This window comes from Eutrigla gurnardus, assembly GCF_963514095.1.
Source record: "Eutrigla gurnardus genome assembly, chromosome: 16".
In the NCBI taxonomy this organism is placed as follows: domain Eukaryota; kingdom Metazoa; phylum Chordata; class Actinopteri; order Perciformes; family Triglidae; genus Eutrigla; species Eutrigla gurnardus.
The window spans coordinates 8506093-8794450 of record NC_139927.1 but is presented as its reverse complement, the minus strand read 5'-3'; the positions used below and the strand labels follow the sequence as shown (position 1 = coordinate 8794450).

At 42.1% G+C, this 288358-nt stretch overlaps 18 protein-coding genes across 34 annotated transcripts in view; 9 read left to right on the top strand and 9 right to left on the bottom strand.

The window, feature by feature from the left end:
* Positions 1-21920, bottom strand: part of fig4a (FIG4 phosphoinositide 5-phosphatase a) — a 33400-nt gene extending 11480 nt beyond the window's left edge. The window contains exons 1-18 of one of the 2 annotated variants that reach the window (XM_084030073.1): positions 21753-21920; positions 21488-21596; positions 19501-19599; positions 17980-18103; positions 16365-16521; positions 15785-15835; positions 15103-15266; positions 13945-14073; positions 12386-12486; positions 11584-11746; positions 9641-9738; positions 7232-7365; positions 6966-7082; positions 5962-6007; positions 5358-5506; positions 4732-4898; positions 1468-1606; positions 332-390 (exon numbers count right to left, since the gene is read on the bottom strand). In XM_084030073.1, the coding sequence (XP_083886199.1) occupies positions 332-390; positions 1468-1606; positions 4732-4898; positions 5358-5506; positions 5962-6007; positions 6966-7082; positions 7232-7365; positions 9641-9738; positions 11584-11746; positions 12386-12486; positions 13945-14073; positions 15103-15266; positions 15785-15835; positions 16365-16521; positions 17980-18103; positions 19501-19599; positions 21488-21550 (1960 nt within the window). In that variant the 5' untranslated portion in view covers positions 21551-21596; positions 21753-21920. The remainder of the gene's footprint in view (positions 1-331; positions 391-1467; positions 1607-4731; positions 4899-5357; positions 5507-5961; positions 6008-6965; positions 7083-7231; positions 7366-9640; positions 9739-11583; positions 11747-12385; positions 12487-13944; positions 14074-15102; positions 15267-15784; positions 15836-16364; positions 16522-17979; positions 18104-19500; positions 19600-21487; positions 21597-21752) is intronic. The other variant, XM_084030074.1, reaches the window with a different exon arrangement.
* A 182-nt stretch (positions 21921-22102) lies between these two features.
* Positions 22103-33000, top strand: ak9 (adenylate kinase 9). The gene is made up of 33 exons (XM_084030083.1): positions 22103-22300; positions 22434-22525; positions 22638-22701; positions 22786-22838; positions 22916-23012; positions 23123-23235; positions 23407-23556; positions 23759-23878; positions 24079-24153; positions 24274-24375; positions 24558-24697; positions 24778-25100; positions 25366-25484; positions 25690-25825; positions 25918-26014; positions 26099-26265; positions 26379-26515; positions 26645-26848; positions 26938-27168; positions 27263-27384; positions 27915-28098; positions 28252-28434; positions 28846-29064; positions 29207-29423; positions 29544-29745; positions 29871-30017; positions 30152-30366; positions 30487-30683; positions 30931-31100; positions 31415-31513; positions 31674-31776; positions 31876-31990; positions 32180-33000. The coding sequence occupies exons 1-33, from the start codon at positions 22285-22287 to the stop codon at positions 32383-32385; spliced, it is 4815 nt and encodes a 1604-aa protein (XP_083886209.1). The 5' UTR covers positions 22103-22284; the 3' UTR covers positions 32386-33000.
* Positions 33001-33125: 125 nt separating this feature from the next.
* Positions 33126-36308, bottom strand: LOC311026488 (required for drug-induced death protein 1-like). Its single transcript, XM_084030082.1, has 2 exons — positions 35839-36308; positions 33126-33791 (listed from the first exon to the last, which is right to left on the bottom strand). Exons 1-2 carry the CDS (start codon positions 36115-36117, stop codon positions 33654-33656), a joined length of 417 nt encoding a protein of 138 aa, XP_083886208.1. The 5' UTR covers positions 36118-36308; the 3' UTR covers positions 33126-33653.
* A 584-nt stretch (positions 36309-36892) lies between these two features.
* LOC311026468 (structural maintenance of chromosomes protein 6) lies at positions 36893-49336 on the bottom strand. 2 transcript variants are annotated; one of them, XM_084030043.1, is made up of 27 exons: positions 49069-49189; positions 48555-48692; positions 48218-48350; positions 47756-47861; positions 47347-47483; positions 47026-47087; positions 46820-46900; positions 46629-46730; positions 46150-46269; positions 45948-46046; positions 43884-44030; positions 43457-43545; positions 43164-43328; positions 42219-42397; positions 41502-41703; positions 41166-41280; positions 40872-41032; positions 40541-40676; positions 40180-40260; positions 39854-40024; positions 39628-39765; positions 38616-38761; positions 38378-38503; positions 38125-38230; positions 37735-37887; positions 37429-37526; positions 36893-37260 (listed from the first exon to the last, which is right to left on the bottom strand). In XM_084030043.1, the coding sequence occupies exons 2-27, from the start codon at positions 48681-48683 to the stop codon at positions 37170-37172; spliced, it is 3273 nt and encodes a 1090-aa protein (XP_083886169.1). In that variant the 5' UTR covers positions 48684-48692; positions 49069-49189; the 3' UTR covers positions 36893-37169. The 2 variants fall into 2 exon arrangements, with proteins under 2 accessions (XP_083886169.1, XP_083886168.1); XM_084030042.1 differs by lacking the exon at positions 49069-49189 and adding an exon at positions 49208-49336 and having other exon boundaries at positions 36894-37260.
* Positions 49337-49371: 35 nt separating this feature from the next.
* On the top strand, positions 49372-50749 carry tmem18 (transmembrane protein 18). Its single transcript, XM_084030044.1, has 5 exons — positions 49372-49531; positions 49704-49821; positions 50006-50060; positions 50157-50250; positions 50356-50749. Exons 1-5 carry the CDS (start codon positions 49439-49441, stop codon positions 50452-50454), a joined length of 459 nt encoding a protein of 152 aa, XP_083886170.1. The 5' UTR covers positions 49372-49438; the 3' UTR covers positions 50455-50749.
* Positions 50750-86943: 36194 nt separating this feature from the next.
* alkal2a (ALK and LTK ligand 2a) lies at positions 86944-90220 on the top strand. Its single transcript, XM_084031342.1, has 5 exons — positions 86944-87291; positions 87682-87735; positions 87936-88016; positions 88131-88206; positions 89379-90220. The coding sequence occupies exons 1-4, from the start codon at positions 86997-86999 to the stop codon at positions 88193-88195; spliced, it is 495 nt and encodes a 164-aa protein (XP_083887468.1). The 5' UTR covers positions 86944-86996; the 3' UTR covers positions 88196-88206; positions 89379-90220.
* A 1446-nt stretch (positions 90221-91666) lies between these two features.
* acp1 (acid phosphatase 1) lies at positions 91667-101533 on the bottom strand. Of its 2 annotated transcripts, none has more exons than XM_084031143.1 (6): positions 101464-101533; positions 100077-100150; positions 98921-99034; positions 95356-95417; positions 94529-94634; positions 91667-92006 (listed from the first exon to the last, which is right to left on the bottom strand). In XM_084031143.1, the coding sequence occupies exons 1-6, from the start codon at positions 101504-101506 to the stop codon at positions 91929-91931; spliced, it is 477 nt and encodes a 158-aa protein (XP_083887269.1). In that variant the 5' UTR covers positions 101507-101533; the 3' UTR covers positions 91667-91928. The 2 variants fall into 2 exon arrangements, with proteins under 2 accessions (XP_083887269.1, XP_083887268.1); XM_084031142.1 differs by lacking the exon at positions 98921-99034 and adding an exon at positions 98738-98851 and having other exon boundaries at positions 101464-101517.
* Positions 101534-108182: 6649 nt separating this feature from the next.
* On the top strand, positions 108183-111480 carry fam110c (family with sequence similarity 110 member C). The gene has a single exon (XM_084031276.1). The coding sequence runs from the start codon at positions 108325-108327 to the stop codon at positions 109369-109371; it is 1047 nt and encodes a 348-aa protein (XP_083887402.1). The 5' UTR covers positions 108183-108324; the 3' UTR covers positions 109372-111480.
* A 393-nt stretch (positions 111481-111873) lies between these two features.
* Positions 111874-122252, top strand: fbxo25 (F-box protein 25). Of its 4 annotated transcripts, none has more exons than XM_084030076.1 (11): positions 111874-111962; positions 112614-112793; positions 117399-117502; positions 117905-117954; positions 118078-118170; positions 118267-118360; positions 118582-118766; positions 119152-119334; positions 119639-119785; positions 120713-120739; positions 121199-122252. In XM_084030076.1, the coding sequence occupies exons 2-11, from the start codon at positions 112669-112671 to the stop codon at positions 121286-121288; spliced, it is 1098 nt and encodes a 365-aa protein (XP_083886202.1). In that variant the 5' UTR covers positions 111874-111962; positions 112614-112668; the 3' UTR covers positions 121289-122252. The 4 variants fall into 4 exon arrangements, with proteins under 4 accessions (XP_083886202.1, XP_083886203.1, XP_083886204.1 ...); XM_084030077.1 differs by having other exon boundaries at positions 119642-119785; positions 121199-122249; XM_084030078.1 differs by lacking the exon at positions 120713-120739 and having other exon boundaries at positions 121199-122250.
* A 144-nt stretch (positions 122253-122396) lies between these two features.
* On the bottom strand, positions 122397-134383 carry LOC311026486 (testis development-related protein). Its single transcript, XM_084030080.1, has 4 exons — positions 133997-134383; positions 129021-129077; positions 124889-125004; positions 122397-124094 (listed from the first exon to the last, which is right to left on the bottom strand). Exons 1-4 carry the CDS (start codon positions 134081-134083, stop codon positions 123656-123658), a joined length of 699 nt encoding a protein of 232 aa, XP_083886206.1. The 5' UTR covers positions 134084-134383; the 3' UTR covers positions 122397-123655.
* A 10358-nt stretch (positions 134384-144741) lies between these two features.
* cmtr1 (cap methyltransferase 1) lies at positions 144742-153910 on the top strand. The gene is made up of 24 exons (XM_084030293.1): positions 144742-145147; positions 145930-146034; positions 146374-146525; positions 146636-146794; positions 146959-147051; positions 147154-147225; positions 147531-147625; positions 147842-147914; positions 147999-148197; positions 148287-148405; positions 148589-148685; positions 148769-148901; positions 149318-149497; positions 149589-149645; positions 149743-149800; positions 149933-150001; positions 150448-150579; positions 150940-151065; positions 151262-151353; positions 151497-151565; positions 152028-152075; positions 152171-152283; positions 152410-152518; positions 152698-153910. The coding sequence occupies exons 2-24, from the start codon at positions 145932-145934 to the stop codon at positions 152831-152833; spliced, it is 2484 nt and encodes an 827-aa protein (XP_083886419.1). The 5' UTR covers positions 144742-145147; positions 145930-145931; the 3' UTR covers positions 152834-153910.
* A 1613-nt stretch (positions 153911-155523) lies between these two features.
* Positions 155524-157403, top strand: hebp2 (heme binding protein 2). Its single transcript, XM_084030081.1, has 5 exons — positions 155524-155575; positions 155806-155903; positions 156515-156650; positions 156855-157035; positions 157108-157403. The coding sequence occupies exons 2-5, from the start codon at positions 155829-155831 to the stop codon at positions 157289-157291; spliced, it is 576 nt and encodes a 191-aa protein (XP_083886207.1). The 5' UTR covers positions 155524-155575; positions 155806-155828; the 3' UTR covers positions 157292-157403.
* Positions 157404-159934: 2531 nt separating this feature from the next.
* On the bottom strand, positions 159935-249858 carry nhsl1b (NHS-like 1b). 10 transcript variants are annotated; one of them, XM_084030065.1, is made up of 9 exons: positions 249321-249857; positions 179242-179394; positions 175809-175939; positions 173542-173740; positions 171293-171424; positions 166212-169517; positions 165089-165221; positions 163391-163429; positions 159935-162511 (listed from the first exon to the last, which is right to left on the bottom strand). In XM_084030065.1, exons 1-9 carry the CDS (start codon positions 249637-249639, stop codon positions 161860-161862), a joined length of 5064 nt encoding a protein of 1687 aa, XP_083886191.1. In that variant the 5' UTR covers positions 249640-249857; the 3' UTR covers positions 159935-161859. The 10 variants fall into 10 exon arrangements, with proteins under 10 accessions (XP_083886191.1, XP_083886189.1, XP_083886194.1 ...); XM_084030063.1 differs by having other exon boundaries at positions 166212-169520; positions 249321-249856; XM_084030068.1 differs by lacking the exon at positions 249321-249857 and adding an exon at positions 213367-214188 and having other exon boundaries at positions 166212-169520.
* Positions 249859-252841: 2983 nt separating this feature from the next.
* On the bottom strand, positions 252842-259671 carry acbd3 (acyl-Coenzyme A binding domain containing 3). 2 transcript variants are annotated; one of them, XM_084031240.1, is made up of 8 exons: positions 259357-259671; positions 257837-257978; positions 257233-257373; positions 256906-257064; positions 256411-256585; positions 255902-256148; positions 254968-255252; positions 252842-254156 (listed from the first exon to the last, which is right to left on the bottom strand). In XM_084031240.1, exons 1-8 carry the CDS (start codon positions 259622-259624, stop codon positions 253942-253944), a joined length of 1632 nt encoding a protein of 543 aa, XP_083887366.1. In that variant the 5' UTR covers positions 259625-259671; the 3' UTR covers positions 252842-253941. The 2 variants fall into 2 exon arrangements, with proteins under 2 accessions (XP_083887366.1, XP_083887365.1); XM_084031239.1 differs by having other exon boundaries at positions 254968-255255; positions 259357-259670.
* A 3352-nt stretch (positions 259672-263023) lies between these two features.
* On the top strand, positions 263024-264575 carry mixl1 (Mix paired-like homeobox; the record flags this gene model as incomplete). Its single annotated transcript, XM_084030622.1, has 4 exons — positions 263024-263120; positions 263281-263501; positions 263590-263716; positions 263945-264575. 4 exons carry the CDS (start codon positions 263024-263026, stop codon positions 264520-264522), a joined length of 1023 nt encoding a protein of 340 aa, XP_083886748.1. The 3' UTR covers positions 264523-264575.
* Positions 264576-264700: 125 nt separating this feature from the next.
* Positions 264701-272070, bottom strand: lin9 (lin-9 DREAM MuvB core complex component). The gene is made up of 15 exons (XM_084030824.1): positions 271954-272070; positions 270999-271031; positions 270563-270654; positions 269703-269816; positions 269127-269257; positions 268859-268984; positions 268536-268693; positions 268195-268328; positions 267892-268020; positions 267464-267565; positions 267270-267350; positions 267045-267170; positions 266593-266775; positions 266410-266507; positions 264701-265701 (listed from the first exon to the last, which is right to left on the bottom strand). The coding sequence occupies exons 1-15, from the start codon at positions 271982-271984 to the stop codon at positions 265596-265598; spliced, it is 1644 nt and encodes a 547-aa protein (XP_083886950.1). The 5' UTR covers positions 271985-272070; the 3' UTR covers positions 264701-265595.
* Positions 272071-272623: 553 nt separating this feature from the next.
* parp1 (poly (ADP-ribose) polymerase 1) lies at positions 272624-282768 on the bottom strand. The gene is made up of 23 exons (XM_084030822.1): positions 282562-282768; positions 281580-281742; positions 281367-281482; positions 281006-281220; positions 279077-279167; positions 278863-278979; positions 278505-278681; positions 278051-278213; positions 277717-277857; positions 277376-277615; positions 277156-277221; positions 276931-277063; positions 276518-276713; positions 276286-276414; positions 276040-276123; positions 275645-275767; positions 275424-275552; positions 275208-275306; positions 274882-275034; positions 274598-274725; positions 274429-274490; positions 273959-274073; positions 272624-273399 (listed from the first exon to the last, which is right to left on the bottom strand). The coding sequence occupies exons 1-23, from the start codon at positions 282682-282684 to the stop codon at positions 273318-273320; spliced, it is 3045 nt and encodes a 1014-aa protein (XP_083886948.1). The 5' UTR covers positions 282685-282768; the 3' UTR covers positions 272624-273317.
* Positions 279743-280797, top strand: adorb1a (adenosine receptor B1a; the record flags this gene model as incomplete). Its single annotated transcript, XM_084030438.1, has 1 exon — positions 279743-280797. The coding sequence occupies exon 1, from the start codon at positions 279826-279828 to the stop codon at positions 280795-280797; it is 972 nt and encodes a 323-aa protein (XP_083886564.1). The 5' UTR covers positions 279743-279825.
* Positions 282769-288358: the final 5590 nt, after the last annotated feature.

The window sequence follows — 288358 nt, the reverse complement described above, 5'->3', positions numbered from 1 at the left end:
CCATGTTACCATCTCCGGTATTGTACTATACTATTAAAAACACCAATGAGGCACAACGTTGCACTGTTTTTTCCTTAAGGATGATCTCCCAGTCACTGTTCTTCATAAATACTCCCATTTTTAGAAAATGGGTGTATTTGCTCCCATTTTCTAAAATTACAGCTGTTTCAGGAAAAGTTTCCCTTAATAATTCCTACAGCTTTACCTCCGTCGTCAACCGCAATGAGAATATAATTTTTTTAGATTTTCATTAAAGGCATCAAGACATGAATCTATCACATATTATGGATATTGCAAACATTATTGCGGATATCGTACACTGAAGAGATACCTTCATCATAGGCCACAGGAAGGTAAGACAAGACTCCTGCTGACCACCACAGTGTGTAGCTGGAGACAGACAAAATACACAAATGGGTTCAAACATTTCACAAGGACAGGGCTATATTTTAATATTATATTAATATTGTGACAGAAGTAGATATTGCCTTAGATTTGGGATATCCTAATATGGCGGACGTGTAGTCTTGTACTGGTTTTAAAGGCTGCGTGAAGTAAAATGATGTCATTTTCTGAGCCGCTCTCTCGTTTACTTTTACCCACTTACTCATTATATCCACATTAGGGATGATTATTTATCTTATTGTGTAATATTTTGTGAAAGCACCAATGATCAACCCTTCCCACTGACTGATGTGTATTCTGCAGTCTGCACCGTCTCTCATGGGACTTAAGTTACATAACCTAGATATTGAAATTGCCTTGGCTGATCCACCTACTGTACAACTCCTGAATACATCAGCCTTTTATTCTTTATTACCAATTTGAGTGAAAGCAAAAAAAAAATGGTGTTTTAGTGTGTGGTGTGCTTCTTAGGGGAGTTTGAAAGAAACAGATGCACTGTGTGGCTGCAGAATTGATTTCGGTTCCAGCCATGTTAATAACTTGGAATAATGGCTGGGAGACCGTGGTCCCTTGTGTCCACATAAACTAGTGTTCTGTAGCAGAAAACATGGTCTAGTTTTATGTAAGCATGAAGACAATGGGGTGCAAACAGATTGTGCAATCATACGCACACACGCACATGCACACAAATGACGAGGACAGAACTACTTGTGGGTCAATGCCTATAAAAAAATATACGAAAAGTACTGAATCACGAGTATGGATGCACTGAGTGATTATTTAATAATCACATCGGCCACAAAAGCATCAGCTTGGACAGAAAACAGCCACACAAACAGGCTACAAACTTATATACAGTATGGTATGACATATACGACATAATAATCTAGTACATTGGTATCATACACAAAAGCTACAAGTAGATACATAATTATTTAATATAAGAGATATATTTTTGTTAATTCCTTTAGGAGACACCAGAAAAACAAGAGATTTTTATGAATTATACCGGGCAGGATCAGCAAATATTTGTGCGTTTGTAGTAGAAGTCTGTGTGCGTACCTGCGTCTGTCTAGGGGGAGGGACATGGTGTTCTTCTGATGCAGGTAGAAGTCAGTGGGCAGCTCCCACAGGTGTGGCTTGGACTCCGATGGCTGGTAGACTTGGAGAAACAGATTGATGGCATCCTGTCTGTCAGCATCTAACAAAAAGCAAAAGGCATAAAACATAGTAAATATACATTCATTCATAGAAGACTTTAAAAGGCTACAGTGAGGAAGTTAACAGGGAGATATGTTGTCATACAATTAAATTGAATGGAGTGATTTTTTTCAAACCGAGAAAGACATTATAATAAAAAGCTAAAATGAGGCGATACATCTATTACATTTACAGAAAAATTAATCTTAATCTAATAATCAAATCATGATTTAATTTCTCAAGCAAAAACACCAAACATTCCCAATTCTACCCTGAAATTAAGGTGATCAATTGTGTGTTTTAGACGGTTGATCAGAACAAAGTTATTTGAAGAATATATAAGAGTATGCCATCTCTGGGAGTTTAACCCCAGATCTGTAATTTTAATTTTTATGTTTCTATGCCATCATATGTTTATAATTTCATACTATTTAGTACTATTTTCGATGGTTCAAAAGGATGAAACGTAAGTGAAGCTGAAGCAGAGTCACATAAACAGGAACCTTTACTTCTAAAACTCTCAGAAACACCGCCCTGCTTATGGGAGCGTGCTGAAATGATCCGTTTGTGTGCTGAGCCTGTGACACGTGTATTGCATGCGGCCCAGTTGGGTGCCGTTTAATCAGTCCGCACTGTGAAGCCCCGTGCTGTTGCAACACTTGTATTAGATAATTAGAAGCTAAATTGCCTTTTATTAAAGCCTGCTGCCAAGCCTTTTTGCCTCGGCAATTTTCAGCCTCACATTCATTCAACACGTCATAAGATAAGCTGTGGACATACGGTACACGTGCAACAGACGTGATTGTCTCTCAAATTCACCACATTTACCCCCATTTTACTGGTCTCGTCAAAACAGTCATACACATTTTCTTCTCCATTTTAAGAGGCTGCAAAGTATGGCAGTGTGTGTTTCGGAGTCCAAACTGCTGTGAGTCAGAGGGAAGCTGTACGAATGCTTGGCAGTAATGTAAAAAGTATATGTCATCCATAATGATGGTGTGTGTGTGTTCTGATAAGTATCAGATTTTCAAAAAATCTGAGACATCTGAGCACGTGAAAAACAAACTTTAAAAAAAAGGACTTTCAAGTAACCAGCCACAACACTGTGAATAATCAAATAATAGTTACATATAGTCATATAGTGTCAAATTCAAATGCAGATCCCGCTGTTCTGCTTGCATTAACATTTTGGCGGCGGCTCCTTTACACTCTGACAGTTTTCCTTAAATTAGAATAAATTGCAATAGAACCCATTGCTTATGTTGGGATTCAAGACTACAGGCCTTTAAACCCCGACGTCTGCTTTTTGTGCAATTAATTAGTACAAAAATATATTATTTTCAAAACAAGGTTTTTGTCACGAGTACATCCATACAAAAGGAGAATATAAATGGGAAAGCAACATCATTTTTTTTTGGACTTCTGAAATTTCACACTCAGACAAAAGGTTTCAACCAATCATGTTGCATGTACACTAAACTATTCAACAACATGGAGGATACCAATCAAGAATCAGGCAGACAGCAAACAGACAGCCCCTCTTGCATGGCATTGGAACACGATCATTTGTTGCTATGGCGATTGAATAAAAATATTTTATATAAAATAATTTGTATTGCATGTAGCTTAAAAATACAGATTGCTTAATATTCTTGAGGTTTGAAAGTGGTTGGAGAGTTGTGAGTAGCTAGCAAGTCTCATAAGACATGCTAATATAATTTGGGGTGAATGTGGTTGTGTGTCCTCCTGGTAAAAGGGGGAGGGTCACAGCAGACGCTAACTACCAAATCCTATTGGATGAGGATTTTTCACTTTTCTCACTTTCATATATTTTACTTTGAAGAGGGTGCAACTTAGCAACAGGACAACAGTCATCAAGGTCAATCACTTCAAATGACAAGAGCTAATAAAGTGTGTGTGTTGCAGTGTATAAAACTTGACATCTCAGTCTGAATTGGCGTTCTGCTACTTTAACAGCTCTGCAACCAATGACCCCATTTTTCAAAGTGAGGTGAATGACATGATTCGGAAGCAAAGACACAGACAGTAGGGCAACTAAGTAGGTCACGTAGCACGGCTCTATTATGCTTGACTTGAAGGCTGGATTTGATAGTTTTCAGCATGGACCCTATTCTACCATGATTTTGTGTCTAACTGACTAATGGGGACAACAGTTTCCGATAAATCTCCAGTATTGAGTGAGATCCTATCGGGGTATGCTGGCTACTGAAAGTGCTTATTTGCTCTGGCTCATAGTGTTAAAATAAGCGTCAACATTATTGGAAAAACTCTCGCTCAGGGAGACGTTTCATTTGGAAATCTCACAAGGTGACATGTTGCCGGGAAGTTACCCTTAAATACAAAGCAGGCGACCTTCCTTTCCATATCTGCGGTGACAAATTCTACCTTTTGATACGGAACAATCACTCATGTCCTTATAACATCTTTTCATAGGTGTTGACAGTACATTTCTACTAAAAGAAAGGAAAATGTCATAGAAATGTTTTCGAATGGCACCCACAGTCTTCAGGGAACTATGCTGGATATGACTCAGTGTGCTTTGCTGTTGCAACCGATATGTACGTTCGCATTTTAAGAAATTAGGCGCTACATCACAGGCTGGGCTGTATTGTAGCAACACAATATATTTTTGTATGATGTGGTGTTCATGCTGTGCTCTCTTTATTCCCCCTTTAGAGTGGCACGCTGGTGAATTTTGGTTGGAGCTTGCAACCAAAGGTGGGAATATAATGTAGCACCAAACTGAACAAAGTTGACCTGTGAATGTCTGTATACATAAACCATAGCAAAGATAATATTCTGAGTCATTTAGCTTTAAATTCAACTTTGCTTTAACTAAATATCAGGGGTTTTGTGTTGGTTCATTTATCTATATGTGTGTGTGTGTGTGTGTGTGATCTAGAGCAAATGTGTTTGCAAAGGTTGACTATGTTTCCATGGTAACCTTTAATGAGGGTTCGAGTTTCAAAGAGAGTTGTGTGCTGGCGAAGGCGGGGTTTAATCTGGATGGATTTCAGGGTTAAACAGATGCGTGGGGAGCACGCCATCAAAAATGAGAGATGAGTAACGCTTATCATGTTGTGTCAGACGAGATATGCAACGCACCTGAAAAAGCATTGCTGTAGTAGCGTGACAGTGTCTGCATGATGTCTTTGGAGTGTTGTGTCCAGGGAGCGATCTTGCGGTAGGTCTTGACCCTGTGGACCAGCTGAGAGCCGCCGTACTGCAGAGACAACGTGTCTCCATGGTCCTCATACAGCTCCTCGAACAACCTGGGTCACAAAACAGACATTAACGTGGACTGTGGTCTTGATTCATGGTTGGTTGGTTCACTGTAGTTGCTTTACATTTGCTGTATGTATTAACCTCCTTATCTATATCACTTGTTCTATAACCAAAGAGCTGAGAAATATTATTTAGTGGTACTAATGTAGTTCTACATGTTACATAAGGCAGATATATGCTGCAAATAAGTGGGTTATACATGACAACTGGTGTAGAAATGTGGAATATGGAAGTAAATAGGAATTTGTGCAGCAAACAGTGAGATTAAGGGCTGTAACAGCTGTTTCATTCGCTGCTTCTGATCCATCCTTACGAGTGAAGATGGAAAAAAACTCTCCAGTCACATTTGGTATATTGCTATAGTGACCAACATTTGTTTTTTATTTAATTCTTTTTTTAAACACATATACCAAATTTGCTTAATAATTAAAAGTTAGATGCTTTACCTCACACAGTCAGTATCAAACTGGAGTTTGGGCTTGTCAATCATTCCCAGTGCATAAAGCTGATAGGCCAGCGCACACTTCCCCACCATGAACTGGGCGGTGTTGGTCCGATCCAGACAGTCCACACAGTTGGTCCGCAACACACCGGTCTGCAGCAATAAAGGATGTTTACGTACAGGCAAGACACAAACGACATGGAAACGTATTCGTGGAATCACAGTATCAACTGCAAACATATCTCGGTGTATTTACAACCCCTAAGTGGTGGCCATTATATTGCAGTAAGCAGCTTGAATAATGTCAAGAAGGTCAGTGTTTAACAACGTTTATCAACGTTCCTTTGAAAAACTCCCAGCATGCAACTAAATGCATTGGCCTAGTTTTGCAAATGAATGCAGAGTCCCTTTTAAATAAACATTGTGACAAAAGCTGTTTCCTTGGCCCAGAAATCTCACAATATTTAACTTATATAACTCAATTTATAGAGTCAACCATTGTAAACACTACTTTATTGAAAATGGGTTAGGGGAGAATATTCAGTGCCTTCAGAAAAACAGGATTGTGACATGAAAGTTACAGCAAACCTTTTCACTACATGACCTACCTGCACCCTTCCACTGGCTGTGACTTGTCCACCTAAATCTCCCCACCTGAAAAAAAACAAACATTTAAATTAACTTATACTGGGAATAGAAAACGCATTAAAGTGCATGTTAATTCTACTCTTACTCATTATTTCTGGCTACAAGAGGAGAGATCACTGTCATGACCACCATTTCTAAACATAATGGACTGGATACAAACATACAGTGCAGACATCTAAACTCACTGAACCCCATTAGGACTAGGTCAGACCGAAAACCCTATCAAAGGGTGACAAAATTACAACAATTCACATTTCCCAACATGATCTTTGGAGGTGCTGGTAGATTTTGTTAGGCCTAGTTTTGATCTTCTACCTCAAATGATTAATACATTTTTTTCTTCACATTCTTTAAAATAAAATGTTTTTTTATTTATTTGTGAAGTCCTAGAAAAAAACAACAACAGTAACAGGCGAGGCAAAGAAAAATACATCAAAATAGTTCAGAGGGATAGCTCTGAAGACGAGAAAACATTGAAGAGTAGGTGTTAAAGCAAAGTGCATCTCATTGTGGTACGAACACTGTGACCTGTGTGATGCATGCATGCTGGTGATGTGAGACTGTGTATAACAAAGAATGTGAGCTAGCATTGGGGAAAGAAAAGGTGATGCATACTGGCCGGGTTATGGACAGAAATCTACTCAGCTCATTAGCAGAAATCTCTCCATTAAGAATTCATATCTGGTGAACTTCTAAACCAAGCAATGTCGATAAATGCATGACATACTAGACAAATGGATGATACTCCACCTCCCTAAGAAAAATAAGGCAAATATGCAAATGTTTGAAAGACCATAGTCAAGCAAATGGTTCTGTCTTCTCCTCACACGTTCTCATATCTACCCTCTCTTTATTTGATAGTGTGAAATCCTTCATTTAAATAAAAAAATAAGAAAAAAAAGGGCTGTTCTTAATCATTTTCAGTTTCAGGTTAGTTGCATATTAACGTGAAGAAAAGGCTCACCTGTCGTCTGGTCTGATGGTGTGACAGTAGAAGTCGTAGCGATTAATGAAGAAACCCGTGCGCTTAACCACGTTCTCTGCTATCATACTCAGGCGGTCCAGAACGTTGCACAACTTACTGGGAGAAAGAGAAATGGGAAGATCATAATGATAATTGCTCTTTTTCCCCCCCTGTAGTGGTAGCTGAGTCATGATATGATCTCAGCAACAACACAAACAAATTGGGTTTTAAGAAATATTAAAGCGTGGTGTATTTCTAGTCACCACCTCTTGGTGTAGCGGGCCATGTCCCAGGCGATGTAGTCGATGCAGTTTTCTGGAGGGAGGAACTGATTGAGGTTGATCACAGCTGGGTAGAGCTCTTCACTCAGAATCTTCTCATGTTTCCTTTTTTCTCGTTTCTGTAGCACAACAGAGGGAAACAGATGCATCGCATGTATATCGCATGACTGATGTTCATCTCTTTGATGCAGCCGCAACAGATCCATTCAGGTCTACTCCAGTCACCCTGGAGGATAAATAGAGCTGCGAGAAACAATTTACAGGACAGATGTACACCATGCACCATATAGAGTGTGTCGTGTAAAGCACAGAATGGAGGATAGACACCACAAATAGATGGGGAATATATGATAAGAAGTACAGCAGGATACCTGTGCAAATTGAATATGCAAAGAGAGGGATTAAAGGGTGAAATACCCGATGGACTTCCTAATCCTAATACTGTCAAAAGGCCAAATAAGTGCAGGTTTGAGAACACATATTAATGTACGCCTATGGGATGAAATCTGAAAAGCTTTTATCGTTTTTGAGGACCAGATATTTAATTAATTGATAGTGCACTGATAAAACTTTTTTCTTAATAAAGCATGCACACACTCTTCAGTCTGCCTCTGTGACTTGTGGACACACACACACACACACACACACACACACACACACACACACACACACACACACACACACACACACACACACACACACACACACACACACACACACACACACACACACACACACTTTCTAGGTGTAGGCGAGATACAAACGCAATGCACGTGCACATAACCTCACAAAGGCACACGTGTGCTGTTCACAGTAAGGATAATGATTGCATATGCAGTCGGAGATCGTGAATGTCGGCATGAATCCAAACAGTCACACATGCACGTGTGTGTGTGTGTATATACATAACACACAGGAGGGGGCTGGGCACGGGCACTGTAATGGACGGAAATGCGCATTGTAATTATTTTAATGTGGAGGTTTGCACACGATATGCTTAATGGCCGGCATTTATCTCGTCTCATCTTTGAGTGAAAGGTCATCTCCGGCAGTCAATACAAACGGACTCTCATTCAGTAGGCTGGTTAAAAAAAGTGGTTCACATGCTTGTCCATGTGCTCTCTTCCTCCCTTTCTCTCTCTCAACATAGAAAAAGGCACCGACCCATGAAACAAAACCAGACACCCACCCTGGCGCCGACACCGTCACGCCAACCCTGGTCACCACCGTGAAGAGATGGACCGTCATTTCATGGTTAATTGCCAATTCCTTCCTCTTTCTGTCTCTCCGGGATAAGCGAGAGGGTGTAATGTATGAGCAGGGCGTCCCCTCCCTCACTCCCCCACAGTCTGCACATATCACATGGCCGCGGCGTGTGCCGACCTCCGAGGCCTGCGATTGGTCCCTCGTCTCACGGCTCCCCTTGTGGGTGACAACGTGCGCTCGAAACCCAAGAGTGCATCGTTCAAGGTTGACATACGAGTGTATGTGAAAAGGCGATGCAGAAATGACTGCCGAGCGCCGGCTCAAATGTGGAACAGTGGTGGATGAAAATGAACAGAAATAAGCATACAGCATCTAACTGAAGCTTTCGTTGCTGGTGTATTTTTTAAAAGATTCAATGCTTCAATACCATTTTTGGGGATTTCATGATTTTTCATAATATAACAGTTTTTCATAATTTGTGTTAAATTATGTGTGTGCAGTGATTTCTCCTCGTTCATCAGTGAGGTGTGTTTTCCGAGCAATGCAGAGGAGATGAATAGTTAGAAGTTATTATTTCTACTGTGAGTACTCAACTGCCGAAATCCCACACAATTATCAATCAGCAACAACTCAACCCCAATAATTCCAAAATCTCAGATAACTCCGTGTTGAGCGAGTCCACAGACATGTTACATCCAAAGACACTTGAACAACCCACAACCAACCTGGATCTTATTAATGGTACTTATTAATGGTAACATCATATTTATGTTATAAGAAACGGTTTTCTCCTTTAATACAAAATAAAAAACAATTCCTCTTTAAAATATTCTTCCTTTTGTATATTTTCTTCTCATCTTGTCATCATTTCTGTTAGTGAGCCATTGGAAACGCATGTTTAGTTTCTGCGTTAAAACCAGGAATCAGGATTCATTGAGTCTACCGAAATGCTTTGAAAAAATTATTCAAATGAAGCACTTTTTTTCCCCTCCAATGTATACGTCAGTTCTTTTCATTTTAAGTGGAACATCAGTGTATTTTTTTTCTGCTTTCGGCTTTACAATACTTAATCACTGCATTACCTTGTTGCATCTGTTCCGGAAAAGTGGAGTCATACTGTGCAGTGTGTGTGTGTGTGTGTGTGTGTGTGTGTGTGTGTGTGTGTGTGTGTGTGTGTGTGTGTGTTACCTTGACCAGGTTTAGGATGATGATAGGAGAGCCAAACCGCTGCAGCATCTGGTCAAAATGAAGGGCAGCTACATGGGCGTATGGGTCAGCTTGGTCCACTGAAGGGGAAGTCAAACAAATTGTTTCATGTTGAGGGAATTCGGGGCTTCTCCATTGAATACACGCCAACAAAAATGGAACTACGTACATCAGTGTGAAAACAAAAAAGATCGTGTCTTTGCCATTGTGCCGCAGCTGCACTTCAGACCACTGCCTCGGATCCGCAGCCACTTCCATTTTCATTCTTCTATTCATTATTTTATTCTAAAAATCATATTTAATGCCTTCATTAGGCACTGCTGCAGAGTCCCACACCTGCAGCCAGCAGACAAATTGGACCAGTGAAGCAGCCAGGAGAAAGATTAGAGGAAGTAGGTCAGATCGTGCCAACTGCTAGAAACGGCCAATAAAAACAGGAGCTCAAGCACACAGTTTTCACTCCACTATTTCATCACCACTTTGTCCACCACGCGCTTGTACTTAAGCTTGGGGCCTAGATGAGAGTTACACCCTATAACATTCTTATTGAGGAAGGGAATGTGGATAATGACGATGGCGCAACCCAATTAAGGTCATCTCCTTCACAAACAGGACGTATATATATACCTATGTCACTATGGGACAGACAGATAAGGCAGAGATGAGGGAGTGGGCGATGCATTATGTGATAAGGCCTCTACATTCACAGACCCTCATTGACCTAGATTCTTCTAACAGGTGTCAGCATGACAGGGCTGCAGCTACGTATTTATTGTTGAGGCTTCAACTGAAATTCCAATTACTCACCCCTGTGTGCAGTCAGAAATATTATAATTAATAAAAAGGGATGTAATATGTCTTTGGGGAAAATTAGCAACCGGCAGATGGCATTCTGTTTGCAGTACAGTGTTGAGATAAAGGACCACAGCGGCATCTGGCTGAAATGACATTTACAGGGTTTCGGTGATAACAGACATTTTGGGAAATAAGGCCATTCTTTTTCTCGCTGAGGCTTAGATGAGAAGATTGATACCACTCCCATTAAAAAATATAGAATATATTAGATGTATATCAATACCAGGGGGCGTACCTGGAGTCCAACGACATGTAAGGAGGTACACGTTAAACTAGAACCTGACGGTGCAAGAATCGGGGAAACATTTGGGAAATAAGGACCGTCTTAAAGGGTCAAAGCGGGACCAGGATGATGAGGTAACTTCATACACCGAGGGATCACAGGGACACAAGCAAATGCCATCTGAGGATGAATTCAAGGGGAAACTGGGGCCAGCACGCCAGCAGCCTCCGATGTCATCCGTCTCAGGGACCTGTTCACCTCCCTCCCTCCCTGTTCACCTCGCTCTGGCCCTGGATTTGTGTTTGTATCCTGCTCGTAATGAGAAGAGGGATGAGAACCAGAAGGACAGGTGTCCTGCCTTCACCTATTTCATTCTCTCTTTTTTTTTTCTCTCTTCGACCCAGGGAGTGTGAAGAATGGCCCCGGTATAAAGCCACTCTTATTTCAAGGCAGTTTTTTTCTGATTACTTTTTCTGTCCCCACGAGGTTATTTCTGGTCCTCAACAGACACTGGAATGATTACATTGAGAATTATATACCTGCTGTGGTACTGTATAGTTGGCCACTGAAAAAGGATATGCTTGCATCTTTCATTTGTTATCTGTCTTTATGTATAAGTGGATATGAGGAAGATCTCCCATCAAAGCCTGGGCAGCTTTGCCCACTCTCTAGTTTTTCTATTACAAATCAGATGTTGGGCGCCTTTAGCTGCAAAAAGCCCATTAATAATCCAAGCCATGATACCATTTTAAAGATAATATAAAATATAAAACATGATTCCAATACAAGTAAAAGAGAAAGAATGTAGAAAGTAAGAAAGAATTGTGGTGTTTAGCAGGAGTCTTACATCGTATTGGGGGTTTTGGCATCATGGTTGAAATGTCCTGGGACCAGTAGAGCGGGACTGAACCTCGCACCTGGACATATGAGGAGTAACTTCCTGCTGTGAAAGACATGACGGAGGCGTCGTGGACTATCTGCTCTGTCTCAACCTCATTGGCCACATCCCCCTGGAAACAATAGAAAAACACAAAGGTTGAGAAAACATTCTGGAGCTTTCCATCATATCACATGATCTCAACCAGCAGATCTGTAGATGTTAAGATTTCATTTTTCTGAGCAGTGGAAGAAATTCTTGTTCGACAGCTACAGTACTCAACTGCTGCTTCCAAGGACATTAATTAACTTTGAACTTTTAAGCAAATACAGATACGAAGCCTATGAAGCGCTCTGAAACCATTAGAATAGAAAATAATGGAAATGGAAACAGAGTTTCCGGAACGTTTAACTACATGCAGTATGTGCTTTTCCTGCTGTGCCAAGTCAAACGGTCTGTTGTGATAAAGACCACTCAGACACTCTGCTATAATTAAGTATTCCAATTTCGTACACAAACCTCTTCCCTTGGCATTAATCACAATAACGGGAACCTGTGGATAGTGTGTCCAACCTAATTCCAGGATGCCAGGAAATATATGTTGTTTCTCCCACCTCCCACCCACACATACATACACTCATGCATACTCTAAGAAGAGGCAGCGGGTCAAATTAACCCCCCGTCATCACCCTGAGTCATCTCAATCATCCTGGCGGCCCTCAGCCTCGCCTGCGCTATATATTCTCTCCTGTTGCCTTGGCAACCGCTGTACCTCGCAGTTGGCTCCTCTTTTGAGGAAGCGGGTCCCGGCAAATTTGCTGGAGCGCCTGGCAATGAGGGTGATGTGGACTGGTCGGCCATAGATCAGAAGCTCTGTAGTTGGTGGGTAAAGGTGTAATAATAATAATAATAATAATAATAATAATAATAATAATAATAATCACTGACATCATTCCACAATCATCTGTTTTCAAACACAAATACTGATTAGAATCAGCTGTGTTTTATGTACTACCGGTATGTCATGATGTTTTTTTTCCTACAGTATGAACATAAATAATAAAATATAAATAATACAATAATAAAAATAAGAAATGAACGTGCCGTACAAAACTTCTTAATCCGTTTCTACATGATTGCTTTGGGATATTTAATGAGACCCAATGTTCTCCCTTATTGCCTCTGTTTCCTCTTTCTGCCAGCTTCAGTGTCTCCTGATCTGCTCCAGATTACTGCATTTATTTCCTCCTCCTCCATCCACCCTCTGTTCCTCTCAGAAGAACAGCAGTCGAAGGCCAAATAGTTTCCAGGAATTGTCTAAATTCAAAGCGCCCACACAATGCCACTGTGGCAGAACGTTGCCTGATACGTGTGACAACAGTGTTGAACAGAGATGATGGGCTGCTGCAGCTCAAAAACCGGCATAAAAATGATTTTAAAAAATGAACGATAAAAAATAAAAGTTCCTTTTGTGACTGAAAGGCAAATAGTTTTACACTGAATAATGTCATTTATACAAATGAGTCTTGATGGTAAATGATGACCTGAAGGCATATTTTAACTGTAATAAATCAAACTGTTTACTCCGCTCATGTCCAGCCCAAAGCCCCTCAGCAGGAGTAACCCATGCATCAATACAACAAAAGCTTCTCAAAAAAATCCAAATCCAATTACTCATGTTGGACCTAATACTAATCTCTGGCATGGAGCTTGTGTCAAAACTTCCACGTTCAAGGAGCACTTAAATGAAAGATGAAAATTTAAAAATATGATAATAATAAACTCAATATGTATATATGCATGTACAAATATGGGATTTGTCTTGAGTCCAAGCTTATTTGATTATGAATGCACAAGGTTGCTGCGTTTTCCCTGCAGACAACAGATGGAACAATTATGCAAGTGTTTACATCTATTAACCATTGCTTAATTTCCATATTTGATTTGCTCAAGCCTCAAGAAAAAAAATTGTGGATTTGCGGTGAATCACACACTCTCTCGCTCACAGTGGGATCCACGTGCCGCGATGGAGGCTGTGAGCAATTCAACAAGTGATGCTGAGGCTGAGGGGGCGTACAAACACAGAAGAGCATTTCGAGAGAAATAAAGATGCGTCTTCTGCTGTATTAGTGAGTCATTACAAATCAATCAATGCTGCCAGATGTTATGTCTCAAAAACTCCCAAATAGATCGTTTTGATGGCACTTTTTTTTTTGTTAAATCCAAAGCAATGAGTGGAGCATGTCAATAAAAAAACACATAAATAAAAACAAAAGCCAAACAATTCTGCAATGCACAAACAAATCAGTCTTGACGGTGCTCAAAGGATACTGGACTGGCCACAAAAGCCGTGGATTATGTACATGAGCCAGTCATAATGCACTATGTCCTTGACTCGTTCCAGCAGCTTCCCGTTCCACACATACTTGCAGTACGGCTCGTTCTGGAGGCCGTAAACCACTGTAGTGGAAGAGTAGGAACACATCAAAGCTCAGGATCGTTTTACCAAATTACCATTCAGAAAGAAATGAACAGGGGAAAAAAAGCTGATGTGATGGAACAAGAGTGACAAATGACACAACACAACAGCCAAAGGAAGTCAGTTTTCAATACATTTCAATGGCCTTCGACAAAACGGGCAAACCTACAGTAGACGAGATAACCCGCACCTCTGACTGTGGCAAATATGTCAGTGTCTTTCTATTTTTTTAATGGGAATTGATAATAACAATTACTCTATTTTCTCCACCAGAGGAGGTTATGTGTTCGGTCGTGTGTGTGCGTGCACATCTGTCGGTCTGTCCATGGCTAAACTCGCTTACTACTGGACCAATTACCCGTTTCCACTCGGGATTAGGAATATACAATTGTTTGTTTATTGATATGTAATGTATGCAAGTGTGTTTAACTATCGCTAACTAAAACGAGCGCTTGGCAACAACAGAGCACATCCTCTCAGGTCAGTAGCAGTAAAGCCAGTTAGCCGTTAGCAGGGGTGGGCAGCAGAGTCCTGCAGTGCTTTTGGCTAACGGAGCTAACAGGCCTAATTCAGCTAATGCCAGAGTCACACTGGACACAGAAGCACCACCAAGCACCATTAATTTATAGTGGCACCGCCTGTGTCCTCTTCGATGCCCATGTAAACCAATTGGGCCGTGAACAGGAGGCCGGTTCCTGGCACGCAGACTTCAGCGCCTCGGCACCTGGTCTATTTGTGCAGACAGCAGGAGTAGATCAAAATGAGATCATATCTGTTGTGTCGGATGTGCAAGAGGAAAAACACGTGATGCGCTTGAAGTCTAGACAGGAGGTCTGTGGTTTGTACTCATTCAAATAAACATTACAGCACTAGTTGTTGCAGACAAACATGGCGGAGATCAGCACTCTGTCGAGTGCACTTTTCTATCTTATTGTGTGAAAAGGATTGCTTCTCCAGCCAATATAGCAAACGCAATGAATATAAGGGTTAGAGAGTTAACGTCCTCTCACCTTGCGTAGGCAGACCTTCCTCTTCAAAGATGTCAAAGCTGTCCTGCTTGCTTGGTGTGTGCACCTCTTCCTCAGCGGAAGAAGTTGGTGTGGACCACAGTTCATAAGGCCTCTGCAGCAAAGTGAGGTTGTACTGCAGCGAATGGCTCAGGTCATAGCTGTAGCTGCAGGGAGCAACGGCAATTTCATTTGAATGAAAATTCAATTGGAAACATCAAGTGTATTTCAGAACAGACTTTGTGAGTTGTGACCAAAAAAGTGCAAGCTTTTGTTTGATTAAAGACACATGTACAATAGGAAACTTCTTAAGGCAATTTTTCCTTAGTCGTTGATCATATACAAAGTATGTTTGTGCCTTTTCATCATTTTATAATCCTGAAATAGTCTCTCAAAAGTTTAACAAACTGGCCCACAAAAGCTGAGGATGTAAAAAACTTTGCATTAACTGCCACTGAAATATTCAAAACATTCAAGAAATTCTTCAGCATGTGTGCAGACTCCTCATAACAACCAACGGCACGCTTCTTAATATGGGAAATCGGAAATAAATAATTGTTACTGGTTCAACCTTCTGTTGAGTGCATCTTGTAGAAATCCAACTTTCAATTTCATACTTTCTCAATTCTACTGTCTAATATATTTCAAAACCAATGAGAGAATTTGGACTGAGAATTTGTCTTACCTGAAATAGAAGTTGCTGGATAAGTCCACATTCTGAAAGATCCGCACATATCTAGGAGAGAAAAAACAAATTGAGTCAAACGCACATCTGACATAAGTATCAGAAGTCATCTACGTAGGGAATTTATTCATAAGTTATTAAGCTTTTATTATATATTCATGTCAAAGACGGCTTAAGACTGAGATTTACGTAAAGGGTTGCGAGTCTGAAAGGGGCTACAGCTTATCTTCAATATCAATTCCCTTGTCCATGAAGTCTATGGTGTGTGTTTGAAAACAAATGTGAGCGCGCACACATACAAACAAGTGCAAAGACATGAAATTAAAGCATATCTGTACAGTATGCTGCAAATATCAACTGTGCTTATCTTCAGAATGAGTTTCAAACAAATTCATAAAAGTTCTGACATTGTGTAGAATATAAAAACACGTTATCATTTCTTGACTATTGTGAGTCCAGTGAGTGTGCGTGTGCTTATAAATGACTGGTGATAGTGTAATCAATATATGAGAGATAAAAAAAAAAACACATGACAAGATCTTAAACTGCGCCGTTAAAAGGTGGGAGAACGAGGTCGTACCTTGCTTCGTCGGGGTGCGTAACCCTTACTGAGTCATTGGGGATGTAGACCATGCTTGTGTCTTCAATTTTGTAGATGGAGTGGCCACCGATGTCGGCCATCTTTCTGCGCTTGGTGATCAACACAATGTAGTACCCCTCGAGGAAACGTACGAACCCTGCAAAGAATACGAAAATGTATAGAAGCTGAGTTCTAGGTCAACGTTTCTGCTGCCTTCAAATCAGCTACAGCTTAAACAGTAGCAAGTGGAGGTGGATCATGAGTTTTGTGTGTCAAGGGCTATAGACTCCAATGTAATTCACTATATTACTGCTAAGACGTCTCTGTTGACAGACGAGTTGTGTTAAAAGTGCAGTCTTGCACCTGAATAAGAAGTCCTTGTTCAATCAGACTATAACAGCTGACCCAGTATCGTCGATGGCTGAAATAGACTTATAGACTGTGAGTAAAAGCATCTAATTTATTCCAATACATATCAAAGTCAGCATCGGTCTGTGTCAGTGCGACCATGATAATGCCAAATTATTAGCTTATTTGTGTTCCTATTATGTCTCAGAGGGGCCTTGCCAATATTACCAGAGAAACAGAGAAAGAGACCTTTTTGACAGAGGCTCAAAAATGACAGGTCCTGATTAAATCACCAAGACAGGTAATCAGGAAATGTATGATGAGAATGTGTGCAACACAAAATGTGTACTGTGCCCTGCAATACATACAGTTCAGTCACACCAATTACTTTCCACGCGGCTCCCACAGAGCAAAAGCAGGCGGAGGATCTACAGTGTGAGGATCAGTTTCACAAACATGTCATGTAACACAAACCTTGACTTTTTTTATATGGAGCAGATTGAGAGAACAAGTTGACCTGAAAAAAAATATTTTAGGTTAACCATGTCTTAGGTTAACAAAAGGCCAGAAAGGAAACACCATAAATGTTTTTTTGGTAACTGGGTCTGTAGGGCAATGTCGAAAGTACAGACACAGGGGAAATGAGCTACTCTTCCTGCCATATTAATCAAGAATGCGTGATATACTGTGATTCAACGGTTTGCAGTTCCCCAGAATCAAATTAAATACTTATTTTTAACAGTTTTTAGTGTGGAAATTAAAATATATTGTGTTTGAGATAAGTTTTATGCAACTCAAAATATATTAAAAAAATATAGTGCTTAAATAGTGCCGAAAAAATAACCAGATCTCTACTTAATAGAAAAAAATATATATAAATGAGAAACAATGTAAACAATAAACACATTTTATAGGCATTGTATATCACTACTGCTGTTATAGACAACTCTCCCAAACAACAATTTCTTTTACATGATTCTTAACAAAAGGAGACTGACATTGATAAAAATGTGAGAAACCTTCTTGTTTCTTCTGAATACACCACTGATGGCCATGATTTTAAACGCCACAAAAGGTAGTTGTAGTGCTAGCAGGGCTACATTGTGTTGAATTACAATGTACTGCCAGGTGTTCCATCTCCAGCACTTACAGTAATATGCAAAACCAGGTCAATACGCACATCCGTAGAACAAATGACATAAGTGTCGCCATCACTGCGCCCCACAATGGTTGTTGCTTAAGTGAAGGAGAGAGTGGAGGGACTCACCCACAATGCCAAAGGCTGAGACGGCCCTGGACAGACCCGAGGAACCCTTTTGGCCAATCTTGGTGCGGTTTCCCAGATCCAGGCGGCCCAGCAACTCCCGAAGCTCTTGCTGGTTGTACACATGCTACGGATAAATACACACAAACACAGACACATGCTACGGATAAATACACACAAACAGACAGGTGATACAGAGCGCAGTCGATCTGTCATCCGTATGGGCCACCTCAACCCGCAGAGCAACGACTCAGTTTAATCATCATAGTGTGAAATAAAGTTTTACTGCCGGCGTTAGCAGTGGATATTCAGTAAATATATGCAATCTGGAGATCGGCATCAATGCTTCGTCGGTCCATGTCGATGCTACATAGTGCACAGCAAATATGTGTTGAATCGACAGGAAGAGAGTAAGTAATGTGAGCAGAGCTAAAAGCTAACATACAGGGTTCCATTCCATTATAACATTACCTTGATGTGTTCAATGTAAAATGTATTTTTTATTTATTTTTGTGAGAAACTTGAATAAATACAGTTATGTTTTCACAGAAATATAAAATAGGTATTAGATAAGGAATTATGTCCTGTTCCTAACACTACCTACCACTGTACTACAATAAAGATCTGTGTCGGCGGATATTGACCAACGAGCAAAAATCAGCATAAGCAGTAAAAAATGTATTTATTGCCCTATTTTTCCTGTATTGATTCCCATAAACACTATACATGTTTATTAATAGTTAAAGATGTGTGGCAGACAGTGGCTCAGATTGCATAAAAAGTAGTGTTATGATAGCAGATAGTTTTAGGTTTAGGGACTGTGATTACAAATGCAGATGTTCTCACACGGAAAAGGATCTTTCACTCAGATTTTATGCATTTCGGGGTGTGATTTTGATACTATGACATGTTTTCCTAAATTTAGGATTGCAATGTATCACCTTGTTTACAGTAACACAATATAATCACAATGTATTCAGTCGTAACCCCTGGATCATGATATGTATCGTACCGCCAGATTCTTACCAAACCATAGCTCTAATTAGGTGTGCCCACATTTCTTACATAAGAACTAGGAGAGCGTGAGAGATGAGGCTGTGGTTACAGCTCTAAACCTATTCACCTCCACCACTTCAACACATTCTCAAGCGTCCACACTTTGTTTATAAAACACTCTACACTGCCACTCAGATTAAAAACACACAGGGTTTCCCAAGGTCAGTATGATCTGGAGGAATGAGAGCGTGGGGTGATGGATAGTTACTCATAAGCTCTTCATAATAAGCATCATAATCATAATCACCCACAACAAGAACAAGCAAATCGTATCCAAGCTCATAGATCCTGGTAATGAACGGTGGAGAAGAAAAGAAGGCGCAAGCGATGCTCATCAGCTGAGCCGTCACCCATAATACAGTTGGGTCAGGCTGAGTGATTGTACAATTTCATCCAAGCGCGTTGTACTGTATTACATAAGCATATACATCAGCAAAGAACTTACTCCTGTGGAAACTCAGCACTTACCTTATCATCAATTATGACCAGGTCCTTAGGTTCTGTGCGGTCAATCTTCAGGACTCTGTGTTTGGTCTGTGCCTGATTGGTCCCCACCAAAAAATACCTCTGGAAAGAGACATATATGTATTATTATGATGTATTATTACAGAGCTGGTGTTTGCCATATAGTCTACAAAGCTGCTCCTGTGAATACATGCGCACCCATTACAATAATATCCTTTTACTTGGGTGAAGAACACAGTAGGATAATATGTCAAAGACATGTTTTCACACTTCGACAGACATCAAAACCAGCTTTCTACACTGCAGTCCTATTGTTGAAGTCTCTTTCTTTTATTCTTGTAATGTCCAATATTTCCTGTCAACAATAAGCCAACCAAGTAAAAAAAGGAATGTATGAGAAGCCTGCGAATTATACACAAAAGGATGCATCATATAACACATCATTATATATGAGAATATACACTGGAATCAGACTAGCTACCGTCTAGATTACATGTGGGCAGAGCACATATTTGATCACAAGGCTACATTCTAATGCGTCTATTGGGAAGATTTGTTTCTTTCTCGAATTACTTTTTCTTTCAAGTCATTATTTTCTCACACTGCAAGATGGCTTCAATGTCTCCGTCCTAAAGAACATTAAACTGGAACACCGTGTATCAGGACAGTCTGTGACCATTAGAGCCATTTCGTTAGTCATATCATCCACTGTCTGTTCTGTAAAATGGGCTGACTGATTAGGAAAGCCCAACCGTGACAAATGTTTCCCTGATGCCCTGTCAACTGATACGGTGGCTCGCGGAGTCAAAAAAGCTCGACGGGGCTGAAAATGCGACAAACAACAGGCGCCTTTAACGGCTCGATTTTGCCCCTTTTCAATCGGCTATGGGTGTTTATAAATGTATCTACACACACCTTGTAACTCAAACTCACTTTCAAGTCATACAGTAAGAACGTAGCTAGCGGTAGCATTAGGTACCACCTTTAGTTTGTTGGTTGCTACGGTAACCGTGTCCAGTGACTATGAACGTCACGTAAAAGGGAAAAGTAACGTTAACGTTATCATAGATAACAAACGATACTAAACGTTTAATCTGTTAAAACAAGAGGATATAAGAATGGCCGCGAGTAGCGGTAAGTAAACTCTGGTTGAAATTTGACAGCAATACGCTGTGGCTAATTTGATATCGTCATGTAAGGGTCGCCGTAACTTAAGTTTATCATTCATTCATTCATTCATTCATTCTATCAGCAATCCATCACTCTTTTATGTATTTTAATTACATTTTGATTGTTTGAACTAAAATATGGAGTGGAAAAACAAAACAACACACAGAAGGAAATAATAATGCACAAGAACCTGTCTGTCAAGTGTGTGTATTTATACCAAATGTGTTCAAACTTAGTTAAAATTAACCTAATATTTACAAGTCATTGTGTCATTCAAATGGAATCACTCTAATTCAGATCCTATAATTGACAGTGTTGTTGAGGTCATGGTGAAACAAAGTAGAGTCACAAACACTCTTGCTGCCATCTAGTGTCTGCTGATGGGTAACCACAATTCTCTATCCTAGTGTGAACTTTTTTATTTTATTTATCTCTATCTGTCTCTCTGTCTTTATCTGTGAACCCCCAGGGGAAATAAAACCTTAAAAATGATAACATGTGATGGATTTGGACCATTATGGACGAGTGAATGTCAGTAATTTGATCCAAATGTCCTGAATATCGTCTGCCCTGAATACATAATTGTATTTCCCCCCATCTTGTTGTTACAATCAGCCATTTGTCTATGTAGTATGCAATTATATTTACCAATAGCAACAGGAGGGCTAAAAAGAAACTTTAACATGATGGGCATGTGATGCAATTTAACTTACAACCACTGTTGGCTACTTGCAGGTGTAACCCAAGAATAGACCGATCAGACGTTTTGCAAGTAATGATTAGACAGTCACAATAACAGCATGAAGATCACAGAACTTACGGCTCTGGTTTCATACAGAACCATCCTCTGGATCCCACTGATGGTAGCCGCTGACTGAGGCATGTTTATCCCCGTTTTCTCCAGTCACAATATAGAAACAACTGAAGAGCTGCGGGAATGAACGAAACACAATAGCAACCCATTACTTCACAACACAAAACAAACAAGAGACCAGGCGTGAACATATGTTAGTTAAACGTGACATTGCTAGCGACTGGCTGCATCATGTTTTGGTCATATCGCCTAGCTAAACAACGTCACTCACCATTAAGTTAGCTAGCTCGCTGCGTTAGCAACACGTCTCCTCCAGATAGGATACTATCCATCTCCCTGTGTTGTCTAAAAAAAACTTAAACGTTAGTATTTCATGGGCTGTGTGTGTAACCCGCGCAAGTAAATACGGCTAGCACATTTGAGAGTGCAATATTGCTGTTTTAATCAGGTGACAGGTCTCGTGTCAACTGATACGGTGGCTCGCAGAGTCAAAAAACTCGAGGGGGCTGGAAACGCGACTCCAAATATACGCATTTAAGTACTCAATGTTCCCCATTTATTCACCATGCGCAGATAACGGCTGTTTATAACTGTTTTTAAGAATGCACACACACTGTAAGATCCAAACTCACTTTACAACTCATAAAGTAAGAAAGTAGCTAGCAGCAGCGTTAGCAAGCCAACTTTAATTGTTAAGTTGCTACGGTAACCGTATCCGGTGACTATACGAGGGTTACGTAGATGGCTAAAGTTACAGTTATCATAGATAACAAACGATTATCGGTTAAAAGGAGGATATAAGAATGCCCCAAAGTAGCGGTAGGTAAACTTTGGTTTAAATATGACAGAAATAACCTGTGGCTAGTTTTATATCGGCAGGTTAAGGTCGTCGGGTAACTTTATCTTACTGACTTTTGATTCTCTCTGTACGATGATATTCAATACGCTCAAGTGGACCGGTTAGTGGACAACATAATGGAAGACGAAGCTGAGAGAGAGGCTCTTCTCGCCAAACCCACCTGCTTCATCATAGTTGGAAAACCGGTAATGGATCTTTATTTCAGTCCCAAACACCACACCGCATACAAACACTAATACCACCCATGCCATATAATCCAGTGACTCCATATCAATGCTGTGGCATTATTTGTGGCAGGGTGTAGGCAAATCCACCTTGGCCCAAAACATTGCAGAGTCCTGGAAGTGCATCTTAATTGATGGTAAGTTGAATTGATGGCCTCGTTACTGGTCCATGTCACAAATTACATCCAAATATTTCTCACCAGCTTGTATAATAATTTCAGATACAGATCTGCTCGACACGCATATTCACAATAAAACAACGCAAGGCATAGAGGTGAGTATCAAAGGTTATCTACCTATCTATCTATATAAATATAATAGTGTATGAATTGCTTTTTCTGATCATTTTAGCTCTTGAGTATCTTATCTGAGGGGAGAAGTGTACCAGAAGACTTGGTGCTCCAGCTGATTCTTGCCAGGCTTAACTCGCCAGATGTGGAGCACTATGGTAAATCCTGTAGCTTTTCACGATGTGATGTCATGATAGCACAGCAACCTGTGATTCATGTGTGAGCTTTGCCGTTGTTTTTGCTTGATAACCTGTGTGTTGTGATACAGGGTATGTACTGAGCTGCCTGCCGTTTCTGTCAGAAGAGAGCCTAAAGATTCATGAGCAGCTTGAGCTGATCCAAAACCTCAAACTAACGCCCGATTTCATCATCAATGTCAAGGTGACCCACATGTCCTCTATTGAGAGGTGTACATTGCATCAAGCAGCAGTTGATTCAAGCAATATCTGTTTGTATTTTTTAATGAACATTTTAAGTATTTACACATTTACAAGTTTCATATTCTGGTGAGGTTTGTACATCTGATCATTTAACACGGTCATCTTCCGCCAGTGCCCAGACAAGGACCTGGTCCATCGATTGTCTGGTCTGAACCACTACCCAGAGACAGGGCAACTGTACAACAGGGATCAGTGGAAGCGTGAGGAAGTGTTTTCCAAAAAGGAGGACAAGGATGAGGAAGTGGAGGATGAAGAGGAGCAGGTGTGACTTGAGGGAAAACACCTCTTGCTACTGGGGTTAACATTTACTGTCTTTGGTGTTTGACTAATTTAGTTTCAATTATTACTACTATTATTATTTCGTGCAATTTGTCACAACCATAAACTTTAAACCTTACAAGGCTGATAGTGTCATGATTTCCTATTATACGAATAGCGTTTGTTTGTTTTTTTGTTGCCTGCAGGCTGAAGGAGAACTCCAAACGGATATTATTGATGATGTGGTGTGGAAGCCAGAGAACTTGGCCAGAAATGCTTTTTCTAGAATGAAAATGTACAAGGATACCATGCTGGGACCACTGGAGGTGAGTTACCCAGGGGTCCAACATTTCTGAATGCTCCACACATTAAGAAGTTAAATAAGCATTTCACTCCACACACGTATGCAGCTATTAGTCAGCTTAATATTTAAAATGAAGTCATCGGTTTCTTACCCATTATAATGACCTTTGTTTTTGGATTATGTGCAGTCAAATTACTGTGTAAAACACTTTTTTTTTTTTAGGAATACATGACAAACCACAACCCCCTCTACCTGCTGGAGCTGGATGGAAACAACACACCTGAAGAGCTGCACTCGGTAAAGACACGAGGATTAAGATAAACAATACATTTTATGTTTATTTGAGCGTAAACATGCATTTTTACTACCCAAGTGTTGTGTTGTCTGACTTTACTTTGTGGATTGTTTTGTCTCTAGTCTGTCATGTCCCGTCTTGGATCCATGGCAATAAAGCGTGTCTCCACTCCAGTCCTGCTCCACCAGACTGATGATGAAGAATTCTCTGAGGAAAATGACACGGTCTGCCATTATTGACCATATTCATAGAATTTCTTTTATAAACTGTATTTTAGACAACCTTCACTTGAGCTATAAACTCAAGGAGTATTTTAAAATGCTGACCTTACAGGCTTTAAATATATACATACTCCCTCCATTGAAACCACTCACATTTTAACAAGTTTAATCCTTCTGTTTTGCAGGAGGATTTATTGAGGATCATGTCCACCACCAGGACGGTGGCCCCTGGCTTCAGATGGAGAAGGAGCCGCTGGGGCCGAACTTGTCCTGTTGCTCTGAAGGAGGGCAAGGTCATTCCTGGCAAGCCGGCATTGAGTGTGGGGTGAGTGATCCTTTGTTAGGCTGCAGCCAGGTGAGGATGCTATCCAGTCTCAAACAACTCTCATATCAACCCCTGTGCAGCTTCCAGGACAAGTTGTACATCCTGTCATCTCAGGAGGCCTACCAGAAGTTCGTGACGAACCCCAGACGGTACCTGCTTCCTCCGATGCCCGGGTCGCCTTGCAGAATTTCCATCATTGGACCTCCACAGGCAGGGAAGAGCACTCTGTGCAAGCTTCTAGCTCAGCACTACAATGCAGTGGTGCTGGATATGGAGGTACTGGTGCAGCCGGTTCTGGCCAAGGTTGAGCAGGAGAGGCTTGACAAGATCAAAGAGGACACAACACATGACGCTATAGAGAAAATCAAAATGAAGATGGAGCAGGATGGGGAACAGAAGTCAGGCAAGTTGAGTTTTGTTGGTGATGATGTCACTATCACCTGTTCGGGTGTATTATATGCAGTATATTGTAAGAGACTTGTTGACTTCAACATAATGTTCCCTAGCTCTTCTAACAATGTGTTGCTTCAGCCCTTCAAAATACCATTAATTACAGAGCATTATTTGCATTTTTTTTGGAACATGTGATGTTGTTGTGTCCCCAGAATTTTGGAGATTATGTGGCAGCACATTCTGTATTTTTATGCAAATGTTTCTGCTGTTCTCAGTGACTGAGGAGCATCCAGAGGTTCAAGCCATGGTGCTATCTGTGATGGAAGAAGCCAAACATACGAGTACATCACCCTTCAGCCTGTATGCTGAGGTACTAGAGAAGCATGTAAAAGAGGTATGTCTAAAACATGGCAGCTGCATTTACACAAACCATTTCTATATGTATTAGATCCATTTGTTAGAAAGATATTTACCCTACATTTTGCCATATACAGTAAACACAATGTTAAAGTTAAACCAAATGAATGAACCATTAAATTTGAGATTTAGATGCAGGTCATCAGTTTGCAATAGTTTTATGAATACCTTTGATGTTACAGATCGAAGAGTCGGACACCAATGCTGGTTGGGTGCTTGACAACTTTCCCAAGAACCTTTCCCAAACGGATGCCTTACAGAAAGCTGGAATCCTGCCAGGCATCCTGTTTTGTCTCAGAGACAGTGATAACAATCAGGGTACAAGACATAGAAACGACAGCTCACAAACAAGTGGTTTTATTTAAATATCTAGACTTGAGTTAATTATTGCACTTTAATGTGTTGGACAGTTCTGAGGAGATTGTATGAGACGAACAAGGAGAGAGTGGACAAAGCAGTGAGGGAGACGCTTCAGGATGAACTATTTGAGAAGGAGAAAGAGGCCTTGTGAGTGCAAGTTCAGTGTTGCTGTTTAAATGTAGTGGTTGGTATATCTGAAATGGATTGATTATGCATTTCTCACCATTTTAGAGGTTATCCAGACGGCCCGGAGATGAATGACTATAAACTGCAAGTGCAACAGTTTGAGTCTGAATGGGGCCAGATGCAGTCCACTTTGATTGCCGCCCACTCAGTACTGGAGATTGACGGCAAAAGCCCAGAGGACCTCCTCCAAGAGATCGCCCTTCAGCTGGAGAGTGAGTTCAACTTCTTCTCAAAGTATCACTTCTTCTTCTTTTACTACCAGATGCCATGTTTGGTAAGAAAAAATCGGAATCAATCCAATCTGGTTTACATGCATGATTTTCAGAACCCTTTGAATATGTGTCCCGGGAGCTGTCAGCAATGGACCTGGATACGGACGCAGAGGAAATGGAGGCCTTAGCTGAGCTAGAGAGGGCTGAGGAAGGCAGCAGTGACAATGACACAGCAGAGGAGGAGGAGAAAGTCAGTAAACCAGTCATTTTCTAACAGGTTTATAATCCTATGAAGATATTGAAGATACAAGCCTATTTTACTGCTTTGTTGTCAATTATTAATACAAACAAACCAGCAATTCCTCCCTCTCACTGAAAGCAGGAGGACACAGCCAGGAGGTTATTAGGCGATACCCATCATTTCTGCCCTGTGGCATTAAAAAAACACAACGTCCTGTGGCCCTGCAAGGATGAAATTGCCGCCAGGTACCGGGAGAAGACCTTCTACTTCTCAAGCCTAGAAGCCAGGGACTCCTTCCTTGAAGATCCTACACAGTTTGTTGCACAGACGGAGCCTCTCAAGGTACAAGCTGGCATAGGAAGATAAAGCAAAAGTGATAGAAATAAAAGTAAAAATATCCCTAACAAGTTTCTTATCTCCACATATCCAAGCCTCCTGCCTTGCGGATCTTTTTGCTCGGCACCCGAGGGTCAGGCAAGACCACTCATGGTAAGTGGCTCGCCCAGCAGCTCGGCATCTTCCATGTTCAGTTCAGGGAGCTGCTCCAAATGCTCATCACGGCTAAGACAAAGACGCGGATACCTTATCCTGATGAGGTAGAGTCTTCAGAGGAGTCTCCTGGGGACCAGAGGGAGACCTCCACCAACATGAATGACACGGAGGTCAGCTTTGGAAAAAATACAGTATTATGGCGCCAGTTGTTATTATTACTATTTGACACTGAATCGTGGTGTATTTGCTTCCATGTGTCGATAGCAGGATGTGGGCCTGACTGAGGAGGAGTGGGCAATCAAAGCCTACCTGTCTGATGGAGATCCACTGACTCCACAGATCCTGGATATGGTTCTCACGCCATACTGGAAACAGGAGCCGTACATGTACTTGTACACACACACAACAAACGCAGACTTCCTGCAACTCTTTAAAGGAAAAGTTTGACATATTGGGAAATTAGTTTCGAGGTTTCGGCCAATGCCTTCCGACTCTTTTGCTCTCCACCCCACTGTTTACCTGCAGTCATCCAAAGCCTGCTTGAACGTGATTGGTCAACACTACAGGGCCGACAAATGAAAACCAGAACGCTTCCAATACTAAAATCTTGTCCTGTTGCCTAGCGATTCTACCCGTATGAACGCTCAATCAGTTAAAAGCGATTAGCTCTCAACAAGGAGATAAGTGCAAAGTCAAAATTCTCACATTCATGCTCCCTTTCTGCTTCTTTCACCACTGGAAACCCAGGCTCACATACACACCTTTCACATGTGTACATACATATTTTACACAAAAGTCATTCATATGCATTTGTCGATGTATTTATGTACATTGCCTACATAGTGTGCTGCTTTTTGTTGTTGTTCCCCTGACAACACAACGTATTTGTTGACCTTCACATTCTCTCACCTTGTAGGTCGACAGGTTTTATTTTGGAGGGCTTCCCTCACAATGCCGATGAGGTGCAGTACATGTTGCAGCAACAGCTTCTCCCCGACATCACGGTCACGATGGAGGTGGATGTCACAGATGTTCAGAAGCGCCTGTTGCCGACATACCTGGCCACCTGGAGCGAGCGCCGTAAAGCACAACTGGACCGGGTAAGCAAGTGACAACTTTGAAGAATAATTTATTATTGTGTATTATTCCTTCTGAAGCGCTGAACACACAAAGGCAGCCAAAACAACGGTAATCTCCCATCTCCCCTATCCATCACTGCTTAATCCCCCCTCCTCTGATATCCATGTCATCAGCTCAGATATCGTAGGGTTGAAGAAGACGATGAAGAGGAAAAGACAGAGGACATGCTGGAGGAGAAGCTTCCTTCAGAAGAGGAGAATGAAACCATGGAGACTGAGGAGGCAGCGTCTGAGAGGCTGGAGAGCGAGATCGCAGAGCGTTATGTGACAGATGAAGACAGGGTTGCTACTGTGATGGTACAAAGACACAAAACACAATGAAGGCCGTTGACTAGCCAAACATTCATATTTGGTTCCCTCACTCATATAATTTCTGTGATTATTTAGTATTTACTTTTGGGACAGCCAGGAGACTTATATATATTCATATATATATATATATATATATATATATATATATATATAAAATTGTGTAACGTGTGTATATATATATATATATATATATACACACGTTACACAATTTCTCAACTAGTTTTACAGTAGTGATAACAAACAAGGTGATAAGTGAAATTAAAAGGCATCATTGGACTAAATTTCAACATGTTACATTCTAATTTACTAGTGTGACTTAATGCGGTCTGCATAAAGTTGGTTCCCATCTTGTACTTGTTCTATATGCTCATATATTCCGTGCTTTTCTGTCACCAGGAGCTCCTGAGTAAACAAAACATGTCAACATTGTCAATCAATGCATCTCGCAAGCTCTGTGTTGTGAGGCATCAGCTGCTCCTGAAAATCCAGCCCCTGCTGACCAATCGGGAGTCACTCTTCCAAAAATGCCAACCCATCTCATACAGCCTGGCACATAAGCTGCTGCTCGCTTCATACAAGCTCCACAGTACCTTTGGCTGCTGGGACCCCATAAAGGTAGGCGTCAGTCACCTTCATTCTTAGGATAAGGTAGGATGAGGCCGAGATTTTTATTTCAAATACAAGTACAACTTGTCTCTTCTGCATGACTCAATTTCCTTGTAATTTAACACTTTTCACACAAATCCCTCTTCTGCAGCGATACAACGAGAGAGATTTAATCCAGCCTCTGCAGTGGCCTCTCAATACCACATATCCGCTGATCTTCCATCAGTATATCTACTTCTTTGCATCTAAGGAGAACCGCAACACATTTATGCAGAACCCATTGAAGTACCTCAGGCAGCCAAAGCCCATCCTGTCCCTTCCTGTTAAAATAGCTGTTGTTGGACCACCCAAATCTGGAAAAACCACCGGTAAGACTCAAGACAAGCTACAAATCATCCACTCAGATTTGTTGCTTCTTCACTCTCTCAAACGCTCTTTCATTCTTGTTTCACGTTCTGCATTTCTCTCCCGTTGCTTCATCTCTCCAGTGGCACAGATGTTTGCTCAGAAATACAGCTTGGCCTGTCTGTCCATTGGCGGTGTCATGCGTATGGTGCTAAAGAAGCATGAGCACACTGATCTGGCTGTCCAGATGAAAAAACATCTCTCCCACGGATTGGTTGTGCCTGATGAACTGGCCATTCAGTGTCTGGAGGTGGCGCTCATGAGCTCGGTCTGCAGCACTCAGGGGTAAGCTGAGCTATTAAACACATTTACCTTAAAATGACTAGTGTGCTTTTGGTTGAAGACATTATTCTTACTGTGTTAATCCTGCGTGAGGATGTTTGTGGAGACCATATTTATTGGCGTCCCAGGTACGTGTTGGATGGCTTCCCGACGACACTTAAGCAGGCAGAGCTGATGGGTTCTCGGAGCATCATCCCCATGGTCGTAGTTGAGCTGGATCTGGACACAGCGGAGGTGCTGAAGAGAGGCCTTCTAGACAAGATGAAGCCCAACAAGTGAGAAAACACATCAACACCATCTCTTGTCATCTTAAATACGTGTTTTCTATACACACACATGGGAAATCACAGGTCCATGAGCTCTTTTTAAAAGAACAAACCTTCAACACCCGTCTCTCCTACCACTGCAGGCCTCACCTGATGCCCGACAGCTCCGGGATCCTCCACATTCGTAACTCCTGTTACAAGCAGGAGATCGAGCATGTGAGGCAACACTTCCAACAACTTCAGAACTGGATCCTGCTCGATGGCCTGAAGAGCAAATGGTGGCTCTGGAGCAGCATTATAAAGGAGGTCAGCATCAGCGTGAAATATCTCCACAACTACCTGGAGAGGAAGCACAGCGGTAAGTAGACGCTTATCGAGGCATCAGCTCAAGTGCCAAACAATGTATGCAAACTTGCTTTTACATCATTCTTAAGACACCTGACATTATTTCCCCCGTCCATGCTTTTTAATATCGCAGGGCAAGCAGCCTGCATCAACAGACTGTGCATCACACCCACGGAGCTGCAGTATCGGCTTGGAGAGTTTGCTCAGTACTGCCCTGTGTGCCTGGCTCTACGTCACCACCTGGTGGACTGCTCTGAAAGTGCAGCCTTAACTCATGCAGCTGAGTACAGGGGATGCTATTACAAGATGTGTGGCAAAGATCATTTAGAGGTCAGTGTGGAGTCCACAGATGATCGCATGCATGAATTAGTATGAAAAAAGGTTCAAGTCAAATTAAAATCATTTTCCTCTTTAGCGTAATTTTAATTCAGTTTTAATTATTTAATTCATCAGAATTAATCAGAAATCCTGCAGGATAAAGTTACATTTAAATGGAAGATTGAACATGGAAATAGCTTATTTGAACTGTGACTAAAAGAAAAGGATAACATTTTTTATGTGGCTTTCTCAACCACAGTGGTTCCTGGCAACTCCAGATCAGTTTGTGAGTCCTGGCTGCCCACACATTCTCCCACAACCCCAACTGCTGCCAAGAAAGCTAACCGAGATTCAGATGAAGACCAGTTTTCCACTGCAAGTTGAGATGAAGGGCTTCTGCCCAGTCTCTTATCTGGATGGCAAACAAAGGTACAACATTCATATCGTGATCAAACTGTGACACATTTATTCATGGATTAATGGTTTTCATTACTTATCAAGTTTACTGACTTGAAGTGGTCTCTGGCCGTGTTCACTAGATTCCTTAGAAAAACATAATAATATAATAATGACAAGAACAAACATTCAGAAAAATGCAATATTTGCAACCTACAGATACATGCCAACACAAATGGAATAAATATGTTGAGAGAACTTCATTTGTGTCATTTCTCTTCTTACTGCCCAGAACTTTTGACCGTATTAGCTCGTTCTTTATTCATGGAAGGTTTGTTTGTCCTCAGGTATGAAGCCCTTGTTCGAGGAAAGATGGAATATGCTGTAGAATACAGAGAACGGATCTACATTTTTGCAACAAAGCAGAAACAGGACACGTTTTTGAGGTGCGTCTCTTTCTATATTTCAGGAATGTTTTGTTAGTCAGTTATATACCAGCCTTTTCTGAAGGTCTCCCCTTTACTTTTATTAAACATGTAGGAGTATTATTTGCCATGGTAAATAATCTGTATTGTGAAAGTTGGTGTTGATATATCATCATTAAAGGAGTCCTGAAACCTACTGGGACCAGAAGCTGCCCAGTAAAGTTCCTCCTGTTTGTGAACCCGTACCCCTCACCTCCCTCCCAACATTGGGCTACCTGGAACAGGTCAGACACACACCCAAATGCATTGTGGGATTAAGGTACGTTTCTGAAGTCTCTTGACGTTTGCCCCTGTTTTGAGTCGAGCCTGTATTTTTTTTTTAGGGTGTGGCAGCACCAATCATCAAGGCCTTGACAGTGGTCGGGTGTCTCCGACCAAAGTATCCCTTCCTCAGTATTCAACGATCAGCACTCGTCTACGTGGCCTTCTACCTGAAAGGTAAGCCAATAATAATAGCAAGTGTAGCTGTTTATAGCAAAAATCACATGTGAATTATTTAACTGAATAAGGACGATGGTAATTATTTAAGTACTAGTATATGTGTATATATATTACAATATGTATTCACTGTTGCTTTTTTACATTTTTATCCAACAAATTCATTAAATCTCTTTTTTTTTTATACAGCTTTCAACCAGAAGAGCACAGACTTCACCCGGCAGAAGTACAGAAAGAAGCTGGCTGTGTTTGAAGAGAACTGTGCCCTCATTCCCGCCCTGAGCTCAACAATGTCAACGTGCTTCAGGCCTCTTGGTGAACTTATTGACTTTGACTTCAAACTGAAGAGGTTCCTGGCCTTGAGGGACCCGCCAGGCGCCAGCAGCGGGCTGTAGCTCTGCTATTTCACACCAAGTTAAGAACTTGTGTTCGTTCAAAAGCAACCTGCTGTTTCTTTCATCAATATCCGCGTGGAATGAAGCATTTTTCGCTGTTGAGGCTGAAAAATGTGTTTAATTTCAATGATTTACCTTGCTTCTAGGTAGATTGTACTCTAATCTGCACACTGCACTTTGCTTTTCTTGCATCACATTTCACATAACACAAAATTTTAAAAAATAAGCATCATTCTCATGGTAAGGGCCACACATTTCACTGTATAATAATCTGGAATCTGACGTAATGAAAGAGACTAAATGTTAAACTACGACTTCATTACATGTTACTCAAAATTGGAATGTTTTTCAACAACTTTTGTTCAACAAGCAGTGTTTTTTCCAGTATGATGCATATACTCAAAGTATTTTTCGGTTGTCTGTATGTAAACTTCTTATAGAAATAAATTCAATTATAATAATAATTCCTCTCAATCAGATTTGTTTTGTCATGAAACAGATGTCAGATTAAGATGATTTATCATCAAGTAACAAGTATGGAGACGTCCTTATTTTCCTCTGACATGATTCAGTTCTGCCTTTGTAAATTAATTACTTAATAAATTGATATCTTCATTTTGTAATATTCTCTGTTATTGCTCCCTCTTCGCCCCTCCTCACAAATGTTATCTGAACTACTATCATTAGCAAACGTTTGAGTCAGCATCTCAGCTTTTCTCAGTCATTTCACTTCTACCTCAATTACATCCTTTTATATTCAGACTCTGGAAATTATGAGTACTTTTTCTAACTTTATTTTGAGATGTTAATGCTTTTTTGTTCTCCTTTGTCCATCATTAACAGATTGTTCAAATTTGTTCCCGTCCTTTAACATTTTATCACATGCCATTACCATTATCTCATTATCCCTCTGCAAACATGCAAACACCAACTAAATGCTCCATTTAAAAAAATAAAACTGGGATTTCTGCAAATCTGGTGAAAAGGCAATACTGCGTATTATGACGCCTACAATGATTGATAAGATCAACAACATGATGCAGTAGGAAAAGCCCAGTGTAAATATGACAAGTCTGTGTCTGCTGTGTAAAAGCCCTATTTTACAAGTTGCCTATACAGCCCAATAAGAACATTTTGATTACAATGAATAAGCTAATATAAAAATGTAATTTCAAATACAGAAACGGTCTGAACATATTAAAAGTCTTTGGTGGTCGAGCTACAGCACCGTTTGCACAGAAACCCGGAGGAGGTGCACGTGGCTCGGCTCAGACAGTGTTTCTGTCTGGGTGAAAGTCGGGGACAAACGTCGCCGCCAGCGTGATGGGAGTGGAGTAGCCGAGGGCAAAGTTGTACAGGCCAAGCATCAGACACTTCCAGGTGCAGCGCAGGGCCTTGCCCACATTCTGAAAGACGAGCAGACGGCCATAGATTAATCCTCAATAATGTAATCATCTCTATTCTAAGGATTCAGACGTTCAGAGTGGGATTCAAACCACACAACCACATTCATTCAGATTATAAAGCTGTATCGGTGGTTTGGACAGATTTATTTCAAACAAATATGGGAAATAAAATGAAATCAGGCAGAACCTGCACATGTGGTGTGTTTTTAGAACAATAACACCGCAGGAGGAGAGGTTGTCTGTAGACAAAAAGCCCTGTGAACACCATTGTCTCTGCTACTCTTTGAACAGGAAGGGCTGAAGCGGACACAGGAAGTCAAATGTTTTAGAAAAATACAGCCAAAAACAACCCTACTTCCTCGATGCAGTGTGTAAAAATGGCTTTACTTACTAGTTGAACTTGTTATTTAAAATGTAAAACAACAACCACAATAAAATTGGGTCATAAACAGAATAGTGATAGTTTGACTACAATAAAAACAGCTTGATTAAAGATTTATTATAGATTTCCAAGATCAAGGATGAATTAAATGAGTTATTTATGATTTTACCTGGCACCTTCATCATGTTTACACACATTTATGTCGGCCATGAATAACAGATAAGAGTCACTAATTGTTCAGTATAAACCAATATACCAGGTCACTGATAAAGTTATTGTGGCGATGGTGGTTGGGATCATATTCCATGCAAGCCATTTTGTTTCAAATCACACATTAAGCGACTCAAACTGTAAAAAGGCTGCTGATGCGATGAGTATCTTAACTTCCGTCCAGAGAAACTTTGAAATCAGCAAAAAATGAAATTACTTTCAGTCACTTGATTGGTGTAGATCAATTCATTCAGTGGTTCCACAGTTTCTTCCGATAATCAACAATGTATTTGAATATTTTAAATGAGGCGGATTGATTGATGTCATATTAAGTTCACACTTCAACTTACCCAAATTGAAACTACAAGAAAAGACAAAAGCCGGATCAATTCCAGTATTTTCATAGACTTTCAAGACTGCATTATTTCATATTCGGTGAACATGAACAACATGTTTTATGGTACTTCTTTAAAGACTGTATTCTAATATTTAAAAAGCTATTTTATTTAGTTTCACTATATTATTTTTATATACAGCCTTTCTTTTCCTTAAAGAGAGGAGAGAATAATACTACAGTATTATATATCTATATAATTAAATGCTAAGTGACAATAAATATTGTCAAAATATTTTTTTATTTGCTCTTTTACACCTACTAGGCTACGTCAATATATATCACACTAAATCATAATGCAAGTTAGATATTATGATGTCCTGGACATTTGCTAGAGGACATTTCTCTAATTTGACCTATTTGAATTTTAGTTGAATTTAGTTTTTTAATTGTAAAATTTCAGTGTGCCACCCTTCTACAGTCTGTGCCCCACAAGAGAAATATTCTAGACACGCCCCTGTATGGCAGTCAACATGACCCACTAATCTGTAAAAACTTCAGTGTTAATTAGTATTATTGTCTACAATTGAGGTCAGAGTTCTGACATTTCCTTAGCAACCACACAGGAGTATTGGTCATAAAGCAATCAGTCCAGTAATCAGACCACTGATGCTGTTAAGAGAAGACACGTTATCTCTAGATTGCATTTCTCCATAATCAATCAAAGTATTGAACAACACCCAGGAATGTGCTGAGCTCCACGTTGTTTGTCAGGACTGTCTTGTGTCTCCTCGGCTACAGAGGACGGAGAAGGGACACATGTGGAGCCTCAAAGCTCTTTAGTGAGTCTCTCTGGCTTTAGTCTGACTGACTCAAGCCCGTAAATGAAGACCAGAGATCCCAGATGAGCTGCTGCTGGCGTCCTAAGGGATTGTTATGTGTTTTTAACAGCAAGCTTTTATCTTCTCCTGGATGATAAAGGTAGTTTATGACCTTCCAGTAATGTTTGTTCTCTAAAGCAGTTGTATCATTCTCCAATGACTTGTTATTACATCAAAAATCACGAGATGGTGAGGATTATGGAGCAATTTCAAGAACGTGTAAAGAGAAAACACACAAACCTTCTTGACCTTCCTGTACTTTTCTTTCTTCCTCCTCTTCTCCTCTTTTGCCCTGACCTGCACCTCCTCGTCCACCAGCGGCTCGTACCTCTCCGGCAGGAAGGCGAAATGAACTTCCCTGTGGCTCTTCTCCTTTTGTCTGGCGTTGCCCGCCGCTGGCTGCCCGTCACCGTCACCAGAGTCATCCACGTGCCGCTGATATTGTACTGTTCGTGCATGAGTCTCACCCGATGCCGAGTTTCTGTCAAAGAAGCTTGCTGGAAGAGATTTGGGCTTCATGTTGTCCGCCTGTCGCAGCTCTCAGGGATGAAACACAAAGCACCACTTCTCCCCCGGTGGGTCGGAGGATGTTGTCAACAGGAGTTATGTGCATGAGTGGAAGTGCATTCCAGCGGACCGTCTCATGTGGAGGATTTGGCTCAGAGCCCTTAAAGATGCAAATCCTTCCTCCTGGCAAGAGTCACCTTCTTTGCGTTGCAAATTGAACGTATCAATGCAGATCCAAATAGCTTCTATCTAGGAATGGCCATGCCCCCCCCCCCGGCCCCACGACCAAAGGCCATGCCGTTTGTTCCTTCTGCAAAAAAGTGTTGCCACATAGCAGCAACACTAGCAACCTATTTAAGCATTTAAAGACAATGCACTATGACACTTTTAAAGTCAGTTACAAAGTCCCCTGCTGTCCATCAGAAAAGTTTAATTTTATTGAATCATTAATCTATTTTATTATCCTCTTAAAAGCATTTATTTCTAGTTTTTATGTTTAAAATTACCCTTGCAATAAAGATATTAATGAACACTGTGCAATCATGTGATTTTCCTTTAAGGGGCAAACAGTATTTGTATTGATATCGATAAAAAATTACCATAACTAATGGTATCGTATCAAAAGGAAACATTTTATTGTCCATCCCGACTTCTATCCAGTGAATAATGAGCTATGGAAAAGAATTATGTGTTGTGTACTCATTGTAACATTGTTAAAAAGAAAGCAAAATAACCTGAATTATGACCTCACATTAGAGACAAAAAACACCAATACTGAATTAACACATTTATTATTTTTATTAGAAATATTTCTTACCATGACATAAATTCTCTTAAATGGAACTAATTTCAAGCCATTTAACAATTATTTTTCTCAATAGATATAAAAATACAACATTTTATTGGTACCAAACATTGAAGCGCCTACTTAACATAACTGAACAATTTGTATCGCTTCTACAAAACTGAATCCCTGTGGCTGCACATAACAAAATAATGTAGGGTTTTAGCGCCAGCTAGTGGTCTCAATACCTCAGCTGATGTTAAATTACCAGCAAGCAATGCTACTGCTCGTTGTCTTCACTTTGAGCGTCGTTACCACGGTCTGGATCTTTGAGACGGAGGATGCGGATGAGATTCGTCGCTGGAAGAGAGCTGAAACAAAAAAGAATCAAAAGATGTAACCATGCTTTAAAAGTGGCTGTTTACCCCTCCAAGGGAAACTGAGCCGCATACTAAAACCACATCGTCAATAAATTACAGTTGTTCCAGCTGCTGTGATATACAAATACTTAAACAAAGCGATGTTGTATGAGTGAATACCTCATGCTCTGTGGGGTGAGGAAGATGAACTGTCTGTAGCGCTGACTGGCAGCGACCTTCAGCATCATGTCCATTGATATCCTCCTGTTCACCATGTCCTAATTATACAAAACAACCCCCAAGAATTCTGTTATCTTTTGATAAAGAAGGTGAGACAGTTTCATTTAATGATATGGAGTTTGTTCAAAGATTCCCTTCTCCCTCATATGCCTAAAACAGAGTTTATCTCAATATGCAATAACGGAAGTGTGAACTCTTATTAAACAACTTGCGATGAAAAAAAACTCAAACAAAACTTTCTATTACCATGAACACGTCAAACTCATCGAGACAGCGGAAAGGCGCCTCCGTGATGGCCCAAAGAGAGAGGACGAAGCAAACGGTGGAGAAGGAGCGCTCGCCTCCGGACAGCGAGCGCATGTCAGTCAAGTCAGCCTTGTTTCCCTGACCTGGCTGCACCTACGGAGTAGTGGAGAACAAATCAGTTTCATTTCACTTCAGACCACCTGGTTAAAAAGCTGTAGCATGTCTTGTATATTTTGGAATTCAGCATTTTATCTAATAGACTCTCAGTTGTTTTGAACTGAACTCGTGACCATCAGTTCATGGGTGTTGCACAGAATAACACTTAAAATCCATTTTTAAAGGGCGAACTGTGGTATTATGGTTGTCTGACTGATCAAACATCGGTCTTACTGAGATCGAGAGGGTTTCATTCTTGTGGTCAAAGGTCATACTTCCAGTGTAGCCTCTCTGGGCCAGCATGCTATCAAAGTAGTATTTACAGCGGGCCGAGAGGAACCTGAGAAAAGGGAACAAAAGAAAAATCACAATTTATCAAATCTCTTAATTTGATTTTGATAATCCATTAGCTTGAAGAAAAATATAATATAGAATATAACAGAAAAACCTTGTCATATGTTTTTTCCATAATGTGTTGACAACCTACCTCCTGAGCTCTGCGTAAACCTGGAGTCTTTGGCTCATGACACTATCGAGACTTTTGATGAAGCTGTTGAAGTTCTTCATTTGCTGTGCCATGTTCTTGTAGTTCTCCAGAGCTTCATGATACTGCCTAGACACAGGAAAGGTTTACGTGTAAAAAGAAAATTATGTAATTCAGGACGTTTCATTATAATGTTAAAAAAACGACACGGCCAACAGAGACGAGGGTCTCAATAACATACCTCACAACCTCCTCGCGGTCCCCCTGCTGTTCCTGCTGGGTAGTGATCTTAACCTTAAGGCGACTGATCTCACTGTCCAGACTCTTGGCTGTCCGCCGTCCTTCCAGGCGCTCTGGACAGATCTGTGTGGCCTTGGCCACAGATGACTGAACCACAGGGTGATAAAAATCAGTATCCGGGACTGGATGCAGGTAAAACTATAATGTAAACAACAATCTGTAACAGCCGTAATAGAGTGCTGTCCTAATGAGTCAGAAACCACAGAAATTAGTTTAGTATTTTTGCAATGGGTTTTTTGCTTTCATGCCTGAAATAAGGTCTGTGGTGAACACGAACTGAAGAGATTTGAATGTTTTATTCTACAATAAAAAGGTACGCCAATACATACCCTTCTTGTGACAAAAGGCGGTTGCTTACCGTGGTTTATAGCCTTATGATTTTGACTTTGGGCAATTTCACCACTTAAAACAATAAAAAAAGGTGGTGCTCATTTAGGAAGATCAACTTGCTGAACTAAATGTGCAAGGATCATAAACTTGTGTTTGCCACAGAGCTCATTTCCTGCAACATCAAAATGCCAATGGAAAATTCCAGTGGCTTTTTGTAAGCCTTGTGATGCTAACTAACAGGGGATGGCCTACAAATACACCATCCTGCATCTGTTTGAGAGCTATTTAAACTCATAAAAGTCAGTTAAGCAATAAATTAACACAGCTCAAAGGCTACAAAAGAACCAAATTAAAATGTCCCTGCTTTTGTCAGAATAAATGCTGTCACACCTTTGAAAATCTAAGCGTGTGCTCTGTGTTGGCTGTGTTTTTCTGCGATCTCAGACTTTAAATCCAGTTCTAGGACCTACATTATTACATCTACCGCAGAAATAAAAGTAGAATTCACCGGCCATTGATTAAAATGATTCATCTTGTGATTTAAATTTTTAAAGTTAGCCACAAAGCCCTAGAATGAAGACCTCTGGCTCCAGTCGTCCCCCCTGTATCTCCGTTTGGCACACCTGAAGTTCCTGCTCCTTGCTTTCCAGGTTGGCTTCAAGGGTTTGTATGTTGCGGAGATGGGCACTGCGTTTCTCGTCATAGTGCTTCTTGTGATGCTTGGACTTCATCACCTCCTGATCAGTCTTACTCAGCTCCTCCTGTAGTAGAACAAAGCACACGAAGAGTAACCTTCACAATTATACCGACGATAGACATCTGGACACCTGGGGTTGGTCTACATATTACCTTGACGGGCTCGGCTTCCTCAGCGACCGTGTTGATCTTCTCCTTGTGTCGACTGTACTCCTGCTCTGCCGTCTCATAAGAGGCCTTTAAGTCAGCCATCTGAGCTCGCGCCTCGTCGTACTCCGCACGCTTGGACGAGATTTTAGTCACGATCTCTTGAAGTTCTTCCTCCTACAGTAGATTGATGACAGCGGCATATCACATGCTCTTTGCAGAAATATTTCTTCAGTCAACTTCCTTATTTTCTTTAATATGTGTATCTCGTGAGATAAGAACAAGTCCATGGAGTCTGATTGTTGTACTGCATTGATGCGTTCTGTACAAACCAGGGGACTGAGATCCTCGGACTGAGGCTCTTCCACATTTTGGAGCTCTGTCAGCTCCAGCTGTAGCCTTGCTGCCTTGTCCTAGAACAAGTACACAGACCACATGGGCATATTTACAAAATATATAAGCCTAAAATACTAGATTTGCAAATGAATATCTGATTGAGCAGTATTACATTTTAAATAGTATATCAATGCATCGATTTCTGGTCGGGAGGCATAATCATCATTCTTGTGAAAAACAACTGTTCATCACTATAAACTATTGGATATCATGGTTTATAGACATTTTCATCATTATTAGAAATTAAATTGTATTACAATAATTGTTACAGGAGTTCCTGAGAGGTCAATGTGTTACCTTGGTGGTCTTCTGTTCTAAGTGGGTACTTCTCAGCAGCCCTTGATTCTGTTTGACGTCTTCATTTAACTTTTTCATCTGTTGCTGGAAGCGAGACTCCTGAGCTTCCTGGTTTTCAATCTCCCTCTGCAAGTGCCTGAGAGTAAAGTGAGGAACCAGGAGACAGAGAAGGTATTAAGATAGCTGTGACATGTACAGTTGGTAAATTCTATACATTTCCGCAGAAGAAGTCCATCGTCTTTACACTGTCTCTCTACATACAATAAGATAAGGTTTACATGCCAACGAGAAAAAACCAAAAGATCAGGTGTAGATGCCCTGGTGACCAAACCTGATCTCCTCCTCAACATCTCCAGAGAGGTAGTTGGCTCTGGTCTGGTCAGCAGCGTAACTCCGGTTAGTGAAGATCCGATCTCCCTCCTTGGAAAAGGCCTGGGTACAGTTCCTAGGGGGGTTTCTGCCCTGCATTATTCTCCGAGCCTCTGTTCGATTCTACAAAACCATGTATGTACACACAATAAATAAAAAAAAGAAACACACGTCAATGCACCAAATCTTCTAAACACTAAAATGGTGTTTTACAACAGGAGTCAGAATGTGGCTGGTGAGAGAAAGTGACTGTTACCTTAATGAGTAGAACGCTCTCTATACCCCTTTGATCAATCAGACAGTTGGCCACAACTGGGTCCTCAATTTCTAGAGCCTGAAGCACGGAGGGGTATTCAGGGTGGCTCACAGCCCTGACGAAAAAAGACAAAACCAATCAAGACCACTGTTGAATATATGCGACTCAAAACCACACTTTTTGCTTGAATAAATGTCAATTAATATCTACTCTGCATGCATTTAAAACACAGTACTGCCATTTTGTTTGTTGCTCCATTATATGTCATACATGCACGTGAGGAAGCTGTGTAAATTTTAACAGTGAAAATGTTGTTAATATTGTACGTGACTTCACCTTGATCGTGTATCGTGGACACGTGGGAGAAAATGGCTGGTGATGATGGAGGGTCTGTGGCTATGTGGGAACATTTTGGACATGAGGCCCTGCAGCACCCTCTCATCCTCATGGTTATCGCAAGCGAAGGCCTGCAGCTGCCCCTTAATACATATTTCTACAGACAGGGCTAGCTCTGGGTCCTTTAGGCTAATCAGGTAACCTGAAGAAGGAAAGTAAACATGAAAAATAAAGCAAGTTAGAAATGCATTTGTCACACATATCACCTTTTAGTTAGACAGAAAAAGAGAGCAAAATGTTGGTTAACACCTAATAACATACAAAGTGAATGGTGGGTTTAACATTGCTCAGCTGTCACATCTTCTTACATATGTATTACACTGTAAGGCAACGTGCACTGTGACATTCAATGTGTCATTATGCTCATTATGCATGATGTTGTGATTGAAAAGGCTGAGAAAGGATCAGACCTGGGGAAATGGGAAATTCCTCCTGCGGTGAATCTGGGCTGCTCAATAGGTGCGGTTATTATTGCACCACCTCTTTTTTATTATTTATTTAGCAAATGTATTTGTAATTTGTAACTCAAGAGTTTCTTCTCTAACAGATGACTTTTGCACAGGGCTGTTGTGACAGTTACCTACCAAGCTCCGTGGTTGGCTTGTTAATATCGGGATAATAATATAATAATAAACATAAATGGGCGTCAAGTCTTACCCAGAGGTCCTCTAGGTTTGTGCCTAAACTGGCCTCTTTTGTGAGCCTCCTGGATGGCGTTGAGGAACGCGGGCATGTGCTCTCCAAAACGCCGCAGTCGATTGGACCGACTGCTCTCCATAGTCTGCAGGTTCCTTCTATTGGCATCAATGGACCTCCTGAGCATGTCAAACTCTCTCCTGGAGAGTGAGGTGGGTGTTACTGTTCCAGTTATTCCACTGCTGTATGCATCCAACAGACCAATAAATGTTCTCCTAATTGGGGTTATTGAGGGCTGGTAGGGAGCTAATAATCTAATGCACATTTTGAATTTGGGTTGGTCCACCCATCAATGTTTCAAAGCTCAACAGCTGAGCAAGACGTCTAAGTCCTATCTGGAGTAAAATACCAGGGAGGCCCAAATTCTGTTGTATTTACTTTTTAAATTATTAGCGGAATTTATCAAAAGCATTGAAAGAACAGAAGGACTAAGCAGTAGACTGGCATAATATGATTTGTGAATGATATTCTCCTCTTATCCAATAACCCTATTACGTTTAATCCACCTTAACTTCAAGACTTTTGATTTCTCATCCTGTAACACTCCATCATAAGACTCTGACCTGATGACGATTCCTGAACGGGGCCGTGGCTTATGCTCATTTAAACAGTGCAGGCTGGGCATGGGATGATTTATCATTATGTATTGTGGATCGCCACAAAAACACTTGATTGTGGTGAAATTCCAATTTCTGTTATTATCAGATTTTGATGCTTATTTGGGATAATATCATGAATCGCAATTGTCTTGGCGAAGATAAAGATGACATATTTTGCAGCTGAGTTACAGCTAAAAGGGGTCACAATGAAAGCATGTTGTATACCGAACCAAACGCCAAGTACTTTGAGGACATTTATTGGTCTTCAATAAGCAAAGTAAGTCAATATCCAATTTAATTTCCCTACTTCATCTTTCCTTGTTCTTCATTGGCACGACTGCAGGCGAGCTGATACTGATCAATCTGCTGGCCAAGAGTGGCGATCTGGTGTCTCATGTCTTCCAGCTCAGCCTCTACCTGCGCCACACGCTCCGTCCTGGCCTGGCTTTCCACTCCTGATGTCTGACTTATGCTGCAGGGATATACATTTTTTTTTATAAAAATTGGAATGAGGACAAAAAGCACAGTGAGTCAACACGGAATAAATACATTTCAACTTGAATGCAACCCAGAACAACTGAAGACAAAATTAGGTTGTACCTCGTCTTGAGATCGTTTATTCTTGAGGACAGCTGAACCTTGTCCTTTTCCAGGTCCCTCAGGTTAGCCTTGAATCTGTGGACAGTGACCTAACTCCCATACATAATTGAAGATTAGAGACACTGGTCAACAGTTACGACGTAGAAATCACTTCCAGTCCTTGTTTGAAACTGCAGTTTTACGATCGGACAAGTGAAAATAAATGTGATCTTTATTAGAGGCCAATATTCAGTAAAGATATGAGGGAAATTGGCATTAATGCATTTTAGTCGTTGGACCCTAATAATGCTATATTATGAACCAAAAATCATTTCTTTAATACAGATGTGATATTTCCATTTGGGATAAGTAATCTTGGCTGTCACGTAAGTAAAACACCCCTCTACTTGCTTAATGTTAAGCCTGAATTAATGATCTGAACTCTGACCTCACTGGACTTGAGGAGGGTATTTCGTCTCTGGGCCTCGGCCTTGAGCTCGGCACAGTCGGGCTGGAGCGTCTGGACTTGCTGTGTGATGCCCTCCAACTGTTCCTGGATCTGCCTGGATTTCCTCTCAGCTTCCGCAACCTTATTCTGCATTTTTACATAAACACAGATCAGAGAAGTAGGGGGTTTAAGGTTAGAGGATAGAAGAGGGATACGCACAGGGCCGTAGCCAGCTATGAGGTCACCGAGGTCCGGACCTCGGTAAAAAATTGGGCCCGAACAGCATATTAACACACCGCCACCGGACAGCTTTTATTTTGAAACCACAGGAAGTTATCTATCGGCGGAAGTCACGGGAAATTTACAGAAGAGATGACCACAGACAACACTGCGAGTTGACAGGTGAGTGACAGCTTTTAAATATTATGCTACAAGCAGAACAAGTTAAACCAATGATCGACGCGATCCAACAGTGTAAACTTGCAGTATTGATCCACTATTTTCGGTCTTAAGGCGGGTCCACACCGCACCGACTGCCCGACTCGCGTCGGTAAATGAAGTCGGGCTACTTAATATGGCGTATACGACGTGGCTTATACGACGTGGGCCGATTCGAGCGACCACACCAAGGAGACTCATGTCACGGACGCCGACTCTCTCAAAGACGCCGATTTTCGGTCCGGTGTGGACTCGCCTTTAGTCGACACAGTAGGCTAAGTAGCCGAACGTATGAGGAGCGTTCGGATGGAGTCCGGCAGACAGCAGTCAGACCGGGTGACATTCAAGTAGACGAGAGAGCGACGGTAAAACTTGGGGGAGGTCGCCAAAATATATTGTGGACGGTCCCGGGAACGCTAAACGTCCGACTCCCGAGATAAAACATTTTGCCGGCTGCCCTGGCGGTATCTCACCGCGAGTTGGTAACCTTTAAGGCTCATAGCGTAGCAAGTGTGTGTGTGTGTGTGTGTGTGTGTGTAAACAATAAGATAAGAAGTGATCATGATGAGAACAGTCTCTCTCTCATAGGCCATAGGCTTATAATGTTAGGGCTATGTATATAATCAATAAGGTCTAATCAACCTCTTTTGATTTCCCCCTACAGAGGAAAAAAAAAAAAAAAAAAATCAGTGACTGTCTGAAGAGTGAAAAATGTCAAAAAGAAAAAAAATTCAACAGAGTACGTTGGATTCATTTGTTTAAAAGAAAAACAGGTTGTGTGAAAATGAGGACAGAGAAGGGGAGAATGAGCAGAGGAAACAGGAGGATAGAAAGAAGTGCGGAGCTACTGCAAAGAGTGGAGAAGAGACAGGACAGAGCAAAGAACTATGTGGAAAGACAGGAGAGACGAGAGAAGAGAGGAGAAGAGATAGGGCAGAGTGGAAAACCAAGTGGAATGGATGAACAGAGAGAATGGAGTGGAGAATCAGGAGGACCAGTTCAGTCAGAACAACAGAGGGGACCAGAAACACAGACAGGAGAACAAATAGGACCAGAAACACAGACAGGAGAACACAGACAACCAGCAGCACAGACAGGAGAGAGAGCTCAGACAGAAAAACAGAGAGAGGGTGGGAAAATCCAGAGAGGACCAGGTCATAGAGAAAATAGTCAGAATGAAACAGTTGTCTTCGATGCTCTGGATCCTGTGAACTACAAAAATAAAATGTAATCGGGGTGATCATTTTAACTTATGTTTGTGTATTTTATGTCATTTCAGAGGGCCAATGCAGAGAGAGGAGCATGTGGAGGATGACTGACTGAAACACACACACACACACACACTGCTAGCACAATAAAAACATTTTCTTTTTACCAACAAGTGTATCAGTGTACTTATTTTTGTAAGTGACATTTTGGTATGGTTTGTGCAAAAACTGGTAAAAGGGGTGTCTTTCCTGGGACGGACCTCACTAATTTTGAAATCCTGGCTACGGCCCTGGATACGCATGATGCTTCTGATGCGAGTTATCAAACAGAAGCAGTTGTCATTTAATTACTATGAATTTGTAATTAAAACACACCACACGCATTGACATTATGGGATATACTAGAAAAGGGGCATACCTTCCATTCATCCACCTTCTCATCATATTTCTCTGTAGAATGTCTGTGTGACTGCAGCTTCTCTTTAATTGGCTCCAACTCTTTCTCCATCTCAGTCACCTGCAACATGCAAGCCAGGGTCAATACTATTTAGATGAATGATCTGAAAGAAATGATTGCACTAGCCCAGTTTCATAAAATATATGGGAGAAAATGATCTCACCAAAGTCCAAGCCATTTGCTTCTGCAACTCCTCCAGTTTGGTGTGCATTTCATCAAACGATGCCAGGCTCTTGTAACGGTCTTCTTTTTCCAGGTAATTCCGCTTCAAGTCTTTCAAGGTCTATAACAGTAATAAAACAATTGTTATGGTTATGTTAAACATGGTTAAAAACAAGAGTAACAAGCTAGCAATGCTGGTCAAAGGATTAAACATTTCATCCACAATGAAACCTCATGCCGAGCTTATTCCTTCTTACACATCTAACAGTTACTGAGCAACATTATCATTCATTTGGAGTTGCGTTTGTGTTCTCCAGACGAATATAACTCATATTCCTTTGTGAATAATTGTGATTACTCCCTCTACTGCAGGTTCATCACTACCAGCGACCCTTTTCACAGTGTCATTTGAGATATTGTTTTTGTAAAATATGAGTTATACTGCGTATAAAATGAATATGTCAGCCGGACTGATCTTACTTCACTGTGTTGCTCGACTTTATCCTGTGTGATTTGCTTGGTGGATTTGATGTAGACAAAGTCCTCTCTCATCTGATCCAGTTGGGTAGATTTCATAAAAAACTGTAAGTGGAATGGAAAATGTCAAAACAAAAGATAAAAACATTCCAATAAAAAAATAAAAAATAAAAATTGTAGTCATATATAATTACCTTATATTTGTCCCCCTCTCCTTTGGAGTGTAGAAAGTATTTGCTCATCTCTTGAGTGAGAAGCGACACAGGATTGTTGACCTTAGGATAAAAGTTAATGATGACTCATGAGAAACGGCAACAAAAAGGTTTATCCCACAGGATTCCATTCTGTTGTAATGAAGATTATACAACATTGTACTGTATAGGATTTGCATAGCTCATACCTGTATGTTAAAAATGTCCAGGATGGACAACAGCTCTTCCTTTTTGGTTGAGACAAGCTGACCTGTAAGAAAAGAAATTATATATTTTAATGAGTCCCTAATAGATGTATGTAGCTGCAAGAGTGGTAATTTGCTTGTGCATAGAATTACCATCATCACTGTATAACCATTAGTGATCAATCTGAGTTTCTTCTCATCCGTAAATTATTCCTTTGGTGTATAAAATGTCAGAAATAGTAAAAGCACAATGAAGCAATAGTCTCTTTCCAAAATACCTGGGAAAAATAAGAAGCATAATCCATCACTCTTGACAGTCTTTACCTGATTTGCTCCTCAGTTTATAGGTTCTCATCCCCTCGCGTGTTATCCTCAGGTCTACAACGATGGCTTGACCATACACCTCGGGTTTGTAAGCATCCCTTCCTTTGTTACACAGGGTGACCGATACATCAGCTGAGCTGAGGAAAGTGTAACACGCATTGATAAACTGATTAGCATTTGATTCTTATCACAATTACTCTCTCAAAGAGAAAGGACAAGAGATACTTGTTGCATTCTCAATTGTGTAGTGCTAGTAAGCAAAAGAAGCCTTCATGGTTGATACTAGAATTTGAGTGAGGTTGAGATGGACCACTTCAGGTGATAATCATGGAATGTCTGTCGAAAAAGGACAGGCCCTTAAAAGGCTTCTACAACCTGCACGAGAAAAATAATGTGGTGCAAGGTTTACCTTTCTCCTTCCTTCACAAAACCCTTGAGGGACAATCCTCTGTTTGTGGCCTGTGCATTCCCACCTAAGGCGACTATGAGAGCTGTCAGAACGGCACTCTTTCCACCTGTCACACACAGAATTATTTTAGACATGCACAATAAACAAAATAACTACAGTTATGAGTTAAAAGCCTGACTTAAATTTGCCTAAATACATGATTTAGGTTTAAGCCATCGAATTGATCCAACTTGGGGCTAACAAAATCACTCACGATAAATGCACTTGTGTAACTAAAAAGCTGAGCACTGATAACATGCAATAATGATGGAAGTAATCTACAATCCTGTTTCCGATGATACTAGTAGTTAGGACATCACTTGCAAACTTTCAGAAAAAGCTGAAATGGGAACTGTAGTCAGATTTGTATTCATCTAGTTCAGTTAATCCTCTATTATTTAATACCCAAGTGGATACACTTACTTCCATTGTTGCCAACAACAAAGTTGACGTTGGAGCCAAAAGTGAAGGGGCCGAGGAGAGAGTGGCACATGAAGTTCTTCAGCGTGATGCTTTCCACGATCCCTGCATCGCTCACCACCTCGCCAGCAGCACCCTGCACCGAAACACAGGTAAACTGAGCATGTCATTTCACTCCAATACATTTATACGAGTCATATTCCTACTCTGTAAGTTTCTTAACTTTTTATATAATTCTCAGAGAAGCAGCTAAGACGAACAGAGTTAAGGGAAATCATCAACATAAATTATGTCTATACTCTATGTTATATTTTCCCCATGTGGCAGTGAGAGTACAAACCTGTCCATTCGATAGATGCTCTTCCCGGTCCCTTTCCAGGACATGTTCATCTTCCACGTCCTCCTCCTCCGCGGGTCTGACCCGTTTATGGGGTTTGTCGAGGGCAGGGCTGCTTTTCCTTTTGGACATCTCGGTCGCCTAACATCCACGTCGGGAGAAATGAAACTGAAAGTTAACAAACGGCATCCGGAGTAACGCTGGTACTTCAAAAGGCTTGTCCTCCAGCCAAAACGCCATTGAGCGTTTCATATGTATACTAACTGGTGCAAAGTCGTTGGCAAATCGACAGAGCAGTGGAACGAACGAACCGTTATATCAACAACACACACACACACACACACAAACATCAGTTAGCCGAATTACAAAACCTAGCTTAGCTGGCTAACTGACGCAATATGCTAAACAGTACGTTAACAACAATTAAGTCGTACAGAAGCTGCGTGTGTTCGCTTAGGCTTGCGTCGTTACAAGAAGTAGCTAGGACTGTTATGTTAGTTGTGGAGCGACTGCTCACCTAACTTGTAACGGCCGCGCACACAACACAACTGACGGGGAGGACCACCGCTTATCGAATTCGCGCCCACTATTTTCGGGGAAATATCGCGTGGATAAACGAGATCATAGGCGTCCAGATTTTTTTTAAGCATACTCACATAGTATTTTTCAGAATTTTATCGAGCAAAAAACGTCTTTAAAAAAAGAGTGGATACTGAGGGCAGCAGTGATATAACATCATGGATGCCAGTTGCCGAAAAATCACGAACAACATCATTCGGAAGGAGTCGCTCCTGTGACGTAGTTATCGTGGGACACATTTGACTTGCTTCCGGTTTGTAGTCTTGCCTTGTTTACATGAGCCCAGGGCTGAGCAGGGTTTTGTGAAGATGACGGACCAGAAAGCAAAGAACATCAGCTCTATCCCCATCGATGAGTTCAGCAATTTAAGAATCACATCCATATGGACGTTTCTCATGTCTGTAAGTTACGTTTCATTTACCGAGGGGCTAGCTGGCTATGAGTTAGCGTAACGTTAGCTGTCCCGGCTAATAGAACGGCTTCCCACCTGGATCGGCTATATTCCGGTTCAAGTGACAGCTTCCCAATGTGTGCTTTTTAATTTTTTTCTAACTGTTGTTTTACTGTTCGTAGGTGCAGTGGTCGGAGCCTTGGTTGATCGGGCTGTTGGTGTTTCACGTTGTGTGTGTCTTTCTGACCGTGGTGACGTGTAGATACTACAGAGCTCAGATATGTCACTTCCTGCTCATGGGTAAGCGTATAAAAGAGATGCCTAGTACAATTGATTGAAAATTAGGATTAAATGTTATCCTATTGTTATCAAGTAAGGACAACTGCTATATCTCAAATACAGTAAATTCAGTATACTTTACCTTGTTTAGATTTTGTGAGAAAGTGGAGTATTGTGACTGACATACTGTGTCTCTATCTTGCAGTTGGCCTGGTATATAGTGCTGAATATCTAAATGAGTTGGCGGCCATGAACTGGAGGTAAGACCATTGTTCGGCAGTATTTTGTTTCTTTCGTGTGAGAAATTGTGTAAACTCATTAAGTTTATTTAATCAATGGTCATTATTTTTTTGCAGGTCCTTTTCTAAATTCCAGTACTTTGATTCCAAGGGCATGTTCATATCTTTGGTCTACTCTATTCCTCTTCTGCTGAATACAGTCACCATCGTGGTAAGCTTTACCGTTTGTAATCATCCTTGTCACATCAAACGGAATGTTATAATAAATAAACAAAACACTCCTTGACACGTGATTGTTTGTGTTGTACATTGGCAGATAGTCTGGGTGTACAGGACCTTTTCCACTATGACTGAACTGAAGACACTCCAGCTCAAGCGAAAGGCGCGCAGAGAGAAGAGAGAGAAGAATGACTGATCCCTCTCCCTATGTCCAAAAATGGGCTTCATTGGGAGGTATTAAGGAGCAGTGCCTCTGCCATGCTAATCCGGAATTTTGGATGAGGAAGGCAGATTCCTTCTTGTGACCGATTGTTCATTGATGTCAGTCAGGCCTGGGTGTTTGATTCGGGGCACGACTGTTGAAAGATGTGGGGGAATGTACTGTACACTATGAGATATGCAGGGACCAAAGGACATTTACTGTTTTGTACTTAATGTTGTTTCTAAGTGTGTTGACATGCTCAAAGAAAGATAAAGTGTTATTTAATGACGTTCATGCGACTGTTGATTTCAAGGCCTTAGAATGTTGCAGCACTTAAGAGTAAGATTTAAGACTGTTGTGTGGAGGAGGAGAAAAAAAACGTCATTTTCAAGAACCATTGTACCATGTGGTGTTCTCATTTGTGTACGGAGGACTACAATAGATTAAGCATAAATCCATCGTCATTATCACCGATCAAGATACATTATTGTTATGCTAACTCAACTGGCACCCAGAATCGGTCAAACTTGTCTGACAGTTTTCACACAGTGTGGGCGCTTGGAGGGAAAAGTAAGGTCTCGTGACGTGTCAGTAGGTTAAATGGGGAGACACAGTCTAAAAAAATATTTTGGCTCTACTACTGCAGAATATACAGAGATGTATGAAGACCAAAGGGATTTTTGGTGAATGTCTTTCATGAATTAATAAAATACTGTACATTACACAAATCTAATTATAATAAAGCTGCTAAAGGAAAAGTAAAGTTTATGTCTGAACACCACCAATTGGTAAAATCAATAAAGGCCTGATGATGTTGCACCACTAGAGGGCAGTATGAACTAAATGGCATGAGACAGATGGCCATAAGACCCAGTCTTTGAGAGACCTTTATCCTCAGCTCACACTCCAGTTTATCTCTTCAGAGAGCTGAAGAGGGTTTACCTCAATCTGTTGTTAATTCATATGACTCCTTATTTGTTACCATATGCATCTGATCTATCCTGCAGAATGGTCCTGCATTTATCTGGACCCATTAAGTCACATTATGGCAGTGTTTCTCAATCCTGGTCCTGGGGACCCACTGCCCTGCATGTTTTAGATGTTTCCCTGCTCCAACACACTTGATTCAAATGAATGGGTCGTTATCAGGCTTCTGCAGAGCTTGATGATGAGCTGATCAACTGAATCAGGTGTGTTGAATCAGGGAAACATCTAACACATGCAGGGCAGTGGGTCCCCAGGACCAGGATTGAGAAACACTGCATTATGGGAAGCTATCTTCGAGGATGCGGGAGAAAGACAAATGGGTGTGTTGTAAAAGTGCAGGTGTGTGTGTGTGTGTGATACACATGCATTGCCTGTGAGATGCCTGCTTTGTGACAACAGTTTGTTAGCAATTTATTGGGTAAATCTCAATTAATGCAACCAACCCAACTTCTCTAGAAGCTTTGTCGTTTTGACTTAAACCACTCAGACACGTTTGATCTCCGTGTGTGACAAAGTGGGTGAGACCACACCATTTGTCCCTTTCAGTTTATGTGCAATTAAGTAACTTTTACAGATGCATTGTTTTGTTGCCTGTGTTTCATACTCACCATGTCGTCCAGTGGCCAACGAAGGAAAGGTTCATTACTTCCTGCTTTTATAACCTGGATGACATCATCAGTGAGGGGGGGTTGTAGATTGTGTGGGAGTGTGAAAAGTGTATAGTTTGATATTATGTGATGTATTTGAGCACAGATGTGTGTGTGAGAAAAGCTTATGAGAATTCCCATTGTGTGATGAAATGAAGATTATTAATATGGATGCTTACCAGTTTGTAGAAGTAAAAGGAGGCTTCCCTGCTGCTTGGGTGAGTCCAGGTGGATTCCTGTATTTGGGCTCCCAGCATGAAGGGGAAGTCAGATGAGTGTGTGGTGTCAGAGAGAGAGGACACCAGGTGTGCAGGAGAGTGCACAATGTGTCTCACTGTCACATTGAATGACGTCTTTTCAGTTAAGCTGAGTTAGCTGTTATGTCTTTGATACTTTTTGTAAATATATTTTTTTGTTTGGTTCACTGCACATTTTTGTGGCACTCTTTGGGAAAAAAATAAAACTCTATTTTGATACTTGAACCCTGCTTTGCGAGTCTGCCTCCTACACTCCATTCACTCAGGCCAGCCTTCCAACACCGTGAAACAACAGATTGGCGTGGACACCGCTCTCTGATATAAATTTCAGCCAAATCCATTACTTGAACAGTACATTGCACAACACCCAGTCAGCTACGATCCTGTGGGGGAACAACTGCAGATAAAAACCAAAACCACTTGTTTGAAAGAGGGTTGATGACCGTAGTGTTCATGGTGAAAGGTGGGGAACGGTGTGTGACTGACAAAGAACACGAGACGATGCTGTGATATTGCTCACAACTCATTGAATGAGATGAGCTTTGAGGTTGAGAAGTAGAAGTCAGAGTGGGTACTTAATCATCAAGTTGGCCAACTGACAAGTGGAAAAACAAGTATCAGTTTATTAAAACTGATACATTCGTAAATAAATAGACCGAGGCTGTTTATTATTAAATGAGAGCTGTTGGAGATTTTTGCCCAAAAACTGACATTGACATCATTCACCCTTGATGAGCATATGCTTATCCCGGATTCCCCACAGGTCTGTCAGAACAGATGGAGAACTGACGCATGCAGAGTTGTAAATTAGGCGTGTCTGATCCGTACAAATCCAATCAATTATGTTTTATTTGTTTATTTGTACAAATCCAGTGAAATGTCATCCCACCAGTTCCAGCAATAACATGTGCATTGGAAGAGGGCAGGTGTAAATCTCTTTTAAGCTGGGTAAAGCACCGCTTAATGCATGTTCAGTCAAAGGAACCACCCTGTTTGAGACTATTCCCACACCAGATAGTGATGTTAGTGATGTATTTGAGGGGATACATCAGAAGTTTTTCCAAGCGACTGAGGTAAAAACGATCTCTGCTTTGCCTTTCTCACCACTGAGTGAGTTTGTAGCGCCCAGTTCAGACATCCAGTGATGTGGATACCAAGGTACATGAAGCTGTCCGCCCTCTCCACCGAGGATTTGTTCATATCAAGGGGGCGTAATTCCTTTCGTGCTTCCCTCTCAGCTCCTTAATCATGTTGACGTTCAGGTTGTTGTCCTTACACCGGCGGGTCAAGTCCTCTACTTCCTTCAGGCCTTTACAGTGTTACCTGTGATGAGTCCCGCCACAGCTGTACTGTCAGCAAAGTTGGAGTTAAAAGTGATTCATTATCATGCCATCAATCATAATACAATTTTAAAATAGCAACAATTTTTCAATATTTTTCAGCTGTTTGTTCAAGATATATTATGTTTACACTTAGTGTTTTCGAAGCATAACACTCAAATTAAATCTTATTATCATTTTTTGTACCGATTTCCCCCAAAATGTAGCTTATTTGATATCTTAAGTTACTTTGAAATCTTATAAATGAAGAAATGAAAACAAAGTTCTGTAGGTTTTAACAATGTCCGGCTGCACATTGTAGACTAGTAACTGACCCACTGCAGGTCATTAAAATCCCATTAAAGGGGACACGCTGTATTAAGACTCCAGAGGAGGGCGGCGTGATATCCGATAAATTCCCTTAACGACATAATAAACGTTCACGTGGAAGCTTCATGTACGAAAAGCATTTCAAGTCCTCACCTTCACAAACGTCTGGCCTGGACCCAAAGATGCTTTTACTGAAATGACAGTGAGTGAAGCTTCTCTGTCGGGTTCTATTGCGATGATGTGAATTGTGTACTGCATTTAAGAGTGAATAGGCAGATGTTGTAGCATTCATAGCCATCTTGAGTTTACATCCCGAGCACGGAACGGAAACGAGCTCAAATTATGTTTTTGCTGTCTGTCACAATGTTCTCTCACAATGTTTCTATACAGTTTATGTTGGCCGCTGCTGTGTGTTTCAACATCTGCAGTGTATAATCTACTGGTGAAGTTGTTTGGCAGGACTCTACAACTCGTTTCCATAAATCTTGTACCAGTATCAAAAATACCTTCCTGCATGACAGAGCTTATAGATGAACTTAAGCATTTTTCTCTTCCATACCAAATTTAGACATGGATTCTATAGGGTTACCAACAAACATGCAAACGTTTCAACATCCCAAAAGCTTCTTTTACATGAGATGTGAGGTAAAGGTTCTGACGGTCAGCGCTGAGTCACTCACAGGCACAGCAGGATGAGTAGAGGAGGAATGGCAGAGCTACAGGTACAGGAAGTGAGCTCATCTAGTATGATATGAAGTAGACGTCCTCGTCATGACTGTAGGTCTCATTTCATTTCATTTTACAAACCTCACCATATTGCATGACATGAGGCTACGATATGGCATGTCTCAACTAAAAGAACAAAAGTATTATCATCACAATTTCCCACACGAAAAGTAGTACTCTTTATGCAGAACATATTTTATGTTGTATTATATTATAGTACATAATATATCATATTACATCGATATATCAATGTCTTCATCAGTTTGATTTTGCAGCTAAAGGTGGAGTTCTTACTTTAAATCTATAATAATACATCTGAATCTGTCAAGTAACTTAGTCATTTTAATACTTAATGTAACGCAGTAAAAAGTGCAATATTTACTCTAAAAATATAGTGGAGTAGAAATGTAAGATAGCATAAATTAGAGTACAATTACTTCAGCATTGTACTAAAGTGCAGTAGGTAAATGTACGTGGTTATATTGAATGTAAATAAGATTTCAGACTGCATAAAAGGCATCACAATAAAGATTGTTTATCATATTATTTTCTCCCCCAGACCCTCTACAGTCCTCAGGTTCTGGAAACGCAACTGACCCTGGTGTGATCGGTGACGATACTGATCCTTGCAATTTACCATCTTCATTGATGTTCCTGAGGTCCTCAGGTGTTTGGGGGTCCTTCTGTGTTCTTCCAGCCTCTCCTCCTCTCCTCCTCCATCAGCTCCTAGTATTTGGACCGCTTCCTTTCATTGATCTCTTCCGTGCAGGCCACCCAGGGAACTGTGAGCTCTAATGGGAGCACCTGCTTGGAGGGGATCAGCATCACGTCATGGAAACTTCACTTAGGCCAGATGTGTTGCTTATACCAATCTCCTCCAAGCAGGACCTCCCATCAGTCCACGGAACTTGAGCATCCACCAGTGGAAACATGTTAGCTGTTGACCATGGCTTAGATGGTATCTGCGATGGTCCTTAGCGCCTGGTCATGCCACCAATGGTAACGGCCTTCCCCCATCACTCTGCTGCCTCCAGGCCTCCTGCCTGTCTGCGCCACGATGCCTGCTGATGCCACCCTGGAGTCTTTGGTGTCCCGATGTAGTAGAGCCTCTCTTGTACGAGCGACCTTGAACTCTTCATCAAGGCTGCTGAAAGGGAGCTCGAGCCATAGAGTGCCATGTTGCTTAGGATGCGTGGGACACCCAGCCACCTGCGGAGGTAGCTGCTAATCTTTCTCTCCACGGTCTCCACTGTCGCCATGGTTACCTCGTACCCAAGAAGAGGCCAGAGGACACAGGGTAAGATGCCATGTTGGTATATCCAGACCGTAAATCGGCCATTTCAATGATTTTCATACATTCTATAAAACACGCTATTAGAATTAATGTCTATCTGTACAGTTATGTATGAAGAGAGCAATGTTTAACTGTTATACTGCATTATTTTACTATTAATACACATGTTAATTGTCCTAAAGCTCACTTACAACTGGATTAAAGTTTGTTTTAAGCATTTATTGAGTGTTTATATACGATTTATAACTGCTAATAGGGGAAAGATGGTTAAAATGAAATGTTATCCCATAGCTTTGGGCACTGAAGCCAGCACACTTTAACCTGGTGGTGTCCTTGTGCTGCATCTCTCTGCTGGTTGAGTCAGTGTGACTGGGCATGCTCTATAATACACTAAAGAGAGAGAGGAGAGGGGGAATAACTGATACAGAGTGATAGATGAGTCACCCAGTGTGTGCTTGCGAATGAGTCACCGTGATAAACAGGATTTATATAGATATATTTTATTAGACAAATTATGCATACTGGTGATGTATAAAGCCTGGTTCTGTCTGAAATAATTACAATAAAAATTACATTACAGTCTGATAGGGTTTTATTTATTTATATTTGTTTATTGATTTGATAAAAATCAATTTGACATTTACTAAATTAGATTATTTTAACCTTGATTCGTGTTTTTTTTTTCTCTTCTTATCGAATACAAAATGTCTCCAGGATACAGACCAAAAGTTTTAAAATTTTGAACTCAGTGACGCATGTTCAGATAGATGATTACCTTCTGTCATCATCATTTTCTTCCAGAGAAGATACTGAGAACATCAGTCATTAACATTTATTATGACAGTAAGGATTACAAATGTCTGCAATTTTACCTCTTAATAGCATTTTTTCTATTCTATATGTATCGTATCTTACAGTACTTTACCTAATATGTTTATTTTACAGTATTATTATTACTATTGTTTATTGTATGCACCAAAGCAAAGAGTATAGGAAACAAAACAGATTTAAAGACACTTAACTGTTATTTTTAACAAAGGGGTCCATACAGGAAAGGTTTCCAACATCATTTAGGTGTTTTCCTTCCGGATCAGTTCCCAGATTCAAGACGTGTTTCTCCACCATGGAGTTTGTGTTTTCGGTTCAGTTTGTTGGTTTTTCAGCAGGATTACTATGAAAAGTGAAACGTGGACTGAGAAGGAACCCATTACAATTTGGAGCGGATCCGAATCTCGGGTTGAATACACAAATCATTTTTCATTGTCAATAATATTGAAAGATTGGGCATGACTTTGCCAGCAGTGCCCTCCTAGTTACTCAATGCAAAAAATATTTCCCTTTGATACAACAGTCATTAACTGCAGTCCAGATGGAGAAAAGTACAACTTTAAACCGCTAGATTAAATGAATACCAACATCACACCCCTAAGGGTTTCTCCTTGATATTCCCATTATTGCCTGTTCTTGCATGCTGCCCTTCTTCCACTGTCTTACAGATATCTTGAACCATTGTGAGAAGCTGCAAGTCATATTGGTGGAGTTTACGCCCAGTATTCCACTGTGTTCCTTAACACAGTTTTTACAATACCAGGACACAAAGTGTCCTTGATGGCGGGTAATATCACGCGACAACAACAATAAGAGCATAGTGAACAATCTCATCATCCCATCTGCCCACAGTCATTATTATCTGGCAGTAACAGCCCCAGATGAATATGATTATTATTATTCAACAACTTTATTCAACACACACTGGAAGGTCCATAAAAACAGCACAGTACATAAAAAACATAGAATGTGCAAATGCTGCTTACAGTTTGTTTCATCCAGATGTGTTTTTGTCTTAAAAGCCTTTTAGCAGTCAAAAGAAAGAATGTAGGAGTCAATTAAATAGGCTAAATGTGCTGGGAAATTTCCTGGAAAGGCAGCTGTAATTTGGTACCAGATAAATAAGGAATTTGCTTGAATAATTAGCTCAAGACCTCAAGTAAATTGTAATTCCTGCTTCTTTTATGGATTATTGGAAAAACGTTATTCTCCATTCATGATGAATTAGGCAAATTCATTTTCACTGCATGTTCAGCTGACCTGCTGTGAACTGATTCAATTACTCTCTTAGTTACTAATTGGTGGCATACTTATTCGACACAGTCTCTATTTTTTGTATTGTTGTTCCTGTGTGAGAGTCACACCATTTTGAACTCTGATATTTCATCATCATCATCGTGCCCTGGTTATATTCTCTTCTTTTTATTCCCCGTTTTACGCCTAATTCATCAAACAGACTAGTCTGACTTTGGCATAAGGATTTGATTGAATGGTTTATCTGGACAAATGGGTTCGGTCCTGCTGGACCGAAGAACACTAATCCCTAACCCTCCCTCGCCAATAAAACCAATAAAACAGACCCTAACAAGAGAGGAGATTTTTAAGCCAGGCAAAAATGAACCATCGGTGTAGAGGTGATGGAGATGAAGTGACAACAAGAACTGGAAGAAAGTGGATATTTTTCAAAAGAGTCAAATGTTGAAATACAGAGAGCACATGAAATACTTTTCTTTTGATAAAGTCATATATCATAAGAATTAAAAGATCAGCACAATTTCGATATAAGGTTCATAGTGCATGACACTGTGTTCAACACTAGTTTATCAAACAGGCAGATTGCCGTTTAGTTGCATATCTTTCCAATGAAATTGGGCCAAGTGTGTTAGACTCCCAACATACCGTCGTAAATCCATGGGTGGACACATGCAAACGCACTTAGATAAACACATAAAAATATCTGAGGTCATTAGCTTCACAGGATTTATCAAAGGGAAAATGAAATGCAGACAACTTTACGCGCAGCCCCAGTCCTAAAAGGGAATAACAGCAGAATGCATAAAAATGGAAGGATCCTGCTGAATGAAACAAGCGTATTAACGTCCATTCTCACAGATATCTGTCTGGACAACGTGTACACTCTAGGGACACTGTCTCCATTGTCACTTATGCCAATTTGGGCCTCCTATCTGAAATGCATGAATCACAGCCCATCATTGTGATGAATTTTAGGATTTTGTCACTCAGAGGGAGATGCCTCATCCCCTCTGTGCGGCTGCAGAGAGGACGGTTGAATCCATCACTTTACAGTCTTCCCCCAGTCCACCTTTCCTCCAACACGTCCCGTCGACAGATCGCTGCTTTCAAATCGTGTGTGACAAAAAGAGGCAGATAGCCGAGGCCATGACCGCACAGCGCACACACACTTTTGATTTAATGACCGTCCCACTTCACATTCATGCTATGATTCAGTATGCGGAGAGAGAGGAGGTGGGCGTTTGGAGAAACGTGTGTTGTCATCCCAGCATATTTCGGCACAGATGTGCTGTAATGCGGAGCGTCACCATGAGGCCCAATGGGAGGGCTCCGGAGCACTGCGGGGGGCGAGACATGTAGCAAAACCCTTAAGGTGGTCTGTACTGTACATTTGTTGTTTTGACTGTTGTGAGATCTACATACAGACCCCTGCTCCAGACTTGTATTTTGAGTTTCTACTTGAAAACACATTTACATGCTTTAATGTCTCTAGTGTCTGCATAGTTGTGACTTCATATGTTTTGATTCTTTTACTATATTTATATGTACTTAGGCCTGCTTCGTAGTAAATAACAAACAAACAAACAAACGTGAAAATCTCCTTGCACTTTACAATATGGGACCTATAATTATTAATGCTGTCAGGTGCTAATTGAAGGGTTTATTATCTGCTGAGCTGTTTTTTCAGAAAGCCTTATGTTAATATGTTAAATACTAAAATGGATATAAAAAAGCAACTCACGCTGCTCGTATGGAGTATACTACGGCAAATCAATATATTGAAGCCAAACAGGGTTCTCCATCTTCACCGAGTTTGTTTTCATGTCCAGTATCCTGGTCACAACTACATTTCCATCCCATTAATGTGTTGCTCATGTGAACATTCAAAAAGACCGTACGCTGCTTTTGAGGAATCTGAATATGGCATCTAAAACACTGACAGAAACCAGGATACTGTGGTATGCAAACGCTTTATTCAGGTTTCTGAACATTGTTGTTGGTGGAGGACGGAGCGGGGGATATGGTGAGAAATCAAAACACAACTGCACACATGTGATCAGAAAACTGGATACCGTTATGATTACAGAGGGGATTTGAGAAGGTTTTTTCTTTCATGTTCCATGTCAACATCATTAAAACCAGAGCAGCTGTAAAGGCTGGGAGCGCATGTATGATATGCATCAGTAAGCCCTGAGCGGTGGCCAGTCATTCTTAACTTTTGACCCGGAGAGGTTTTTTTTGGCCTGGCCAACTGAAAACAATTTGGATTCATTCTCTCATTCAAATCCCTAACACATTTTGGGAAAATTCACTCATTTTCTGTCTTGTTGTGACAGCTTCGGACACAAACACGACTAGGAGACTGGATATGGCTGGAGCGGGCTACGGATGGCCGAAGCAGAGCTCAAGGCTCCTGAAGCAGGAGACGAGGACGAGGCTGGACGTGGCCGGTGTGGTGAACCTGAGACATACATTAACATGTGAATAGAAGTCCACAGAGCACAAATTGTCAAAAGTGTCAAAACTGAGAATTTGGCCTCTACGTCTCTATCGCAGAGGAGAACTGAACGATCTGGCTGGGTCTGGATGTCCGAGTCGGGGTTTTGTACTGCGGTTGCTTGATTGTTGTTGAGGTGCAGGTTTGCAGGTTCGGCAGCCGCTAGCACGCAGGAAGATTGGCAGGAGGAGAGGACCAGGTGGCCACGCCCAGCAAACACACAGAGACAGGCTGAAAACAGGAGACGGGAGGGAGTGGGAGAGGGAGAGGGAGAGGGAGAGGGAGAGGGAGAGGGAGAGGCGAAGCCAAAAACCCCAACATATACCGCCAAGAGTCAGCCGAGAAGATTGATACCTGTGTGTCAGATAAGATTAGATATGGGAAATTCAAGTGATGCAGGAGCACAAAGATAGAAGTAAGTAACGATATGTAGAGAAGTAAAAATACAAAAATAAGTGATATTAATAAAAGTAAATTTATATAACTAGAATAATGTAAATGATACAAGGACTACACAAAAAGGATTCATACAAATGGCACAGGGTAAGTGATGCGCTATGATTAATAGCAGCAAATCTAGTATATGTGCAAACCATCTACCATCTCTTAGTGTTGCAAAACATACATATAATAATGTCTATGATGTTCAGTTCCACATATTAACATATTATGGTACAGCATTGTAATACTAGTAATAATATTATTGGAAAGATATGAAAATGACATCAGTCTTTTCTTCTCAGCAACAAAGTGTGTGATTCCCAAAATGTATTAAAAATGTTATTTTCCTTTCGGCTTTTTGAAAGACAAATTCCAACGGCTTGTCCAACGTTTTTTACCAGGATAGAGATGTGTGTGTGTGTGTGTGTGTGTGTGTGTGTGTGTGTGTGTGTGTGTGTGTGTGTGTGTGTGTGTGTGTGTGTGTGTGTGTGTGTGTGTGCTGAGATATGTGTGTGTGTGTGAACTGTGTCAGGTTGATTGTGTGATTCCCATGAACTGCAATACTGTTCACTTGCTCCACCTCAGCTCCGTTAGCTCCTTCGCCTTCCTTTTCTTAAATTCCGCTCCTTGGTTTTTATGAACCCTCCAACCTTAACCACCCACCATCCTCGCTGGGGGGGCCCCTCTCTCCGTGCTGCGTCCTTATGCTGTTCCTAACTGCTGAAATCATACAAACAAAACCGTGATGTAGGTGTTGTTTCGTTTTAAGATGTGCGATGTGAGTGGAATGCGGTGGAGACGGCATCCTCTGTGGATCTGTTGGCTCCGTCTTCAAACACGTGAGTCCAGCCTGGCTGGGATCTTGCTTTTAATGTCCTGGAGGACCGGTTTCTTAAAGCACATCATCAGAATGCGGTTCGTCACGTAGACTGGACCCTGCAGTCGTTTAGGTACAGGGAGGATGGCGGCCTGTCTTGTGTAAACCAGTCCATCCCTCTGGCACTCACCTGCACCCTCCTGACAAACTGTATCTGCAGTAAGTAAAGAGTCCAGCCTTAATGCAGGAGCCCTGTTATCCCCTGTTTCCCCCCCCCTTCCTGCGTTTCCTGTATCACTGTCAAAATAAAGCAGAAATGCCAAAAAAAAGAAGAAAAGAAGAATTAACCCTCCCAGCCAGCCTGGACCCTTACCAGCAGGCATACAGATCCAACGGAGGATTCTGTCTCCACTGCCTCCTCCCTTGTGCGTACCACTGTCCAACTGTTGCTCCTCCATTGTTCAAATACCATTAAATCATAATTATCCCTAACACAAGCCAAAGAACACACAAGCTCCAACTAATATATCGAACACTGCGAAAGATGAAAAGAAGTAAATATGGTTCGCTGTTTGCCTTGTGAATGATAACATCTGGCTGAATAAGATCAGAGATTTCCATTAGAATGTAGAATGAATGTTTATGTATATTTATATATATAAATACAAGTCTTTGTTCTAATGCCTTCAGCGCTGAAAAACGTCTCCTATGGTACCATATAGACAGATCAGGATGCGTCCAGAATACACATGTGTGTGACATCAGGAGGCAAATTCTCACATTCCTAAGCCCCATGAATCAGCTTGCCATGTCCGACCTCTGGTGATGAACTCTGTCCAATCATGTAATGTCGGGTATCGATGCTCAATATTTTTTTTTTTTCTTCTGTGTGTGGATCTTCCTTTTCACCACGTAGACTTTGATATAACGTCTGTTCTTTTATACTGTGAAAAGAAAATCAATTTGTGAATGTGAAACAGATGCAGAGGTGATGCATCAGAGTTGGCAGCCGACTGTGGTTCATTATTCACAGATGTGTCCGTGTTCTGATATTTCAACAGCCCAAGTTGATAAAATAGTACGCTTTTTATTTTTTATTATTACTTAACGAAATTAGTACCCTAGCAATTCGGGCCTGTTCAATTTGTAAAAAGTAGCATTCATCCAAACACTTATAATAGTAATAATAGTAAGAGTAGTAGTAATAATAATAATAATAATAATAATAATCAATAAACATGCTCAGTAGGGAGACTCCGAAACTGGACTGGAAGTACAATTTAATCAAGTCCAGTCACCTCCTGTATTCTTTCCGCTGCCATAGAAGCCACATTTAGTGAGCTTGTTTTTGGGAGATCGGAGCTTCAAAAGGTGGCGTTTGTTAGTAATCCGATGTTAAAAAGATGTTTTCTCTCAATCCCCATGAAACACAAGACCATTGCGTGTTAAGACAAAATACAATAGTGGTCATTATGGTGAGTTTTAGAGTACCATTACACCACGCATGCCAATTTTTAGCCAAGTTGTCCACAGATCACAGAAGTGGGATAATATTGTACAAGTGACATAACCGCAGAATCACTGACACCGCGAGGACGCGCTAAAACAGTAATTTCCCTCATTAATATGGTGAAAAAGTCAAGTGGTGGGAAAAAAGTCTGAGGAACACTTACATTAGTGTTTCCAGCTGGGCATCACACCTTTTGTGCCAGCATCGTTTTTAGTACATGTGTCTGCCTTTAATACAGAAGTGGTTATTGTGTGTATAGTTGTTCTGGCTCTAGAGCTGAATCTTCAACCCGACCTTCCTGGACAAAGTGAATCCCAAGAATTTTGATATCATATCAGCTTCTGTGTACACGTGCCTACAGTAAGCGACGAGACTGAATCCCTAACCCCCTAACCCCATCGTATTATCTGTATTCTATATCCTACATATGTCATACTGCCTTGAGACACATTCACTTGGCACACTTGCTTTTTTGTTTTGTTTTCCTTCCATAATGATTACGTCCTCTTCACCGGACAGAAACGATGTAATATCTACAGTTATTCAGAGAAACAAACACTGTGAGTCTCAGATATGTAGGAACTGAGGTAATTAAATATCCATGCAGGAGGGAAGACATAAACTCTATGTTACTACAACATGAACTCTTCTGGACACACACACACACACACACACACACACACACACACACACTGGGGCACTTTGTCATCTCAAGACCTCAATGAGGAGTTTGACATTAATGAAATGGTCTGCGTCAAGTCTCATGTCTCTTGAAGCAATAATGCCTTTTGTTTTTTTTGTTTTGTTTTTTTAAATAACATAATTTATGTTTTTCTGATTTGATGTGACTCTTTCCCCCATAACAAATTATGAATAATAATAAAGCACATGTATTCTCTTGCAATTATTTGATTGACTATTACTTGTATGTGCCTTTTGGGTATTTAAGATGGTGAAATGTTACACAGCAAATGAAAATGCACCTATTATTTTAGTTAATATCATGGTGCATTTTATAAAATTACAACAAACTTACTCCTACAAAGTAAACCGACGTCAAAACAAGGTCTGTGCCTGCAGTCCCCTTTTTAATTTGCATTTCCTTGAGCCGTAGCAACCCCCAGTAACAAATTTAATTGTACAATATCGACTTTTCATTTTGCATTAAAAGAGCAATAAATGAATTTTCGGCATTATATTATTATCTGTGTGCACATGGCTGAAATAAAGATTGAAAGTGGATTTTCAATCATTTTGGGACCACTTTGGAGCAGACAGAACGTCTCCAGCTCCAAAAAAAAAAAAGGCTTTGAAGGGTGGAAAATATGTGACGCACTAATCACTTATTAATGTAAAACAGTTGCTTACAACTCAATCCCATTCTGTGTCTTTTGTCCTTGTGTGTATCTTACAACTGTACTTTCACTTAGATCGGCTGTTTGCAGAAAACAACATCAAAGCAGGATGCTCTTTCACAACAGAACTTTCCTTCCACACCGCAGGCAGAGACGGCTGGAAGCCTGCTCTTCTTCTTCTCCTTATAAAAGACTAATAAGAGTAACGCAGAGAGCTGTCTCTAGTTGTTCTCTGTCACTGTTCTGCTGAATTAAAGCTGAATGCTCCCCGCTGATCACCAGGGATAGCCGGCAGGAAATTGTCACGATGTTTGATCTTCACATACAGATCGGGATGACCCCTCAGAGCAGGCATGGTTTATTGTGAGGACTTGGGAAGCTTGCATCATTAAAAAAAAACATATTCTTTACCAGAATTGGTCAAATGTTTTCAATTTTCAAAATACCATTCCACAATATAAATTTTCCCAATGTCCTTTTTCCTTTTAACATGTAATTATGTCTTTATTATTCTCTTATAAGATGGAACAATATGTGCGTGTATGTTCTATTCTATTTCAATTATTTTCCTTTTTTCATTTGAATTATTCTTCAAATGATCCTCCATAGAAATTGTTCACAGACGTTTTTGCTAAATGGATATAATATAGTTTTATAGACATTTATGTAACCGGCTAAACCAGGAGGCCTAGAGGACAAAGAAACAGGTTTCCACAAAAGACAATCATAAATAGACCAAAGCAAGAAGGTACTGACAGACTAACAGGAAACATTAAACATAAATTAAAAAATGTACTGATTAAATAAACAAGATGAAACATTTCAATGAACTGTCCCCCTCTATTTCCATATTTTATGATAAGCTTACTGCTCATCTAAAGATAAACTATTCCTTTAAAGACGTACTGCACATGTTTTTGGGCAGCAAACTTAATATGACTGATAAAACACGTCAATGCTGACAGAGTCGTCCAGTTAGGGCTTATCTATGTCAGAAATAATATAAATAAAGAATGTTAAAGCCTTCTAATCAGAGGCCAGGGTATGACACTGACTTGCCTTGGATTTTTCAATAGTTAGGCCAAGACCTGGGGGCGAAGTTACACTTTAAATAGTTTTAGTTTCTTCTGAAAACTATTCCAAGTGGCTGGCTTATTGTAAGTCCCTTTGGACAAAAGCGTCTGCTAAATGCCCTAAATCTAAATGTATATGTAAATGGGTTAGAATCTCCCATCTCTGCTCCGCCGTCTGAGAAAGTGGTCGCTTCTCTTTCAACTTTATCCTGCAATACTTCTCTGTCAACCTGTCCCATTCAGTCATCCTGTTTATTATCTTTCCTCTCCGGGTCAACGCCCCCGTCGTTGGAGACAGCCATATTCAAGAATACACCGGGCTTACACTTTGGCCAGTTTGCCAGTCCATCACATTAAAAAAACCCGGAGACATTATGTATTATGTAGACAATCACACCCACGTGTCTGGGGAATGTCTGGACCCATAGAGGATCAGTGTTGGGATTTAATTCAGTAACCACCGAGACGCTTCAATCCCTTCATGATTTCAAACATGGTCCAATCTCCTCTGCTTAAATGTCAGACACCAGCTGATGAAGCATCGAGGGGTCTGACAACAGTTCTTTTAAACGTTGGTCTGAAAATAAACGTGAAGCCCCGACTTCCCCTCATTTATGCGTCACCAGCCGTGTTTGCAGAGGTTTCCGTCCGAGATGAGGAGACTCTCCTCTTCCTGATGTTTCCCCCGTAAAGACATTTCTGTCACGGGAGGTAATTTCCCACAACATGACTAAGTGTTGAAAGTTAAGCAAACACCCAATTACCTAGAGCGCCTCCTGGAAGCCCAAAGGGTGTTCACCCACTGGAGACGGAGATGAAAGGGGAGATGAGGGGGATGTTGGGACCTCAAAAGGCCAGAAAATACCAGAGCATTTTTAGTTTTTCTCGTGTCGTGATTGCGAAATACAAAAAAAAAGGACCCGAATGCACACAAAGAAGACAGGTCAAATTAAAAGAAAAGTAAGATTTAATGGCAAAAGTAATCCGAAAACTGACAGGCAACAAAAACTTTGTGGGCAGATTTAGGCAGTAAAAAGCACAAAGGGAAAACATTTCAAAGAACTAACAAATAAAAAGACAAACAAGCGTGCCATGAGGATGAAGCAAACAAGGATGGAACATGGCCGCAGGACTAAAGCAGATCACTTGACACAAGGAAAGACACGGACCAAATGCTCAATAAATTCATCAGACAATTAGATGCAGGAGGGCAGGCTGAACGCCGGAAACAAAGGGAGAGGAGCAGGGCTGATGAGGCTTAATACAACGCAGCTTACACAGAAGAGAAAAGAGGGAAACCTTAAAAGACTGCAAATAAACACAGGACACAAAAGACGTCAAAATAAAACACAAAAACAATCAAATCTCAAAAGGAGCACGAGATGAGATATGGAGCAGACACCGCCTCTCGTCGGAGGCGGTATCTGTATATCTGCTAAATACATTTATCATTGACAAACAATGATACGCTGATAAATGGCACATAAGCCATGCACCTGATGTTCTTCGTCATTTGAAACAAAATAAATATTGGTTGTGTGCTTTAACTCACCCTAATGTAATAGAACTTTTAAGATAATGGCATTTGTGGGAAGACCCTTAACTTTCCTTCCAGATTCAAATGAATGAACGCAGCAAGAATGATGTTATTGATAATGCGATAAGCCAAAGTGGGGTTTTTTCTCAATACTGTGAAACCCGTGATGGCATATGATGACTCAGACGGACGGAAACAAATGGAAGTCACGATTGTAGAGAAGACGCACACAGAAAAAAAACAATAAAACACTGTCATAAACTGGTGCTGGTGTAGCTCAGCTATTACCACGTCACCCTGCCCTTCATTAGGAGTGCATTATAGATGAAAAGAAAAGCAGGTTTAAGAGCTTACTGCTCATTTCATTTCATTGAGCGGATGATTCTCCGTACCGCAGCCCACAGCATGCGTGCATTTTGTTGACCTGTGCTTTAACCCGTATGAATTATTGATAATTAACAGAGCTGCTTTCTATTCTGTGCTGCATTCAAACCACAGAGGACACAGAGCGCCGTGCGGTATAATCTCAGTCCACATCAACACATCTTCTGTCCAAATAAAGCGTACGAATAAACCGTACTTTAGGACGGATAAAAGGCTTTTCAAACTTATGGAATGATTATTGAACTAGAAATGTATCTATTGGTTAATTTAGTGGCTCAAATGAAACAATGTCTACTTGTGACGCCTCCTCTCAGGTAAATAGCCGGCTCACAACATGAGCTGTGTTGTCTCGTATTGTTTAGAGAATATTTGTTTCTTTATTACTCATCCTAAGACCCCTTAATATTCATTTTGCAGTAGGAAACAACTTTATGGCACTCATTTTAGTGTTGCAAATAATCACATTTTCACTTCAGGCATTAGATATTGGGTTTCACACACACACAAACACACACAAACATATAAAAGATGTTTGAAACGCAGAGGTTCAAAGTGCATTCATGTTCAACTAGTCTAACCACCACAGCAGCTGTTCTGGAGCTTTCAATCATATCACACGATCTTCATCTAAAACGCAAACTTTGAAGGACTTCTTATTCCCAGTGAAGGGAATGAAATGAGGGTCTGCTGTAACTACTTGACGACAGTGGGGAATGCGAATTGGAAGAACGGACATGCATGCAGGCTTTGAGTTTCCAGAAAAACAAAAAGTACCAGTAACAAACTGGCCTGAGTCCGTTTTCAAGGAGGATGAAAGACACAGACCAACCAGCTTGCTGTCTTCCACGACCTTTTAGACCCCGTCACCTGCTCTCTGTGGCCAATCAGGGACGATCGCTGGAATCTGTGCCTCTTTGACCCAGGTGACGTCAATCTCCCCTCATTTGGAGCCAAAAATCCAAAGCACTCATATTTATATATTACTTGTACATTATTCACCTTCTCACGGGGCACAAGCAAAACATGAATATTGTTACTGAAGATAAGACTTTATTTTGTTATTGCTGTAATGTTAGTCTGATGTCGTTGGCAAGAGAACAATCCCACAAAGATATTTTGAAAGTCCCAATGTGAGCAAAGAGACACACCAGTGAACAAGCGTTACCCAAACATCACACGTCCACAGCTCATATAAATGTTGAAAAGATGAACGCGAGGAATGTGCACCCTGGGAGCGGGGTAAATCGCCTCCATGACGAGGGTTGCCAGTGAAATAACCAATTTGAGATGGGGTTTTTTTTTATTTATTTTTTTTTTAAAGTTCCCTTCTGGTTGTGATTAATCATATGACATACCAACACATTCTCATCCTGAGTCACACTGCAGTTGGGCTTAAAATACCATATGTAAAACATGAAACGCAAGTGTGGCACACAGTATATTTATGTTTATTTATTTATTTGTTTGGTTATTTTCTATAGGGCATACTATTCAAAAATATAAATAATTTAATAGTCATGTTTATTTGCCACTGTTATTTTCTATACAGCATACTTTTTAATAATATAGTATGTATGTATAGAAAATAAGGCACGGAAAACGCCAACTCGGATCTTTAACACAGGGATCCTGGTGGGGAGTCCTGTGTTTGTTTGACCCATCCACCTCCCCTCCTCCCAACTCATTATCAGTGAGTTTGTTCTGTCTTAATATTATCTCGTCACTGTCTTGAAGACTTTTTCCTGAGCACAATGCAGATGGGTTTACATTGTTACTTGAAAGCTCGGGGGTGCCTAAACGCAGGCCGAGGGGCACGCCGAAGCGTCGACATGTGATGCCCTGGGAATGAGAGCAGGCGGGACATGCCTCCCCGTTCAGGTCCTTTCCCATTCCTCCCCTCACGTCACACGGCTCCCCTTTTATCTCTGTGAGTCTGAAAAATGTGAGCATACATCTTCCAAACACGCTAAATGTTTATTGTCATGACTGTGAAACATGTGACTGCCGGCTTTGTGGAGCGAGACATTTTCAGGCAAAAACCCTGGAACCACAGTCTGCTCTTTGCCCGGCCTCTCGATTTATGGGCATAAAGTGACTCAGCTGATCTACAGGAGAGGCTGGAGGGATGAACCTACGGGGAGAAGAAACATCGAGAGATTTTAAAAGTCTGAAAAAGACGAGGTAAATAGCCTGTTGCTAAAATGAGCAACACTTTAGAAGGATAGACTAGAGCGCTACCGAGACTTTTACAGAAATGTATTACTCTTTTCCGCATCTGCTACTGTTACAATGGCCTGGATTTCTTCAACATTATCTCATGTTTTTCAACTGCTGTTGTGTGGAAGTGACACAGCTGGAGCTCGCTTGTTTTATGTGTATGAAAACTGAAATGTAAAATCAAAAGTTTGCAGCTCTACAAAAGGTCATGTGGTTCACTGTTACTTGAGCGGGTGCAGTGCAGGGTTCAGCAGTGTCAAAAAGAATAGTTCTACAGATTGGTTTCAATTAAGTTGTTTTTAGATGCTTGGTTGTGTAATTGCTTTGGTTGTGTAATTTGTGTCTGCTTATTGAGCCATCCAAAATGTTTTTTTTTTTTTCACACATCACATGTAGCCTAATAAAATGTAATACTCAACAGGATAGACAACTCTAAACAGCAGGTATATATTGCCGTTTCAGGCGATGAATTTTTTTATTTCTCACTTGTTCTCTTGTTCTTGTGTCTCACAACAGTTTACATGATATCCTGAAGCAAAATGTTTATGGTTCTCCCTTTTGTTCCGGCCTGCTTACCAGTAAATAACGACGCATTTCGTTGGTCTTGCACTGGGGGGGGGGGGGGGGTTACATGGTGTTTTTTACCAGTGATATCAACTGATTCAACAAGCAACAAAAGGAGAAGGGGTTTCTCAAGCCGTTTGACCTTCCAACAAGCAGCACTGATCGAATGTACTGGCCCATAAACAGTCTTGCATGCCAAATGCAGCGTTAGATAGAGGCAACACTTTCTGCACACATGTTTATTACAGGTCAATTGAAAACATTTGAGTTCTCCCACTAAAAGAGAAGCCTGCTGGGTTCATCATCATACTTTAAGACGAATCCCCTTTAACACTTTGATAATAATAAAACGATAAAATAACAAAATTGTGAACGAGGGCTTTAGTCACAGAGAACCCTTGATTTGCTACTTAGTATGGCTTAGGGCTGCACCACCTGTGAGCAAGAACATGTTAATGCATGTGAGCTTATAGCTTCAACACGAAATGATATTTCAAGCCCATAAAGAAAGACATAAGGTTGGACCGGAGCCTGGATATTGCAGAGACATGACCGAACCTAATGGCCAACAGCAATGGATCACAGTTACTTTTCCATTTTCCCTGGGTTATAAAGGACTCCCTCCTGCTCTCACTGACCCTGGAGGGCGGCGGGAGTAACCGTAGATAGACCATAGCCTGTACCTAAAAGGCTCCATCCATGTCAGTTTGTCCTGTTGGGCATGGACCAAACGATTTTGAAAGCTTCCAAGCTGACTAGGCTGGACATGACTCTGATGGTAACTGGCCAATAGCGGATTGAAAGCCTTCTTCCAATTATTGGCGTGTGGTGGGTGGGTCTCTTCACACGGCCCAGCAATATGACCAGGTTGATTGCAATTTTGAATAGAAACGGGTGGACCATGTGGGATGCATTTACACTGACTTCCTCCTTTCTGCAACCTATTATCTTGACCGTAGGGTGGTACAAAGCTAGTAGCAGTATGACTCGCCCTCGTCTGCTTGTGTTTTCTTTGGCCTTGAGTTCAAACTTGAACATGTCGAGCATACCTTTCTATGATGAACCGACGCTGCTCCACCCAACCTCGCAGTGAACATTGCGTAGGGACGGCCCTTCAACCTGTTGCACCAACCTCAGTCTTCGCTCTCGCATATTTTCATTCGATTTATCTCTCTGCACATCCTGGGAATTTGGCTCACCAGATGATCTAAATCCATAAGATTTGGCCTATTAGAGCCAGCTACGCATATGGAAAATTTGTGAAATGACTCATCCTTACTTTGATCCATTGGGTCCTCTTTAAATTGAGAGGTATTTCATTCCTGTATATTTTTTTTGTTTTATGTGGACCAGAGGGGTTCTGATAAAACAGGTTCATGATATAAAACTCTCTCAGCCGCTATCAGTCCTCCGTAGCGGATCCTGGTCCCTCCAAGGAAATCGTCTTCTTTTTGTAAAAAAAGCACATCGTTGCCAAGAAGCAACTGTCAAACCACACTGGGGTTTTTCTCGAGGTTAGAGAGCAATAGGTTGTATTTTATTATACAAGTACTTTTTTTAACGATATACATTCAGCTGGCTTGAATTCAACCGGACCTGGTAGTAAATAGCGTTTACCTGCTGTGCTTCAGCTCTCACATTTAGACTAAGATTTATTAGGCTACGTGCAGCCAGGGCTTAGAGCATATTTCATCAATTTAAGAATCTACAATACATAAGGCATAGAAAAGATGTTGAGACAGTGTTAAGTCTAGCGTTTTATCCTTGGCTGCGCACCATCAACCAATGGGACCCCAGACAAAAAGAGCTGCCTGTGACTCTGCCGGTGTATGTCCTTTTATGTGGGTGGGGAGATAATTCAATGATTGGCTACACATGCCCAGCAGGGGGGTCTTCACACTCTTTTACAGTGCTGCCTGTGCTTTGATTTACAGTCTATGGAAAAGGACAGACAAACAGTCCACGAAGCTGCACATGCTACACACGGAGCATTGTAAGAATTTGATTTCACTGCATTGGAAAAACGTTTCTGAGTGTATTTGGGGGCATTTTTGCAGCCTGCTTGTTCCCCATACTGAAGCTGACTGTTATGATGTCGTGACAACGTTTCACAAAGGGGGACGAAGCTGTCAGCGTCCCTCTATTTGACCAGGGTGCTTTATGCTTTTTGACTAATCATATGTGTGTGTGTGTCAGTATTATTCTTATTCAAACGTAGTGATAATCACTTTCATTTTTACTTTTCAAAGACTTTCTTTACTTTTCAATGCCAGTGTGGTTTCTTTTGAGGAATGTCTGGTTTGTTTGTGCTGGTGTTACTGAAAGAGCCATTAGCTCAGACACAAAGATGGATGGCAATCGCTCAGTGCCAGAGGTCAAACATTCAATGGTCGTCCCTTTAACCTCCCCCTGTCCGTCGTCACATACCATCAACAAGAGAATGTGAGTTCATCATTTGACATAAGGCGATTAACCACTACAACACCATGCCGCCTTTAATGTATTAATATTTTATTTTATTTAATTTTTTTCTGTGTCATATGTTCAAAGGGATTTCCAGTGGTCCACTATAGTTCAGTCAGTCACCATAGTGTCCTTTTAATGTGTAAAAAATGTGTGAGATAATGACGTTTATGTAGTCCTGCTTGTGGTTTGGATCAGGTAACAAACTGAATTATGGTATCAGTCAATGTCAACATGGTAAAAGTGTTGACTTTTTAGAAATGTAATCGAGACACACACATTTAAGCAGGTGCTGTGCTTCAGTGTTATCATTAAAAAAGGTTTTGCATGCTTTGGTTGCTAATAGTGGATATTGCAGGGGAAATTAATTACATAAGTTGCAGGCATTTTGTAGATCATTTCTTCAGCATTTCTAGAAGATTAATTAATTTAATTTGTTCGCCTCTGTGGTGGTATTCTTTTGAATGCCAAATGGATGCTATATTTTCTTGGTCGTGCATTTTTCAAATATTGAATATTTTTCAGAACAAATTTTGCAATATGACATGTTTCCCAAAATAAATTAATGACAGGCATGTTGCATATTCTGGCATATCAAAGTGTGATTACTCAGTTCGATGACAGGTCCGTTCGAGTCTGTTCAATATCTAAATCCCTTTGTATGTTACAGTCTTCATATAACTATCTGAAATAACTCAGTTGTGTGCAGCAGATGGTAAAAGTTTGCATGAAAACGTCCATATTCTACTTTCACTGATTGTAAGGAATGGCAGGGAAAACAAACTTGAGAAGGATAATCCCCGTCCAATTCCATTAATGCTGAAAAGGCCCAGACCTTGATAAAAGAAGCAACCTCGTCAATGTGTTACCAGAACATAGGAGAAAGTCATTTGAGGTCAAAAGTTGAAGCTCTTTTATCAGGCTAAAGAAAATCCTACTCTGAATGAAGATGCTTTTGTTTTAGAGCAGAATTTCACACCGCTTCCTTCGCATCTAAACTAAATAAATTCTTGTTACCCCCTAAAATTCCTACATGTCACTGCATATCTTTGGTGAACTCCCTGGTGTGATTATTTTGTATCAATTCTGTCTCAATTCAGACTTTAAAGTACATAAAAGGAACACCTCGATGCAGCGATGTCCTTTGATACTGATAAGTAGACGAGGCTGCGAGACGGCGTTCATTTATGAGGTCACTGAATCTCATGAATCGTCTTGAAAGAGTGTGAAGAAGCCTCCCACGCTTTTCGCTTTGTGCGAGACCACATTTATGACCGTGTGTGTGTCTACTTCCCTTCCCCCATCCTGGACGACCACGTTGCCTCTAATCGGCTCTCAACATGGCGACGCAGTATAAACCGATCGAAGCGACCGAGACGGGCGCTGCGCTTCCGATAAAATGCTGTCGGACGAAGTCATCAGGTTTAACTGCTGTAGAAGAGCCCAACTACGCAAACATAGCTCGGATAACAACACATACAGAGGGAGAGCGACTTCATTCTCTGCTCAGGTAGACGTTACGAATCTTTACATCGCAAATAGCCGATGCTGCTACTTTTAAGTCCATCCGAAACAGCAATACAAGAATATCTGGTTTCCGTACAGAGACGTATTACTGAAAGACAGACAGGCAGAACATGAACTTTGGGAGTTAATTAAATTGAATTTGTTCAAAAGATTAGCTCACGACCTTCTCTGACACTGTGCAGAGCCCTGTTGCAGATTAATGGATGGATGTCATGGTTGTTGGTTGAAATGGATCTAGCTGATGTAAGAATGCGTCATATTTTGTTTTCCAGGAAAATAAAGCTTGGGTATTGATATTAAAATACAAAGAAATTGATTTTTTTTCTTATTAAATGACGCACATACCAGCTAATTGTAATGTTGTTTATTGCTCCTTTAAACAATATATATCCCCACCTCTGTTAGAGAGGCCAAGTCCATTCATTCTTTTAAGTCACTCCTCAAAACTCACATTTTTAGGATTTCATGAGTCTTTTTTTTTTTTTTTTAGCCCTTTTACTTTATTTTCTTTTTACTTGTGAAGCGCATTGGGTCCTAGAAATGCGCTATACAAGACTGATTTATTATTTTTATAATTATTATTATTATTATATATTTCAGTGGGGTAAAAACAAACACAATGCACACATCTTTTCATATTTCACTGAGCTCATCTGACAGGTCAGGCTCAATAAACCACACCAATGGCAAGTTGCTTACATTTTCTAATATTTATTATTATTATCGGAAATGTCTTGTGTGCGCCAAGACTAGGCGCAACTTCTCTTGATAATCAAATTACAATGTTGGCAGGAGTACCTTTGACACGTTTATTATTCTGGGAGTCTTTACAACTCAGTAAAAACATTTTCAATTCAGGAGTCTGCTTTACATCTCAAAACACTCTCAACATCCCAATAAATTCTGTGTAAAATGTGTCGTAAAGGCAAGTGCTAACATGGCTGAAATCTGCTGAATTTGATTTGTGATTCTCAGTGTTTTTGCCATGTCTAACAATAAAGTATTGTTATTATATTATTTGGCTTATTGTGTTTGCGTTTACCTTTCACTGTTTTATGTCGTCATGCAATACTTAATATGTAAACATCTGGCTAGACATTAGTTTGCAGTGGTTTGGATTCTTAATGATCTACCTCCCACCTCCTTTACAACTTGTATGTTCTCTTGTCAGTGATGTGTGTTGACTAAGTGTGTGGGCTCGTGTGTCAAAGCTCATAAAATGCCTCGTGTTTAAAGTGTCTGCCTTCATAGTTCACAGGTTGCAGCTGTGTAGGTGCACAAATTTGCAGTGAGCTAAATGCACTTTCAATAAAGACTGAAGACAGCAGATTTACCTCTTAAGTTCTGACTTCATGTTTTGGATAACACATTTCATAATAGCGATTGCAAATCATAAACGATGAGATGCCGTAAATAAGAGTTCAACAAAAAGGAAACTACTGATAGACAGACAGTAGGAAAACTGGGAAAAAGTACAGACTGGCTGCAGTCTCCTACATGCCAAGTAGAAACAAATGTAGTCAAATTCATTACCCTTCAATATGATAATTTGTACATCAATAACTCACTCTGTTACCTTGAATTTGTGAAGAAAACTGTTTCTCTCATGTCTCTCAAAAATACAAAACAGGAGAAAATTCTTGATGAACTGAAGCATAAATATATCAAGATATCCAATTGCAATATATAGTAAAAGGGTTTGATTTGAGGCACAGCTAAGTCACTTCTGTGTCTGAATAACCAACATTATACAAGCAATTATACAAGCAATTCACTGTCTGCTAAACCCTCCGCCGAATAGTGAATGTCTGATCATTGCTTAGCAACCATAACTAGGCCTGTCAAGCTTTGAATATCTCCATATTATATAAGAATACGTAGCCAGTTTCCATTTCAGACAGAAAATCAAGTCAATGTTATTGACTAGAAATGAGAAACTACTAAAACTGTACAGAATGTAAAATGTGACAGGCATAACAACGGTAACCAAGGGGGGCGGGGCTTGACAACTCCACAAAGAATTGTTTGAATTGTTGTCATATCTGATAGGAATGATGGCAACAACTAAAAAAAAAAATGGAACTCAGTTTGTCAGACTTTTCTTCCTCCCACTCCAAAGCAAACAAATTATTTAAAAAATGTCTTCTTCTTCTTCTTCTTTTTTTCCTCAGCAGTGGTTTTTTGTTTCAAGTGCAGGTGTCCACTGATGAGTCTCTGGACAGATTTCTGTGATGACGCACTAATCATACAAAATAATGCCCTTTGACCAACTGTCCATATTCCTCTTTTCCCTCCGGTATTTTGTCAGCTATCAGTGCCTTTTGTTTTCCGCTCTATTTCTTTTCCTCTGGCAATTCTAAAAGGGAGTCAGTTTTGGTCTCAGCTGAACTCCACGTTCAAGTTCAACATTCAGATGTCTCCAGTGTTGGTCATGATTGATGATTCCATTACTGAGTGTGTTGTTTTTTTCTGTATCTGCGTGTGAATATTATGTCTGTGAGCGTGCAGCACGCCATGACAATATCCCGTTTCGTGCGTGAGGGCAGGTTATCCAATAGCTGTAACATGAATACAGCACATCCTGACCACGTGACTGGAGAGAAGAAGAAGAAAAAAAACAGAAGCTGATGGGAATCGTCTCCTTTTTTTTCGTTTCACATAACATAACCAGATAATATACTTAGTGTACTTACAGTGTGGCTGGTACACCACAGAGCTCCAGGAATAAACTTTCAAATGAAAAGGATCAGTTACTTCTCAGGAATGAGGGCTTACTGTTTTTCCCAACAGACAGATTAGCAAATGAATGTGACATATAATTAATCAGTCAAACGTATGTCGGCGGATCACGCATGCTTCGACAAAAAAAATCCTTTCTGGAAGTGTCTACCTACAAATAACTTTGCTGCTTTTTCTAATCCCTCCATGAGGGTCACATGGAGGCCCGACCGCATAGTCTGTCAGAGGATTATTACGTCAATCTGCTAAATAATGTCTGGACTGGGGTTTTTGTTGTATTTCTCCAGACTTAATATATAGTTCATAAGAGGACAAACACTGGCCTCTCATCATCCTCAGAGCACAAAGTTGTGGCTTTGCTTCCTTGATTGGATTTTAATGAAACTTTTCTGTACACGTGGAGTGTCATCTGGGAATGGTGCAGTCATACATTATGGTATAAATACTATAGTTCTTCCAGGGAACTTCCAGGCGACGGCTTCAGCTACAGTTACTGGTCTGAGTGCAGTTACCGCGCAGCGATGGCGAGGCCTATTCTACAGAACGCACAGTTGCTTTCAAGGAATTAATTACTATCGCTGCTCTGATACCAGATCGAATTCTAAATGTATTCCTCTGAGGTTGGTTTTCCCCCCGTTTTGTTTACATTTAGAAACTGTTCGTCGGCTTCTTATCTTTTCTTTTTCGACGTCTCCACGTGCGGCTGCACGCGGACGCAAGAAAAGAACACACTCCGATACAAAACCACACCATTTAGTCTCCCAGGGGGAATCCACAAAGCTCTCAAACATTTACAAACACTAAGCTGATGCAACCAAATCACTCTCTCTCTCTCTCTCTCTTATGTGTATATCTATTCTATCTATTTGTGTATGTTATACTGTAGTTAATATATATTCTTATTATATATCTAGTGTGATAGGTACATTCACTGTTGTTTTGGACAACCGGCTCTCTTGACAGCGATGATGACTGATCCAGGACGAAAAAAAAACATCATCAGCAACTGGATCCTGATACAGCCGAATGTAAAAAGGCCATCTTGACCCTCAGGAGACGTCGGATCAAGTGATGAGGCATGACTAATCAGGTGTGGATACCAACGAAGAGAGGAACACTGTACGGGCGGAGCGCTGACATCAGGCGACTCGTAATGGCGTGGGATTCATTTCACCGCCGCAGTCCTGATTATTGGAGGTTCCTTGTCTCTCTGTCATATCTTCATCTCTCTAACATAAGTAAACATGGTAAAGCTGCAGCCCTGGAAATTGGAAATCAAGAGAAACTGGAGCATCCTGTCTAAACAAACAAATTCCACAGTGTTGTCTCATTTGTTTTGCGAGACTCCACTACTAAACAAACCATCCGCCCCAGCTTTCACTCGTCGCTCTCTCGCTGTCTTGCCTCTTTGCATTTCACACATGTGGGAGGCACTTGAGTGTTTGCTGGATACGGGGCGAAACTATATTCAGTGACAACAGAATGCTTGGAACATATGCTTTGGTTGGTCCGTGCGAGCCCATTGCAGGGTCCCAGTCATGGCTGCAGGGTTAAGGAGAGCACCAGCACCTCATGTTCAGCCCGAGGAACTCCACATGAGGACAATAATCAGATAATAGCAAACACACATTAGCAGTTATTATGCATAAAAGCACAAAAAGCATAGAAGATCAAAAGAAAAAGGCAGCCAACAAAACTGGCACGGACCGTTCTTGCTAATGTTTTTGTTTTAGAGCGGCCTGAGAGAACATGAGATCCAGGCCTTTACTCGTTCAACGTTTTATGATAGGAGGTCAATTTAACATCATTGGTGATTACGTCGCGGGTGAGATCACCTGTCATCCAACCACAGGCGTCCTTATGTGCCTCGGTTTTTTTGTAAAGGGAAAATGTAGTTTAAAAAACAACGGTTTCGTGTTGATCTGGTGTTGTTCGGCATGTGCAAATATGGATGAAAGAAAAAAGTTAAGATTGTGCAGCTTTGACACGACGAAAGCCTTCTGTTCTTCATGCTGTTGGGAGTCTTCAGGGTCTCTGTGCCACCTACTGCAGAAAGTGACAAAATCGCTGCAAGTGAAGCCTCATATGTGTTCCATACATTTAAATGGTAACTTTTTTCAACCCGGACTCTATTTTCTTTGCTTTTTTGAATGAAGTGATAATCGGTATTGTTACTATGTCCAAGCCCCACTCAAGAAGAAGTCTTATGAATAGGGTACGGGTCACCATCGAAATCAAAGACCTCTTCCACATTGTTGAAATCATCGTGTGTATGGACTCTGGAGCTCTCCTGACTCCTGGCACACCTGCATTCCCCTAATCGACCTCAGCTGTATGTAAACCCCGGCTCTTCATCACCAGCGGTATCTTGTTGCGCTCTCTGTTTAACTGCCTTCTGTGCATCCCAGGATCTCCGCCAGCCCACACACCAGCCTCCACTCCACTCAGCTCATCCACCAGACTCCTCTCTCGTCTCCATCCCGTGCACTCAGAGCCTGAAAATCACTCTTCTCCCTGCACGACCTCGGAGCTTCAAGTTGCAGCTGCACAATTTCCCATGGAATTAAATGCGTTTTCTGATTCTGATTCTTATGTAAACTGCTTTAACGTCCGTCAGTCTCCAGCCCGTGTCTGCTTTTGGGTCCAATACTCCGGTCTCTATGAGATTTGATTGTTTATCAGCGGAGAGAGAGAGGCCTCAATCACTGGATGATTTGACAGTGGGACAGCCCTGAAGACTTAAGGGCTCAAAGTCAGTGAGCGTGGATATTGGGATTGGGCCAAAAGACTTTAATGTTTGCCCTCCACGACGTGTTCCGTCACATCTGTGACTTTGACCAATAGGAGCACAGCGTGCTCTTCCTTCGCAGACCTGTAGAATGTTGTTGTCGCTGCTGTGTGGAACTGTGAAACAGAGGTCACGGTGGGTTTTTTCCTTTATTTTTTTAGACAGCCTGTATCATACACGCCACTTTGCTTCTATCATATTTCAATTCTTGTCCCTGGATGTCGGTTCCTTGCACCTCCTTCCATAACGACACCATGCAGGTCAGGAAAAAACGGCAAGCTTTTATCGGTCTGGGACCAACATGTAGTCCGTCACGTTTCTCGACCGACTCGCTGTGACCTTTGCAACAGAAGTACTGCTAAAGTCGACACAACACAAACCCAATGAGCAGGGATTGTGACTGAATCTTTTCATGTCCAGATAATAGGCCTGAAACAACAGGGAGAGCGCTAATGTGTGTTTAATCGCAATCAACAACAGCTGCACATTATTTAATTTTACCGGAAACCAGCCTCGCTGGCACAGTTTAATGAGAACGTACAATGGAATGAAGTCCTCGTTAACGTTATCTCTCACACCTGTTCCAAAGTGGAGCGTGGAAGCTTTAACATTTGCCTTGCGTCCTCGCTCATTTGTTGGAAAATGAAAATGAATTTTTGTCACTGACTGTTGTCGCTTACAGTTCATGCACGGCTGCAACGAGAAGTAGCAACACTGCTCATTTCCTTGCTTTTGCAGAAAGACTCTCAAGGGGTCCATTTGTAAATGTCTCCACGGTTATTGCACACCGCACAAATCCCAGTTCCACAGCCAGCGAAAGTGTCGATCCTGAAGACCGAGCCAGTCCGATGTGATGCATTTGAGGGAACAGTTATAAAATAGCCCTCCTAATAGCACTGGGCAATTGTTTTTATCTTTGCAGTGGAGTATAAGGTTGGCAACCAGATGGAGATTGCACAAGATTTGCTGACCACAGCCCAGTCGCCATCCGCTCTCAGGCAAAATAAAGCAAGATACACGCCGTACTGTCTCATGACCCCGCACTTCGAGATCACTACTTCCATCGCCTGCTAATAAGAAACATGTGTATCTATCCTGAAGGGGAAAAGTTCGACATGGTTCTCTCCAACCAGGAGTGGAGAAACGTGGAAGTCGTTTTAGATTGCAATTATATGTTTAAAAAAAAGGAATACTAATGATAAGATAAGATAAGATAAGATAAGTGGGGAAATGTGCAGGGTTGCAGCAGAAAAGAGGTGCAAATAACAGAGCATATATAAGCATATATAAGCAATAAGTTGTCAGAGTATATTTGTCTTTAGGAGCAGTTCTCCTGCATTTTAAGATAATTTTCGTCCACAAGACTCTTAGCATAGTTTCTGCATCGAGTTATGTTTTATCACTTGCTTCAATGCTCCAGAGGTTAACAAGATATGATTGTTAAAAAAAAAAAAAGTGCTAAAGCAGCTGTGATAAATGTGGAAATTGTCAATAGTGATAAACTGACAGAGAATTATCACCTGGTTCCCTCAGCTCGGTTGTTATGGTTTTCCAGCCCACTGCTCTTCCAACTGATCACTTTACACTTCAGCAGGCAGCTGTTTTCATCATCAACAACAAAAAGCTTGTAACGAACATTAACTTTCCAGCATCAAAGACAGACACATGAAGTATTTAAGAGCCCGATATGTTTGGCGTTAAAAATAAAAAGAGCTAAGAGCTAAAAAGGTGAGCAAATATTGGCTTTACATTTGCCAGGTGGCCGGCAGCAACACAATGTTGCTCAAATGCTGCATCTGCAAATAGGAAACTGCTGGCAAACGTTATCTGTTGCTAATGAGCAAACACTAGTCACAGCTTGTATCCATTACATTGTTGTCCTGCAACTTATGCTTATATCTACACCTTAAAACGTCATTCTCAATGGTGACACCGAGTGACAAACGTGCATATTTGTTTTCACTTTTCAGCGCTCCGATGACGCAGTGAAGCTTCAAACCAATCAAATCTTTTGTTTCCCCATTTCCAGGCCCCTCCTCTGCTGTGAACACATCAACGAGTGCTTATGCTATATGTCAACGGCAACGTGGCGAAAAGCTAAAGGGAGGGTTTAAATCCTTTAGTCATCGACTATAAACACTGCTATAATAGCTGCATGACAGCACGTTTGAATGGTTAACATTTAAGACTGGGGGATGTACTTCCTCAATGACAGGCCTGTGTTTGGATGCATGTCACAATATAAAGCCACTATTCAGTCATATAATGTGCATGTGATGAATCCATGTCACTTTTTTTCAATGCAGAAAATGTTTTTTTAAATGATTTAGAGTGATTGCATTGCAGAAATGTTCTGCCTTTTCCAAACCTTTACTAATTCAGAGAACTGCTGCTTCTGGCCGTGTCTCCTCTCATTAGCACTTATTCCTTTTTTCCGTTTGTGTTTCTCACATCGTCTCCATTACGCAGATGAGTAACACGTATCCTGTTGGCTCGAGTCCCTCCCTTGATTACAATTCTCCAATTGGGAGGCACGAAGGCGCATTCTTACGTGACCACAAAACATCGGGGTGCATTCGAAGACCTTAATTACCCTTAAAATCGAAGAAACCGGCGGAGCATGTGGCTAGGTGTGATCACGGGAGCAGGAACGAACAGGACACACCTGTGTTTCACGAGCCTCTTAATGGGCCAGTCGCTTTCACCTTTGATTGTTTCGCCCAGATGTAAAGCAAGCGCCTTTAATCCTGTGTCCAGTACTATTAAATTACACTTTATTATATTACATTTTCTTCCAAACATGAACACACACAGTGACTGTAGATATTCAAATGACGGTCACTGAGTGTTGGCACTTTAGAGTGGGAAGTGAGATCTTTCCAGCCCCGTTTCTCACACTTATACATGGATAGAAAAGGACTCTCTTTCTGGTTTGGCCTCATCGATTTTTAAACTGTCTGTCTTGTTTCTGGAACAACCACTGTCCAACCAAAACAGCAACAGCGCTCCTGTTCTCCAATAGTTATCAGCAACAACGGTGGATGTTGGAACAACCAGAGTGACTGTAACTCTACCCGACGAAAGAAAAAAGGAAAGAGGAAAAACGATGTGTTTTTTTTAACACTAAAACATATAAACATGTTTTATTGAAAACCCAAAATACAAGTTTGAATCGTGCCCTTTATGAAATACACTTCCATTTCTCTGCAGCTGCTTTCCAAATATATCATTCCTTTACAGCTGTATCCAACTATAGATATGCTTCTACACGATCGGCAAAAAAAAATGTCCCTATTGTAAATTACACCCAGCAGTTGTAGTAAAGTAAATGCCAACCATCTGCTAAAAATGTACGAGGAGGAAGATAAAATGCTATGGAGGCGTAAAAGATCGATTTTATCTATAAGGAGGTTGTTAAAGGAGACGTCATTTCTGGGCGGGAAATAATTGTGTTTAAATAAAATGATGGTTACCAGTTTCCAAGAGTTTATAAAGCACAAATTACTCAAATGTGTTGTTTCCAGCTCGGGACTTCAAAAGTAGCTTCCATCAACAACGTCGGCTTGTGTGACCTTTACAAGTGACGATATTTTTAACATCCTCACAGGAGTGACAAATCGGTCTCACACTTTTTTTTTTACGAACTCTTGAGAACAAGGAATCCAGAATGAAACGAGGCACGGTTACGGGACGGCAACCAAACGGCTGAGAACGTCTTCCAGAGGGGGAAAGCATCACAGTTAAGGACACGAAGGAGAGTGAGAAAGGGCGGCGTGTTCAAACCGGCGACCACTGTGTCTGAGGTTAACCACATGACTCATTGGCTCACTCACAACGGACATAGTTCCACGTGTTACATGCTCATACACGCCAGTAAAACCGCCTCGTACGCCTGTTCATGATTTCTGCTTTGGTGTTGTGTACACCAGACATGCTGATCTCCATTACGTTACCGCATCAATCAGGAGGAAGGAGGAAGACGACCCACTGGGCCGAAAACACACAGTGAGAAAAGCTATTCTTGTGTTTAACTCGCCCGACCATTCCAAAGCATTCCGACAATTATGAAAACATCCACCTTACTTTGTCTTTGCTGGCCATTCAAACTGAGAATTACCTTAAATGTTTCTTTCACATTGATGGCACTTCCTCCTTTCGGTCTACGTGGAGATGATTTCAAGAGCAGAATCCATCCAAAGCACCTGTATCAGAAGAGGTGTGAGACAGTACAAATATGAACATTTGGGGGGGGGTTTACTGTAAAGTGTAATTGCAGAATGCTGCCCCCTGCTGAAACTTTTGAGCTCATGTGTCTTACTTATCTTCCATCCATCCATCCATTTTCCACCGCTTATCCTGTATTCAGGGTCATGGGGGGGCTGGAGCTGATCCCAGCTGTCATTGGGCGAAGGCAGGGTACACCCTGGACAGGACGCCAGTCTATCGCAGGGCCGACATGTAGAGACAGACAACCATTCACACTCACATTCACACCTACGGGCAATTTAGAGTCATCAATTAACCTGTCCCCATCCTGCATGTCTTTGGACTGTGGGAGGAAGCCGGAGAACCCGGAGAGAACCCACGCTCACACGGGGAGAACATGCAAACTCCACACAGAAGGAACCCGGGCCGACCCGGGAATCGAACCCAGGACCCTCTTGCTGTGAGGCGAGAGTGCTACCCACTACACCACCGTGCAGCCCGTCTTACTTATCTTGTACATTATATTGAATTTAGTCTTCCACAGGTCAGAGGTCATGACCTGATTGAGGTGTACTTTCGGCACATTTAAGAACACGTCGTCAGGGCTCGGATCACTGCACCGGTTCCCGCTCACCAGACTGCAGCTGAGGTCTTAATCCCCCCCACAACCTCACGGCAGAATTTGCACTCCATGCAAAGCAAGCCAAACATCTGATCAAAGTTATTGGATATCTCATTACGCTTCCAAACAGTGTAATGCTCCCTGTTCAACAACAAAATCCCCAAAAACAAGACGAAGCATCCTGGTTTGAATCAACGAATCAACGTCCATGCGTTCTGTCACTGTTTGGGTCGATACATGAATCTGATAAAGAACCCCGTGTCTGCTGTTATAGCGGAATCCCCTCTGAGAATAGAGCGTTACCTGTTCGGAGCGGAGGTATGGAGCTGAGTGACAGTGCGCGCTGTCCTTTCAGCACCAAGGTTTTACGCGGAGCCGAGTTACTTTGCAGTGAAGCAAAAAAAAAAAAAAAAAAGTTCAAGTTGTTATAACATAGAGTGCAATCTGATACTGGTGAGACACATAATATATTACACATATCTATATAGTGTCCCAATGAAGACAGTCATAAAGTTTAAAGTCTTGTTTGGCATGTTTTGACGAGTTACGCTTCTGGGCTCGTGGCTCTGCGTTCATCTTATTTTCATAGTTCATAAGCATGTGGATTTCCGTCTCCGTGTTTTCATAATAGGTTAAAGTGCTCGAGCCCCGCTGTTCAGTCGGGTTTCATGGTGGGAACCAACCGCACGCCCTGACTTAACAGAAAGCTGCACAAACCTAATCTGAAACCTCCTGCAGGATAAACCTCAACTCTTCTGTGTAGTCGCTTGTTTTTTTGTTTTTTTTTGTTTGTTTTTTTGTTACTTCTTTTTCTTTCAGGCTTGCATATAGTGCCAGAACTCATTTTCAAGGAATCATCCTTAAACGGTGCGTAATTGTGTTTCAACTTCCATGACGGATGTAAAGTGCGCAATGGCTCTAAATGAAGTTATGACGATCATAAGGATATGGGAGCGATTCCACTGAGATGCTGGTATCTAATTGGAAATTTCATTGGAAGTATTAGTTGGAAAAACGCTTCCTGTAACTGCGTACCGCACAGATAAATGGAGTAACGGAAAGGAGGGGGAAGCAGAGGGACTTCACACGGCGTTCAAGTGATGGTCAGTCAACTCAAGTGGACTTGCCGCTTCAGGAGTGCCAATAATGCGACTTATTATTACCACGGACACGGCGGAGTAACCCACAAGGGACAGGTCACCGCGTCTGGGAGACAGAATAAAAGTGAGCTGATCCGCTCCTTCGGCGAGGACGCACTCGGGACTTGGAGCACCGGATCGCTGAGCCGTTTTTGTCCACACTCTCTCTCACCCACAGTCGGCCTGCGTGCTCGGCGGAGGCTCATATGACTTCAGAAGCTTTGGTTTTTCCAGAATAGCAGACTTTAAGAGGACATATTTCGGAGCGGACAGGAGCAGGGACCCAAAGTTGCGCGCGGTTCTTTATATCCCATCAGTGTTGGACGCGCGGAACGTGATCTTACAGTATTCGGAAGGCTTACACACACCTTGAAAAGGTAATTTCTTTCTTTTTTCTTATCATCTCATCACTCGGGACTATTTCTTTGATCAGATAAAAAAACAACATGTCGAGATAAGTCTTGCTGCTCTTGCTCGTGTGATCATGTGTATTTGTAAATTTGATCTCTCTTTTGAAAAAAGAAATAATGACATTCACAGATAAGTTAAACACGATATAAACATCTAGCTGATCTATGGCCAATATAGCATGTTTAATTGTCGGATTTATAAATCATTTATAGCAAAACTGGCTCATCAGTGATATCAAGAGGAAATATCGATAAGGCTTGTTTAGAGAATACATAAAGTGGTGGTGCGAATTCCATCAATTGTGACTCCTTGTGACGTGTAGGCTCATTTACTAGTCAAACGAGTCTGTACATAAAACATGAGCCACATAGCAAGAAATACACCTGGTCAGCGTCTATAATTCGCAGCCAAACGCCGGCGGGCAACAGTTCAAATTCTTAATCAGCCTGTTTTCCGCGCGTATAAAGTGGATCTGATTCATTAGCTGTTCTGAGCACAACTTTGATTTGACGTTCATGCAACTTTTTGTGTGTTCTCCCCTCCACCCCGCTCTCAGAGGCGTTGCACAAGGAGTTCACTTTTTTTTCCTTCCTCCACCGGAGCTATGAGTGGACTACGTCAGCACGTCACTATGGGACTGGTGCTACTGCTGTGCACGCTGACCGGCCACTGCAACGAGAGCGCGCCCACGGCGTCGTCGCCGGCGTCGCGCGCCGCGGCGCGCAGGGACTCGCACGAGGACTTTGGGCGGATGATAGAGATCGTGAAACACGTGGAGGAGAGCCAGGGTCGCCACGGCGCGAAAACGGAAGCCCCGTCGACGTCACGGACGAGGAGCTCCCCGGTGGAACTAAAGGATTTACGCAACTTGAAAACAGACAGAGGGGACCAGGCTGTCGGTGAGTGACGGCGTGAGCGGGACCCAAGAGGATGCTGTGGCCTATGATGAATAATATAGAACTGGAATAACAACAAGTTGCAAATATCAATGTAGACTGGTGCAAATAATGATAATGGATGACATGACATCTTTCTAACTTACCTGTAGTGCTGTTTAGCCAAGTAGATGTTATATTCTCATTATAATGATTTCTGGTTTCTTTGTTATTGTTTGCCTCTCATTGGATATCAAAGTTTACCCAGGTTTAAATGTGCAAACCCCCCCTCACCTTAGCTGTTGGGCTGGATGCCCACAAATTGATGTTAATATGCTTTAATTGTGTGCTCCTTAGAAGCAGCTTTAGTGGGTTCAATCTGACGCTTCTTTCCCGTCTTCTCTCTTCCCACAGTCGTATTCCCCAGAGTAGTCAGAAAGAAGGAGAAGTTCCTAAAACATATAACAGGTGAGACCACTTCTCTGTTTCTGGCATGCTATGAAAGAAACGTAGTGGGAATGGACGGAGGATAGCCTAGGCAACAAAAAGAAAAAATACAAGTAAAGTGAATGATGACCTCACACACTGTAATGGTTTGAAAACAGATGTTAGTTCGGGGCGGCCGTGGAGACGAAATGTTCTCACAAACTGTTGTGTTCTCCTTTCAGGTCCGCTTTACTTCAGTCCCAAGTGCAGGAAGCATGTGTACAGACTCTACCACCACACCAGAGACTGCACGATACCTGCATGTAAGCTCTTACACAATGAGGAATGATTCTCTTCCGTCGAGTCCAACGTCAACATCGCTGTGTGAAAAGCAACCGCTCTTACGCAATGCTCTCCGTTTTGTATTCTCTTCTCAGACTTCAAAAGATGTGCGCGTCTTCTCACGAGACTAGCCGGCAGCCCGCAGTGCACAGAGGGGTAGCCCAGAAAGAGGTACGGTAACATATTCACCCTCCCATTCAAACGTTTAGGCTTTTTAAGGTTAAAGAGAGGATGTGCACGCAGGACGTATGGCTCGGACCCTACCACCATCATTGTTAGATACATCCAGGAAAGCCAGAGTGAGGGTCAAAAGGGTTGGCAGTGGAGGAAGAAGCATTCAGATGATCCAAAATATACAAGAAAATGTCCTGCATTGGACATTTTATTTAAATAGATGTGCTATTATTAGTTGAATATACTAAAAAAATCCAATATAAAAGACAAATATTTGGTAGAATACACTTAGTAGAACATGGAAATAACTGCAGATGGAATATTTAGGATACTTTATTTGATCCCCAAATACAGCCCTGCCCCATAGATGAAAATAAATACATAAACAGACTCAACTATAACTTGCCATCTTCAGAGACGGGCCTAACGTCAGCCCGTTAACGTGAACCCTAAATGAGAAAGATGAGGAGAATCTTCAGCTCAGGAAAGCACATTCCTATCAGATAATCAGTCATTAACACGGATCCACCAGGTCTTCTAACGTGCTGAGAGTTTCATTTCCAGCTCACAGGAAGGAGAGACCTGACGTGTGCTGTGATTGTAATGCTACACAGCGGTTTTTGGACAAAGTTAAGATGTGGGGAGAGGGCTCTGATTAGAGGGCGTTAACTAGTCCCCAAGCGGGCGGTTCCACCTCAGAACTGACCTGGCAAGATTTGTATTAATTTGTGAAGAACTGTCAATATTAACGTCAGCGTTGATTAATATCCATCATCAGAGTGCAGTCATATCATTTAGTTTATAGCATGTTTAAATGCACCGACAGTAACAATACAATGATCTAAAAGGGACTATTCTAAACCGTTAGTACTTTTACACCTTCATACTCTATTTTGCTGACATGTCTGTAATTTAAAATTCTGTCAAATTGGGAATGCAGGACTTGTGATGGAGTGTTTTTACATTGGAGTGTTGCTTGTTTAAGACACACAAAAAACAGTGAGGACTGATGTTCATGCTGATTTGCATGTTGTCTCAATACACACATGCCTCAGCAGCAGCGCAGCGATAGCTTCTTGATTTATTGACATTCTTTTTGGAAAGCAAATATTTTATTTAGTGCTGCCAAGTTGGAGATGGTGCTGAATTTCATTTCCTCCTCGTTGCAGGTTGAAACCAAACACAAGTCCTCCATGAGAAAAAAAAAAGAACTTGGGAAAAGTGCCTTGGACAGTAAAGAGGGAAGCTTAAAATACTCTCACACCAGACCCCAACTGACATTAAGGCACAGCATTGCCCTTCAGTGAGGTCTGCTCTGCTAAGGCGTGGATGAACAGCCTCCCACCGTTTTGGCTGAACCTCTCGATGGATGTCTGTCACCACGAGGGAGTCAATCGGCCAACACAAACCAGACCAAGATAAAGACGGCGAAATCGAAGAGTGGAGAAAGAAAGAAATGCCTGCTTGCATCCAAAAAAAAACAAACAAAAAAACAAAAAAGGGATTGCATAATTTTTATTTTGTTCATTTCTGTAAGAAAAGAGCAAAATCTAAATGCACTATTTTTTGTATGACTTGCTTTCTGCTAATTGGTTTGCTCTGTATGAGTGTTGTGGGGCGGAGCCTATCCCCTCCACTGCACCATCACACGGACGGAAAAACTCTCACACGCGGACGCCTGACATCAGTCACGGCATCGTTTCAGCCACTTGTGCTCACACTGTGATTATTAAATTATTAACTGCATTAACGTTTGTCCGTGTATTTGCAAGACATGTTTAAAAAAAGGAAGTGGCAGTTGTGAGTCATAGCCCTCCTGTGGGTTTTGAGTGTGGTAAAAAAAAAAAAACTATATTTATATATTTGAGTTGTCACAAGGTTTCACTGTACATGTGACTATAGGCCGTGTGAAGCAAGAGAGATTTGTACATACTGTAAAGCAAAGCATATGAGGAAATCCAGCTATACCATAAATTAAAGTTGCTGTCATTTATCAAATGGCTGTTAAATACACGTATAAATTATAAGATTGGTACAAATATGAGTTCTTTTTTTTTTTTTGTTCCCATCTTGATATGTGGAATGCTGTTCAAACGGATCGAGTCCAGCGAGCCGGAGAACTTCCCACTGCAGTTTAGCATAGCTCAGTTATAAAACAACATTCATATTGGGAAAGAATTTCCCTTTTACGGGCAAGTACACCATATTACGAAACAACAGATTCTCACACTTGACTGCAGAATAAGAATAAGAATACTTTCACGTGATTCAAAAATGGCAAATTCTATTTTAAGAGAAAAATGACATTTAAAAGACTTAATGTCTTAGACCTTACACTGAATGCTTTTCACTGGCATTACTTTATACAAAAAATAGTTCCTATAAACTTTCTCGACAGAATATTCTGTGTATTATGAAAAGGCAAAGTGTATTATGTTTTAGATTATGGTTTATGTATGAAAAGAAGATACTAATTAGTGAGCTTTGGAGGTGATAGTAGGTGGATTCGGTTACAGTCAGCCAGAGCCAGACTACCTGCTTTTATTCTTTTAGATCAACTAACTGACTAGTAAATATTAATTAAGCACACAGGAGACCGTGATATGAATCTTCTCATCTAACTGTAAGAAAGTTAATAAGCATATTTCCCAAAATGTCAAAGGAGAGTGGATTTGTGACGGCTGTTTGCTCTCAGATATCAACTCCTAGTAGTGCTAGTGTCAACAGGTATTAAAACTATGTTTGGTTAATGTGCCGTATATCAGTACTGGATAAAGCAGATTGGACCATAATGTACTAAAGATGTACTTTCTAACCCGCCAAGCCCAGAGAATACGTATATCTGCGTTTTTTAAAACTTTACTCGCTTCTTCTTCTTCTAAACCTTTGATTCACAAGCAAGTTCCTTTACCATTGACGCCCTATTTGACAATTTGACGAGGAAACCGCCCTTTAACTAAATACTCAACAACTGGAAACCCTCCAGTCGTCGTTTGGTACATCAAAAAATTTGAGTCCACCCAGTTAATGATTTACAGCCCTTTGTTAATGTGGGGTGAAATCACAACTCTCCTGCATGGAGAAGAATCCTTTTAAATGCTAATTTGTATTGGCACTAGTGACTCCGCCCTCATGGGGTAAACCACCATTCAGCAAATAGCAAATGGTGGTTGTTGCACGACAGAGCGTGTGTGAATAGGTCAGATTAAAAGGAGCTGTTGACAAGCATTGCAAAGAAAATAACCTTCACCACCAAGCATCAAATATCCGGAAGATTAGCACTTAAACTATAGCAACTTTGACCCGTGTCTGCCTTTGAACCGTAAGCCTTTCAGACGTTCAGTCACGTATTATCATCTGAAGGATATCTTCATTCATATAAATGCTTCACGATATTCAAAATGTACAGATGGATGCTTTGTGTGTGTAAAAAAAAAAAAAGTCTCCGATAGTCATACTAATTTAATCCGTTTTATTAATCACATGACTGAACAGTCAAAAACCTTGTCCACGCAGCATCTTTCTAAATATACATTTCATGTGGTTTGTATAACATTTACAACCCTGAAACAGATGTGTGTTTTCTGGTCTTATATTGACATCCACAATAGGTTTTATAAGGTTTGATGAGTGTTTGTGTGACACAGTGAAAGCCTACACGGTTATTTCTTCTCGTTAATCCAACCGATTCAGCAGAGATCGTTTAAGGTCAGCTGTTGTTAGGAGTTCTTCTCCAGGAATGCCTTGCAGCAACGTACACACTGCTCGTACACCTTTTCAAAGTCCTCATCTTTCCCCTATGAGATAAGACGGGAAAGACATGAATGTAATTAATTACATACATACATCTGTTTGATTTCATACAATACAGCTGTAAATATGCAGGGCACATTCTGGGATGTGGCTTTAAAACCTAAAATAAAACACATAATAAAATTCCAGTTTCTCACTCAATCATTAAATCATTTTCAGCCACCCTTCTGAGAGCCAAACTGTTGTTGTCCTGAAGTAAACGTGTCAACTAAAGGACCACGTTTAAATTTGTGAAAAAGTTAAATGTGGTCGAAAGCTAGCTAGAAAGTCAGAATACCAGTCAGAATACAACCTATTCAAAATTCATCCTCTGGGGAACATGAATGTCTGAACCAAATTCCAAGCAAATCCATCCCCCAGTTAAAAAGTGTCAACCTCATGGCGGCACTAGAGGTCATTATGGTTCATCCTCTGGGCACCTTGAATATACGAAATAATTTCATGACAATCCATCAAATAGTTGCAAAGATAGTTAAGTCTGGATTAAAATGCCATACAGCCATGCATTAGTATGGCTAAAACCACACCTGGTGGTGCTATTAATATAAAAACAAATGAAGAAAGGCCATTTAAAGTGTTTAAAAGGTAATTATGAGCAGGATTGTCAATTATGTCTTGTAATAACACAAATGCCATGACTGTCTGGTAGGGTTGCGCAATTACGGCCAATCAGATCATCACAATTATTTATGGATTTTAGGGAGAAAATATTTTTATTGCAGATTGACATTTGTTGTGCTAGATTCCTGCTAATGTACAAGGCGTATTCATAGTGCATCTCCTAAAAGAAAAAGAAAATTGCAACAAAACTTTTTACCCAAAATGAAATCCAAAGAGCATTGATTAAATTGTGCTACATCCCTGCTAACTGACTAATCAAAATAGTGTTTAAAGAAGGCTGTCCTTCACCTGAATCCAGTGCGCTTTTTGTATAGCTGTCTGCTCTACATTACTCTTCTATGCTGGACTGCAGCCACGACGTTGAAGGAAGTTTTTGACAGGCTGCCGCTGCAGGGTGCATGCAGCGTGACATCTACTCAAATGTGAAGCTAAAACATCCCGATTGCTCGCCTGGTGGCAGGCTGTTAGTTTAGGAAACACTTCATTTGATATGCAGCAGAGTTTTCTATGATCGGAGCATGCATTTCATTAACTGTGCAGCCCAACTGTCTGGTTCCTTTTTGCTGGTTTCACTTTCATGCCACGTGGTTGCTGGCGAGGGACTACGATGCAGCACAATCCAAAACTGTCACATTTCCAAACCACACTGACTGTAAAAAATAATTCATTCACCCCTTGTTTTGGCAAAAAGCTACCAGTAGACACACTCGTGCGACTGCCACACAACAAAAAGTGGTCAACGTGTTCACAGCCAAAATCTGAGAGGACATATTACATTCACATCAACCTCCTGTAGCATTATTGATCATATAGAAAAGAGAGAAAAGCAGCCAAGGATCGATGTCCAAATCGGGACTAAATAGCACATAATAACACAGATTTTGATTCTGATGAGGATCTAAAGGGATGAGTGAGCTTGTGTCAAAAGACAAACCAATCTAAACCAGAAAACACTTCTCATTTCCAAGAAAAGGAAATAACAATAAAAGTAATTTATTGTAGTGTTTACTGGGCTGGAAGGGCTCAATATTTATTAGCATATTTTTATGGTTTCAAAATTGGTTAATGTGTTTGTTTTTATGGTTTGCCATTCATTCAGATCAAGCAAACAAAGAACTGTCAGTGCGGCCATTTCACCATTAAAGACCTTCTTCTGTTTTGCTTTGATGCCGCTGCGTGAAACATGCCTGGATGTGATCCCATCTACCCATGGCGGGCAAATTGTCTCCAGAGCTACCACATGCAACTAAATATTCTGTCCAAAACAGTGGTCTCGAACAGGTGTACAGCCATTGTAGGAAGAGAATATATAACTTTTTTTTATTGTTATTACACAGTCCACCACCCACTGTTTAAACAGTTTAGAGTTTAAAAAGGCCTTATAATGGGACTATACATGAAGAAACCTTTTCTGCTGGATTTCAAACTACTCTGCTTCATTTGCATGTAATATAAATTAAGGAGAGACATGGATTTTGGACACTGGACATAATCAGTTGTGTCACTTTTCACATGAACACAAGAGTGCAATGTCTGTGAACGTCTTCTAGGAGAGACCGTCTGAAAATGTGCACCGTATTTAAGAGATACCAAGTTTCCGAATCATCAAGTACACTTAGGAATTTAATTTGAATAATTCCTTTCCCAGGTCTACACAGCACCAAAGCCTTCTAACCTTTGGCTGAATAAAGTTACACTCAATTCAATCGTGTCCAAAAGAGCTTGAATTTTGGTCTCCAGATTGTCTCCAATCTTCAATTTACTAAGAATATGCGTTCCCCAGTAGGAGATCATGCCAAAACGGGGATTATTAAGAGTAAAGATTGAGGAATCGTCTTAATTATGCTTGAAAATACTCTAGGTGATAATCTATTTGACTACTTACGTAGTACGGGTCATTGATGATGCGCTGCTTCTGTGGGTCATATGAACCAAGGAGCTCAACCTTTGCTGTGCCATTCTTCACAAGTTTTGCTCTCCTGTTCAACTCACTGTGAAGAAGACAAGAGAAAGCACATTCATTCCAGGAGAACAGAGGAAATACACTTTTGGTTTTTATTTTAACAGGTGACCGAAAATAAACACCTCAACCTGTTGAAGCCAATCTCATATCAAAGTAAAAAAACTAAAAACTAAAGAAGCTTAAACCATTAATAACTACTTGCAAAGTAAACAACGATGAGATGGCTTCTGGTATAAGAAAAATAAACATGGACAGAGTTCCTTTTGTCAAAGACAGGGTCTAACTTTCTCAGTCTGGTCACATTTGTGGAGGAAAAAAAAAAAACAATGTGGGAGAAAGGGGGGAAAAAACCTGCCCAAAGAGCAAAGACGAGGCATCCAAAGAACTCGGTAAGCGGCTTAAAGATCAGATCTGCCATAGGCATGTGATCTCAAAATGATCCCTAAACGTTCAAAGTATCAAAAAATATCCCTCCCCCTGACCTTTGGAAAGAGCTTATGCAAGGATATTGCTCATTAAAAAGGAGGCATTCACCTACACATTAGTTATAGCTCTATGTTACCACCATTTTGCGGTGCATGTGAAGGAGCAGCACGGATCCAGACAGTTAGCTGGATAACCTAGTTTGACCCTTTTTACCACGTTAAATACGTTAAATACGTTAAAGAAGACACATAACACTGATTCCAGCACTGTGTCTATAAGCTACATTCACAGAAATAGCAAACTGTGGGCTGAAATAAGTGTACCTCAAATTGTTCTCATCCATGCAGAGAATGTACTCAAAGCTCATGAAGTCATCATTGGTCACCTGGAAGTAAAGGAGAGATGCAAGGGGGGGGAAAAAACAAATATTACTTCTGGTTTTGTGTACACAGAACAGCAGAGCTTCTCTGTGGTTCCTCAGCAACAGCTCAATGTTATGCCGAACAATAAATCATTTACAATACAACAATACAGACAGTCTGGTGGAGTTCTAATCCTCATATCATGTCATGAAATCAAAGCCTGTTTTTGATCATTTTCATGGTCTGAACTTTTTCGGGGATAGATGAACGTATTTACATTCTGCAATTATTACGCTACATCGAAGTTTTCCAAGGTCTCTCACACACACACACACGAGAGTGTTGAGCCAAGTGAGCCTATTAGATGAAGAGCAGCATGCAAGATAAACAAGTTATTGTGACCTGCTGTTATGTGGCAAACTCCTCTCGCCTTGCGCAGCATGAAATCCCTACTCTTGGTGATGATTTAACAACGGAACTATAAGAAATAAAAAACAGGCAGCACCCTGAACAGTTCTGGTTTTTGAGAATCAGTTTATAGGAATGCTAAGATCAAGGCGAGGACAGCAGGGGTGGAACAAAAGACATGACTAAAACTCCGGGGATGCTCCAAATGAAGGAATACTGACAACTTTGATTACAGGGACAGCTGTGATCACTCATGTAACAGCACAGGAGTAAAACGAGTATTATGACCGTTTTTTAATCCCTGTTTATATTCCCAGGGTGTCTGGTTGTAGACACAAATCTAATCACTTGATTTTCTATTACAGATGTAGATTATTTTACACCCTTTTTCTGACACTGGGTTGTAGTCTGTGGTTGTGAAAATCACTCCAGCTGTTGATCTCATGTCTACCTTGCTCTCTAACACTAACTGAAACATTAGGGCTTTTTAAAACAGACGATTCTGCCGTAATGGTGGAAAGGCGAGTCAAAATGTGCCGCAAACCGCACCGTTTATACAGAACTTTGCTTTGAATGGTGGATGCGTTTATAAAGCTGTCCTCCTTTGCGGAACAAGTGAGACGTCACACGGCCGGTCGAGAGCCCCAAACCTTCCCCCGCCTGCACCCTGAGATCCCGTCCATAAAAATCCCAAACAGAACACCCACTTAAAAAAGTGCTTGACTTTGTGCCGAGTACACAGACACAGCGCTCACTTTGGTTATGCAAGGTCCGGATGGCTCGTAGCGACAACTAAGAAGACAGGACTGTACAGGCAACAGGGTAGTAAGCCTTCTCTGAGACAAATGTAGATTGGATGAGAAGACTCCCATGAGGACACCAATAGCTCCTCAAGGATAAAGAGCCCGTCTGTCAACTGTTTTATGGCCAGGACAGAATCTGCATCGGTCAGAGCCTCCTTTCCAACACACTGGAATAAACTTCCCTGAATTGTTTTTGGATTGTGTCATATTTTAAACCATGGCAACAACTCAATGATAACACATTGATGAGAATGACATCTTAATTTCTGCTCTATTAAATCTAATGTTGGTTTGTCAATTCCTGAAAAGGCTCCAAATATTTTTACTTTGGAGCCTGTTTGCTTTATTAAAAAAAACATTTTTTTGTTCATGTAGTTTCCAAAGCATCACCCAACAGTGGAAGTTCAGCAAAGTTACAGTTGGAGTACACAAATTGGGAGGAAAGAGTTGAAAATATAGAGAGTGGGAGCAAAAGCAAGTGATAAAAATGAAAAAGGTGATAAAGGAAAAAAGGAAAGAGCAAAAGCTTGTCAAAGCTCATTGTGCGGATTTGGCTGGGTTTAAGCCAAGATTTGAGCCCCTATCTCCACTTTGAGGAGATTAGATGAAGGTCCGACTGAATGGTTTGAAAAGAGACAAACCAATGAGACGGAAGATCTCAAGCACAGGGTGAAACCCCCAAGTTCTTTCAAGGAAAGCCGAGAGGATAAGCCAGCACAGCATAGGCCTGAAGGCCCTACATGGACAGACATCTTGGGGTAATTTCAGACCTCAAGATTTGAAATAAAAGGTGATATGACAATTGCTAAAGTGGCTTCATCAATATATCATGCACACAGGTGCCATCATTTTAGAGAGCAGTAGAGAGACAGGCCTGGCCAACAGGTTCACTTTTACAGATAATGGGATGCACACTACTCTTTGGCAGCATCTATTTTTTCCCCATTCCTTATCATATAGATATATGGGAATATCATTTTGTCAAGAAAATGAGAACAACTGGTCCCCCTTAAATGTTAACCCGCTGTTACCTGAGCCAAAGTTTGCTTTCATTTTCACTGCTAAGTTCACAGCTATAACGTTACTACTAACTTCATATTCACCGGTACGTCACACGCTCTCTGTCTCCATCGACCCGGCAACGTTACGCACACAGCGGGTACCTAAAGTAACGCCACATAAGTGGGCTGAACGGAGATGATATGTGGTGGCAGACTGGCAGTAGAACATTATCATGTGGCTAAAAACAGTTTTTGTAGTTGGACAAATAAGTGACCCAAAACACCCCCAAACACGTCCTGCAACGTTATACTCGTATTCGCCACGTTTCTTAGCTCAGTTGACTCTTTCATCAGTAGAGACAGACCTCTAGTGGCACATGCTGTGCACCACAAAACATCTGTGCACTACAAAACATCCACTTTCTGAATACCCTGGTATGTAGCAGTACCGCCCAAGTCTAATACACACAACACATATTTCCAAAAATAACAACACCACTGCCTTCAAATTCACATCAGAAAACCTGTAAAATTATTAAATGTAAAGTTCCTCACCAAATTGAAAAATTATGAATTATCATTGGACTCTATTATTCATTACTATTTTAAGTCAAGTGGCACATAAACTGCAAGCATGTAAAAGACACTAAATATACTGTACAAAGTGAATATTTAGTGATCCTTTTATATTCAATACTAGTCTTGAAGACATAGTTGAAACCTGTGTTGTCTGGAACGAGTCATGTGATCTCTTAAACCCTATTACCGCGTCCTCAGAAGTTAAACCACCTGATGTGTCCTGTAGATATCACAAGAGGCCACTGTATCTGAGGTTTAAGCTTAACCAGCTGCATATTGTATCATCATCTCATATAAATGTATTATTGTGTAAGTACAATTAAAATGTGTCACATCTGTATGTCATCATTTCTAAAGCCAAACAATACACAGCCAGTTGTGTTCGTGGTATTTGTAATATTGTTCTCGTTAAATAGTTCCAGGAAAATATGTCACGTGTCAAGTGATAGAGCAACAGCATCTGGATGTTGAGTAGGCACCATCTTACCAGCGTCACACCCTAACAGACAAACATGAATGAGGTGAGAAAAGCCACGGGACGTCTGGTTGTACCTGTCGGGCCCTGTGGCTTGTCTCAATGCCATGCTTCCTTAGGCAGGCCACCCCACGGTCATCGGGTGAGCTGCCTACGTTCCAGTCAGATGTGGCACCACTGTCTATGACCCACTGCAACAACAGAGAACAAAAAAGGGGGCGCTAACTACTGCTAAGAGAGGTAGAAGTGGGTGGTCGTACCTTCCTGGCCACATGCTTCATGGGCACGCCATGACTCTTCATGCAGGCTTGACCGCGGTGGTCTGGAGAGTTTCCTATCTCATAGTTGGAGGTGGCAGCACTGTCTATCCTCCACTAGGCAGAGTAGAGTACGGGAAACAATCACACAGGAAAAATGATTCATTCTCTCACACACAGATGTGTGGTAGGTCATAAAGAATTTGCAGGATGTGTGAAAGAATTTTGTTACGTGCAATGTATTGTGGTGAGTGGTGCTGCATTGTTTATACGACCATTGTTTTACTCTAACTGTCAAGGAATGTATGCGTGCTTTTGATAATAAACTATATCGTACGGTATGATGTTGTACTATTGATGAGAGGATTACAAGTGAGACTCATCAGAATTTAAGGATTGTGTCGCACATCCTGCCCTGATTCACTATCTTTAGCGGCTGCAGCTGGGTCATTATTTTGTATTATTAGGTCTGATAAGAATTAACTATTTTCTTCCAGTTATTTAACGCCAGTTTAGACCTCTTGAATCAATGTGGGCAGTACTCATCCATAGCAGCTCACCAGCTGGCACTTCATATATGAATACTGTTATACCGTCAGTAACCAGTATGACAATATCTTTGAATTTTAGTGATTATTAACTAAATCACTACGGATAGTTTTTTAATGCGTCATCAATAAGTCTCAGTTTACCTCTAATATTTGTTAGAGGGATAGTTTGGGGGTTTTGAAGTGGGGTTGTATGAGAACCCTTATCCATAGTCAGTACCACCTACAGTAGAAGCAAAAGCAATACACTGCCATGGACAGGAGTCCCCTAAAAGGCAGCCCAAAATCTTCAAAGCCACCAGACAAAAACAGTATAGATTTTAAACCATTATAAAAAAAATTACACTTCAGAACCCTCAAACTAACCCTTTAATATTGATAATGAGTGAAAGTCTGCTTTGAAAAACGGTCAGTAGTAACATATAGTTCATGTTATTTGTAGCAAATATAGTTTATATGTGCTCAATTGTTTCTGGAGCTAATTTAACATACGAGCAGGAATACATTTTCAAAAAGCTCTCTTTGCCGAAATTATCAGCAGATGTAATATTGGGTCGACGCCAGAGACCTGGCTTATAAATGAACAATGTAATAATTAATCATGGCATTACCTTATCGACAACACCGCCATCTGTTGCCATCTTATGGAAGACTGCTTCAGCGATGGGGGATCTGCAGATATTCCCTGTTCAAAACCATAAACAACATGTTAAACTTTAACACCATTTATAAGGGGATTTATGAACAGCTTCACCTGTTGTAACAGTTGAGGTATTTTCCAAAAGTAAACACACACACGTTCAACACAGCACATGGGCTTCGGACCCATTGGATTTTTTAAAATCATTACCTTGGACCCCACCCCCCACTTTTACCGTGTCAAAAGTCAACGGGATCAGTCCATCCACTCTGCACAGCAGTCAAATCCAATCCACTTGCTCATTGGGAGTAGGCTTAATTCAATGAAGCGCCATAACACCTTTTCACTGCTACCTTTGTGATTCGGTTCAGTCTCTTCTCAATGAGCAGTCACGCAGACCGCCACTAACGATGGCTTGTCGCTGCCGAGTTGGGTGTCTCACATACTGTCACCAGACGCTTGGCATTCATCTGCCTTTTGCTTATAGATCTGATGTTGTTCCGACTGACAGCAGATTCGCTATTCAACAGAAATTCATTCAACAGAAATTGCAATCGCATGCGAACATATATGGATCTCTCTGAATTTGTCATGTCTTTTAACTTTATAATATTTTCAAATATGTGATATGACACAGGGGGTGGAGGGATTTTTAAAATGTACCCATGTTTCTTTCTCACAGGATGCAGACAGGATCACATACCACACAACAATAGACAACTAGCCTACAGTACAACCTCTGTACATACGGACAGATATGCACAAGCAAAACAAACACGTTAGTTGCAATAAATAGGTCTGGTAGTGGCTAAAAAGCTGAGTCAATAAAACCAAGATAAAAATGTCAATAGATAAGGTAGAAGGGGGGGGGGGTATCTCTTCCTGTTTACTACTTTTATTTTCAATCTTTTTTTTTGCACATTCCTTATTGATCAATCATCCACACTTTGTCTTCGTTTGTTTATATCGTTTGTTAATATTGTATATATTATAGTAATTGTTTGTTTATTGTTGTATGTGTATGTACAATGTACGCACCTTAATCACCAAGACAAATTCCTCGTTGGTGTAAAAATCATTCTTGGGAATAAATCTGATTCTGATTCTGATCGGAAAGGCCCCACGTTAGGTTACACAGCGTTTCTACAAATCACGCACAGACGTCACACCAACTGTGTCATAAATGCGGAAATTTACCGGTTAGCTAATTAAAGTGGCGTTAGCGAAAAGTTAGCTTGGAAGTTCACAGCAGAGACTTAGCTAGCGGTAAACTAGGCGTATGTGGCGTTAGTCCCACGCTGTCACACTCAATGGGGGTTGTATACAATTATTTTAAAATGAATGATAATGTTTCTTACCCAAGCAAACGAACAAAACAGACTTCGTTCCAGTGGCCGCCATGTTGCTTTGAGGGGTCTTGAATGACGTTGCAGGTGCGGGCCAACTAGTGCCTGAACAAAAACTCTAACGTTCATTGGTATTTTAGTTTCTTTTTAAACATATATGCATACGAATGAAATGAAATAGTTTAAAAACAGTGTCGCATTTACGGACGAAGACGAAAGCAAAGGGACACATGCTAAGTACACAGTATAAATATTTAACCAAGGAACCATGCTGCTTTGCCATTAAGTTTTTCAGAGGAAGATTTCGTGTCATTTTGTATTGATATGAAACACATGTGAATCTGGCGTACAAATGCTACTGTTGATAAGCCAACCCCAGTTTTGATGTGCTAATATGTGTTCAAGTTTATCACCTCATAAAATAAGCTCTTCCCAGATCCCTCCGCAGTTATGCTACGGTCAATCCGTTAAGTGATGTCATGGAAAATCCTGAACCAAAACAGAGTAAAATAATAATTGGAGGATGTTAATAAACTGGCACCTAATGAAGCATTGACCAGACCAACACTACTCTCAAGTTGCTCTGTTTTCCATTATCAATTGTTAAAACCTATGCCATTGTTTTTTAAACATGTACACATCATAGTAGATGTCAAAATATGTTCCTAAAAACACGTAGGCTACTAGCAGAGAGACAGAATCAACCCAGAGCTGACTGAGCGCTGCCACCGCCAAGCAGCTGTGTCTCTGTTTGCTTTCTGTAATTTATTAACTCATTATCCATGATGTATTTAGCCTGGTTCCTCTCCTTAGCCAATGAACCAGCGAAGAGAGACTGTGGGGAGATGCTTAAAATACATATGAAAAGGTCACACTTAAGTGTGTAGGCTGATTGAGCATAGACTCTCTGCATAAATTATTGCTTAAAATATTTAAATCAGTAAATCTTAGTAAATATTGACAGGTTTAGGCCTTTTGATTCACCTCTGAGGAATGTCTCTGGATTTTTTTTGTTCCATCTAATAAAACAAAATGTTCTGGATTCTACTTGCTGAATTACGACCCTGATGTCACTTTGGTCCAGAGTGATTTTTATTCTCTCTCATAGCTTCTCACGAGTTTACTTTCTCAAAACCAATTAATGCCGTGTGCCCAACAGCACTATGTGGTCATTAATGTAAATGCATCGCTGTGTACTGAAACAAACATGCAGCCCAGTTCTCCCTCCACCTTATTTGCACATCTGCAACACGCTGAAATATTTGCATGCCCTCCATACTGTTACAGTTATGGTCAAAGCCTCACATATGTATAAACTTAAAGTCAAACTGGATTCCCCTCTGTGGCTTTTCTGTTCCTTTTTATCTGCTGGTGAATACAAACCATGTACAGCCATACAACGCATGCGACAGCACCACAATCCGCATGTCCCCAAAATAATGACATAGAATCACCACCTCTCTTACACAGTTTCAACCAAAATTAATAATTATAAGTTTATTGATGGTGTGGATTTATTGCATGACCTTTTAATTAGACCGCGTTAGTTTTCCTCAGATGTTCAGCATAAACTGGCAACTGAGTTTGCATGGATTCAGAATAAAGGCTGCTTGTCAAGATCAATCACAACCATTCACTGGTTGTCTTTATCTGACTTGACAGCCCCAGAATTTGCTTTTCATCTGCTTTATATTATGGATTCAAGCGATGCATGTTACAGATGTTCCTCTACAGAACTCACTAACTTTGTATCCACTGGGTCGTCTGGGAATGCCTGTCTGTTGTCAATGCCAGCATTTTGTTTTCTACATGAATGACACTTAATATTTTCAATGTTTGGTTCTGACATCTTTATATCTCTGGTGTGTTGCAATTTTCCCCACAGTAAAAGTTTGTAATCACTTCAATGTGAACACAAAGAAAATGGACATGTTGTACCATCCTCTTTGTGTTCTTCGAATCTACTTTATTTTTCTAGTAAATTGGAATTATCTTATTTAGACTTGTTTGAGTAGACACTTGTGCTGACTGCACAGGCTGACTAGGTGTGATTAGATATATAGGGTATTGACAATAATAGTAGTATTGATATCTTAATGATACACATAATATTGTGTAAATTATCCAGCACCTCTTAAATCATTCTATATACACAGTTATTGTTACAGAATATCCACGTACTCAAAATTTGACATCACATGGAATAAACGATCTTTTTTCTAATTTCCTTTTACAAGTAGTATGTGGCCTCTAAAATGTAGCAGTGATACTGAAAGGTGTGTCAGTTCAGCATGACATCACTAGGGTGTGGGTTAACAGCAGAGCACACTTTGGATGAAACCATCAGTCAGTGCGTTAACGTGCACTTAGCCTGTTCACAAACAAAATTGGGGTAGGGGTTTAGAGAAACCGGATTTTCCCATGCAGAAACCTTCCGGAGAATGCAGATTTCCCAGGTAACAGGGTTTGTAATCTGCTTTTTACAAGTACGCATGTGCAAAAGCCTGCAGACAGCAAGTAACAACAACATAATTACACAGCGTTATGCGTCCTTGTATTTAAAATAATCCAGTCCAAAGTCCGACTATGACTGGAACTAACACAAAGAAGCAATGGAACTTTCCAGCAATGGAAAGTATAGTTTCCATTGCTGAATGTTTGACTATATTCAGACACCCTTGTGCATCTGTCTGCCTGCTTGTCCTCTCAGCATTGTCTTTGAAAGAAAAATAGTATCACTTATACAGTTCAAATAAGTAAGCCATGCTTCCAAGACAAAGCGTGGAGAGAAATCTGATTACCGACCTGCTGCATGCATCTATTTGCATATTAACAGTATTCATGTTTCCACAGTGCTTGCAACATGTCATCACCGGCATAATGGCTTCTCTGAGCTGGGTGTGGTCTGATATGTAACACACTTGAAAATGTTTACCACAGAGGTAAGTGAAACACAACTTTTCAGCCTGGTGGTGTTGTCTTGATTTCCTCTTTTATTTTGTAGTTTCTATCTCGTGTGTGGTCTTGTGGATTTCCTCTTTTATTTCGTAGTTTATGTCCGTTGTCTCCTGTGTGAGTTGTACTTCCTGTTGTTTTAATCGTCCCTCCATTTTTCTGTGTATCACCTGTGTGTTATTAATCTTGTCAGCCTTGCTGTGTCTCCTTATGTCTCCCTCCAATCACCCTTCAGTCGGCCATCATGTCTGCCCACTTGGTCTTGTTTCCTGATGACTCACTTGTTTGTTCATTTGTTAGTTCATTCTGTGTTATTCGGTTTGTGATCCAGCCTGTTTACCTGCTTTCCCTGTCCTCTTGTTTTCTGGTATGCCTGTGATTTTATGGATTTTCTTTTGTTTGCCTGCCTTTGTTTTTGGACTGTTGTCCATAAGTTAATGTTCTTCATTAAACCTTGGTTACTACCTCTTTGCCTGTTCACTGCATCTGGGTCGTAATCTGTGTTCCACAGCATTGTATTTAAACTTGTTTCTCTATTCATGGGTTTTTCTTTGATGCCAATCGTGATAAGACCATATTTTTGTAGGATGCAGCGGGTTGATCAGACCTTCAGAAACACTGTTGCTGCAGCCAAAACTTTGATGACAGCAGTGACAGTGAAACAAAACAGTAAAGTAATGGCCGTAAAATCAAAACAATGTGATGACATGTTCTCCAAAGCTCCAAAGAGCTGAGAGGGACTGCAGAGTCTAATGGTTTTCTGTGATCAAATGATCATACATAAAACAGCTGCTTTAAATTTTGTTTGTTTTCCAAGTCTGCGAAAAAAAAAAGTATTCTCCTCACTGTTGTATAGAAGAAGAGTAGAAGAAGAAATATGAGGTAAAAGGAAATTAATACATGTGATGAAAAACACGACAGCATCCTCCAAACACGTTGTTTTCTGAAATACAGTAAGATGAGCTTGTGATAAATAGACAAGGACTAATTGAGTGGGAGGTGACCTTATATTCCTGGTAATAATCACTGCATGCATAATTACCAATTACCACTTACTTTACATAACAGTCAACCAATAAATGCAAGCAAAAGATGCCTGCAGCCATTATATTTCATAATTTGCAAGTCGTTTTTTAATTGAGTCAGCCAGTTTCATTCACGTCTCAAGGATGGATGATAATTACTGTGAATGACTCAATAAAAACACAATTAGCGGATGATGCAGTGTCACATTAAACTGTAGAATATGTTTTTTCCAGCAGCATAAGTTACGAATTAAATAAAAGTGCGAGAGCTCAGGGGAGAAATGACTAATGGTGACAGTGTTTATGTTCGCTCAGATCTTTCTCCCCTCTCATCTGCTCCTTCTCTCTTAGTTCCAATTAAGCGGAAACAGATTACGACAATTAGTCAGAACACATGCCAAATGATAGTAAACGCTTTTGCTGCACTTAGTTTGAACTCTAAAATGTATAAAGATGTGACATGGGCGTTATTGAAGTCATGTTGCGTCTTGCACCCCTGAGCCAGAAGGCAGACGGGGAGGTACGTGCGTGTATCTGTGTGCAACATTTTGAGATACTTGGTTTCAAGCAGCGTGGCAGTTGTTCAGTGAAATATCTCAACAATTCCTTGGGGGATTGCAATAAATTTGTGTACAGACATGGATGGTCCCCAGAGGATGGATTTTGCTTACTTTGCCTGTAAGGGAGCCATTTGCGGTTTTGAGTGAAATGTCGCAACATCTACAGGACATAGTGCCATAATCGGGTCACGATTTATGACCAAATACCTGCAAATCTAAGGGCATTCTCATCAGCCTCAGCTGTGATATGTGTTCAGTGTTAATTAGCACTCGAGATAGTGAAGAACGTAAACATTATAGCTGTTAAATAGATCAGCATGTTTGCATTGTCCTTGTATGCATGTTAGCATTTAGCACAAAGCAAGTCCAGCCACACAAATCCCCTTGCATGGCTTTAACTCGCAATCTTGTTCAGACAAGATTGAGCACAGATTAAACACTGTTGGATAAGAATAACTTGAGCTTATTGACAATGACACATCTTGCATACCTCTACTGAAGCACCAGACCTCAAAATCCCCAAGTGATCCGCTCCGTCTGGTTTTAGGGAAGCCAATCAAAAGAAATCATGCAAATAAGTAAATGCAACGCCACGAAAAGCAGATGTGATATGATAATTATGTACAAACATTGAACAATAAGCTTGGAGAATTTAAGGATTTGACAGGAATCTATAAAATTGCCTTAACGTCATTGATTTCAGTTGGCTCTTTCTGCTGGCCCTTTTTAACCTAATAAGCACGTATAGTGCTGGCATTGAACATTATAAAAACATGTTTACAAGGTCACATAAACTCATGCTCATGCTGCTTTCTCCATTTCTTGTCCGAGCACTCAGTCACATCTACCCAGGTCCTTTGAAAGATACACTCCGAACATATGTTCAAACCCATTAAAGAAGGGAGATGGATGGAAATGGCATCTGATTGGCCGTTACTCGTTCCTGTAACACCGGTCTCGTTGGGTTTGGTTTGGTTTCAGGAGCAGCATCGCCTCTAGGGGCTGGATTGTTTTTTTGCTGTTGAAAACCCTCAGCTGTGCCTGTGGTAAAGCTAAGGAAAGCTGCCAAAGTGTAGTCATTCACTCAGTAACACTTGGTCAAAAGTGTGTGAAAAAGGCTGTGTAGAGCTGAGCCGTGTTGAAAGAGAGTTTTCTCTGTTGTTCCAAACTTTTATTCTGTTGCCAAAGTTGTTTTTTTCTCTCGCTCTCATTTTGTGCGAACATCATCAATCGCAGCTCTTTCATAACACACATGTCTGATCAGCTGCTCCTCTTCTCCTTCACCACCATGTGCTACAACACTAGCAAAAGTTTGCAATGTTCACACACAGTCACACACGCACTTAGACATGTACTACATTGCCATTAACACCGGTGAAAGTGCTTTTGTACTGCGTTTATTCTAAATGACTTGTATGCACATGTGAGAGAAGGCCGAAAGAGTGCAGACCACCAAGGCAAGCTCAAAAAAACATTTATTCATTGTGGAGTCAAATTATGTTGGAATGTTGGAATCTAACAGGGTTTAATCATTTCTGTTGCTTTCACCCAATTAACATTGTTCTTGCTGGGTCATAACCTTAAAATGGAACATGTTAACAAGACCAAGAACTACCGGTTGATTGCACACATGTCAAATTAGTGGCTGAGGTTATTTTATGGTGTTTAAAGTGTGTAACCTTTAGGATCCAATTAAACCTTACTATAACGTATATAGTGTGTGTCTGTGTGTGTGTGGGGGGGGGATTCAAGATTCAAGATTCAAAATCTTGAAGTAATATCCCATAAATGTGTTTCCTCTTTCAGTCTTTAGAATTGCACAATACTTTTCTGGTGCCTTTGAAAAATAATGGCAACATTTGCTTTTCAACACAATCAACACACAAAACGTGCGTGATTTTGAATGTATTGCGCAACGCAGGCCCTTTGATGAGTCAGTGTGGTAAACAAGTGGGTATAGCCGAGACTACTTTCTAAAGACAGAAACTCTTTTTTCCTGGTAGGATATCGTGTAAGACATTGTCCTGTGTTGAGCAATAAAGGCCCACGTTTCCTCCAGGACGAGGAGTAAAGAATCTGCTGCAGTGTCAGCTTTCACTCTTCTCCCTTGTGATGGTATCAGGTGTACTTTGAGCAGGCTTGTGTTTGGTTAAAACTAGCCCTCGCAGAGGATGGGCGGGGTAACGCGATGGGTCTTTGAACAGACAAGGTGAAGCCTCCTGTTGCAATACGTGCTCGGGCAAACAACGGGCTCGAATGGAATCTCTTTGCCTCCAACACTGGGAAGACTGCGCGCTAAAGGACTACCCACTCTCTGGAAATAACTGATTTTAATGTTCATTAAAACCGCAATGGAGGCAACCAGTGATACCTCAAAAATCCTGGAGAAGGGTCCCGAATACTTACGAAAGCAAATGGAACTGGAGAGTGAGACAAAAGAAGGCATGAGCGCTGTGGAGAGGCTCGCTGCCAGCAAAGTGAAATATGTCAAAAGCCAACAGGTGGTCAACTCAACTCAGGAGCCAGTGATCAGTCTGGGATCAGCGTCTGTGTGTAGCACTGGGTCTTCCAATCGGAGCTCAAACCGTGGTGGGAAGCTTGTCACGGGGAGTAACTCAAGAGGAGCTACATGTGGTGCTAGCTCGCCGGGGCAGATCCGTCGCTCCAGCTCCAAAAAACGACCGGACTCTCTTCTGCTTTACAGACAGAAATGTGAGTTACTGAGATCGTCGACAAAAGACCGGAAACATCATATAACGCGCAAGTTGCTGCTCGGCTCCGTGCAGAAAAATGCTCCATTACCTGAGGCTACAGATAAGGAGAGTGAAGCCGAGTGCAACAAGGAAAAAATCGGCGCACCTAAAGGAACGGCAAAGGAATGCAGCTCACATGTGGTGACCACTCAATCAGAGAGGAGGGAGAATGGAGTAGCAGTAAACAGGGATTCTGGGACAAAGGTGTCAGCTGGTGTTGTGAAGAAAGGTCTCCTAACAGTTCCCGAGTTTGAAAGGAGGTCTGGCAAAGGGGTCAGTCGGTCTCACTCCGACATCAGCTCCAGGTACTCCAAAAACTTTGCAGACTTCGATGCTTTTTTCAAGTACTGCGGACTGGGCGGCGCGGTGATTGACTCTTTGGGGAAGGAGAACTTCTCGGCACGCTCAGATGAAATTGCAATTAACATACGGAGTGTCAGCGTCTCGACGTCACACGATGACTTCTCCAGGAACAGCGGTGACAGTGATGGATTACTGGAGAACGAGTTGCATGAGACAATACGTCAGGGGACATCAGTAATTGAGCGCAACGCACGGATTATCAAATGGCTGTACAGCTGCAAAAATGCTATAGAGACGGGAAAAAAGTTACGAGACCTCGATTGAGCTGCTTACCTAAGACGGTTATAGACGATGGTTACTCCTGGATTTTGTTTGTGGAAAACATTTACTTTTGGTCTTATTTCTATACTCTACTGCATGTGTGTGTGTGTGTGTGTGTGTGTGTGTGTGTGTGTGTGTGTGTGTGTGTGTGTGTGTGTGTGTGTGTGTGTGTGTGTGTGTGTGTGCCAAATTCACCAGACACGTTTGAGAGGAAGCGTGTTTGCTTCTGTTCAAACAAAATGTCGGTATTACACTACAATGGTCACGATTGAAAGGCTTTAATAAGGCTATAAATGGCTTATAAATGATAAAGCATTAGTAAATAATATATTATCAATTCAAAAGGCTATCGGTTATACAGACTGCATGTGTCCTGCAGGTGTACACACAAACACCACAGAGAGAGCTGCTCCTACTGCAGCCAGACAAAAGGTGTGGAGCATCTGGTTATTTTCAAAGTTGAACTTGGTAAACTTGATAGGAATCTTCTCTTGCCTTTCTATTGCCATCTGCTTTGTCTCCTCATCACTTTCTTCTTTCTTTCTGTCTTTTATTAACCAACTTCCTGCTAATCGGAGGCAGTGAAAGAGTGCAACCCCGTGGCAATTGGGGTTTTTCAGCGTTATAATGCTGAACGCTTACACACAGACTCATTGATTGAAGCCAAGGCAAATCAACGAGGCACACATGCCACCCATGCAAAAATCCCAACAATTAGGCCACACTCACGCAATTGACAGAACCACGCAACAACTGAGCCCTGCAGCGGAATCCTCTCTCACAACATATATAAAGGCCTTAGATCAGCTTCTTCTTGTTGAGTCCAGAGTTTTCACCATGACATCCAAGCAGAAAACAATCCACTTGCTTTCCATGTTGCACAAGGTTATAAAAGTTAGGTTTTCTAAACAATACAACATTTGCAGACCATTTGCGACAGCGTCACTCGTGGAAGAGGGTCTAACCAGGCTCAGGCCAGGTATTGCAAGGGGAAACGCCACCACAACATTATCCTTCTTTATTTGTAAAGAAAGAATATTCCAGAAACCCCAGATTTTGCTGTAGAGCCTTTCATGGGGTCTCAGGTGTCGACTGCACACTGGGCTGTAACATGACAAGGGGGTAAAAAACAAAGGTGTTAACCACCAACTCAACAACACACACTTTGAATGTAACAGTATGTGAGTATATTGTCGTTACTGAAATGCAGTAATACTATGGACACACCTTTCACTGCTCCAGAGGCCTGGCTGACTATATTTCATCAAGACAAGTCACGTCATGCCTTCGCCTCTTGTTTGCCTCGTCTTAGAGCTACTTCTTATAATTCAGTTGACGATTCAGATAGAAACAGCCCAACATTAACATTGCATATGTGGTTCAAACTACAATGTATGCACAATGTGAAATTATTTACTGAACGTGTACGTCGCTTGCATTGCTGTAGGCCTGTATATGTCTTCTTTTACTGGGATTTTTACTATATAAAAGTCTTACTATTACTACCTATTAAGACTGAGTTTGCTGCCGCCCCTTTTACATATGTTTTATACTGAAGTAATGTACATTTTGCTACAGAAATATAGTCATTACTTCAAAGTAAATTTGTTATAAATGTATTCATGGTAACAAGTTGTTGCACATCTCACCCTAAATTGTGTAATTCTCTGTGAATATAAGACTTAGTGAATTGTCAGAGAGGCCCACAGAGGGAACACAGTATAGCATACTGAATTTACTGTCTGTGACCTAAAGGGGGTAGTATTTTACAACGAGACAGAACAGATGGACATGCAGACTTTACTAAATTCAGACTTATGTTAAAATAAGGACACGATATTTGACAATGAAACAGTGCTAGGCAGGCCTTGCATAGCCTCAAACATTGATTATAATAGTTTTTGTGTATTAAGATACATAGAATATATTCTGCTTTGAGTAATAATTCTTGTCTGCTTTGTTTTTTTTTTACACACAAAACGTTGAATAACTTCATTAATCATCTGAGAAAATGAACATTTACCTCATGATAAAATGTGTTTCCAATCAAAGGTCAAACTACTGGATACATGTATATGTATAATGTGCAAAACAATAAAGTTTGCAATGATACTGCTGTATATGGTCATCAAAGCAGGAAGTTCCCTGGAAGGAAAAAAACATTCACCTAGATATAGATTTGTGGTTGATAAAAACATAATGTTTATATATTAAAACTACTTACAAATGATGGATAATGATGACATCATAATGAAATAACCGTCCAGTGGTCTGCCCCCATCCCCCATCTCAAAAATCAAAACACAAGTACATGTGCGCAGTCCTGCGTCACGTGTAGAAGAGAGCCCCCAACAAAACTGAATGGATTAAAAAAAAAGAAAATGATCGACAGACGCAGCCGGCCAATCAGCAACGCGAGTCTGGGTAGCAACACGATAAATATCGACGCTTCGTCCAATCAGAGCGCATCAAGGGGGCGTGGCCGAATTCCAGCCCGCACTGTGTTTACTTCCGTCAATATTTGCAGCACAGCCAGGCAGAAGAAACAAGAAGCAGAAGCGAGCACAGACGATACAAAAAAACAGTCGCTCTAGGTTTGTTCAACGTTTTGTAGACATTATTACTGTTATTGCGTAGTTTATCTTATTTATTGTCATCCTGTCGTGATTGAACCGAGTGACAGTTGTCTTGTCTTCATTTTTCACCGCTGAGCGTTAAAAAACGACTCGGTGAGTCGCTGTAACTGTATTTTTTTTTTTCAAAATGCTGCAGATAAATGCGTCATAGTCGTTGTCAGGTATTATTAAAGCATTTTGAATCAGAGAGCCATTTTGTATCCCTGCATTTAGTCCAAATATCGCATATTAATATCCTCGGTATAAGGTTTATTCATCTAATGTCTTCTACATAGAAGCTGTCAGACAATTATGTAGTTGTAGTCTATAGACGGAAGTTATGCAGCAAAGAAAGACTATAATACTTGGTATTATTTTACTAATTTAACCATTACTGAACATTTATTGGCTAAAAAAAAAGTAAGCATTGTAATATTTTGAATGTATGTGTTTTGGATTATTCTCTTTCAAATGACCAAAAGGTCATTTAAACTGGTGCAACTTCAAAAACTTAGATTAAAGTGTCCCAGTATATCCCAGGCGCTCATTCAAACTTCTAAATGTGTTGAATTTAAAGTTGTGGGAATTCATGAGTAACCTCAATAGTCTTTTAATTTTTTCCCCCTCCAGGTGTTTGCAGTTGCAGGGACCCTCTCTGCTCAGAGTCCCCCCACCCCCAGCTGAAATGCCTTTCTTGGGCAAGGACTGGAGGTCACCGGGATGGAGCTGGACAAAAACAGAGCATGGCTGGAAGAGGTTCATCCTTTATGGACAGGAGTTGGAAGATAACAGAGAAATAGACCTGAAAGGGTAAGATCAGATCACCTTTTGTCATATCTGAATTGAATTGCATTGTTACCTTAGTCAAACATTATTTTTGTAGTTATAGGCGTCATAAATCCTATGTCATCAAAGAAGGTAACATTTTTATTGTGCGTTATTGTTTCCCTCTTAGGCCATTTTTTGCTTATTCCACAGTAGTATTACATATACTTAAATAAAGTGACAACTAAAATACTTAGACAACTCAAAATTATTATGGGTAATTATTATGGGTAATTTTTCTCAGAAGCTATAGCCAAGTGTAGATACAAGCTTATTTGCCCTGCATCTCTTGTTTAAAATTGAACTCTAAAAATTGATTACAGGTGCCAAGACTTTCTTTGAGTGTTGACTCGGTTGTCAGACAACTTCCACAAAATACCTCAAAAGTATTTCAGAGAGAGGAGGTTTTTCCCTCATTAAACAGAGGAAAATATGTAGAAAGTATGTTGTTTGCTGTGGTTGATGTATTTGTTGTGTGCTACTTTATGTGTTAATGCCTGGCTGCAAAACAAATATCTTCTTTAGTAGAAATGGATCAGGGCAAAAGGAAGCGGCAGTATTTAATAACAGTTGTTAATGTGCATTGATGGACTGCTACTCTTATCAGGGCCGTTGAAGAGAGTCTTTGATGAGCTGATTTGCATCCCACAATTGCAGCTTGTTAATGCCTAAAGGGCGCCATGGCGACAGACACAGTAAAGTATAAGGTAGGGTTAGACGCTTGAGACTAAATTTACATGAGTGCAACCTGTTAAAGAGAAGATAACTATTGCAACAGAGGAAGTTGTTTTTGAGTGGAGCCAAATCCGAAGTATTGAATTCAGGTGTTTGAACTCAGTTAACTGCCTTCTGCGAACGCTCCCCTTGAAGCAATACATGCACATTCTTGTTGTTGCTGAACACACATTTGAAACCATTTAGGCAAGCTGGTATTTAAACTGAAACCTGCCGAAAAACATGACTCAGCCTGCAAGGGCCTGTGTCATTATTGAAAAAGTGTTTGTGAGTTTAGTGTTTAGTGTGTTGCTTTACATTGTGATGGAATCATTTGAATGCAATACAATAAGCCACAGCAAACAAGCATATACTGGCTTTCTCACTTCTTAGTCTACTGAATATTTCCACACAATGCTCAGTTTTTTATAGTATATATATGTAATAGTAATTTTGGTGTATAAAGTGTGTTTTCAGAGGCATTAAATCCAGTGCCAGACCATCACAGAAAGACAATATTGGACTTCTTTTACTTTTGGATGAACGTAACTTGTAAATTCTGTCACAGGGGTTCTGGTTTGGAGTTGTGTGATGAATGTTAACATACCAGTTCTTCTAAGAGCAGCACACCAGAATAACTCTGAGGTCAAACCATACCTGTGGTGCGCTTTTATAATACTGTCCCTCTCAAAGGCGTTTAGTGGGTCAAAAGGCTTCAAGGGCCGATGTTTGATGACCGCAGCTCAATGTAAGTTCTTCTATTCCGTTCCCCTGCTGGTCTGTATTACACATGCCGCCGTGGGAAGTCTGTTTTGCCTCCGAGCAGGAGAGCACGCCTTGTTATCCGCAGAAAGCATGTTTCCTTTCACTCAAACGCACACCCTGTTGTTCAAACTTCAAACGCTGTTCATTTTTGTTCCTTACCCTTGCGTCGGTGAACTCCTTCCACATTTTTCGATGTAGAAACTTCATCACCAGCTGGGACCACGATGCTGGTTTTGATTTCACCTTGTGAGTCTTTGCATGTGTTAACATATATTCCACATCTTTCATTAGATTATGGCTGTAATACAATTTTCATTTTTTTGTATATTCAACCTTCCCTGAAGCTTAGTAATAATACCCATAGCACAGGTTTACATTAGTATGTGTGTATCTGGAGTGGATGACATCACAGCGTCCAAGTGAATCAACCAAGTGGTTGTAATTTAATACAATTATAAAGTATCTGTACATCATATTTCTTCATGAGAATCAAGGGTCAAAAGCTAGTATGTTATGGGTTTACTCAAGCACAACCAATACATAATGTAGACATCTTTTCCCCCGTTGTTTGGACTGCCATAACAACACGGAAACAGTGGTTACAATCAAACATTTTGCAGAACAATTGATATACTGAAGGTAGACTTTATAATTATCTAGTAGATATACATAAAAGAAAATACCTGCTATGATTAAAATGAAAGACGCAAAAAATATCTTTCTAAATTCGCATTTGTTGTGGTGTGTTCCTATCTGTGAGAGTGTGTGAGAGGAAGGAGGGGGGGGGGGGGGGGGGGGGGGGGGGGGGGGGGGGGGGGGGGGGGGGGGGGGGGGGGGGGGGGGTGCGTGACCTTTTGTATGAGTTGCAGTGTTCAGCAGGAATAGCCAGAAATATCAGCCAGTTCACGAGTACGCCTCACGCAAACAGTGAGCAGGATGTCGATGTCCAGCTGATGCTCGTGGGCTTACGGGCTGGGAGCTCGGAGCCAGTTGGCGACGTCTCCCTCAGGTCACCTCATGAGCTCGTCAGCACGTCTTTTCACAACATCATATAATAACCGACATCGTCCGTTCAAATTGGCCGCTCGCCAAACGCACTCTCATTCAGAAAAGGCCAGTGACTTCATGCAACAGACCAGCACACACAGGCCAGAGAGAAAGGGGAGCATTATGACGGCCGCTGGCACGGTACACGGTGTTACAGAAGTAGGTTGGTTCATAATGTGTCTTTTAAATGTCAACAAACACTCAACACTTCACTGTCGATCTGTGTGACATTTATCCGAATGGCCTTGATTGTTTAGTCATAACCCTGGTCCTTTTTAGCTCATTTATTTCAGGATGAGGTTTTAAAGATCCACAAATCCTTCTGAAGATCCCCGCTGCTGCGTGTGATCTCTTTTATTGGCCCCGTGTGGCGGCCGGTGCTCCGCATGCAACCTGTTGGAAAAGCCTAGCTGATTACTGTGCTCGCATGTGTGTATTTCCCGTGTGGCTGGATAAATGGATTACTGTGAGCCCTTTCAACCCCTGACTTCACAGTCAGACAAGCAGAGCCTTGCCTCCAGTAATGCACGAGGGGAAAGTAAATTAGTTTCACAATCCAAAAGCATATGTTTGGCTAAATTGACCAGATTGTGAGTCATCGTTTTGGCGAACCCAACATTTCCTCCAGCTTCTGAAAGAACAGAACCTAGCCCTCGTATTCCTCATTAGAATTAATATCCTGTTGCTTGCACTCTAGGACCTGTTGTTGTTGTGCGGCTTGTTTAAATGAAAAGGATTTTAATATAAGACAATTCCAGTGAATGTATCAGTATTTCCCTTTAAGCAGGAACCCTGGTGGGCACACAGCTGGTGTAAAAATCACCACCATTACTGCAAAAACATTGGCATCATTTTGTAATGTTTGTTCTCCTTTGTGGCCCGTGAAGGTTCTCAGTAATTCAGGTTATGGTAGTATTCAAAAGCTTTATTGTAGGCAACCAGACTTGTGTTTAGACAATTCCAGTGAATGTATCAGTCTTTCTCTTTAAGCAGGAACCCTGTTGGGCACACAGCTGGTGTAAAAATCACCACCATTAAACATCAGCATTGTTTTGTAATGTCTGTTCTCCTTTGTGGTCTGTGAAGGTTCTCAGTAATCCAGGTCAAGGTAGTCTCTGAAAGCTTTATTGTAGGCAACTGGACTTGCTTTAGGGTTTTTGTGCAGATAATACTTCTGATATCAGTGCAGATACTAATATTTTGAAGGTAATATTTCCCACACAATCAGCTGAGCCACACAGTATATAGTGCTCCCCGAGTTGGTACTTGGATTATTAATGCACAGTTAGAGTCGATCACCTGTCCGGTCAGCCCTTTGGTCTGTTAACTTAAAGGTAATTAGAAAGAGCTTTATTGTATTTTATGTAACTGTGTTTTATTTGCATTGAAGAGAATGTTTTTCATTTTAAAAAAAGTAGTCGAAATACTATTATATTCATAATTCTCTGCAAGACATATCGCTCCCCTCTCAAGGGTATTTTCTCAACTTGTGGCCTCAAGTATAATATTAACACAGATGTTTGTAATAATTGTACTTTATGTATACAAACACACACAAATCTGTTATATTACCCTTCATGCTGCATGCTTTCCTTTGGGTCTCTGTTGGAGTCGAGTCAATCCAAGCCTCCCGTGTCAACATATGTCGAGTGGAGCTGTCAAATCTTATCAGATCTGTCGTATCAGTAACAACAAGCCCAGAATGGCTGACTATAATAACAGAGATCACATAGAGATCTATAATTTTGTCTCTCCGACTCCGATATATGTCTGCCATTTGCTGTTTTCTACATCATAACTGTGAGTGATTAGAATGTCAAATGTTGAATAATTGTGACTCCTGCTTATTAATCCATATTCATCCAAAATGAAGCAGCTAGATTTTTGACGGGGGGAATTTATGGGCATTTAATTTCTGTTTAGTACCATTAAGGATGGATGGATATACTTCTAAAAAAGAGTCACTGACTCGCTCCAGGCTTCTTTACAGTGTTTTGTTTTTCAAGTGCACTGGTCACACTCGCATACTGATACATTCCTCCCATGCCTTCTCTGTCTGAACAGGCTCTGCAGTGACAAGAAAGAGAATGCCTTTGTCGGAGATGTGTATGAGCTCGCCACCACCAAGAGAAAGAAGGACCTCGACAACAATAACACAAAATCTCAGTGTGAGTTTCAGCAACTCATAAATACTATTTTAGCTTTACGCAGTTTGTGGTATGAAAATTAAAGGCCCTTTGTGTGTGTGTGTGTGTGTGTGTGTGTGTGTGTGTGTGTGTGTGTGTGTGTGTGTGTGTGTGTGTGTGTGTGTGTATATAAACGGAGCAGAACAGATATAAAGGGAAGCACAAGTCATAATTACAGAGAAAGGGGCCACCACCTTTGTTTGCATTAAAATTTGTTCAACTAGACTTTTTATTTATTTGTTAACTTACGAGATTGTCATATTGAAGCTCACAGTACTGTATTTATGGGGTATGTATGTATGTGTGTGTATATATGTGTATATATATATATATATATATATATATATAGTAATAATTTGTGTTTGTTTCTTTTTTCTTATCCAGTTGTTTTCACAGATAAATGGATCTACGTGCAAAAAGGGAGCACAAAAGAAGTAAGTGCTGCACCTGTTAGTAGAAGATTTCACATGAAGGCTGTTGATTGTAACAGAAATGATTTTAAATAATTATTTTAATGAAAATGTATGTGTGTGTGCTTTTTTCAAATGAACTCACAGCGGCATGGATACTGCACGCTTGGTGAGGCCCTCAACCGTCTAGACTTTTCCAGCGCAATACAGGACTTGAGAAGATTCAACTATGTTGCAAAAGTGAGCAAGATGCTCACGCGTGTTGATATTGAAACTGTTGTATGACTCGTAGAAGCGACTCTTCCTCTAACTGAATTAATCTGTTTCCTCCCATAGCTTTTCCAGCTAATAGCCAGGACTCAGCTGACCTCTTTGAGTGGAGCTGCACAGAAAAACTATTTCAATATACTGGAGAAGATCGTACGAAAGGGTAAGGAGACCTGAGATGGAGATATTGTACAGGCATAATATATAAATATATATATATAATCATATTTTGTTTGCACTCCTGTCTTTGAACCCTAGACCTAAGTATGGCCCTTGATTTGTTGTTGAGCTTTATATTTTACAATATTTCGTTGCATTATGTTACATTTTGGCTGCAAATGTTTACTTTTTCACCCTAAATATTGTCACGTCTGTCGCTTTTAGTTGTGGACGACCAGTACAACCCACGCCTTGTCAAGGATCTGCTGCAGGACCTGAGCACAGCGCTGCATAGTCTGGCTGTCCACGTCGGCAGGTGTGTCCTCGTGGGCAACGTCAACATCTGGATGTGCCGACTGGACATCATTCACAAATGGAAGCAGCAGGTCAACAACCTGCAAATCCCCAAGGTAGAACCTGTGTGTGTGTGTGTGTGTGTGTGTGTGTGTGTGTGTGTGTGTGTGTGTGTGTGTGTGTGTGTGTGTGTGTGTGTGTGTGTTCTCTGGATCTCAACATGCCTCCAGGTCCATTCTGAGCAGCCTGTATGTAAATGTGACTTTTAAAAAGGGAACAAGTGGAGTGTGTTTGCATCTATTTGACCTCTGTCTGCTGCTAACTTAACTTGCTGCTCCCACTAAGCTTACTTGAATGAGTGAGTAACATGAAATGTGGAAAGAGTAATTTATGAATCATAACTTGTATTCTCCCATGAAAACGACTCACGTGATGAAGGAATATTTGAGTTTTACTCTTTTGTCCGGCTCTGAATTTTCACGCTCTCAATCGTCTTCCCAGCAAATCTGCAACGGCATGTCATTCAACGACCTGCCGCTACACATGCAGAATAAGATCCTCTGCAAGTTGTCCGATGCCTGTGACATCATTAACCTGGGACGGGCCACGCCTACTCTGTACTGCCTCAGTGAGGACAGGATACTGTGGAAGAAACTCTGCCACTTTCACTTCTCAGACAAACAGGTGAGAGAAAAACATGATGACATTAATGAGACGTATCATCAGATTTCAGTTATTATAAGGGATGTGCTTCACACTTACAAATAATGATTTATAGTTAAACATATGTAGTTAACTTGTTGAGCACTAGAGGGCGTAATTGCCACAATTTTCTCAGTGATCTCCCACATTCACAAGCACACACACACACATAAAAAAAACACCCACTCAGGATTGGGCGTTAATGAGAAATTGTCCTCAATTATATTAATTACAGTCTGGTCCCCTGTATTTTAGATTTTTCCTTTTTTGTGTGTGTTTCCTTTAGCAGTTCTGTAGGAATTTGGTCCTATCCAAGAGCGATAACGTGGACTGGAAGCTGATGTACTTCACCCTGAAGAAACATTATCCAATGAGGGAGCAGTACGGCGACACCTTGCACTTCTGCAAACACTGTAGCATCCTCTTCTGGAAGGTAAACAAGAAAATTACACCTGCAAACACACTCATGTCATGTAGGAAACGCCAGTACTTTTCTTAGAAAAAACTAAACTATACTAAAAAAATACCACCGCACTGTTTCTAAATTGAAGTTTCTCTTTTACACCGACACGAAGACAGGCTTGTGAATTCTGTTGCTTTGAATACAAATTTGCAGCAGAAGAAAAACGCCATTTGTTTCTATAGTAGAAACTTAATTCCGAGTGTGTGTGTACAGTTCAAAGAGACGTTTCTAACAGACCTGATAGTTCTTAGACATGAGAGTCTATCAAATCATGCATCGCTTTTGTACCAGAGCACAATGTATTCCCGTGGCCAAAGAGACAAAACATCCATTACTGTTTGGTACACACTGGAATGTCTGTGGAAAGTCTCAGAGACACTTTGGTCCAATCACACGGCCTGACGTTGCCTTTCTACTTTGACTAATTACAGAACATTTTACTGTTAAAATTTGAGGCCAGTGTAAAAAAAAAGAAAAAAGAGCTGCATTTTCAGAACAATGCTCTGATTATTCAACAGGAAATAAGGAGTCACACATATTAGCATGCATCATCAATGATTGATGGTAATCCTTGTCATCCACCGATAGAATGAATCTCATGTGCTACATGTTTGTATTGTGGTAAGAGATCAAATAAATGGCCTGAAACCATGTGTAAGACAACTTTTGGGGTCACGACTTTAATTCGTATCCATACAGATTAACAGTCCTTTGATGAAGTATGCAGCTGCTCTTGTGGTATCTGTATCCCTTGGTTACTTTTTTACTATCCACAATCTTGTTTTCCTCCTCGACTGGGTCCCTAGTTTTTAACCTTTGCCCTCTCTGCGTCCCTCTCCCTGTCTCCCTTCCCTCCCCGGCTCTTCTCCTGGTTCCCCTTCTCCCCGATTCCTTAAGGATCGCCACCTGGCCTTGTTATTCAAGGTACTTCCCGTCTCATCGTGCCTTTTCTGTTCTCCGCCGGTTGACAGTTTGTCTCATGTTTCCCCCCCCGACGGTCTGATTTAAAACTTTGTCCATTGTGCTGAGCTCTATCTTGTCCTCTTCTCGATTTCACTCGATGTCATCATGTTTTGCTCGAGGTGTGTTTCGTAAACAGTGGCGTTCTTTCTGTTGACTCTTTCAGTGGCCCCTAACCGCATTCATTCGCCGTATGTCGAGTCTGTGAGAAAAGTTTAACACAAATGTTTCTCCGTGCATACTGATGTGCAGAATCAGCTTGCACTTGCAGTTATTTGTAAAAATCCCTCACTAAATTTGTGTTGGAGTCCTTCCACGTTCTTCGTCACTACTGGTTATTGTGTCTGGACTGCAAACATAGCTGCTCCTCCAGTTTCCTGGCCTCCCGTCTTTCTAACAATGTGGTTGTTGACTGTCTTCCAGGACTGTGGCCATCCGTGCACAGCCAACGATCCAGACAGCTGCCTCATGCCCATTTCTCCGCAGCACTTTATCGACCTCTTCAAGTTCTGAACCCTACGTTGTTGTTTTTTTCGTCAAGCCAAGCATCCGTTTACTCTCAAACCAAGAGCGCGTACGAGACCGTGACGCAAATACAAAGGGCTTCAACTGAAAGAGATGGCTTTTTAATGTCTCCATTTCCTTACGCACAAGTGTTTCCATACAACGTAGGAAAGATTCAATGTGTAGGTTTTAAGAATGTTGGTGGGTGAAATTATAAGGACTTTTATGTTTTTCCTCCTCCTGCACAAATGTTTGCCTTCCTGACCAAAAAACAAGGCTACTCATGAGAGGAAAGACCACAATGTTAATGTGAATACGATTTATATGTCAAAGGGGTTGTAGCACGTTTATGGTAGGTAATGTATAATAGGTTGTTGTTGTTTTTTATGGCAAAAGGTTGATATTTACAGACTTGTGTTAATTGTTTATTTAATGAGGTAAACCATGCTGCTTTTTTTTTTTGCTCTCTTCTGTTTTACTGGTATTTCCATGATGTGGTGGTACGGCTGAATGCATGTTTACATGCTGTGTTGTAAAAATATTCGCTGTACAAGTTTTTACAATCTGCTTTTGTCAGAACTGTTAAATATTTATGGGGAAACAAATGTTTGTTTTTTTTATCCTTCCTTCTATACCTTTTGTAATATTGACCGTCCCAATACTCCTGATGGTACTTTCGTGATTTTTATGGGACAGTAATTAGCTATAAATAATTAAATATTTCTATGAATCGGTTTCTTTTCTCCTTTTTATACTGGGAAAGCGCAGGGAATTATTTGCACTGTTAACTGTATAAAGATCTTTTTTTTTAAACTCGACCTAATTGTAGTTTCCACTGCTTGGATTTATTTATAAATGTCTTTCCGCCTTAACAAGGAAAACTAGTTTGTTATTGATCAAAGTTTCATGATTAATATTCTTCCTCTTATGCTCCGGTCTCTCACCTTTCCAAGGTGTTGTCGTGTTATATTTATCTTTTAATAAAAAAGTAACATTTTATGCCCTCAGTGTTTCCTCATGGTATCAAATATTGATATTTCTCAAGGCATTTTATCGATGTTATAAATTCCAGTATCGTGACAACAGAGTGATATGTGTTTAATAAAGCAAGCCAGACAGTCGTACTAGATCTTTATTCTGCTTTTAGAAAATGTGACCCGGTCGTTTAGTGAATAAATACAGGATATAAGCATCCCTGGAAGTGAACCTGTATCTGTACTATACTGAAGAAGACATCAGTATAAACAAATTCAGTCAACGGATTAAAACAAAGAAAAATAACAAGAGAAGAGAGAAGCAAAGCCCAGTGAAATGACGTTTCTCAGTCACCTAAAAGATAAAAATCATTGTAGAAATCAAACTACTCTTCATTGTCTCGGTCCTTTTATAATATAAAGATACAGCATTAATGTTTTAATAATGTAACACACATTCCTGCTGGTGAGGCTAACGTCATCCTGGGATCGTGACTGGAAACCATTGAGTGAGTCATGCTGGGTTGAGTCACCTGTATGGACGGTTTTGTGCTCTAGAGGTGGATCTAGTTCAAATTTACAGTAAACACATGATGTCATCGTATTCATGGAAGGCACTTCACGGGTGCACGGAGTTTGGCTTTCACCTTGTCGTTATTACAAATTTAAAAAATATGATTCAGCATGAGATTTAAACGGGTATCAAACTATAACATGGTGGAGGTTACAACAGCAGAACCTCAAATCCCCTTTGCAATGCCGTCTGTGATTCACGACAACAAATGTCCAAAAAAAACCTCACGCCGTCGACTCTACCTCTCTTTCACAGACACACATATACAAACACACACACTCATATTCCAGATCTCAAGTATTTCATAAGCCGTTCCACGATTGCACATCTTTTAAGTCCATTATTCATATATATAAAGGCTCCAGACTCACTTTCTTCAATCAGACGCTGTAACTGCAAAGACAGAAAGGGACGCGAAAAGAAATCTTCAGTAGCAGGTTTTTGTATTTCATAGTCTTCATCGATTCTCTACCGCTGAGAGCCACAATAATTATATGGAAAATGACTCGTTTCTTGGCGATATAAAATATCTAAATGCCAGGCCAGTGGATATCACAGTTAAAATGGTACAGCAGTTTAAGGCTTTTTGCTTGATGTCATTCTTTTTACACTATAGTCTGTAAGGGCTTCAAAGCAGAAAACAATAGGGACAAACTTTGTGCATTATGCCCGGCGCTTTACAACAGCATCTCCATACCAGTTGACATTAACACTGATTTCGTCCAGAACTAGACTACAGAAATGAGCAGATATTTGGTTTCAGGGTCTCCTTCCTCGTTAGTGATGGTGCATAGTGAGGAGGGAGGGGTCTCGGAGGTGAAATGGCTCCTATTTAAAACCCTCCCAAGCGCTGTCTGACACAATCCCTCTGCTCATCCTGCTGATGCCGGCCAACTTGATTTTGGCGCGCGCCGTCCACCTGACGGCAGCCGTTGAATCCTTGGAGTCCGACAGATTAGCATAGCGTGAGGAGTCCTCCTCAAGACCCCGGCCCGCCCAAGAGGCCAGTTCCAACGGGAGGCCGAGCGAGGCGGGGAAGGACACGGGCGAGTCCCCTTTCTGGCTCTCGTCCTCGGGGGCGTCGTCGGTCACAGTCTCTGTGGAGTTCTCCAGGTGAGGCGGCTCCCAGCCCTCCGTCTTCTCCGTTTTTTTGGTGGGGGAGATCTGCCTCATCGTCATGGTAACACTCTCCCAGAAACAGTGACCTTTCTCTGGTTTGTCCTTTTTTTCCTTCTCCTTTTCATCATCCTTGATTTTCTTGTGAGACCTTAAGAGAAACGCAGACGGAAGGAAAGAAGCAAACTTATAAAAGCAGCTGTTGCACAAACGTTCAGCATATAAAATAACCGGTGGACAGCTTGCATCTAAACTATAAATAGCACTGACTGGGTGGAGAACAAGACGTCTTCACACTGGAGAATGGGACTTTCTCCATAGAGCAAGCCATTATATAGGAATTCCCGGTTGTTTGTCACCGAGAGGTGATTTATTTAGGTTTTCCTCTTCATAAAGGTTCCACTTCCTCAAGAGGTCTGAACGTTTATAATTGCTTTTTGTGGTTTCAAAAACACCCGGCAATCAATATCAGACATTTTTCTCTATTAAAGTTTGACATATATAATATAGATTTTTTTTTTTTTAATGAACCAGATACATTTTTTTTAATCCAGGTTTATATAACTTCATAGTTTTTATTAGAAAACAAGACTTGTGCCAACTTAGCCTTGTGGTCTTTAAAGAGTTTTATTCTTTAACAATGAGGGGTTTGATTGAGACCTTCCTCCCTCCGTCAGACCCAGGAAACAGCTGTGTGCATAACCATATGAAAAGGGGTGATTTTAGATTTATATACCTTCATATTTTGTATGGAATGGAAATGATGTACTGTTTATTAGTTTGGGTATAATAATAGAGGGAAAAAGCGATGTAGAATAAATTAGATCTAATTTCTAAAATGTGGTTGTGTGGAGGTGCGGCTTTGCCACAAGAAACTGATGCAACTAGTCATACACGTTCAGTGAATTTCATCAACATAAGATGAGATATTATGTGTGTCCTCACCCTCTGCGGTCCGCCAGCTTGACTTCGGTCAACAAGAAGTGCTCGTCGTCTTTCGAGGAGAACATCTTCTTCTCCCTCCGCTCTTTCTTGGACATGATCTTCTTCACCTTGGGCTCCTGACAGAAACCGGCAAGAGAGCATTTTTGATTTTGAATGATTACCCCCCCCCCCCCCCCCCCCCCCCCCATCTGTTGCATGTTATCTCTGATGCCTATTTGTGAGTGATTTATACTTTGCAAAGTCAACTTCACAGGGATTTGTGGAAAAAAAAAACTCATGCAAGAGTGATGGATGTGTACTTTTTTGAAATTCTGTTTCTTAACTGAAACCAAAAACATCGACACATCCATCATCCATTTTTAAGCCCCCATTTTAGCAGTCAGACTTTTTTTCTGCAGCACTAATCATGCTTAAGGAAATAGTTTGAAAAAGATAAAGTGTGAATATGACACACCTGCTGGATGTTACTTCACTAGTCAGCAGATTCTGTTACCTTTGGAAAGGCTAGCAGTCTTTGTGCCAAGCTTACCCAAGAGGCTGCATATTTATCATATTTACCAACCTCTCGACAAGAAAGCAAATCAACTGCAGGCAACACTCTTGTTGCTGTTGGACACAAACCTTACAGTTACAAATCCTGCGTTATGGACGTATAAATACAAAGAAAAAGAGCTTGCATGGCATTGACTTGGCGGTACGGTGCATTCCAGTGGAGGACCCTCCACTCCCTGTGAAACTCCCCCAGTCTCCCCCGTCACATCAGGATCCCTGCCTGCCCTCTGCAGCGCAGATACCGCCCTCCTCCTCCTCCTCGATTGTGGAACAAAGTTTTGGCTCCACTTCTCCCCGTGCCTGGGAAGAATTCCCAATGTCAACTGCCAAGGCCATAACGTTCACTCCTACTTACGTCCATGTCTGCCTTTGCTTTACCGTTGTCAAAACATTCCCAGTGCTTTACAGCGCTATCTGATGAATGCCTGACCTCGACAACCCCCCGCCCGAACCGCTCCTTTTGTTTCTGTGTTTTACCTATCCAGGAGACGCTCAATTCAAAGCGCTGCATGCATGAAACACCGATACGCACACAAACAAACACGTTTCTCTCATGAGGATGCAAACAACTAACATGAAAGTGGTCAACGGCTCAACAGGAACACAATTACAATCACAGATCTGAGATCGAGACCGTAACACACACACACACACACACACACACACACACACACACGCAGGAGATGACCCCACTCCTGATCTTCTTCTCGTGTTGAAAATGATATTTGATGGATTTGTACACACTTTGCTCACTCCGGTATGCCATAAGGAGACGGGCACCGTTGTTGATAAATGGAAATCCTCCTCGTCTCACCTCTCACACTCATGAACATGCCTGAGGGCAAGAACGCTGTCAGTTTATCACCTTTAAGAACATTTACCAAATATTTATCTCCGCTATTTCAACACCGTCTCCACCATTTCTGTCTCCCTCCTCACTCCTGCTTCTTGTTTCCTGTGTGCCATCAAGTGGAAACGGTGGATCAGATTTGCTGCAGTTGGAGGTTTTTTTTGCAGTAACAGAAACCAGAGATGTCAAAACAGAGTGGGTGTATCAGTGTGTGTGTGTGTGTGTATGAGCTAAATTCCAGTTGTGTATATGCATGCATGTGTGCACATACAGAAGCCTGCCTATTCACCATTCTCTTCAGCATTAACCTCCGGGCCTCTACATCCAAAGCAGCTCAGTGTCCCGTAATCTCTCCGGGCCAAAAAGTAGGTAAACCAAGCAGCTCACTGAGGCTCGCCATGTGGGGGAGCGTTTACCTACAGCTCCACGCCTGGAGGAACAATAGGCCTCTTATTGGACAGAATTCCTCCATCCATACGGCACAGATGGAAGCTGGGAGATTAAAGAGGCACTTGGATTTGGAAATGTTGCTAATTGTGGTTATCAGCAATCAAGCCGTTGCTTCTGGAGGTTATGTGAAAGCCTTCAGGTATTAATGGGTCCGCATGTTGTTTTAATGGGTTCTGATCCATCTCAGCCTTTGTTGCTTGACATCTTTTTCCTGTCTTTCTCTGCTATATGCTACACTATGTATTAATGCTGAATCCAATGATTATTAATTAATCTGTTTGTCTATAAACTCTAACTATAGGTCACAGAGAAATTCTCAAAAGTGAGAATTTGCTGGGATCAGCAATTGCTTGGTATTTTCTGTGATAAATGACCAACCAGCAGTTCTATCCTCACCTCACTGTTAAAACGTTGAATCTTTTAAAAGAAACCAAAGTTTAAAAATGACATGTGGTGGTTTTATAGTAATATAGGGCAAGATGTCTCTGAAATAAGTCCTTTAATAAATACCTGTTTTTAGAGTGAAATCAAGAATGTTTCTGTAAGTACAGCTTGAAGAATTTAATGTAACATAAACACATACTTAAACATACAACGCTGTAGAACTGAAATGGAATCAGCCTTTTACGGTGAAAGGTTATGTCCACTTCCCCGGACTCTACTTTGTCTGTCCTAATATGAGCATAAAAGAGCCGAAGGTGGAAGAATTGTAGCCGTCCGTGGTGTCAAAGGAGTCTGAGGCTATTTTCAGCCTTGTTTTTCTTCCACGGTGATTGTTCCCATCCTAAAGGCCCAGCTCCTCGAAAGAATGCTGCATTTCCTTCCCTTCTCCAGCCCTGTTCTCACAAACACCACAGGCTGTGAAATATGTCCCGTGAACCAAGTCACCTACAGTAGCTGTGCATACAGCGGGGAAGGCAGCCAGAGTTTGGAGACACATTGGTCACATTGTGTGTGTTTGGGGTTTACACGAAAACAAACACACACACACATTGTTAGATAATGTCAGATAAAGTTGCAAATACCAGCCGGCGGGGAACGCCCTGGACAGGTCGCCGGTCTATCCCAGCGCTACGTTAACACAAATCCCCTAAAATAACACATTAAGGAGCCAAATAATGTATTAAACTTAACTGTCGATCACTTGCAACCTTTAATAACAGGTATTTACGTACACATCGAGGAACATTTGTCATGCAGAATAGCTAACCAATCATATTTGGCCCTCATCGTGGCGACGGCTGAGCCAGCAGCTTGCAGCTAACGGTGCGAACTGGCTAACGTGCTTGTTTTAGCATGTTTACTTGAGGGGGGGTACCAAAGGGTGGGTGCTACGCTTCCACAATGATGCTGTCGGAACAGCGTTATCAGCTGTAACCGCCATACGAGAGCAGGGCGGTGGCCATATATTACCCAGTGGGGCTCACATGCAAAAACATGCACTGAAAACATGCACAGCTGTTCACAAAGCAAGTAGAAGCTAGCTGAAGCTGGGGAGATTCAAGGTTGCTTCAGGTTATTCCTCTATATCTTTACATGGCAACTATGCATGCTGCTATATTAATGCTCCGAACGTCGCTCCTTTAAATCTAAGCCTGATACAACAGTATCCACTCCACACTTCCACACTGTGGGTTTTAGGATTAGAATAACAAGAACGCATGCATGCGCCATGACGACAAACAAGATGATTTTCCAGTGATAAGGTTGGGGATAAAGCAGGGGACGACAGCTGAAAAGCCGGTGTGTTTACAGATAAACAGAGCAGTCCTCTGACCTTCCTGCTTTTTCCTCGAGCTGCACCGTGAAACACTTTGTGGTCATCTGACGGGGGGAAGGTCCCCGTGTGAGTGAGTGCATTGGGGGTATTGAGTTAATCAAAGGATAGGAGCCGTCCTGGAGCAAAGAAACCCTTAGTCAACTAAACCTGATTTCATCCACTAATTGATTAGATCTATGAAACAGAGTTTTCAGTTCCACAAAAATCCGATTTACCAGAAGTTTTCTAACAATCATCTTCATTGACAAAAGACCGATCAATAAGTCGACTAATAGACTAAGGGGGGGGGGGTTTGGTGACATACAACTGATTCTTTTGAGGGTTACACAACCACGAGAGTGACGTCAGAAGTGCGATGTGTGTGCGTGTGCAGTCAGTGTTTAGGAAGATAAGAGCCTGTTGAATGAGTGCATATCTTTAGGGGGCAACCGTGTAAATTGAGTTTGGAGGCAAATAGTTTTGTTTGTGTCTGTGTAACGTCCAAAAGTTGTGCTGTTTACCTTCGATACTGCAGTGACAGCTTCCTCCTCCTCTTCCTCTCCTTCTATGTCTTTGTCCTGGGTGGCACACACACACACACACACACACACCAGCAGTGAGTTAACACAAATTGCATACCCCCCCAAACACAAACACACACCATCCGCAATGTGTGTGTGTGTGTGTGTGTGTGTGTGTGTGTGTGTGTGTGTGAGCATGCTTTCCTGTAGACGGAGGGCAACCATATTCAGAGGTGTAACATAAACACGGTGTTTGAAGGAGATGGAGGGATCGAGGACTGGGAAGGATGAGGGGAAGCCACCGAAGTCAGAGGGCAGACCCAAACAAAAGACTGAAACTATAAATCCGTGACCTTTCACCCCGCAGTACATGACAATATTTGGGTGTATAAGTGGAGCTATTTTGGCTCCATTGTGCTTCAGTCTGCATTTTTTCCATATGTCCTTTGTGCACTTAACTGCAGTGAGACTTCACAATGTGTTAACAGTGTAAATCACAGTGTGCACTGTTATCATCCTGCATCTTGAAATACTTTCTCGCAAAGAGAACTTGCACTGTTACTTATTATATACTTTTTTTTTTTTATTACAGCTGCCTTCTTTTTTTAATTCAATTGTTCTGCTTTTCATGGGAAGTCACACCAGCGTGTCTTTTGTCGTGCACAAGAAGAATGACAATGAAGTTAACTGAATTACGGAGAATTGACTCCCTTAAGACTTGACACTTGAAAACAAAACAAGTCTCAAAGTTGAGCCCAATATAATCCCTGAAACTGAATAAGAAAAACAAACAGAAAGTAAATAAGACTTCAGGTCGGCCAAAAAACACAAAGTGAACAATCTGGCCCATAATCACGTAAATATCTCCTTTTTTTTTAACTTGGCAGATTATGATTACTGCAAAATGTGGATGGATTAATTCTGTGCAGAGGGCCAAGCAGAAAATAAAAAAATCTAATAACACAACCTGTATGGGGGGTGAGGGTTGTCATGCAACTCCATAATATTTAAGTCTTATAGTTTATCCTTTAATATAATCCATCAAGTCATAAATAAGATAACGCACATTCATCAAGAATGTTTTTAAATCTTAGAAATCCATTTTGACTGGTGTTTACCGTCGTCTGTGACTTGTGCTTTGCCTGTCGAGACCTATGACTTGACTTGGACGTGCTCCAAAAAGACTTAAAAACATTAAATCATGAGAACGGGGCGGCAAGAAGTCATTAGATGTGCAGCTGAGCCTGAGATTACTGCTTTGGAGCCAGAATTCCTGTAAATTGATCAAAGCTCTAAGAAGTTCTAACATCTGAGAGAGGAGGGGGGGGGAGGTTGGGCTCAGAGGGAGGCAGGAGTGTTTCAGGGAGAGAAAGCCTCACAACAGAAAGTTCTGCTTTCACACTTTAGGGGGCCATTTTTTTTCTCCGTCTGCCTCTCTTTCCTTCTTTGAGTCTGTGTGTAAATGTTTCCCCAGTGTTGTGTTTAAAAAAAGCCAGATTACTAGGCAATAAAGACGCACAGTGAATTTAAATCCCAAAGCACCCGGAGTAGTTTGCACACTAACAACACGCCACACTCTCTGAGGACAGAGCTGCTGTATTTCATCAAACAATAAGCTAAATGAGGGTTAGGTTAGGCTAAGAGAGATGGATGAGAATATTGTACACTAAATATGCAGCCAGGAGATGGTTAGCCAAGCCATCTAATGGGCTATATTCATATATATTCTTGGATCCAAGTCCAAGAAATCCTATTCTGTGAGTGGTTTTACACTCTCATTACAGGAGACAGGAGCTGGAGTCAAGAGACGACATGTACGACCCGATTGTTTCACAAGCAGCCAGTTTAAAAGCTCATTGCAAACAGATAAAAATCCCATTTCGGCCAACGCGTTGTGTTCTCCACACACGGTTTACACACATCCAACCAAAGCCTGCATTTACGTAGCGCCTTTCTAGTCTAGTTCTAGCAATTTGAAGTTCAGAATCTTTAGTATACTTCACCATGTGGAGCGATTCTCCAATTAAAAAGCAACCTGCTCTATTCCCCTCACCCCAGTAGTCAATATTACAGCCCATTAGTCAATACTACACGGACAACAAACAGAAACCACAAACCTTCAGATATAAGAGTGGCATTAACCTTCTGGTCTAGATCTCTAATCGCATTTTTGTCAAACCATCGCAGTAAAAACCCTTCAGACAAACCCTCATTTTTACTTCATGGTGATTTGATTTGAGCTGAGATCAAAACGTGCAGATTGTAATCCCAACCCTCTTGAACAGATGATCCATTCAGCTTCACATTTCCTTCTTCTTTGCCACTAACGACTTGCACGTGAGGTCCGTCTGAAGTTTTTTTTGCTCATATGTGTGCTCTCGTGATCCCACTTCACAAAGAGGGCCACGACGGCGGCGGCGGTGGCATTAGCGTGGTGTTGTCACAGTGTTCAGGTGTCGTTACAGCGTTAAGCCAAAGACAAACACGTACTCCTCCTGAGAGCTCACAGCTGCCTCTCGCAGCCTGTTGAACTTCAATCGGGAGTGAAAGCATGCTGCGGCACAGGGCCTGTGCTGTAGTCGCCCTGCAGCGCCACAGAGGGAGGACAGATATTAATTTCCCCCTTTATGCTCTCCCTCGTCTCCTCTGTGGGTCTGTGGACGTATTATCCCTTTAATACTCGTCTGTCTCTATCGGCTGGTCTCTGTCTGCATCTGTCTGTGTACGGTTACAACTCATTGGACCGGCACGACACGGAGAACGCTCCGCCGTGAAGCACAGATTACAGAAAATATACCGGCGTTGATGTCCAGGAGTCAACAGACTGGACTCTGGTTGTCCTGAGTGTATTACTTCATCAGAATTCAAACAATTTTTGACAATCAATGAATCGTTCATTAATCAGACACTTTTGTCCAAAGCGAAAGAAACCACAACATATCATTGCCGATAAAGTAAGAGCGAAAAAATAGAAACAAGTGTTAGGTCTTCGTCTGAGTAAAGTAGTAGTTGTTCAGATACTTTAAGAACAACAGTGCTATGATACTACTACAGGTAAGAACATAGAAGTGCATTTTTGAGGGGGGGGGGTGTTAGTGGGTCATGCTGTGCAGAGTCGAGGTAAAGAACAGGTGAGTCTTGAGTCTTTTTTCAGAAGATGGCAGTGACTCTGCTGTCCTGACATTGGTCGGGAGTTCCTTCCACCACTGAGGAACCAGAACAGAGAAGAGTCTGGACTTTGCTGAGAGACATTTGTCTGATTTCAACATGTTTGCTGCTCATAGACTGAAAGAATGAACATGTGAACTTGCATTCTGGGAAGTCGTAACGAGTACTCGGCACCTTCTCCTGACATGTTACAGACCAAACTAATCACCGACGAGCCAAGAAAATAACGGGGAGATATTGAAAATAATCATTATTCTCCCAGATGTCCTTTTTACGGTGACTCTGGAAGAATTTAAAAACAGGCTGAGATATTCTTGCGATGCGATCGTGACGCACAGATCATCCACGTGATCTACCTCGCCTGGTCTGCTTCTCCCGCTGTCAGATTTGAATAAGTGAAGAGCCTGCAGGTCCAGACTGTGTCTTCATAACCCTCCGTCCTGAATCCCTGCCGGGCTGGATCTGCCTTCTTCACTGCGTTTATAACATTTTATGATCCGACCCCCTGACCCCTGCGTGCACTTAATCGCCATGGCGACTCGAAGAGACCTCCCCGATGACTCTTCCCAGGAATTCTGAGGAGGAGTGGCTTCTCCGACCTCAGATCAGCCCTTATCGTCCAGAGCACTTCTGGTGACCACTGGAGACGGATCACCGGCTGAACTCCGGGCAGCTCCTCGGAGGTGAAGGGCCACATGCGTCGGTTCCCAGGATGACAGTTAAGAACGGCCAATAAAACGCAGCCGAGGGGGTCACAGATCTCGACATCGTCACATCAACAGATGAGAAATGCTGGGAAGCCGTGTTGGTTGATCTTCCCAATTGCCTACTACATGACACATGTGTACATGACCTTTATGGGTCCATGCGTGTGCATATCTCAGCTTTAGGAAACAAATAGATTCAAAATTGACGCGTATTTTTCTCAAAGTACTTCTACTGTGCTTTAAACGTTATTCCTGTTCCATAATGATGGTTTAATGTTGTTCATATTTTCTCTCATTGTGCCACTATTATTTTACATAAATAACAAATGAAGAACATAAGTGATGGTTTCCAATTAAAGGGACAGTTCAAATACATGTGATAATCTCAACAGCAATGTCTCCAGAAATCACGATAATCCACAAAATAATCCACGGACTTTGTTGTGAGCAGTTTCATGGAGGAACTACTGTTGAAAGAAAGAAGTTGCATTGAAGAGAAGGATTACTGCTTAGTGGAAGGTATCTCCAATTTTTTTATTTCGGGATGAACTGCCCCTTTAAATATCAGATTTATATATTTCTTCACAGTTTTGCAGTCCCCATGTAAAATGTGTTATTTGATTCTTTCTGGGGAGACGATGGGCTTCCTCTTCTTCAACCTCAGCATTTTCTGTCACTCTTCCTCAGCTGGCCTGACAGGAGTCTGAGCACTTGACCTCCTCTTCCTCCTTCTCTTCCTCCTCCTCTTCCTCCCTCTGCTCCACTATCTCAGTTTGACATCCTGATGTGTATTTGGTCACTTTTAAGAAAGTTTAAGCAATCTATTGTCTTCTTAATTATTATACTGGGTGTAGTTTTGAATGGATTAATTTACTTTTTATTTACTTTTGATCCACTGTAAATCAACCATCTCAACAAATCCTTCACCAATCATTTAACACACTTGATGGAAACAGACATGTCGTGTTTTTTGAGTTTAGAATCCTGAAACGATGAGTGTTAAACAGGATAACTAGAGTTACATAATCACTCTGCTCTTTTAACCCTGTTTGTTTGAGGAAAGAAAGGTCGACTGTCATTGTTTGAGTTCCCATCCGTTACCTTGTAGGAGTGATGATGGTGCCAGGACACGTCGTCTTCCTCGGACGCATAATCCACCAGCACTTTACTCTTGCTTTTCTTGAACATATCTCCACTTGTCGCTGAAAACGAGCCGTCTTGATCCTTCTTTGTTTTTTTTTGCAGCTCACCCTGAACTGCTCGCTCCTCGATTTGTCCGAGAGAGAGAGAGAGAGAGAGAGAGAGAGAGAGAGAGAGAGAGAGAGAGAGAGAGAGAGAGAGACGCACCACCGAAGCGCGTTCCGCTCGTTTTGGTTATTTCTACGGGCTTCCTCTGAAACGCAGCTTATTCATTCACAGAAGTTCCAGGAGCTGCAAAGCATCGAGGTTTGTTTTCATGACGCTCTCGCTATTTAAGTGTTTGGCGTGTGTTTGGTCCGTTTTTACGCAAGCTGGACCACCTGGACCCCAGACCGTCGCTCCTCCCATATAGCCCCCCCTTGAAGTTGCCATGGTGGAGGGAGGAAGGAGGTGCAAACTTTGTCACCCTTTCATATTCTGAATGACTGGAGGAAGGCATATTTGGTCGCTGTTGTCTGACACCTGGGAGCCAAATGGCATAAATAGATAATTTGGTGTATTTTTTTCTGTTTGAATGATGTATTCTGCAGTAAAACGTTAAAGTCAAATATTCCTTAAATAAAAGTAAATGTGAGTAGAAGCATTGTCAGCAGAAAATAAGTACTTAAATGCAGCAGAATGTCAATATTCTATTATTATATAAGCTATGATTGCATTATTATTATTATTAAATATCATTATTGTGTAAAGATGTCAGCAGTATTTTAATGTTGCTGCTGGTGGAGCTCATTCGAACCCCTTAAATTATTCATAATATGAAGAATTTTTTTTAAATCTTGATCCACACGTAACTATATCCTTCATATAAATGCAGTGATGTAAAGACTACTAATAGAATAGTACAATGTGTATTTCTGACTTTTAAACCAAGGTTTGTTTGTTTCAGAAAGACGCACGTGTCACAAAAAAAAAGGAAACAATATCATAATCAAACAAGATGTGGAAGTATTAAGATGATTTATTTTGTTCACGGTCTCCTCTCTCCACTGTTTTCTCCCAAATCCTTTCAGCTTTCAGGAGCTAAATCAGTTCTTGGAGTCCTTGACATCAAAACAACTGGATTTTATACTGTAATCTTGTCTTTTTAAACCGTCAATCTCATATTTACTATAAACAAAGACTGTTTGTATAATAAAGTAAAACCCGGAGCTCTGTAGTACAGTAATGTCTGCAAGATACTCTGTTTTTTCACCCGTTTGGAGTAGAAACAAGTAATGCAAACATAAAATAGGACTATGGTTATGTATTTCACTAAATCTCTCTCTCTCTCTCTCTCTCTCTCTCTCTCTCTCTCTCTCTCTCTCTCTCTCTCTCTCTCTCTCTCTAAGACCTCTGAAGTCGGGGGAACAAATGACACATTATGCTGGTGGGCTGGCCTCTCAAAATAACCACAGTTTAGCTCCGGTTAAGACCCCTCACCTGATTCAAAGGTTCTTAAATTCCCATTTCAATGTCCACATTATACAGTCAAATCAGCAGACTCCTGTGTGACTGTGTGTGTCTTTGTGCCACAAGGATCTTGTTCAGTAGTGTTCATGATTTATTGCTTTTGTATGGTTTGGTGTGAGCTCTTCACCGGTCCCAGCTGACACAAGTCTGTTAAGATGTGTCTGTCACCCGTCAATCAGTGACCTTTGACCTCTGGGGTCAGCATTGGCTCAACCGTCCATTCGAGAGCCTTTCCTGGATGTGAATTCCCCCAGTATCTCTACAGTGGTTATTTACAGTTGCCCTGGTTGAAGCCAATCACGTTATTGGAGCCTGTAATATAGACAGTGTATAAACCATATAGCTATAACATATGTTTTTCAGAATACCAACCAGCCAAAGCAACAGGTTGGGGATTTGTTTGACCAGATATCACCAGGCAATAAGGGTTAGGCTTAGGTTTATGTTTAGGGTTAGGGTTGGGTTTGGGGTTATGTTTAGGGTTGGGTTTGGGGTTAGGGCAGTTGCGCATCTACCCAGTGTAAGAGGGGTATATAGCAACAATTGTGGCCAATTCCAACTCTATGTAACATTAAGGAGCTCGAAATGATTTAGAAATGCACAACAGCAGCTTTATATAGAAAATAAAACATTTTTCCCCCATCGCTTTGGCGCCCCCTCTGGTGCGGCGATCCTATGCGCCGCATATTTGCACCCCACCTTTTGAGCCACTGCCTATTCATCAGGTGGACAGAAACCATTCCAATGACTCCAAATGAATGATAATGTTGCTCCATAATAGCTGGACATGTCAATAAAACTGTTGTTTTGTTGTATTTAACACGTTTACTCTGCCCACAAGTGGCCAAAAAAAGCATTTGTTCCAGATTGAATTAAACAAAAGTAACCCCCTTGTAAAAACAAATGTCTCTTTATTTTACTGTAGCAAATTAAGACAATGAGGTCTTATCATGTTACATAACTATATATATGACACTTTGTATTTATCGTCCATCACTATATGGACATAATTATCCGAACAGAGACCTTTTTTCCACAAAGCGTTCAGCCCTGATGCGGTTACTCAGCTAAAGGAAGGACCCAGCCGAGATTAACCATGTCTCAAATCTATCTGATGAGATTCACGGGTCACGGGTTCTCCTGCACAAACCCACGGGGCCACGTCAGAACCTGTTAGCCAAGAACAGAGATTAAAGCTTTAACTGTGTTCACAGGCCAACTCTCAAAGATGTTCCTCACACACACACTCTTCTGGTGTAGCTTTAATGGACAGTTGGTATCCAAACAGTGACACAAAGCTGCTTTATAGAATTCAGTTTACTGTCTTATGTTTATCTTTGGTGTGCATCCGTTTTATTAAAGATGCTTTAATGTGAGCATTTATATGAGCATATTTTGTTTGAAACTGAATTCAAGGTTTGTCTATATCTTAGTTAGACATCTGCAATAATATATATCCAGGTCAGAAAAAAAGGTTCAGAGTAATTTATGAAGTGGGCAGCTTGTTATAAAAAACATGGTACTGCAATAATAAATGGCCCACATTTGAAAAAAAACAACTTTTCAGTGAGTTCAAAATGGTTCTGGCTAAATTTAAAATGGTCATGTTTCTCTCTTTTCTTGCCAACTGTCAGAAAATATGAGAAAGAAACGGCGGTGTTTAGGTGGTGGACAAGTAGTAGTACAACTTGGGGGGTCTTGAACCTGTGAGTTTGAAGTGCTGAGTCATCAGTGGAGCTTTATCACCAGAATTAGAGGATGTGCTCTTTCATTCATGTTGAGCTTTGAAGTAAATATGACTTCAGAGTTATTTCCATTGCTACCTCAGGCAATCATGCATAAGAGCTGTATGTCTTTTAGACACATGGTACACCTCAGTGTTTAGACTTGGAAAAGGACAAAAAAAAAAGAAGCATTATCAAAGACTTGTAATCGGCTCATTAAGTCCATTCACAACAAGGTAATTTTCAGTCACACCTCATCAATTCTGCCCAGCAGACCTAAAATAGATTGGATGTGTCTTAATATACACACCTCCTTGTGTTTGGTAGCAAGCTGCCAGGTAACATCACGCACCCACACACCTGCCCAACACAGTGGCTAATATCATATTTAGGTGTGTGTGTGCGTGTGTGTGTGTGTGTGTGTGTGTGATAGCATGGAAGGGGACAGGGGAAAAAAGTCAACTCCTGCATGCGAGAGGCGTTATAATGAGCTCAAGGTAGAGGACACATTTAAAACAAGGCTAAGCTTTTCCGCTGTAGAGGAAGGAAGAATGTGCTGCATCACCGAGGTCAGACACACACACACACACACACACACACAGACGGTCACACACCAACAGACAAATCCCACAGGCTAAAAAAGGAATTGTGCTTAATCATGACACACCATGTGTTTGCATGTGTTCATGTTGGTGTGTTGGTAGAGAGAAAGACAAAATATATACAGTTAAATACCGTATATATAAACACACAAAACATATTAAAATTATCGTAATATTGTTGAATGAAAATTACATTTCTATGTCCATATCTTGGCAAGAGTAGGCCTAATAACAGATCATTTTACTTGAATTAAAAGCTAAATCTACTCATCAAAGTATTTCACTTTTTGAAGACTTTTCTGCAACAGTTACTTTGTTATGCTGTGGCTCTTTGTTAAGTTTTCCACACACTCCCGTCTGTAAATATTTAAGTCTCATTTTTCTTTACTTAATTTTCCTGATTCACCTGAGGCCCAGTCGTACATCATATCAGGCTTCTCTAGGTATTTTCTCTCATTGGATACAGGAATACTGTAAGATCAGAATAAGCATATGGACACACACACACACACACACACACACACACACACACACACACACACACACACACACACACAGCCTTTAAATGTTTATAAGACCCTGTGGATGCCCTTCGCTCGTTCTCATCCATCTCTGTTGTGGCAAAGACATTCACCTCTTTGTTGTTGGTCGTAAGAGGCGGTAACAAGAGCCTCCTGAGGAAAAGACGCTGAAACAGACATACAATGGACTTCTGTGTGTGTGTGTGTGTGTGTGTGTGTGTGTGTGTGTGTCTGTGTGTGTGTGTGTGTGTGTGAGACAGAGAGAGAGTGCTGGAGAGGGAGAAATTGACTCCCTGCCTCCCCGAGGCTGGCAGCCTGATGATAACTAGACGAACAGGTGTGTGTCCCCGGATGAAAAGGCTTCCGACAACAACAGTGATGATTTCAGCATTTCCAATTCTGTGGTCAAACCCACGTTAATCACTGTATAGGTGTTGGTAGCTCCGCCCCCCCCCCCTCGTTAAATCCAGAGTAGCACAACTGCAACCCTGACCATCCTACTGATTTGGGCTTCTTTCCCAAAGCAGCTTAGATAACTGGGTCAGACCTCTGTGTCTTCGCCTCGAGCATGACTTCAGTTAGCAGCTAACTAGCAACACCCGAGGTGACTGTCGGGCGGGCGGGTCAGCCTGCCTTAGCGAGAGAGGGTGAATCAGCAAGAGGCTGCTTATCAATCTATAAACCTCAGTGAGACACAAATGTAAAAACCTCGTTCTTGTATCACTGAAGCATCTCTTAGAGCAACGTTGATGCTCAAAATGATTGCAGTGAAGTTTATAAAATATTTAATTAAATGATCAATTGCCACTGTTTTTGTTATGGTCAGTCAGATCTATATTAGGCCCATGTGCGCTCCCTAATGGAGGATGGAGAAGCAAAGCTCACAGAATTGTTGCCTCAGCTGAGAAAACGGCTGAAAATGCTGACATCTAGCGCGTGGAGGAAGTATTCATCTTTTGTCTGCACAGTGTTCTTCAGAAAGTCACAGGACACACACACACACACACACACACACACACACACACACACACACACACCAAAGCTGCCCAATTGTTTCCAATCCTTCTGATTTATTCTTGCATATACAGCGATTAAATAATAAAAAATAATAATGCAAGTTCAAAGGTGCTTTCTTATGCATTTGTAATGCTTCACGTCAATCAGGCAAATCTAAATAATAAACACAACAAAAAAGAAACAATCAAGTCATATGTATGAATCATCTGTATAATGATGCAATATGAGGTCAAAATGACCTGTAACTAATTCACAGCACAAACTCCTGATTAGGGTAAATATACACAACTGTAAGGTAGATTTCAACACAAACTCATTGTCCTTTAAAGTGGTGTTTGAGACATTTTATACCTCTGAACCACCATGAGCACTATCAACAGACAAAAAGCAAAAAAAAAACAAGCAAAACTGGCTATTAACATAATAATAAACAACACCACAGCAACAAAATAATACAATTAGACATAAACAAGCCCACCTCTAGCTTTGTCACACTATTACGTGTCTCGATTTCAAGGTTAGTGACCCCTCTCACATGTTAGTACAAGCTGGTCTAAAAAAGACATGTCTTTTCGTATCCTAAGAGGATCTGTGAGGGATCACTGTATCATCCCACAACACCTTATGACCCGTTAACATGCTAACCTTATTCAAACTACGGACGTAACATCTCTCTTATACGACACACAATCATCTTTACAATCACAATATCACGTCGGTGACACATTCATATGCTGTCAAAGTCATATTTGTTTTCATTACAAAGCGTTCTGCACAAGAAATACACGGCCAAAAAAAAAAAAAAAAAAGGTTAAGAGACCGTAGTGGTCATTCATCTACGTTCATCTCGTCTGACGATTAGGTGTGCAACAGGGAGAGGTCCGGGTGGTTTGACGCGTTGGTACAGGTGGGATCCAGGGTGGCTGTCCTGGTTCCTCTGCCTGACAACAACACAGCATGTGTGTCAATCCAGCTAGATGTCGCCCAGTCCGGCTCACAACACAGGCCGGTAGCACCCAACGTCATATTCTACGAATCTCATTCAGCATCAGAGTGATACGTACACGATTATGCACAAGATATGTACAAAGAAAAAAAGTGCAAAGTAGCATTGGTCACACATCGAAGGGTCACACAGTTTTCATGTTTCCGTTTTTGGAGTACTTTCTCTGTGCAGTTACAGGATTTGAGAGCAATTCCTTACGTTTTCCTCTGATATTTTGACACGTACACACAACGGAGCGAGATATCAAAAGACCAAATTTCAAACTGTCAACTCCAGAATCAAGAGGGAAATCAAACTGAAATATAAATGGCTCGATTCTCTGAGATGAAGCTGCTGCTGATGTCATCGCTCTGAAAGGGCAGGGACCCGGGAGCTCTGTGTTACATCATGGAAATTGCCAAAATGAAGGGAAAAGTAATGGTGATTAACGGACTAACTTTGGAAGAGATTCAGTGCTTTGAAGAGCATTGACGTGTTTGAAAAAAAAATTTGAAATGGAAAATTCTGACTGAATACTCCCATGATAAGGCACGGGACATGGGGAGGGATTATGGTTCAAGTATAACATCAACCGAGGTCATCAGAAATATCAAAAGCTGCCTTTCTGTTCAACTGCATAGATTAGAAGAAAAAACTGCACTTTACTTAAAAGGATGGTCTGTTTTAAATAAGGAGGGTTTGCTTTTATTATTTACTGCACAAATGGAGCCTTAAGGCAACAATCTTTTCATCTCAAACGCAACAAAATCATAATTAGTTCCCGAACCAGGATGATACTGAACTTGAACCACACAGAGGGGATTATTAGTAATAATGCACAGGGAAAAAACCCAAAACAGAAACATAAAACCTGGTAGCATCATGCCCTGAATCTCGTTAGTCTTTTCATGTTGCCTTTAAAGGAATAGTTTCACATTTTGGGAAATACATTCATTTGCTTTCTTGATGAGATGGATAAATAGGCATCCAGCCAGCAGCTGATTAGCAAGAAGACTCGAAACACAGAGAAAGGGTTAGAATAACTCACATGGAGGAGTCTCTGCTGGAGCCAAGAAACAGCCTGAATTAGCATATTTCCCAAATGTTAAACTTTAACTTTATATGAAAGGTGTGTGTGTGTGTGTGTGTGTGTGTGTGTGTGTGTGTGTGTGTGTGTGTGTGTATGTGTGTGTGTGTGTTCTCCATCCAGCTCATCTAAAGAGGTGACTCGAAGGCTTGTAGTTCAGCGTGAGCTGGCGGGAGCTGTAGCCGGACATGCCGATCCCCATGAGACCCAGCAGGAAGGCCATGCGTGGCATGGCGAGGCCCTCGCGGCTCTGCAGCACAGTCTGGGCTGCCTGAGTCTGAAAGAGAGAGCAGGGGTCACCACCGGTGTAGTCACGACAACCACCGCCGGGCACGAACATCGCCGGGGACGATGATGACCAAGGCAGCGTGCCAGCGGCGTTCCTCCTGGCTCGGGCTGCGGTCGAGTCCTTAAAGAGGTGACCCTGGTCACACACCTGCCTCATCCCAGCGATGGTCTTACCATAAGGGAAGAGACGTGCTAGCGTCTCCATTTTGTCAACTTTCAATATATGTTCAGCCTCATACAGTCATCCCCTCCTGTGTATCAGTCCTGTGCCGGTTTGGGGTCATCTCAGAAGTTTGAGCCACACTGTAGGTTCCTAAATCCAGTTGCAGGTCTCGGAAAAGACACGCAGGGTCAATGGGAACATGGATCTCATGCCATTCCTGTGGTGATCCAATTAGAGGGCATTTATCTGACCCTGTGGAGCTAAGGCATCTCTGATTCAAATCCATTCAAAGACAGGCTGCTGTAATCCTCTATTCTAAATCCTGCCATGGCACAAGCACAAATGTGCACTTTGTGTACAGTGATGAGTCAGGCAGGGGCGTTGGTTTAAAATGAGCTTTCACAGCAGCAAAGTGACCATTTAATACAAATCTTATTTTCTATTCGTATTGACCTTTTTCTTTTAGGTATGAACAAGAAGGTTTAACTCAAACAATTAAACTTTTTTAATGGATTAAAGAAGAGACGAGGCTCTAGATCTCAACAGTTGTTTGTTTTTAGAGGCGCTCTACTGTTACGCCGCTGCAGACGTCCCATGATGTCCAGGTCTAATCATTAACCTAAATCTAAACCCTAAAGCATGTTACGCACCTGGAGGTATCTTATATATCCAGGGGTCAGTCGAGGGATGCGGAAAAACATCGTAGTCCTTCTCTCAAAGCCCTTCACAGGTGAGACCGCGAGAGACCCCTCTGCCACCGGCCCTCAGGACCGTCTGCTCAGCAACTTTATCACTGGGGAGCCCTCTGTGTCTCCCCGGCCTCCGTCTTCTCCACCGGGCTGAGACCCTCCTCGCTGCCTTGCTCAGAGACACACGGCTGCAGTGTGACGATCTCCCTCGAAGAGACACCGGTCCTTATTGGTGGTATATAAAGCCTTGGCTTCATTGCATAAGCTGGTCACATGGTGGTAGGGTGCGTTTGTGTCTTTGTGTATGTGCGTTTGTCAGTGGTGGATTAGCAGAGCAACCGGAGTTGCAGTGGATTAATATACCTTGCGATGCTCTAAATCCATTGGGGACCAATTATGTGTGGAAGAGCCCCATCAACGGAGGACAAAACAACGCTGTCATGACGTCTGCTCGGGTCACAGAGAGGCAGGTTAACAATTAGGTACAATTAAAAGGCAAATCCTACTGCAACAATGGGTGCTAGCCGGGTGTCTATAGGCATAGCAAAAGCTAGCCACACATGCTGTGGACATGAGGACCAGATGTTATGTTTATATCACCCATAATCAATCTAGAAATGTTTGATTCCTCCTCAGCATCATGGAAGGGGGGGGGGCTGCTGCCTATCCCAGCATGCATTGGGTAAAAAAAAAACTCCCTACACAGGCTGCCACTTCTTCTGGGCTAACATATTTTCTGACATTCACATCTCTCCAAGACTCCGAATTACCTGACCTTTGTTTTTCGATGTTTTATGTTCTCACCGTTGTATTTATATTTTGTATATGTATATATTTCTAATCTTAAAACAAAAGTGTATTTTAAAGTACATCTTTTCAGCATAACTTTAATAATCTCACAAGAATGAATAGACGTGTTCTTTGTCAACACAATTTGCGTTACAATTACAAGGCACTATAAAAATGTGTCAATGAAGCCAGCATCCTGAAGAAGTCAGACCCGCCCTCGAACATAGATTACAATATTTTTGCCCAGTGTTCTGAAAAATGTCAGGAATCAGAGCTTGAGGGCTTTCTCAAGTTAAGTTTTTCTTCCAATAACGATTTCACAGACTCATCAACGAAGGCATGCAAAGCACTGACAGGTTTACTTCAAGCTGCATCAAGAATGGCTCAGCGCTGACCTTTTGAAAATACACAGAAAATAGTATTATTATCATTATAGCCTGTGGGAGAAAAATGATATTCTCTCAATGTGCAGACAGTCTGGAGCCAAAAGGGTTGTGCTGACATGTATGTCAGTGCCTTTCCTTCTCACAGGAAAGCAGAGAGGGCTATTTACCGAATCCTCTGTAAAGCACTATTGGAATTAGCCTAATTGTTTTAAAGGACAGCTCAGGATCCCTTAACTTACATGCCAAGAACAGATTAGTCCAATGTAACTGACATGCAACACTGATTAAAGGAAAATCGAATCACACATTAGAAAAAACAATGCAATTAAAGTTTGATGTAAATAGGTCGCAACTCATCTTATTTTTAAATGGAATATAAAATAAAACGTTTCTGTACCCACAAAAAACGTGAATTTGCCATTTTCCCATAATAATTGTGGATCTTATCCAGGCCAGTTTAAGTCTTAGTTTCCACTTGTTGTTATTATTGTTTTTTCCAACTTTTGGGACTGAAAATATAAAATATAAACTGGTCATTAAACTACTCACATATGCACCTGATTTCTCAACCCAACTGCAGAAGAGGCACTGTGTTGTTACTGTGTAAGGAGGGTCTGCAAAATGTTTGTACTTTGCCACTTGCGTGCAATAGTTTCATATGAATAAGGTGAACAAGGAAGTTATTATTCCTTCTTGCACGTTTTCTTCTTTATGTCAACATTTCACCAACAACATTCAGGTGTAACATTGCACTTGTATATAACTTATCATGATCCAAAATTTTGAAAAGTAATCAAAGCGAGGTTCCCCGATGACAATAAACAAGTGCAAAAGATGAAACAGAAAAATAAAATAATAACAACAAAAACACACAGGCACGTGAATAGACAGCGCCTACGCGACACGCATCATCACTGCGCGTCGTCAGAAAGGGAAGGACCCTTGATGTCTGTGAAAAAAACAAAACGCGCGCTCATGTAAACTTCAATAAACTACGTATTTTACCAAAGGTTTCCATGCAACTACAAATCCAACTGCGAAACCTCGAAACGTACGCGGATTTAACGTTTTGTCGCTGCTGTTTCGACTCAGAAGAAGCGAAGTGTTTCTTTTCGCGCTGGTAAACAAGAAAAACAACAACAACTAGCTGGCTAATTTAGTTAGCTACAAGCTAAAGCTGCTACAGCTGCGCAGTTTCGTTTCACAGAAAACACCGAGAACACTAACACCAACCAGACGAGCCTGTTTACTAAGGCGGTGTTTTCCTGCGTTAGTCCGTGTTGGAGAGTGACATGGCCGACTTTACCAAACTTTGATAGCTGCCTGCTGCTGACTACAACAAACCCGCAGAGGTACCTGCTCGTGTCCGCAGGGCATTTATTGTAACTTTATGACTGTCAGCCAAGATGATAAAAACGTGTGTTATGTGTGATGTTGACTACCCTGAGTTTGCGCCTTTTTTATCTGATTTGAATACATAAGGCGCTAACTCCGGTAGCACTGAGTGAGATACGCAGGATGTACCAAGATAACACTTTTATATGATCGTAATGTGTTTTTGATGGAAGTGCTGCTTTTACCTGCGTTGCATCATCAAAATACATAGTGTGATTTTATATTTATACATTTCTTTCAATTCGTTCGCCCACAGAAACCAGCAAAGAACAAAGTTTGCACCCTTTTTTTTTGCACCAAACGTTAATGAGTTCAGAGCAGAATATTTGTGTTTGTCTTTATTCATATTCATATGCAGTCTGTTGATGGTTGAACATGCTGGTCGATGCTAATCATGCATCAGGCAGCCTTTACAACTATAACTAACCATTAGTTTCATTCTCAGCAGTTCTTTTTATTGGCACAGGTCAAACAATGTCAAATGAATGTGGTATCCATTAATCAGCAAATGGACTTATTGCAGTACTATCCATCACAATGCTTTTGGCTGCCTCTTATACAAGCATTGGCATACCCACAGTTGTGGTTTAGTCCGCCTTTGTGGTTATCTAGACATGTACATGGAGCGAGATTCTGTTTAAAATGACCTTAATCCATGGTTGGCTATCCCTGTCAGTCCTTCGTTTTCTCCTGTAGCCCCTGTGTGTTGATACGAGTATCTTATCCTGTTCTGTTTCAGCCATGATGAAGAGAAGAGCTGAAGCAGCGTCGACAGCACTACAGGAGAAAAAGAGGCTTTGTGATGACACCAGCTCAGATGAAGAGTCACAATTATCCAGACAAGGTAGATGCATTAACTTGACAGATGCGCTACTTCAAGTCAGTCAGTAGAGCAATCGTTTACTACCCCCTAAGAATATTTATTCCTCTATCGAGGGTCTTTGTTTAAAAGTATTTTCAAATCCCAGAGAAGACCCTAACACCTTGGTTTTGTTTCATTTTAGAACTCAGTTCAGCACAAGATTGTAATGCTGAAAAAGTGATTCGATGAGCATGATGATCGGAGACCGTTAAGTAAAGTAGCTGTTATGGTTATAGCTGAGGTTGTTTGTCTGTTTACTTTGGTGTGTCTCTAACTGCTCCTGTTCCTACATGAATGGTTTGTACCTGTGTGTCTGTTTAGACTCCAGTCAAAATGATTCGCTCAGTGACCAGGAGGACCACAGACCAGGATTCTCCATGCCCTCCATATCGTCCTTTGAAGATCAAGATGCTGACCCCTCACAGGCTCCCGGCAACTTCACTATGTACAACAGTGTGTCACAGAAACTCATGGTAATTTATTGCAATCCCGAATAACACTCGATAGGTTGCAGAATCTTCGTGTTTTCATGTGTTCCACTGTCTTGTCTAACTCCCTTATTCTCTTCCTTTTACACCTTTAGGCCAAGATGGGTTTCCGTGAGGGTGAAGGCCTGGGAAAGTTTGGCCAGGGACGCAAAGAGATCATTGAAGCCTCTACCCAGCGAGGGAGAAGGGGTCTTGGTCTCACATTGCAGGGCTTCCAGGGGGAACTCAATGTCGACTGGCGGGATGAACCAGAGGTACACAGAACTAAATTATAACCATGCAATATTTTCCGTGGCATTTTGTGTAAATGATGAATTATTATTGAATAATCAATCAATCAATCCATTTTATGTAAAGTGTTCAATGAATCACCATGCAGCACGGTCCGACACACGTCTCTTCTCTGTTTTGTGTCCAGCCCACTGCCACGCAGAAGGTCGAGTGGTTCCCAGAATGCACCACAGAGTACCCGGATACAGATGAGCTGAGGGACTGGATGAAAGTGGGAGCGGTAACTACAAACATTTAAGACTGAATCACTCGCACAATGTTCACTCGGGCACACTCTTATCCCACATGTGTATACATTTTGTCTTATTGTGACTGCTTACAGAGAAAACTCAGGATTGAGGACGAGACAGAGTTTTGCACTGAAGACCTCTTACATACTTTACTGAGGTGCAAGGTGAGTTACAACTTTTCTTTCATTTGACTTCCTTTTTTTATTTTATATCTATATTTAAATACTACAGCAGTTTATATGTATTTAAGAACAAAAACTTGGTGTGAATGTTACATCATGCGAGGGTTAAATGTTTTAATTGCTTGGGTAATTACAAATGTTGGCAGAGAAAACACAGACAGGTGTTCAATATGCTGTCTACACAGGATATGATGACATTCAGGGATGCATTTATGACATCTTTGTTTGCCTCTAAAATAATGTAATATTTCTGAGTTGTTTAACCGCTGTGTCTGTTTGATGTTCAGACAGTATTTGATAACCTGGAGGGCGAGGAGATGAGGAGAGCACGGACACGCTCCAACGCTTACGAGACAATCAGAGGAGGTATCTTCCTCAACAGGTCAGTCTTTAGATAGTTAACAACAGGGTGGAAAATATCAATGAGGATGATATTGCATAAGTCAGTTGTTTATTTGAGGATTGATTTAGCTTAATTTCTTTCTAGTTGAATAGATTCCAGCTGTTTATGTTTAATTTTAACATGGATTATAGAGTGCCCTGTATGTCACCCCTTTAATGACAATGACAAGTTGTATTGTGTTATTTTTGCATTTAGAGCAGCTATGAAAATGTCCAACATCGACCATTGCTTCGACCAAATGTTTACCAACCCAAAGGATTCACAAGGGGTGAGTTGGCCAAATGAACAGCTCATGTGTGTTCCACTAAACCTTTATAAACAGACAGTGAGACGGATCTCTCTCGTTATGTAGAAACCTCTGACTAAGGACCGCGAGGGAGAACTTCTGTACTTCGGCGACGTCTGTGCAGGGCCTGGAGGCTTTTCCGAGTACATACTGTGGAAGAGGCGTTGGCATGCAAAGGGCTTTGGCATGACACTGAAAGGACCCTGCGATTTCAAACTGGAAGATTTCTTTGCGGCGCCGAGTGAGCTGTTTGAGCCTTACTACGGTACGCACGCATCGCATTCAGAACGTAAACTGGTCACGACTCAGATGATGAATGATTCAGTGAAAGCTCGACCTCTTGTGTGTCGTTAGGTGAGGGAGGGGTGGACGGGGACGGAGACATCACCCGACCGGAAAACATGACTGCCTTCCGAAACTTTGTCCTGGAGAGTACAGAAAAGAGAGGGCTGCACTGCCTCATGGCAGATGGGGTACATATTCACACATCCAATTTTCTTTATCTACTATTTTTAGGCACTGCTCTGCATCAAAACATCTGAAAAATGACATATTTAACGGAAGATGAGGTCACAGATTCCAGCTCTTGGTTGGTTGAACTGAGACTTCTTTTCAGCTTTTTGTTTACTGATTGGATCACTTTTGGTTTGATGTAGGGTTTCTCTGTGGAAGGCCAGGAAAACCTCCAGGAGATCCTGAGCAAACAGCTGCTGCTCTGTCAGTTCCTCACTGCCCTTTCTACACTCAGGACAGGTATGTGTATTCATGTGCGTGAATCCACATAAAGGCTGTCAGATTTCCCCTTTTATGATAGTAGTGCTATTTGTCTTCTCCAGGTGGTCACTTTGTCTGTAAGACTTTTGACCTCTTCACTCCCTTCAGTGTGGGTTTGGTCTACCTGCTCTACCTCAGCTTCGACAGGATCAGTCTCTTCAAACCCATCACAAGCAGGCCTGCTAACTCTGAGAGGTGGGTCTGTGTGTGAATGTGGGGTTATATAGCTTTTTCCCTTTTTAAACTGGTTCATTTAGCCTCAGTGAGCCATTTTTCACATGTAATGAGTGAATGCAGATAAAAATCATATTAGAAAATGCTGGAAAATTGTCTCGATGCCAAATTCTTGGTTCCACTTTTAAAGTGAGTAATAATCGGCCCAACTCCGAACAATAGAAACTGTTCTATTCACTCTCAGAATTAGATTAGTCACTTCCTGTGTGAGAGGAGGTATTTCTTCACAAGTAATCATACTCCCAATTACAATTAGGTGTAGGCAGAAAAGTTGACTGTGCAGCATCTCAAGCTTTGATTTAAACTAAGAAGATACTCTAACTTGTACAGGAAATTCCTGCATCTGTTAAAGGCTTCCGTTTCCCCGTCACCTGCAGGTACATAGTGTGTCGCGGTCTGAAGCCAGGTTCAGAAGCCGTCAGGGAATACATGTTCAGAATAAACCTGAAACTGAACCAAGTGAAGAACACGGAGAGCGACGTTACAGAAGTGGTTCCCTTGAGTCTCATCAAGGAAGACATCGACTTCTACCACTTCATGGTCAACTCCAACGAGAGGTAGAGACGCACACTATTCACAAAGTCATAATCAGAATATTTCCAGTGCACCTCGGATGACTGACAGAAATGTAATCACCTCTCGCTGCAGCCTCTGTATAGTCCAGATCAAGGCCTTGGCTAAGATCCACGCCTTTGTCGTAGAGCAGTGAGTAACCTTTCTCGCACTAGTCTACATGCTTTTATCTCTATTGAAGTGTATGTGTGATGATATTTATGTTTACACCTGATGTTTGTTTCTCTAGGACCCTTTCAGAGCCGAAGCAAGCAGAAATTAGGAAGGAGTGTCTGAAACTGTGGGGGGTGAGTGGAGAAACCGCTGGAGTGGTTCATGTACTACATTGAAGTTGGAAGTTGAAATAATGGAGTTTGTTGAATGAAGTAGTTTTACTCTACATGATTCCACTCCTAAATACATCGTTTGTCTATTCCCAGGTGCCAGACAAGGCCAGAGTCACTCCTGCTTCCGCAGACCCAAAGACAAAATTCTACGAGTTGCTTAAGGTCAGTTAACAAATCTGGGATTAAAGAAACTCAATGTCTGCTTTCAGAGAATTACACCTATTGATAATGAAGGTGTTAAAAAAGTTAGACTTTGCTAAAAACCCAGAAGTTGAGATTTTTGTGATATTTAAAGGATTTTTATGTATTATATATTCCTGGTCTGCCCAATAAATTCCAGTAATGGGAACATTATGACAAGTGACTGGTTAAGAATAGGCTTGGTATTATGTTATACCAGGGTTTTAAGAAAGTATGATTTTTAATACCGTCATCAGATTATAGTTATAGTGCACAGCAAGCACCAACAGAGGTCAGCGTGGTGTAACTTTCGGTTTGGGGAAATTATGAGTTTGACTTCTATATACTATCATTTACCACTATTATTTCCTCCGGTGATATTGTGTGTCTCTATATCTGTCTTTCTCTTTACACCTGTCGCACCTCAGAACTCAGATGTGGACTCGTTCCAGTCCAAGCTCACACCTCTCAACTCCACTACACTCGAGAAGTTGCGTCATGTTCTGGACCACAGGTGCATTGTGGGAGGTGGAGAGCAGATCTTCCTTCTGGCGCTGGGGGTGAGTCTTAACAGGCACGAAACACTAAAATGTACCTCTTGAATTTTCACCCGACATGCACAATCCTCTTTTGGTACCTAGTTTTTCAAGATGTTCATATTTGATAGCAGATAGCTGCTCCTGAACCGTATGTATTCCTACGTACAGTCATCTGACACCCAAGCCAGCATCATCCAATTAATCTATTTTCTGTGTAAGATTGTTTTATTTTTTTTCTGGAAAGGATGAACATGCAGAACTGGCAGTCCAATCTATTCACCCCTCATGTTTTTTTTTTAGAAGGCTAGCGTTGACAACGCGGCTTTACAGCATGTTACCTTGTGATTGAACCGGCTTCATTTCTCCCCTTGGCTTGTGTAGAAGTCTCAGATATACACATGGGATGGGAAGATGCCTGTCCGGTGGAAGAAGCTGGAGAATTTCAAGCTAGAGCTGCCAAGAGATACACTTTTAAGTGTGGAGATCATCCAAGAGCTGAAAGGCGAGGTGAGAGGAGGGAGGAAGAGCCACTAACCCAATCACTATCAACTTGGCTGCATTTTATTAAATGTTTAAATTACAATTGTTCTCACAAAATGATGTGTCGTCCTTTCTCCATCCTGTTAGAATGTCAACAAGGTAAGTTATATGTTGCTCATGGTTGTAGTTTCACATGTATAAATACAGTTTATGTGGTCCTCAGGGCAAAGCTCAGCGCAGAATCAACGCAGTTCACGTGATGGATGCACTTATACTGAATGGTACTGATGTAAGAGACCAGCACTTCAACCAACGGTAGGAAAACGTCACCATTATCATTATTCTTACACTGTTGAGCTTCAAATTCATCTCTCTGTAAAGCATAGTCTTTATGAATAACCTGTCATTTGCATACCAGTTTACTATAATCTAGTAAATAATGCCCGTTGTACGTCCAGGATCCAGATGGCTGAGAAGTTTGTGAAGGCAGTGGCCAAACCCAGCAGACCAGACATGAACCCTATCAGGTATTAAAACTTAATGAACCATTTTAATGAATCGCTGTTGTTTATTTGCAGGGATTTTATCCTCAAAGTAACTCCTGGAAGGGTGAAACCGTATGAGAAGCAGAAAACTCACGTAACACTACATATACCACATAATACATTTGGGAATGTTATGGAAATTTAAACGCTTACAAGTTGATTTAGTCTTTAACTCAAACCCGATGTCACATTTTTTTTTATCAAGTAAGTCCCATCTGGCGTTAAAATCCAACACTCAAATGCAAAGTTATTGCATATGAACATGATTTTGGTGCGGCTTTGGTGGCCAAATGTCAAATATGTAACATAAACAAGATGTGGTATGGAAACGTGAAGCCTCCAGTGCACATACATTGAGAATGGAAATACACAAATTTATATCCAAGTCTTAAAACATGTCTGTGGGGGATTTTAAATAAGTAGCATCTGTCTTTTCCCAAACAGAGTGAAGGAGGTTTACAGGCTGGAGGAAATGGAGAAAATCTTTGTCAGGTATGAAAGGCGACACTGTCTATAAAATAACAGCCATATAATCATTTAGTAAATGTTAAGGAGCTTCTGGGTTTTTTCTCCTTTTCCTCATCCAGACTGGAGATGAAGGTGACAAAGAGTTCAGGAGGAGTCCCACGTCTGTCCTACACTGGTAGAGATGACCGACACTTCCTTCCCACCGGCCTTTACATCGTTAAGACCGTGAATGGTATGTTTTTGTTGGTGAAGCTTGTTATCGGTCAAAACCTCAACACATCCTGTGGGCAAAATACTCACACAACCTTTCAAAGCTTCAATTCAAAATGTGCAAAACATCTCCCTCTCCATCCCCCAGAGCCTTGGACGATGGCGTACAGCAAAAACTCCAAGATGAAGTTCTTCTACAATAAGACCTCCAAGGACTCCACCTATGAAATGCCACTTACCGCCGCAGCCCCCTTCCAGTACGTGGCGTCTTCTCTGCCAATATCCAGTTGATTCATTAACTAATTGAGTCAGAAAATGAATAGAAGAATTGTTCGGTTCTATGCAGGGGATTATAGAAAAAGTCAATCTATTTATGCAATAGCAGCCTTGATGATCTTATGACTGTACTTCATCCTTTCTTTGTCTTCGTCCTCAGTGTTTGCCACTCTGAGCGGCTCTTCTGGGCCTGGGTGGACGGGGTGATAGTCCACGACTCTCAGACACGGATGGACCCCGGGAAACTGTCCAAAGATGATGTTTTGTCCTTCGTCCACCAGAATTACCAGCCCTGAAACCAGACCCACAGCTTCACCAGCTACAACCTAGACAAAGAATGTATTATCTTGTGGAGGATATAGAGCCTTAGAAAAGGTTATCATATAATGCCTTAATTGATATTTAACAAAAGAGGGATTCATAAAATACTGCAAAGTAAATAAATCTATCAATGCATAGATCAAAACTGGCATAAAAGTTAGGTTTTTATGAATCCCTGTTTTTGTTGTCAAGTTAAATATCAATTATTAATTATAACCATTGTCCGGGCCCTCTTGTTCCTCTATATTATGTCACTTAGTGAAATTATTACCAGGTTGTAACTGGAGTTCAAGGGATGAATCGTTCAAGGGATGAATCGTTTGCTGCCATTTTCCAGCAAAGTCATTTGGACTGGGTGTAGACAATGGACAACTGACAAACCACTCTTGTTATTCTGCCTTTTCCACTGCCCTCCTCGGCTCTCTGGATTGTAATGAATAGGAATCGCCTTGTGGGACAACATGGAGACAAAAAGCTGCTGCCATTGTCTCTTCATTGGATTGCATGTCCCTGTACAGTCCATACAATGCTTTTGTTTCTCTGTGTGTGCATACATCACATCGGCAATGGCGAGAGAGATGCATCTTTGATTTGGACAATGCTAGCTGGAGTGACAGATGGTAAACTATGCATCCATATCTATAAACGTACTCTTGCTTAACTTGCTCAAATCCAAAGAGACCAGGATCTGTTTGCCCGGTGTCCCACACCAACTGGTCCCTTGTTGGCACTCCAGTGAAACTGTAGCTGAAGCGTAAAAGCACGTTATTCATGAGCTGATTTAACGTCACCATCGCTTCAACATTCATATCAGTTACTGAAGTAGCTGTTTTTTCCTTATTCATAACTTGTCTATCATACTTGTCTGTTAAACATTTGGAAGGTGTCCTGTTAGGTTTTAGGTTTTGTTTTTACTCCTCTTTGTCATTGTGCCTCATTAACTGGTCTGTGTTTTCTTAAATTCTGCAAATGACTCTTTTTTTTTCGTGTAAAGTTGGCTATGAATCCCTGTGATGTAAATAATTATAATGTAGTAAATAAATGGGAGATGTTTCCAGAAATAACTTCTAGCTGCCGCTAAAATGTGATTTGGATTGTAGTCTGAGTGATGAGAGTCATGGCTGTACAAGGTGTTTGGAGGCCCCTGTTGGCTTGGGTGGCAACTTAATTATATCACTTTCACAATCACAATCAAAGTCAGGACATTATGTTGAAAAAAAATCATGAAAAAGTCAGTATAGTATGTTGAAAAAAAATCATGAAAAAGTCAGTATAGTATGTTGAAAAAAGTCATGAAAAAGTCAGTATAGTATGTTGAAAAAGTCAGTATAGTATGTTGAAAAAAAGTCAGTATAGTATGTTGAAAAAGTCATGAAAAAGTCAGTATAGTATGTTGAAAAAGTCATGAAAAAGTCAGTATAGTATGTTGAAAAAGTCAGTATAGTATGTTGAAAAAAAGTCAGTATAGTATGTTGAAAAGTCATCGTACATTATGTTGAAAAAAGTAATGAAAAAGTCAGTATAGTATTTTGAAAAAAATCATGAAAAGGTCAGTATAGTATTTTGAAAAAAATCATGAAAAAGTCAGTATAGTATTTTGAAAAAAATCATGAAAAAGTCAGTATAGTATGTTGAAAAGTCATCGTACATTATGTTGAAAAAAGTCAGTATAGTATGTTGAAAAAGTAATGAAAAAAGTCAGTATAGTATGTTGAAAAAGTAATGAAAAAAGTCAGTATAGTATGTTGAAAAGTCATCGTACATTATGTTGAAAAAAGTCAGTATAGTATGTTGAAAAAGTCATGAAAAAGTCAGTATAGTATGTTGAAAAAGTCAGTATAGTATGTTGAAAAAATCATGAAAAAGTCAGTATAGTATTTTGAAAAAGTCAGTATAGTATTTTGAAAGAAATCATGAAAAAGTCAGTATGGTATGTTGAAAATTCATCGTACATTATGTTGAAGAAAGTCAGTATAGTATGTTGAAAAAGTAAGGAAAAAAGTCAGTATAGTATGTTGAAAAAGTAATGAAAAAAGTCAGTATAGTATGTTGAAAAGTCATCGTACATTATGTTGAAAAAAGTCAGTATAGTATGTTGAAAAAGTCATGAAAAAGTCAGTATAGTATGTTGAAAAAATCATGAAAAAGTCAGTATAGTATTTTTGAAAAAGTCATGAAAAAGTCAGTATAGTATTTTGAAAAAAATCATGAAAAAGTCAGTATGGTATGTTGAAAATTCATGGTACATTATGTTGAAGAAAGTCAGTAGGCTATAGTATGTTGAAAAAGTAATGAAAAAAGTCAGTATAGTATGTTGAAAAAAGTAATGAAAAAAGTCAGTATAGTATGTTGAAAAAGTAATGAAAAAAGTCAGTATAGTATGTTGAAAAAGTAATGAAAAAAGTCAGTATAGTATGTTGAAAAAAGACATGTAAAGTCAGTATAGTACGTTGAAAAAAGACATGTAAAGTCAGTATAGTATGTTGAAACAAGTCATTAAGTAATGAACAAAAGTCAGTATATATCTTGTCGAAAACGTCATAGTAAGCAGTAACCACAACAGCAGCGTGAAGACCTTCGATCAGTGTTGTAATGAAGACTCTTATTTTGAAGTCACACTCGCTCAGCCAACCAGGTTTCCGGTGTGTGTAACAGGAAGCGGTTATATGAAAACAAACGCGCTGTCACACGGTGATTACAAAAGCGTAACTTGACAGGTAATTATGTCATATTCTGTCCGTGCGCAATTGTTTTACAGTTTGGAATATGATAAATATGTTTTTAACAGAAATATTAACGCTAGACGTGAAAATACTTACATAGCCCGAATCTGAATTATGAAACGAGCTTGTATTTGTTGTTATACAAGCTAAAACGCGTTTGGATACGTAACGAGTCTTACGACACAACATTCATTGTTTGTGGGGTTTTTACTTAAAACACGCAGGTTTGAGCATCTAAAGGCCAGTCATGCTGAAAGCTGTGGGACAAGTTCTGTTCTCGACCGGACTGCAGAACCCCAAATACACCGCAGAGGAGAACAAGGTAAATGTTTCCCGGGTTATCTCGTGTAAACGGACAGTAAACCTACCGACGGTTGTTGTGAGAGATGTGTCTGCTGCTTATGTATGTTTTATATCATCACGAATGGAGTATTTTTGGAGCTGTGAACTTATGATAACACAAAAACGTATGAGGACGTAGCCTCTGGCAATTTATATAATACAATTTATATAATTATTTATTTATATTTATTATTATATACATTGTCGAAAATTAATTGGTTCTGAAAAGCACATTTATTAAGTTTACCAAAGATGTCAAAACGTGTTGGTTCCAGCTAAACCACATTGCTGCTTTTATTGTAGTTAATTTTTAGTAAGTAAAGGTGAAAAAAAGAAGATGTGACCTTGGGATGTCCTGATGGGCACAGGTTGTTGTAAAAACTATTAAAATAGATGACTCATCTATAGTTAGCTTTTCTGTGGAGTCATGATTTTTATTTGTAAAGGCTATAAAAAAAATCAGTTTGTGATGTAGTAAAGATGCTCGCAGTGGCAATATAGTCAAAATAACTTATCTGCTCACAGAAGGTGTAACATGGGGATTGTCCACCAGTTTCTGACATTTAACTTCATGATTAAAATGTTTTGCAGGGGCAAGACTATGAGATTCGCACCTACCATGCCACTAAATGGATAAGCACCTCTCTGAGTGGCATGCAGTGGGACGCAGCCATGAACTCTGGCTTCCGCTGTCTCTTCAAATACATCCAGGGCAACAACCACAACAGTGAGTTTGACCCATTAAGTTCCTAAAATGCCATGTGGGTGCAGCCTATGTATGTTGTGGAAAAGAAAATAATAATAATAAAATAAAAATCTCTTTTTTTTCACGTTTTCTGCTTGTGTTATTTAAAAAATATATTATTAAGATATTATTTAATATATCAAAATATTTGATTTAAAATGCAATTTCCATTCCCTTGTTCCACAGAGGTGAAAGTGGAGATGACGGCTCCCGTGACGTGCCGCGTGGACCCCGGCGCCGGCCCCGCCTGTGAATCTCAGTTCACGGTGTCCTTCTACATCCCAGAAGAGCATCAGGACAGTCCGCCGGAGCCGAGCGACCCAGACGTGTTTGTGGAGCACAGAAAGGAGTTCACGGCTTATGTCAGGTAGAGTCATTCAAGGTGATGTCGGTACAGGTAGAAGTGAAGTAATTAAGATTTGACATCTTCTTCTTCCAGGACATTCGGTGGTTTCTCTAATGAGAACGTGAAGCGTGAGGAGCTCCTGAAACTAATGGAGAGCCTGCAGCGGGACGGGGTCCAGTACGTCGACAAGCCGTTCTACGCAGCCGGGTACGACAGTCCCTTCAAACTCACCAACCGCAGGAACGAGGTCTGGGTGCTCAAGAAGGAGCAGGATTAGGACGTTTGAAGGTCGTGCAACACCCAACAACAGTCAAATAGTCCCATTTTAGAAGAAATGAAATTACACCATCATGTGGTATCATTGACCAAAGGGGGAAGAAAATCATGCTATTATAAAAATATTGTGATTTTTTTTACTGTTATACTATATAGTATACCATACTTATACTTAACTATTTCCTTTGACTAAAGGTGACTGGATTATACTCACTAAAATTCTTGACAAAGGGAGCAAACACATGATTATAGGAACTCTAAGAGGTCATCATAAACAAATAAACCTCATGGAAAAAACAGGATACAGTAGGACAATATGTCCAGCAGGTGGAGCCAAGTAGTCAGGAAACACTTGTATCATCAGGTGCATCTGGTCATGGGAAAACCACAAGTGCCTGTTTTTTTTTTTATGAATGACATGTTGAAAAGACACTATTTTTTTTCTAATTGCTATTAATTCAGTTATTCTTGAATGTAGCTTCAATGATGTGGTGCCTCCTGAATGTGTTTTCACGTAAACATTAATATAAAAAGATGAAGTGTATGATGAAGAAACAAGGGGAAAGGTTCACGTTTTTGTAGCTTAAAGTCATAAAGCAGTAATTGTTCCTTCTGTCCACACTGGCTGCAAAGGGATTGCTTAACGATGGGGGACAAAATCCACAGTCGGTGTACAAACACTCTTAAACTGAGCCAAAACCAATATGAGGCTTTAACAGAGTCAGTGTAGTTTTTATCTCTCTCCATCTTTGTGTTACTGCAGCTCAGCTGGGCAACACTTTGTGAAAACACAAAGAGATAATTTTGTATGACTTGCCTGAACTTTTGAAAGTATTTACACACAGAAGACTCACATTGAAATCACCCCAGAGAGTGATCTTTTTCTGTTGGCAGTTTGGACAGGAGGAGGGATTCCAACTACCAGTAATGCTTTCAGTGTACTAACGGGAGGGTTCAGATAAACTGCAATCTCTGACAGCAGGAGTTCCTGCTGTTTATCTGATTACTGTCACCACCATCACACTGGTTATGATGAGCCACTGAGTCATGGTTAAGCTGGACCAGCCATACCTGCCTGAGTTTACTTCCGTTTATACATGAAATGATATGAATCATCATATTTAGAGAGCATATTGTATGAGCCTTAATGTGTTTTTAATCCTGAAGAAGGGAGACTACATGGTTCTTCATGAGGGAAATGCATAAGCACTGCACTGGTGTATGAATCATGTGATATATCACCTCCCTCTAAATGATGTTTAAGAATGTATGATCTCATCAATAATAAATACAAACATGAAATGACTGATTCTGATCATTTATTACCTCCATCTTCGCCGTGTAATCATGTCAGCTATTTTGAGATGGTATAAAAGTATCTTAAAAAAGTAGTTTGAGCCAGAAACTGGCGAAAAATTCAGTGCTGATCTGTAGTTGATACTCCACGCTCGTATCATCGTGACCTTTTGTCAGTTTTATAAATCCTCCACACAGTTCACTTCGCCCTTCATCCTCTCTCACCTTCTCACTCTAGCGTCGTCTGCTTCGTGTCTGCTGAGTCATGCTTTTTTATTTGTAGCAGGATTGTTCCCAATATCGTGTTCAGACGCTCAGCAGAAATTACACCTTTTTTTATCCTCTGAACACACACGCACACACACACGCACACACACACACACACACACACACACACACACACACACACGGTCTGTTGTTCACCAGACGGATCGATCTCATTGGCCGTGCTCAGTCAGGTGAAACGTTACTGCAGATAGGAAATGTATAATGAGGCTTGCTGTTCTATTTCGAACACTAGTCGTGTATTTAACTTTATCTTCGCCCTCCAGCCTGTCGGAGACCTTGAGTCTGGATTTACATCCACGTCAAAACGTATCTGTTGACATACAAACTGGACTGGCATTTTGTGAAAATCTTCTTTTTACATCTCATATTGAAAATTAGGATAATTGCCAAAACTTGTTTTCTTTGAATTTGTATTAAATTTAGGTTTTTCTATAATAATTTAATTGGATTTAACTAATCTTCATACACGATTATGACTAGAGCAGTACGGGTGATGACTGTTCTATTCCTGCACTTTATTTATCTCCTCCTCACACGGAGGGTCTTGAATATTAAACCAGAGGGGAAGCATTGATGTGTCAACGGTGTGATTATGGCCGGGAGGAGTTGGTATTGATTCCTGTCTGACAGCCAGATGGACACGGCGTCAGGGAGCAGGTGGCTAACCAAAAGTCGGTGGAGGGTAACAACTCAGAGGCGGTCGGTGTTTGTGTGCCCTTGGGAACGAACACTGGACGTGCGGAGGCGTTGCGGGGGAATGTTGAGGTTTCAATCGTGGGCCACGAACTGTACAGTTGCTCTGCAGTCAGAGTGAAGGTCTGCTGTGGGCTGAGCCTGTAGTCCGTCTCCTAATAGGATGTCCAGAAGGAGACATAACTGATGACCCCACAGGGGAGGGGAGGGGTAAATATCTGCAGCTTTCCAGATGACAGACGAGTGTGGGTGCCATGGCGACGGCACTAATGAGGCTGTGATTTAGGGTGCTGGGCTGGCCGATGACTCTGAATCACACACACACACACACACAGAGATAATGACACAGAAACCCATTCTTTAAATATCACCTTGTTTTTATTACACAGACAGACACAAGAGCGTCAGCGGCTCCACTCCCACTACTTCTTCCGTCCTCCTGTCTCCTCACAAGCTCTCTGCCATTTAAACGTTTTTCCTGTCATGAGAAGGGGCCGGGCCCCAAGTGCTCAATCATGGCCCGGGCGGGAGCTGGGAGACGCACTTTGGTCACAGGTGATTAAACCACAGGGTGTTATGGCTGTAAGGAGGTTATTAAGTCTCAGGCCTGTCACCCCGGTTTATGACTCGGAAGAGACCACATTTACTCAGCTGTGAGCACCAGCATGGGCTTCGCAAGACTCGAGATTACGGGCAGTAGAAGGCTTCAGCATAAATAATGACATTGCATTTTTATTGTTACTGTGAAGCACCTTTTAAAAAGAAATAAATGCCCTGGTGGGATCAGCGTTAAAGTTTGGTCCTCCTAAGCATCACCGTTGCTGGTTGACTCGGACTGTGACACCTTTTTGCAGCCCCGCTATGTGAAAATAAATATTCTACAAAAGAGGAAACCACTCCAGCAAACAGTGCTCTAAAAAAAAAATGTACAGTCTGAAAATAAGTCGAAATGTTACTTAAAACTCCCTTTCTCTATATATTTACATACAGGAGCATATAAAACTGCAAAAGGATGAACTTAGCAGAAAGGTCAACAGTATTAAAGAAATCATTTCAGCCCTAAAAAGCTTCTAGTAGGTCTCAGCAAACTCCGCGGCGACTGGACCGTATGCAGGGTGCCAGACTAGTGGTCACGCTCCCAGATTGTGTTCACTTCCAGACTAACGGCCAGCAGTTAAAATGTTTCAGCTCTTTGGTAACCAACATGATCACTTAACGACCCCCCGGACAGAATAATATTATTTTCTTCTAATGTAATTTCTGCGTTTACATTTATAGATATATATTTAACTCCCAAACACGTCATGACATCACTTGTTTATTAAAAACAATCTTTAAAACATACTTTTTAAAGTCTTAAACAAAGAAAGAGATCTATGCACAGTGCAAAATCTACAAACTAAAAATTCAATCAATAGAGGTTTTATGAGCCTTTCTACAGAGTAAATTTGCTGTTTTCTGTTGAGTTTCTTGGAACTCAACAGTTGTTTTACTTCCCGGGCCATCACTAGGTGACAGCACTGAACCCTCTGCACTTCCTATGGACCACTGAACATACCAGCTCTGCAAACGTAACCTCTGACCTAAGAGCAGAAAGCAAAACCTGGTGCTTAGCGTAGCTGAAGTTGTACCGTGGAGCTGCCTGCTGTACCACGCTCCCCTTGGGTTCTTTCCACAATATTGTGTGTTGTTTGCCGCCAACGCTTGCAAACCGTGGTGCTCTCAAGCGTTTTCCAGAGCCAACAGAAGAAAAGCAGAAGCTGCACAAGGCGGCCCCGTCCAGCACGCCTCTACATTCCACTCTTTCCAACCGCCTTAGCTACTCATCACCACAGCAGCGACGTTGCAACGTATGACTTTTCAATTCCTTCAATTCACATTAGTTAACCATCTTATCGTTGCCCTTCAAAGAAACTGAAAAGGTTCCTGTGTGTTAATGACAAGATAAAGTAAAAAACAGCAAAACAAATGGAAAACAAACTAAGAACACCAGGCCGTAAGATAAACATGACAAAAGGATGAGTCACCAAACAAAGTGAAATTAACGGGAGTCTTGAAAAGCTGCAGCAGAACCCAGTTCCCCATTTCAGACGAAGTTCAGCCTGGTCCGTGATTGAGCGACCTCTGACCTCATATCAGGACCTGACATGTTCGCACCCTCAGAGGCATCGGCGAGGGGCTGGGGCTCAGGAAGGTGTCTCGGGAGGGCCTTCTATTGGCTTCTCTTCCTGCCCTTACCTGGTTATGACGAGTGAGTTCGGCTCCCTGTATCAAAGGGGCGGCGCTTGCTCTTTAACTTCTGCTCTCTTCAGACAAAGTGCCATTGGAGTTATTGAGTGGGGACAGACTTTCTGCGGTGTCTCCGTACTCGCTCTCAGCCAGCTCCCCCTCGCGCTCACAGATCACTGTCATTGGGCTGCTAAGGATTCGGCACCGCGCGTTGTACTTGCTGCTGGCAGCAGAGGGCGGTGTACGCGAGCGCCCGTACTTGAACCCGCTCATTGAGAAGGACGATGAAGTCGGCGAGGACAGAGCCAAGGCCTCGTAGCGGCTCCACTCATCTGTTGCCCTCTTACCACGGCCGGGGGAGGAGCAGGGACTGTGTGGTGACATCATTGCGGAGGGGGAGGCAGCGGGGGAGTCTAACGCTGACTCGGAGTACGGCCTCTGGGAGCGAGGGTCAGTGGTGCGAAGCATCTCAGTGGCCGACATCCTGAAGCTGGTCTCGGTGCGGCTGCCCTTCTTCAGGAGGAGGGCCTTGAAGGTGTCACTGCTGGTGGAGGACTTGCGGAGGTTGCGCTGGATGGAGCTCGTCTGGCGGGGCAATGAGGACACCACCCCCGGGGACCCGCCTGTCGGGGTGACGGGTGGAGACGGTGGGTGGTTCCCTGACCGGGTCTTCTCTTCCTCAGACTCCTTACGACCCAGGACCTTGCGCTTGGACCTAGGGTAAGATGTGGAAATCACAATAATTACATGCTTGTCATTCTGCGGAGCGAGCGAGTGAGTGAAAGCAGGGTTATTACATTTGTAATAGGTGAATAATTTAAGGGCAATTAAGTGTTGAAGTAGTGGAAGAGGAGGAAGAAATGCCTGTTGGGGGCAGTCAAAAATAAACATGAATGATTCAAACTTTTGGCTGCAGCACATTGGAATTCATTTAACTGAGCAGCCTTCAGTAAACTGCTGAACCCAACCTTAAATGTTTCCGTGTTGTTGGCGCTAAAGAAGAATAAAAATGCACTTAAAATACTTGGCCCACACACCTCAATCTGTGTCCCAAATTTGCCATATGTCAGCACTGCCCCCAGCAATCATGCGTCACAGCACGGATCTTAAAGCGGTAAAACCGTCAGGAGCAGTGAGTGGCATGGATGCTCAGAAGGGATGGCAATAATGAGAGTTATATTTTCTTAAACAAATCCAATGAGTTTTTACAGGAAAAGCTGCAGACGCTGCAACTCTGCAGGAAAGCTCAGACGCAGCACAATGAAATTAATCAAAAAACCCAAACTGGGAAAAATGCCCAAAGCACGTGTAATCACACATGGACAACCCAGCCTCCTCTCAATAGGGGGTATCGGCGTGGTTGACTGCACCACGCTGCCGACACCGTCTATAACTCCTGCACCAAAGCATAGCAATAAAGCTGCAACTGGCAGAATACAGGGGATTAGTGCTAGCAGGGAAACGTCCTTATTAATCTGTGTTTTGGGGGGGGGGGGGGGTGCACTCTGGGATTACGGTTTCTAATCCAAAAGTAGAATCAACGCAACAACAAAAAAAAGCCTTGCTAATTAAAGGGCTACTTGCCACTTCGCACCTCTCAAGAAAGAATGCACCCACCCACTGCATGCCCACTCTGCACAAGGAGGAAGAAAGGAGGAGGGGGGGAGACAGAGAGACATGACAAATACAGATTCTGTGATAAGGCAGAGCGAATTGACGCTCAAAGTAAAGGGAGCAGTGAAGGACAGAGTGAGACAAAATCCTTAATCCTGGGATCAAATGCAGAAAGGAATAATTGCATAAAAGGACAAACCTGTGGAGAATATACTTGTGAAGGTCAAACAAGAGGGAGAATTTGGGGGTGTGAGAGAATCCGCTTTCTGCTTTAGAAAAGACTGCAAAATATGCGTCTGTGCCCTAAATTCAACCTCCATCCAGCAACTCCCTCGCCACATTAGCATTACATAAGACTTTTTCTCACACACATATACACGTGCAGATGCTCACACACCTGAACTCGGTCAACGAAGACGGCGACCGCCGATCTCAGCAACGGATAAACGAGGCTGCAATTTAAGACGCGTCCCGGAGCGCTCAATCGATTTCTTTCTCTTGGCTGTATTACATTTGGTTTAGAGGATCTCCCTCCAGAGACTGGTCATATTTTATGCTGCTGCTGTGGAGGCATTTCATTAAGTGTCCTTCTCTGATGAGAAGACGAGGTGGAGGTGAAATGAGTGGAATATAAAGCTACTGGAGAGGGGAGACGGGAAGAGGAAACAGTTGTTAATTCCGCTAATTTCCTGACTTCCCCCCCATCAAAAACCTGTAAAATGATTCTATATGTACTCGACTACAGAGGTGCAAACGTGGAGGAGAGCAGCGAAGCAAGTGACAAACCAACACAGTGCCACTGTGAGGTTTATGCGCACGTTCTTACACAATCCTGTCGTCCAATTAAACTGCGCTATAAATCACACTTGCACACGTGACGTGTGCACCATAAATACAGCGACAATCTGTTGCCAGCAGAAATAAAATCCCGTGAAATGAAATCCTGTGATGCTCAAGAGAACTCCGACTGCCGCCGCACGTGACCGTGAAACACAAACTGGCGGGAGGCATGAGAAATTTATGTGTGCTCCCTTTGAAGTGCAGGAGCACGTATGCAATATATATCAGTGTGTACGAAAGAAAGAGATAGAGAGGAAGAAAAAAAAGAGATTAATATCTCTGGTGGCCTCTAACCTAGATTAGGACCCGAGGGTGTCGAGGAGTTAAATAATGGATGAAGCCGTTTTCTCCTGCTGAGAATGAGCAACGCTAAAATGACTTCACCAACACAGATGCCTTGATAAACATGTGACTACTGACTCGTTTTGCTTCTTGAATCCGTCTCTGCGCTGGCCAGAAAAAAAGCCACTCTGGGCTGGAAGACTCCAGAGACCAGCTATTTGACAGATATGTATGCTTGCAGATGGGACAGCGCTGGGTAAAGTTATGACTGAGAGGTGGAGGAGGGGGTGGAGATGGGAAAAGAGAAATCACGACTGAAGGGGGGGGGGGGGGGGGGGGGTTGGACTTCAGGGTGATACATTGTGGTTTATGTGGGGATGAAAAAGAGGGAAATCAGAGAGGAAAAACAAACAGGAAACCGAATGACTAGAGTAAAACAAACAAGCTCTGTAAAATGAAATTATATCCCAGGAGCTGGCGCAGGTCAGGAGTAAAGAAGTTGAAGCAAATAAGTAAGTGACGAGAGGCGTAAAAGGAGAGAAATGCATCATGGTACCTGTGAATGGCGGCAAAAAGGTCCTCTGTGGTTCGGGGCCGTGTAGGAGTCGGGGTCACCATTTTCTCCTCGGAGGCCCCGTTGGCTGACCGGGCCGGAGACGATTCGGCCGTACTGGAGTAGAACACGTCACCTGACAGATACAACACATAGACACACAGTTACAAGAAGCACACACACACACACTTCAGGTTTACTCAGCACAACACACACTCATGGGTCCACCAATCACGTCGCGTTAACCTGGCTGCCTATGAAACCTGAAGTGGTACGGAGGAGGTGCTGGACTGTCTTCTTACATTCTCTTTTTGTCTCTAGATTTCCTCTGTTTTCTTCTCCTCTAGTTCAGCCTCTCTCCTCCTCCTCCTGTCACCCTCCACGCTCACGTCTGTGCTTCGACTGCCTGAGCCACTGCAGGCAGTCTCTCTGCACGCTTTCCCCTCTTCCCCGCCATCCCCCTTACCAGATCTGTTCCCCTCCCCTCTGATACTATAGAGCCCCTCCCCCGTTGCCTCCAGCCAGGAAAAGCATCCCCCCTGGACACTTGCCCCCTCCCTTACCTCAGAGAGATAGGGAGTAGGACTGAGAGAGAGGTTGAGTAGGACAGACTTAGGATGAGAGATTAACAGCAAAGAAGAGACATAGGCATAAATGGATATTTGGAAATAAGGACGGGTGGTGGAGAGCAGTCGGGTAGACGGTGGAGGCTGGGGTTGAAAAAAAAAAAAGCAATGCGGGAAAATCGAAGGGACAGTAGCCACAAGAGATCTCTGCGTATCAAATGTAGAGGAGGATGAATTTGGGAGGCTGCAGCAGTGCTGTCCCAGTGATAAGCAGTCTCTCCTGCGCTGCTAGTTTCACAGTTTTCAAATCTTTAAAAGCTTGTAGTTTGAAGTTTGGATCCTTTGCTTCGGGACGGCAAAACTAATTTCACAGCTACATGGGGGAGCTGGCCACACAGCTAGCAGGCAGCTGCATCACTACTAACCATACAGGATGAAGAGCTTAACTAATTAGTAAATGAAGATTTCGACCCGTTTGAAATCATTGTTCTCACAAATGTCTGTTTTTGACTTGATAACAAAAGTTGATGAAATAAAAAAAGTATTGAAGTCAGACTCACCATTGTCGTCCTCCTTGGAGCTGATGGATCCGGTTGTACTACTTGTTCCATCTCCCTCCTCCTCGTCTTCATCAGCCTCTCCATTGGCACATAGTCCATGGTCGAGACTTGACTGGCTGGCAGAATCAGAAGACTCGTGTTGCGTTACTGTTGATGTTTCAATGCTTTCTCCTTGACCCTCGGAGCTCTCTGAACTTTCCTCTTCCTCTCGTTGCTCACTTTTACGGTCATTTGTTTCCGTCTGTATTGGTCTCTGCGGCGCATCGACTTGGTCTTCTATTTGTGACAGGTTATTGTCCTCATGCTGAGATGGAACATGTTCATTGATTGGTTGGGGGATAAACGGTGGGAGAAAAGACATTTGGGGTTTCTTGGAAACCACTGGGGGCTGTTTAACAGGAGAGGTATTAGAGCTCTGTGGGGGACCGGGCCATGATTCACGTCCTTCCTTTCCATTGAAGAGAAAGTAACTCTGATCCTCAGCTTTTCCATTGATGACAGAAGTAAATGGTGCGTCTTCAGTGATACTGCTGTCTAAAGACAGCTCTTCTAGAAGCTTTGACACAGGTGATTCTGCCGATTTGCGTGAATCTTCTTCCGGGGAGCAGTTTGACAGGTGTATCACAGCGGGTTTCTGCAGGGAGTGAGACTTCTCCAGGGTCTGGGGCTTTAGAACCTCAAGGCGGTCCGACCCCGTTTCTTGAACTTTGGTGTCGTTGGATTTGTCGTTAATCTTCTTCTCTGGCTGTTTAACAGAGCGGAGCTGCACACTCTGCAGTGCAAACGGAGTGATGAGTGGTTTGGGAGACTTTGTGGGGCTGTTGGGAAGAGCAGGTTTAGGGGCATATTTCGCTGTCTTCACAAAAGACGGGGAGGAAGAAGGCGGGGCAAAAGCAGGCAGTGGAGGAGGTGGAGGGGGCCCCATAGAGGGGACGGGCGGGGGAGGTGGAGGGGGAGGACTGAAGCTCCCATTGAAGGATGAACTGGGGTGGATTAGCATTTCAGGGGATGGAGGAGGAGGGAATTCTGGGGAGTTGGAGCAAGCAGGGGGTGGACTCAAAATCGCACCCTGCGGAGTGGTTGGTAGCAGGGAAACTGGCAGAGGAGCGCCTGCCCCGGGACATGGCGGTAGAGGGGGAGGGAAGGGTGGAGGCGGACTGAGAGGAGTGGTGGGAGCTGAAGAGGAGGAGAGGGGCAAGGGCGGAGGTGGTGGTGGAGCAGGTCCGGAGCTTTTTAGTGAGTCCGAGGAGGAAAGGGAGGTGGAAGAGGAGGAAATGGATACGGAGGAGAGGAGAGATGACTTTCTCTCGGGCACTTTGGGCTTGGGCCGGCTGCCTGAGGGAGACATGGACCTGACGAACGAGGGCACTGGGGTTCCAGCTGTGGGGGTGTTGGACTGGCTAGAGTAGCCACTAGATGGGGAGGTCAGCCTGTGCACCCTGTCTGGTGAGGAGGTGGACATTTTGGGCTTCACTGTCACCCCTCCCACCTGGCCTTGAGCTCCAGTGGTCTGGCTGCTGTTGAGCATCTCACCTCCATTGTGTAATTCTCCTGGGTGAGCCCCAGTCAACATGTTATCTGTGGCGGGGGCCGGAGGGGTCTGCGCCCTCTGGTCTCCATGGTTACGAGGATAGTCCATGTAGTAGCCCCAGGAATCGGCATAGTCTGAGCGCAGGCTGCTGGTGTCACTGTGAGCAGGCGTCACGTGGCACAGCGAGTACACGTTAGACACACCGCCACAGTTGGCGTTAGCTGCTAATGATGCTGCCGAGCTGCCCGCACTGATGCTACTCTGACTGCGTGGCCGTAGCACCCAAGGGTCATCGTAGTCACTGCTCGGGCTGTGAGAGGGTGAAGAGGGTGAAGCCCCTTTCCCCTTCCCTCCTCTCAGCCCCATCTGTAGACTCTGCTGCAAGCTGGCAATTAGAGTCTCATTGAGCATGGCTCCGTTTGGCTCCTTAGCCCCGCTGAGTGCGTTAACGCCCCCAAGGGGCTTTTTGGCAGCAGACTTGCGTCTAAGAGAGTCAGTACGAGCCGGGGGCAGCGGAGGCTTCTTGGCCTTGCGGAGGGAGATGCTGCGGGACAGCGAGCGATCACTGTACACGCTTCCAGAGTCTTCCTGATTGGCCATCTCGCGGCACTCGTACATGCTGTGCCTGGTGGCCCGTCCAGGCGTTGCACTAGGCCCACTGCCATGGCTGCGAGAGCGCAGGCCTGAGTCCAGGTGCATGGAAGTGAAGTATCCCTCATTGTCTTGGGAATAAACGGAGCTGGAGTCAGTAGTGGTCCTGGAGGAGAGATCCAGGCTGCTGTACAGGTGGTTTATAGGAGTGGAGCAGCTGGAGGTGAGCGTGCGGTGCGGAACCACCACATTTTCTGGAGTGTCGTAGATCCATTGCTCCTCTGGCAGACAGGATGGCGGCGTGGGTGCCAAGGTGCTGTGGCTGTGCATACTGCTGTCCGAGTGACCTGACTCGCTACCAGGTTTTGTAACGTCCAGACCGCCATCTTTTGTTGTATACGTGGGGGTAGAAGTGACCAAGGCTGGGCAGGTGGAGCTGTGGTTAAAGGCTGCTGGACTGGAGATCATGGGATCCGTGTTGGTGGAGGAAGCCAGACTGAGCGGTCGGGCTGTCGGGTAAACTGAAGCTGCGGAATGGGGGAGCTGGCCAGAGGTGTTGAGGGTAATGACCTCAGAGGAGCTAGACATGGTGGCGTTGGGGATGAGTGAGGTGGAAAAGGCAGCATGTGGGGAGACCACACATGCTGGGCCACCAGCCCAATCACTGGCCTGCGTCCCCCTCATCTCCTGGGACTTGGGCCTGGGCAGGGTTCCTGTCCTTGGGACGTTTCTCATGTGCACCACTGTATCATCAACCTGAAGCTTTCCAATCTGCCTCTGAGGTGTAGCTTGCTCCTCTGACTTGATGGGGGTGCTGCTATAGATGGGGTCAGCACTGAGGGACACCCTGGCTCCCTGTCGGGGCAGACTGTGAAACCGGGAAGGATCTCTATTAAACTGAGGCAGCATCAGGATCCCAGAGCTGTCACTACTCGAGATGGAAATACTTCCTGTTGAGGAGGAAGCAGAAATGCCGGCCATTTGAGCAGCAATTCCCTGTCCTCTCTGAGCCCGGATTCTCCTCATGGACGGGGGTACAACCTTTATTTCTTCTGTCTGGCAGCCAGAGTCTCTGGTGTCTGAACGTCGGAGCGCTGAATTGACGCTCCCAACTCTGCCCAAGGTGGAGTACTGTCCCGGGATGAACATGGAATGCGGCCGGAGTTCTCCGCCGTGTCCTTTTGCTGCTGTCAAAGGAAGGAGGAAAATAAGATGAACATGCGATCAGAATACCTCTTTTTCTTTTCCTGCACCACTAACCATCTGCCTTCTGCTGTTTTGACTGAACCGTTTGATAATCTATGGTCACATGGAGGCTAATTAATTCGATTAGCTGTAACCTTCTCATGCGTTAATAACTTCTGGTCTTCTTCATTAACGAGGAAAGGATATGAGGGAAGACGGAGAGACTCCCTACTATGCTTCCCCTCCTATTCTGGCTCACTCCGACTGGAGCGAAAATCCCCCGGGGTCCAGGACAGGCAGCTGGCAAGGTACAATGCAGCCAACAAACACGCACACATACATGGACACAAATCGACACAGTGACATGGTCATGCACTGTCATACAGGACAGGACGTACAGAATATGCAGACGGACTTCGACAAGGACATAATACAGAAAACACAAAGACACATACCGGCTTGTAAACAAACAATTTGAAGAACGAGTTGTAAAACAAGAGACGATGTCTAGTGTGTCACCCATCTGCGGTGCCTCTCCTGTTGATGCTCGTATCCCAAAAACATACACACACTCTTGCGTCCTCTCTTTTCTCGTCCTCCCCTCCTCGCTCCCTCTCCCTCTGAAACCACATATACAATCCCTTACTCCTATGCCTAAAGCTGGAGTGACAGCTCGGCTGCTGCTGTTGCTGCTGCGATAGATTAAGCTGCAGGTCTACTTCGCAGGCAGCTCTTGTGCGAGGACAGGGAGGGATGAAGCACTGGGACAATTACCCTGGCCCAGTAATCATGACATTCAGAGGCTGTCGTCAGCTGCTCACTAACCAGATTTTAAAGCTCCTTTCTTATCAGCCTTGGTGATCTTATCGCACAGAGACATGACATTCTCCTTAAACGCTGCAGCCGTCCTACAGCTCAGAGACGTGTACATCAGCCGTGCGGTGTCGTCAGCACAGCAGTGTCTGCTTAAAAAGCTTAGTGCTTGCTTAACACCCAGCTCAGCCCAGTAGAGGACCTCTGATACTTCATATTTGTTTTGTGGCTTTCATCGGTTTGGAGGTTTTGAGGATCATATGTTCTGAAAATGATGAGGGTTGTGGGGCCTCGTCCATGACCAGGGGGCCCATTGTCTTATTATCATTACATGTTGGACACGCATGGTAAGAATGGCAGACGCGACTTGACAGACATGCTAAGATTATCAATATGGCCCCAGGATTAAGGCAGCATGGACACACAATTAACACACACAATTCACAGAAATAGGACTGCAGAAAGTTAAGCTGAAAGATTATGGCACAAAACGTATTAAAGAATGGCAAACCCTGGACTACACTTCTCCTATGTGATATTATTTTCCAACAGGCAAAGTCTAAAATGAGCGCAAAAGTTTCTAGAGGAGGAAAAGGGGCTAAATTAAAAGCACAAATCTACTGAAAATGATTTCATTACTGATCCTTGGCTGTGGTTACAGTTAAACAGGGTGGAGGAGAGCGAATGAGGACACTTGGGGTGAACAACTGAAATACTGAACATCTGCAGGGCCTTGATCCAACACTGTGGACTTGCATGTGTCATTTTCTCCCTCAGAACAATACTAGGGGGGGAGGAGGAGGAGTTCATTCTCCAATCATTGTATACAGTTACTTGCCATAGATGGCAATAACCTTTATGGTTATTTGCTGTAATGAAAAAAAGAGGGATGCTTGTCCAGAGTGTTGGTACAGGTCTGTGGACAGTAGAGGGCAACACGTTGACCCACAGTGATCCATACCTAGGTCATGGTTGAAGTTGTCAGGCAGCCCTGATATAGTCTTTCTGCGTTTGACCTTCTTGGGCCGGCGGGACACGGTGTCAGTGTTAATGAGGGAGCGCCGGATGCTCGCCTGTCGGTCAAACACTGCCCCTGGTGGCCGGGAGGGCGAGAGCAAGGCAGGCGAACACACAGGCAAAGAGCAGTCGGTTAGTTAGGAAGGAACAAAGTCAACAACATGCAGAAAGTTTTTTTTTTTTTACTTAAACATGCAACATTAACAGGGTAGAAAACCTAAAGTGTCAGTTCAAGTGGGACCATACAGATAGTTTTTGTTTTTATTTGCCTTGGTTTTGAGACAAAGCAACATCGCTTGACCGAAAGGGACTTAGGGACTAAAACTAAGACACTAAACTGAAAACAACACTGATTTTGAGGTTGATACCTTAAAAATATAACAATATGATAATATTGACGATAAATAATCCAATAGTATTTTTTTCTAAGTATAAAACCTTCTGGGGTATTTTTCAGTTTTATTCTCAAGTGCAGCATTTTTACAGTCACGAATGCTGACAGTTTCTAAATTTCATCAGTCCTAATTTGGCATTTCTGTACTGCATCATCTTGTTACTTATAGGCCAATAGAGACCAATAGAGACATGTAAAAATCTGGTATTAGCTGACATATTGGCTCTCCTAAAAACTGTTGACAGATAGAGTTGCATTATTCCACTGGAGGAAGAGAGAAATTACTCCAAGCTTAATGGTTAAAACAGAAAATATCTGAAGCACTGGTTGATGGTCTGTGTTCATTTCCAATCCTGAATATAAGTGAATGAAGACATGTGAGATGTAGAGTGCATGCTCTGATCATAAAAACACACATGCACAGGACAGACATGAGGTGAAGCATGCACACGCAGACACACAGGGATTCATTATTGTCAATATCCCTCTCTGTCCAGCTTCCCTGAAGGAGGAGTAATATATCTCACTAGGAATTGCTCTTCTTTCTGCTATTTGGCTAGCTGGTGACAGCCTGCAGGCGTTAGGGAAATAGGAATTGATATGAGGGCAGTTGGTGTCTATCATATTCTTCCTCAAAGTGACAGAAAAGTCCCTGATCTCTCTCCGCGTCTGCATGTGTGCGTCCTCTCTCTTTCTCAGTAATGTAAAGCGACAGGAGACGGAGTCAACGGTGATTTGTGTGGCGTGGGACAACATTTAGCACTTATTAGTGTCTGAAGGACAGCGGGATTGCCGTTATATTGACCTTGACAACAGCAAAGGTCAGATGATGATACTGAACTGCCATTTTGGAGTCCTTGCAGCTGTTGTTCCTAAATAACTAGCTTGTGAGTGAAACATCACACAAGCCACGGTGTAATATATTAATCATCACAATAGGCAGAATGAGACGTTAGATCTATACGTATGTGTGTAGCAGACGGCACTGAAAAATGTGACGTGCTAACGGGGGAATTGCATTGACACATTATTGCCGTGTCTATCTGTCAAACGCCCTGTGATCTGACATAAAGGAAGTGAAAAGTCTTGACCCTGGGATAAGCTGTCAAACGGTTTTCACACACAAACGCTCGCTCACACATGCATGAAGGAAGGTGAAGGTCAGTCTGCAAGAAGCACGATGGGAGAGGAGAATATACACAGGACTGCAGGAGGAGAGGCAGACATCCATGACTGACACATACGCAGCTTTTTTTCCCTCTGTGGGTGACTGGATACAATAATTGATAAGTCTATATCAACTCAGCCACAGAGGTGTGGTTAAAAGAACAGTCCGACATTTCCCTTTTTGCTTTCTTACTGAGAATTAAATTAGAAGACCAATAAAAAAATCATCGGTAACTCAGCTGTACTTTGATGGAGGCGCTGTCCTACGCTAGGCTAAACATGACATAGAGCTATCTCTTTAATAAACTCACAGACATGACATTTAGATTGATCTTTTCATTTAGCTCTCAGTAAAAGGGCAATCAAGAAAATGTACAAGAATGTCAGCAACAGACAAACAAAAAAAAAGATGTTATTAGAGGTTGATGTTACAGAATAAACACCGGGGATGAATGAGAAAGGATCAAACTAAAAGTAGTTAGATCTTTCTACGTTGCTATTCAATATGAAACTAGGGAACCAGGAGATTTATTTTCCACTACCAACGGTGATGGGGACTGGTCGCTACTCGGTGGTGATAGAGATATGGACAAAAAAATGGTTGGATGGATGCAGTTGCCAAGAAGTCATACCTGTGACATTGATGGGAACTATGTCTGTGGGAACGGCCCGGGCCGCCAGCCTCATCTTCTCTTCCGGGGTGGGGAGGGGGGCGGCCTTGTTCCACACAACCTGTCCGTCAACCTCGTATAACTCCCCTCCTTCTCCCTGTGGGGTTTGGGGCCTCATGGAGAGCTGAGACTTGTTGTCCTCCGCTGATGAAGCCGTGGACTAGATGAGAGAGAGGACGAATGGGTTAACGAGACGCAAAACATAAAGTGGAGCAGAGAGGGAAGGGAGGGGGGGGGGATGGAAAGACAGCAGACCAGGTTAGGATGGAAAGGCAGAGAGATTATAGATAGAGATATTATAAAAGTGACATGTAATTGAGAGGAGATGGGGGGAGGGAGAGTCGAAAACAAAGGGGAGAGATGAGCGTGACAGAGGTTGGGTAATGAAAGGCAACGGAAACAAATACTTTTGTCATGTTGAATTAGAGCACAGAAGTGACGGATGAAGAAAGACGTAGAGATAAGAGAAGAAAATGAGAGTGGAAATAAACTAGAATAGAACTTAATTGTGCCAAAGTATAACTGACAGACTGTACAGACGGTATTGACAGACACAAACAGACTTTAATATATTACATCCCCGTGACCTTTAGAGGCTTGTGGTGCTGTAAACACATTTCACGATCAATCACACCCAAATGAAAACACTCGAACAAACACATGCTCGCAAACATCTGTCAGAGTAAACCGACGGTTTTAGAGATGGCAGGATAAAAGCAAGAGAGCAACAGCGAGGAGAACGAGAGAGAATCACTCATGCATTAAACCACGTTCACACACTAACAGTATTGAATTTGGTGCCGAGAAGCAACAGACAGCATCCAGACTTGAAATTGAGTATAGTCAACAACAAAAAAATGCTATTTTCCAGTTTTCCATCAATGTCCATTTGCCATTTTGAAATCATTGTTTTGAATCATAAGTAAACGCAGGATGGAATTCAGAGAACAGTGAAGACAAATAATCCAAAATTGTTCTAATTACAGATCAGGTTCAACAGGTTGAGGTTTGAGCACCATTGGAAAAAAAAGTGCAGGACTCAAGTTGTTCAGAATCTCCCAAAAAACATCTAGCAACTCTTCCCCGTGTCCATTACGGTTCATCCTGACAATCCCAAGCATTAGATTGACCAGAAAAGATGGCCACTAGGGTTTTCATACACGCCATGCACGGATGGATGGATACAAGGGGGGAGGCAACAGAGGGGGCACAAAAGAGAACGATGTAAAGAAAGGACCCCAGCAATGGTTTGTTATGCGTTGTGGCTCAATCTGCAGCCCTGTTTCTCCTCCTGAAGTTGCTGTCAGGCCAAGTTAAGCTCACCGGCCTCAGAACAACAGGAAGTGATGGAGAAGAGAGACAAACAGCGGAAAGGTCTAAAGAGGGATAACGAGAGATGGGAGTTGGCAGTTTGGAAAGACAACAAGCCTGTTATGAAGTTCAAGGGTCGGCAAAGGCATGAAAAGAGCGGTCGACATCGAGGGGCACTGGGGGGGAGAGACCCTGATAATAACAGTGAAAGACCCTCTGACTCTCTCAGGACCCCACATATTAAAATTGAGGCGGAGGAGGTATATCTGCCCATCCCCCTCCACTCTCTCCAGTACTGTGACATTAGATAAACAACAGCAACAGCTCCACCAAGTGTAGAGGACAGACATAATGGAAAAACAACTATAGTCAGGAAGTGTTTATTGTATTCTCTATAAATTTAGCTCTACCTGAAAAATGATGACAGGCTGGAGAATGACACAATTAAAACTACTTTACTTTTTCGTAATGCATGCTGACAGTCACAACAAAACGTGAGTGTTAGCCAGTTGCCAGTTCTCTATGCCTCTATGTATCTTTAATAAATCCATACAATCTGATGTTGGTACCAATTCAAGGGGGAAGAACTTACTGACAAAAACTGGTTTTAAAAATCCCTTTTTATGAACTGGACATGTTGTAGGTGATCTCAGAAGTCTTCCAGATTTTAGGTTTCTACTTGGAAAGTAAAGTCAGAAAGGGGAAGGGAAGGGAAGTAACTTGCATAAACAGAGGAAATGTGCATTTCTGGCCACTAGAGGGCAGACTGACACTGTTGAAATCAGTGGAGGTGAATGCCCATGCAGCTGAAAAGGACTGTGCACACACATGCACAGCACTTCAATCAAAATGTTATTGACTTTTACACCTGAACAGCCTCTTGTGTACTTCTGTGCAGTGTTTGTGCATATGTTTACCTTCTTATCATTGTCATCCTCGTCCTCCTCATCCTGCAGGCTGCTGATGGACTGTAAGGGGTCAGAAAAGGTGGGACCCTGAGAGTAGTACTGGGAGCTCCGGAAACCATCTTTCCTCAACTTGTCGCATTCTGCACGACAGACAAGAAACAGACAAACATATAATAGGCAAAAAAGGTTCTGGTCACACTTTTCCATCTTTTTGTTGATGTAAGATACATTTATTTACCACAAACAGTCTGAAATTGTCAATTTAACTCTGCCTGTTTCAACACGTAACTCTCAATACAAACATTTACTACATACTGATCTCAAGGAATGTACCATGTTTATTATACAGAATAATCTGTTCATACATTATTCATAAGTCGCAACACTGTAGTAGGAAGGATGTGTGAAATATCTATAGGACACACACACAGCCATGTAACACATCAACTGTGTCAGTGTGTGTGTGTGTGAGTCACATGACCACAGTCCCTGTTGGACGCTGCCAAGCTCTGCTCACACCTCCTCTCGCCACCACCTGCTGTGACGGCGTTGTGATGCGTGTGTCTGTGTGTGTGCCGATGTGTGATAAGAGTTCATAAATGAATGAGTGTGTGTAACCAGGAGGGGGGTATCAGTTTCAGTCTGTCACACACAGATGGCGGAGCTGTCCTTCTTTCTCCTCCATCCCCCTTCTCTCAGGGGGAATTGAGCACATCATCCCTCTTTCTCCCTCTGCAAATTTCCACCAGAGCATCCTTTGTCTTGTCTTGTAATAGCTAATTGTATTCCCATAAGTGCTGCTCCGACTAAAACACACAGTAGAGGCCTGTAACCTGAAGGATAAGGAACTCTTAACTGTTTCGGGGCATTAGACATTTGTATTTAAATAACTTTAATATTAAAGAAAATGTAAATTGCTTATCTTCTCATTAGTCTTTCATTTCATATTATGCCCAATCCACTAAAATGCAAAACCCTCCCTGGTCCTTTACCTTGCATCTTTGTGATTTATTCATATAAATTAAAATCCCTTTTGATAACTGACGCACATGTTCAAAAGCACATGCTCCTAGCCTGGCACCTCAGAGATGCTGCTTTTGATCCCTTTTATGCACCATCTATCTCCATAGCTAATTACAGCCCATCTCTGAGGACGGACACGCTGGTGCGTGCATAATACTGTCAGATAATGGATCCTAATGGGGTTGGCAAAGGTAGCAACTGTAACAACAAGCTGATGGGATAGCGATGTGGAAGAAGGGGTGATGGAAAGCGTGGTGATAATGAGGAGTGGAGCTGATTGGTGTTGCATGCGTGGGGGACGGTTAGTAAAATGAACGAGCCGCGATGAGCCGCGTGTTGCTAGGCAGAACCGAAGAGGAGGGGACGAGCAGAAAAGTTGTGCTGCGAGCAACATTCGGTTCATGTCTGTGCAAGAGACCAGAGAGAAAAATGTTTTTAAAAGTCTCTGTGTGTTCAGCTCTCAGCCTTTAACTGAATGTCGGTGGTTTGAAGTTAAGATTCTCTCCAGCGTCCCTCTTTGTTCTTTGAGAGATCTGATATATTTTACAGTTTCATGTTTGCTTTTAGATGTAATGGGGTCACTTTTGCCAAGTTACTGCTAATGAAAACTTTTCCTGATTGTGCTGCTTCGTAATAAAAACTTTTAAATAAGAGCAGTCAACCTAGGGGAAATACTGGATGTTACAAAAAATAGCTTTAAAGTACGGAAATAACATATGAGGCTCCTTATGATGATGATACTGGATGATGATTAAGAGATGGAAAGCAATAGTTTTCTAATTAAAATCTACCTATATCCTTATAAGTAAGCACTGCCCCCCGGTTATCTCTGAATGACAACATTGACTTAACTAAAGCATAATTCTTGGGATGTTATTGACAACAATCATACGGCTGTTATGTAACTTTCCTGACGTATTCGACCTGTTGGCACGTTTTCTGCGACTCACCAGCAGCCTGCAAAAACATCACCACTCAAACACAAGTTGAAACCCATGTGAGTGGATGCACATTGCAATCTGACTGGTTATTGATTATCTGGCTTAGCAGAGCAGAAGGCTATTGAAGCTTGTGGTGCTCATGTTGGGGGCACTGGATTTGGACACGGGCTTAGCCTAATGTAACCTCCTGATATAACCTTTAAATTACAAAATATATTCTAATAATAAATGTATTGCTATCACAAATAAATGAAGGAAGTTTAATTGCTGTATTGTTGTATTTGGAGGGTTTTTTTTAAACTGGAATTACTAAGTAAACACCAAATATACTTCCTCAAGCCTGAGCTGTAGTTAGTTTAAGTTAGTGTGACCTCCACTTCCTGGGAGTGGACAGTGAAGTGCTAAAACACACACCAAAACTCAAATGGAGAGCACAGGTGCTCCCATTGGACACCTGTTGTATTTCAGTTAGGACCCCTGGGGCTGGGTGGTGATGACAGGATTATAGGGGGGGTGACAGGATGAGGATGGCAGTGGGGGGGTAATCCAACCTCCCAGGTGGTGTTTGTGTATTTGCAGACCTAGCAACATCAATATTGCAGGAAGTAATATGCAACACCACACAGGGGTCAAACAATGGGAAGACGAAGGGTGTGTGTGTGGGTGTGTTAAAGCAGGTGACTCACGCTTTACACACCGAAAGCATCAGATTACAACTGGCTTCTCCCCATTTATCTCTCTCCCGCCCTTTATCTCTTTATTTTATCTCTCGGCTGGCACACAAGGCCACCCTTCCCCGTGAACAACAGCCCTTTACTGTAAAACATCCACCCATGTATGCACCCAAATTCACACGTCGAAGCGTTTTCTCACACCTGACCTCCAATCTGTTATCTTAAAAATGTGTGGACAACTTTCCCAGATACTCAGCGTTTACTAAGCGTTTACTGGCATTCCTACTTCCTGTTCAGGTAAGCATATTAAAACGTTGTCACTCCACTGTGACTCACCCCCCCCTGTGTTTGTTTGACAACAAGGCTGTGTCTGTTTTTCTCTAATTGTGCTGTACAAACAGGACGAAGAGGATCTCACACTGCTGTGTTGTTGGCTAAACTTTGGACTGAACACAAGATAAAGGACATTTTTACAACGTGGTAGACGTAGCTGATCTCTTCCTTAATGCCATGACGTTACACTGATGAATGTGAGGATGAGTAACAATATTACCACTAGTGGGATTTGTCAGTGTGTACATTTTGGTTGATTTGGCTGATATGGATGTCAATGACTAATTACAGATCAGATAACTATGGTGTTGATAGCTGTGGAAGTTTCCCTACATATGCTCTTAGCATTTATCCATTAAAAAATTAACCTGAAATAACTCTTCCTGAGAATGACTCCACTAATACTGTTTATTTTTCTCCAGTTGGATCCTGTCAAACTCTCTGTGACGGTCAAATTTGAATGATCCTTACCTCGCAGGGCGGTCTTGAGGTTGACTTTGGCCTGACGGTGGAGGTCTTCTACGCAGGGCGGCCTGCTGCCGGGCAGGAAGACGTTCTCCTGCTGGTGCCACGGAGCTGTGTAATGAACGGTCCACTTGCTCTCCTCATCCAGGTTAGACACCGCTGCAGAAACACACAAGTCAGGTTTAGATTTCCAATTTGATTGAAACTAGCGGAAGCAAATCCCCTTCGCAAAATCAATTTTGTTGTCAAAGTGAATGCAAAAGATAACCCAGCAAAAAAAATAGAGCTCTGTAATTCCCCACACCTAAATTGTGGGCTAGTAAATGTCCTGTACAAGCAGTACCTGTGGCTACTGGATGGATTTGCTTATTGTTGGCGGGGAGTGGAAAAGGAAGTGGAAGGATGTGGAGGTGCTTTGCATTGAGGTGTCAGTCTCCACACCACAACATGGCACATATCTGAGACATCACACAGTTGGCCACACAAGTCAGAGGGGGAGGAGTGATGAATAAAGTCAGTTGGAGGGAAACGCTAACCGGCTCAGAAATTCAAACAGAACACTGAAGACGTACAAAAGTTAACTTTTAAACGAGCTAACTTGTCCTTAGACAAACCGCTTTAGAGGAACAAGTACACAATAAAACAACACTGCACTCATCAGCACTCATTCAATCTAGATCTCAAGACCATGAACATGTTTGGCTCAGACATCCAACTATCTATTTCTTGATGGGGAAAACAACAACTTTTCCTTGTTCTTTGTAATTTTTTAGAGCATTTCCATCGTGAAAGAGATCTTAGGAGATCATGGGGTTTCCCCTCGCTACTGGTGGTGGCTTGTGAACCTGATGATTCAGGGATTTAAACTTATTCCCATGCTACATTTGTAAGCCGCGATATACAAGTGTCAGCATGACCGAGGTGTAAATATCAATAAACACACATGCTTTTCCCAAAAGTTAGGCTTACCAAGTGAGCGTATCCAATCCAAAGTTGGCGATCGTGGATGTAGCAATATCTCCATTTAGTCTTGTTTGTCCCTGGCCTGACTACCACAACATGTCCATCTGACTGGGACTGAAGGAGACCATGGGAGAGAACCAAGGGGAAGGGGTCTGGCCGAGTGTGTGGACTGCTTTTTCACAGGTGCTAATGAGCCACGATGCCTTGTGTGTGTGTTTGTGTTTGTTTGTTCGGTGGGGGAGGACAGCGGTCCTCAGAGGTAAAAGTAAAGGGCGGGGTGCCTACGACTGCAAATTGGTCGTTGGAGAAAGTGCTTTGATATTCAGATCAAGTCTGATAGGCTTCAACACTGACCATCTTAAAAGTCCAACTTTGCATAAATGCGAATATGTTCTCACAGTCTCAACACTACATTTAGTTCTTCCTTCATTCTCAAATCTCCATATTCTCTTCCCAATTTTGCTGCCTCCAAACTTACACATTAGTTGCATGCTCGGTCATGTAAGAGTACACATACCACGCCACACGCCTGGGGGGCTTACAGCAACACACACGGGCTGTTTCACGTCAACATTTAAATGAGGGCGTGTGATGGTTGCAAACTTGTGTATATGTAAATGGAGGGGTCACTGTAAGTGTTGACCCGAGTAGCTCCACACGCTGTGTTGAAGCGTGACTGAACAATCGATCAAATACACCACGAGGCAAAAATCGTCTGATCGAAGTCCGGACTGGAGACTTGCACGAAACACACACACACCCACACAAAACCCACTTGCACACAGGAAGTAGAATTTGAAATGTTAAGTTTAGAAAAGCAAATTAGTAGTTGGTTTTGGATCTCACGGTGCTACCCTGAGTCTCATCAAGCTAAATAAGGGTCTCACAAATTAATTTCTGATTAAACACATTTCTAATATTGATGCTTTCCCACACACACTCAGCACAGGTAGCACTCCCCCACCCTCGCTCCTGACAATGGGGTCTGAATAGACCTCAGCAAGGCCATGGGCTGTCCAAGGATATGGGGACTATGGACACAAAGCCTGTATTGTCCCCCTGCATCAGTCTCCACATCAGGCTTTTCAGTGCCACAATACACCCTAGCCCCTTAACACACACACACACACACACACACACACACCCATAGACCGCCTCACACACACCGGACTGTGGCGCGAAGGTCTTTCAGAAGTTTACTAATCCCTCTGTCCATTGACATCCCTGCCCTCCCTATGTTTATGAAGAAAACAGACTGAGAGCAAACAGGGTACTGAAAACTCTGAAAGACACCAACAGGCTGCATGGAGCATCAGAGCTAAACATGCAGAGGCTGCACACAGTAATCCCTGGAAAATGCATCTGTATGCACACACACACACACACTAGAGTATTAGCTGTTATGATCAATAATCTATGTCAACCCTGATCACGAACCAGCCAATTTCCCATCGACTTTCATGCATAATACGACTTTCTGTGTTTTATAAGGATCAACTTAGTGGTTCATTTACATTTTCAAGACACGACATACATTTAAATAATTAAAAGGTCGCAACAGCGTTAAATCTTCTTCGTGAACAATTTAAGGGAATATGACTTTTTACAAATAAAATTTGCATTAAACCCAAATTAAATTGCAATTCCACTTCTCTTTCGATGTCTAAAAAGTTTGCGTACCCCTGAAGTTTTGAAAAGGATGGAGAGGATATGAGAACTGCTCAGTATCTTTCTATCGCTGGACTGCAATGGAGGACCAAGGTGCTCAACTGGGCAGCAAACTGCAGGCATGTGCAAGATGTGCAGGATAAGACGTGTGAAGTACAATAACGCTGAGCTAATGATTAAGAGTATCACCTCAGCCTTGACTGCAAGACACGCTATAAATACACCTGAGATTAGAGTTGGTACAAGCATTTTGCCCTGCATCAACCAGGTCTTTGTTAAACATCCTCGTGGGCTTAACACAGACATTAATGAAGTAATTATACAGCATTAACTAATCCTCCTAAAGAGTCTACTGTATATGCCTGACATGCAGACCTAGTGTGGTTTCCTTTGATGTCCAGATCAGATTATCGAAGTAAAAAGGCAGTAAAAAACGACTCAATTGTTCCAAGAAGAAGGAAGAAGGACCAACTAGAATAGCCGTGATTCTAAATGCTTCCAGCTGCCACCTTCACAAACGCCGTCGGACCATTTAGCGCTTATAGTTGTCGGCTGTGAGAAGTCTTGGCCCGGTGGTTACCTGGTAACAGGGTGCAACAGAAGGTTGTCTCTGGGCTCATCAGAGGCAGAAGTGAAGCAATGTGTCCCCAAGAAACCATTTGTTTCTATTAAAATCGTATGTATATATTCATCAAAGCTGCCACACATACACTTTTATTAAAGAGAAGCTTTAATGAAGACATATTTGAATTAAAAATTCTGACACTTGAATAAAATTCCTGTCAAAATAATGCAAAACAAAAGGAAACTGCAAATTCTAATCAGCGGCTGCTCATTTGTTTTAGTTTTCACGTCTAAAACTACTCATATGGCACATTAATGATCAATTAAGAGCAGAAGAAAATACATCTTACCCTTCCTTTTGAAGTATTTAATCACAGATTTTAACGAGGTCCCTATAAACACCATTATTCCAGTGGCGTGTGTCTACCTCTAAAAAAAAGAAGAAAGAGATAAAACTGTCCTTGTAAGGCACAAAAACAAAACAAAAATCCAAATCCAGAAAATAAGAGAGAAGACGGGATGAAGGCGTGCTGGTGTCGGCTCACGTTCTCACTACATGGTGGTTTAGTTAGGAGTGTGTGAGCGTCTACTATGCTGACAATAAGCCTCTACCCCTATCTCTCTCTCTCCAAACACACACTCAGTCCGCCACTCCCCCCTCAGGCAGTCCAGTCCTCAGAGACGCACACACAAACACACACACACACACACACAGCGGGAGGGGTGTAGGACCGGCCCCTCTGTTCCTCTGTGCTTTGGTTACCAAGGAGTTCTGGCTGCCTCTCCCTTCATTTCTCATCATCAGTCGTTCTCTTGCGCCCCCTTTCTCTCCCTACCCTCTCTTTCTTCTTTACTCTGCGGGACCGAGGATATAGCCGAAAGTTAAACATGCCTTATTAGAACGAACGGGCAAACTTGTGGTAATTTGCTGTGGATGTCGATTCTCATTTCACTCCCTCGCTCTCTCTTTCTCTTTTTTTCTTTTCCTTACTTTCTGCTCAGCTCAGTGTGTCTTATCACTTCGCGCCACTTCCACTGCGATGACAGACGGAATATTTATGCATCTAATTAAACTATCAGCCACCTCTTCAGGAGAACCTTGTACGTCCTTGAACAAAAGAAACTTGCTTTTTACAAGGTGCTCTCAGGAGGACGCAGCTCCCAGCTGCATGCAAAGTAATGAAGCATCACTACATACAGTACAACATTCAAAGCACAGACATTTCTACATTTATTTCTCTCATTTGATCTCTATTTGTACCATTTCATGATCTGTATCTGAGAGTGACAAAACATATTCTTCTTAAATAAAGACTTTGCTCTCCTTTTTCCTTCCCTGTGGATGTTTTTTCTATCAACGCCTCCTCCTCTGTCTGATCACTCCCAGCCTGCTGTGTGTGCACATGGCCACTGAATCTGTGCCACATGAATAAAGATCACATACAATCCTCCCATTGTCCAATCCGCTCACAATCACACACGCACACACACACACGCACACACACATTCATATACATGCAAACCGGCTCCTTTACACACCCATGACGGGAGGGCTGCCCCTCCCTCTGCGACGATATTTCTTTTCAGCCCAAATGGCTGATGAGGGGAGGGGGTGAGGGTGAGGGAGGGGGATGCAACAAGAGCCTGAATGGGACTGCAAATGATCCTTGAATTTGTGGGTAGAAAGGTTTCCTCTCACCTCCCCCCACCTCCACCCCCTCGACCTTGCTCGTCTAAACCGTTCAGCCTGACTCTGAAGTGCTGTAAACAACAGTTTGTATTTGTGCGTATTTGTTCATGTTTAGTATCATTCGTCGTTTCTCGATCGTCGGCCGTACGCTGCTCAATGTCTATTCACCGTATTCGTTTCTCGTCATTGAGTTATGAAGCTCTCAACGTCGGCGCACGTCTTTGTAAATGCCAGATTATTTTTCAAAGTGCAACCTGTGTTTGACGTTTTCATAAAATACTGCTTAAATAGGTTATTATCTTATGTACAATCTACATTAATGTTCACGTGACATTTATAGTTGAAAGGGCAACAAGTCACAACCAAAATTAAACTCCTACAACGTTTCAGTAATCCTATAATTATAACCATATATAGACTATTATAACCACAATCCACTACATATAGAAATCATTGTTCATCCAAAATCAGAGCTGGGCAGTGTGGACTTTAATTAAGAGCTGAAACAATACTTGTACTACTTAGTAGCTAATTTCCTTGTTGTTAATCATTGTTACTGGAATCTCTTTTCTTGGTCATACAAAATAAGAAATATGAAGGCATTGAGAAATTGTCAGGAGCATTTTATATTTTTGGACATTCTATACACTAAAAATGTGGATAAATCAAAAACAATATACACAAAACTAAAAGCCCTACTTCAGACTGAAAGTGACTGCAGGTCATCATGTTAGTCTGGTGAAATGTATGCGTGTCATGCAAACAAAGAGTTCCTCCGTGTCTCAAACTTCCATCCCCATGTCCATGTTCAGCAGCCTCTGTTTGGCTGCTTGTACTATCTGGCACGCGTACAGTATTAGGATCATTAATGCAGACGTGAGCCCAAGCGGCATCCCTCATTAAAGAGCCTATTGTTCTCATGACAGCGTTGACTTGCACGCACACGTACACACACGTACACACACGTACACACACACACACACACACACACACACACACACACACACACACACACACACACACACACACACACACACACACACACACACACACACACACACACACACACACACACACACACACACACACACACACACACACACACACACACACACGCATGCACAGCAGGGCAGACAGGTCAACAGCTCTATCCGCTGAAGGAGAGCTTCAAATCTAGGCCACATCTAGGATTAGGGCTGTCCATCCTTTCAGCCATACGTCCATACATCCTTCCGCTCATTCCCAGTGAAGAATGGAAGCCCCCCCCCCCAGTCCAAACAATATCAATCTTTCATCTGTTCATACTCCAAGCAGTATAGAAAGGCAGCGTGAAGGACTCTGTGCATGATTCTTGGAGCTCAGAGGAAGAGGCTTATTTAGCACGACACGATCAGTGATCATTATGAATATGATTAAAGAGCAAAATTAGCCCTTGATTATACAATGAATCTTGAATACCTAAGCAGATGCCTTTTTTTGCAAATTTTGCAAATTGTTCTAATATTTCCAAAATGACATCTTCAAAATGCTTTGTTTTGTCTAACCAACCAAATAACAAGCGATATTCAATTAAGACTACAGTTTCTTTGAAAGATGACTTAAATGACTAACTAATTAATGGTTCTACTAAATGCTGCAGCTCTAAATCATTCATAGAAATCCACACCATGAGCTGTGTACATGTGATGTTCTTTGATTCTTGCCAGATGAAACAATAGCTTGAGATAATTACAACAACCCGCTGAAATTGTGAGGTTTTCTCATCATTTAATTATTTCAAGCATTCAAACACAACATCGCAACACATGCTCATTAGTTTTAAAGCCTGCGGCAAGATAGGGATGGTCTCTTCTCATTAAACAACTAGGTGAAAAGGTGCTGACCCTCGGGAGAAAAAAAGGGGAAAAAACGGGCAATGCGAATAATTAACAAGTCTTATTGCAGGAGATGCTATTCATAGTCAACGGTGAATGTGTCAGAGTGATAATAAAAGAGACAGATTAATGAGGGGCTCCTGCTCTTCCTCCTCCTTTGGCTCTCCCTATAAATATGTCAGAGGCATCTACAGCTACACAGACTCTCACATATACACCCTAGGTTTTATTTTTTAAAGCCCAGACCGCTGAATTTAACGCCAATTCTCTCAAGACTGAGCCCCATCTTACAACCAATCCCCAAAACACACACTTTTTGCTTTCATTCAACATCAATCAAACATCCGTTTAAATTCCCAGAGTGCCTGAACCTGGCATCTACACACAGACACACCTCTCCCTCCATCTGACTGGTCTCAGCTTTTATTCCGCCTTAGCAGGGAGAGCTAAGCTGACCCCCTAAAACCCCTCAACTCGACCTGATCCACTGATGTCAAATCTCTTCCTCCACTTTTCTCTTCCCCTCTCTTTCTTCCTTCTTCCTCCACTTTTCTCTTCCCCTCTCTTTCTTATAGACATGAGCACTTTCATGACCGCCAGCGTAATCTAGCATGTATTGATTTTAGTATCCTTTCTTGCCCCCACTCTTTCTTTTCGTGCGTTCTCTTGTTCAGGCTTCGACCTTGCACACCTTCATATAAGCCGGTAGAAAACCTGTCAGGTGGAGATAAGCAGGGAAATGTGAGGGATGGGAAATGGGCATACGTATCTGTTGCACATGTGAGTGTATGCAAACACTACGCATCTGTATGTGTGCAGCGGCGCACAGCATAGTAGAGTTGTTACACATTTACACAGAGGCAAGGTTGACACTGGAAGGGCACTAGTTTAAAACCCAACTTAAGCTAAGTGAAAAAAAAGTACTCATCTTTCCATTAACAATCAAAAGGTAAGATGCCCTTTAAATTCCTGATAGCAGTTGTGCAGCATCAGTATTTGAATTCATTTCTAATTAATAAAATACATATTTACTCCAAAACCATCTCAGGTAATCAAAAAAAAAATAAAGACAGCCAAATAAAACCAAAGCATCTCTTCTAATTTGCAAACAAATTGTTTGGACTTGAACAAAACCTGTTCAAAAACCCTGAACTATGAATGAATAACTAAAAACACTCCATCACATGTCCCTTTCATCTCATCCCATCTCTCTTTCTGTGAATGTGAATATATAATTTAAAGCATCCACAGCAACATCCTCGCTCTTTAATCTTTTCCTCCCTTCTTCATCCCTGCATCCCTGTGAATGAAAGCGTAGCACCAGGGCTCAATGGGAACGCGATCGCTTTGGTCCTCAGAGACATAGAGCGAGGCATGAATTATCTATCGGCACATGTTGAGGGGGAGAAGGCGGAGATAGCATGGCATGAGGAAGGTTGGGGGGTTTGGTGATCATACAGTACATTTAAATGCAGATTTGTTTCCAATTTCTTTCTTAAAAAACAAGGACTGCAAAAACAAACCCGTTCACATTAGTGAGTAATGACATGAAAACAGCAAGACAGAGTTTTAGAGTTTTGATGACCGATAAACCCTAAACATGGGAAGGGTGAAGGTAAACATGGATAAGAGGGAAACAACCATCTACAGTGCTCATAAAAAAAGGCAGTTAACCTCAGTTAAACTTCAAACTCACTCCTGAATAAACACCTCTCTCTCCAACATGATACACACACACACACACGCCCAGAAAGCAAGGTGACGAGAGAGGCTCGGCTGAGTAAACAAGCTGTGATAACTGCTTATTCAGTGTTGTTCTGGCACTGATGGAGTTAGCATGGGGTAAAGTTCCCGCGCATCGGACACACACAAAAACATTGAGTAGCTCCAGCACTTGGAGAATGACCTTTTTCTGACACCAAACTCTCTCTCCCTCCCTCTCTCTCTCTCTAATTGCAGTTATGTCTGTTGAGCAGACAGAGGTTACCAGTTAACGGCAATCCTCCCCCCCCATCCCCTCTTCCAGTGTTTCCATCTGACCTACTCTATTGAAGCAGCTGGGATTCCATCACAATTCCATTCACGACTCCATCTCACACACACAATATACATTCACACAAACAATTATCGACTGTGTGCACGTACACATGTTAAGACAGACACAGACGGCAAACCCTTCTATGTTCACCATCAGAAAGTCAATGTTCCGTCAGCGGTGTATTTGCATGATTACATGGCGAACAGGACGGGGGTTAATGAGCTCAGTCTGAAGAGGACAAATGTACTTCAGGCTACTGACGTTACTCACAACATGTCGTTTTAGTGCCGTGGCAATTTAGAGCGGCTACTTGAGTAAATAGGAGTGTGTGATTTTAATGTGTGTCACACATTTTACACCAAATTGTACTTGCAGCATAACCTGGGTAGATTTGAAATACATTCAAGTCAGCAGAGAAAACCGCTGCGTCTGTGGGTACGCCGGGTTATTCTTCTGAATGAAAGGCAGTAGGGCCTCCCTCTATAGGCTGCTCCTTCTTTGTGATCCATGAGAAAAACCCTCCGAGTCTGGGTGACACCCGGCAAACTACGCCCCAAGCATGCACTCACCGCCACTAACCTAATCAGACTCTTTGTGTTTGTTTTCTGTTTCACGGGCTTAAGGATGTTAGCCTTGATGTGGCGACACACGCATACTATGTTTTCTGTTCAAAAACCATGTAGCTGCTCTCACACATGTGTGTGAATGTGTATGAATCACAAAAGGGCAACGCAATGCTAGGTCTGGAGAAATATGGAGATGGTATCGACCAAACTTTTCACAAAGACTTTAAAGAAGAAGGAAGTGATGGGAAGCAAAGTTTGCAGTCACAAAATGTTGAAAGATTCTTTGATGTGGTTGAGGCAGAGCCATTTTGCTGAGCAGCGATGCAAGGCAGGACAGAGGAGGCAGCGTTTAGAGGGACAAAAGGAAGGAGATGGAGGCGATAAAGGCCGCCGGGAGAGAAAAGTCAGGGGTGGAGGGCAGGGAAATGGATGAAGCAACAAGAGCGATGGATGGAGTGTGAATGCAAAACATCCATAGGTAAAGACTCACCGAAAAAACAGTTATTATACACAGACAGATATACAAAGGCCCAGCAGGCTTGGCGGTCATGCCTAATTTTCCCTCCCCTGGCGTCTGACCTAGCCGACCCCCTTTGAAATTCAAACCAGGATAAAAGAGAAACACAGAGACGAGATAGAGGATGCATGCATCTCTATTTGAGCAAGTGGACAGACGAGACTGCATTAAGTGTCTGGTCTGGACTGATAAACATCTTTTTGCCTCGGAGCAGCAGCGAAACAACTGAGAAAAGCCTAAAAACAAAGTGCTGGATTAAGTACACACTGACAGGGAGGTGTGCAACCGTTAAATAAGTCCTTCCTATACATTCATTTAACAAGCGAGCTTCTCAGCTGAATGTCCGCTTCGTCACAATAAAAGACGGCTCACTCTTAAAATGTACACGCCTGTTGAGCAGGGTGTTAAAACACCGTTGTTTTACAAGCAGCCCGATTTGCACGCCTGAGAGCGTTTGGTGCCTTCGGAGAAGGTGGCAGCTTTGTTGCTAACTTGAGGCGTTTTTATGTCCCTGTCAGGATGGATTTGTAGTCAACCGTCCATTTCCCCCCGGCAACAGTTTTCAATCAAATGTAATCTAACCCCACCGGTGGGTCAACCCCCTGAAGTTAGCAGGACAATAAGATGGAACTGAAACAAGGACGGTTGAATGTTGACGGGACTATATTCAGTGATTTAAGGGTGTTTGGATTGGCTGAGGAATTTTTAATTAAGTTTTGAGCCACTAAAAAAACTATTTATATGTCATAACATTTGGCACAGAGGCTATACCCTAATGACTTCAGTGTTTAAGAATAAGGACTTAGACAGTGGCGACTTGAAGTCTGTTTTGTCCTGCCACAGATTAGTTTAAAAAATCCATTGTTTTCATGTGTAACACTCCATGTTTCTATTGTGCTACAGCTGGTTAAAGCATCACAAAAAGATATTTCATTTCTGTCACTGTCAGTTCAGCAGGATTTATTAATGCAATGAAGTGTTTTCTATTCTGAATTCCCACTATTCACATGTAACATTGCCATGGTGTCATGAAATAATTTCCCAATGGAACGCTCCATTCAGCCACTGGCAGTGTAACATAAAGACGGACCCATGGCAGCCCAGACTACATTAGGAGCCATTACCATCCAGCCACCATGTCTCCAGTCATATTGACTCGTGGCCCTTCTCACTCTCCTGTGGACCCTCAAGAGGATCCACCATATCAATACCCACAAAGCCTGAGTGCGTCTGTGTGGCTTACATCAGGCTGACATCATTGTGTGTATGTGTGTACATGTTAGTGTACAATCTACTGCATTTAGACAACAGACCTAATCACATACTGGAGTCTAGACCTTAAAAGGAGGCTAGAATACTGTGTTGCATCCCTGAACACTTTATTATTTTGGTGTCTTTGTGTACATGTAAGCACATTGTCTTATAACCTACATACCGGTATGCAAGACCGTGTGTGTGTGTGTCAACAGCATAAACACACACAAAGTCTTGCATATATAGGTTAGAAGACAATGCATGTGCCTTTAGTCAACATGCATACAAGCATGCAACCACACACAACTTAGTATGCACATGCATGTACACAATGGGACGTAGGGATGCCTGCACATACACAGCTTTATGTTCGCTGCCACACTTCTCTCCTGACCTACATTTCAACACCAGGGCTGTCTGCTCTTCTCTCCTAAGGGCCTGTGTGTGCATATATCATTAATCCAATTTTGTAATTATCTTAACTCAGGAAATGCCATAAATCTGACAAAAACACACAGATGCAATACACGGTGGAGGGCTGCACTTGTACTTATCCACTGTATTCCCTTTTTTAGTGTGTGTGTGTGTGTTTCTACAACACTAAACTATGAAGCCCCACACACACAAACCTCACAACCAACTTGATTAAAAATGTGATGTGAATAATTTGCAAGCTAATGACAGGAATAAATAGGTAGCAGCTGGAATATTAGTTCTCTCACTTTAACTGTATGATGAAGTAGTGTCAATATTTCACCGCACACTTTACTCTGAAGGCATTTAGCCGACACTCCAATCAAGAGTGATTTATCAAGACAACAGCAGCTAGCTAGCCAGCTTAGGTATACAGCAGTATGTTGCTTCTGCTGTTACCATGAGCCTCGTGCTCAGGCTCAGGCTGCTGATGAGAGGGTCCTGTCTGATTTAGACAGAGTGGCATAGAGCCAGACTGAGCTAATTTAGGTTAAGTGCCTCCAGTAGCTCAAGGGCACAAAGCAACAAGCCACCTGGGGCTAGCCTGTAACACAAGGGGGTAAGCTGAATGTGTGTGTGCGCGTGTGTGTGCAGACGCAGGGCTACCAACAGGAAGTGGGTTAAAGCCATAACCTACAATGTGTGCATGTGCGTTTCTCTAAAGTTCCTCCATTGCTGGAGCAAAACTGAGCAGATTTGCCGTTTGACCCACTTCCCACATTGCATTGCACCTCACTTCATCATCACCAACAACAGTAGGTCATATGGGGGGTTGCAACACCAAACCATCCAATCAACAATCAGAAATATGACCAATTGACCAGTGACCACAAATCAGGGAAGTAAGCAAGACAATCAGCCTGGAGGCAGCAAAAATCAAGTCGGATGCAAATTCTGGTGGCTGGCATTGATTGCTGTTATTAACCAATAAGTTTACACTGCATGACTGGATTTGACTCTGTTCACCAGGCCCACATTGATCCAGTTTCTCTCTCTTCTCTGTTAGTTGGTTTGTTAGAGGATGTTCTGCACATTGTTTTCACAAACCCTAATAAACCCTAATATCACCACTGACAACTCTAAATAGATTGCAAACAGCAGATCTGTCGTTTGTGCTCTTTGGTGATATTTTTGTAAAAAAACGACAACAAAAAAACCCTTTCTATGAATGCTTAGTATCCATCACATTAAATCAACCAATTGGCAACAAGTTTGCAGGGTTTGCTGAATCGCACTTATACAAGCAAGCCTGACAGACGACCTTTAAAAACCAGAGCACATACTAACATCAGATATTCAGGACTGATACAAAAAACAGCAACAGTCATCATCATTGTCATCATCACCATCAGAATGTATTGATACTCAGCAAAGACCGAGGGAGACGAGAGGTCATGGTCAGCTGCAGGACAACCCCTGCTGTAGCTGTGGTGCTCGCTGACTGAAAACTGCTCTCTTTAAGCGTATCAATATCAACACAGGTGCTACACATAAATGTTATGCTGTAAGAACGCAGTCCTGCCATAGAATTAAAAGGAATGCAGTTTTAATCCCAAGACTGAGAGGGTTAAATATGTCTCAGGACAGGCTTAGTGCTCATAAGATAACATGGATCAGTATCATCTGTAAAAGACACACACACACACACACACACACACACACACACACACACACACACACACACACACACACATACACACACACACACACACAGATAGTGGGATTGGTGGTTTCATCTGACTTATCAAGCAGACTCAGGGAGGCACACAGGTGTGTATGTGTGTGCACATGCATGTGATAAGCCTGGGTTCCTCCATTGATAATCCTATGTTGAGAAAAAAGAAGGACCCCAAATCCACTTAACCCCTCCCTCTCTCCTCCTCCCCCTTCCTTCTAAACCACCACTTCGCCTTCCCTTCCCACTCCCTCAGTCTCTGTCCCTCCCCCTTCTGTCCCATCTGAGCAATAATGACAGGATGGAGGCATTAATAGAGAGGGAGAGCGCAGACCTGGAAGAAATGAGTGCGACCTCCTAATGGGCCCTGAGGGAAACGAGACTAGCTCCCTGATCAAATACTCCCAACATTTAAGACCATCATTATTCCAAATTAAATTCCACGTGACACCCCATATGTCTCATTTTGGGGTGGATAAATGGCTGCATTCTGTCTGATTGGCAATTAATCCAACAATAATTTGGTAACACTGGGAGCCATCAATTTAGTCTCACACCGTGTTTTACTGTGTGTGATCCAAAGTAATGTCTATCTTGGTGAAAATTGATGAATCACAGATAATCAACTTTGGAACAAACGACTGGAAGCACTGCAGTTTCATCCACTGAATGGGTCCATCTGCCAGTCTGTATAACACCGCCACCTTGTGGTGGAGATCAGCACCGACTGACACAAACGTAATTGGTTTGTAAAGTGTCATCCTGCATAGTTCTCTTTGTTTAAAAACAGTCTCGGAATGGAGTTTCTGCTACAAACAAACAAAATTAGAGGCAACTGGTCAACAGTGCACACTCCCCTGTGGTTTAACAAGCAAAGAAAATGGCTTTCTCCACATTTTTCCTTCTCTTTTTGTCTTTAACCCTAATCCATCTATGCATGTTGAGTGGAAAACCCTCGACAAAAAAGAGACGTTGCTATGGTGACAACAACTCATTAACGAGACTGATTTAAAGAGGCTCTTAAAATCACTTTCTCTCCCCTCCCTCCCTTCTCTTTCCTTTTATAATCAGCCTCTATGGGGGGACATGAGCTTTTCAGAGGTTTGGCTATGCTTTCTGAGGCTTAATAGAACCTCCAGCTGATTGGGACATAAAGGGGCCTGTGGCTGAGGGGAAGGCAGGAAGAGGGAGCCCGGTGTTTGGGTATACAGGGGGAGTGAGGGGGTCTCAGGTTGATGAGAGCTAGATGAAGGGGGGGGAGTGTCCTGACCAGTGCAATCAGATTATTCGAATTGTTGAGTGTATATAGTGAGTATTTTTTGCAGATGTTTATATTTATGCAAATAAAACATTCTAATACTGAGCTACGACATCAATAAAAGTACATCGTGAAATACAGTAGAAGCTTGTAAGCTATGAACGCAACAATTAAGAATTTGAAATATTTCTTTGAAATTGTCCAAAAATAAGCAACAGTATTGTTAACTGTGCATACAAATGTTGACACATTTATCGATGTGTTTGTTGTTCAGATTATTTGCTTTATTGCTTAGTGTGTAAAATGTAAGATCGTCTTCAAATTGCTTGTTTTGATTCTCACTAGTTTGCGGTATACTACTGATACCTAAACACATGAAAGTTACCGTGAGGGTAGTGTTATTGTCCTCGGATTAAAAGCAGATTGTGCACTTTGTGGGAACCGTACAGTAGAAGTCAGGAATGTAACCATGAGAGCAGACTGGCCAGTAGGGCAAACGGGGCCAAAAACCTCAGTGGTCCAGACTCAAAGCAGCATGAGGTGGAAAAAAGCTCCCTGTAATTGCAGCACTCATTAAAGAAATGAGCTGTGACGCAGCCAGGGAGTGATTATCCTGCACTAAGGCACAATTAGATTTTTCAATTACTAACAACAAGACCACGGTTGAAATGATGCCGGCTAAAGAAGAGGGCAAAAGCTGTTGCTGAAGTTAACACACGCCAGATTAGCTCTTGAAATTGCATTTGTTTTCTGTGCTGATGGCAGCACTTATGGCACTAACTCTTACATTCATTACAAAATAGTTTTTTTCAGTTTCATCTTATCCTGACTTCTTATTTTATAGCATAGTTTTATCATGCATGAAAAATGTACTTTATATTTTGCTAATGATGTAACTAGATGTTTGTTACTCGACTGCAAGCATGTTCAACACAGAGAACATAAAATAAATGAACACCTCAGTATTCCTCACCATCCATCATAAATATAGACACCAGATTAACAGATTGCATTAAATCCACAGGTGACACTTCACCTTTGCAATGATACACGCATATACTCAGGAACCAGAGATCCAAGATACATGCTAGCTGAATTTCTGCATGTGCCATGTTATCAAGTGCCATCATCATCTTGTGCTTCCAGAATCTGGTTGCCATATGGTGCAATACACCAACCAAACCTCCAGGAGGCTCCCTTTGTAAACCGGACAGCAGACGCAGAACACACACAACATACTTTTCACATACATCAAGGAGATACAAGCACTTCACTTTTTAAGCAGACAAAAACAGTGGAAGAACTAGGTCGCTAGCACGGTTGAAACAATTAGTTGAGCGACAGAAAATGAATGTGCAACCATTTTGTTAATTTGATTCATTGTTTCAGTTTTTTTGTTTGAGGCAAACATGCTCCTAAAAGGTGAGGATTTACGGTGAGGAGCAACTCAAGACAAAGGCAACAGAGAAAGTAATATATGTGAAGCTAAATGAAAAAACTCAATTACCTGCCAATATTTGTCAGTGATGACTTCATTAGCGGTTGATCACACATGATGGAAGAGCACCTGTTAGCCAATCACTAGCCAGCCATTGCCTATTAGGCCTTTAACAAGTTGAGAGGTCTCCATCTGTTAGATACACAGCAAGCTATGACCGGGTGATCACACTTCACATCCTTTATCTCCTAAACAAATGAACGTGAATTGGACTGCTTGCTTTTATATTCAAAGTGTATAAATGAAGAAGAAAAAAACAGCAGACATGCAATCATTCAGGGGGAAAGGGGGACAGAAGATTGTTGCAGACAGTTTCTTTGAAGCAAAACAGAGCCTTAACCCATTTTACAGTTGAATGATCTAAGCAACCCCTGACCCCCAATTCCCAAAAGAGAGTGAAAGTGTGTGTGTGTGTGTGTGTGTGTGTGTGTGTGAGAGAGAGAGAGTGAAATCCCCCTCTTCCCTTCATCTCATTACGCTGCGTGTCATGCTCTCTCCTCTATTGTTCTGCCACCTCCAACTTGTTATTGGGGGGTTTTCATGCACATTCAGTAAGTGTGTACTTGTCTTCACTCATCTATGTTTGGGCATGCACGAGTGCAGCTGTAAGCCTTCAAACTAATAAATCTTGTTGTCACGAAAGGTATTTCACTGAACGGTTCACTGCATAGCCTGAGACAAATACTGGCTACTGTGTCGCCTTAAGCTCAAACAGGGCACTGGTTTAGAATTACTTCATATAACATTTTACCGGCACCATCATGACTGCTGGTCATTTTAATTCCAGGGTGGCACTCTTAATCTACTGCCCAGGTTTTTTATCACCAAAGATGGGAAATGTGGTTATGTCTGTGTGTGGAAGACAAAGAGCTGAGGCCGAGACCAAACCCCTGCTGGATCCCACCGCCACAATTATATTACCCTAACTGATTCTCACCAGCACTTCCCCACGTAAATGCTGGCCGCATTTCATTTGGCCTCATCTAGTTACTCTACAAGCCCGGGCCTCCCTCAGGTACTCTTCCCTCGGGAGCTTTTGGCGCTGCTTGGTCGATCGCTGAACCGGCCTTCTCATTGAGGAATTACTGGAACACCTGCTCCACCACTAAACTGATGTCAAATAGATGAAGGCTAGGGGGTGAGCGGATGGAAGAAAGTGTCCAATCTACTGTAAGAAAATTAAGATTTATATAAAGAATGTGGGTCAGTCAGAAAACAGGAAAAGAATAGTGTGATAACTAGGGCTGCATAATTAATGGAAATTCTATTAAAATCCCAACATGATGTAGTGCTATTTTCAAATAGTTAAATGGTGAAATGAAATTGCAAAAATACAAGGCATGCAAGGCAGGGAGACAGAATGAGGAGCATGCATACAGGAAGACAGACACAAACACACACAAAGGACCGAGTAGAGAAACTCCAATTTGAGCGTGTTTGTGTGTATGAGGGTCGTCTGTTCAGCGGTGCGTGAATACGGAGCGACTGGGAGGTTGATTCAACCTACAGAGCCCAGACAATACTGTACCCATGGCAGCGACATCTTGAGCTGTCACGGCGTGTTAGTCAAAGGAGGCGTGAGGAAGGGCTGCACTCGTCTGTTGTAGCATAGTGTTACACTGAAGAAAGGTCTTAGACTTCAGAAATAAGTTATCTAAGTGGATGGACAAATACTTACAAAGTAAGATTACAAAGAATACAAAGAAATCTCCCGTTCTTAGACTTGCTTTTTCATAAGAATTTTGTTCTTTCTTGAGCATTTTTTGCAAATAAATAATGCCCGCGTGGCAGAGCCTGTCACATCCTTCAGCACTTTCTCTTATCTCCCGAATGGCTCCTTTATGTCGAGGTGGAGGGGGAAAGTGGGTCACCTCTGTAACCCCAGCAGTATCAGCTCCATCACCCCTTTACCGTCAGCTCTGTTACACTTCCCTGCAGGCCTGGCCCATCACCTCCAGCTGCCAGCTATTGTATTGTTCCCAGGGGTGGCCACCGAGGGGTGTTATGATGTCCTAATGTCCCAAAAGAGAGTGAAGTACGGTCTAGATGCAAGCATGCATGCAGGCATACATTCCTTATGACACACATTTGCACATTCAAAGAGGCTGATCATACATAGTGCATGGGAAAACAAATGCATGCTCAAACACACATCCAAGCACTTGGAATTCCTAAAGTATAGTGAACTAGAAATCAAACATCCATACACAAATAATGTACGGTTACGCGGATTTCACAGACAGAAGCTAATGCGCAATATGGCAGGTCATGTATTTCAGCATTAGTGACAGTATTCATGAAAGCCTTTCCCTGAGGGTCATCCAGTTCTTGCCTTGAGCCTGGAGCCTCGCCACCACACCAAAGTCCAAAAGTCTCAGAGGTCACAAAGCCACAATCTGTATAGATGCCGCACGAGACGCCCAGCATAACACACACACACACACACACATAAAGATGCACACCTGCACACACCGAGACAGAAAGCACAGATCACTCAGTTACAAGGGGATGGAAATCAACTAATAGGAAGAGACAAAGCCCAGCTTGGGCAAAGCTTCCGCCGCATATGTCGGGAGTGTCTGGCACCGTGACACACATCGTATAATTAATGCCCACAAACAGCTCAGGTGACTTAAGTTCTCTTTGAAGCGGGAGCCTGTTTCCCAACCAAGAAAAACACCACAATCATTACTGGAGCAAAACAGCAATGTGGTGTCACGTTAAGTCTGCTAAGTCTTACTAAGAGGCTCACAGAGACTGCTACCTGGTAGTCCCGCTCTTAAGTTGAAGGCAAGAACCCCCTTATTATAAAATTGTCTTTGAGTTCAAAGAGAGAGGATAAAAGTACAGCCAAACCTTGACAACAGTCTGATGCATACAGACACATGGAGCTAACGTTAGACAACACTTAAAATCTCTGGCAAACTAACATTTTGTTTGTTCAAACTCCACAAATTCAAGCTGACAAACTTTACAAGAGTGAATATGAGCTGCTTCTGTACCTTTGCCATCCTGGAAGATTTGTGCTTTTCCCGGTGAGCCTTTGAAGATTGGGCCAAGTAGTGGTTTGGGTGTCCAGAGAGAGTCCGGTCTCTGATGGACCTTTGACACTGAAAGCAGACGTTTGCGCAGGCCGCCCTCAGGCCTGGCGGGCCTGGGGCTTGGGAAGGCCTGCGGCTGGAGGCTGTTCCCCATCTTGTTGGCGGGCAGGAAGGAGCAAAGAGTTTGTTTCTGGCCAGGGGGGTCCTCATAGCAGGCCCTTTGCCAGCAGCTGACCACCGGCTTGGAGGAGAGGCAGTGCACGTATGTGATCATCCCCTGCTTAGACCTAAACCCCTCCAACGCCCACCCTCCCCTGTGCTATCCAGGACCAAAGCCCCCCAACTCCTCCTCCTTCTTGCAGGACCCTATCTGTCTCTGGACTAGCAATGGAGGTGCTGGAAAGGAGGGGTGAATGAAGGAGACCTCCCCTCTTGCTCCAAAACCCTCAATAGGCTTCCCCCTGTCTTTCAGGGAAGATAGGACGGGGGTTTGGAGGTTTCTGCAACCCACAGGGGACCCAATCCCCCCTCCGTCTCCTCCTACGGTTTTTGTCCTTCCTCTCCCTCTCTCAGGGGATCCTATTGACTTGCATTGATTTGCCTGACAAAGGAAGGCTATGCACAGTGTTAGATTACAAGATTTAACTCCAGAACAAATATTTCACAGAACTATTGCAGCATACAGCTATTAAAAATCCTGAGAGACTATAAGCCAGACATCTGGTAGACACCCCGGGAGCTTGCAAAAACAGGATTTCTGCCCCTCAAATATGACCAAAAGTTCTTTCAAAAACACACCAAAGATGAAAAAAAAAAGTTTTACAAAAGGGCAGTGCCACAGTGAAAATACCTGTGGTTAAAGCATGTTATTCTTCTAAAAAGCTGTGCTATCCTTTGCAATGACTCAGAAGCATCACGACAACTTGTGCGAAAGATGATCCACAAAAAGTCAAGAAATCAGTTCATGACCAAAAATGGTGAGCGTCTAATTTGTTCAATATCTTCCAACAGAGTGTTCAGACAAGTTTGCAGTGTCTCTTGAGCGTCCTCCGTCCTCTTTCTCAATCCATCCTGGACAGAACACCACCGATGCTCCCTCTCAGCTCCTCCTCCCTCCCTCTTTCCTCTGCTCCTCAGTGCTGCTGTTCTAATCTGTAAACCCAGATTATCCAGCCTCCAGCCCTAGCCTCCGATTGTGGCAGACACACACACACACACACAGATGGACACCAGGCTGAAGATAATTAACTACATCACCTTCAGTGCTCAAATGTGTAGAAGTTCAAGAACACTTGGCGTGATATCAGTCAGCTGGTTAACTCGGATGACGCAAACTCAAATGCGAAGAAAGCTGCAGGCGTGGCAAATATCAAGCTGCTGCCTCGTGTTTACACTCGCTCGACCGATGTATACACGATCTAATTATTTCAAGTAGACAAAACGCACACAAGGAAGACACGTTTCAAAGCTTCGATAAGTTACACTTGAGCTGAACTAACAGAGGAGCAGAGTGAGGCACAGATGGACCAAGAGGTATTTACCTGACAGCCTAATAAAACAGATGTAAGCATAGCCAGCAGCAGATGAACACAGTAAGCAGCTAAACACAGGTTAAGAGTAGCCACACAAACTTCAGACTAACCTGCCAAGTGTGTAAGTGTGTGCATGATCCTTAATCAGCTTGGTAATGAGGTAGGCTAACCTTATTGATATGATCAGATTAATAGACCAGCAGAGGACTGGACAAAAGGAAAGACAGGATACTAGTGATGGCACATTTTCCAATGAAAAGTCAACCACCAGATATGCAGACATTAATGAAAACAATGTGAAAAAGACATGAGAAAAATTAAAAAAAGATGGCAAGAACTTCTTGACAACACTAAAGTAAATGTCTCCCTCTGGTGGACGCTGACACCATACAACAGACATACTCTTCTCTGGTTCCAACTTCTCCAATGTAAGGATTTGCTTCTTTTCTCTGTTTCATGTCATTGTAAACTGAACATTTTTAAAACATCACCTTAACTGTGTGAAAGTGGGATGGACACTTTTTTATACATTTCATAGACTGAAAAATAAATCGGCAGATTACTCCATAATGAAAATAATCGTTAACGGCAGCCCTGCTACGCTCATGAACCTATTACAACTTTGTGGGAGTAGGGAGAGACTGTCAATGTGTGTATTTGTGTGGTTGTGGCCCTGCCAAAGCCTCAGCGGATAGCCAGAGGCTAAAACAGCCATTACCGATGGTTATCATTTCCACAGCACGGGTGAGTCAGCCAACACACAAGCTGATTACAAAACCAAAACCACTGCGCACACACACACAGATCATAATGGACAAACCACTGCACACACACACATATAAAACACCGGGTGGACACGTAGCCCACGGGGCGAGCCAAAAGATTCAGACCGTGGCCTAAATTGCACTTAACACCGTTGTTGCCCCAAATCCACCAACACATAGACACAGTGGGTCATAATGTTCACACGGAGAACAACATCAGTGGGCGTGTAGTCATGCAGACCTGCACGCATAACAGGTTTTTAAAGTGACACACAGACAAACAGACATTATTGGCATTTTTAACGAGGAGGTACGTCTTCATGATGGTGACGGTCGTATACTCAAACACACACACATATCAGAACAAATGTCGCGTGTGCCTCACTTTGGCTGTGAATGTTCAGGTCTTGTCCAGACCCCGCATGCACGGCAGCCAGGCTCTCCCAGCCCACTGTCTATGAATGGGGATTATGTCTGGTGTGCACCCAAATCTTGAACAGTGCAACATCCAGTTCAAGCAGGGAGGGATAATATTGTGTATCAATGCATGTGTTTATGTGCTTGTGTGTATATAAACTCTCCTGTGTCTGAATATTGTGTGTGTGTGTGTGTTGTGAGTGGGGGAAGGCAAAACGGATGGCTTTAGCGGAGGGACAATGGTTACCGTGGATACGCATAGATCTGAATGGAATGAGAGGAGCACCTGCACGCTGAGTTACTCCTCGGACTGGGGAAGTCATCCAGTCGTCCACAGGGGGTCGGCCATTGTCTTTTTGAAACTTCACCCACAACAAAACCTTTCCAGCATTGTCCCTGAAAACACCAGCAGCTTAACGCCCTCCTCCTAACAAACCTCCTCTCATACTAAAAATACAGTAAGTCCCCACTTAGTGACTCCTAAATCTTTCAAAACTTTTGAGATTTTCCCCCAAAAATAAACTCCATGAATTTGTAAACACTTTTCACTGAAGTACTGACAGAGTCCATTCACAGGTGATTGGAACTTCAACATCTATTGTTTCCCTACCAAGACCAGAGATCTCGTTCTCTTTTGGAAGAGTTTGACTTCCTTAGAGGTCAACATCTCGCTCTAAGGTTCTTCTTCAAGTCCCATGCTGGTATAACATTTTGCATAATTAGCTTTTGCAAAAATGATCAATGGGGGCAATTAAACATTAATTTAAAATTAGGTTCTGCAACGTGAGGATTAAAGGGACTTAGGGCAGGATTTGTGAAAAAATAAACATTCACTTTAAGTCTTTTAATGCTAATGGGTGATGAAGCGTTCAAAACCAAAAAGAATGAGACCACACACATATCTCCCCATTGCCTTGAACAGGCTGTGTGCTGCATGATGTACTGCAATTCGTGGTCCGAATTTCCCGCGCAGTCCGGCGGACGTGACGTCAAATGACGCTGAATGCGCGTACTCGACGGCTTGGAGACCAGAAGAAGACAAGCGCGGTGGACTCAAGTACTGTATGTGTAGTAATGGACTCTGCTTCGGCCGGAAAACGACCCACCACCACACAAAGTCCACTACAAAGTAATACCAAGAAGAAAACGAAGGTTTTATCAGCGGCAATTCGTCATCCTAAAGTTACACTAAAATAAACACTTGTTTACTTACTTCGTGGCTTGACATGATGCGGTTCGCAGATGTATGCTACCAACGTAGTTCCGCGGAGGCATGTGCGGAGGGCTTGTAGTAAACAGTCACGTGAACAGCGAGTAAATAAATAACCGTGTCACAGCATCAGCTGCACTGAAGAGTTCGTGCGCGCTACCGCGCCGGCTTGGCAGATGGCTGCAGTTACCCTAACGGCCGTCGTGTCACTGTTGAGTCTTATTTCTTGATCCTGCCCTAAGTCCCTTTAAGATAGACCTTAAAGTTAAATTAGCAAAGTTACTCATTTCTACGTTTTTATTAAAGTTCAAATTTTCAAGGAAACCCGTCCAATATTTACCAATGTTGCGTTTTTTATTTAAAGTTATAAGTGGCTTTAAAATCCTGCTATGTCACACTGGAAACACAGATTTTGCTGTCTACATTTCAACACCTCTCTCCTGCTCATCTCTTACCCTCCACTGGAGATAAGCAGCCTGCCACAACGAGTGTGAGAACATCCATCAACACCACTACCCACAAGGCCAGAGGGCAGGTAGCGGGTCAACCTCGGGTCAAGGGGTCACGGTCTCTCCAGACACACAGCACAGGTGCTTTGGTTATTGAGGGGCTGATGGACGTTTAATGAGGTTGCTAAAAAAAGGATTTTTAACAACTTTGTTAATTACGCATCATTGCTAAACATTTTTTTTATCTGCCACTTTCTGAAACATGAAATGAAATGTTATTGCATGGGATCTGTTATTCAAAACCAATTATGCAAAAACACATGCAAATGTTTCTTGCAAAGGTTCTGCTTTTAAGGCTGCACAATTTACTAAAAAAAAACGAATAATGCCAACACTGATGTCGTTGCAATTATGCCAAAAATATAAAAATATTAACTAGTTAAAAGCGGTCAAGACTACTATTTCTGTTTTAATAATAGATAAAAAAATTGCCGATTAGACCGTGATCATAACCACTCACCCATGTTGGTCCAGAACTTCCCTATCCAAAGACCTGTTTGATCTGATGTGTAGGTGCCATATAGCCAGGTGGTTGAGAATCCCAAGTAAAATGTCACGAAGGAGTTGAGGTTAAATATAGGTTTACACTTATAGCTATATGGGTCACTGCCCCGTGGGCTGAATCTAACACGGCCGCCCCGGAGAAAAACCACACCGCGTTCCTGCAGCCTTCCCGAGTGTGTGTACACATTCCTGGAATTGTATTCACACACGTGCAGGTAGTACATCCAGATGCTTGCATCTCTACATATATATAAAAGAGACACACTTTTAAAACATGATCCTCCACGTGGGACACGCATACATGCCGACACGTGAGGCTGAAATTAAGGATACGTGATATTCAGGTAACAGCTTCTCATTTCCAGGTGGAGCTGGCCTTCACTTTTTGCCCCTTACAAACAATTCAATTAACGATTAATCTGCTGATTATTTTCTCGGTTAAGCGATGACTCAACAGGTCAGTAAAAATTGAAAAACAAAATAGTCAAAAATGCCCTTCCTAAAGAAAAGACAAGTTCCTAAAGTCTAAGGCGATGCATTCAAATGTCTTGTTTCTTCAGACCAACAGCACAAAACCACCAAAGCTCCCCAACAGCTGTCCGTAACCAAAACATCTGAAGCCGTGATAAAGCTGACACATCTGAATGAACTGCAATCAGAGGTTGAGAACAAACCAGAACAAACAAGTTCCACTCAGCAAAGGACATGTTCTTCCAGATTTGGACATGGCTCGAGCTGCCCTCACAGCAAGGATGTCAGATGAATTCTCTGCGATGTGTTTTTCTTGACAGGGCTTACGTTCACTAACATGGACAGAAATATTGCATTTCTATACCCGTCGCGCTGCAGGAAACCTCCAATTAGGGCGAGAATGAGGTTTCCAAAAATCACTCCCAACTAATCCCTGCTCAGTCCCAATCGAATGTCTTCTTTCTGGGCTAACATATTATACTGGAGTGGAGCTCAAGTGCAGAAATAACTTATGTAACACCAACCAAAAGCCACACCAAGTGGTCTGGCTGGCTAGCAAAGGGCTTACACTAAAATGCAAGGCTTTACAGCGGGAGATGGGGAAGTGAGTGTGTGGTCAAAATAGATGAGAATCCACTCTGGCTGGATGGGGACGAACGTGAACTGAAAATGTGTCACATCTGCCCCCGAGTTGGCAACCTCTACGGAGAGGACTTGTTTGAATCATAACATAAGCAGGCAACGACGTATAGTAATCTACTGGTTGGATCACGGTGTTTAACGTAATGCACAGTATTTGGGTCAGTTTGTCTTATCTTTTGAAGCCCGGAAACTAGTAATGGCGCTTTTGACTTTAACTGAGCATGACAACTTTTAAACATTTTACATATTATCAATAATTTCAACAGGAAGATGTGAACGTGTAAGAGGGAATAGACCTTCCTGTTACCGTCCAACTGGTTTGTGGGTCAGAATAAAGCAAAGACATATAAAGTTAAACATCTACTTCAAAAAAACTTCATCTAACAAAACTTTTATTTTCTTTCCTCCAACTCAACGCCCACATCTGTTTCTCTCTATATTCTTCATCCAACCGGCCACATAGTGTGAAAACAGAGTAACTGACGACATAAATTACTGCATACGGCTGATGAAGTGGTATATTTGCCATAAATAGTTGCAGTGTTCAGACTACAGCTCCTCTTTTCTGGAAGACATAAATCTACAAATTTGAGAAAGTGAAAATGCTGTGGTGGCGGTGGTCGTAGTAGGAGCAGTTTGGACCATTTAGTAGGCCGCAGCCGAGGACCTTATTGTTCTTTATTTAACTGCATCTGCAGGCCTGGAGTTCCCACATATTTTTTTCCAAATCTTCGGTTATTTCCTGCATTTGACTAATATAATGTAGCCTGACTGTTGCTGGACAACAAGAGCAAACTAATCCAAAATACACTGTCAAAACGTTATTATTCATAAAAACGACCTACTAAAATATGTAGAGTGACAGTCAAGACCGTTAATGGTTTTATACAGGAATAATCAACATTGTTTGTTCAAGTACTTTCCCACACTTTTGTGCAGTAGAGTGCTGTCTTCACATTTACTGAGTCTAAATCATAAAGATCCAGTGAAAGTTCTTATATCTGTGCATAAACATACATTTATCAACCAGGGAGGCAACTGAAGTAAATCTCCTGATGCCAAGACCAGAGCTGCAGTTTTTCCTTCAAGTGAAAAGCATCACATCATCTCACGGACTTCTTCACGTCTCAATCATTGATACAACCCTGAAGGTGAAGTCCGTGTTTGTGTTAAACAAAGAGGGAAGAGCTCGTGTCGTTACAGAGTCATGCACTCATAGATTAGGCATAAAGTATACTGTAATACAGCCAAGGAATGAATCAGTGAGAACGGACACAGATGCAACAATTAGGCTGCCAGTAAAAGAGGAACCAGTTTACCCCTCATCTCACTTTAACTGGTCAGTCAAGTAACAGCCGACATATGGCCACACTTTGCAGGACATCAGGCCAGGAACAGCAGCTTCGCCAGCTGTTACTGTGGACAACACGCACCGAACACACACACGCACGCCTCTCGTCTCCGCCAAAGCGCACTCCCGAGAAAAAGCAAATTCAAAGTTGAATGTAGAAGTTTCAATTTCAGTACTAACCGCTTCAGAAGGGAAGAGAGAGGAAGAGCAATCAAAAGGCAAATAGACAGGAGAGAAAAAAGGAGAAGTGGGATTAAAGTCAGCGAACCTGAACGAATCAGAGTCAGAAAAAGGAGAACAAAGGAGGAAATGATTAAAGTGAGAAAGAAGGAGGGTTTCCCTTCACTAAAGAAAAACACATGAGGAAGGATATTGTGAAGAAGGAAGCCGCTGTGACAGAGATTACTTTCCACACAGAGAGGAGAGAGATGGTGTAGTTTTCTTTGTCTCAAAAAGTCTGCGGGGAAAAAAGTCCTGCACGCTCACACCGGGGTGATGCAAACACATTCATGTAATGAACACACACACACTCACACACACACACACACACACACACACTCACTTACCTTTCAGACAGAACATGACTCTTCACTTATATCTCCATGTATCCGCAAGGAAACGGTCTTTCCGAATCTTGCTCTTTCTTGCCCTCCTTTCCTCTCCCCCTCTTTCTCTACACTGCTCGGTCAAAGCGTTCACACACGGACGCACGGATCCTGACACATACACTCCTCTCTCCTGGTGCCTCTCTCGCCATCTCCCTCCCTCTCGTGCTCTCGTTCTCCCCTCACACACATGCACACACATGCGTGCACACACTCGGAGTGGCAGCACGCCAACTTCTACACCGCAGGAAACTGCTTGACGACCCCCTCACACTGCTTCCCTTCTCTCCCTGCATCTGTGAATGTCTGTGTACCACGCTGACACCCGCCCCTCTCCACCCCATCGGTGTTAAGAAGCCCAGCCTTGATCTAAAACTCCCCAAGCTGCCGTCCACCCATGACGTTCGTCTCTAAATGCAGATACAAAAAACCTAGGGCAGCCAAAAATCAAAACAAACTTTTTTACAAAACGCAAACAAGGGCGCGAGCCTCGTTCAGGGTTGTGATTGTAGGGAATCTGGGCAGTCAGCAGTTCAGAGAGAGGCAGGGGGCCCCCGGCTTGAGGCCGACCCATTGTGCGCTGATCAAATATAATCACTTTAATCCCCACAATTCAACTGTTTGTTATCAGGAGCAGCTACTAGCTTGGTGCATCCCAAACCCTCGGCGCTGGCCGCTCTGATTGTGCAGCAGCTAAGAGGGATGATCGCTCACAGACTTTGGAAACACTATCAAGTCAAACTGCCGTTTGCCTTTTGGTGTAAAGTTGGAACTTATGTCTTGTTCAACTTCAAGAGTACAATGGAAGCGGTTCGTAGATCACCTAAACTGAGAAAGGAGTACATAGGTATGGGATTCAGTGACATTAGAATACTAAGATGACATAAAATATGAGGAAAATCACACAGGTGTCCTTTGATGGGTGCCAAAATCTGAACCCATAGACGATAATTGAGAGTAATTGTGTCAACATAAAGTTGGCTTACTCCAGACTGGACATCTAAATTCAAAACTTATTCTACTGAAACAATGGGTTATAATCCTTTCAATAGTTACTCATCATTTATGATGATAGGAAGTCTTTGCCAAGTCTCTCCATCAGGTTTGCTGGTCAGACAATGCAACATAATACACTGGTCTGTTTGGCAAGCAGCCATTTTTGGTAGGGTGTGGTTTGTTACTTCTGCATACAGGTTCCCCCCAAAAAAATTAATAAAAATAACTGTGATATGATTACAATAAATACAGCAGTACAGTGTCTCAAACATTTGTAAAACATGTACTATCATGTGACTGGATTTGTGTATGTTAGTGTGTTATGATCATGTTAATCCGACCCCAATATGGCTTTCATGTTATGACACGTCTCGACCAGATGTCCCCAATTACCGGCTGATTGGTGTGTGTGTGTGTGTGTGTGTGTGTGTGTGTGTGTGTGTGTGTGTGTGTGTGTGTGTGTGTGTGTGAGAGAGAGAGAGAGAGAGAGAGAGAGAGAGAGAGAGAGAGAGAGAGAGAGAGAGAGAGAGAGAGAGAGAGAGAGAGAGAGAGACATTGAGCCCCTCTGTATGAGTGAGTATATAAAAAATGAGAATTTTTAGAATGGCGAAAAACCCAACCCTGGGAATAATCAACACTTGAAAACACACAAAGCCCTGAATAGACCCACCTAACCAGACAATAAAACCTGACTTCATCAAACCTCCACCTTAATTGGATGCTTCATCGACCATAATGGCTTTACCACCAAATCCTCGACTGTGGTGAAACACTTGAGGTCAGCCTAAACTCTCCTCTCACAAAGCTTAAGTGGTGCAATTTCTGCTCTACTCTAAATCAATTATGTTAAAAGAAATGTCATCGTAGTTATTGCATTTTTTCTCCTGCTTTTTTTTGCCTCCTTTCATAAGAAGGTCACAACCAGTTACTGAACAGAAAAAAGTGAAATATTGCAAAAATGTTTATGCTTGGCTGAGGTGAAAAATGTCTGTGTGTTGATTAAAAGCAAAATGTGACGAATGCAATGGAAACAAAATGTAATGAATCATGATGTCACGAAGCATTGCTGCAGATGACATCATCAGATCATTCATTTGAGGCTTCCATTCTAATTAATGGCACCAATTATTTATCTATCAGTTTTCATTTCATATTCATTTATATTTATTATAATTTTTGTCATATTTTTGCAATACTTGGGTTGTATTTATGATCTAAATTGGAAATTAATTATATAGTCTATAAAGTCTGATTGATTTACAACGTTGTTCATTTTATTAAAGATTTAAAAATTGTGTTCAGCATTGGACTGAGACAGTAGTTATTCTGGGTAAATGGCAGTCTTGTACTGTAACAACAGCATATAAAGACTGCATTCAGAGGCATTCCAACTGATCATTGTTGTCATCCTCCAAAATACAGTCTTTGTCTACGAATAAAACACTTTAATAAGGGCTCGATTGTGTCAAAGGTCCTACAGGCAATATCTTATCTTAAATATCAGTCAGTAACTCGGCGTGCTGCACATCACAAACGCAACATGTTGCTACTGTCTTCTCTGAGCTTTGCGTCATTGCAAGATAAAGCGAAATGACACACGCAGATAAGAAATACGTTACGTGTTACGCTCCGGCAGGGCGGACAGATAAACACGCAATGAGAAGGAATCGGACCTAACCGGGTCTCTCAGTTAAAACAGATGATCAGTAATCAGCAATAAAGCGAAAATCTCAGAAGACACAGCTCCTGTGTATGTGGATTATAATCTCTCACCTCTGGATTGTGGTGGGACATTATTATGTCGACATAAGCCTTAAACCTCTATCCCCTTATGTGCTGAAATCATGATCACAAATATAATCTCTTGTTTTTCCTCTACCTCCCCCTCCCCGTCATCGAGATAGGGAATTCACGGATTAGATCCAGTAACACAAAGGTAATAGGATACATACAATAGGATACAAAAAAAAAAGGTGGGTGATGCAAGTCAGAGATTTGGTTTTTAGTGGGAAATACAAGTTAATGCGATTTAAAACAGGCTAAAACTCGACTGCGACATGTGGAAGGCTTTGTAGGGGTTTTCAGCATACATAAAGGCTGATCTGGGATGGATTAATAGACCTAAAAAGGAGGTTATTCAGATCAGAAAGAAAAAGATGTGACTTACCTAAAAATCGCCATGTCAATGTCAGCACATAGGAGAGAAAGACAGAAAACAAAGATTAGAAACATTTAAAAGTGTAGTACTTTTAACATATATTTCCTTAAAGATTTGTGTGTGCGTGTGTGTGTGTGTGTGTGTATTTCTGTGTTCAGCAGAGTGTTTATGTGCCCTGGGCTGTGGGCCACATCACCAGATTTCCATGCCTGTCATTTAATGAGGCCTTGCTGGTTAATACATCATTTCTCCCCCTACAGCGAATTATCATCTGCTAATCTGGATTTACACATAGACTACATAATCATGATGAGTGTGTATTGCTGTGTGTGTGTGTGTGTGTGTGTGTGTGTGTGGCAATGCCCTCTCAAATTTCAATATGCATCTCAGACAAATATGTCCGAAAAGACCTAAATTCATAAATAGTGAGACCCAATTTTGGTTCTGGCCGTCACAACGCTGGTGTGCAATGGTGTGGTAAATATTTAGGTTAATATGTTGTTGGTCTAAATGTGTAAAAAAGCTGTAAGATACCGTAACATACTGTAGATACATAAAAAAAAGCACATCACACATAAAATTCAACTAAATCCCCCAATCTCACTACTTGCATGTTAACACGGGGCCTACTTGCCAACAACCGTCATCATGTTAAATTCATATGGTGACTGGCTGTTGACGACACATACACAGCATACACTGCAAGGACTGTAAAGCAATCGTGCAAAGCTCAGATCCCCGGTTGCCAGACAGGGATTCAGAAAGGTCTCAGCAGGCTGTCGGGGGCCTGATGGTACAATCCATTTTTGACACAGCCTTCCAGAAAAGCCATCACGCCTGCCCATTGATTGATTGAGACACACAGCCAAGTAGGGGAGATCAATAGGTTGGATTTAGAAGATTGATCAGGTCTCTGTGTGTCTGTGTATGTGTGTGGCAAAGCAAGGAAGGGGAGAAAAGACAGCGAGTCTTCAAACTGCTGATGGAGGGGGCAGAAAGACAACATCAGTGATAAGATAATCACCTGTTTTTCACCGTTACTAATTTGTTGCCACCTACTTATGATCACAGCCTTTCATCTGCTGGGTACGGATAAGATATGTGTCCCTACATTTGATACTAAATCTAAGCAGGTTGTGAGTACGTAGTAAGTATCTGAGATGTCTATATGCATGAAGTAAAAATAAAACACCTTCTGGTTAGTAGTTAGTACTTCCAAAGTTGCAGCTTCAATGCCGTTCATCTGTGCAAGTATTTTATTATTTCCTATTAGTGTGATATGAAAGTTTTTGTAAACTAACCCAAATTATTAATATGAAATTTAGTTTGTCGTGCATGCTGTACACCATTAGTAGAGTATGTATCGAGAGACTGAGCAGTACAATCCCTGTTCCAGTTTACACCTCAGTATTGTTTATCCACCCCAAAGTCAGGTCTTCACCAAGGCATCCAATAGCATCTTGCCTACCAGACGGCTCTCTTACACATGATTGGCTCAGAGCTGTCCCAATGGGAACGTCAAACTGAACCACACTAGGAAACACTCACTGGCAAAGAAGCCAAATATCCAGTCAGTCAAGCTGGAGGCTGTGTAAAAATTGCAGCTTTTGGGGCCACAGGCAGTCATTTCAGGGCTATATTTACACACAGGCAAAGTGCGCAACTGTCCATATGTCTTGTAATGGGTCCCGGCAGTCGTGTCGAAGCAAGATCCAGATGTTATAAATACTTCAGTTTCAAACTAGAGAGGCACTCTTATGAGACGTTTCCTCTGTGTGGTGTGCAGTGTACATACATACAGCATGTGTGTATGCTTGTGTGTGAGCTATGGATAGAATAGCTTTATACTGACCTGTCTCTGACACCATCTCTGGCCTACAATTAGCTATAAAAAGACCAAGACTGTGTGTATGACGGAGAGAGAGAGACAAAGAAAGAAAAAAAGAGGGTATGCGAGGTAGGAAAAAGCACAGTCGGAGAGAGAATCTGTTTCTTCAAAACAAATTCACGAGTGCTTTCGCTTCTAGAAAGCCATATTGTTAAATAACAATCAACACATACTTCCTTCCTTTAAGATTCAACAAGTAAATGATGAACTATCAAAAATTGGAACCTACCAAATAACCTACCTACCAAATAATACATGGAGAAGATCTAGCCCATCAGACTATTAAATTAGCAGTGACCACCAATAAAGGACTTACAATTAGATGTGTGTTAAAATTAGTAATCTTAGACAAAACACAAATCTACATGAGGATGTACAGATTCAAAATAAGGCAGGAGAACAGATTAAACAGAGGACGAACATGTCGTTCAACACATTCAGATAATGATTTGGTTATCTGCACATACACCCAGAGTAAAGATTTTAAAGGGGCCCATCATGGTTTAATGACAAGTATTAAATGTTTGGTTTACACATCAAATGTTCAAACTAGCATACACAAATGCATACACTATGTATTTAACCTTCTATTTAATGTAATGTCAACATTATTAGATGTTCAAAAATATCTAAACCCATCCGTAGAAGAAAGAAATATTTGCAACAAGAACATCTACATTAACACCAACTTTACACCAACTGATATAACGGTGGTCATCATCTAAAACCTTGGTATTAATGTCAACATTCCAAAATGGCGGGGCGCAGCTTCTCCCCTTTGACTTTAGGAAAAATGCGAGGACTTCAAACCATTCCAGCCATGTGCAGCTCGGAGCTGTTTTAGGACGGGGCAGGTTCAGAGGTGATAGAGTGACCGTGATGGATTGAGAGACGAGATGCAATAAATGACAACAACAGCAACAAGCTCCATGTTTACTGTGAGGCAACACAAAATGGCAACTTGCGCATACATGTGAATACCTCCACGTGTCTTTAGGCACTAGATAACTCATTACCAGAGCTGACTGACGGGAACGATCATGACGCCAACAGTGCGGTCACAAGTATGTTTAGATCACATCCAGACTTTATTGCTACAGAACTGTGCATATGAACATGGACACACTATTCAGAAAAAATGTGTTCAAATGTAATCTTAAATAATATTATTATGATGTCAACCGAGCCCTCACTGTCTTTGCTGATGTGAGTCCAGCTGAAACGGACGACGACAGTACGGCTCAGAGTTAATGAAGAAAGTCACCAGACTATAGCACCGGTGTCTTTTTCCATTTTCAGGTTAAGGTTCGGCTACAGTTACAACTATTGTCCCCTGAGCCTGACACCGCTGACCAAATACACACACACGCATGTACACACACAACTAACGAACCGATCAATAAATAATGAGCCTAATAAGGAAACATAATATCTCTGACATACTGAGAGAACTATAAAATGGCATTCTTACCTCAGTCATGGAAGTATTATTCTACATTATCTTCAATTGGTCCGAGTGATGAGCTGTAAGCCTCCCCACACACACACACACACACACACACACACACACACTCGCTCCCTGGCACCTAACCCTGCACTCACATCGCCACCAGCCTGTGACATCACCATGCTCGTGACATCACACGCTTCCGGCCTGATGCACCATTGTTTACCTATATCGCGCACACAAAGTGCCCTTTGACCCCCGGACAGTCCCACTGATCTCGGACAACTTTCCCTCGCTCTCGCCATAGCAACCAGGAAGTGGAGACGGAGAACAAGGGGCCATAAAAAGACAGTCACCCACTTCTTGCTTTGCTTGCGCATGTAAACAAGTCATTCACTGGCTTCGGGGCCGAGCGCGAGAACAAAAATCCATTCAAGTGAGCTCGGGACTTGTGATAAGTTGAGATGCAGCCAAGCCGAACACGCCGCGTGGTTTTGAGCATCTATTGGAAGATGCAGAACCAACAGAATCAATGAGCAGTGACACTGCTCTCTCACCTATTTTGTGCTGAGGCTGGTACACCCAGTTGTCGTCATCATCGTCCTCGTCTCCATCTGCAGCGTGAAGGCGAGTGTGTGAGTGCGAGCACGGCTGATGGTTGTGGACGGCGTGGAGCTCATTCTGGCTGTGGAAGATGCGTCTGCTCTGGCGGGAGAGGGTGGACACGCTCAGCCAGCTGAGAGCGCGGGTGAGGCCTGCCGGCTTCTCCTTACGAAAGGAAGCAGACCTCCTTTCCCCCCTCATCATTCAGGCACGAGATTGGAAGATCTTGAAGACCAAGTATTAATCTGGAAAAATAATCCTCAGGTGCAGATCCTTACGTCGGTTTGTAGATATTCACTCTAACTCTAGATTGTGAGATTCCAAACATTTCAGAATGCAGAATCCAGGACTGCAGACATGCTCAAATGCTTCAAACTACTTAGATTCCACATTAAGTATTAAATTAGTTCCAGGTGGAAGTTCAGATATAACCCAGTTTTCCTTCACTTTGCTTGCACAGTTCCACATCATGACTCTGGCCCGGATGGTCTCAGCTTCCAACCTCTTTCTCCCTCAATTAATCGCCAGACTTATCTCTTTTCCCTTCTTCGCCTCCTTTGTGCTTATAAGACTCTGGGCGTGATTCCCAAAAAAAGGGGCAATTAGGCAATCCAGCAATCTGGAAAGTCACCACCCCTCTGCAGCACACACACTTGTATGTGCACGCTCATGGACGGCTGTAATGTTCCTTGGTGGTGCATGGCAGGACGGAGAGAGCTTTTCCAAATGATATTAAGATACTTTTCAGTCACGGCGAGTCAGCGGTTGTCGTTTACAACCATGTGTGTCCTTGTTGTTACCTCCGGTTGTTTGCACACACACCAGCTGGTCTCAGTGCCAGACCAGGAGGTGACAGCCCGCCTGGGTCTATTCCCAGCCCGCTGAAGTTACATGCACATTCACACACTCGCATATAAAAACTCGCCGGCCACAAGTTCCAAACAGGGAATCCCCTATTATGTAGATGCCAGTGGGCAAAGACGACGTGGCCTCTCCAAAATTCATCCAACTTCTTCTCAACGTCTCTTCTGTTCTGACCGCGTTCCCTGGTGAACCGTCATCACTGAGGGGAAGGAGGATGCCAGGTATGTTGATGTTGTGATAAAAGTCCAGGTGTTGACAGCCGTCCGGATGCAAAATCACCTGAGTGAAGAATCAGGAAGGGAAGCCCACACCTGCAGCATGATGCACAGACGGGCTGAGGAGAAGAATGTGCCGGTGAGGATTCCCTGAACTCAGGTCTCCGTTAATCTGTGTCCGACTACGAGAGTTGACTTGCGTGTTGTGGGTCTAGGGTTAGGGTTACACCCAACGCTAGCAGCCACAGTGCTGAAATACGAGTCAGTCCGTCCCTTCTTCCTTCTCTCCCTCCCTTTTTCTCTCTGTTTTCTGTGATCCCTGATCTTTGCCCCTCCCATGCAACCATTTGCCGGCATGGCAACCACTCCTCCCTCCTTCGCTCCTTTCTTCCCTCCCTTACACCTTCCCCCCCCAAAAAAAATTATCCTTCTGTTTACTTTCCTTGTTATCGTAGTCATATAGTCCCTCAGGTGATTGCATTTCTGAGACAAAGACACACTGTTCAATTGCAAGGCGTGTTTCATTGAAAAGACATTTTTACAGCCATATTGGATTAAATGAATGACCAAACCAGACAAAGAGTGAACACACTGACATCTGCTGTTGCAGGCGCTAAGCTTTGTATTCAAAAATGTGTTAGGACTGTTTAAGGATACTCTCACAGCAATTACTGTTACCCCACAGTCTGCCCGAGGTGCTGGAAGAAACTGGTTACACAACAAAGTAGATTACCTGAGTTTAGAGTACCTGAACACAAACATGAAATGGCAACGAAATTATGAAAACACCCAACCCAACATGGATGTATCAGTCACACCTCAAGGATCACCTCAAAGTGGTTCCGGTTTTTAGAAATATAATGAGGAATATGCACCTAGTGTATATTCTTTTGTAAAAGATAATGCTCAACACATATTTAGCTCCCCAACATGTAGTTAAGGTAGGCTAAAATAGCACGGAGAGGCCCGCAGGGACAAAAACAAAGTCTTTATGGGGCGCTTCAAATGTGTTAGGGAGGCGGAGCTTTCCCACCCAAGTGTAACCGCAGAGGGTGTGTGACCACCAAGATGTGACAATAAACTAACTGTGTGTGTGTGTGTGTGTTGGAATATATGAAGTACACCTGTCCCAGTAGCCCCATAACAACAACAATCCCTTTCCCTTTTCACTTCCTTGTTTCCACAACCTAAACCAGGCTTTAACCCCCCCATGACACTGACAGGTCCCAGACCTCATTTTCTTTTTCCCTTTAGAGGGGAAATCTACTATCTCAGCACTTGCTGTTTACACAAAAGGGACAACTGGCTACACCATGCAATACAAACTGTATGTATATTTTAAGACCTTTGTCCGCTCTCATGACACATAAAGCCCCGGTTCTTTAATAATTAACCTGCATGCTCTCTACGACATAGCAATATAGTGATCAGCTAGGCATAAGACGACAGCACAAAATGAAACCAATCAAGTAATTAAAATGACAAGGTGATAGTGGCTTCGATGAGGGAAATGATTCATGATTCAAAGCAACAATCCAACATGAAAGACAATCTACAATAAAAACTGGGAAAAAATAGACAGAGCAGTTTAGAGTATTGATTTCCTCTTTTCAGGAAGAAAAGCCCTCTTAGTACCAGAATCCCTAAAGGGAATTCAAAAGTCAAAGGTCTTCATAAGAGGTCAGCATTCTGGTTCAACCCCCATCTCACTTCCTTTCCATAAATCTCCCTGTTTTCATTCCCTTAAAGCTGCACACAGAGAGGCGACAGGAGAGACAATAATCATTATGTCCAACCTGATATCTGTCGTGGGGTCGTGGACATTTAACAGCTTTGGCTGCTTCTGGTCAGATGAGAAAGTCAAGATTAGTCTTTGACAGATTGCAATTGGCAGGTTAGCTTTCATCTGTTGCCCAATTACAACACTAACACTAACTAACCCTCATAAATTTGAAGTTTAATTATATTAGAAAGAAAAATATGTAATTTTTCTGTGGTGTTTGTAGTACAAGTCCTACCAATTCATTTGCCAGGGTTACAGATTTGCAGTGTGAAGTATATATCATGTACTGGTCATTTCTTCCCTAGTGTTGGTATTAATTCCTTTTTCCGTTTACAGTAATTTATGCAATAACAGCATAATTTCATCACCAGACACTGAGCAACATATTGTATCAGGGAAGTGACTATGTAACAGCAAATATCAACATATAATTAATTATTAAATGCATGTGGCAGTTTTTAGTAGTGAAACGTTAAGTTAAGATTCTAATGACATTTGTGTGACATTTTTCAAAAAGCATGTTAAAAGAAATGCATAGAAAGAGAAACTACGACTACAGAAGACAACGTGGACACAGTGAATGAGTCAGTCCTCTGAAACCTCTGATTAAGAAGATAAAATAACTGACTCTGACGAACCTTAATCCTCTAAGTTTACTCCAAATAAAGGAGAACGTGCTAAGCCAACGAAATTATATATCCTGCTGTGCTGAATAAACATCAAAAGTATAAATTTCACCTTGGCGCACACACACATACACACACACACACACACACACACACACACACACACACACATACACACACAAACACACACAACACACTAACTGTGTGACATAGACAGGAGATGGTGACCAGGTTGCCAAGTAACCCAATCAGACATCAGAGGCCGGAAGCACTTGCATCGATACACTGACCAGACGCTGTCATACAAACGGCAAATAAAGTGGATGAGGAAGGCTACCTGGATGCAACACACAGCCAATGTAAAAAGTAAAATCTAGTGCATCCACAAGTCCATAATTTTGTCCCCCACGGATAAAAAAAAAGAAAAGACAAAAGCCTTGGCTGACTATGTGTGCAAAATTCCAAAACCCAGTAAGTACAGTTTCACAGAGTGTGTCTCTCAGCGGCAACACATTCACAGAGCCAGTTAAACACAGGGGTTCAGCTTCACCACAGCGGAAGGCTTTTATTACCAGACAGCACCCCGCATTTACGGAGACAGACATGTGGCAGTTGATGTTCATATATGTGTGTGTGTGTGTGTGTGTGTTTTTGACAAAGGCCAGATTTGGAGACAAATATCAAGCCAAACCCTCCTGAACTGGGACAGCTTGTCTTTTGGGGAACACATCTGGTTTCACTGCAATTACAGTAAGATCAACTGAAACATTAATTGAAGTAAATTTCAGATTAAGATATTGTTTAAAGGTCACAGTTTAAGGTTTACATTAGGCCAGACATCCAGGGAAGTAATGTAAGACAAGGAAAGTATGCTCAGCTGTGTGTGTGTGTGTGTGTGTGTGGATTCTCTACGTACTATTAGGTGCCTACAGGAGTTGTTGGCATTTTCACCGAAGAGAAAGCAGGGCCTCTTCTCCTTACACTGACACACTTGTGAGATGTACAAATGCATTTTTTGTAGCGTCAAGTCAACAAGACACCATTATGTGTCTACTTAAGACTGAAAAAGATGACCCAATTTATTTACAGATATGTGTGGGAACCCTGCAAGTCTGCTGTAACTTTATCATATGATGTGTAAATAAAACATTGGCCTGCTGCAATGGAAAAAGGAAATCAAACAATGACGTTAACAAACTAAGACAATAATGACTTTGACTTTCATTGTTTTGCCCTGGTCAAAAAGACTTGTAGGCAATTATGAGATCTAACATCACATCCTTAAACAGGCTTCCTGTGTGTGCACTGCATCCTATTTTTATTGTCCCCTCCTGACTACTGTTTGACCTGTAATGCTCTGAACCCTGACCTCTCTTTGAACCTGAGAGCTTAGCATCCACCTCCACTGGGAGGATGTCTTACTGCCTCATTTATCTTTCCCTTAATCTAATTTCTCCTTGTTGTTCCCGTATGCAGAAGTGTAATTAATGTGTTCTTAAAATGCAGCTTGTGTTATGGACAGAAAAATTAGAGCTACACATTTCCATTTAAAACTGCTTTCATACAGGAAATCTGAAATTTTTCTTTGGATTGGGCTTTTTAGAATTAATAAAGAGCACCAATGATGCGCACTGAATGAAGGACACCATTAAATTGTGCTGTGATACCTTGAGTGCATTTAGCAAAAGTGTAGGCAACCTCTTCAGATTCCCATGAGGCCTTGCAAGGAGGCGATGTGTCATTCACACTGACAGCAATACACAAGAGACTCTGCGTTCCGATTTACATATGCGTTTCCGTGGTATGGCAAACAAACCACGATTTGTGTGTGTGTGTAACACAATTATTTGTGTGCATATACTGTGGTGTGAATATGTATGTTGGTGTGTGTAGGACAAGTCATTCAGCCATCTGAGCCCCGCAAGAATCCATAGACTAACCTCATATGGTGGCACGATGCACTTAAGGTGACACTAAGATCGATGGGACGTTGAAAGGGTGGGGTGAGGTGGCTTAATCTTTGTTGTTGAGAGTCTCAGTACAAAGACACACGCACACAGCACATATGAAGAAAGCATTTCCTTATGTAACTCAACATTGATCTGCAATGTAGAGAGGAAGGAGATAAAAGTGACTAATCCCCATGATAATGGACGAGGAGGATGAGGAAAAAGTGAGTCACACAGTATAAAATGTCAGGTTAGCTGCCCTGCAACTTCAGACCTCCAGGGGGCGGGGCTGGTGGGGCGGGGCAGAACAGGGCAGCGGCAGTAACCCGGCAACAGCCCTCTGGTGGCTTTGGGTAGTGCTACTTAAGGCCCTGGATGGAGCTTTGAAGTTAAATCTCAGTTATTGTGTATATTCCGTTCTGATTAATGTTCTGCTCTTCTTTGTTTATGTTTCTTTGCAACTCCGGTTCTCTTTTTCCTTTTTTCCTAATCTATACTTTTCTATATTTAATTTTGTACTACGTTTTACCAGCTCAGTTCTTACATAAGGGACCACAAATAAAACATCTATGACTACTGATAAGCCATATATATATGTGGATTTAACTAGTTTAAGTACATGCCAACATTTAAGCCTTATTGTTAAACCTTGACTTGTTGAGGTGTAATTGCTATTTCTGACCACACGTGGGCACTCTCAGACTGAAATTCCTCTGAGGAGTAGTCTTGCCTCTTCACTGAAAGGTTAAATTGGCCAGAAAATTGGGCATTTGTGTGTTTGTATGTACATCTCTAACACTTAACTATTACACTACAGGCAATAAACATCACTATCTCTCATGGTCTGAAGGGGATAAAGTATATTTGTGTGTTTATGGGTGTGTGCAAAGATAGCAATCTTTAGTCAGGGATAACACTGCTATTTCAAACACTCAAGGCCTATATATGGCCTCTCTGGAAAAGTCATTTCAGGGCGCAAACACACACACACACACACACACACACACACACACACACACACACACACACACACACACACACACACACACACACACACACACACACACACACACACACAGTGTTCTGTGTGGGGTTATTAGACAGCTACTAAGCTGGTCCAAACCCCTGGAGTCACCTCTCGTCAATTCACTCTGGTTTGAAGACAAATCCCCTCATTCCTCTGGCCACGTGCTCCGTTATTCTAACATCTATTATGTGTGTGTGTGTGTGTGTGTGTGTGTGACTTCCATTATTCTCTGGTAAAAGCTGCCAGCTTAGCTGGGAGCACCATTCTCAGACACCCTTCCTGTGTGTATGCCATTAAGTATGCAATGTGCGTGTGTGTGTGTGTACATGTGTGCGTATATGTGTGAATGTGCGTGTGTATCCAAGAGTAATGAGTGTGAGTGCAGTTCATCCACAGAGACAAAGAGAAAAGCAGGTAGAAGCAGGTACTGACCTTTGACCACTCACCCCTGACCTCACAGCAGCAGTTGACTCCAAAGTATGGCTATAAGTCGGTCACATTGGTTTGGTACAAAAAAATAATAATAATAATGTGTGTATTTGAGCACCCAACCAGACAACACTTGGCTTTATTCCTGCGCACACAAGTTTATGAACAAATGCATGTGCCATCAAGACAAAGGACAAGGAAACACAGACTGGGCGTGAGCTTGTGCCACATCTGTTAAGGAGAGTGCGCTTCTTACAGTACGTGTATGGTCGTAGCGTAGCGTTCACGTGCGTTCAGATTTATGAGGTGAGAGGCCTCGTCTCAGTTAGTCTGTGTGACCGAGAGAGAAAGAGACAGAAGGAGGGGGGGAAGAGAGGAATGAGGTGATACCGTAGCATGAAAAGGATAAAAGTTTGACAAAGGAGTGGCACTATAGTTTACAAGACAAATGGACTCCGGTAATCTGAGCAAGGCATTCACACACACACACACACACTCAACAGGCCTGCGTCCAGCGGTTGAAGGGGAGAAAGGGTGCGGCCGACTATGCATTCCTGATCAGTTATGCCTGAGTGCAGGAGCATTTTCAGCAGACCTGAGCACAGATGTGGTTTGCATATGCATTGAAGTTTTCACGCAGACTATGGTATTCATAAAATCATATACAGATGGTGAAAGTATAAGAATAGGACTGAAATGTGAAGACCCACTTTTTCAGTTACATTACACCTGAATGCAACCAGTATTATTCAGCCTCTTTACAGCTTAATACTGAACATATATGAATTCTGAAGTAGTATTTCAAACGAACTTGAATATTGCAATGCAAATATTAAGTATATATAGTCTTTGATGACAAGCTTTTTATGTCTAGTTCCAAAGTACAAAGGTGTTCCCTTAGTGAGTGTATTGAACAATCAGGCATTGTGTTTGCCATGCAACATTGTGGCTAAACCCGTTTTTAAATCTCACAGGTGATACTGTGTTCGCTGGAGAGACTGTGTGCGAGTGATTTGTTTTTATTTCCCCAAACCTGAGTGGTGACAAGTTTGTGAGTTAGTTTGACAAGCAGCTATTTCAGGGGGAAGCACCAGTCAGGACAGAAAAATGTTCAGCTTTACCACTGCATACTCATACATGTATAAAATACTGTAAACATGCCCATGTGTACGCACATATTTACACACTCAACAAGATACACCACGGCTCAAGAATGTGACCGAAGATCTGTCAAGCGAGACTAAATGTTTTCACAAGTCACACCGCAACACCAGTCAACTGGAACTGTGCCCCGTACTCCTACACTAGTGTCATCGCAACCTTAAAACATATCGGCAACTCAAATTGAAGAGAACTATTGCTTGTTTTTTTCTTTCGTCAAGAAAAATGCCATGTTGCCTGTTACACCTCTACCCAAACGTGAAAGACCTGTCCGCACACATTGTGCTACCCAACGATGTATGTATGTACGTGGACAGCAATTAAAACCGACAATTTTTACATGGTAATGAGCATCTAAAATGCATATTGCATTTACACATCACCTTTCTTCATCTACTCACGGGGTTAAAGTTGGATCCTACTACTTCTAGCTACTCAAGGCGCTTCACGTACTACATTTAGTCACTTTTGCCCCTTACACACAAACACACATTCATACACTGATGGCAGAGAAGCCGCCTGCACATCAGGATCTAACTCATTCATACACATTCACATTGGGGGTTTAGTATCTTGTCCAAGTATACTTCGGCATGCAGACTAGAGGAGCTGGGATTGGAACCGCCAATCTTCTGATTGGAGGACGACTCGCTCTACCTCTGAGCCACAGCCGCCCCAAGATGATGGTTTTGACAAGAGTTCACTTTCTGCAGTGTATATGCCAGTGTTTCCCCTACCATTGTACAGGCCTGGCGGCCCGCCAGGCCAAGGAGACCTGCCGCCAGGCCAAAAAAAAAATCAATATACCAAAAATAAGCCACCTATCAATTCATTCATAAATCAATAATCATTTACATTAGGAGCGCCTCCGCGCAGCACAGCAGACTTCCTCCGCAAGACGCGCGGCCGCAACAATCCTCGCCGCGCGCTCCCGCTACTTTTTTCTTCGTGTACGTTCTTGATGTTGTTCTGATGCCGTTCCGCCTCGTTAAACCACCACGATGTCGCTTTCTACTTTGAAAACACGGAACGTTGACACTGTATTTTGATAAGCTGTTGCACTCTTCAGACTCGTGGTGTGAGCGGAACCGGTCAATAGGGTCCATAATATTTATTTTATTACATTACATTATTATTTATTTTTACATAATAAAAATGCCGCTGTGTGTCTGCGTCCAAAACCCGCTGCGCTCGCGCTGCCTGTTCGCACAGATCCGCTCGTGCGCACATGCGCTGATGCAGGTCGAGTGTTGTCGAGAAATATAAGCAGAGACGGCGCTCCTTAAAAACAACATCACGCCATGTGTGTGTAGTATTAGGACGTGATGACGTATGTACAACCGGCCAAAGCCCGTTTGCCCCCCCTCCCCGGGGGGAGGATTGTTTTTGATAAGATGTGGAACTTTGAGTTAACTGCTGTTGAGTAAACCTATAACTTATATTTTACTTGATAAAATAAGACAATATATGCACTCATATGTCGTTGTAGTGTTTTACAGTATCTGTAGCTATTAATGTGATGCTTATCATTTTCCAGCCATATTTTTCTGGACCCTGATCATTTCCATCAACTGGCACCTTAATAAGTCACTCTCTCCTTGTGATCTTGAATACACTCTGGTTGAACAAAAATGTTGAATGCAAATATAATAATTGCAGAATTGCAGACTGCTTGCTGTGCCACCTGACTTAATCCAACTGCACCAATACACCATCCCACGCGTCTCGTCTGTTTAGGGTTTTTTCGGTGGGTACCACCGGGCCTGAAAAAAATTCTAGGGGAAACACTGTATGCCTTCCCTGCACACACGACTCCAAGTGAGCTTGTGTTTATTAACGTGCATGCCTGTAAACTGGACGCTGACCGACACATCCGTGTAACGGGTCGTGAAAACATTAAGGTCCAAGCTGACGAAAAACACGTGTCTATTCAAAAGCAGCCTCCCACAGTGATATTCCAGAAGAGTCTGTGCTGCTGAAGGCAATTTCTCAACAGCTCCTCAGCTGTCACTGCCACTTATAAAGACCTGCTGCCCTAACACTCAGTGTTTAATGTCCAACTATAAGGGTCCTTACCTTTCTCTAGTGGTACATACTTTATGTGTGCATGCAGGATCTGCCTATAGTCCATATTTGGTATGTTTTCTTTACAGTTTTTTATCAGTTAAAAAACACCAGCCATCATTTTGTAAAAACAAAAGCAACCCCTCCAGGCCATGGTTTTCTGTGGTTTCAGATTCATGTCTTACAAAAAATCAAGCTGGACTCCCAGCGGAGAGACCTGCAGAATCTAAAGGGGGAGGGTTGGACAGTCTGACAGAAGCACAGACAAAGTTCAGCTCATGTGCTGACAGCCGATCTGGCAACCCACCAGGAGTCCAATCTGGCAGCACGCCAACCAAAACCCCTCTGGGGCCTGCTTGCTACAGGTGCCACGGTCTTCTGGCGAAACCTCTTGCTTTGTATGAGAGTGTGTGTGATTGACAGGGAGTGAGAGGCACAATCAAAGGGAGAAAAGAAATAAAAATAGAGAAAAAAGCATGTGCGCGTTCAGCCTGCTAAGAGGTGTGAGTATTATACACCATGTGTTTACATATATAAAGCCTTTTAACAAGCACACAAGTGAGAGGAAAACTAATAAAAACCAGGATGTGTGAAATTACAATAGCGGCACATATACGCTGGCGTGATGGGTGAGGGCCACACACACACATACACACACACACACGCACACAAACACACTCAAATCTTAAATCTGAAAACTGGCTGGCATCACTGATATCGAGAGGAGCAGGGCCATGTGGAAGACAAAAGTAGAAAGAGATGAGGGTTTGAAAAGAAAAGGGGGATGCAAATGGACAAACAGAGAGAGAGAGAGAGAGAGAAAGGGAGAAAGAGAGAGAGTGAGAGAGAGAGTGAGAGAGTGAGAGAGAGAGAGAGAGAGTGAGAGAGAGAGTGAGAGAGAAAATAAAAGACCATGAGAGTGGGAGACAGTAGAGTATGCTGATTGAGCAGACGGCAGGCTGACCGTTACCGTGACAATAGAGGCTGACTTTGTGTCTGGCATTTTGCCCTCTACAGCTGTGAGCTGTCTGACACACACACACACACACACACACACACACACACAAACATGCAAAAATGTTCGTTATTCTGAGCTCATCCCTCTTTATCCTCGCTGATAGCAGTACATCAACCCAGCACAAGCCTCCTTTAAATGCTGGACTGGGACCAGCTTTAATTCACAAACTCCCTCTCTCTCTCACACACACACACACACACACACACACACACACACACACACACACACACACACACACACACACACACACACACACACACACACACACACACACACAGATTCTTGTCTGCAACCTCTTTTCCACCCTGCTGGCTTACTTTCTTTACTCCTGATCCAAGAACAGCTCCCAAAGCAAGTCATCCCGTTAGTGAGGGATTTAAGAGCAGAATCCAGATCAGCAGTTGCTGGCCAGACCAGCTGGCCGTGCTGACTTCCAGCACTTACACACTGGGGTTTCAAGGCACATTACAGACCAGCCATGGGTGTAATGGGGAGCATGCGCGCACACACACACGCACACACAAACACATGCACAGAGATCAACTCAAAATAGAGCATCTGAGTGGAACACACCCCACACAGAGTAATATAAACAAGGAAGGGGTTCATATTTGCTCTGCTATGATTAACCATATAACGCGACAAGACTGTCAAAACACGGCCGTATCCAAACACACACACACTGATCGGTAATAGAGCTCCCCAAAGATATTTCTCCTACGAGCTGTCAAAAGTTTGAAAGCAGAGTTCCATCTGGTCACCCTCCATTTCCCTCCCTCTTTCCTTCTCCCCATCTGTCTTTCTCCATCTCTCCACATCCCTTTGTCTCATCCCTCTCTCTGTCTCCTAATCTTCCCCTCTTTAACTTGCTTTTCTTAAGTTTGAATCTCTCGGACACATCTCAGAAATCACTGTTTCAACACCCAACCCCCCTTCTGGACCCCTCTGTCTCTCTGTCTTTCTCTCTCTCTTTTACTCAAACACAGCCCGTCTTTGTGTCTCTACATCGAGGGGGTGGAAGACAAACTCTCAGCCCACCTTGGACTCAAAGCCAAAGGCCACCGGTCCCAGCCTCCCACCCACGGTGCACCAAAACAGTAGGGACTTTCCTGCTGTGTGTGTGTGTGTGTGTGTGTGTGTGTCTGCATATAGCTGGTCTTCATGCCTGTCTGTCTGCATGAGGCTGCTTACAGGTGTGTCTGTGTGTGTGTGTGTGTGTGTGTGCTTCTACGTCTGTGTACAGGCGTCCAAGTGTCTGTGTGTGCATTTCACACTGTGATTACTGTATACGTGTTAGCAAATACTTGTATGTATGAACTTGTACTAGCATGCGTGTCCATCTGTGGACACTTTAAATCCGGTCAAGTGACCACCTCCTGTAGCAGGCAGACTACAAAGGACTACAAAAGGACTGCCAGTTCTACACTGATCTGTGAGCTGACCCTCTGGTGCTGAAAGGTACACCTTACACCCATCATAACAGCACACATGTATTTAGTTGCTAGCCAAAGAAGAATATTGTTTTTTCCAACAAAAAGAAAATGAAAACATGAAATGTAGCCACATCCAAGACAGGTATTGTGTATTTTTTCATTGTATCAAGTTCCACAAGCACCTCCTCCTGCTCCGGGGCCTCTCAGTGTGTTCAAATCGGCTCAAGGTACTTGGGAAGAAAACCTCTTTTATAGCTGCATTTCATTTTTGTTTTTGTGCACTGTGCAGTGTTTTTCCTCGGGATATCTGCAGCACATTAACATTTAAGCAAGCATTTTGACAGCTGGAGGTAATGAGGTTTATGGATAAAACATTTGTGTTGTGCAGCAAAATCAAACCTGACAAATGAGGATACTTCACGGCACTTTTAAACTCACAGTAACCGAATGCACCCAAAAGTATTTAAGAGATACCATGGTATAAATGGGAGCAAAACATCTCTAACACTATAAAAGTATACGTCATCTAACACGTTTTGGTCAGTCACATTCATGGTAGTTCAGTGAAAACGCTTTACGGATTAAGCATGATGGAAATGTTGAGACTTCTGAGTCTAATCTCATGAAAAATCTTGCACCCTTAGGTTACAGTTCAGTCTCTGAAAGCCAGGGGAAAACCCTCCAGTATTAAGTCCAGGCTACATGTGACACACGGGTGACTGCCAAAAACAATTTGGAGAGGAGAAGATGAACCATGTCGACCGGACACGTGGAAACAACAGCGTACGAACCAAAATCCCTCTAAACTGCTGATAAAAAAAAGGCAAGACACGGTTGTTTCACCGTCTGTATTCTGTGTATTTTCTTTTCAAGCGAGACAACTGATGTTTTAACAACTCCAGATTAATATTGCAACCAGAAGCTTAGGTCTGCATACCCTTAATACAAGTCCAGTCATCAAATCAGTAGACCATTAAGACTCTCGCACTGCTAAGTGATGGGTACAGCCTTGGTTCAGCCCAAAGAGTAAATAATATAATAATATAGTTATCTGTGGGTGACACTGTTTTTTTTTTTTATTATTTCAAAGTGCAATGTCTGCACCTCCCACTCGTCTAGACAACACAGTCACTCCATCATTAAAGGACCAGGCCATAGACTTCCACGGATGAAAGACGTTTCCTCACAAGGATTTACTTCAAATAATAGGATGGATTAATTATTCCTTTGGTGGCATACTTTGCCCACTGACATTTTGAAAAACTCTCGAGTTCACATAGATGTTGCAGCATAACATCTTTAGAGGCAGATGAAGCTCCTACGTGAAGACAAAATTCTCTGCCCCAAGTTATTTCCCTTGAGAGATTTCTGTATTTATGCTTTATGTCTGTGCTCTCCTCACTGGTTTGATATGGGCAGGGCTTAATTTGAAAAAAAGAAGAAGAAAAAAAAAAGTGATGTCACATATGTCTATCAACTAATCAGGATTAAGCAATATTTGAAACAAACAAATGGATGCCAGCTGTGTGGTAATTTGTTGACATTGCACAGCCAATAAAATTCAAACAAACATTCCTGATGGTGAGGATGACATTTTCGTGTTAAAGCTCTTGATAAATATTAACTAAAGATGAGCGTTCCAAACTTTAACTCTGATTCTCGCTGATTTAATCATATTTATTTATTTATATAGAAATAGGGCCTTGGAGATTTGTTGGTTTCTATTTTGTGGTGTGATGATTACTAAAGCTACACATTGAAAAGAAAGAAAGAAGAGAGAACACAGAGTTCATCTATTTCTTACCCAAAGGCTCATAGAATAAGTTGAGAATAGGAGAGTTAATAACCTGTAGAGACGCAGATAAATTTGAATGTCGCCTGCAGCACTACAGTACACATGCATCATGAACACACACACTTAACCTCATTTCACAGGGAGAAATCCCACAAGAGCCTGTAACACACACACACACACACACACACACACACACACACACAAAGATAAAATATCATGCTTTTCCATCCAAAAAAGTATTTTTCACCTAGGTAGCTTCAGATGAAATTAACATTTTTTTCTCCTTCTAAAACAATATAAATGGCTCATAAATCTTTGGATCAAAGTAGCCGGTTAGACTTGTTGGACAAGTCAGCTGTAGCTACAGGCTGTTGGCAAGACAGAGAGAGAGCCAGTGTGAAGATGAGTGATATGGGTCATGGGGGTGTGAGTGTAGGTCAGCGCAGTGAGAAAACAAGCTGAAGGAACTTGAATCTCTGTGGGTGGTTACCAAAGGCGCTCCCAGTGTGTATGACTGTGGGTTCATGAGTGTGTGTGTGACAGTTATACAAAGACGGAAAGGAAAACAGAACGGCGCCTGTGGGCTCCGCATGGTGCAGCATTGACAAAACACTGAGGTTAATGATCTCACTCATCCCACCGGGCACTATTGCACGTTCTGTCCCCCATGTCAAGAAGACAACCATCGCACCGTTTTCACCCCCTGAGAAACACACTTTTGCACACCTCCTCAAAAACACAATGCAGTTCACCTCATTTAACCACATTTCTAAGAAAGGTACACCTTCCAGCTCGACCGGTATCACTATAAAGCAAATGAATAAAACCACCGGTGCTTGGCATCTTTCTGAAATATTTAGGAAATTAGATTGCGACAGTCAAAGCAGCTGTCATGGCAGTCTATAGGGAGTTTAAATTTTAAATAGCGTGATACAGTGGGGAGAAAAAGATGGAGGTGGTGAAGCATAAAAGAGGAGAGTAGGTGAAGTGACTAATATTACAACAGCATCCAGACCTTGAGAGAAAACTGTGCTGTGCTGTAAATCAGTGGAAAACATCAGTATGTCAAATAAAAGCACTTACCTGTTGAGTGGCGTAGGTAGAGTCATAGACGGGTCAGGTCCCAGAAGACGAACATATGGAAAGAAGAAGAGAGTGACATCACAGGACATTAGTTTAACCAGGCAGGAAAGTATAAACTGTGCATTAAAATAGAGGAGGAGTGACACTACCTACTGCCACTTTTTGTTTTTGCATCATGAGCTAAATATTTTGCCTCTTACAGGAGAGCAGTTTTGTGAATTTAGGGATGTATGTCCGCAGTGGCACTAACATCTGATCAGGAGCCTAGCAGCTATGACCAGAGCCAGATTGCCTCAGATGTTGCGCAACAAAAAAATCCTGTGAGAAAACATCAGGATCATAATAAGCAAAAATACCCCAAGGGGAGTTTTGTTTGTGTGCAGCTCAGTGCTTCTATACCTGAAGGCCTTGTTGCAACATGTCTGATATTTCCACCGTTTGGTGAGAAGCTTGAATAGATCAGTAAAAATGTACTATGGGAGCTCATTGAGAGCTGTCACGACATCAGAAAATAAAGAAGCAACACAGCTGAAAAGCACTTAAATGCCCGGTGAGTAATGTCTTTGGAGAAAGAGGAAATATTCGTTGGCAGTGAGATGCAAGCTGTTCCTGTGCCAGTTAAAGAGGATCCTCGGGTCGTGTTTGTGCGAGTATGTTCCTGCTCATGTTTACACTCTTCAACGTGGACTTTAACATTTGCAGTGATTTCTGACACTTTTCAAAAAAGCAATGTCCAAAAATAGCTGAAGCTTTGAGGATGAAGAATATGAAGGCAAATTCAAGGCCCTACCTCGAATCAAGCAAGGATACAGAAACGCAGAAAAGGAGGAAGACAACAAAAAAAACCTCATGACTTTAGTATATGAGTCAGTGCCCAGCAAGGTCATTAAGACGGATGTGAGGAGGAGGAACAGACAGAGAAGTGGAGGGAGGAAAAAGAGCTTCAGACATGAAGGATACAGAGATACATAAAAGACACACCATGGTGTTAAAATCAAATTAATTGGACGGTTAAATAAAAAACAAATTTGAATTTACTTTTTTGTCATTTCTTTAACCAGTTTTCCCTCACTGTTGTTGTTTTTTCCAACAGGTTACTAACTGAATTCATTCTTAATGAAATATAGATGCAAAAAAGGCTATGAATACTACTAGTAACAACAACACATCACATTCAATTCCAGCACTATCTCTGCTTGTCCTCATCTTTCTATAAAGGCGAGAAAGAGCAAAACAAGAGAGAACATGCTCCAGAAAATTAGATAATGGGAGACAGTTGAAAAGGAACTGCATAAAAGAAAGGTTAAAATAACTAAAATTTCATAAATAAAACATAATGCAAAACGATCACATAGGGAGATAAAAAAGAGGGTAATAAATGCATCGCAACTTATAGTGTCTGTCGAAATAGAAAAACTGGGGAGTGTGAATCGAGTGAGCAGGTGACGACTATTATACTATTATAAGCAATGTCATGCCTTAGATATGTGGTTGGAGTAGAAAGGTAAAAGGCATTAGCGTGCATGCGTGTGTGCGTGCACAGAAAGGGAGAGCTAACCTGCTGCATGATACCGCTCCTCCTGCTACACAATGGATGACCGGGCAGTCATTAAAATTAGATCATTAAATGATTGGCCTTTAAAAATCATTATGCTTTTAATTTTAAGAGCGGACATTTCTATTTTTTAACATGTATAAGCTATTTTTAACATGTATAACATCAACATAATAAGCTATATAATGTTATAATATGTTATAAATTCAGAGCCGATTAGCCTCATAAATACATCAACCTCGACATAAGTTACGCGTTTCCACTTTTTTTCCTGTTGGAGGGAGGTATAGTGTGTCATGTGTTTCTAAATATGAAACCCCTAATTAATAATACAATGCAGGCTAAATTATTTAAATGGTAGATGGTAAATAGTCACAGTATGTTGCTTTTATGTATCATCCGGTAGTACTACTCCTGTCTTGACCGGACTAGACGGCAACAGCTTCTGACCTGCTAAAGACTGAAGCAACATGCCACCTGGTTTTCCCACAATAACCACTAGACCACTTATAAAACAGTGCATGCTTACTGACAAATTGCCAGCTAGATCAGTTTTTCACAACATACTCATCAGCAATGGTTTGACCAAAAGAGAAACGTCATTGCACGTCCTTCCACACACACTCCATTAACAAATCAACACAAATATAAAATAATCAGAGAGCTAAACAACAAAACAAAAAAACGTCACCTGCAGTGACTAGTCCAAATATCTCTGTATCTCAGTCAACACGGTCCCAGAATCCAGGCTCCTGCTGCTCTTCACCATTTCATCATCATAAACCAAAAACCTGAAGGAAGCCTTCATACTGCAACACCATTTGCTGTTGACCACAAGCGTTTTATCTCTCTCTCCCACCCCTCACACTGTTCACACGTTTCCCTTTTAGCTCCCCCTCACACCCTCAGCTGTTTTATTCTTCCAGTTAATTACTTGTGAACATGTGTGTGAATAATGTGCCTAAAACACATGTTCCCCTCACTCACACACACACACACACACACACACACACACATGCCTACCTGCGTACGGGTTGATCCTTTGCTTCCGGCCCCAGATCCTAATTCCTTTAACGGGCATGATGTTATCTGATCGCTACACTGCTGCAAACATAGTGCAAAGTTTGGCCCCTACACCCCGCCAAAAGTACCATGGCACCCCCAACATCAGTTTAAAGATGACACAGACTGACACCCACTCCCAATCACACTCTGCAACCTCTGCACCGCCTCGCTGCACGCGTGCAGAGCCCACACGCACATTGGCCAATCAAAAACCTGTCACAAAGAAAGAGGGGTGTGTGAGGAGGGAGTGGTGCATTCAAGGGGGGCCCCTAACCGGTAACCTCTCAACCCCGACGTTGCTATGGTGATGTGGATGCTATCTGCCGGTGACGGTTGTTGCCGGGGCGATGCACTATGGCCCGTATACACTCTTCTAACGGACCCTCTGGCCCCTTTCAGTGATCAAGTTGGGGGTCATCGGCACATACACAGGCAAGCACACACTTCTGAAATAGGTTCTTTGTTGGGCTAAGCCGCTTAGCAATCAAGCCTTAAGAATTGTCAGGTTTAATTTGATCTGAGTCAGTTTGGTGAAGGAGAACGTGGCCTGCAGTTAAACATGGGAACAGACTTTGAGTTTCTTTTATATTGCCATATGTTTAAGAGCATGTCCTATGAAATGCAATCTTTCTTCACCTCTAAGTGTTTTTTCTTTACATTTATCCTTGTGTTTCTGCCCCAAGCTTCCTATCGTCCTTTCACCACCTTCGTCTGTGCATCTTGGCCTTTTTCAGCCAGCTAGCTTCCTTCCATGTCCTCTTGCAACAGTTTTCTCTCCATCCACTCCCTCTTCTGTCCCCAAGCAGACAGTTTTCTCCATCTAATGGGATTATGGAGGGAAACACTGCTAAAGATCACAACTTTCAACCGAGTCAGTAAAGAAACGGGCTTGATCAGTGCTACAAGAAAATATTTGTAATGTTGCCTGCTGCAACCAAACATCTTCTGCATGTCGTAAGAAGTTAGTCTCTATTGATTCAACTCAAAGTGAAAAAGGTAAATTATGTGTGAGAAAAACTCTCAGACATTGTGTGCCTTAATCATCCATCAAGCATCCGGAAACCTTTTAACTATCCCTTTCCGCAACACAATTCATCACAACTGCTCAACTATTCCAACACAGCAGGAAACAGCGGTGAGAGACGTGTCACATCCTGCGGCTAGTGACGCTACCCTGGACAAGGGAACAATCCCAGGGAGGTGACTGGACGAGGCTATCCGATGAAGAGCACTTTTCCTCTGAGGTCTGAGTGTACGGGGAAGGGTCTTGGGTGTAGAGGGGATGGCGACAGGAATAGGAAATGGAACAGGATGGAGTTGACAGCACCATCTCCAACAGGATGCTGAGAAATGCATATTTGACAAAGGATCAGTTCATGGTTAATGGTGTGAAGTGTGTGCAGGAAAAGGAGGTTAACTTAAATCCCAACACACGGAAGAGAGGAAGGAAAATTATGTAAACTAAAAAGAAGTACAGTGTACAGCGGCTGGAAAAAAAATCATTATGCTGCTGCCCCTGCAAACTGACATGAACATGCAACCTTACTTTCATCATCTAATCTGGTTGAAAAGGTTTATATTCGGCATAAACCCATTCTTCACCTTTTCTTCAAAGCCCTGCTTCACAAAAAACATCCACATCCACCAAGTAAGGATTTCCTCCTTCTTTTACTCCTTTATGCATCGCCTCTCCTCCTGACTCACTTCGTTTCATACTCTCTTTGCATACCCACATCGAAAACATCCCCCGTGTAAGACACAATAGCATTGGGACACACGCATACCAAAAAAGAATGAAAACAGAGTCAAAGTGTAAATAACTGAAAAAACCTCAAAGCCCCCTAAAAAGGCTGAATAGACAGACTACTGTTATGGATGTGTTTTGAATATGAACAAACACACGCTAACATGCCAACACACACACTAACATGCCAACACACACACACACACACACAGAGTGAAGCTGTGCCACTGTGGGTGAATGAGTTCCGTCTGAATTAACACGTGGGAGTGTAAACACTGCCACATGGGCTGCCTTGCATTTTAACTTTTCACCACTGAGTGTGTGTGTGTGTGTGTGTGTGTGTGTGTGTGTGTGTGTGTGTGTGTGTGTGTGTGTGTGTGTGTGTGTGTGTGTGTGTGTGTGTGTGTGTGTTAGCACCATGGGAAGAGTTGACAAGGCTCTCAATCAGTTGCAAACAGAGGGCGAGCTTTGCTGTCTGATACCAGTGAGACCACAAAATGAAGCCATAAAGAAAACATTTGATCATAAGTGATGATTACTGAGACAAAGGCATCAATACAGACGCAGAGATGCAATTAAAACACGCCCCGCATTATGCAACATCCGACACTAGTCACTGAGAAGAACAGGAGTCGCTGCACCATGGGGCAGCAGTATGTGCATGTGAACTCGATCGTGTGTGTCTGGACAGCATCAGCAGAGGGTTGCAAGGCAACAGAGGGAAGACAGCACTATCAGTAAATGTCACCACCACACAGTAGCAGAGCCCACTGACTGACCACACACATAAAAGGCAGCTGGAACTGTCTCTGTGTTGTCTCTCAAGGGTTCAGCTACTGTCAAATTGTTGGAAACACAACAAACAAGAGCAATAGCAGTGTGTGTCCATGAAAAAAAAGAGTAAAATTATATATATAGACGTTCAAGATAACAGAATGTTTGGGAGTCATTATTGCATCAGGCTTCAATCAGGAAGAGTCTGTTCCTCAACGCAGAGCTCTTCCTGTTTGGTGCCATGTTATCATCCAGATAACATTATTGCCACATTCGCCTCAATGATTCATTGTTAATAAACATCACCATGTAATGGCTTAACAACGTTGACACTACATGCAAATAAACTAATTAAATTGGCTAGCAAACTTAATCAGGTTGACCACCACACCGAGCGCTTCTCTCTAACGTTTGTGAACAAACTCATAGACAATGTAATGAAGGGAGAAGCCAGGTTTGCTGGTGGGTAATAGAGGGAAAAGGTTGTACAACAACACACATCCGGGAAAAGATATGATCCTCATAGTATGTGTGTGTGTGTGTGTGTGTGTGTGTGTGTGTGTGTGTGTGTGTGTGTGTGTGTGTGTGTGTGTGTGTTTATGTGTGAAAGGGGAATGCAAAGTTTGTGAATCTCACACTGCATCTGCTTCAACTATACTAGTCTACATTCATATCTCTACATGGGTGTATGGGAATGTGACCTGATTGTGCCAATTACAGTGTCCCAGTGACCTACAAGGAAAAAAACAGCAATAGAGTGTGTGTGTGTTTGTGTGTGTGTTGTGTGTGTGTGTGTGTGTGTGTGTGTGTGTGTGTGTGTGTGTGTGTGTGTGTGTGTGTGTGTGTGTGTGTGTGCGTGTGTGTGTGCGTGACTTATGGTATTACTATGTTTCAAGCCGTCTAGGCCATGGCTGGTCGACATACAATGGGGTTCTGTGTGAGGCTGGGTGATGGTGAGGAGAGATTAAATGAGAAGGGAGAGAAGCTGAAACGGTAAGGGCAGCTCCACACATCGATGTTAAATAAGACTTTGTAGTTCAACACATGATTCAAAATACAGTAGGCGAGTCTGTCAGTGAAAAAAAAAAAGAATTAGAGTTTATGCTTGGCAAAAAGACACTTTTTTGGGGCTGTGTTCACTTTGTAGATGTATTTATAACATCTGTAGACGTTACAAGTTTAATAACAGTAGTAGCCGATGCCTGTCCTATTATATTACATCAATGTTTTGGTTGAGTGGGCAAAAAAAAGCCTGAAGTATTGGGGTGCAACCTTTAATTGCTTAAGCATGTGGTGAAACTCAACTACGCCCAAACTCTGGCAGAGAAGAGGAAACTATTGGGGTTCAACCCACACCACAAACTGATCTGTTGCTGCAAATCCACGAAAAACAAGTCTTACCCCAACTTGTGCAAGCCTTGAGCAGAAACAAAGGGATGGGATGAGGAGGAATGGAAGAGGAAAGCTGCAGAGGCCTCGTATGTCACCTCCCTGCTTCTGAAATTAACTCCCCTCCCATCCCTTCCAAGCCCACAACCACATGAAAGGCCTACAGGGTTGGGCTCCCATATGGTGAGGAGACAGGAGGGTGTGCGTGTCTGTGTGCGTGTCTGTGTGCGTGTCTGTGTGTGTGTCTGTGTGCGTTTAGGCGGCTTAGCTGGTTGAGGGGGCTCCCTCCGACCTAATGCCCCCAGCCTTAAGAAGCCACGCAGACAGCTGTTTTCCTGGAGAACCTCTCACTCTCCAATATACACACACACACACACACACACACCTCCCTGCCCAATTAGGACACCCAGTTATGTTGTTAGCTGCTGTTTACCATAAACTTTCCCCCTCTCCTTTTCTTCCTCTCTCCCTTCATCGTGCCCTTACCCCTCCTGACTGCTCCATTTTTCTTTCTCCTTCTTCTCTCACCCTTTTTCGAGCACTAAATAATTTGTAATGTGTGTAGACCACAATTATTTTATTCCATAGATAGCAAAACGTGCAACAACAGTCGGGCTAAAATGCAGTCTTGGGAGTGTGACTCTAAAAGTCAAAGTTATACAGAAATTTAAAGAGTTTCAGATACATTTCCAGATTTTCAGAACTGTGTAGGATCGGTGCTACATTCGGGCACCCTCATCTTATTGTATAATCACTGTTTACAGTCAAGCTGCAATACCAGAGGATTCAATGTAGAACTCGTAGTCTGAGATGCTTGTTCATCCGAATACAGTACATAAAAAAAAACTGAAATAGACAAACACCTAATGACAAGTACAGTCCAAAAGCATAAACGCAGCTATAATACACACATTCATACATGAATTACATTCTCACTCACTAGGGCTTATTCCTTTCTTTCTTTCTTTCCTTTCTTTTCTTTATTGCAGCTGTTCCCAACACGTCTGGCCTCATTTTTAATCCTCTCTCACCTTCTCAGCACCTCACTTTATCCTCTCATTGCTGTGCCCTCCCTTTCTCTGCGCCCCTTCTTTCTATTGAGCAACTGAATTGTGACTGTTGAAGAATGGTCAGCTTGTTGAGAGGGCTCAAGACTGCCCAGGAATCTGTGTGTGTGTGTGTGTGTGTGTGTGTGTGTGTATGTGACTGTGCTGCTCTGCCAAAGGGAATTAGCCTCTATTTTCCTCTCTGTTGTGTACAGCCCTGTCTGACTTGTCAGCCTCAACGGCACACAGGTCCTTCCAAAAAACACTTTCAGAATAGATGCATAAAAAGAGAGAGAAAGGGAGAGAAGGGGGGGAAATAAAGCGGCAGTTGAAGTGAGGAAAGGGAGTAGCGAGAGGGGTTGAAGGTAATGCAATGAGCTAAATAGGCCTACCACAGGAAGACTGACTGAAGTTTGAGGTTAAATCAAAGAATGAAAGCGAACAAAAGGCAAAAGGAGAGAACAGTTAAATGAACTGTGCTTCTATATATTCCGTGTGAAAACCATTAAGAAACTCTGCAAGGACAGAAATGTGTGTTCAACTTTAAAATGTCTGATACACTGGTCTGGCAACCTGTAACTGTTCAATCTATAATACTTATAGGCTGGTCCAGTGGTTGCCGTTGGAAATACATGCATCAAAGCTTATCCTGCATGATCCGATCAGCTAGTTCATTTCATCCCCAATCTGATGCTCCATAAAAACAAACAGCTCAGCTCATGCAGTGGCATTACAGAGAAAGAGAGAGAGAAGTTTCCTTTTTCTCTCACAAATAATCTTGGCACAAAGACCAGACTTATTCATAAATGATTGATAAAAGAGATTGATTTCTCTTTTCATCTCAGCCCTTGGGGATCTGACATTTCCATCCAGACCACTCATCACTGCCGGAGTTTTCCCACAACAAAGAGTTTCAGTCTCATCTCCAGGCCTCAAGGGTATCGGAGCCCAGAGGACCTCTGCTCCCCCCAGGTCCCCCTTCCCGGGCTTATTAACCTGCTATCCAACCCCATCTACTTCCAGGACCTTTGGGCCTCTAACCCGCGTTTTTCCAACAATTCCTGGAGGTTGGAGGATGGGGGGTGAAGTGGAAGTGAGGCCCATGGGATGAATTCATCCAGATCCTGGCAGACAGTAGGGGTACATTATTGGGTAATTGAGAGGAGGGGGGCATGGAGGGGGGCTTTCTTTTATGTGGTGCTGGCTTGTTTGCTGCTGTGGGGTTAATGGATCAAACGGAAGAGAGAGAGATCATTACAGAAAGTTTAACGGTCTCTCTCTTGAGTGGAGGGAGACAGATGGGAAGAATCAGTGTTTAAAAAGGTGATAGGACTGTAGAGAAGGTCAGAACACAGCGTTATTTCCACAATTGTAGTGGAAATAGTGCAACTTGAAACACAGAAACCTTGAATACACCACTAGGAAGGAACCGGATCCTTCACAAACAGCAGTGGATCCAACAAAAGTGAAAATGCCCTACAACCACAGCCCAGATGACGCCACCGACAGGTGCACAATAATAGTTACCTGATACACCAGCAGCACTGCACTGATGCTCTCGGATAACTACATTCATCAAGCTACATGCAAAGGGTTTTGCTCACTTTCTGGCATGACAATAAGCTTCCAAGCCTAAACATCAGACATATTAATCCAATTTAATCTTTTTCTTACATTGTTTTTTATGTTAATTTATTTCTTTATCTTATCTTATATTACACAGAGAGAGAGAGAGAGAGAGAGAGAGAGAGAGAGAGAATGAGAAGGTCAAAAGCACAGCTGAGTCAATATACCAGGACGTAAGGTGGCAGTATCCTTGAGACCAAAAACTATCACTCCCAAAACAACCGTTGCTGAATGGTCACATTTGTTGGGACAGATTTTTAGGCAGAAAGAAGAGCAGCCCTCATTCAAAGCACTTCACTGGAACCTGCTCACAAAAGCACTTCACTGGAATTTGGATTCAAATGAGTAATTTTGCTGTCAAAAATACAAAACTACAAATGTCAACATTCACAAGGCCAGTCACAAGTAATTACTGATATCCATAATTACACGTTTCCACACCCATATTTATTAAATGGGTAAGACGCACCGCAACAGGTAAGACACAAACACAGACGCAGGTTGTTCCCATCATCTGTTCAGCCACACATTCCCCCTTCGCCTCCATTAGTGGGCAGTAACAGGAACGGGCACGCAGTCTCCAGCAGGGCTTAAGGAGATTAACCATTCTGTAGCCATATGAAATCATATTCCTCATAATCCCCATCACTGACTCCGAAAATCCCCTCTCACTGTGTGGCATGGGAAGGCCTCTCTAAATGTGCTCTCTTGTTCTTTTGAACACACACACACACACACACACACACACACACACACACACACACACACACACACACACACACACACACACACACACACACACACACACACACACACACACACACACACACACACACAAAACAGCTGGATCTCTAGAAGAACACTCTTAACAATGTGTAGATTAAAGAGTCAATAGTTGATCTGCACAAATAAAAGGAAGGACTAATAAATATATCAGTAAATCACGATGCACTCGCTTGTTATTAATATGCCAATGTTGCAACATATTTGATTGCAGTACAGAGGCACAGTGTCTCTTTTTTTACTCAACAGCTGTTCTGAAGTGAGGAAATTGAGTTTATAGCTCTTTTACATTTGGATGACAGCACATCTGTATACACACCGCTGTGTGTTTATACATGCTGATACGGTGTTTCATCACTTGCTTGCTAAACAAAGTCTAGTACACTCGAGACATGTTTTGACCTTCACACACACACACACACACACACACACACACACACACACACACACACACACACACACACACACACACACACACACACACACACACACACACACACACACACACAGTTTATAAAGCATGGCACAGACATACCCATATAAACATATTGTGACATTAAGGCTCTAAGCAAAAATTGCTGACACAATTGTCTATTTTTTTTTACTGTCTAATGAACATTGTATCTATCCTCACTTATACTTATTTTAATTCCAAATAGAAGGCAAATTGACAGTTTGTGACCTTTTAAACCGTGCGGTTAACAGTGTAGTTCTTTTTTATGAGTTCTGTTGCATATGACATGTATTGACTAGCATAATTATGATCCCACAATATCACTTTAACGCTCCTGACTTTTGTATGCCTAACCAGTCCTTGATCCTCTTTTTTCCCTCCAGGCAACTTAAGGTTCAAAAGATTGCATCAAAAAGCAATCCTAATACCTTTGCAGCACACAATAAAAGACAAAGAAATCAATTGATCAAATATAATTGGTGTAAGGTGACATGTCTTGCATACAAACTGAGGTTTAACACGGGCAGACGAACATGCCATGTGCATAAGACAACACTGCAACTCGCACAGACAGAAACAGGCCATATAAATAGCCTAGTACTTGACTAGAAGTACTCCTTATCACAGGAAAGACTGATGGAGGGAAACTTGAAAAGGGGCGTGTAAATTTAGGTGCATGCACGTACATGCACATGCACACAAAAACACACAATGAGGTCTCTGTGGATGAGGCAGACAGGCAGCTAGAGCTGGTACACACTGGGAGATTCAGAAGTCAATGGGGATTCCTGTGCAGAGTATGTCATACTTCATACTTCACAGTGACTGACTTTCTCAGACACACACATACACGCGTCATGCAGTGATCCGGGGAGTCGGGAGTGAGATGGATGAGGAGACGGAATCTGCTTCAGGCAAGAGGGGGAGAGATAAACACATCACATTTGTCTTCGCCTATTTGAGTTACTAATAGACAAATTAGTAGAGTAAATAAATCAACTATCTGAATGGGTGTGCGTGCGGATGGCTGTTGCACTCAAAACACGTGCTGTATTTCTTAAAAACTGAAGCAAAATGTTGACATGCGCCAAGATGTTCATATGTCATTATGATGTCACAGCATTTCATGAAAATTAAAAGAAAGGGTTGTTTTGAACTAAACTAAAACAACCAGAGGCACATATTATACTGTATGCATGCATGTATATTGTATGTGTTGGAGGGAGTTGTGCAGACGGGGGTGGGGTATGTATACACAGTTCATATAATAACCTAGGTCAACATGTTGACAATGGACCATATGACCGTTGACAGGAATCGGGGACAACAGATTGTGTCGCCATTCTCTGACATAAACACACAGAGGGCAGGGCCGCTATCAAGAGAGAACATGAAGCTTTTTGAAACTGAAACACGTGCCAGATTTCTTTACAATTTGACGTATACTAACAATTATTGGATTGACTGCCTAAGTGAAGAAGCTAAAGAGTATTTATAGAAAGGTGCTGGTGGTAGTTATTGCAAACTAGCTCTTAAAAGACTCACCGAGGGAATAATAAAGGCAACTCTCACATAAAATAATAATACCCTGCCTCATACCAACAATCTCCATATCCTTGCTGATAGTTGACACACATGTCAAAGAGTCATAAGTTGCACAATGCAATATTAAACATTATGTCTGCTTGCCTCAGACGAAACCTTAATCGCACTCGTCAGCTTGTTTATTCAGCGGAGGAAATTCCAGTTGTCTAAAGTCGCCAATTTTTACAAGACTAAAAATATGCTTGAAAAGAGCCAACGAACAGCTGTTTCTAAGGAATTGTCTGCCAATACAAATATAGCCGCAGCTCCACCCCAACTTCTTATCTTCCAATTACTACTTTTTAAATCGAAATATTCATTTTCATCCCAAATTCAACTGTTTCTTCTTTAATTTAGCCTTCGCAACATAAGCTCTGGCTCGCTGTGGTCTATATTCTGTCTATAGTGATACTTCCAGTATGATTTTCTGCCTGATGGGATGAGAAACCTGTTACATTTATACAGCTTTTTCATGTGATTCATAAGAATGGCTACAGGATGTACCACTCACTACATTTGTGTGCATGGGCTTGTGCATCTTTGCGTTTCCATATGGCAGACAATCTCTGTTTAATTTTTCCTGAGTGTATCCATGTGTATGGGGTGTATACAGCGTATTTTCCAGCTTTAAGTGCAGTAAAGTGCAGATGCGGTACAACAATAGCCTTTCTGTTCCTGTAAGATGAGCTCCCACCTGCTGCAGTATGTCATCATGTACTGTATGGATGCATGTTTGCCCGTCTGTCTGCTTGTCACACATCACCGTCATAGGATACAGGATGCACTTAATCCTATCACTGCCATCGACGGTGGTTGTTGTGTAGCTTTACAGGTCTTTTGTCACTTAATGAAAGTTATGAAACAGATTTTACGACACAGTTATGTTGGTGTTACTATCAGCTCCTTGTGACATTTATACCAACAGCAAACTAAGTTTCTGCTTTGTGTGAAAAAACTTTTTGGTGAGAAATTTAAATCGCTGTTTGATGTTTGGAGTCGTTTTCACAGCAATATAAAATAGGGACATATTACGTGTTTAACCTCCTACAAGCAGTTTATAACATATAACACAAGCTACTAATGCAACCAATAGATATTTAATCAAAGTAAATATTTAAATATAAATACAATCATGTACTTCCTAATCATTTGAAAAAAAAAATGTTATGCTACAAGTATATATGGCAACAACAAAGGATAGCATAGAAGATAGAATGTTTTACAGGTTGTCCGAAGTCCTGTTGATTATATTTATTTTTAATTATTTTATTCAAGTACAACAAATCAGCAGCCACTCAGTATATCTTTACTCTACAGTGCTTTATATTCACAGTTGCACTTTAGCTGCCCTTTTCAGTCCTCCTGGCTTCCCTGCGATTCAGAAAAACAATGAACACCGACAACATTCCTGCAGTTTCCTTCACATATTCAGTGGCCCTGATCAGATATGGAGGCTAGCACATAATATTTCAAACAAATCTTACTTCCATAAACAAGAGAAATGTATGGTGCAAACAAAAACAGATTATATGAGAGACAAAGAGCAGCAGAAAGATAAAGGGCGAGCGGGGGCCTCGTCTTTGTTGTGGCAGTGTGCGGGCGGACATCAAAGTGCAGAGGATGGACAGAGATGAGAGAGGAAAGGTCTGGAAGCCATATGAAACAACAGGAAGAGAGAAAGGGAAAGAAATATAGGACAGGGAGTAAGAGAAAGGGGAGAGAGGAAGAGACCTTAACACACAGGAAGGAGGGAGGGGAGGCAAAAAGGGAGAGTGACTGACAATGGAATATGCTGAAACATCTTGTCATATCGGTACAAAGAGACAAACAAAAAGTCACACACTCAAAGCAAACTGTGGAAATGTTTCGTCAGATGTTGTATGATAATATACGATCTCCCTAAAAGGCGTACTTATTTTTTATTTGCCTGGTCAAAAGTTTAGGAACAAAGCAGATGGCAGCCTCATCTGTTCTCAGCATATTTAACCTGCACTCTGATCTCAGTTTAGCTTTTGTTTGGCTCTCCAGAGGAAATACAGTTGGACCTGAACAATTGGCTATTTGTTTTTTCTCCAAAACAACATGTGTGTTAAGTCTGGAACACAACCGCGACTTGAACTCTCTGACTGCACTTTTCAACTGCACCACTCTACAAACATATACAGTAATGGGATAAATCTGCTGTTGCTGTGACGGTAACGCCAGAAGCGATTACAAACCAGTTCAGTAGTGACGACACGCTAATGTGTGGACAGATTCTGTGTTTTTTCAGCTGAGATAAACCAGAGAATACTCCGGTAAAACAGATCACTGATGCTGGTTTCCCCTCATTGTTATCCGTGAAGTTTGCTGGAAGGGATGTAATGTAGCTCCGATGCATTTCATGTGGAGTGAGTGCTAGACGTGACTCCATTTAAAAGAAAAATTGCCTTTTATATGCTAGATTGCTCGTCAGGAAACAGCTTTAAAAGTGACGTTTTTTCATGTGTGGTGGATCTAATTCATGATGAAGTGAAGTGTGGTTCATGTGGATTTTGAAAATGGAGTGATAATGAAAATCAAGTGCTAAATATTTAAATAAACTGTAAAGTGTTACATTTGAGGACAGAAAATGAGATACTCTTAACATTACGAACTTAACATAAACAACTTTGCTGTAAGTCATTGACAGAAACATAGTTGGTCTATTATTTAGGCTATGATGGTTTCATTCACACAAAGTATTGAAACTGAGATTATAGTGGATGTATTCTGACGAATGAAAATACAATTTGACTCTAACAAATGATATTATGGATATCTTACATGTAATAACAGATGGGAGTGTGGTTTTATTAAATGTTAAAATGGCCATATTATAGCCTAAATGCATCTACAAAACCATCCAGTAGACGGAGGGGCATCCCACACCATCTCTGGATCCTCCTCCAAGCAGGGGTCTCCACTGTGGGAGATAAATCTCGTTCATCTCCCCGCTGATTGGTTAAACACTCGATAACCCAGCAGCACCCACAACTTTGCCAACTTTCAAATCCTGCATTTGGCTCCTCTGAGTGTGTGAACATCAGCACGTGTGCGTGCTTGTGGACAGCCACGATTCAATATTGACAGAGATTTCAAACTGTGTATGGATGCAAGTAGTACTCAGCACTTTCCCACAAGTAAATCAAGTCTCCCAGACTTATCCTTTGCAGAAAATTAAGATCTAAACGATCCATGACATAGAGCCTTGAACTAACCATGAAATGTGGGGAAAAAGCAGTGTCAATGATGGCATAAATAACACAAGATACCATAGAGAGATCTGGTGTTCACAGACGACCTTGCGGTACACGCAGGCTTAACACCACTGCTCAAATCAGGGCTTACACACAGTCACACACAGAGACACAATTCTAAATTTAGCCATTTTCTTGTTAAAATCACTGTCTCGTAGCATCAAGAGCAAATCAGCCTCTGACAGATTTAGTTCTGTAAAAGGGGAGGAACTAGGCAGCGCTGAGCAGAGGCAGCTAGAGTCAGATCTTACATTTGACGATCAACAAGTATCTTACGGTAATACGGACAGCCTGCTGAAGAAAATGCATGTACAAATACACAAACACGCAACAGCAGTTTACACTTGCATTCATCAGTCAGCTCTCCCCATTTCCCCCCATGCATTTTCACTCCCTAACACTTCTTTGTGCCCTAGCCAGGGCTCCATCTACATGTGGGGCAGTCTATAGAGGCGTGATAGAGGGCGTCTGATGCAGTTCATTGGCAAAATCCCTTCACTTCTTCGCCCTTTCCCACTCGTTTTGCCTAATTTTCTCTCTCCCTAATTTTTCACTTTCCCTCCCTCACTGACCCGACCCGTCTCTTTTGTTCCTCATGGGACCAGGTTGACCTCCAGAACCAGGCCAGGCTCCCCTCGCTGGAACGAGCCCTGTGGGAACTGACTTGTGGATTCTGGCTGTGTAATGACTCCTCTCTATTCCTGAATGGAGGGGACCATGGCAGGCCCGAGTGAATAGTGACGAGGGGGAATTGACGTGGGGAAGGGGGGTGCATATGTTTGTGTGTGTGTGACATACAAGAAAATAGTTAATAAACGAAAAACAGCAATTAGTTTATCTTGGCATGACTGTGCTTTGCCATTCTTTGTCATGTGGTCAATGACACGACTTGGATCTTATCACCATTAGTAAGGAGTGCTGTTTATGTGCAACTCTCATGGCCAGTGTAGTTCCAGCCTGAGCCAAAATATGTCCATCAACAGAGAAGCCAAATACACAAAAGAACACACACACACGAAAACACACACACACACACACAGGTCCTTGAGAAGCTCGTGAAAAGAGCAACACACACTAAAGATGAAGGCATGCTACAGATGAAAGATTATCAGGCAAAGACATATGTCTATAAATAACCGAGGGATGGGGAGAGGAATGTACAGGCAGTTTGCATGCGTGTCTATGAGAAGAAGGTCGCCAGTCCCTTCAGACACATGGAGCTAGACAACCATTCACACTCACATTCACACCACCCGGCAATTTAGATTCATCTTTTGATGAACCTACATATCTTTCTACTGTGGGAGGAAGCTGGAGAAAACCCAACGCTGACACCATGCAAACTCCACACAGAATATCGCCCGAACCCACTACCACACTGTGCCACGCCTCTACTTACTTATGAAAATAAGCAGCAAAAACAATCTTGCCGACTCTGGATAACAATAAATCGCATCTGTTTAATGCATCACTACAAGATGTCAGTAAATTGCTGCCTGTGCAGCAGTCCATCAGGTTGCGGGATGCCACCATAGTCCTACTGTGGGTCTACAGGCACTCTTAGAGCGGTCACTCCAAGGGACAACATCCTCCCTTGGACCACCATTTCTCATGTTTTGGCCAATTACAATTTTTTTTCATAGAGAAAAAATATTTTACTCAGATTTAGTAATGATTTATTTCAACCAATTACTCTTTTTTGCCTTTCAAAATAGAGGAGGAGTAACATCCTCCTCTGGACCAATCCAGATGATCTGCTTCTTCTTGTTTTTTCAGAGCCACACAGCTGCAGGTAGCCAATGGGCATCAAGATATCTGTCAGGGAGGCCCCAAGTCTCTTCTAACTCCAATTAACCTTCACTAGTTCGACCTACTTTCAACATTAAAATAGCATACTCCCAACTTATCACTGTGCTACATTTGGCAGAGGAGACTTAGATTTTAATATTTAGTTAAACTTTACTTCATAATCCAAGTTGTGACGTGTTAGTGGGTGAGGCTAAGAACGTAAACTGTTTTACAATCGCCATATATATGTATAGGTTCATACCTGAAATGTGGCCATCATAAGCATTTAGGAGCAGTGTGCCTCAGTAAAGCATCCAGGAAACTTAGTGGTTAAGTGTCTCCCTCAAGGATACTTCAACATGCGAACAGTAGGAGCCAGCAACCTTGGTTAAAGGTTAAAGGTCAACCTGCTCTATGTGCTGAGCTACAGCTGTCCCAGAAATACTCCCTTAAAAGGCCCTTTACATGGTGCAATTTGATACTGTCCCACACAAAAGTTCACAATCGTGAGTGAAACGTGGCTGCATCAAATTCTGAATGTATCAGAAAATAATATTGATTCAAGGAGTGTAAAAAAAACAACAGAATATGACATGAAATTATACATTACATGCACATTATACACTGGTGAGTGGGTTTAATGTTACTGCTAAAAACCTATTTTCCTCACAACGAGTTTGCAAAATGTGGCTTTCATGTTGCCCTCTTCTCCACGCTTGTGATCGAGTCCATATTTTTCTCATTCAGCTCCTCTTATGAGGTTTTTTTGATGTCCCCACTAGGCAAAAGCTTGTGTATTGTTATGCTATTTTCAAAACATAAGACCACCAACAGTGGATTACGCAAAGTGATGTTTGTTGATTTTCCTATTGTAGCTTTATGATTCATCCCACATAGATTGGAGTTAAGACTTTAGACCTAATGCGCTGAGTGTGATATGCACTGACTTAATAAGATTGTTAGTCGTAAATTATTCAGGATCCTCTATTAGTCGAGCATAGCTGAGCTGACCCTTGTTGGCCTGCAGCAGAAACCCAAAACAACCAAATGAGACTTTATCTAAACTCTTGACTCAGGACTGTCAGGTGTTCTCCTCTGAGGCTGGAGGGAATGACCTCCGACCTGCTGACTGGAAGTCCAGCATAAAGAGACTAGCAGTGGCATTAGACAGTCAAAATACACAGAGAGGAAGATGTCATTTGCCTATCATACTCCTGTTCAATCTGCCCCTGATGATTACTTAGACTGTGTAGACAAAAAGCAAGATGAAAAACTGAACACACACACACACATACACACTGAACACACTCACTCACTACGCCATTCCCTTAATGTCAGTCCCCCAGCACACAGGGGCCCCCGCTTTTTGCCCCTAACCAGTAATACGATCCATCTCCGACCTGAGGTTAGAACAGGAATCCGAACCCACAGTAGTTGAAGACAAAAGGGGGACCGGTCACAGTTAAATGTTTAAATGCAACTATAATATGATTGTGCAATGCATTCCTTCGGGCCTAGGTTGCAAAGATATGTCATGAGGTTGCATCAAAGTTGAGGTTAAAACCATACCAGACAGAGAGCAGGGAGGTGTGTGGAATAACTATTCCGTAAACCCGTGATTAAGCCAAATGCTATTAGGCGTCCATAGATTCTTAGTTTTCTGTGTTACACATCAACTTTCAATCAAACACCCGCTCAAAACAACTCCACCAGCTGTTCTGTGTTATGACACATTCAAATCCTCGAGTAATGCCGAGGGGCTTGTCAAAAGGGCATGTTTTTCAAAGACAGGTGTTTGTGTGGAAAGAGTCAAGCATACATGCCTGTGTTGTAATGAATGTGAAGCCCGCGCTTCTGTACACCCAGTGCTGGCCTTGAGGCTACGTGAGAACTGGAAACTACTGATTGCTAAGTAACATGCAGCATTCCAGTCTAGCCTCTCACACCTTGTCCTCGGCTGCAAGCCTCCAGTGAATGATTGAGTGATCGACTTTAATTGAACAAAGCTTTAAAAAGGGGAACTCCCAACTCCACCTTGTACGCCATCAAAACTCCAACAGGTATGAATAATAGGAGCAGTCGAGTCATGCCATGTGATAACACGGGGGATTAGCTAAATGTCTGGTAGCAGGCACATAGCGAGTGCTCCGTCTGTGTGTGTGTGTGTGTGTGTGTGTGTGTGTGTATGTGTGTGTTCAATCCATTGCTCATCATCATACATCACATTTGCTTGTGTCTGGGAACTGTCAGCTCAGCTTATCTGTTTCCCTGCAACCAGGTTTTGAATCTGTGTGTGTGTGTGTGTGTGTGTGTGTGTGTGTGTGTGTGTGTGTGTGTGTGTGTGTGAGAGAGAGAGAGAGACAGAGAGCGAGAGAGTGAATGAGAGAGAGAGAGAGAGAGAGAGAGAGAGAGAGAGTCAGAGTGAGTCACAGACAGACAGTCCAAAGGCAGAGTGAATAGTAGAAAGGGAACAAAAACCAATGACTCAGAACTTAAATCCCCCCTCCATCACAAATGTTGAGAGAAATTTGGGTTCGTCTTCTGAATCCTACTTTGCAACATATTTCACAGGCAAATTGGATAAACAATGAAGCTATGCTGGGAATCAATGGGAAACGCAATCCCTTAACTACTACGTGTACACAGCACCACATCACAGCCCATTAAATAGGAAGCAGTGGTATACAGTAGCACATGTACTCACTTAAAGGCTCTACTATCTCAGCGGACAAAATTACCGGCCTATCTCCCGTCTTTGCGTAGCCGGCACAGCGACTATGGTCTGAGTTAATATATAACCAGCGTGTGTGACTACAGACGGTAGCTTTACAAGGGCAGTGTACCATATCACAAAACAACAAAATGTAAGCACAGGCTGCAGCAATGGGATATTGATTTTCCATTTATCTCAGAGTCGACCAAATGTTTGCACACATTAAAAACAGCAAGACTAAAGTGTGCGGAGAAGGGGTCGTAAGGCCTCCTGTGATCTCTGTGTCCTTTGAAGACCTGGACACAGATGGTGAGTCCGTTGAGAGGAGATCCATCATTTCTGACAGCACCCAGCACCCCTATTAACAGGAGTCTGAATCAAGACAAACACAGCCATGTGTCACCACCAGTCACTCCTCCCTGGTTCTTTCGGTGGATCTCTACCTTGGACCTGACCAGCTTCTCTGAGCACACCAATGACTATGCATTGAAAGTATATATTCATCAACATAGATCCATAAATGTGCATTCATAATTTGCTTATTATTTGTCTATGGGGCCCAGTTAGAATTGTGGACTGACTCCTGTGCTTTAACCATAATATTATATTAGTACTGCCATGGGACACTGCAGATTATCACGTAATTACCACTGCAAACTTACGGATTTTGACTTTCTTGGCCTCAAACTTGCGGATTTCAACCTGCAGCCTGTGCAGCCGCCCCTGAATCCTGCAGGACCTCCTGAACACCATCCCCGCCTCCATCTCGATGCCAAGGAAGATGTCGCTGGCATGGCGAGAAAGGTCGGAAAGTTGGTGTATAATGTTGGTCAGCGTGTGACAGCCAACCTCGTCCAGTGACGAGAACAACACGGGTTTTCGAAGTTTGCGCCTCCCGGCTTCTTCCCTCGGGATCCAGCGATCCCTCTCCGACAACCTGCTCACACGGCGCGGCTCGATGGTCCTCTGATGAAACGGCATATTTTATTTCATACCGATATCTCCAGCGAGACCGAAAACTGTTCACGACAAAAAACCCTCACAGCTTTAAAACAAATCCAAGGCGCATCGCCGTCATTTGGCTGCTATCATTGGCGAGGCTGTATAATCCCTCAATCCCGCCATATTTTTTGTTTTTGAAAAGCATGAGACTTTTGTGCCGCTGTAACGCTGGAGACGTTGCCTCCCAAAGTCTATTCAAATTCAGCCAGACAGAGTGCAGCAGGCTGGTGAGAGAAAAGAGGAGAAAGACACACACGGAAAAGTGGGGGGGGGGGAGTACAAATAAAAACCTGGAAGACACCAGGAACCACCTGTAGCTACTGGAACCGGAGCCAGATATACAGAGTAGACTTTACCTGCCCTCCATTCGAAGTCGGTTCAGCGGACTGACTGGAAAACCTGGACCGGATCGTTTCCACCAAACTGGACCGGAAGCAATGAGGCTACCAACAAGCTTCTGAGAAGTTAGAAGAATACATCAGTGTGAAGCTAACGTCACCGTTTTAATCATGCTTACACTTAGGGATAATAGAAAAAACAGGCGTTCAACCTATACATTCTTTTTTTATATACATATAATCAGCAACTTGCCAAATTTTGGGAAAGTTAATGGACGCTACATCTTCCCACATTAGCCGTAATAACTTCACAGTAGCGTTTAAGGTAACGGTAAATGCTGACCGAACCCATAAAACACAAACCAATTATTTATTTATTTTTTAATAAAAATAAAACTTCAAGACTTTTTTAAATAAACAAACCTAATTGGTGGAGAAACCGGGGCATTACAATTGACGTTAGCTTACCCGTTCCTGTCAACGAAGTGACTCCATAAATTAGCTAACCTAGCTTAAGCATAGTTTGAGTTGTTTATGCTAATAGCTAACTGATATTGGTTACCGGTAGTCGGGTTAAGAGCATAATTACAGCTACCGGCATCCTGCGAGTGTGGTCGTTATTGTTATTATCTGCTTATTGAACTGCCTGTGACATTTTATATTTTCTGACATTTTACCAATGACGAAACACTAAAACTCTACAAAAGTTGAGCTTACGTTAGCTAAAAGAAAACAAATGCGTATGTAGCTTTAGCCTACACTTGCATTCCAACCAAAGGAGTTGTTCCAAAGAGCAAAGTCTCATAATTTCACCATTACCTTTTACCCCGGCCATGGATTATTTCTCTTTATCTGTCTACCGATGTCCAGTTGGTAACAAAAAAAATGCGTCTCTGTAGTTTTTTATTGTGCCACCTGGTGTCTTAAAGGGGCCAGTGCAACTTCCGAGGTGCCTCTTATGTGACAGTGTGCCTGTTTTCTTATTACCCAACTAACTGGACATCTTCAAATTCTGCTGATATGTGGATGGTTAACATTACTCAGTATTAAGATTGGAAAATGCTGAACCAGCTGACCACAGAGCATATGGACATCCTGCATGCATCATGGGAAACAGTGAAGGCGAGGTAGATTGTCCAGCTATCCTGTTAAACATTGAGTAACATCCGCATTTCTTCTAACCTTCGACACAAAATGTGTTTGACAGGAGAGCGGCAAGAGGATGATACATTCACCACCAGTGGGGAAAAAAAGGAACTAGATCATATGGTTCCTGTTGTTCCAAGGCCACAATCGGTGTCCTCACATTCCCGACATTGTCTCCTCCTTGTCGGTTTAAATGTAATCTTCTGAAACTGAAAGAGCTCTTCCACTTAGAAGCTGAATAAATACACAGCAATTAGATTAATAGACCTTTTTCACAGTGACAATTTTGACTTGTCATAGCAGGGAAAGCACACGCAAATCTAAGGCAAGTAACACAGTCATGCTTAAATAATGTTTTTTTTTTTTTTTTTTACATCTTTGTGTTTTTCTATGTCATGTTAAATGTCTGCTGGGAGCAACATTAGTCATTTTTATCCATTTTAGGCAGTGAATGAATGGGCGGTTTGTTAGGTTTTTAAGTTTCATCACACAAAATTAAAGGTAGGAAAAAAAGAAAAGTAAACAAACTAGCCAATTCTAGAGATGAACATAAGTTTAATCAATATATGCCCCCAAAAGGATCTTGCAACTCATACGAGATCCAAACAAGTCAAAACCATACAAAAAGATGAGTTTTTCTGTCTGTCATGTCAATAGTCATACAATTGGTTGTTGTTGTTTTTGTTGTTTTTTAATTCCTACTCATTTTGGACTTTCATTCGGGGTAAAATGTATACATGTATCTCATTCACCATATTTTACAGTGCATTGATTTTCTCAAAACCATATCCTTCTTCCACATTTAAAAACCCATACATAAACTCATTTATAGAATTATTTACATACAAGGCTTGAACAAGTCAACTCAAACCATTTGGTGAGCAATAAGAAACTGAAGAAAAACAAAGATCACACATCGGAACATACGGGAACTTTCTTGAACTTTATGGCTTGGTTAGGCCATAGTGACATTTTGTTACACAAATCACCGTATGGATGGGAGGCATAAGTGGCCTCAAATTATTAAATAATTATTAACTATTAACAATCGGCAAGGACATTGCAGGATTATTCAGCTTGCAAGTTATTCCGCCTCTGTGTCTTTAAAGTTTGGTTGCATTCACACACAAAAATTGTACAAGTACAGCTCAATGACACCTCCTGAACACATCCCTCATAATGCACCTAGGTGGTAGGTACACAAAGCACGCATATGTAATGAATGTAAAACTTAACAACAGAAATAATCTAAAGAATAGCAACCAATTAACTAAGAAAAAAAACAAAGTTGAATACACAACTGAGTTAGTAAGCAACCATGTCACCAAAGATACAAAAATAAAGTCTACACCATCTCAGTTTACTCTCGATACCTTATTTGAGATGACAATGAGTTCATTCATAACAGAAGGAAAACACAGAAAAGCAACATTGCATTTGCGTTATGGGGTTTGACTTCTGAACGCTGCAGAGGTGTAACAGTGTTGACTTCCAAAACAAGGCATTTTTATTGTTGGGTGCTGTTGTGTCAGGGCAGAGAACAGCATCTCCACACACAGAACGATACACAAAAACCCACGTGTAATATTAGCAGAACATCAGTCGTAATACTCGCTCCTGCTATCATGAACAATTGATGAACAAAGGACAACTTGTGATTTGATGTAATCAGTCATGTGGAATCAGACACACGGGAGGAGAAAGGGAGAACAAATATTTATTCAGTAATTTGTTTTTAAACTTCTTATTCTGGATCACAGAGATGCTTCAATTTATAAAGCCAGAGGTACTCACTCCTTAAGCACTCGTGACTTTTGGGAGTTCACCCTCAACTATGGAATGACTTCTCGCCTGTCCTTCATAAATTTAGCTAGTAGACGCCATTAAAAAAGGAAAATCTACTCCTGGTGCACTCTGTCAATCAAACTGAATCAAGCAATAAAGGGTGAAAGAAAGATGTTTTTTTGTGCAGGAATAAGTCAAAAAGAGCACTGCTTCCGTCAAACATCCTCCCAGATCTTAATATATGTATTGTGGATAGGGAAGAGCATACTGTTTCACAACAACAACAAAAAAAGTGTTACATTTGTGTATAGCAGTGTTTTTAGTGTGTGTGAGAGACTTGGCAAAAACCAGAAGCTATCTGTGGAATAGAGGCATAGTGTTATGAAGTACATTTGCAAAATAATTCTGTTTCAACATGGTCTGTGTTCTTGTGGGATAAACAACCACTATTATCATCAAACAGGAAACATTGGCTCACTGAGTTCTGGACTCACCGGGCTTCCACTCATCGTGGTTATGAAAGAGTCACTCAGGGCAGAAGCAGCCTCAAGGCCACGTTGGACAGTGTTGGGCTGGGTTGGTGATGGAAGAGGAGCCCAGGGTGACAAGTGGCCAAATACAATATGAGAGTAGAGTCCTTTAGCTTGGTCTATGTGAGCGCAGCGAGGACCGGTGGTGAATATATAACAGGAAAACACACTCCTCTTCCATGGCTCGATGACAGGCTCTAGCATGGGTGTATCTCGGGAAACGCATACACATACAATACATACATATTAGTCCAATCTCCAAGCTAGGGCTTCAAATGTGCCTCTTTGTCACCCTCTGGTGGTTTTGTCCAGAATAGCTCTTGTATCACTTTCTCCTTCACACACACACAAACACACACACATACAGGCTGCCATCGCACAAAGCTCCACCTATACACACACACACACGCACACACGCACACACACACACATATATATGAACAAACACACTCTCCTTGGCTCCCCTATGTCTGTATTCAGGCTTATCTGGTGTAGTAGACTCTGTAGTAAACACTCTTGGAGCGCCAGAGTGAATAGGAGTTGTCGAACTTGAGCAGGTAGACGCCGCGGCCAGGGTACTGGTGGCTGCCGGCGTACACCTCCTCATGACAGTCCCGCCGGTACACCGGCACAATCTCGTCAACCTGGGGCTTCCCCGCCTCCTTCTTCGCCTTCTCCTCTTCACTGGGAGGCTCACCTGAGGACACAAGAACATCGTTTCAAGTTTCAAGGGAATCATCTTGTAGAAAAACAGAATTTAATAATTAGAAGAAAACAGAAATATATTGTGAGCTCAGTCAAAACTTTGCAAAAATAAATAAATGTTTGATTGCGCACTGAGGATCAAGGCACAAATACAATGGTTCACACATATACACATATAATATGGCTCAACATTAAACCACCCCTGAACCCCTTCAGGCATTAGATTATCTTTCTTATAGGATCACATTTTCAACTATACTTGTATACCATGAAATAGATTCATGACTGTGTGTGACAATCTTTTATGCTTTGTTACATTAAGCATAAACACAAAACTGCTATGCCAACAGGCAGTCAAACGTAAAGTCTAGAAGGACGGCATATAAAGAGATTCATTTCTATTCAAAGCACTGCCATTGTGAACCAAAGAACACAAGCAGGACTATGTTTAACTATGGCGGAGGCAAGTTATGAACTTGCGATAAGAATATAATGTGAAAAACAAATCTGTAAACTCATCTCTCCATTGGCCGATGAGTGAAGTAACAGAAATATAGCGATTAAACAGACATTCCTAATTAAAGCAGCTGCTTCTGTGGCAAAGATGGAACTTTAAACTTACAGATTTTTTGAGTTTACATAATAATATATTATGGAAGGAGATCACAGATATTTTCCCCTTTTTTTAAATTTTTTTTTTTTAATACAACCACCAACAAAGGTCGCTCCAGCATTGCCACAAAGCCAGAAAATATTTACACAAGAAACACTTGTTCACATAGATTTCCCCACCCACATCTCACCTTCTTCCTCCTCCTCCTCATCACTGGACTCTGACACGTGCACGCTGACAGAAGCAGAGGCGGCATCTGTCCACTCGAAGAAGACCCCGAAGCCGATGTCATAATAGTCCGTGGCAAACTCCCAGAACAGGTAGGAGCCCTCCTCGTGGGTGGGCACTCGCACTGTCACCACCTCGCCACGCCCCACTGTGATCACACTGTCTGCGTCCTGCCGGATTTTCTCCTTGAAGTCCTTGATCTGTGGCCGTGTCCACATGGAGGGAGCAGCTATGACTGGCGGGGAGTCTGCTGTGATCAAGGGACAAGAGACTTCTTACAATCTCTGGTAAAAAAACTGCTAATGCAGCTTTCCTATTTCCTAAGTTGTATACTGATTTCCTACTAGCATACACATATTTTAAACTAAAACTGTCTCCAGGACCTTTTTTTTTTTTTTTAAACCATGATGACTCACATACAGACTCAAGTGAAAACAACATTAAGGAAACAAAGAGGGCATGTGACCAACGGCAAGAGTTGTTTTTTTCCCCCTGCTATCCATTCACCCATCTTTCAGTGTGCAGCCTCAGCGGATTAATTTGGCTCAGGATGTATGTTTTGGAATCAGACCAAGGCCGTGTTCATTTCTGGTGTGAGTGCTTTACTCTTGTAAGCAGAATGTGTGGTCGGATGATACCTAAACCGCCAGGGTATCATGTATCACTTGTTCCAGCTCTTCTCCTCCCTGCCCTCCAGGTCACAACAACAAGGACACATCAGATACAAATCAGGTTCCGAGTTTGGTATAAAGCTTTGTTTGACAGAGAGCTTTCCCACTCCACCCTGTGGATATTAGCTACACAATAGGGAAAGATGATCTGTAGATTCTTTCTGCATGAAGTCAGCTTCTGTGGTTTATGGTTTTTAAATGAGGAAACATCTATGGCCCACCAACCTAATAAAGGCCCGTTCTCTGAGACCTCCTCTGCTGGCTCAGGCTCTGGCTCCCGATCCATACTCTCCGAGTAAGAGTCTGACTGGCCTCCATTGACTGTAGGGGTTTCTTCGCCAGCAGGTGGTGAAGCTGCACACAACGGTCCTGCTGCTGAGGCGGGGATGTGTTCACCACTATTGAAGCCACTGGATTCAAGGGTGCCCTGCACCATCGAATCCATCGACATCTGCTGCTTCTGTAAGGCCGCCTGGGACAAAAGGAAGACAACACTGAAATACAAACTAAACGCCTGCCATTAATTACATTTGCATGCATGTGAAAGCTGCACTACTGTAGCTAAAAGGAGTTATCCTGATAAGTTTGCATTCATCTAGATTTTTTGAGGAGCTTAACAACTTCAGCTTCTTTGTCCGTCTTTGAAACAAGATGTTCCAGCATCCCAACCCACGCTTTCCCATCAACTGCAAAATCTTAAAAAAAGAATCCCTTTCAGGGATCATATATATTACCTGTTGCTGGGCCAGCTGGACCTGGTAGAGCTGCTGCATGTACTGCTGGTAGTGCTGCTCCTGGAGCTGACGGATGAGACCCAGCTGTTGCTCTGGGCTGTTTGGGTATTGCTGAGCAGCATACTGTTGAAATTGAACTGCTGTCTGCGCATTCAATGCCGCCATTATCTGTTGTCTGGGAAATGGAACACAGAGGCAGAGTTGGTGAGGAAGGAAGTAGAGGCAACTGAGAGGAGACAATGGTGGACAGTGGAATGCTGTAGGGTATTTTAACTCGGAGCGAAGAGCGGTAGGGAGTAAGGATTGTACTCTGTTGAAAAAGGTTTCCGCTGAGCACTGACCCTGCTAAAGTGCCCTGCTAGACAATCTGTCACAGCTCCAGAGCGGAAATCAATGTCAGGGAAGTGTGATGATGATGTGGAAGTATCGCTGAAGTCAAATCAATATATCGCAAACACATTATGCAATCGCACATAGCGATACAGACAAACATACTTCTGCTGCTCAATACGTAGCCTCTCCTCCTCCACTTGTCTCCTTTCCTCTTCCTCTCTCCTCAACCTTTCCTCCTCCTCGAGCCTCCGTCTCTCCTCCTCCTGCCTTTGTCGCTCCCTCTCCTCCTCCTCCAGTCGCTGACGCTCCTCTTCTTCTTTCCTGGGAAAGAGCAAAGCGATGATGAATATTATGGGAATGTTCAAATGCATTATAACATCTCATACACCCGTTTTGCCGGCTGCATATATAGGACAAAGTGAAACCCTCTGTATTTAGAAACCAGAGTGGAATGATCTCCCTCAGGGAAGGTGAAGTCGAACACCATACCTTTTCCTCTCCTGCTCCTCCCTTTCGATCTTGTGTGAGGTGATGTACGGAGCAAAGAGGTTACAGCATTTGTTCAGTAGCTTGACAAATTCCACCATGGCGTCTTCCTTCTCCAGGTTACCCAAAGAGGCCCACTCTTTCCTGCACACAGAGCAAGAATGGAGAGGAGGATAAATAACATAGGCAGGAGGGCAAATTGGCTTAACCATCAAGTTTATTTCAACTTCTTTTTAGATGACACATTATTTTTTTCACAATAAAAGAAAAAAAATGTAAAGTGATAGCATTTGTAACAACAATTGTTTTTTTTATGAACATAAAAACAAGGACAGTTTAAAAAATTAAACTACATTTCAAAATTTAAAGAATTACATCTGGGAGATTAGAGGACATTCATTTTTTATTTGAAATACTGTGTGTCCGTGAAACCGGCTATTCCACATCAAAAGGTTTGTATGAATTTTAAATTAATGTCAAGCACAACATAAGTGTTAAATGGACTTTAATGACACCAAATTACTGGAATAATATTATTTTTAAATTAATACCAGATTTCAAAGATGACAGCCTCTAGCGCACGCATACAGATGTTTGCTGGGGTTACCTGCGGTCGTTGCCCAGGACATCAAAGAAGCCGACCTCCGGTGAAGCATCAGGATTGTAAGGTCCCAGCAACACCTGTTTGTGCAGGGCCACCAGACGGAGCTTCTCCTCATAGGTCGGGTGGAAGGCCTTTCCATCTTTATCTGAGAGCGGCAATGTGGAAGCAATGCATTTGCATTTATTTGGTTATTGTATGTCGAGCAGTGAAAAGTGCTTGTGAATACTACAGGACACCATTGTTCCTTAGTACAACATGGTAGTAGAAACAGCATATAAGGTATGATATTATTTTGACACTATAGCTTAATAACATACTCGTGGCAAGAGGACTTCAACTGCCTTGAAACGGAGGCGTTGCAAGGATCAGATTTATGTAGAGAAAGTTACACCTTACCCGAACTGAATAGAAACAAAAGTAGCACAAGTGGCAACCAGGCCAAACCTGTTTGCACAGTACAAATGCCCTGTTTTCAAAATCTGTTCAGGAGGTTAACAATGAATTACACCTTGTGTTTAAGGCCAGATGAGCCACAGAGAGCAGGATAAACAGCATATTTATTTCTATTTTATATACATTTCCAAGGCTGGCATGTTTGATCTGAAACACTATATAATATATCTATATGGCAAGAATATATTTTACAAGCAGCCATTTGAGTGCAACGTTGCAATTGTTAGTAATGTGATGACACCGATGTCAACTATGTCTTAAAGGTGCTATTCATTCTGATAGGCTTCCAGTTTGTGTGCAGGGAAAACAAATACTGTACTTGTGCGTTGTATAGGATTTCCTGCTGGAGTAGCAGCAAGGGAGTGGTATGTGGATATGAGGAGGCAGTCAGGCTGTAAAACAGGCCAGTGGTCATTCTAACATAATATAAGGGCCGCCGAAAGCGTGCCTTTAAGCAGCACTTTGACGTGGTTTTATAGACGTCGGCTGTGGGCCAGTTTTAACCTCGGGATTGACCAACCCCCTCCAGGACAGCAGGAATCTTCCAGCGTCTAATTCACGAGAAAAGTATCTGAGTAAGCATGCAGGCTCCTTTGATCCATATCAATGAGAGGGCAGGGCGTGTTAAACCTCCAAAACAAATCACTACGAGCCACCATTCAGTCAAAGTGGAGAGCTTCTTACATCTCAGCTCTTAGCTAGCCAAGTTATTCTTCACAAAGCCAAATAATGGTACACAGAAAGGGCAAAAAGCCGGATGAAAGTCTCTCAGGCGACACGCAGACGCAAATGGACTGCTCGGAAGTGCCGTGCTTATGTTACCCTTCAATATAACCAGTGGAAAAAAAAGCCTGCTAGCAGAGTTGGCTACTCGTTAGCTATGTAGCTAATGCTAATGTTGCGGCTGACAGCAGCAGCCCCGGTTGCTGACAGCTAACGTTAACAGCTAACGTTAGCACACGGCTAACCTCAACCAGTGAGCGATACGTCTCACAAACTGAACAGTTGGCTCGAGCAGCTAGCTGCTCCTGTGCGTTGCTAACGGTGAGTTTAGCAAAACGTTAACATACCTTTAAAAAATTTAAGGCCCATTCCGTACAGCTCCAGCAGAGGAAAGCCCCATTTCCTCTCTATCGCCGATTTGGCTGTCTCTCCATCTTCGGCTGCCTCGGCACCCGGCGTGTCGGGATCGGGCTCCGCTGGTTTGGGGTCCGGCTCTTCGACCTGAATTTGGTCGCCCTCCGGGTCCGGACTGAGGGTGAGGCCATCGATGGAAACTTCGAGCCGGCTTGAAGTAGCACTGTCGAGGTCGCCGCTCTGAACCTCTGTCGCCATCATGTAGACTGTCAGCTGAAGCGGCCACGTACCTACTTCCGTTTACACTTGACGGAAGTTCCGGGAGTTTTTTTTTTCCTCCTTCGATGTAAATAATGACGATGCTGTAACAGATAAGAGACTTATGTACAGGTTGTTTTTTTTTAAACACTTTAGACTATTATGAAAAAGATTTTTCTGTCCATATTTTGATATTATGGCATGATTCCGTGTTTTGAGATCAGCATGATGTAAACATTAATGTTAATTTTATTTTATCCAGGAAATATTCAAACAGAAAAGTGGCAATTTTTTCATTGTGAATTTTGATTTAACAGTTGCTTCTAGGTAAATGTATCTGTAATGTCTGCAATGTAATATACCCCTGTAATATGTGTCTACATATGTCATGTCTTCACATTTGGCGTCCTGTGTTCGTTTTACTGGTGGAAATATTTCATTAATTAATCTATTAAAAAAGAAAATTTCAAACCTGAAGTTGAAGAAGCCAATAATTACTTTGAGTCCCAAAAAAAGATGTATAAATATGATAAATCAATGAATTCAGACACACACACAACGTCTTGTTACAGGCCAACATTGCTTTTTCTCACTGCCTTTTAAATCAGGTTAAACTTTATTGTCCATGAGGGATATTTGTTTTGCAGCCAAAAGAAACCTGCTTATACACAGTCAATGGATGAAACATAACATAAAATGTAAAATAAATAAATAAATAAACTACATACAACGTATAATTAAACCATTCAAAAGTGAAATCTGTTCTTAATATGTGTTGTAGAATGTTTAAATAAGTCTTAGTGGAATAATTGGGGAAGGATGGCTGGATTGTCTTTTCCCCTCAAGGTCTTTTTACTTTTCAAAAGCACAAAAGACAACTCGAACGTAGGACAGTTAAGTTGAGTTCCTCCATCCCCCAATGCCCCCGTCCCCTCAGTGCTGGACCATTAACACATTTGCATACAGCCAGACATCCACACAAAAATAGCTTATATAAAAAGACTGATATAGAGGATGGATGTATTTTGTTATCTCTTAGTAAATATCAATTGTAGCATGGTCGAAACTGAATTTTCAAGGGTGATCACAATATGTTTATATATTTATTTTAAAGTTTAGATATGATCCCTAGATTTGTCTAGGAGTCCTTTTTTTTATAAATATATCCATTACATGTGGTTATTAAAGTTGAAAAATAAACTTGTCAGTGCTCTCTGCTGGACAAACAATGGAATTGAGGCACCACTCCTAAATTACCACAAAAAGATCCTTGGCATTTCTGCACCGATGCCAATGTATCAGTAATAAGATCATATTTATTGTCGATGTTTCAGCTCAGGCGATTTATTGATCCTAATATGAAAGCATGTTATTCCAGTAACATTCAAAATGCTGTGCTCAAAACACGTTTACACATATTTTTATTAGGAAACTATAAATGTTCTATAACTCTTTAAAACATCCCTCAAATACACAAAGACCAAACTCATAACAAAGGCCCATAAGAAAGCTGACATTTTAACATGTACCTGTAAACTTGTGAGGATAATTTACCTGTCTGTCTGCAGGTTTAAATGTATAGTGGTCAGGTCCAACTGTGGGTTTAACCTGTGGTCAGGCCTCTATAGGTGTGAACATGCTATTGTTTGTGTCTGCAGTCAGCTGCCAACTGGAAATGGCCAGTAGAAATCCCAAAGTGTTCTGTTTGAAGTGCTTGATGCAGTCTGTTAATGACAATACACCACTATGAATCAAGGTAGAACTGCATAGCTTTACTGCAATTAAAATGTTACATTCCTATCGTGTGCTGCGGAGCAGAAAATCATGACTACATACAAACACTTAAAGCAAACGTGCATTAAAAGTACAACAAAGTCCTATTTTCATTGGCTGTGACTGAAGAGCTTTGTGGCCACAGTGGAACGTGCGATTTACTGTTAATTCCATGATCTGCGGATGGCTTTCAGGAAATATTGTCATTGTTCATTAGTACAAAAGATCAGGAACTTCAACAGCCTGATTTTACCATAGCAATCTGGTGTGTGCAAACAACACCCAATTAGGGCCTCAGACAAAGCAGCCTGTGAACTGCGAATGTCTTTTCCGACAAAGCATGTCTTACGTGAAGAATGTTGTATGTGTCAAAGCACAGAGATCAATAAGTGCAGTTGTGGGTGTGAAATGACACAATGGCTGTTAAGTATTTTTCCCACAGAGATCAAAAAGAAAAATAAACTCATTTGGAGTTTTTGTTGTTGTTGCACGTCCACTTCAGGAGGGCAAGGGTCAAACACTAAACTCTACTCCAGACTATCTTAAACCCAGTTATAGCTGCATCCTATACATCATATGAATGAGGATGCAGTAAAAAAGTTAATTTCAATAATTTCCCCCCACAGCCAAATTAATTAAATATAATGCATGGAATTGAACCAATAATTGCTCAATATGTACAAAATGTCACTCTGATACAAGAAAGGAGCTTGGAATCTTACTAAAAGGTACAAATAACCTTTAAAGCCCATTCTTGTCCAAATATGTGTGAACAAATTAGTCTGTCTGTTACGCTACCTGACCTCTTGACTTGATCCCCTTCCTCTGAATCAAATGGAGGCGAGCGCCCATTCCTGGGTACTTTTGAACTGGGGTTTGTGTATTGAGGTTAACTTTGATGCCACTGAAAGGGGTCAGGAAGCATCATTTCCTACACACTCACCAATGGGGATGAGCAGCCATCTAAAGACCTGAATCTTTATAAAGGTTCTTTGACATTTGAGCCTAAATGGGGGGAAACACAAAGAAAAATGATGATCCTGTATGAACATAATGATAAGATGCAGAATCAGTCAATAATACAGTACTCAAATGCATTTTAATTTACATATCCAAGTATTCCTGCTAATAAAATGGATCCAATATCATAGGTTTGATTTCTGCAAAATAATTTGGACTTTGATTGGAGATCATTACAGCCTGGAAATGTATTAAGTTGGGTTATTATCACGTAACAACGTGCAGCCCTCGTGAGGCTCTAACCTGCTGAGGAAACGGCAGTTTCCGACTGACACTCTTTGAAGGCTACGGATCCATTATTGCTTCATCCATTCCAAAGCGGATAAATGTTTTCCCTGCCGATGTGTATTGAGCATGCAGATTCCATTAAAACCCCTTTAAAGAGACGTGCCCCTCTCCACCGTCCCAGGTGTGATGCTTTCACACCTCCCGCGGCCGGCAGACGTCTGAAGTCAGCGCGCGTCCGCTGCAGTGCCAGCCGGCCCCGATGGTCGCCCCATTCACACGTACGGGGCAGCATCACCTTTGATCGCGGAGGGGATTTAACCCCGACGAGGAGCGCAGGTCTCAAACTCGGGTCAGTCGCAGGAAATACACCGCGAGGGGAACATGTCTTCAGTTCATGGGAATATGCGCGTCGCGGATCTGAATCATTTCCAGATGTACCACGAGGCCCCTCTGCAGATAAACAGCATGGTGAACACAGGTAGGTGTCTGGCAGCGAAAAGTGTGATTTTGTGGCAAAACTGTATATATAAACTGTATATTATCTTAGCTACAGCTGCTCCTGTGCGTAATTTACGCACACGTCCAGCGACTTCCCACGCATCGATCGTCCTCAACTAAACGGTCTGCTTTCTCTTCAGATTACGGAGCATCGAATGTTACAAACTACTTCAACCCCGCAAACTCCGTCCCGAGGACGGATAAATGCGTGGCGATACTGACGCACAGGAGAAAGAGGACCAACTTCACCCAGCAGCAAATCGAGGTGCTGGAGAAAGTTTACTCGGACACTAAATATCCCGACATCTACCTGCGAGAGAGACTGGAGGCTCTGACCGGGCTACCGGAGTCCAGGATCCAGGTGATTGTTTGATAAATGATTATCAAAAAATGTTAGAGGATTTTCTTGATAAGGCAATTTGTTCACGTTCTCCACTTTCACATTTCAGGTGTGGTTTCAGAACAGAAGGGCCAAGTCTCGTCGCCAAGTTGGCTCCTCGGTGTCGATGAAGGTCGCCAACACGCCAGCAGCTGGCCCCTTTAGCCAGCTCCAGAGCAGGATGGGCCCAGAGAAAGGTCATTATTCCACTCGCATGTTTGTTTTGTTTCGAGTCCCCCCTTTTTCACTCAGACTCAAGTGCTCATTTGAACAAAAATATAGTAGTCATCCCAGTCACAATAGAAAGGGATTATGACAATTCAATTTGGTCCTTAATAGAAGTGTCTATAATATGTTGCTTGAAAAGCAGAGAATAAGTACTTTACTTTACTTCAGAAGTGCTTCATCCTTCTTTTCTCTTTCAGTTTATGACAACAACCACAGAGCCGAGCCACACGGGATAGGAGGTTTTGGACTGGAGGACAATTTCAGACCTAAAGTGCATCAAAACACAGATGATGCCCACAGAAGCAGTATGAGCGCCAAAGCCTGCAGCTACGAACACACGTCCGTGTCCTGCATGTATGACAAGGAGGGTACCAGACTGAAGCCCGAGCAGATGCAACGGCGTGAGCTGAGCGTTAACGTCCCGTGCTGTAACATCCACCTGTATCCGAAGGAGACCGAGCACCATCCCAAGATCGACGCCAGCATGGCAGTCAACCAGGGTCCAAAGGTTCTGGTGGAATATGACAATTTCCCACCCAACAAGACCATTGGACCGGAGATGAAAGTTGTGATTCCTCCCATCCCCACCCACAACAACTTCAGCAGGTCATCACCGAAGGATAATGGATGCCAAATCCAGTATTCACACGTGAGGTCCACGGGGGACGGGTTCAATCACTTCTCCCCGATCCACGCCACTGAAGCACAGGACTTTACCGACTCAGACTCCGACTGGGAAACCGAAGCCATGGCTGGCTTTGGTGGCTTCATGTGATGTATTATAAGAGCTGATGAAAAGACATGTATCATAAGAGGCAGTATACAGTAGTTTGCATAAAAGGGAAAAATGTGTATTTATTGTAAAATAGTAATAAAACTATTGATTGTAAAAGAAAAAAAGAGGAAAACTGTTGATTGGTTATGTCTGTTAATAAAGACTAGAAAACAGAATACTCTTTTGCAATATTATGTTTAATATAAAAAGACGGAAACATTTATATACAATTGCCCTGAGGCACTTTCATATACAACTTTACAAAACTGAAAAAGGAGATTCTCTAGGAAAAAACTGTTGACTCGAATTTTCGGGCTTACATCGGTGATGCAGGCTTGGTGTGGGGGGTTGCAGCAATAGCCATGCCAAATGTGGAAATGTTAAGATCATCTTCGGGAGTAAAAGGCATCAAAACCCCAGAGTTCTCCTTTATAAAAATACCAAAATCTCTTTTCAGTGCACACAAAATTACAAAAAGCCATTTCTGAATACACAGCAGAAATGTTGACAACAGTCCTAATAATCAGATATTGTACAATTATCTACAATAAACAATTTTATAAAACATTCTTTAGCCTCCCTGTGCTTACCATTAGTGGTGCAGCAGAACACACCACGTACAGGGTTATACTTAGCAAAATATTGTTTCATAACCATACACACCTACTCAAAAAATAAATAAATATGGACTATAAAAACTGTAAGAATCAATGTTTGGCACATGAAACCAATAAATAACCGTTTAGAGTTTGGAGATGTGGATTTGTGGCACCAGCTTAAGGTTCTTTCAGATTTGTGTTCGATTGTTTGCACCAACATTTTCAGACAATAAAACGGGTGGATAAAATACTTATGACATCCTCCCTCCTTTCACCACAAAGCTTGAGGAGTCTGGGCAGAACTCTGAGTCATTGCACTGGGACAACCAAATTCATTGTACGGTTGTGGTCCACAACATCCACATGAGCAGTCTTGTACCAGTTCAGGTGAAAGTGCCACCTCAAAAGACGACATTAATGGACTGCACCTCTGCGTGTGCGTGCACTTGTGTGTGTTGTGGAGGATGTAGGTACTCAGACCGCATTGGTGTTGTTGGCAGAAAATGCATGCAGATTGCCCAGCTGACTAAGGCCGCTCTGGATGTGTGCCACGTGGATCTCCACATTATCCTGGAAGCAACTAGAAACACAGAAAAGGCAACAGTTAAGGACATTTTTACTTCAAGGTTGACTGAATAGTGAAGCTAATCAAAACAAGAAAGTTTATAATATACTCATGTATGCCATTGACACAGATAGAAAACTGTGAGCCATCACATCCCCCATTACATGTAGTTCGTTAAAACCAAGTTCACAATGCACAACTTTCTCACATCTTTGTGCTGTTCACACTTCACAACCTGATGTGGTTTTCACATTACATGACATCACAGACTACAGGACCTTTCCCCGATGAGTATGTCTCAACTCGAAACTACGTTTTGTCACAAAAACCCACGCAATGCAAGTGACACGGACTGATGCTTGTTGATGATGTTATCGTGTTCATAAAAAAGCCTGTTTACTATTTCCCCTATTTAGATCAGTTACTGTGTGCATGTGAAGACCCGCCTCAATATGCGTGCACCAAATTCCACACTGCACTCCTTTGGGTTCCCATCAATACACTCAATGGTTGTAGCTCCCTGAAAGACTGCCCACCAGGTCCAGATATTTAGCTTGCTAGACATCTGGAATGCATCTCTGGTGCACCTGCAAGCCTTCCAACTCGCATCTCTTAACAGTTAACACAAAGCGATTCAGCATCAATTCGCAATCAAAACTACAGTCACGTAGAATGAACTAGGCATAAGGAAGTATAGTTAGAGACGCTGGAGGGTAGTTTTACCTGAGGTTGGAGGGATCGATCGATGCCTTGATGTCATTAAGGGAGTCTGTTAGCGATTTAAACTCAAACGAATTCAGGTCGCCTCCATCTGCCAGACACTGAAACAAATTAGGCAAAATTGAGTATTGAACAGTGAGCAGGAATGAAGGCAGACACCAGGTGAGCATTTACTTAAGACTCTACCTTGATCTGTAGCAACAGAGCAGTGAGGTGGGAGATGAGGTGTGTGAAGCTGGGGTTTGTCGCATTCTGCTGTCCATCCTTCAGCGAGTTGCTGAGCTGCACCATCTGCTGGGCTTCGTCTTCACAACGCCGCCGTAGCTCTGTGGGGTGGTCCGCTGGAACCATGCCCTGATCTGGAGCAAGCTGGATGGACGGGATGGATGAAAATATTAGTTTCTTAACGAAATGTAAGGTAAAGTAATTCCAGTATGTTTTAGTATATTTTGATGATAATCAGGACAATATGGGAAATCACAATTATTTTGCTCAGGATAATCATGCCATGACTTTTTCAAATAGTCCCATGTCTACTATTAACTGAGATGGTGGGAATATCAGAGCAAGGCATGAAATGTTACAACCACGCTTCAAGGGCAATAATTAGTGAGAATGAAGTGTATCTTTTGACTTACATCACAACAGAACTGCTGGACTTCGTGGAGCACCTTGTTAAGATCTTTATTGAGCTGTTCGAGCTCAAGCACCGTGGTGGCATATCGCTTCTGGAATTCAAGGTCGATAGGCATCGAGTACGACTTCTGAACACAAAAACAAAGTATAGTTTCAGTTTAGGCTTGATGAATGCTTCTTAATCATTTAATAGGCTTTGAAGGAAATAAAAAACATGTATATTGTACCAGTTTCTCTGCTTCTGTGTTCATTTCTTTCAAGTGCTTGATGTGCTCTTTCTTGATCATGAGGATCTTGGACAGCCTTGTCTGGTCATTTAACAAATAAGACAGATCATTTGTTAAGATAAAGAATTTGTTAAAACAAAGCATTAAAGGTTTTAGGATTAATTTCAGTATTCTGTTCAGCAGGAATTATTTACCACTTGGACAAGGAACTTGACAGGAAATCCTCCCAGAGTATCTCCCTCAGCACCAGGGAGTTTGTTTTTCCATGGTGACTGGTTGATAAGAGGGTCATTGTCCTGTCATTTAAAAAATGGACAATCCGGTTATTTATCTTCATAAGAAATCCAGGAGGCAGAGATTCAGAATATTCAACTACAAATATATTTTTTCTATTATGACTTTATTTAACAATGTCTAAACTGTCCCCATACAGTAAATCCCACCACTGACTAGCATATCTAAATACATTTACAGTGCTTGTTGACCAAAACCATCTGAGGAGTATATCTGTTGCAGTAGATAAACCTAAACAGCCAACGTAGGTTCAAACCATAACAAAATATTATTGTCACAAGCGTGATGATGAAGCAGCACGTGTATATCTGTGATATGGTTATGGTACCATAAGGACAGGAGTGGTAGCAGATGGGTAAGGCCCTCTAGGCGGAGTCATGACGTTCTGCATATAGCGTGATATCCGATGCTTCTGTGCAAAGGCTGAAATGGGCATGGTCTCATTGGGCTCATTGCTCTGGAAAACACAATCAACATTGGATGTTTAAGACTGTAACATCACATTGCTTTAGTACAGCTATTGTCCATCTTTGTTTTTGTTACATTTTAAATGATTATAATGAACATGAACTAAAAACTAGAAACTAAAGTTGTTGTCTGTTATGTTAGCAAGGTGAAAGGCAATGCTTACCAGGACTTCGTAGTCAGGCACAGTGTGTGTTCCCAGACCACTGCGGTCAAAGGTGACACGATAGGTGGCAGCGCTGGTGTCGACAGCATCAATCTGCCCTGTGAACAACCCGTCATGGACGCCACGGAGTCGAGCTGTGGAACCAAATTAAATTTGCCAGTACTGTTCAGATGAGCGTGGGACATCTTTACTTGTGGTAATGGGTTTGAATTCCCATATCTGCCAATTTACACACGAGTGAATGCAGGTGTGTGATGGTTTAGGTTTTTCATAACAGCACAACATTTAACCAGAGCTGTCTAGCAGTTGACAGTGGTGTGCGTACATTTCAAACATCTTACCAGTGACTTTGGTTCCTATGATGAGTGGCAGAGGGATTTCATCTGGAAGGTCTTTGCAGTTGGACACGTCAGACAGTTTTCTTTGCTGCAGCAGGCGCATCTTCTGCCTCTTCTGTCTCAGCGCTGTCCGCTCCTCAGCAAAGAATGCTGATGAACACCTGGATGGGACCACAAAGGATAATGCTATAACAACTTTAAAGTTTTTGTTTGACCAGGAAAAAAATATAGAAAACTATTTCATATACTCTGAAGGTTTAATTTAAAGAGACAAGCACGAATGAAAGGGGTGTGCAGAGGCACAAAGCTTAAAGAATACAGCATACCGCCGAGGTTTCCCCATCAGTCTCCTGATTGTTCCCCACTCAACCCGCGTCAACTTTCTTGTTTTCAAATTGGGAAAAGACTCCTTGAGACACAGGCAGAATTCATTGTCACCCTCAAAGAGAGGCCTGGAAAATAAAGGAATAATATGCAACATAGTTAACACAACACATTTCTGATTTCTGTGTTAAATGCAAATAGATGATCAAGAAGCACTTCTGGATTAAAATGAATCAAACACTTCTTCTGAATGTAAAAGTGAGACATTACCTGTCAATATTGGAATAGAACCATTCATAAATGCACCATTTGTGAGCTTTGGGTAGTTTAAGGAGGTTTCTTAATCTCAGCCCTATTTTCTGGGATGCCTTCTTATCTGGTGTCACCACATTAGAACATTTCTGTAAAGCAAAACATTAAAAAACATTCATTCCGTGTACAGGCTCATATGTATTCTGAAAAATAACAACCTTTAGAATTAATGTAGGATATGTAATGTAGGATAACCCATCCTACTTTAATTCTCATGTATTCTTCCATTACGCAAGGCAGCTGCATAGATACAATTTCCCACAAAAGATCCACTTTTAGAACTTCTTATTCCGGCAACCAAGTTATAAAGTAATTCTTATTTGAGTCGCTCAACAAGGACGCAGTATTTTTAAAAAGGCTTGCTTCAGTATTTCAGAGTTTACTTCAGTACCTGCTTGTAAAGGAGTAGCAATGGTATGCTTTCAAGTTTTACTCTATGCTACTTTAATCTAATACCAGCAAAGGTAGGCTCAATGACAAGTTAGAGAATAGAAAAGGGTTCCAATCACTATGAATCGCTTTCATGGTCTTCACCTGTGGTGTGGTGCTGACCCTTTGGCTCCTCCGAGGGGATCTGGAAGGGAGACGCTGCTGGGGCGAGTCATCCTCCTCCCGAAACAAACGGCTCCTCTTTGAGCTCCGTGTTGGCTGGAAGGACAAATGTGGATAAAAGTTGAACACTTAACTGCGACTGATAAGATCATCAATGGACACCATATAATCAACAACAACACTTACATATCAAATGCCAAACCCTTAATTACTGAGTAACAGACAATGTCATTAAACTACTCCTATCTGTGAAGCCTATTGGTTTTAAACAATCACACTCACCATCATGCCTCTCAGGTCCAAATGCGCTCTATGTGAATGTTGTAAACTTTTTATGACATTACTGTGACACGGATCTCTTGTGAACAAGATAGCGAAGAGACTTCCTTCTTAAAAATAGGTTAAAAATTGTGAAATTCACACTGGAAAGATCATATTTCTACTGTAATTTGCAGAATAAACATTGGAAATATAGATCATAAATCCTGCAATAAAAAAACAAGTTCCAATGTTTTCTGTTCTCAAGCTAAGAGGAGTGAAAACATGTATATGAGGGTACTGTTTTAAAACTTTTTCCAAATTCCAAAGCATTTATTAATTAAATTCAATACATTCGCCCTGCAAATGCAAACTATTTTGTGGGGTTGATGGGTTCTCCTCAAATTTTAGTTTAGGTAATGTCTGAATCATCAATTTTGAAGCTGAGGTTTGTATTATAGATCATGACATCATATAAACTAACTTATGTACGTAATATTCTTAGTATAGTATAGCACTCATTCATGTGTATAACAGAAGCTCCTGCATTGCTTTCTCTTCATAAGTTTAAAAATGTCTCATACTGTGTCCATTGTGAGGGACGAATGTCGTCCCCTGGTGTTGTGAGCTCTTGGGAAGCTGTTCTTTTCATTCAGAGTGTTGGACAAACTGCCTTCTATTAAAAAAAACAACAAAAACAACAACAATGGATGTTAAAATAGAGTTAGCACACCTGATACAAGACCCCAGTGAGATTCATATTATCAAATGCTACACTCAAACCAATTCTCAAATAACAGAACGTGTACATTCAGAAACTGGAATAGATAATTTTCTTACATGTCTTGACAGATTTGGTATCTTTCCCAATATGGGGACAAATGTGCAGTGGTAGAAAGTATAGGAAAATGAACTCATACAGAGCGTCATACAGAAGGCTAAGTATGCGAGTTCCCAATATACTTACACAGTGCCAAGAACAGATGTACAGAAAGATAAATAAAGATACAGCCTACATACCTTTGAGGCTGACAAGTGCCTCTGCTGAGGAGCCTGAGAAAGAGGACACATCAATTTAACGTTACAGTAACACACACACAGACACAAACTAATGGCATAATACTAACTGTTAATATTTTACTATAAAATAAAAAGCTAACCAGGCCATTCTCTTTCGTTTTGAGTTTATTTTGGGCATCAAAGAAACCGTCTTCACATCGCTGCAGTCTATGAGAAACAGTGACAGCAGCCGGGGAGAGTAACTGAAGTTCGGTATAGCTAACGCAGTCAGTTAGGCCTTAATCCCCACATTTGAGCTGTCAAGCACGGGCATGACATGAACTGGACAGAGATCCACAAGATGGGCTACACGAGCTAACGTTACACTATCTTACGAACTACGTTCCCATCGACCGAAATGACTATTTCAGCTGATGATAGCCGAAACACCCCGGCTAGTTTCCCCTTCACCAGCCTGTCAGAACGACACACAACGCGTTACCACGTAACGTCTACCACAGCTAACGAACGTTAAATATACCGGAAGGTGCTCCGGGAGACTTAAAAATAACGAACGTTATTAACCAACAAAACAGATTGCTGTTAGCTAGTGTGTGTACTTTGGTAAGAGAAACGTCATGGTAGTCCCTTTGTTATTGCTACTTATGATCCACGGCTAGCAGGCGTTAGCTCGTGGCTAAGCTAACGTTATTTGTTTACCCAGTTGGGGCTAAAGTAACTTGCTCAACTCCCAACATTAGCTATGGTTAGCTTCTCGTGCTAACAAGCGTTAGCTGACTTGGACAGACCGGCATCCCTTGGCGTCTAAAAATGACTTTATAAACTCTGCCCAAAAACTTAAGATATCCATTACATGGACAACGACGGCAGTTTGTCACTTAATGTGCATTTTATCACCACGGAGCCGCTGCGTGTTTACAATGCAAAACTCCTTGAATTTTTTGTTGTTACTCACTCTCGTCTAACAGCTGGTCCATCTCCGCCATCTTGAATCAGCCGCGCCGCTTTTTCAAAGACCTTGTCAAATTGCATTCTGGGTCGGGACACTATCTGGAGGGCGATTTGAGAAATAAAAACCCTCTAGTTTATCCAACCGATGGCCAAATTATCACTTTATATTATATAAACATACAAACAACTATATTCACTTAATATAAATCCGACTTTCCGTAAAAACTGTGACGGGACATGCTCGGAAAACGTATTATAAGCAGACCTGGAAGCCAGTAGGCACTCAGCATCCCTTCACTGTCATAACCTACTGTCAAAAATAAACGTTTTCTTTAATGACATTCATTGGGAAATGCTTTATTTGGGTTTAAAAATGTTCTTGCAGGTGCGAGTTATTTTAACAGTTAAACACAGAAAAATATAGCTAGTAAAATTACACTAGCCTCTTTCAAATGTGTAGTTATTATTGTGTATACACGGTTCTGATGCTTAAATGTCCAGTTTCAAGCCCAAGCCCCGCTGAAGAAGTCCTGCCAGGTCTGACCCTGGTCTGTGACCTGCCCACAGGTGTATTTTCACTTTGAAAATGCAAATTTACACTTACAATAAAATCCAAAATTTAAATTGGATCCAACATGCAGTGGCAGAAAAATAATTATTCCCAAACGCAGGCGTGACATTTTGATAACATTTTATTGTTTTTCAGGTAACAACAAAAATACTAAGAAGAAAAGAAAAAAAAAGGTGAACCACATACCATGACAGTTGCTTCTTTTACAGAATACTTTGCGTGAATACTAACCGCATTGTTCATTTTTCGGCAAATGAAAAAAGAAAAGACAAGCTTCAGAGACAAACGACAAAACAAATATATATACACATGTCAAACCTTGTACAGTTTTTACCCAACAGTCTAACGTTCATCTCGGCGGCTACTGGTTTGGTGTACGTCTGCAGCTTGGTCGTTCACAACTCAAAACTCCTAAATGTGTAGTCCTAAACCTTGTCAACTTAAGGTTTGTTAAAGAGTCAAGATAACCATCGCAAAACAGAAAACTACAGACATTTTTGCATGTTCCATTTCTAAACGTATGCATCGTGCCTAACCCACTATATTACTGTCTTATTTATGAGCAACTCTGAAGTAGGTATTTAACTACCTAATGTGTTACTAAGGAAGACTGGCAGCTAATAAACCTGATGAAAGATCAATAAAGTGACTAGAGATTTCCATTGACCGTTGTTAAGCATGGTAGAGCATCACTCCTTTGCCAAACATGTTCTGTTGCAGAGAATGAAAAGCCCGAGCAGTTGGAGGCAACAGTGGCATTAGTTTTCACTGGAGATGGATTGGACACAGCCCCCCTCTCACCACAGGGACGTCTGGTAGTTAAACTTGATCTTCAGGAGATACTTCATGTTTATCTGGGCCACATCATACACAATGTACCTGGGGGGAGAAGCGGTTAAGGAAACCACACTATACAGACAATATGACCAACACGGCAAAATAAGATTTACAGGTGAACAGAAAGAGAGTGAGGGAATTTCGTTTAATCTCCTGTATTTTTTTTTCTTAAACTCAACATTCAGTGTCAGTGAGTGAGGGATTTATGCGTCAGTTTATGTCAGAACACCTAATTTCCTTCCTGGTATGAAACACCGTTGGTGCCTCCGAGTGCTCTACATCATAATCGGGAAGTTAGAACACCATTAATACAGCCATTACCTTTTTGCAACAAATCAATTGAGTCGAGATGCCGTGTTGTGAGAACTTGCCAACAGTCAATCATACTAAAAAGTATAGCCCAACCCGAGAGCTCCACCATTAAGAATGAGTGATTACTGATTTATTATACGTATTAAATTTAACTTAAATATGTTGAATCAACGTCAAGAACAAGCTGCATTGACCAAGTATTTGATTTTCCACTTTCCCACAAACTATTAAATAAATAAGTATATGGAAAAATGTGGGGTCATTTGGAAAAATGAGCGTTAAAGGATACTCGTTGTACAGGAGACTTGTGTCATCGATGTTCGTGTTGGATCCCTTTCCCAGAGGCACTTGAACCCCGTCCAAAGTGACGGATGCACTTGGTTCAGGAGCAGTTCGGCCCAAACCTGCAAGAGCGAAAAAGTCGATGAATTAAAGTCTGAAGCAGAATACAAACCAAACATTTGCATGTTATCAACCAGAGCACTGGGGTTTCCAAATGTTCTATCATAATCATGAAACAAGCCATGCAAAATAACACAGAGCTCAGTGTGTAGGATTTAGGTGGAGCTATTAGTAGAAATTCAATATAACGGCTCGCGTTACCAGTCTTAAGGGAGGAGGGGGCGGAGGAGTTTTCATTTTGGTTTTTATCTGCAAACTCACCGCTAGATGCCACCAAATCCTACACACTGTGCCTTTGAGCAAATATGTCTATGCATAAACATTCCTCAAACAGCACAAGATTTGAAGTGTTCTCACCTTTAACACTATGCTTGCCCTTAGGTAATTTTGTAATGTGGGAAGCCTTCTTCAATTCATGCCTGCATTAAAAAAAAAAACACATTAATTTACATAATCATCACATGTTGTGAAAGCACAAGAAAAGGTTGATATTCAGTCTCCTTTTCAGGAACTCTCTGTCACTCACATGTTGCCGAGGGCAACCTCGGCCAGCAGTAGGAGGCCTACAGGGTCCGATTGGGAGGTGTGACAGTAGTTCGCACTCTTGGACACCATGTCAGCGAAGTACACACCTTTGCCGAACATGTAACCAGTCTAGAGAAAATGAAGCAAAAGCCAATGTAACACAGGACACAACAGGACAATAATCTACTAAAAACATGACAATATTTGAAAGGTATTGCTGAAAGTGAAGGAATTAAGTTGTTGTTTGGTTTCCACAAAAGAAGAAGAAAAAGAAAAAAAACTCACCACTGGAGCCTCTGGAGGGGCGATGCGAAGACCCTGAGACATGATACCAGCGTAGTTGGTGGCGCGAGAACCGTGCCAAAGGAGCTGGCGATTGTTCAGCTCCTCGAAGGGACGGTATCGTTGGCGCTCTCCCTCTCGAACAATTTTGAAGATCTAGAAGATGGGATAAAGTTTGAAAAACACAGTGAGAGGGTAATAAAGGCACATACAGCATGTATAAACAGTAATATACATTTTTTATAGAATCAATAATTACAAACAAAGGTTTATACAAACTAAGAATTCACAACATAATAATAATATAATATAATAATATGACGACTCACCTCTTGCACTTCCAGTGTGTAAGTGTTGTGTGTAGCAGCGTGGGTGTTCTTAACGTATTGCGTAATGATCTCAGCCTCATCTGTAGTCTTGTCAACAACCTGTTAATTAACAGCGACACAGCATACTGTGATCTTTCCACACATAACCTCTCCATACATCATCATTGCGAGGCCCATAACTGTGAGAGAAGTGAAAGGCGGAGAAACACTCCTCACCTCAATCCTGGTTTTAAGTTTCTCATAGTTGATGTCGATGGGATCTCGTTCATTGTCCTGGGCCCCTCCTCTCAGCAGGCTGTATGCCACCTCAATGTCCATTAGGTTGTCCAACATCTGAACTTTAGCCTGAACGGTGATGCACGCAGATGCTATAAGATGCATTTATACTCAATAGATTTAGAAAGAAAGATACGAGGATACGGTATTTCTGTTCTTACTTGAATGTAATCCAGGCTGTTGAGCAGCGGGGGTTTCTTCATACCAAAGTCGTGTGGTATCAGGGTGTAAAAGCGATTGGAGAGATCTAGGACCTGGGCCTCAGACAGAGAATCTGACACAGCCTACAATAAAAACAAAATTACGAAATAAGTAATAACAAACAGATTGCATGTTTACAGTAGAACATGCTCTATAGATATCAAGTCTAAACATTTGGCAAAGATACTCGTGATAAAAGTCACAAATCCACCACCAAGTTAAACTGAATTGAAGGGAAGCAGGAGAAGGAAATGTATCCGTATGACAGATTGCAGCCAAAGTACTGCAAAGAGGATTCCTAATAGAAAAGGTGAATAGTGAGAGAACCCTCCTGGAGGGGTTGTTAATTGCTGACCTGCTGTACTTCAGTGAGGAGAGCATAGGCACTCTGGATCTGCCTCTTACTCAGCTTTCCCAGCGGCATCTTCTGGAGGTCAATCTGACGACAGGAAAGGAGAGGTACGTTATACGTATGTGGGAAACCATACCATCACCCCTGTGTATTTACTTTATTCTGTCATTTATCAAGGCTGCTGTTTTTAGTTATTAATAACAGAAGAAAACTAGATTTGTTGCAACTAACACACTTAAAATGTCCTACCTCAAACTCCACCATGGCCTTCTTCATGCTCTCTACATCGAAGATCATCTTGATCAGCTCCTGGATGGGCTTGGCCAGCTTGGACTTGGTGCCGGCGGAAGCTGTCAGCCTCTTCACTGCTTCCTCGTCCTGTCAACAAACATGACCGCCACAGAGCGAAAACAAAACCCAGTCAGAAACAGAAAGAAACACAGCGTCTGATATCTCTCTTTGTGCGTATTAGCGTATGCACCTGTCCATAGTCGATCTCCAGTGGGTAGAACTTATTGGGATATTTGGTGAAGTTGGACGAGCTCCAGTTGTTGCCCGTCTTCTCTTTGTAGACACCCAGGAAGTTGTCCAGGGCGGAGTTTTTGTCATGAAACTTGTCCAGCTTGTTGCCTCCGATGGTGGTGCCCACTCTGCCCCATGACCTGAACACCCAGTATCTGCACAAAGAGGAACGATGGGTCACGGTACAATGATTACTCCGATACAAATCATTATTATTTCTACAATTATGGAAAAAATAAAACAGTTCCACTGCACTGCATCAACCAATCCAAGACACCCTACAAAGTGAAAATGATGGGATGTCTAGTGGAATATGTCCTATTTTAGAACTTCTGCACAACAACAATGAAAAGGAAGTGAAATTTGGCTAACCGTTTCTGTACATCATCCTCCAACAGCTGCAGTTTATAGTAGGAGTTAGTTCCTCTGACAATGTCCACAAGGCCCAACGTGGCACTGTACATCTTCCCGCTCTGCTCCAGGACATGAGCGCTGTTCTCCAGACCTAAAATAATAATAAAAAATCATCAGTCAAGCTCAGAAGACAAAAAACTAGAAAGACAGGAAATGTTTTCAACGCAGGGTTCTCATGACTACCTGAATCTGGATCCACAGCAGCTCCTCCTTTGACTGTGAGTTTCATCTTCTTGGATTTGCTACCACCTGTAATAAAGTAAAAGTATTTACCAAACAGTCCAACGCTATAATACAAGTCTAGATTAATCAACAATCTAAAACATAAAAGATTAAAGAAAAACCCATAAGTAGGTTAAAAGCAGCAGTACATTGTAATAAAAGCAACATATGCATCCTTTACCTTCCTCCTCCTTCACCTTGCCTGTGCTCTTGGTGGCCAGCGCTCCGGACTTGGAGGACGCCGATGGAGCCGGAGTCTCCACTTTAACCTCTGCACCCCAGGGTGAGATGGCGTGCAGGGAGACCAGTTCCTGGAGTGCTTTGCCCGACGACTTGATGTCCGTGAGGAAATCCTCGGAGACCACGCGCACGCCGGCGTCCCTCGCTTCCTCCATCTTCTTACTCATCTTCTCCACTTCCTCTGTGAAAACAAAAACAAGTGAGAAACTTTGGAAATCTTACATTGAGGGCACTTCCTACCCACACATTGGTAATTTAGCATTTTTTTGACTGGTGACTCACTTTTGGTGCTGAGGCAGAGAGAGGCCTTATTGGCTGCGGTGGTGATCTTTCCGCCCAGCTCCTCAACAAAAGCCTTTAGATCGTCCTTGTTCTTGGTCAGCTTTCCCACAGCCAACAGTTTCATACCAGTAAGAGGTTTGTCTACATGACAGACACACGTATTACATTAAAATAATACCATTACATGAAATAATTGTATTAATTTGGTGTTTCAAATTATCCCAGCAGGGAGAATCATGTAATCTGTTTCTGGAAAGACTGTATGCCATGTCTTATATAATATTTAAAAATGTGCAGGATACTGACGCCCGCTCCTTCAGGTGTCTTCACTAACCTGCAGGTGCTCCCTCTGGCAGTCGCTCAGTCGGGGCACTGGATGCACTCGCCAAGGGTTCTGCTTTGGCTTGGGTGAGAGTTTGGGTGGGAGCCTCCTTCGGGTAAACCCTGTCCTGTCGCTTGAATTTGAATTTTTTCAAGAAGGGAACTTCGTGGAATTCCTAAAATGATAAAGCCAGAATATTCCAAATGGTAAATTCCAACAAGAAACATGTGGCATTTTATTGCTCCTTGTATGGATATTCCATTTTTATCCACCGCAAAGTGCAACGTTTGCTACAGCGGCCACTGACATAACAGAGATTTAGCTCAATCAACGATAAATCAGCTGCTACTGTATATGCCTCCAGTGTATTTTGTGACAATGACATGGATATTGTGAAATGATACAGGTGGTGGTTTAGCTTGCAGCTATAAAGAACCAGAGGGAGCCCTGAGAGGAGGTGACCTACCTTGGGGATGACCCAGTCTTTGCGTATGGGTGTTGGGGTTTTGAACACACACTTTGTCCAGGCTGAGATGTCCCCCGTACAGTAATAAGCATCGCCCTTGAACACCACCTGGCCCTTGCACTCCTTACAGGCCTCAAGAGCACCAAAAGCCATGCCGTCGGCCAGGCAGTCCACCAGCTGTCGGTTAAACAACACATACGGGATAATCATGGATCAGCAACTTCAACGGCATCACGTATTACGGGGGCGTTTAGACGTTTAAACACACGAAACACTTTCTCCGTCAACTGCCTGGATTCTTTTAAACGGCGTTTCATTTTGCACACAGTGGGAGTTAGATAAGATGAGGCTCTCCTACATTCGATTCTCCAGAGGGAACCTCCTGGGAATTTGCAATCAGCAGCTCCTTCATATCATTGGTTGAACAAAACTTCCTCAGCTTGTCCTTGATTCCCCAAATCAGCTGGCTTTGGTTCTGTAGATGCATGAAAAAAAAAAACATAGTCACACAGAATCACAACAGATTGCAACGTTTTCTCCAATAATAGGAAATAAAATGGAGAAAATGATACCTTTAACTGCTCCTCCAGCTTCTTATTTTGATCCTCTTCCTCCTTCTTCAGTTTCTTTGAAACTCCATCCACCTCGTCGGTTTTACGTTTCCTGAAACAGAAGTTCCAAAAAGTTTTCTTCCAAACTGTTATCGTTTTGTTTGAGCTTCTTAAATGAGGCCAAAAGGGACAGTGGAACAAACAACACTGATTCTGACACCTTTTTTAATTAGGGCTCCATCAGTTAATGAACAAACACACAAGCAGGTACATGTCTCCACAATCCCAGATGTCAATGCTGACCTCATTCACGCTGCCCTGACAGGAAATATTCATTAGCCTCCCCAGGAGACACACTAGAACAAAAGTACCGATTAATGACCATCCAGTAGCAGTCGGTCTGTTTCGGATCCACAAAACAAGACGAGCATCCCGTATCAGACAATGATGTCAAAAGGGAAGACGGGAATTCGATAAAGGAGCATCCTCCTTTGTTCAAAGAGAAGTGTGAATGGGATCTTTAACGCGAGGAGTCTTCCTGTAGATCGGTGAGTAATTTATTTTTTTACTGCTTTCTTGTATTCCGTCGACCCGCTGAGCATTTCTCACTTTCATTTCTTTTAGGGACAACCATGGAGAACACTATCGCACAACTCTTCCACCAAACTACAAAGCCATCCCATCGGTCTTCTCCTTTCCAAAACTCCTCAACTCCTTCCTTCTCCAACACCACCTCCTCCCTTCCTCCACCCCCGCCCGTTGACTCGCTGATGTCCCCCAACGTGGCGTACATGGCGGCCGAGCTCGTCATCGCATCGCTCTCCGCCATCGGAAACGTGCTGGTCTGTGCCGCCGTGGGCCTCAACCGCAAGTTACGCACCGTCACCAACTACTTCCTGGTCTCGCTCGCCGTCGCCGACATCTGCGTGGGCACGATCGCCATTCCCTGCGCCATCCTGACGGACGTCGGGCTGCCGCGTCACAACCTCTACCTGTGCGTGCTCCTGCTGAGTGTTTTGATAATGTTCACCCAGAGCTCCATCTTCAGCTTGCTGGCGGTGGCCGTGGAGCGCTACGTAGCCATATTCATGCCCTTCCGCTACCAGGTCCTGATGACGCCTCGTAACGCCGCGTTGGTGATTCTGACGACGTGGCTGCTCGCTTTTCTCATCGGGCTCGTGCCTCTGATGGGCTGGCACAAGACGCCGCCTGACTCAGGCTACTGTTTCTTCGTCTTGGTGGTGGACATGACCTACATGGTCTATTTCAACTTCTTTGTCTGTGTGCTGACACCCTTGGTGATCATGTTTGTCATCTATGCCCGGATCTTTGTGGCGGTCAAGCGGCAGGCGAGGCGCATCGCATCCGAGCGGAGCGGCAGAGAGGAGAGACAGACGAGGGCTGCGGCCAAGATGCGGCGGGAGATGAAGACCGCCACGTCACTTTTTCTGGTTCTTTTCCTGTTCACGAGCTGCTGGATACCGCTCCACGTCATCAACTGCTTCCTGCTACTGTGCCCGCACTGCCCCGTGCCGTTCGAGCTGCTGCTCACTGCCATCATCCTGTCGCACGCCAACTCTGCCGTCAACCCTTTCCTGTACGCATACACCATGACTGCGTTCAGGGACGCCTTCAAGGCCATTTTCATGTGCTGCACGGTGCCGGGAGATAGAGGGGCTTCAAATGCAGCCAGTGGTAATGACAGAGAGAGGGCGGCTGCCCAAAACACACCCCGGCACTGAGATCTCAAACACTAGTATGTCACAACATTGACATCAAGGTATCCCTGCTGAACAGCTATTACTTTACTCAGATGGGGACCTAACACTTTTTCAAAATGTACCTATTGTAAGTCGCTTTGGAACAAAAGCATCTGCTAAATGCCCTAAATATAAAAGTAAATAATCCAAAGCACCCAACCTGTACACACATCTCCCTTCTTCATCTCACCCTTCAGTTTTGATGACAGGGAGCCTCTTCTTGAGTTCCTCCTGGTCTTCTGCCCGTAGCGCACCAAAACCCTTCAGCTGGGCGGCGTTGCATTCAGGCTTGAAGACCAGCTCCTCCCTACGGCTCACGAAACACGCGGTGTGGTACCAGCGGTCGATCAGACCCAGCTGGGGCTTCTCAGGGTCCACGGTTTTCTTGGAGACACGGATCTGATCCTGAAAGACAGAAATCACAGACTCAGAAACGCAACAGGACAATCCCCCTTGATCCAAGTTAAATTAGATCTTATTTGTAATAATATTGAAAGAAAAATGTTATGTCTGAACAGTTTTCCCGTGTGCAAATAAAAGTGGCTGCTTACCTTTTCTATTTTCTCCTCACAGCCTTTGCATTTGCTGCGATTCGACTTGGCATATTCAACCGCAAAGTCGTTCAGTGTCTTCGGTCCTTTAGCTCCACTCTTCGGGTCCCCCTTTCCTGCAGGAAGCAAGTTATCCAATGAATCGAGTTTTTTGTGGAAATGCGATAATTCAGCAATCCATGAAGATGTAAGTGAAATGCTCAGAGTCCTGACCTCCTGTTGCTCCACCACTTTCAATGGCCTTTTTGACCTTCTCCTGGTCGTCCCAGCGGAGATCCGAATACCCGGCGATATCAGCCGTGGACTGAGCTGCTGCTCGCAGCCAGAAACAGGAGAAGTGGTGCCAGTGGGGGACTTTCCCGTCGAACATGGGTGACTGCCAGATGTAGAACAAAACCAGTATGTTTACAGTGAACCTGTGCTGCTGAAGTTCATAGTGTGATGTCTTTCGGTTTCGACGAGAACATATTTTTTCTTTGTTTGCTATGCAACGTCATGCTGTGTGATAGAAGTTATGTAGGCATGTTTCACTGCACACAGCAATGGGGGGTATTTGTATGAGCAGCATGCCACAACAAACAACAATAACAACCGGGGAAGCATGGGAATAGTCAACTAACTGGTGCTGAGTGTGCTCAGTCTAATCTGATGTTTTGTCCTCAGCAATAAAGTGACCAAGCTGTGGCCTTGCTGACTGGACTGGCCTTTAGGGTGAAGTGATTGAGAGTCTGGAGCTGCTCCACGGGCCATGAATAAGGCATCTTAGCCTCTTAGGTAATTAATTCTATGTGGGGCAGCAGATACAACTTTGCATTGTTTTAAATGAGGTATTTAATCATGGCCTCGAGCTACGTAAAAAAAATAATATATGAATGAAATTCACGAATAGCAGGATGCGCAATTGCAAGCTTGCAAGAGTCCGACATTAAGAAAAGGATCAGCGGCTCTTTGTGAACAAGATTCAACAGACAATGTCAGCCATTTAAATGCTAACGAGGGCCCGACGTAACGCCACTGCAAACACGCTGGAAACTGCGCGTTTTCATTCTCCAGTCAGCTCAGAAGAATGCGATATATCCGCAAAACAAAGCAGCCGCTTTTTTAAAAAATGTGTGCACCAGAGCTAGCCACTCCGGAAGGGAGCTAGCTAAGCAGCAGCGTGTTTCTTTCCGCGGGGGAGCCGAGTCTGTGTTACCTGCACCATGATGGCCATCCTCAGCGAGTCTTTCGCTATGTTTTCTTTGCATTTCTTGCACGACGCGCGGCCGCTTTTGGCGTACTCCGCCTTGTACAGCTTGTCCTCCTGGGCGTCCGCCATGCTTCTTTAATATTGCTGGAGAATTATGTGTGAACGGACAGCGAGGCGAACTTTCTCCCCCGATGACACGGAGCCACAATCAAAGCACGGAGATGCGAGACCCGCGTGTGCAGAGATAGGAGGCGAGGGCGGAGCTCTCACTCCGTCGCTGCTCCCGCGAACCAAAAGCACCGCGACTTTTTAATTGACACCAAACATGTAGAAACTAATTGTTGTGGGCGGCCCTGGGGTTTTATGAAATCAGTGTAGCAGGATAGCTTCAAGGGGAAGGTGGGGATTCAGGGTGTGGATTTGCAAACAAATGCTGCTATTTCTGATTTTTTTGTTTGCACTATTACCATTATTACCATTATTACAAATGACAACATATCACACAGAAATGTTTTTGCTGCTAGTAACATCTACTGCGTTTTTTTGCACTACAACTCAGATCTTTGCTATTATATTTTATTGTTTATTTTTAGTATTAGTAAATGTCTCTGTTGTTGTGCACTTTATTCTTTGTTGTTTACCTTAGTGTTATTGTATTGTCTTCTCTGTTGTGCCCATGCACTTTATCTCACCGTGGGACAGCGAGAACCGTTGTTCTTTCGATTTTCTTGTATGTGGTAAATGGAAGGAATTTACAAATTATAAGTTGAAGTTGAAGTTGACAAACAAACCTTGACTCGAGTCACAAAAAAAGGGAGACTCGAGACTCTCGTGACTTGACAACATGAGACTTGAAAGGAAAAACTGTCAAATTTAGATCTTGACATACCACGAAACAATACAGAACACCTATTGCATCACATAAGGAGTCATTTTTAATTTAATTGTAGCTAAAAGACAGCAGATCAACTTGTATCAAAAGATAGTGAATTGATTTCTTATTTCTTCTCTTACATTTTAATAGTGAGACACTGAAACTGCATTTAGAGGGACACCATTTAACACATTATAATTATTATTTTAATAGTAATAAAATAATGTAACAATCATAGGCCTAAAATAAATTAAAACATGTTGACAAGACAAATATCGTAAAGGCGGCTTCTTGTGTCAGGGTCATCAGACGCCAGATGATATGTGATAGACCGGGTTTATTCTTCTGTATCTGCCAGAGTAAAAAAAAAAAAAAATCTAAAGTAACAACATGGGGGCGAATGCTCGAGACGAACCCATCTTCCGACCACAGAGTGATCCACCTTCCACAATAGACGATTGACGAGTCGGCAGCAGAATACGCGCGGGAGTTTCAGGCATAACTAATCGAGTCAAGAGACGAGCGACTACGTTCATATTATTATGATTCTGATTATTATTATGGTTATTTATATGACTACTATTATTATTACTACTACTTTGTACTTGCGTACATATCCTATACTATACTGTTCTGTATCACATTATGAGTAGGTATTATGTATTATTATGTACTACTACTATATGATGTAGTATAGCCTATGTTACATTATGTTGCTATATTAATACAGAACAATGAGTATCATTCTGATGTACAATGTTTTCATAGTTATATACTACTTTTGAACCACACCGTTGCCATTTTACCTCATAATCGTATCTTTAATAGCATGTGATTGGTTTCAACTCTCTCAAACAGCCCTGTACTTATTTCTGATTTTGTGCTGCAATGACACTCAAATACGTGTACTTTAATGGCAGCATTTTCATATTGAACGAGGTCAAAGTAGAGCTAATTTAACTTACTTCATACTGAGTAGTTTAATCTATAGACTACCATTTATAGACTAATGGATATGATATTTTAAAATAGCACCATGTTGTACTTAAATGGGAAAAATTACACATACATGTCTTTTCGGAAGCATTATATTGATATAAGCACGTTAAAAACATCCATTATTGAATCTTGTGTTTAAAAAAAAAAAAAACTGCAGTTACGTCTCATGTCCACTAGAGACCGTCCGTGCTCCATTTGTTTTTGAAAACAGAGAGCGTGTCATAAAACAGCACATATTATCACCCGCAGATGACTCTATTGTAATAATTATTTACGTGTTAATGCGATAAAAAAAACAAGCACAGCCGTGTAGCCGTCGTAACGTTGTTAGAACCTTGGTTCTTGTTTGAACCGTGTTTTGCATTCCTATTGGATCACAAGGCGTCACGTGACCGGAAGCGTCGACGAGTCGCGTTTGTTAGATTTGTTTCTTTAGGTTTAAAAAAAAACATCTTTAGCGAACGTGTGATGTTTTTCTCACCGGTAACTGTTAATAGATATACTCGTGATTGTTTTTCTTAATTTTACCAACTGGCTTGAAACGACTACGTCAACATGTCCGAACCGTGAGTGAGAGTAACTGTGCGGTGGATCATAGAGTTACCGCGGACCAATTGTCGGCATCGCTTCTCGGCCTTTTGGCTAAGATCAAGTGTAGTATCTGTTCTTATCAGTTTAATATCTGATACGTCCCCTACCCGGGGACCATATATTAAATTGATTTTTGGAATAGGGAGATGGAATAGGGGCTTGCTCCGTCCACTCCACGCATCGACCTGGTATTGCATTACCTCCAGGAACGGTGCACCCCCTAATGCTGTGAAAAGAAATACATATAAAAAAGCCTTGTGTTGTAATAAGAATAGAATGTTTCTACCTCATAACCGTAACTATTTGCGTTTGTGGAAAATTTGTCGAAAATTTAAATTCTACGTCTGTCTGCTGTGTGTTCCTGGACGTCTGTAATAATAATTCGAGAGCGTTGTGGTTGAGAAGAAGAATGGTGATAACTAGTCTTTGAAGTACAGTACGTGAAAATACTCAGAACGCACTACTCTGAAGTTATTCAAATTTCCAGGCGATTAGTGCACCCAGGCGTTAATGGTGGTGACGATCAACATCTATAAATGGCTTTTCTCCGACTGATTCTTTCGCTTACGGCCATACCACCCTGAACACGCCCGATCTCGTCTGATCTCGGAAGCTAAGCAGGGTCGGGCCTGGTCAGTACTTGGATGGGAGACCGCCTGGGAATACCAGGTGCTGTAAGCTTTTTCATTTATCTCGACGAACAGCAGAAGGCACTGCTGCTCCTCCACGGCGACATCACATTTATTTTTATTTTTTTCTGATTCTAGAATTGTACAGTGTAAATGTCAGAGCCAACCTATTTATCCAACGTATGAAGCTATTCAAGTTTCCATAAAAGTAGGAATCAATGGCTTGTAGCTCCAGCACAATAAGTTCCTGTGATATTTTATACCCTCACGCATTAAGTTCATTTAGAGGTAGTTTCATTCATATTGTCAGACATCTGTATTTATATTCCACATATGTTGTCAAAAGAAGAGAAGAAGAATGGTGACATTTAAAGTCTATAAAGTACAGTACATCAAAATACTCAAAACGGATACTCTGAAGCTATCCAAATTTCCAGGCGATTAGTGCACACAGGCGTTAAGGGTGGTGACGATCGACATCTATAAAGGGCTTTTCCCGCATGGTTCTTTCGCTTACGGCCATACCACCCTGAACACGCCCGATCTCGTCTGATCTCGGAAGCTAAGCAGGGTCGGGCCTGGTCAGTACTTGGATGGGAGACCGCCTGGGAATACCAGGTGCTGTAAGCTTTTTCATTTATCTCGACGAACAGCAGAAGGCACTGCTGCTCCACCACGGTGACATCGGATGAATATATATTCTGAAAAGTTATGTTCTTCAGCACTGTACTTTTCACATGTGAGAAAAATCTGTTGTGATATGACAACTATTGAATTGTATTATGGCAGTACAATGGCAGTAGCAGGAAAGTTAGTTGCCCATCAGCAGAAAACAAAGAAGCAGGAAGTGCTTGTAATATGAGAATACAAATGTGTTTTTAAACTTTCCTGTGAATTTCAGATGATGATCAAACAACTTTTAATTGCATTGTGATAAGGATCATTTGAATGTGCTGTTGGCTCGTTCCCCATTTGTTGGAGTCAAATAGACACAACTGGTGATTTTAGGTTGGCCTTTGATAATACAAAAAGTGTTTATTCTGTATTAATTTCCTGTAGATAATCCGCCTCTTTATAGTCTCTGGTTTTGGTGATTTCAAGATAGTCTCTCATGTCTCTGAGCTATAGTCACACTTACCTGACAGGGGAGATACTACGATCATACATTTTCATTCAATCACTTCACCTCTAAGCTTTTGATAAATTCTTTCTAATAATTACAAGTTTCTTTGATTGCACTACTGCAGCCACAGTAGACAGTATTTAACAATATGTATTACCAAAAAATAGATAGGGGAAACAACGCCCCCTGGTGGTCACACGTGGACATGGATTTAACGTGAAATAACTAACGATTCTTTTTTTTCGCTGGCTGGCTACTAATGTTTATTGGTTGGTTCTCAAGGGCTGGAGGACAATTTCAGGTAGGTAAACGTGAATGCTTTAACAAACCGTGTCTGTTTGTTCCTTCCAGTCTCTCTGCAACGTTACGTTACACGTAGCTAATGTTCGGAGTTGTTACAGGTTCTGTTGCTAACGTACCGGCTAGCGTTAGCCGCACTACACTAGCTGTTATGCTAGCTAAGGTTGTATGGGGGATGCAAACGGACGGTGGGAGATGTGATAGTAGGAGCATAAATGTATGTCTGTTATTCTAATGTTGAGTTAACGGTTACTCATTCACTCTGCTTAACTTTAGCGTCAATACAAACTAACGTCTACTTTTCGAAATAGTATGTAACATAATCAGCTGCTCACAAACCTATTGATGTAGTTGTGATGCCATCAGTTTCGACATGGAGACTGTAATGGCTGCCAGTATTTTTTTTAAAGACTGCTGTTTGATGCATGGGTCTCCTGTGGGTCCACCATCCATCCATCCATCCATTGTCTACCGCTTATCCAGTATTCAGGGTCGCGGGGGGGGCTGGAGCCGATCCCAGCTGTCATTGGGCGAAGGCAGGGTACACCCTGGACAGGACGCCAGTCTATCGCAGGGCCGACATGTAGAGACAGACAACCATTCACACTCACATTCACACCTATGGGCAATTTAGAGTCATCAATTAACCTATCCCCATCCTGCATGTCTTTGGACTGTGGGAGGAAGCCGGAGAACCCGGAGAGAACCCACGCTTACACGGGGAGAACATGCAAACTCCACACAGAAGGTACCCGGGCCGACCCGGGGATCGAACCCGGGACCCTCTTGCTGTGAGGCGAGAGTGCTAACCACTACACCACCGTGCAGCCCTCCTGTGGGTCCACCGTTAAACAGAAATGCAGTGATGACGTAACTGTTATCGACACCAGAGGGAGACAGAGGTCAACGTAAGCTTTAGCGCTTAAAGTTGTAATATTTGTTCATTTTCATACACACACGCGACCCCGTCGTGAGTTATATTTATACTTAATCGCTAATTTCAACTAATTATATAAACAACAAATCCATTAAAACTATGGATAGGATTTGATGGAAACGTTACTCTTTTCGTAACTGTAGCTTATTGGGCGGAAGCACATCACGTGACCAGAAGTCGCATTCACTCGCATAGCGTTCTTCCACAAAAGAGTGCGATGTTATATTTATGTTTGGTATCGTATAGTCATGTCATGCCAAACTCAGCGTTTTGAATTCGTCAGCATATATTTTTGAAGGTTTTTTCGCTTGTAGAAATGATTGTTTGTTTGTTTGCACCGTGAGTGAGAG

Excerpts from the sequence above, each read along its gene's own strand:
- ak9 (XM_084030083.1), top strand. Across the intron at positions 26,849-26,937 it reads CACAGACGGAGCCTCTCAAG|CCTCCTGCCTTGCGGATCTT; the intron begins GTACAAGCTGGC and ends CACATATCCAAG. Across the intron at positions 31,991-32,179 it reads CGTGGCCTTCTACCTGAAAG|CTTTCAACCAGAAGAGCACA; the intron begins GTAAGCCAATAA and ends TTTTTTATACAG.
- LOC311026488 (XM_084030082.1), bottom strand. The coding sequence starts at position 36,117 with ATGAAGCCCAAATCTCTTCCAGCAAGCTTCTTTGACAGAAACTCGGCA. Across the intron at positions 33,792-35,838 it reads AGTACAGGAAGGTCAAGAAG|AATGTGGGCAAGGCCCTGCG; the intron begins GTTTGTGTGTTT and ends CTCGTCTTTCAG.
- LOC311026468 (XM_084030042.1), bottom strand. The coding sequence starts at position 48,683 with ATGTCCAAAAGGAAAAGCAGCCCTGCCCTCGACAAACCCCATAAACGG. Across the intron at positions 40,261-40,540 it reads TAGAACAGAAGACCACCAAG|GACAAGGCAGCAAGGCTACA; the intron begins GTAACACATTGA and ends TACTTGTTCTAG. Across the intron at positions 37,527-37,734 it reads ATGAGTTTGACGTGTTCATG|GACATGGTGAACAGGAGGAT; the intron begins GTAATAGAAAGT and ends TTGTATAATTAG.
- tmem18 (XM_084030044.1), top strand. The coding sequence starts at position 49,439 with ATGACGGACCAGAAAGCAAAGAACATCAGCTCTATCCCCATCGATGAG. Across the intron at positions 49,822-50,005 it reads ATGTCACTTCCTGCTCATGG|TTGGCCTGGTATATAGTGCT; the intron begins GTAAGCGTATAA and ends TCTATCTTGCAG. Across the intron at positions 50,251-50,355 it reads TGAATACAGTCACCATCGTG|ATAGTCTGGGTGTACAGGAC; the intron begins GTAAGCTTTACC and ends GTACATTGGCAG.
- alkal2a (XM_084031342.1), top strand. The coding sequence starts at position 86,997 with ATGAGTGGACTACGTCAGCACGTCACTATGGGACTGGTGCTACTGCTG. Across the intron at positions 87,736-87,935 it reads GTTCCTAAAACATATAACAG|GTCCGCTTTACTTCAGTCCC; the intron begins GTGAGACCACTT and ends TTCTCCTTTCAG. Across the intron at positions 88,017-88,130 it reads AGACTGCACGATACCTGCAT|ACTTCAAAAGATGTGCGCGT; the intron begins GTAAGCTCTTAC and ends TTCTCTTCTCAG.
- acp1 (XM_084031143.1), bottom strand. The coding sequence starts at position 101,506 with ATGGCGGCCACTGGAACGAAGTCTGTTTTGTTCGTTTGCTTGG. Across the intron at positions 95,418-98,920 it reads TGAAGCATGTGGCCAGGAAG|GTGACCAATGATGACTTCAT; the intron begins GTACGACCACCC and ends CTTTACTTCCAG. Across the intron at positions 92,007-94,528 it reads TCATCAATGACCCGTACTAC|GGGAAAGATGAGGACTTTGA; the intron begins GTAAGTAGTCAA and ends CTTATCTCATAG.
- fam110c (XM_084031276.1), top strand. The coding sequence starts at position 108,325 with ATGTTCATTAAAACCGCAATGGAGGCAACCAGTGATACCTCAAAAATC.
- fbxo25 (XM_084030076.1), top strand. The coding sequence starts at position 112,669 with ATGCCTTTCTTGGGCAAGGACTGGAGGTCACCGGGATGGAGCTGGACA. Across the intron at positions 117,503-117,904 it reads CAATAACACAAAATCTCAGT|TTGTTTTCACAGATAAATGG; the intron begins GTGAGTTTCAGC and ends TTTCTTATCCAG. Across the intron at positions 118,361-118,581 it reads GGAGAAGATCGTACGAAAGG|TTGTGGACGACCAGTACAAC; the intron begins GTAAGGAGACCT and ends TGTCGCTTTTAG.
- LOC311026486 (XM_084030080.1), bottom strand. The coding sequence starts at position 134,083 with ATGTTCAAGAAAAGCAAGAGTAAAGTGCTGGTGGATTATGCGTCCGAG. Across the intron at positions 129,078-133,996 it reads ACCATCATCACTCCTACAAG|GACAAAGACATAGAAGGAGA; the intron begins GTAACGGATGGG and ends TGTGCCACCCAG. Across the intron at positions 124,095-124,888 it reads AAGCTGGCGGACCGCAGAGG|GTCTCACAAGAAAATCAAGG; the intron begins GTGAGGACACAC and ends GTTTCTCTTAAG.
- cmtr1 (XM_084030293.1), top strand. The coding sequence starts at position 145,932 with ATGATGAAGAGAAGAGCTGAAGCAGCGTCGACAGCACTACAGGAGAAA. Across the intron at positions 147,052-147,153 it reads ACTGGATGAAAGTGGGAGCG|AGAAAACTCAGGATTGAGGA; the intron begins GTAACTACAAAC and ends GACTGCTTACAG. Across the intron at positions 150,002-150,447 it reads AATTCTACGAGTTGCTTAAG|AACTCAGATGTGGACTCGTT; the intron begins GTCAGTTAACAA and ends GTCGCACCTCAG.
- hebp2 (XM_084030081.1), top strand. The coding sequence starts at position 155,829 with ATGCTGAAAGCTGTGGGACAAGTTCTGTTCTCGACCGGACTGCAGAAC. Across the intron at positions 155,904-156,514 it reads ACACCGCAGAGGAGAACAAG|GGGCAAGACTATGAGATTCG; the intron begins GTAAATGTTTCC and ends AATGTTTTGCAG. Across the intron at positions 157,036-157,107 it reads GAGTTCACGGCTTATGTCAG|GACATTCGGTGGTTTCTCTA; the intron begins GTAGAGTCATTC and ends TTCTTCTTCCAG.
- nhsl1b (XM_084030063.1), bottom strand. The coding sequence starts at position 249,639 with ATGCCGTTTCATCAGAGGACCATCGAGCCGCGCCGTGTGAGCAGGTTG. Across the intron at positions 179,395-249,320 it reads GGCCAAGAAAGTCAAAATCC|CGGTGTCTAACCTGGATGAG; the intron begins GTAAGTTTGCAG and ends GTGTTTCTGCAG. Across the intron at positions 173,741-175,808 it reads AGGATGACAATGATAAGAAG|TCCACGGCTTCATCAGCGGA; the intron begins GTAAACATATGC and ends TCTCTCATCTAG.
- acbd3 (XM_084031239.1), bottom strand. The coding sequence starts at position 259,624 with ATGATGGCGACAGAGGTTCAGAGCGGCGACCTCGACAGTGCTACTTCA. Across the intron at positions 257,065-257,232 it reads GAGGAGCAGGAGAGGAAAAG|GAAAGAAGAAGAGGAGCGTC; the intron begins GTATGGTGTTCG and ends GCTCTTTCCCAG. Across the intron at positions 256,586-256,905 it reads CTACGTATTGAGCAGCAGAA|ACAACAGATAATGGCGGCAT; the intron begins GTATGTTTGTCT and ends TCCATTTCCCAG.
- lin9 (XM_084030824.1), bottom strand. The coding sequence starts at position 271,984 with ATGGCGGAGATGGACCAGCTGTTAGACGAGA. Across the intron at positions 269,817-270,562 it reads CGTCCCTCACAATGGACACA|CCAACACGGAGCTCAAAGAG; the intron begins GTATGAGACATT and ends TTGTCCTTCCAG. Across the intron at positions 268,985-269,126 it reads TTCTATTCCAATATTGACAG|GCCTCTCTTTGAGGGTGACA; the intron begins GTAATGTCTCAC and ends TTTATTTTCCAG.
- parp1 (XM_084030822.1), bottom strand. The coding sequence starts at position 282,684 with ATGGCGGACGCCCAGGAGGACAAGCTGTACAAGGCGGAGTACGCCAAA. Across the intron at positions 275,768-276,039 it reads TCCTCACTGAAGTACAGCAG|GCTGTGTCAGATTCTCTGTC; the intron begins GTCAGCAATTAA and ends TTTTTATTGTAG. Across the intron at positions 275,307-275,423 it reads AACTTAAAACCAGGATTGAG|GTTGTTGACAAGACTACAGA; the intron begins GTGAGGAGTGTT and ends GTTAATTAACAG.